This window comes from Asterias amurensis, chromosome 9 (assembly GCF_032118995.1).
Source record: "Asterias amurensis chromosome 9, ASM3211899v1".
Taxonomy (NCBI): domain Eukaryota; kingdom Metazoa; phylum Echinodermata; class Asteroidea; order Forcipulatida; family Asteriidae; genus Asterias; species Asterias amurensis.
The window spans coordinates 1,546,878-1,797,537 of record NC_092656.1 but is presented as its reverse complement, the minus strand read 5'-3'; the positions used below and the strand labels follow the sequence as shown (position 1 = coordinate 1,797,537).

The 250,660-nt window shown below is 38.0% G+C and overlaps 2 protein-coding genes across 5 annotated transcripts; both read right to left on the bottom strand.

Moving 5' to 3' along the window:
- Nucleotides 1-32,953: 32,953 nt before the first annotated feature.
- On the bottom strand, nt 32,954-145,093 carry LOC139941480 (G-protein coupled receptor 54-like). Of its 3 annotated transcripts, none has more exons than XM_071938005.1 (6): nt 144,926-145,093; nt 105,064-105,221; nt 84,596-85,055; nt 69,403-69,538; nt 40,730-41,291; nt 32,954-40,301 (listed from the first exon to the last, which is right to left on the bottom strand). In XM_071938005.1, exons 3-6 carry the CDS (start codon nt 85,034-85,036, stop codon nt 40,244-40,246), a joined length of 1,197 nt encoding a protein of 398 aa, XP_071794106.1. In that variant the 5' UTR covers nt 85,037-85,055; nt 105,064-105,221; nt 144,926-145,093; the 3' UTR covers nt 32,954-40,243. The 3 variants fall into 3 exon arrangements, with proteins under 3 accessions (XP_071794106.1, XP_071794108.1, XP_071794107.1); XM_071938007.1 differs by having other exon boundaries at nt 105,069-105,221; XM_071938006.1 differs by lacking the exon at nt 144,926-145,093 and having other exon boundaries at nt 105,064-105,323.
- On the bottom strand, nt 115,206-242,394 carry LOC139941481 (kiSS-1 receptor-like). 2 transcript variants are annotated; one of them, XM_071938008.1, is made up of 6 exons: nt 242,299-242,394; nt 184,842-184,902; nt 159,990-160,044; nt 125,658-126,209; nt 122,280-122,415; nt 115,206-121,060 (listed from the first exon to the last, which is right to left on the bottom strand). In XM_071938008.1, the coding sequence occupies exons 4-6, from the start codon at nt 126,063-126,065 to the stop codon at nt 120,471-120,473; spliced, it is 1,134 nt and encodes a 377-aa protein (XP_071794109.1). In that variant the 5' UTR covers nt 126,066-126,209; nt 159,990-160,044; nt 184,842-184,902; nt 242,299-242,394; the 3' UTR covers nt 115,206-120,470. The 2 variants fall into 2 exon arrangements, with proteins under 2 accessions (XP_071794109.1, XP_071794110.1); XM_071938009.1 differs by lacking the exon at nt 242,299-242,394 and adding an exon at nt 184,997-185,135.
- Nucleotides 242,395-250,660: the final 8,266 nt, after the last annotated feature.

The window sequence follows — 250,660 nt, the reverse complement described above, 5'->3', positions numbered from 1 at the left end:
TTTTGCCCCGAAAATGTCACTTATGGACCAAACATTAGACCCATTTATGTCATCACATGTTTGGGGATTGAAATATTTTGCTCTAACAGGGTATCAAAGATAATGTTTAGGCCTACCCCTCTCGCGTGAGGACTATATGTTTTGGAAAATGAGTACATGACGACTTTGTATTTGTCATTCCCATTCTTCTTTAGAGGCAGGGTATACCTGTTGTCGTTTGAACCGTTAGAATGTCCATATTCCTAAGCGAATGTAGACGTATAAGCAATAAAAGTCATTAAAACTCAATTCAAAATGTGGTTTACGTGAATGTCTAAGATATCGCCAACAGTCCGGAGCGAACATGTCCTCGCAGGAACGGGGAACCCTAATATGAAGACACAGTCTGGGAAGCTTCAACAAAGTATCATCGATTATCGTTATAAACAATATGGGGAACGACTGTCGGTGGGTAGGAGGGGGGGGGGGGCTCCATGTGCAGTTATGAATAGCAGTAAAAATACTCCAACGAACAGTTATGTCGCCATAGAAGCGGGATTCAAAACAGCTATGACCGAGTATTGTACAAGTTTGAACACTCTATATATTTTTCAAAAGACGATCAGAGCATAATGATGGAAACGTTGAGTTGAAACCAACGGTTCTTTTTCAGAACCACCTCAACTCATTTAGAGATAGTCATTACATGGTGTTACCGAAAACCTTTCCAAACTCATGTCTTATGAGTCCAGTGTAAAACCACATTAAAAAAAAAAAAAAAAAAAAAAAAAAAAAACCTCTGCCTCGCTGTATTTTACCGCTTTAGTTACCCCCATCTCTCTCCTTCTCTTTCGTATGTTGTCTGTTCGATTATTTAAGGTGGATGATAGTTTCCGAGCCATTGTCGGTTAGCGTCATCCACCTCAGCGAAACCTGTTACTCCGTTGGGAGCCGATTGGACTCGGTAGTCGTCAGTATTGATGTAGTCTGCATTTTGCTCGGTAGCGTCACAGTCTCGCGCTGTGGGAACGGGGGCAATGCCCGAAAGCTGTATGAGGGCCTCGGTTCAACACAAGGCTCTAGGGAGACTCAAAGTCCGGGGTACTGGACAAAGGCTCTGGTTTGTGTAGTCCGGTGAGTTTTGGTCACCTAGGTTAAGAAATCAATTGCGTGGCGGGGAAATTATGCATCGAAACTTAAAGGCCGGCTACAGACTACTCAGAAAAAAATGTAGTTGTTACATGTTTGTAATATAGATGCAGCCCATAGGAAACAGAACACGAATATAACGAGTCTCTTTACCTCACGTTGAAATATGTTAAAAATGTTTTTTCTCCGAAACACTCTGAGCCAAAATTCTTTTAAAAGAAACCGTGATGTCAAACGAACCCGCGCGACAAAGGAATTATGACTTCATCGGCGCTATTTGGTGTGGAAAACCGTGCTCTCAATTGGCCAAAGCTTGAAAATTGTGCACAAACTCTGATGGGAAAAAGCGTAAGTGACGTCAATGTGTCATTGCATATTCTCGTCTGAAAAAGCCGCGCGGAGAGGTGCTTTTTTGAATTGAATTATTTTTTACTAAATGCAATTTTTGAGAGTAATTGGTTATGAACCGGTATCATCGACGTCTTTTTGGTCGCAAAAAGGTAACAGTTGAAATATTGAGATCATCAAGTAACCACTGTTTAACAAGAAACTGTGTGACGAAGAGAGTGATTTTTTTTATTGTGTACAACAGGCTAGAGTGTGTGAGGGTTATTGCTCCTATCATAGACAAAGGTTGAATATCCAGAAGAGCATAGATGGGTTTTATCTAGGCTGGGTCAAGTTTGCTGGTTCTAGGGGCAGTTGTCCATAAAGTGTTTGTGCTTGCACTTTATCCTTCTCCTTGGATACCAGTTACCTCTACCTCACTATATGTTTGGTTTGTGTAGTCCAGTGAGCTTTGGTAACTGAGGTTAAGATACCAATTATTGCGTGTCGGAGAAAATATTTGCACCGAGAATTGAAACGAAAATGGTGCAACTGTGTGGTAAAGAGTGTGATGTTGATCTTGTGACTGGCGGGCTAGAGCTGGGAGGGTTTATGGTCTGTTGAGATCCGCAGGAGAAGTCTTACAATAGAAAGCATGGGTGACATAAGCCTAGAATGGTGCGTCTAAAGCTGTTTAGGTTTGTGTCTGTCGAGTGTGATCCATTATGGTCCAGCAACAGACTGGTACGTTGTTGGTGGTTTGCTCGTTCGTGAGCAGAGGCCTGGATAGTATGTTTGGGCTGGCCCTTCAGCACTCTCATGAGATACCTACCACGTATTGATGTCAGGCGTCTCGGTTTTTCTTTTTGCTCGATAGGTTCGAGATGGTTTGATGATGGCAAAAACCTTGTGCCGGATCTGTGAAATTTTCAGTCGTTTATACTTATCCAGTGTGTATAGATCGAATAGGCGAAGGCAAAATGTTGTGTCAGTTTCAGCTTGGGCGTAGATCTCAAGTTGGACATTTTGTAGGTTCTGGCCCAGAACCAAACCATTTCCACTAAGGCCAAGACAGTGGTCAGGGTGCAGTCGATTTTAGCGTTTTCGGAAAAGGGTTAAAGTCAAACTCATGTCTGAGTTCCTGAACATTAGCCTTGAGAAATTCATGGTCGTGAGCCATGATTCTATGGTGCTCATTATTTATTATGGAAGTTGTGATGAAGATGTGTAAAATTGTTTCGATTCCATGAGCTGGTGCACAACCTGTGAGTTGGTTAAAATATTGTTTTATATGGTACGGTTTGAGTGGGTGAAGTCAATGAATGAAACTGGGTCCAGCTAAGTGATGTTGATGCTTCCTTTGTCAAGGTTTTCAGGTCGTCTTTTGGATATCTCCATTGAAGAGGTGGTTTGATATAGGGCTTGGCGATCTCCATCCTAGCTTGAGCTTATTCATGGTTATCTGGTACCCTAGCGAGATCGACTGCTTGACAGATGTTGTTAGCACCTTGCAGTATTATTTATTTAATATTTATTGCTTGTTTTTTTGTTCCTTAAAAAAGCCTTAACATCCTCAAGTATAGAGGCTAAATTGAGTGTTTGTTTTACAAGTGAAGGTGGACGTTTATGAGATATGAGAACGTGTACGTTTAGATACGAGAACGTGTACGTTTAGATTTGAGAACGTGTACGTTTAGATATGAGAACGTGTACGTTTAGATATGAGAACGTGTACGTTTAGTAACCATTCTTAAAACTATGTGATAATACATTATCATTGGTAGGAAGTAAAGCAGATCGCAATGGTAATAAAGCATGTTGGTAGGTCAATGCCAATGGCAGTTTTGGTAAAACATTTTAGAACACATTGTACATGTGTTGGTTTGACTCGGCTTTTCTGAAATATACAAGGTATCGGTTAAAGATTGTATTCCAGAGTACATGTTTGAAGTTTTGTTGCCTTTCTGGTTTGCCTTATAAGATGGGATCACTTGTGGAAGCCACGTTAAGTGGGCACCAGTTTGACAGCTAAGTTAGCGTTGTAGTGGTTGATGGTGGTGGAATTGTGTTTAAGGTGACACTCTTAGTGTGTTGTATCATCACAGCTAGCCAATTATTTAAGCTCATAGTCCGGAGGCGGTTGGCACTACGGCGACCGTTATTCATTCTGGTTTATAAATACAGACATGTGAATCTGTTGCTTGTGCTGTAGGCGGCCATAGATCAATCTAGAGATGCTGAGCTTGTTGGCTTGTACTAATGTCGTCGCTTGATGATGACGCCGAATACTTTGACCCTGTTGTCGTGGGTAATTTGTTGACGATCTCGGCGTTTTGGTTCGCCCTTCCACGTCGAGCCGGAGTAGCGTAACACCTTCTCCCTCGTCATCTCTTGCCGCCTCCCCTGAGAAAGACGGCAAGGCGAGCCTGGAGCGATGTTACTGAGTGATGGCCATGAGCTACTTATTTGGATTAGTCTGGCAACCATTTATAAACATCAGTTTCCCCAAGGGTGATAACACAGGAGAGCGCGCGAAGGTTGTTGACTCTCCTTGAGCAATAGTTGAGTGACATAAATGGCTCGCACAACAACGCATTGGTTGCTAAGTTATGTTGTAAATTCACTTCACCTGGTACTCAGGAGGTTGTGCGGCACCTAAATGTAGCCCGAGCCCTAAATGTAGCCTGACCTAAATGTAGCCCCAAACATGTACCTAAATGTAGCCCGGACCTTATGGTGCCGCACAGGAGGTCGTGGGTTTGATTCCGGTGTACAATAGACTATGTCCCCGGAGATACTATCACCTGAACATTGTTATGTCCTACATACAGCGATTTGTATACACCCATACCCTATAGCGCCCTCTGTTGAATCATCCCCTTTATGCCCGTGTTAATTTCCCAATAAGGAGGAGCAGACTCTCCGACGGACAGACACAGTTTTTGTTTTTCTCTTTGCACGCTGCTTAAAAACAAGTTTTAAGGTTTGATGCACAGCCCCATCTTAGGTTGATGTAAAACATGCTTTCGTCGGTCATGATTCGTGAAATCGCAGATATAGTATATTATCATTGGTTGCAATGGTCCACCATTAAACACTCGTCTGCGTTGATGATGAATGCAAAGTGTTTTAGTTTGTCGTAGTAGAAGATCTGCAAATTATTTCTCAAGTCGTGTGTTATTGTCAATTTATTGAAAGTGTACCAATGATTTTGGCTGTACACAAGTACACTATTTTGATAATAATTTGTGGCGGTAATAATTTGTGAAAAAACAACATTTATCATCACGCGAATCTAATTTTAATGTGGTGTTTTGTTTCGTTTGTCTATATAACTTTCTCAACAGAGATATTAACATTACAAGATGATTAAATTTCCTCAAGATACACAACATCAGAAGAAGACAAAAACTTGACATATATTATGCTCCTTATACTAAACCCAGCTTTGGGGCATTGTTGCATATTATGCTTGGTCTCTGTCACCTATACTCCAATTCTGCTTGCGGAATTCGGTTCTATATATCCATTACACCTTTTGGCCACCATTCCCGATCGAACATCCATGGTTTCGAGCGGAAACTGATATTGGTGATTATAATTGAGTTTTAACTGCCCGGGGTTTCCCCAACCTCACATTTTTGTTTGTTTCTTTGTCTCTTTGTGTAATATCGATGCATCGATCGCCCAGAATGCGCCAGTATTTTCAAGCCCTTGATATGAAAAAGAATATTGACTAACATTTTGCCGAAAAGAAGTAGGCCGGTAAAATATTTCGTTCAGTTTGTAGCTCAAGACAAAACACATGTTTGTATACAATAGTATTCGATACTGTATTAGCAGTCTTAAAACACTAATATGCGTTAAAGGGAAAGGTACACGTTTGGTTACTACTCAAAACAAAATTAACTTAAAAACTGACATGGCAACGAGCATTGGAGAGCTGTTGAGTTGACAAAATTGTGGGAAACCACTCCCTCTGAAGTAACGTTGTTTTTGAGAAAGAGGTAACTTATCTCGAAAATAATAAAAGACTTCTAGCTAGAAGTATTTTACTCTTATCTGAAAGCACAAAATTCGTCCAACAAGGGTGTTTTTTCTTTTATAATTTTCTCGCAACTTCGATGACCAATTGAGCCTAAATGTTTACAGGCTTGTTATTTCATGATGGGATACACCAAGTGAGAAGACTGGTCCATGACAATTACAAAGTACGTGTACATTCCCTTTGAGAGCCTTATTTAAACGCAAATTAATTAACGGTTTTAAAATAAAGTAAAGCCAAACCATAATTACAACAAATTTTCTGTGCAGTTCCCAACAATTGCTACATCTGAGTGAGTACATATCCAGCTATTGTCTGAGATTGGACCTATACGAGTCTTTTTGCAACCTGTTATTTGTATCTTTCTCTAGAAATGATAAGCTAGAAAGTATTATTTGGTGTACACGTGTCATCTACCTTTTATTACAGGTCACACTTCTTACTTTCCCCAACTGACTCTGAGTTCACTCGCATGAATACCTTGCCAACTTCAGTTCTGACGTGATATAGGAAGAGGGGACAAGGAGAGAAGAAACATGAAGGAATGAGAAAAACCCTGTGCCCCTTGCATTCATTGATTTTACACGGGGCATTCATTTGAAGGGCCGAGGTGACCCCCAAACGTCTATAACCGTGACAGTTGTAGGGTTGGCGGTTTGCTAGCCGTCCCAACGGGGCCAAGGGCGCTACTGCTGCTGTTACTCCAATGTGAATAACTATTTTGTGATATCCACATCATAGATTGCGGGCAACTACGCCAATGGGTGTCATCATTCACACATTCAACTTCTGAACACATTAATTGCTTAAAGGTAAATATACCTTTGGTTTTATACCATTAGATTGCTTTAAAGACAGTGGACACTATTGGTAATTGTCAAAGACTATTCTTCACAGTTGCTGTATCTCAACATAAAATATCAAACTTTGAAAATTTGAGCTCAGTCGGTCATCAAACTTTCGAGATAATAATGAAAGCAAAAAAAAAACATTCTTGTCACACAAAGTTGTGTGCGTTTGGATGGTTGATTTCGAGACCTCAAGTTCTAAATCTGAGGTCTCAAAATCAAATTTGTGGAAAATTACTTACTTCTTTCTCGAAAACTATGGCACTTCAGAGGGAGCCGTTTCTCATAATGTTTTATACCATCAACATCTCCCCATTACCCATCACCAAGAAAGGTGTTATGCTAATAATAATTTTGAGTATTTACCAATAGTGTCCACTGCCTTTAATATATATTTTTTTGAACAAAACAAATTTGTTTTATTGTTACAACGGCTTTGTGAGGCTTGTGCGTATTACTTAAATATTTTTGTATATTTAAAGACAGTTGAAACTATTGGTAAATACTCAAAATAATTATTAGCATACAACCTTACTTGGTAACGAGTAATGGGGAGAGATTTGGTAGTATAAAACATTGTGAGAAACGGCTCCCTCTGAAGTGACGTAGTTTTCGAGAAAGAAGTAATTTTCACGAATTTGATTTCGAGACCTCAGATTTAGAAGTTGAGGTCTCGAAATCAAGCATCTGAACGCACACAGATTCGTGTGAAAAGGGTGTTTTTTATTTCATTATTACCTCGCAACTTCGACGACCGATTAAGCTCACATTTTCACTGGTTGGTTATCTTATGCATATGTTGAGATACACCAAGTGAGAAGACTGGTGTCTTTGACAATTACCGATAGTGTCCAGTGTCTTTAAAGACACTGGACACTATTGGTAATTTTCAAAGACTAGTCTTCTCACTTTGTGTATCTCAACATTTGCACAAAATAACAAACCTGTGAACAATCGAACTGAATCTGTCGTTTAAGTTTTTAGATAATAATTAAAGAAAAAACACCTTTGTCACACGAAATTGTGTACTTTCCGATGCTTGATTTTGAGACCTCAAATTCTAAATCTGAGGTCAAATCAAATTCGTGGAAAAGTACTTCTTTCTTGAAAACTACATCACTTCAGGGAGAGCCGTTTCTCACAATGTTTTATACAATCAACCTCTTCCAATTACTCGTTACCAAGTAAAGTTTTATGTTAATAATTATTTTGAGTAGTTACCAATATTATCCACTACCTTTAAGCAAGGATCAAGCAACATTACTGTTCTGACACACCTATCTATTACAACCACAAGCGCACTGTTTGAAATGTGTCTCCGTCACAAATCTCTCTTGTAAAGTTTGATGAAACATCCAACTACGACACTGTGCTTTGTGGGTGCTCAAGACATTCAAACACGACGCTTTCAATAAAGGTTATGTTTCCAACTTTGGAACATTTGACGTACATCAAATCAACACTACAAGTTAAACAAGTTTCTTAAGTTGTACCATTCAACTACGACATCGTGTTGTGCCTGTTTCAACTCTTTCATCAAAGGTCATGCTTCACACTTTAGAATATCTGCTATCGATTCATGATATCAAAATTACAAGTAATGTCGTCAAAGATTCCCCCTTCTGAACAGTTTGTTTCACGGTTGTGCTTTACAAATCACTGACATTACGATTATACTAAGGCCTTCCAATCGGGTGTAGGTTTGTGAGCAATTGAATCAGTCTTCGTAAAGAAGTAACTTGTTTTAATTCATACAAACAGTGTCTGAATTGTTCCAGATTGAACCTGTCCTTAATCGATTGATGCTTGATCTAGATACGTCATGATACGTTAGACATTTTGCTGGTTTGTATAAATCGATAGATATTTCACAGAATTAATACCAAAATAGTCAAGCATTGGATGGAAACTAACAAGCCTGTGCATTCAAGAAAACTGTCAAAAAATCATTTGTTTTCTCCGTTTCCCCCACGTTCAGCATCAAATGTACAACTGGATCGAAAACAGTTGAGTATTTCAGTCGATTTACTTTGGTCTATAATTCATTTTAACCCTTTCCCCGGTTCTTTCTTTTCTCACTTTTTTGTTTGTATTTAGCCAGAAGCAAACTAATAGCTTTCATGAATAGTGTGTGGGTAAATCTTTTGAAAGAAATGTTTTTCTTTCAGACGCAAGTCGATGTTGTGATCAGATAGAAACACTGTTGGTGCTCCCAGGAGGTGGTGGCTGATAAAGACATCGCTTTTTGTTTGCATTCAGTCTTTAATCGGCAGCCTACGGGTGTTTTATTTTTAGTTTTGTTTCAATAGAGATTATTCTCAAGTCTCTTGAAGATTGTTTTGAAGATTTTAGCTGGAGGCTTTACTCTTCTTTTTTCGAAGCTATTTTATTCAACTGTTTAATCCCGATACAATACTTTAGTTCAATAGAAATGTAATAATTTATTAAATTATATTCGCGACAACACAATACAAAGTAAAATGTAAATTTAATTAACAGTTACAGTTAAATACCTAGACATGCGGCGGTGTTTGTAGAGATTTATGAAGTTATTCCGTTACTTTGGATAATAGCTCCCGAGCTTTAAAGTGAGCTTGACTTCGCGAGATAATTAAGTGTGCCTGCCTTTCATCTTTACCTGACCACCATTCTGCTACTGACTCTAAAACTAATGATAAACCTGACCCTAAAACTAACCTTAGTTTGTACCTCTATTCTAACAAAAATGTTTGTTCAGATTTACAAGAACATAAACACATATTTTTTTTGTCTGACTAGCAATTAATATGTTTTGGTTTTCGCTACTTGTCCATGTGTTATTATTCAAGAGAAGACTTCTAGAACGCTGGCAGCGAACTACCATTTTTGTATCAACAATGTTTGATAGCCAAACTACTTCATGAATAACTATTTCATTGAGTGAACCCAACCCTGGAGACCTCAATACTAATGTGACGAATCAGAACTGCTGACGGCACCACTACAATTATTTCTTCTCGGTGTGAATTAGAGAGACGGGAATCGTTCAAAAAGTCATGACTTTAACAACATGCAGGTGTGCCAACATCACCCTTGGAGCTAAGGAGGCTCTTGATGTGTTTAATTAACGCGTCCCGGCTTCATAAATTCACGGAAATCCGAATAAAAAAAGTCGACAAGCATCCCCTATTTCCGCGGCAAAACTCCGCTTATATCAACAGTATCTAATTAGCTTTGCCACTAATGTGCTTGTGTTGGCAGACAAGTGTAAATAATTGATTTTAGCCGTCAGGAACATTCCGGTAATTAAATAAATTTTGTTTCAGATGCTTCAGTTTATTGGTTGATGTGATTCCCCGTAAGGCCTGAGACTAGACTCTTTTCTTTTATTTCCTGGGGATCGAACATCTACTGTCACAGCTGGGGGAAAAGAAGAAATTATGCGGCATAAATGTTCGGATGTTTACTCACTGTAAGCAAATTCGACATTAATGGTTTGCCGCAGGGAGGTACCTCAGAACAGTCTTGAAGATATTTGCTGTCAATTATTTTCAATGTTTGTATTTAATGTTCTGTTTAAATGATTCGTCAAACAAAACCAACCAAAAGTTACGAATACATTATTGATTGTGGTGTGTGTGTGTGTGGGGGGGGGGGGGGACTTGACAAGTAAAGACTTGAGAAAATTAACCATTAGAAACAAAATCGTTCATTGATTTTCAGGTCAAATTCGTTGAGCACGCAGAGGATTCGTCGATTTACAGTTGTAGATCACCGTTGAGGGCACTATTGTCACGAATAGTGCACACAACAAAAACACATAATTATTATTCTGACAGATTGCATTCACTTTTATTTTTTGCAAATCGATTGTTAACCTTTGACCTTATCAAGAGCCAGCTGCATAAATCATAAGCTATGTGAAGAATTACGTGCCCCCAATTTAGATCCCGCGCGTGCTGTCTGCCAAATCTGTCATCCACTGCCCTACTTTTAACCCCAAGCGCTTAAGATAAAATGCAATATTATTTGATCCCATATCATGTGTTGTGTAGTGGGAAAGGAAGGGGGCGCTAAGATGAAGACACAATGTTATAATCACTTTCGGATGCTCGGATGTTTGGTTGCCATTGTAGTTTTACATCCGCCAATGTGAACCATAGTAAATTCAAGTCAGTCAAACCTCAGTAGATTTGTATTGTTGTCAATACAATACCAGTCCGAATGAGCAGTGAACCTATATGGAATGATGCACCTTTGGTTTTGGCAGCGTTAATTGTTTTAATGATTTGTTCAATATAAATAATGCCTACCAATAATGAGAGTTCCAGTTCAAAAGAAAGGGGTTTTGAGATATGGAGCGAATAAGTTCACGCAGGAATAATAATCCATAATTGGAGTACACAATCTGAACACCATTACTCTCAGTCAGCAACACTTCTCAGATTCATAATTATTTGGGAAAACAAATTGTTTTCAAAAAGGACAGTACATCGAGTTGAGACTATTACTGAATGCTTTACACTACCAAACGCTGCTTTCTAATCAGAGTTTTTTGTATTGACATTCATTTTAAGGGTGACTACCAATCGCACTCCCTTTAACGGCAAATCAATACAACGTACAGTAACAGCGCGTGTTATAGGTAACATATGAACCCCTCTGTCATTCTGAAATAAATTATTTATGATTGAATCAAGTTTCCCGCTGAAGGATATTGAAAAAAAAAAATACTAACCCATGGCTCGTTTTATTGAACCTTTATGACTCTCTTGCCTGTATATGTTGATGGAGAAGAGGTACCCCCGAGGTGGTGGTCGGTTAATTAGTTTATTTTTCATGTCAACAAGTGGTGAGGGGGACAGTCTGATGGGTCATGTACCTCTGTTGTGTTAGTAATTCCTTGTGGCTTGTTTCGTATACACGTTGGTTCGCTGAAAGTTGACAGTGTCGATGTTTGCAAAGATAATCCCCTTTTTGTCCAAATTTTGACTCTTCTTTTAGCTGTTTTACTTTTCTTTGCACCGTTTTTTCTGAAACTGCTTGGTGGTGCAAAGTGTCCTTAGCTACTTTAAGTTAACGATGTAAGTAATAGTATTTTATTAATGCAACTTCAGACCAGACCAAACTGATCACATATTCGGGGTGTTAGTGGTAACATACTCGGTGTGGTGATGAGATGGGGCGAACATACCGCCACTGTTTTACTATGTCCAACCGTAAACCATGGGACGGATTAAGAAAATTCTACGGAAAGTTGCTTAAAGAGCGTTTCGTCGAGATTAATGTATCAATGATTTCACTTGCCGATTTGGTGCACAGAACCGCACTGTACTCGCCTTACAATTCCCATACACCTGATGTTAATATTATATAATTAGCACACAAATTTACTCTGACTTTGGGGTTGAACAAAGAATTTACTAGAGTGGGATTCGAACCAACGACCTTCGGATTAACGTGCCGGCGCTCTACCAACTGTGCTATCTAGCCCTATATTGGCTGTGTCCCTATTTTGTCAATATCTTTGTTCGGGGGTGCCAGTCAGAAGCCATACAACCGTTAACTGCCTTGTAGCCAGGGATCACACCCAAATTACGATACAACCATGGGAAGCGGCAGCCAGGGGATCACCTTAAGGGGATGCGACTTTTTTTTTTTGCGAATTTACTCTGTAACGAGATCGGTTGATATTCCTGAACAAAGTGAGAAACGATTTCCCCTTGAATAACTTGTTTTTTTTTTTCTTTTTTTTTTTTTTTTTTTTTACTTCGCATTCAAAATTTGAATTTGAAAAATGACTTGAGGCCTGAAAGCATACACAATAATGTTTGTATCAGGGGTGTTTTTATGTCATTATTTGCTTGCAACCTCGATGTCTAATTTAGCCCAAGTATTCACAGATTTGTGTTTTGTGCATATTGCTGAGATACACCAAGTGAGAATACTGGTCTTTGGCAGTATTATTACCAAGTGACTTTAAAACCTAGTTTCAGTGCATTTAGAAGCAGAATGTAGAACTCGTTTTCTCTGTGTTTCTTTTTGTTTTTGTCCTGAAGGGGTGGGGGAAACTCCCCCATGATACAAACTTATGTTATCACAAGATGCAGCGTGACAATTTGCCATTTGGAAACACGCACGGGTAAAATCATAAGTGTATTCAATTTAAACCTCGGAGGGGCAACCTGGGTTGCAAAAAACGTGTACGTTTAGCCGACAACATAAAATCTATCACAACTTGTATTTTTTTTTTGCCCAACACTTCCGGAACACCTCAATTCCTGAAAGAAATGTACGTGGTTGGTTTTAAAACTGATATACTTAAAGCAACTCAAATGAAATGAGATAAAAACAAACGAGAAAACAAAAAACACTTGTGTTGCCTATAATAGGTTTGTGATTGGAGAGGCAAACGGGCGTTCGATGCCATTAGATGGACGCATTGCCTAAAATTATCGTCTACCTCATAGTCCTAAAGGAATACAATTTGAAAATAAAAAAAGTACACCCATGCCTGGCGAGATTTTTACTCAAATTGTATTAAATCTAGACACTCAACATTATTTTCTTAAGGGAAACCCAACTCGAAAGGAGCGGTTCAAGCCTACTTAGGGTTGTCATTCAATAGCGCATGCTTCGTTTGTTTTTCTCTCACGGCGGGGAAGAAAACTATTTTGGGAAACTTTAAGGTGGCAAACATTTTGTGACCATTCCGTTCTGAATCAAGGTTCGTCCGACCGTTTGTTGTCTAGCACCTTAGACGAAGTCACTGGAACTAACTTATATTAATGTCTACTTGAATTTCGAGCCTAAAAAGTCCCGAGCGTCTTGATTTGAAAGGAAAACAATTTAAAGGAAAGCTCCTCCCAGGTTGATGTCTCTGGTTACGCCAATTTACGAGAACCTTATCCAGAACAGACTCGGCTTTATTTCCACCGAGAGCCAAAAATCATTGACTTTATTTGAAAAAAAGGTAGGTATCCTATTTGCTATCATGCGTCAGAATACATGCGGAATCAGGAAGCTTCCGTGTAATGCGGAGATGGGCACAGCTGGGTTTTCTATTGCAACTGTAATGTCAGCAAAATGTAATATTGAGAGAGCACAATTATTATCCCTGGGTAAGATGTCGGACACCGATATCTTGAAGTATGCGCCACTTCAGGCTTATACCCCGGATGAAGTGAATCAATGTCAGGCGACTTTATTAATATACCAAGAAGTAATAGGCATTCTGCCTCGACTGAATTCAATGCTGTGGTTCCATTTTTATGTTACTATTAGTTGTTACTGTTTTGGGGTCGGTTGGTTTATGGGTGGTGGTTATCCTGAATTTTGTGAATTCAACTTTTGTATAATTAATTGATTTTCTCTGTGGGAAAACACGTCAGGCTAAAATAAATAACCGAGCATCTAAATCAAAATCACTTCAAACAATGAACAAATTAACATGGTTTAAACTGAGCAGTATATACGAGTCTATTTCTGCTATTTCTGCTGTTTGGGGGTCACGACAAACTGTTTCAACAAGAGTGACATCAAATCCAAAAGAGCATTCTGATGGCACGCATTATTATTATCTTTCTTTGAAGTGCACGTTTATTAAAGAAACTATCTAGGCAAGGGCTGGTTGGCACCGACGCTCTGTTGCTATACTAATCATTTTAATTTAGACAAGGGTGGCTAAGAATGAGTAATTCAATTAAAAGGATTGTTTTGTGTGTGTCATTCAAAGTTGGGAATTGGAAGATGTTTTAGATACAAACTTCCAGCTGCTTGCAAGATGTGTGTTCAAAAGAAGCGGCAACGCATAAGCATGAATCACATTCGAGTGATTGGTGGCGCTGTTTTAACATACCGGCGATAGCCGTATTATGAGAGTTGCGTCAACTAGAAGTGCATGGGTTCAGACCGCGTCACGTCTATGTTTGAGTATTTGTTTACTTCGACAGCATCAATGCCTGTCGAAAATAATTTGAAGAAAATGTACTTTTGTTAACTGTTGATTGTGTGTAATATTTTGATAACTGATGACGTCGCGATGGGAGCATGTTGGTAATTACTCAAAATAATTATTAGCATAAAACCTTACTTTGTAAAGAGTAAGGGGGACTGTTGATAGTATAAAACATTGTGAGAAATGGCTCCCTCTGAAGTGGAGTCGTTTTCAAGAAATAAGTAATTTTCCACGAATTTGATTTCAAAATCTCAAGTTTTAGTAGCATAAAACCTTCCTTTGTAAAGAGAAAGGGGAGCTGTTGATAGAATAAAACATTGTGATAAACGGCTCCCTCTGAAGTGGAGTTGTTTTCAAGAAATAAGTTTTCAACGAATTTGATTTCGAGACCTCAAGTTTTGAATTTGAGGTCCCGAAATCAAGCATCTGAAAGCACACAACTTCGTGTGACAATGGTGTTTTTCTCGCAACTCCGACGACCTATCGAGCTCAAATTTTCACAGGTTTGTTATGTTATGCATATGTTGAGATACAGCAAGTGAGAAGACTGGTCTTTGACGATTTACCAATAGTGTCCACTGGCTTTAAACGAGCTACACCATTAGCTTCAATCATGGTACATGAGTTTTCCTCGTTGGACGATGTTAAGTATAATTAAAGATCATCTTTTAAATGTTGTGTTGAACCCATACGATTAATAAACAAACGGAACTACTGCAACTTCAATGATTTCAACGGAACTGAAATTGAAAAAAAAAAAATAATAACCAACTCTTTTGTGTTTCTTATTGACGTGTGTTTGTTAGAGATCAAACGCATACAAAACGTTGTTTCGGTTGTACAGTGAAGTATTATGTTGTTAGAAGAGGAACAAATCTTTAAGTCGCAATCCCAACTGAAGCTGTCAAATTAAGTTTTTGAATTGCTTTATCATTCGAACATTCTTTATTTATGTGTAACTTGCAGTTTGCACTGGATATAATTGTTAAAGTTAGCTTCCGTATGTATGTGACACATTTGAAAACAAAATTGCAAACATGCACTATTTGTCGATTAACAGCATTGACACTATCATGCCTGTCGCTTTTGACTTCCCCCTGCTGGAACGGCAAGAGATTATAATTAGTTCCCTTCATAAGGCGAACTGTGAGCAAACTACTTCCGACAGCGCCCTCTTTTGAAGCATCCACCTTCAGCCCACATTAAATGCTCATTATGGAGACGAAATCTCGGGCGAACAGATTTCCCTGGGACACCGTCCCTGCACTAAGTATGACATTGGGGAAAATCTGATTGATTATGCTGTAGAACTGTAATGCTAAAACGGATCACAGCAGTAACCTTTGTATAAACATCACTGCTAGAGTTATTATACTTCAGGGTTATTGCCGAACGAGGGCGCTATGCATAACTATGCCGCGCTGCAAAATAATGTTCAGAGCTTCATGTTTACTCTTTACTGCTGAATGGGGGCGCTATGCAACCAACTATGCCGCGCTCTAAAGTATGTCCAGAGCTTCAAGGGTTTGTCGAATTGTTTTGATTAATTTTCCCGCGCGGGGCAAGTACACATTCCATGTACGGATGCTGTCCCATATTGATTATCGTTTAAGAAATGATAATGAAGAAACTTACCCTCTCCCAAAGCTGTCGTGCCGCCGTCCTACGTGATCCTACATTCAGATCTGCATGCTATGGGTACGCCCAATGGCATGTGAGGATAGTTGGTGTACTCATTGTTGGCCAGTTCATACTCCATTATTACAATCCATTGGCCGGTGCCTTTTCGAAGACTGGAAGAAAAGGGAATAATATTGTTGTTCGATAGTGGTTATTTTGTTTCTTATTCTTCTTATTTTTGTCAATTAATTAATTAATTGACAATTGTTATTCGTAATCCCAGTACGTGGTTTTGAGATTGTGAATTTTGTAATCAAAGATAACAGCAGTGAACCAAAATAAGAAAACAAAAATAATGTTGAGCATAATCAGGAGGCAATAGTCGTTGGAATTGAAGGAATTTTGATAATAATTACCAAAACCGAGGCCCCGCGGTCTTAGTTACTGATGGGATGAGTTGTACCATGGAGGAAGATTGTACAAACTGTGATTATAATCAAGTAATGCCTGTATGGACCAAATAACAGCAGCCGCCCCCCCCCCAAAAAAAAAAAAAAAAAAAAAAAAAAAACCGAACAGATATTAAACGAAAATTACAAATAAAAGTCAATAAATACATTAGGCTAGCGCTTTCCAGAAGAAAATGGTAATCTTTGTAAGACCTTCCAGTGGCGAGTCGCTAATAAACTGTTGCATTTACACCGAAACGGCTCTCCCACAACTAACTCTCGGCACTGCTGATCTGTGTGAGACTACTGCTCTCATGACTATACCAAAGACATTTTTAGTGGCTTCGTGTGCCCAAATAATTCAGGTTGAAAGTCAACAATTCCAGGTGCTAGCCAATTCATTCAAATAGTATAGTTACAGTTACCGAACAAGGTATAGGTATCAGTTTAATTTTGGCGCACAGTGCTCTCTATAATAATGGTGTAGTGCACCATCGGTTGAACTTATGAGGGCGCTGTTTGCTCAGTTTTGAGCACGCTGAACGCTGAACTCAAAACAATAAAGTAAATAATGCACAGAAACTCATGAAACATTTGTTTAATTATTAACTTGTTATTCTGTGAATTACTACTGTGCCCCTGTGTTGACTTTCAACCTTTTTATGACAAGAGTAGAGGCCTTTTTCTCAAAATGGTGTCTATGTCAGTTTACTCATTGTTTGGTTTATGTGTGTGTTTGCAACGTTATCACAAAAAAAGACGAAATTATTCTTTGTGAGGGACCCACAACTCAAACTCAACTTTAAATTACCGGGTCTCAGAGGTTAGAATAAACTAACCCCTATGATCTGTTTCTTGACATTGGTATGGATATAGGAATTTGGAAAACAGGACTTGTATTTATTTAATTTACCAGGTCTCAGGGGTAAGTGTATTTATGACATGAGGATGGATATTCGATTTTGTTAAATAGAGCTGATATTATTATTAGTAGGCATGACAATTTTGTTAAATTACAAGGTCTCTTCAAGAACTGAATCCGCGGTAGTACAGTTATTCACGATCCTAAAAGTATAAGTCCCAGCCTTGTTTCTATACCATCTGCCCGGGTAATAGTAAACAAATAATAAACAAAACAGGACAGTTCTTTTCAGAACTGAAAAGTCTCCCTAACCCCGCGAACATATAATCCGCGGTAGTAGAATAAAGCAAGACAGTTCTCTAAGAACAAACTCTACCTGGCAAGTACATGGTGTTACCGCAAACCAATTAATAGTGTGTACTAAGACACGTTTCTTGATATGGTGATGGACATGTGACTTTTAAAACAGAACTTCTATATATGCATGGAAGTTTTTGTTTTGTTTACCATATCGTATAGGTATATGTACTAACCTCCAGGACTTGTTTCTTGATAAGTATTAAGAGGGTTATTATTTTATCAACAAGAACGAGGCTGGTAGACTTTTAAGTGCTTGTGAATTGTTGATGTAAAGATTAAGCGTCGATGTCACAGCATTTCATTGTAAATGTGCCCGCCCTCTATGTCATCTGATGGGTATCAATAACGACTGGTGTCATGTGCACGAATTGTGCCTCAAACAAGATACGCACAAAATACATACACATAATGCTCCATGGGTGTTTGTCTTAACCCAAGATCCGGAAGTTCGAATGTTTACATGCGTTGAGTAAAGTGGGTTGTTTTATTAATATCTAGATCAAGTGCATTGAAGCGGTGTAGGTATACCCTCTGGAAACCTTAACCAAACTCCGTATTATACCCTTTCTCTCTATATTGAGACTGACCTCAGGCAGTATATTATAATTATTATCCTGTTTTCATTTCGAACGTCTGCTCCCTTTTCAATTTCGCACTTGTTTGAAGGCACTGGGCACCATTGGTAATGTCAAAGACTATAATATTCTCACTTGGTGCACGCAAACAAAAAAATAACATAACAAATCTGTGGATATTTTTGGACTCAAATGGTCATCAAAGTTAATAAAAATGAAAATAATGACAGAATAAACGAACTTGTAGCACAACATGGTATGCTTTCAGATGGCTGAAAGGGGCTCTAGGCCTGAAGTCTTGTTATTTAAGCTTACCCGTTCTTCAGAGTTGCCACCGCATGACAATCTGCATTTTCCACGTAGGCTTCTCACTGTTTGTGACATCTCCAAATTGGTATGGTGCACTGAGAGGTTTGTTCCGCTAGCTTACACTCAGCATGGCGAAATAATAATCCAAGGGTAGTAGCCAGTATTACTGTCTTGATACTGAGTTTCGTTTTCCAAACGACAATCATAGCATAATGAAACCCTTAATGAATTTTAAAAAAGAACATCTTACACATTAATTCACCTTCTCTAATTAAAAGTGCATAGCCAACATGGATGCCATCGTTTGAAATCCGTATAAGAACAATTTACCAACTCTTGCTTTCGTCTGACATCCAGCCTTCGCAATCGTACACAATCACAATGTGAGACGGTAATGTTGTCGAGAGTTAATCCACGGTCATTGTGCTCGAAACAAAAGGTGGCATATCGCACATTCCTTGTGGATTTTCTATTTGGCGTGCTGCGGCTGCAGAGTATAAGGAAAACAAGTTATGTGGTCCGCACTTGAATAAATCAAATCCAGTGGAGCGGCCTTTGTATGAATGCAGTATGGTGATTGTGACCATGTTCATAGGGGGCCTAATTTAGGCCTGTAAACATTCAAATTTGCTTAGCACAGTAGCACAGCAAAACTTGCTAAACAAAAACTTAGTCACAAACTTGGTAATATTGAAGGATGACTTCAAGTCACTCTGCTTCGAAAACAGCGCCCTCACTTTCAGTATAAATTGCATTTATTTCTCAAAATCATGAAAACAAATGGGTTGATCATTGTCGAAAAAATGGGCGTTTGGGTATTTCACACTTTTGCAAAACGGGGGGAGGGGGGGGGGAGCTGGGGTAAAATTAAAAGGCTTTCGGTCTTCACGTACGTGATATTGTTATGTGTTATACATGTGCGTCACCCTCCCATATCTATACACAAAAACAGGTTTTACCATGCAATGTAAAAAAGAGAAGAAAAACAGTCAATCACATCTGGGTTCAATTATCTAAATTAATGATTGATAAGGAAGCTGCAATATTCAAGAGAGTTCCAGAGAGCCCCGAAGTTAAAAGCAATTGATGAACAACCAGCAGGTAGTCTTTCTAATAATAATGGCTGCATTGTACGTATAACAAGCACTTAAGCTCAATTAAATCAAATTAACTTAATTTAAATGTAAAGTCTTCTGGATGGGTAAAGTACTTCTTTACAGCCGGTTCGGATGGTTTATTTTGTAGCTAACAACTACTAGTATACCTTTTGCCATACAAAAAAAAAAACAATTATAGCTATAATTACCTGTAACGGTTTTCATAAATGAAATACGAAAGTACAAATCGAAAATTGCATTTTGTTGGCTTATTTTGTCCAACATCAGCGCATGGTGTGCAAGTAGATTTACACGAGTTTTAAATTATGTATACTAAAACAAACCAATTCTGGAACATATGGCCTACGTCTGCAACTGGAAGAGCGCCCTCTCGCGACAGTTCCCACAATTGTGTTCAGTTGAGGAGTTGAACGCACGAGTCTTGCAAACATTATCACTAAATCGGTTGAAACTTATGGCTGTGTTCAAATCAAATAACTTTGGCTACGGCTATGTCTGGTAGCTGAAACGACAATGTTAAAGGATAAGCATGTCGAGAGCATTCAAAGCCACTCGAGAAGTCGTTCGCTTGGACTCGGTCTCTGATAACAGCCAATAAAAGTCAATTTTGCGTCACTTGATCACGTTGATGGAATCAAGGGAATACCAGGTCGTGCGAGTCACTGTTCTGTCCCACTCATTCTGATGACTATGTGACAGACGTTATTCACGCGTTTATCAATCTAGTTGAAAGGGTTCAATGTGAGAACAAAATGCGAAAATAAAATACCTGCCATCTTACCTTATGTATCATAGTGAGACCTTGATCAAATATGTTTTTCGCCAACGGTTTAAATTGTCAAATAGAGATTTTATAAACATTAACTCGAAATAATCTAAACCACTGTGTTTGTAAACATCGTCTTTTTGCAGTCACTCTGTACACCCCCACACGTGCCGAACTCGGGCATATAAATGATACCACATTATGTCATGTTCCTTCCCTTACACAAATTGATCCCATGTCATCACACTCAAAGCTAACCCCGTATTTCACCTACCCTGCATATCCAACCCCCCCCCCCTCCCTCGGCATCAGCCTCCACCCCACACATTCGCATTTCTCCAAACTAAACCCTCACCATAATGCCCACACCTGGCTATGTACATGTTCAAGTGTTACAACCCCCCCCCAAAAAAAAAAAAACAAAAAAAAAAAAAAAAAACATAATATATGGTTGCCAATATTGTGCTTCAGTCTTCCATTTCGGTTTGAATAATTATCGAGTCGATTCGATTGGTATTGAACGGACAAACTGATCAACTTCGACTTTGAACTCAATCGTTTGGTGTTGGTCAACAATGTATTGCCACACAGAACTTTGATCAGTCGCAGCCCATATAAATTAGCTATTTTGCTACAAGACTGGAGGCGGGGAGAATGTGACTGTTTAGTAGGTTTTGTTTTAACATAAACGAGGTTTTAAATAGAATAATATTGACAAAATCGTTCAAACAGAACACTGTATACTCGTGATTTGTGCATGTTGATGAGCCACTGGGGCAAGTTACATTATTCCACAGGTAAAGAGTAGTGTCAAACTACACAACATGTGGCCCATGTCTGTTTGTTTTGTTGGGTTGTTTTGGGGTTAAAGTTAGGGTTGTTTAAGTGTGTGTTGTTTTGGTTTCTATATGTAACGTTTGAACATAATGCAAAACTTGTTTACATCAGGCAAATACTTTTTTTAGTTTTAAAGAAGGCATAACATTTTATGTCTTCTTTAAAAACCAGTTTTCTTTAAAAACCAGTTTTCTTTAAAAAACAGTTTTTATTTATAAGTTGTTCGTGAACCCGTAATGAAAGCTTTATTACAAACATGATTCGTCCCGCCTAAGAGCACATACTTTACTTTTGCTTGATCCACACTCCAACCTGATTGGACCAAGATCAATACAATCATTTTGCATAAAGGTCAGCCCTGGACCCCTGGAAAAGATAGCTAGCCTTATTACAAAGGCTTGTCTTACCAACACCATTCTACTACAACCGGTTGACAGAGGGCGATATCAACATGTTGAGCCTTACCTTTTAACATCTGACGTCACACTCCGTTGCTCGTGAACGCCATAGAGTGGATGTTTAATGACTTGGTCAATCTCGACCGATAGTTCATCTGACAAGCTTCACCTCGGACCAATCAAAACATAAATATAGAAAGGTTACGTGACTGCACGTTAACCCAGTGGAATTGTTGTATCCAATGAAATCACTGGTGCTGGAAGGCGGATCAAGACCGGGAATCAGTCTAGGTTGAGCTTTGAATAATTCATTCTTGAGGTTTCTGCGCCGAATAATGCATTATATCATTACACAATCAAATGAATTCTTAGACGACCCTGATTAAGGCTACTCTCACACTTGGGCGAATATTCTTGCGAGGATATATGAAATTCGCGGTGAATTCGCCCAGAATTTGCGAATTGATAGTGAATATTGTCACGTTCGCCTTTTTTTTTTTTACAAAAACACCGACCAGTTTTAGCAAAATCCGAAGTTTTAGCAAAATCCGATGGAACTAGAAAGAGAACAAGTCGGGTGGGGGGGGGGGGGGGGGGGGGCAGCGTGCCTGAACCCATGTCCCGGGCACGGATTGCTTGGCAGATTGCCACATACAAAAAGGGGGCAGCTTGATCAGCTTGTCCAGCCTCTTTACAACAATATACAGCAACACAACTCTTTACAATAATGGTATTGTTTGACAATAGTGCAATACTTGTTACCTTGGAAAAAAATTCAAATTTTCCTCTCCGTATCTGGTAATACATGCAATCTACAAAGATATCAACCTCTCTACGGGGATAATTGAAGCCTTCAGCTTCACTGTAGGTGCCATTTATCTCATCAGGTTTGTACAAATCTACCAATGATTGGAACTGTAGTTTCAGGAAAATTGCTTGGAAGCAGTCGCGGTCAAATAAATAATAAAGGGGAAAAGTGCTGGTAATCAGAAAAGGAAAGCGTTTTATTCTGAAACAACCTTGAGAGGGTGATCTTAAATTAATTTAAGCTAAAAGCAAAGAGAAAGTGTTAATTCCTAAAAGGTTTAACAATGTTGGAATGAACACATTACTTGTTTGCATTGCTTTTTGGCTAATGTCATTGGTGGTCACGTTTACACCCCCACCCCCATAAAAACAAAACAAAACATTAGCAAAGAAACCACTTGCATCATGATATTAATTCTAACATTAGGCCTACCTATACTATGTATACTTTTTTTTCAGAGTCGTATTTTTGTTGTTGATAGGGCCTATATATGTATGGGTTTTCGTCAATTTCAGAAAATGAGCGGCTAATTTAACCACCAATCTATTCTATTTCGCGCGAAATATAATGCTACTGAACAGGGTAATTCGATTTCGTTTTATGATTAGTCAAATGTAATGTTTCGATCGTCATTCGATTTAACAAAATATTCATTCAATTTAACGATTCATCAAAGCAGCATTCAAATTCGCAGACGCTTCTTAAGGCGTGTGTGTCACGGAAAAAGAATGGCGATACGCTAAATTGAACAGAGTGCTAAAGGAATTTCACTCGACTCAAAACGAAATTGAATGGCCGAACTCTGAATTTGAAACACAGTAACAACTGGAGAGACGAGACAGCTTTTATTCGAACGCATGGAAATGAAATTGGCTGCTCATTTGCCGAAAAAAACTATATTAACAGTCTTATGTGTTGATGTATTTATGATTGTAGTTTATTGTGTGTATTCATTTGTTTACAAAATGTATTTGTTATGTGGGGAGGATGACTTTAAACCATTTCAAAAGGTCTCAAACATCTTCGAAGAGCTGTTGGCTAAGTAAAACAAATGCCAACCTGTTAAACCACATCGAAGCCGTGGATGCCATCTGTTTAAGACGTGATTGATTATAGCCAGATTTGACGATTAGCCCGAGGCTAGAAGATTAAGTTACAATCCCTGTGGGGATTCTTAAAAGGGGTCGTTGATGAAATTGTTTAAAGACAAAATATTTATCCTGCGTAATTGTCTTTGTACATGATATTTGGTTTAGTTAAAGAGGGAGTATATGGTTTTGTTAAATGCTCATTGATTTTATTTCTGCGGAGTAAGCGACGTTTTGTTTACAAAAAAACTGGTAAAAAATTACAACAAAATTAAAGGCATATGGCTTCAATTATTTTGTTTTGAATCTACGGACAATACAATTATAACAAGCAGAGACCGTCCAGGGAAGGGCAAAAATCACCCCAAAAATATCATCAACAAAGATCTGCCCTCTCAGACCATGCTCATAAAAGTGGATCAAGTCGAAACGTGATAGTGGGTTGAGTATCAGCAACCACCACCAGTAACACGAGAAAAAAAAACCGAAGAGTTGGACTAGCCATGGAATGCAAAAGCTCAACCCTAACGGCATTCGAATAAGTCAAGAATTCAAGCAAGCTTGATCTCCATAGTGTCGGTACTACTGCCCATCTCCACTTACGGGGCTGAGACATGGCCACTTAAGAAAGAAGATGTGCAGAGACAAGGGTGTTCGAGATGGACTGCTTGAGATATATATTGGAGGTCACCGCACCAAATAAAGGGAGCGAGGCAAATACTTCACAACATAATCATTGAACTGTTTTACTGCTGAAAAGATCTCCCAATTACCATTATGAAATAAAGACCAAAGTGTTTTGTCCTGTTAACGGAATGGGCAGCGACCGATACTCAACAATCATCGTTGAAGCCCGAGGTGAGCCTGAAAAGGAGTGGGTGGCAAGACGATATCAAACATTTTCTGTGAAGAGGCTGAGACAAAGTAAAAGCAGCAGCATGCATGCAAACTAGAACTATGGAGACTGACGGTAGTCGGCAAACCATCTTCGGGACTTGGGGGGACGGCTACAACAAACAAACTAACTATACTAAACAAACTAACTAACTATATACTTACTATACAACTAACTAGCAAACTAACTGACTAAAGCCCGGTCCATACGAAGAAATCGTGTCAGATGACTCGTGCTGAACTCCTGCAAAAACAGCCATGTGATATCAAGATTCGTATCGCATTCACATTGTGTTGAGTGTGGTTAGTTAAATTAATGACAAACTCTATCATTAAGAGATTGGTATCTATGGGATGCCACACATCAATTTCCTGCAATCCAGGTTTATCTAAACTCGTATCAGCAATAGCGAGAGAGATAAACAACGTTCATGTAATAACGTCCCGAAAGGGTTGGCATTGATTATGCCTAAGCTGTCGCTACCCGAAAAAAAAGGAAACCATTCCCCAATGATACAACATTGCCTATAACTCCAACTGAATGAACGTCGCTGATCAGCAACTCTAATAGCGTATATTATATCAGACTGGTGATATCACCAATGTATGTCATGCTCCTAGTAAAACACCTGAAGGGCATTATATATTAAGGACTAGCGTCTTCACCGGAGGTAAGAGGCGGGTTCGAGGGGAAGAAGCTGTTGTCCTCTGCCAGCCATAAGCAGACGCTAAGATGTTATCCCAGTTTGCAAAGAGATGACGATCCAGGAAACACCGCTGCTGAAATTTAATTAAGGACAGCAATGTTGTTCGTCATCATGTTCTTTTGTTTGCTATGTTGGTTAATGTTTCTTCCGTGTGCATCTTCTTCTATATCTTCCTCTTTCTCCCTCAACCCATTCCTTTTTATCTGGTTATCTAGGTCTACAGCCGATGCTATAATGCTACAGGCCATACCACAACAACGGGATCAACCCTTTCTTGGTTTCGATGATATTATTATGTGCTTAATATACTCCACTTCATAGGGCCATTTCAATTGATAAAATTGAACCTATAGCCACCTCGGGCACTTTTCCTTGTCTTTCTTCATACTTTAATAGAACATGTATCCGACAGCTGACACATTCTCGTTCGCAATTAAAGGTTTATGCCTTTGCTCGCTGTTCCGGCGCGTAGTTTAATTGTTCACTTGCCTGAGGGGAACCGACCCAAAGGTAGACGATGCAAATAATTACAGTTGCATTATTCTTTTAACTATACTCCTGTCACACCTTCATTTTCGAAATGGTGTAAATCTTTGTTCCTGGTGGTGATAACTGGCATAGCTCATCAGAAGGTTACATATTATAGTAGCTTTAGAACTTGCAGTTGGCACTGAACGAAAGTAATAAGTGGTACAGGGGTCGGGTTTCATTCATGCTCTGAACCTTATCTCCAATGTTAACCGATGTGAACGGATAAATCAAATGTTGAGTTATGGTGATTTGGCAAATGAAGGGAAAGGCCTACACTGAAGGGAAAGGCCTACAATTAATCTTATATTCATGGTAAACTAATTCTGGGAGTTTACACCGTCCTGTGCAAGGTTGTCCGGGGCCTAATTTCGCGGCTCTGCTTACCGCCAAATTAAGCGCTTACGATAACCATCCTCTGCTTAATTTGCAAGCCCCGAACTTATGCGTTAGCTGTGTAAATGAATGCGCGCACACACCGACAACATTCTCTACTAACCTGTGAAATACGCTTGACGTAAGCGAGGAACTCCCTGTTTTATGCGTAGACTGGTGCCCTGTCTTAACCCACATAGTCAGTGATATCATTGGATACAATACTGTCAGCTCAACATGTACACCCATAAAATGATGTATATTATGTAAACGTGCACGTAAACTTTGATTGCAAAGATAAACGGTACATCTATACCACGTGACCGTCAGAATCTTGACGTAGGCTGATGCCCAACTCTGGCGTAATTCAGGACCCTCGAAGTGTGACGTCAGATGTTCGGGGTAATGTTGACGTCGATTCTATTCTTGCTTTCGGTGAGCAGAGCCACGAAATTGAGCTCTAAACATTTTATTTGTGTTGGTCTTTAACAAACGACTTATAAGCACAAATAATCATGGTGGCCAAATAAAAACCATCAGTATGAATTAGTACTTGCCCTGAATGTTAGACAATGAATCGTCTGTTCTAGATGCAGTTATTTGACATAGATTTGACGACCTTAATAAGACCCGACCTCACAATTTACGTGCACATGATTCTCCACCAGATGAAATCAATATTAACATCAATGACGTTGTGTTCATTATGTCATAAACATCAATGCTGTACACTCGGTTGTAAAGTAGAAGTGCACAGCCAATAATATGGGTAAACTTTGTTGTTACAAGTACACCAAACACAACATTGAGTAACTCTTTGCAGATCTTGTGTTTGACACATTCAAGCTGTTTGTATTCATCATTGATACAGCAGTCATTGAATGATTAAATAAATAACATCGAAATAACTGCTTCACCAGTGGTTTCAAACTGCCGTTGATCAATGGACACGAACAAACTGCGTACCATAGCTGTGCACAAAGCAACATCTAAAAGGTTTTCACAATATTAATGTTGTGTTAGATCTACATAAGACGGTTCAAAATGAATCACATGTTGACATTGGGAAGTGTTGATTTGGATAAGGTGGTGGCAAGAATGATGACAGACAAAAACAAATTGGGGGGGGGGGGGACAACAAGAGGATCGACTTTAAAGTACAGTGAGGCATTGGGGAAATTTCCTGTCTAGTTGTACGGTATATTGATGAGACATCTTGTCTCTCGGGTTTCTAAACTATTGATTCAAATCGTCTAAACCTTAATAGTCAGCGTGGATGAGGGACAGGTGGGGGACAATTGGTAGTCAAGAAATAATTTCCAAACTGTCATCATGTTGACGTTTAGTCTGAACTTGGGAGCAGATCTTTCATGAGGAAAGACCGGAGGACTTTACGTTTTACCTTTGCTGGGGTAACCATCAAGGGAGATTCAACCGCTACAATAAAAAGCAATCCTTACGGACCTCACGGTTGTGAGGAGTTTCTAGGACGATGTCACTCTACTATAATAGCCTCGATGACGACTCGGTGGAAAGGAAAATGTTTATACAATCGATATTCAGCTCCCTCGTATCCTTCCGATGAGAAAAATTATTGCAAGCTACTGTAGAGCCTGATCGCGCTTTTAGGTTTTTTGCAATCGCAACATGGTTCAAATGTTGATTTATCTGATTTGATTAAGGTAGTCGTATTGGTTGTATTGCGGAGCTTGTGCTTGCTTTCAACCAACCCTGCTCCTAAATTACTGACATCAAAGGGCAGAGGAAGTATTTTTGGATACATAATACAATAATTTATTTAAACAATTACAGGGTTTAAACGGGGACATGTTTGCGCATCCTATGTATTTCGAATTAAATCGAAGAAAAAGTGTCGATTATAAATAAACTAAACTAAACTTAATTCAAGTGTTCTCAAGTACAAGTTCCATGCTCAAATTCAGCATCCCTTTCCTCCACTTGCCCTCTATGAGATAGAACACAAAACCACAAATGAATGGCTCTATACAAAAAATATCCCCATGTCACAAAGGAGGTTTAGTAAAAAGGTTTTTCATTTAAGGACTTGTAAGTGTCGTTTTGAGCAATATTATACACTTATTGATTGTCGATGGGGTCAGTAAGAGCACGTTTAGCACCCAAGGGAGTGAAGTGACCCTTCATCTGGTCACCCATCAGGCCCGACCGAGGGGTTGGACGTGCACGGAGTCCAAATGAAGCCATTTCGTGTGTTTTACATCACACCTCGAAAAAAAAAAAAAAATAGAAACAAAACATGCGTAAAACGCAACGAATGATAACTTCGAAACTTTTTTTATTGTTTCTCTCAATTTTTTTTCTATTTTTTTTCTATTTTTGTTTCACACTTATGTAAATTTATTGAAACTATTTGAATTGAATTTCACCAAAGGTCATTCACTTTCATTTTTGCTTTTCTTAAAAGTCGCCCTGCTTGCCTCGGGCACGGCTCATAAAACGCAACAACCGGAAGAACAACAATCAACAAATCATTAATATTACGTCTCACCTTTAGTGTACGAACTATTGTGTGATAAATTAATTAGCAGCACAGCATGAACAAGCTTTTGTGACGGTGGCGAGCCTTTTGTTTGACTTAATTAAAAAAATAGTGCATGAGAATAACATAAGGTGCTAGTAGCTTGACCAGAAGTGATTGTATTAAACATGTATTGTGTTCTGAATACCCTACCCCGAACACGCAGCAAGCCTTACGGTCAGAAAATTGTGAAATATATGACACAAAGGGTTTTATATTCCATTGTTGTTCTCCTTTCATGATAAACAATTCGAGCGTTTATAAATGTAAGTCTAACTTATTCTCAGAGCCAAATAAGAACACGACAAGTTCAAAGTACCTTTTATATTTAGTTTGGCATCAAGTTGGATTTTCGTAGATTAAAAGTCTCGCCCTTAATCACGTAGTCGCCATTTTATCGGATTTCCCCAACACCACTATAATGACCAAGGCGCTGTTTTTTTGACAATGTCACGACTTGCGCTTAAGATTGACTTGCAGCTGCTTTAAAGTAAATATAAACCATCTCCATGTACCTTCAAACCTCTTCATGTACTTTCAAACCTTTAGAGGAGTACCTGGTTCACAGATTGCTTACTAAAGCTATATTGATGTAAAGCGTTTGCGTTTGGTTAAACAGCACAGAGAGAGGACTCTTGAAGTTTGATTTATAGTTTGAACAGTGCCTTAAACTGATCGTATTCCAGGCACTTAATACCACTACAAAAAGTGTTTTCCACCCCAACGCAAATGGTTCCATTTTGCAGTACAATATCTACTAACATGATGCCAACTGGGTTAAGCGTTCCGTGTTGAGAGCACGCTGAAATCCTAACCAAATTAATAAACCAGTAAAGGGGCTTAGCGTCTCAATATCGCCGATCATCTTTATTATCATCACCTACCGCCTTCTGGACAGATCAGGAACGGGGAGGCTGTAGGTCCAATTACTGCAATCCTCCAGAATGCTACATCCATTCGGCTCGACTGATGAATGGACACATTTTAATCCCCAGTTAGAGACAGGTCCGCCTTGGGTCTAATCAGATAACAGACCAAGTCCACTATCATATTTACCCAGGTGTTTAAGAACAAGGGATATGAAGAAGAAACGAGAAACGGTCGAGATCACTTTAAGGACGGTTTAAATTTAATTACAAACGGCAGTTGGTTCTACTTATTCATAATGATTGTCTTACAGTGGCCGCTGCTCTCAGTAACTCTTTGAAAGGGTCACTGTGCTCTGATAATTCTCTGGGAATTGCCGACTAGCCCTCTGATGAGCGAATTTGCAATTCTGTTAAGAGACTTCATTTTGATAGCCGTAGTTTTACTAAGCACTATACGACCGACGACAGCTGATATAACATTATTGCCAAAATGATCAAATCTGAACAAGGTTTGGGGGTACATTTTTCTTGGGAAATGATAAGCCGATCGTCATAACAGCTTGTGTATTCCTTGTTAATTTGTAAACCATTGCATCACTGTTAGTTTTGCTCGGGAAGGTCTTACAGGGTGGTGTTAACTGGATTGTGGAAATTGAAAATGACCACCATATACGACGACCGTCTTCATTTGTATGTTTGCTGGCAATAAATAATCTATGGGCCCAATTTATTCCATTAAAAGCGATAACAAATAATCACAAAAACTTTGTTAGCAGAACTTCCTGACTCAGACAGTAAAACAAGTTATTCGTTAAATCCACAATACTTCTATCAGACATTATTTACTGAATGTTTTTTAATTAGTCTGACCCTGTTTTATAGCAAAACATGGTTAAAAATCTGGGACAAAGAGACGAGTAAATTACTGGGAGATAAGCATTACTAATGGCCCAACAAGTCCTTCACCAGATAAATCTCAGATCTGTTCGTTTTTGTTGTATTTGTGTATGCTATCCAGATAAGCGGGCGCACAATAGGCAATGGGAACAGATAAGCGTTATGGAAACACTCATTGGAAATGATCTTTGCCCTTGCAAGCAAGCGAAGATCGTGCATTGACAAGCTTAACTAACAGCAAAGACACAGGATGGTGGTTCTTTTTTAGATGACATTGGTTTATTAAACTAGACAGTACCATGAAAAACACTTAGTATTTACCTTGATAGAAACTGACGATGCGGCTGCAAACGAAATGCCGGTATATACGTGTCGTTAATGACCAACGTATAACCATTCAACCCAATAAGTCATTTTACGAAGACATTATTCTGATGTGCCAATAACACACTTATTCGATTAAATAAGATAATTATAAATTAAATAAGTGTCCCTATTTATGTTGTTCTGACATCAGTGTCTTACTTGTGTTTGTTGTTTTGTGTTGTGGTTGTTGTGTTCGCTGTCATTGTCACACTTATTGTTATTGTTGATGTCATTTCTGGTGTTGTTCTGGCCATCATCACCGTCGTCGTACTTGCCGTCATTATTTTTGTTGTCGTTGAAATCGTTGTATTTGTCATTGTCTTCATTGTCATCGAATATGACTTCATCATCGTCTGTGTTGGTTTAATGTTCTTGTTGTCCTGTTTTTGTTTGTGGTTGTCTTTAGTTTGTAACCAAAGTTCACATGCAAACAAATAACCCGACAAAGTATTTCATAGCTGACACTTTTCGGGGACTTGTTTTGTATTGCTTTGTTAACCAATGATTTTGCATTTATGCACCACATTTGTTTTGTGACTTTAAGTCCAACAAGTTAGGTGCATTTTATCATTAAACAAAATGCACACCACACAACAAAAGAATCAAAGTAACACGTTTCTTCTTGCAAACTCTAAACATTTATTGTGTCATTCATATGCTTCACAATAAACACATTAATTCACTGGCTTTGTACAATAGGGGCTTTATTTATGTACAGATATAATATAATTATATATTGTAATTACAAGTTCTTATTTCTCTTAACAGAGTACTACGTAATTCGGAAACCTCTTATATTATGCGTCCGTTCCTTAGGGTCGGTCGTACGTACGTCACAATGTGTTTGCTTGTTACACTACGCAAAGCTTTTATAATTATTTAAACATTCTTACAGTATTTACATAAATTACTTAGTATTGTATACACATCAAGCTCGACTAAACAAAATTGCAAAACGTCAACTGCTCTAATGACCAGTGTAAGCGATATAATAACGTTAATGGATAATGAGTTGTAATTGTACATGTAATGGGACCAAGTTTCTTAAAGCTGTTAAAGTCAAAGTCTTAAAATTAAACCTTGATATAGAACAACACAAACATTGTACATTTACATTTCAAATGGATATAGTTTTTTTTTAAACAGTGCCGAAAATGTTGAGCTTTTTTTTGTCATGTAGAAACACAATTTGAGTAATGTTTCTGCGTGAAACATTTCCCAAATCGAATATTTAATAACCCCTTTCTCTGAAATCATCTACCTCAAATTAAACGAAACCATGATTTTTTTTAAATGTTAAATAGACTTGATATACATACGAATACATTAATTTGTTTTTATCCAAATTCAGTATATACGATATTTGCATTAATTTCACAATCCGAGGGCTCAACAGAGTGGTACATGCCGTGACTATGGAACGCCAAAGAGGCACTGAATAATCGGTGGTGGTAATTTGCAACCGGTGATCAAACTTGTCATCGGTGACGGTGTTACGTGATCGGTGATCGAATTAGCAAGCGGTGGGCCCAATGAGTTGGAACGATGTGTTCAAGATCGCACAAATTGCCGCACCCTCACACGCCAGGCCATTGTCAGCTTCGAGGAGCAGAGAAGAGCTGGCCTGATCACCGCCCGAGAGAAGAGAAAGGCTGCAGCTGCAGCTGTGCCAGGGCTCGAATTCACAAAGAGTTAGGGACTCGTCTTAGTTTGAGTTAGGACGAGTAACTCTTCCTAACTTAGGATTAATCTTAAGGTCTGCATGCTACAGTGCAGGGTTGGGACTCGTCCTCAGTCGTAAGATTAATCTTAAGTTAGGAAGAGTTTTGTGAAATCGACGGCAGCTGTACCTGGACAATTTCCATCCCCCAACAGTGGGCGGCTGTGCCGCTCTCGAATTGGACTATATAGCCACATGTGAACACACTGAATGCACAAAGACGTCATCGTCGAATACGACGGACAACCTACTGACTGACTGATGCATCACGATCGGTGATGGTCTTACGTGATTGGTGATCAACTTTAACAATCGGTGATGAATATTCACGATCGGTGATGGTCCTTTGCAATCAGTGGTAAATAGTACACCACCGATTGCTTATAGTTGATCACCGATCACAAAAGGCCATCACCGATGACAAATTTGATCACCGGTCGAAAAGGCCATCACCGATGATTGAATGCCTCTTTGGCGTTCCATACGTGACACTGTCAGAAACAAAACCATGGTACTGTTTAAAAAAAAAGTACCTTTATAAGCCTGCCTTTGTTTCGTTATTTTGATGGGTTCGGGTTATTATAATTCATGAAAATGGCCTGAAACGTCTTACTTGTCTTTGGATTTATATACAAATTCCAACTCGTCAAGCCATCTAGGCGCCATCTGTTGTAGACATGATTGATTAGCGCAAGGTGTGGCTCTATTAGACACGGACTAAAGATATACATTACGACCCCTGTGGAAGTTCTTAGAGAGGGCGGGGTGATACTGTTGGTGAATATGTTATATTATACATTTAGTTGGATCTCCTTAGGGAACAAGTATTTTTTTTAATGTGTCGTTTTTTTATTTATTTTTTATTTTTTTATTTTAGGAGTAAACTAGACATGTTTGCAAACAGACTGTTGAAAACATTATCATGGAGGGTATAGAATGATTAATAAGACTTGTCTTAAACATACTGTTGGTAGCAGTACCAATGTTGAAGGTCTCGGAAGGGAGTGTGTAATGTTGAAAATCGGTCAAAACATTCCTCCTTTTTTTTTTGATGTAAACTAGACATGCTTGCAAACATACTGTTGATTACAGATTCGTGGCTTCACGATTGGTATAGATGATTTGAAATTGTTCAAAATTGTATTCCTACATCCGAAATATACAACCAGCAACTCCTCATTAAGCATTCACTGTTTTGCTTAATTATAGTAAATACATTGCAGTATTATAGAAGGTGAGCTTCAAATGGAGCAATTTCTTCAGAGCGCACTGTTTCGGAAACTTACCATCACTCACTTAATTGCATGCTTACTATTTATAATGCTTATTCTCTGCACAAAGACATAACAACAAAAAGGAAGGTCACGTATAGTATTTCGTTCTTTTCAGCAAATCTCCAAATTGTGTTTGTAGAAGAGAGTTTTATTTTTAGTTGCTTGATTTGGGACGGTAATATATCTCTTCCCCCGGTCTCAAAAAAACTGCATAAACATTACAGACAATGGCTTTTACTTTCGTGGTGTAATTGCTCACTGGCCGATGTGAACTGAACCACTTCGTTAATAATCAAAATTGTCTTCAAAGGGGACAACATAGTGTACGCTTAAAAATTACTGGTATAGTATCGATTGAAAACAGCAAGGTTTTGAAAGCACTTAATTTTAGGGCTAAAGTTAGATAGTAAATGTTTCCAGTGAGCATATATTTTATAGTATGTTATAGTTACAGTTATATATTGTATACCAAGATAGTCAGCATTTTAATTAACACTCAATATTAGCACCATTTTTAATCAAGGTTAAAATACATTAATATTTTTACATTTATTAGCATGCAATGAAACCAGGAAAAAAAACTATTATCTAGGCCTACAATTCTTATTGTTAACGTTAGTTCAACATTTGGAGAAAACAAATATTTACACTAGTATTTACAACTTCCATTGAACACAGTTCTATCGTTCCTGCCGTGTCGGGTAAACGTTTTTTGTTAATGAATTCAGACATGATGAGTACCGGTTTATGTGTTTGTCGCTACTTCCGATTAATTTTGTTGTCACACCAACTGCAGGATAATATAGCAAAACCAGGCACCACCTCGAGAAAAACGTGAACAAGCTACCCCCCCCCCCCCCCCATCTTCGAATAAGGTGGAGCGACAGAGATGAACGGACTCAAATGTTTTCGCAAATTTCAGGTTAAAAACTTATGTCAAGCTGTTAAACAATACTCCCATGAATTTTACTTAAATGCTAAGCATACCTAGGGTTTTTGAACCATTACATTGTTTTAAAGCTTCATTTCAAAAAGTGGCAGCGTTCTTGAGATATCACCCCAAAATTCTGAGCGTTTATTCTATGCAGGAAGAATACTCCGTAATAATGTTGGAGTGCACAATCTTAGAACTAATCTGGCAGAAACAGTTCTCAGATTAAAGCTGATGTTTCTATATCAGCACTACAGTGAAATGATTATCAAAGTATATAATACTATCGAAAGCTGTTGTACTTCTAGCCAAACGAGTTGTTATTGCCAATAATTATAAGAGTTATTACCAAACGTATATTATTCTATCTAGCTAAAACAATTTTACGAAGAAACATCCCTTTTAATTATTTGTTGGGTATGTTTAAGAAAAAGTTTCAAACCAAATGAAACTCAACGAGAATTGGGTCCTCAAAGCAAATGGGCAGCTGTTAATAAAATACAGAATGAATGTACCCAGTAAATGTGCTGATAACAAAAGGGAAACCTGAAGAAGTTGAAAGCCTCTGTGAATTTGAGAGCCTATATTCGTGTACCCAGGCTCATAAGATGCAAATACACACAACCCCTATATGTAAAAGCACATGGCGTCATATGCCTACCGGCCACCACCGGCATCAATGATAAAAATCAATACTAAACACGTTTAGAAAACCCGTAAAAGTTCCAGGTGAATATGTGAGTGCAGTTCGAAGAAGAAAAACAAAACACAAAATAACCTTAATTTATTTCAATATATCAAAGAGTCTGATGGAGTGGGCAGTGAAAACGTTACATATGGTCGGCTAACTTACTTAAAAGCAGTTGCTCCAAGCTTCTCGCCATATTAACCTAATAATAAAAAAGGGTTGTTCTGCTTTTGTTCAAGCAGACAGCATGGTTTGAACGATGGTGCTCTCTACAACTGTTACGTATGAAGTGCTGTACATTTTTAATAATTTATAACTATGATTATCAGGATTGTTTTTTGATAACCCGTATACTTATGTGTTGTTTTATATGTGTTTATTTGTTTATTATCATTTTGTTTTATTCGTGTATTATTAACATGAGTATTTGTATTATTATGTTTTGTATGTATTTACACTTGGAGCCAAAGAGGTGAATAAAATACCCCTCTCTAGATAATGTTAACATCCAAAGAAACAGAAACTGTGAGGTAAAAGCTCTAACTTGAAGTTAAAAAAAGGAACAGTTTGAGCCTTTGTCACAGGAAAATGTTTCGCACGTTGACGATGACAGAAAGCACTCCACAGTGTGCAGTCGTGGGTCCCTTACAACCCAGTGCATGCTGACCTTTCTCATAGCGCCGTTTGAAATCCCCTCCCCGTTTACATACGTTTTTCCAATAATCGCACTTCACTTATTATGTTGCATACGGCGAACGTTTCATCACGTAAGCTATGGGTTTCCACTTTAATAATTATGTGAATCGGAACTTTTCAATTTCGAAAAGGTTTGTCAGCGAAGGGCAAAACAACCTTATATCCGGAACTATATTGACGCTGGCACCGGAAGAATGGTTGAGACAGGTGCTAAAAAAAGAGAGAAATTATCAACAGAAATGCTCGAGTCCCCCGCAGCCCCAACCCCCCACCCCCAACGAAAAAAATATAAAATAAAATGGTAAACACAAAAAATCATTAAAGACAATAATGGAGAAACGAACAAGGACTGAACAACAACATAAAGAGGTGTCAGTCAGTGCGTTGACGTCAAGTTTTAAGGTAAAAAAAATATATATATATATATATGTATAACGTCCGTCATCAGGATATCTGTCTGTCATTTCACCATTTTCAAATCAGACCAAGTTGTTATTCGCATTATATTTATGACATTTTGTAAATAATTTCCAATAATCACCAGTATTCAATATTTATTAAATTGGTTTATATTTTTGGACCCATTTTGCCATTGCTGTTTCGTGGTTTTGTCGTCCGTCAGGAAAGACTGTAAGCAAAAAAACACAGCCCTGGTACAGTCTAAAGATGAAGTCTAGTCAACAGGTTTATATAGCATGCATCCACCCATGTCTTTAAGATGTTCAGCAACAATTGAAATATAATTTTAAGGAATTTGCCATACACATGCTCTTTAATCTATAAGTATTGTTTAAAAAAAAGTCTGCTATCAACCCAATCAGATAAACTTATATCCCATTTTGCCGTGAAAGAATTTAGGTCGAAGTTGTACTGGACAAAAATGCAGTTTGCCCCGAAGCTCTGCACCTCTAATTACGGGTGCTGAGTGTACTTTTGCCTCTAGACAGTCCTCCACGTTTAATCTGTGTTTCCGATCCAGGGGAACTAGAGGGTTCCTTGCCCTGAGAAGGAGGTTGTGTAGATGAAATGGTATTGATCATTTTAATGTTACCTCTTTGTGTGTCATATGACAAGGAGAACGGGGATCTTGAACGAACAGGAGTGGTTTCGTGACATGACGTCTGTAGGATTGCGTGTACAAGCAGTCGCAGTTCCAACCCTATATCTAATAATAGTTTAGACACATTCTATCTACTCGACACTAGGTTCATGTAACACATAACTAAAATATCGACCAAGATCTGCTTCAAGGCAGCCGAGTCACTTTCTTTCATTAACCCGTATATCTCAAGATGCAAAATTATTACTTAACACACTATGTTGTGAACCAGATTTTCGTTGTGGTAGACCTCGATTCCAAATTAAATGTAGTGGGCCTACGCTTCGCTATATCTCTACTTCTGGTAGTTTTCTACTAACGCAACTCATTATTCTGTTCCGCGTATTATAAGTCCTTGAATCACTGTTATAAATATTATAAAATGGGTTGATTATGTCATTAGACACAATCCAATGTCGTTAAGTGTAATCTGGCCTTGAGCCTTGTTACTATAATCAAAACCATCGCCGATACAGTATAAATGAAACACATCCATCCATGTTATACTCGGCAAAATAATAATGAGACAGGAACCGTTAACAATGGTACAGATTTACCGAACTTAAATGTATTGTATTGGCTTGGTAGAGCTGATAAAAACAGTCGGATACTTTGTGATTTCAACCAAATAAATGCAATAACTAAAATGTGTGAAATTATGGCTAAATCGATGCGTGATTCTTGTCGGGAGAAAATAGAAAAAACTGTGAAAACATTTCAACATTTAATTAAATTTACTCTGGCTGTGACGCAAAGGCTTGTCAGAAAAGCGAACTGAAACATTGCACTACACAAATAACAAATGAAGTGAAGACAAAGAATGTTCAGTTTAAGATGTGTGAAAAAAAAACTAGGAAATTATCCATGGAAAGTCCACACAATCGTGAGGACTTAAAACGCAATCCACATGGTGCCTCCGGCGTGATTCGAACCAGGGTCCTAGAGGTGGAAGGCAAAGAATATACCTCCACACCAATCTGATTATTTAACTAAAAAACAAAAACATAATGACCACCCATAAAGCCATTGGACCCTTTCGGTAAACAGTTGTGTCCAAGGCCCACACTTCGTGTATCACAACTTCTATATCAAATAACAAACCTGTGAAAATTTAGGCTCAATCGGTCATCGGAGTCGGGAGAAAATAACGGGAAAACCCACCCTTGTATCCGCGCGTTTCGCCGTGTCATGACATTTGTTTAAAATAAATCCATAATTCTCGCTAACGAGAATTGATATTGTTTTACTGTTTTCTCAAAAAGTAAAGCATTTCATGGAATAATATTTCAAGAGAAGTCTTTCACCATTACCTTCTGTAAACCCTGTAAGTTATTTGTAAATATGTGATTTTTTTTTTTTCTGTACCGAAAGGGTCCAATGGCTTAAAGGAAATTACACTGGATTAAACAGCAAGTCTCTCAGCCATGGGCTAATCTGAATTTGATCAGTCTTCAAGATTGCTTAAAGATGTGGCTTTTTGGCTTAGAACTTGTTTCATTTTGGTCTTAAGGGCATGCGTGATGGTTTAGACCACTTTGCAAGGGACTTCCTGTTCACCCTGGCGTATGTAATACACATTGTTAAAATTCTGCATAATGTAGGACCTTAAAACTACTATGTGGGCCTTCACACGTCCACACAGTATTGTTAAAGTATCGCAGTTAGATTTTCCTCAGTGTACAGAATAATTAAAGAAATGTCGGAAGAGTGATTGCTACACATAGCTATATCGTTTTCCAACGTGAGATCACGGGGCGCCCTTAAGTGGTATTTTACTCAATAGAACAATGTGTCCCACAAGGTAATTATTGGTTCAACCTGAACTCCACATTGGAATTCTTTAGAAAATGGAATAATAGAACAACGATACCATGACTACACATATCGGATACGCAATGTTGTGTACGCGCGTATATTCAACCCCAATTTATCAATCAAAGTATAGAGAAATGTCGGTGTATTTACATGTATAGGGCCCAGTCTGAACGCTGACGTAACTTGAATTGTATTACTTGATATAATACATCGTTTGTCACCGTTGACTATACTCATTAATGTTTGTATTTGTATTTTAATTTAAGAAAACAATAGTGTCCACGTTGCATCAGCGACTATTATAGACACGCATAGACTTTAACGTTTTGTTTATACAAGTTCTGTACAAATTGTCAACACTGACGATTATAAATATTTGCGGCAGTAGCGTAGACACAATGTAGTTACGACAATGGGGAAAACAAAACAAATAAAGTTAAACTTTACATGTTTGTTTAAAACGTTAAGCTGATTTGTCGATTAAAATGTCAAATTTCCGTTTCATCTGTAAGCAATACATCGTAAGATTTCGGCTTCAGAAAGCTCTTGAAAGCATTTTATATGTACAGCAACATACCCCATAAGGTGGCCGCATCACTTACAAGGTCTAATAAAATACAAGGTTTCCACCGGTTTTGAAAATCCAAATGCTTACAACCGGAAACAAAACAATTGTTTGCCGTTATAAAGGGAGCATAAACTATACCATATCGAAGCGTACGTCATTATGCATATAATACCATTTGCTAATGTGAAGTTACTATAATTCTACGAAGAGTTAATTTCTGACAAAACTGGTTGTGTAAGAGACACTTTACGTTTGAATATACAAAGTGCAAAACAAAATGGATTAGCTGAACAAGAAAATAAATCTGAGAATCACTCCATAGTATAGTTCAAGTGCAGACAAACACAAGTTTGGTTAGGTGTAGAAACATTCCAACCGGGGACTAAAAACAACAGGTGACAATAGAGTCCTCGGTTGGGTAAAGGTCCCCAGTTAGAAAGTGAGTACGGTGCCAAAAGGGAATTGTTCCCGAAAACCCGGACAATAAGGTCAGCCAATGCGATGTTTACACTTCAAGTGTAAGTGGATGCTCACTTCACTGGGAGAGAAAACAAACGGAATCGGACATTATAGTCAGATATATTAACAATCAACCGAAAGCATCGGTTATGTACACCGATATACACTTCTACGTCAGTGTTCAGTTGAGGTAGTCAATGCAGCTGACACTGCTACATCAATGGTGCACATGTTCGAAACGGCGCCCTTTCAACCGGTTAGTAGGTGTGGCAAATTCAAAAAAACTGACCGTACACGTTGTGGCGCAGACGGTATATTCCCGGAGTTTACAGGTCATGCGGAGTTTGTCTCGATCTAAAACTGGACGGGGCCGTAGCCAGGAATCTGTAAACAGTCCAACAAAGTAACCCATTAAAAACTCTGTATCATAACGCTCGGACATGTGCAGTTCATGCTAATGTAAGTGCTGTATAGATTCAGCCAAATTGGCCCAATCAATTTATGGCGTCGTAGAGCACCTCAAATAGACAGTGTATCTTTAAAAAGACAGGAAGGAAAGTGAAACTCTCGGATACGTACTCAGGGTTAACGCCCGGTACACATATGGGACTGATGGGCGCCAGTTGCTTAACAGATCAGACAATGACAAGTATTTTGACAATTTAAGAATGTGCATATATTTCCTAGCAACAACAACAACACTTATATGGGCTCGTCGGGGAAAGGTATCAAAACACAACATTGTAGACCATATGAACCTTTTTCAAACTTTTGTATCACATGTGTTGACTGAAGAGTATTCATTGACGTACTTTCCAATTTTCTTGTAGGTGCTCGTTGGTCCCATAGTTTTCTGTTCCGTGCTCTCAGTGGGTGTTGAGCAGGAAAGAACTTTCTTGAAATGTTTCTTAAAGCTTGCTGTTGTAAAGGCATAAATAAATGGGTTCGTGAGACTGTTGGCGTAAGCCAGACACAAGGCAAACAATCGAAGACATGCAAATGCCATCGCCGTGCTAAGATTCGTTATATCCTCGGTTTTAAACTGCTCCCATAGAAGAATACAGTGAATTGGTGCCCAGCAGACAGCGAAGAGGAGGACTACGATGAAAACCATACGGGTAATCTTGCGCTTCTGACGAATGGACCGCTCATGGGCTTGGGCGCTCTCAGTACCAGCGGATGTCTTCCTCCAGACGATGATGAGGATCTTGGCATAGCACATGAGTATGATCATCAGTGGAATGACGTACATGGATAAGAAAGCACCTAGGTAGTAGTACTTAGCTCCATTGCCGTCCTTACCGATATGAAGTTCGCACCCTTGCTCGGTTAGCTGGTAGAATATCGCTACTGGACTGTGCACGACGAAAGACGCTGCAAACAAACAAACAAAATTAAACTGCTTAATTCACACATATAAATGTATTCACTTTTGAGCGCGGTGGAAAGTTTTTAAACGCATTAATTTAGCAGTATTATTGTTTAAAAGTGCATGTCGCAAAGGCAGAGGACACTATTGGTAATTACTCAAAATAGTTATTATCATAAAACCTACTTGGTAACGAGCAATGGGGAGAGGTTGATAGTATAAAACATTGTGAGAAACGGCTCCCTCTGAAGTGACGTAGTTTTCGAGAAAGAAGTAATTTTCCAGATTTTGAAATTGAAACCTCATAATTAGAATTTGAGGTCCCGAAACCAAGCATCTGAAAGCACACAACTTCGTGTGACAGGTAAGTTTTTTCTTGTATAGTTATCTCGCAACTTCGATGATAAATTGAGCTCAAATGTTCTCAGGTTTGTTATTTTAAGCACATGTTGAGACACACTAAGTGAGAAAACTGGTTTTTGACAATTACCAAAGTGTCCAGTGTCTTAAACAACATTCAGTCAAACGATTTTTTTTTTAATATAGTTTCCGAATAATCAGGTGGATTTTGTTTTTTCGTTTTTTTTATAAATACAAAGGAACATCGTTGTGTCGACATTATGCTGAAAAAAATGTCAACAAAGCAACTAATCGAATTATCTTTGTAAAAACAAAATAGTTTCAGAGCTATGCGCCGAATTCGTACGTTATATAATGCCAAGCTTCATTCAATAGTTAAACTTGCTGTCAATATGTAGCCTAATGCGAAATATATCAACATTTATATCGTGTGGGACAAATATTAGAAATAGCAAAAATAACCCCTACATCGTACAAACATTTGGATTACCAACGTAACGTTATTTAACATATAATTAAACATTAGTAATGTTTATATTGCTTTTAATTTTCCGTAACATTCTTAAATATTTGCGTATTTTTTATATCGTAATTGTATCATGTGATTTTATGTTTACTTTTAACATGTTAGTTTGTTCGCAGGGCCCAAATGGAAACCAGTTTTTTAATGATTTGGCTCACCCTGGGTAAATACAATAAATCAATCAATCAATCAATCAATTTATTAATCAGTTATTTAAAGAAGTTTAACAATATATAAAACAACAAAAGCTTGACAACCATTTTCTTTTTATATGTTCGCGTCCAAACCGAAATAAACCCCTTCATACCCAAGACAGACCCGTAACCACTCGCCGAAATCGATCACTCCCCTAAAAAAATGAAACTGTTTGTCCTTTTTCACAACCAGGACCCATCTAATAAGCAGGAAACCAGGAAAAAATACATTTCACTTGATACTTTGGCTGGCAACCCTGTTCTGGTAGGCATTATTTGTTTTTGCTTAGCTATTTGTTTTGTTTAAGAAGCTCCCTGAAATTTGACCCTGGCATTGAAGATGATCGCGCACTTAATACTTCCTTATGGATCATATTCCCTTTAGAGGACACAAATCAAACAAGATCTCTGAAAAAAGGAAATACATACAGTAGAAGACAAAACACGCCACAAAGTGGCTTTGAAAACATCCAAGGTTCATTGATTTAAAAAGTTGAGCTCATTCAGCCATGAATTCATGGACATCTTTCATTTTTCAACAACTCTTAGGAAACATGTCATATAATTATTTATTAATTAGTTGTGTTGTTAAAATATTTTACCTTACGATGTTATGACGAACTGTTGGGGGGGGGGGGACACTTACTTTTGTTGATGTGTTTAGATTGAACAATTATCTTTATTGTTCCATCAAGTTACAACCGAACTTCATTTATCCGTCCACATGTATTTTCATGACGATACTTCAGATGTACACTGAAATCTGTCGATAGTCGGTTTCGGTCGACGTGTCTTTCATTGGCGGCAGTTATGTTTAACAAAATATTAATTAACATTTGTCATTTGTTATTTTGTTTTTGTTTTTATGTCATGATATGTACAACCAGTAGGGAAGACGGCCATAGATTCCGACCCAAACGGCATTTTGAATCCGTTCTGGTGCAAAACAAGTAAAGACATAAACCTATCCATCCATAGCAAAAAGAGGAGCAGGTGATTCAGGGAACATGCATTCAGTAATACAAGGGATATGTGTAGCCGACAAAAGTTACTTATTTACAAACAGTTTGCTGTCCAAAAACCAACCAGAGTAAAGTATTGGGAACAAAGGGTGTATTTTTAGACCATAAAGGTGGGCAGGTACTGAAGCTTTGTTTTTCTTTTATTTATTATTATTATTATTATTAGTATTATTATTATATTTTTTTTTAAAGTACGTTGAATGCATTTGATGAAATAGTTGTTGCAACGAAAGGTTAATATGCAGTTTGCTGTGTGTAATAAGTTAGTCTTTAAGTGTCACTAAAACCTCCTTTGTTTTATCAATATACTAATCCTTAAACCCTCTCCAAACGCAACATACATTATATCTGACTTCAGTATTAAAGGAGGCCTAACAACCTAGTTGGAGGCAATAACTCTTAATCCATATACTGTCATCTCATACAGAAGCCATATCGTTAGTATTCATAACAAGGATTGAGTACACTATAAACGATCTCAGGTGCAGTTAGTGTCTCGAAAACTCCTCATCAAGGGTCAACTGAAGAACATATTATAGCCTTCAACTACGTGAGAAAAATCGAAAGTTAATTACATTACCAAGAAGGAGGTGTTCGTCGTTGTTATCTATCACCTTAACCGCACACGCAGTCATTGTTAAATGAGGATGTTGCGGTACCACCAACTGGAATAATCTCTAGTTTTAGTGTAATGTGGTTCAAAAGGGACAGGATCGACTCATCGTTTCGGATTGTTTTTGTTTAGACAACATACTCTGTCCGTCGTCGGGGATACCAAGGTGGCGTTTCTGGTGAATTACTGTACAATCTCCACATATCGGGATGTACACATGCAGGTGACTGAGCAGCAATGATTTACATAAAGTGGAGCCCCCGATCATAACAGTTGGTGTGTCGCGAATATCATGTCGTAGTTTGTTCTGTTCTGCTACTAGAGAGTGCCTTGAGCTGTGACGTGTGAATGCGGAATACAAATTGAAAAGCGGGAAATTTTAAGTATTGTGTGGTAGTGGTATCATTGCATGTGGGGTGGCTTTTAACTCAGGCGTGTAAGTCTGGCAGGGCAAACGATCAGGCGACCAGTAATGTACTTACTCTCTTCTAGTGCAGCCTTAACGAGTGAAGATAAACGCATTTCCAGACACACCAGGGCTAACCCCATTTATCTTTGCAATGAGAGTTTATTTGGGTCGTTTATGTGTGTTGGTAGTTTTTGTAACAAAACACTGAACCTGCATATCTACGTCCCATCCGAAGGACGAACATAAGGTGCAGTGTATTGCTTAATGACATAGTGTCAAGACCAGACTCGAATCCACTTTGCTGTCTAGATTCATCAGAGCTTGAGTTTGCTGCTCTAACCGCTCCGTCTTCCACGACACCCCACTTCATGTTAACATTTTATGTCGTCTTCCTTTTTTAAATAACAAAGACATCAAACAGAAAACGAAAACAAGAAAGAAGTATAAACAATACAACCAAGATTCAAAACAAAACACAACTTGGAGATACCGCAATAGATGAACACCCTTGGCCACCAAACCACAATAAACCCCAAAAGTGGCAAGGAATATATACCTGCCAAAACACTGGCAAATAAGTATTCCCATAACACAGTTGTATCCCGTGTGAATAATATTCACGATTTAAGAGTCTGTAACGAGTATCGTAGATATATTATATCTACGATACTCGTTACAAATTACTAAATCGTACGCTGTATACTGCTGCCCATCCCTCGTCGTCTTTGTAATTCTTAACTTATCAATTAAACGTGGCTCTAAGTTAAGAAAGACACGTTTTGTAAACAATTGTTCCCCTGTTTGAACCGACGCATAACCCCTTTTAGTGATATCATATTCGTGGCTTTGTCCAATGTCGCCGGCTTAGCGCTACGAGGTTATCAATTGAAATGTCATATTTGTTATGATCATTGTAATTAAAGGGAAGTTATATAATTTGGTATTCACTCGAAAAATACTGGCGATACAAAGTCATTGGTTAGAAGCATAACAATATATTCAAATGGAAAAACAGCAACAGAAACTGTGGAAAAACATTTCGAAGTAACGTGATCATGTCAAAAGATATGCCTTAAAAGTTTAATCTAATTGTAATTGTAGTTCCTGCGGTCACATTGACTGAGAATTGTTGGCAATACCTGAAAAACGCAAGCATTTAAAAACCCACACAAACTGCACTAATGAACTTTTAATTTTGAGCTCACGATTTGCAAGTCAAGAATGGAAGGCTTCATTTAGTTCTGTCCTCCGTTTTCTGAAGGAAACAGGCGTATCTCATGCTGACATTTGTCTGTTTTGTTTCCCCCTGCAAGGACGTAACAATACAGTTAGCCTGTCACTCAATGTTACGTTAAAGACCCCGCCCCCCTGAACAATGTTGTGTTCACCGTGGAATTGTTGGGCTGCATTGGTTGTAATTTGATTGATGCTGCTCGCCTATTTCAATTTCGTAAATTTTGTATATCTCTTTGATCTCCAATATTACCCTTTTGACATAATTTTGGGGCTGATTTAGTCTGCGCGTGAATTAAGTTGTATTTGTTTGTCAGAAACTTGTCCACTTAGACTGATTGTTACATTCGGAGGAACTCTGAAGGGTACTTTCGAAGACCAAGTTCTCCCGATTTAATTGTACTGCTAATGATTGAAGTTAGTAAGGGGCACACAAGTTCATTTACACACTAAAAACAACTGCAAATATAAAGCAATACCGTCCCTTGTATGTGTGTACGCACCAAAACATTCAACACGACCCGATACAGCTGGTTGTACGTAATGCTTGTTATAGACTGAACAATCGAGCAATAAGGTATGTATACAAAACTGAAATGAACGTTATGGGGCACGTCTATTTCCCCGAGGGACTTTGAGTGACCAGAAGATTAACCCATTTCCCGAGGCTGAAGGCTCAGCGGAATATGTCCCTCTTCTGGTCAGTCCAAGGCCGAGGTGTGGGGGTGCTCTAGTGACCAAAATCCAGTTCATGAATGTTTTATAACAGACCTCGGTCCAAAATATTAAATCAATAAAGAATAATGTGTTTTAGCCGCTGTAGTCAAACCAAAAGTTTCTTGCAAAAATTCGGAAACTCTTTTCGGCGAAATACGCGCGATCGATGTCGTGACGCACGTTTAGTTCACGATGACGTAAATATCTTGCAATAGCCGTTAATAGTTAACCGCATCACCTAACCATGTTACAGCCAACGGGGATACAAAACTTTCAATAGTTTTATGACCCCGTCTGGCCCGGTTTCACGTATTAGCCCGACTTATTTGCAAAACGGATCCTACACCAACTTCGGTAAACTTGGAAATAGACTTATGTTAGATAAACCTGCCCAATAGTATTAAACATTATCCTAAAAAAAGAGAAAACATGTGAATGCCACTGCGCATTAATCCAGGCCTTTCGTTGAGAAAGAAATGTCACAATTGTAGATTTTAACTTCATGCAAAAGGCAGAATGTACATATACCCAAAGGCGCCCTTAACTAAACCACACAGTGCCAATCCCGTATGAAAAAAATTACCTATTCTCTTGTGCCAACCAAACTGTCTTAAAATTAAACCTTTACGGATTGATCTATGCAGTGCCGTTTTTCACTAACAGCATTGATTCGGTTTGTTAATCAACCGTCCCTAAGCTAGCTGGCCAAAATGTCCAAGCCAATTTCCCTTCATCCCCAGACAAATAATATGCACCGAAATAATCCACTAAGTTAAAATCGTCTATAGGCTTGTCTGGTCGCGCGGGCAGGATTTTACGAATGGTTGCACTGTTTTTCTTTGCAGTTATTTTACTTCACACAATTAAATACTCTTCGGGTTAACGCAATCAGCTCTATGCGTTTATTGGCTACTCTAGCGCGAAAATTGGCAATGATGTTAACTGCTTTATAAGCGCGTGCTTGGATTTCCACTCGAGAAGGTTGGAGTGCGAGATCACCTGTTCGGGCCATTCGGTCATTTTCTCTTCGAAAAGTCCAAGAGAGTTCGAGTGCTTGGTGATAACCACGACATTATTAAGAATAACATGATTGAAAGACATAGCATCTTTTTAAAAACTCGGGAATCATTTCCAGACAGAAATACATTTCCAAACAATTGAGACTGCATGTAAACCAATGAAGACTATGAGTGGGTAAAAATAAATTAATAACAATTCTACCTCTGCAGATTGTCAATTGCTAACATCAAACTAGTGGGTCACGATTTTAAGTTCAAGTTTTGGGCGACACTTAGGTCAGGCTACATTAAGGGATCGGGCTACATGGGGGGGGGGGGGGGGGGCACATAAATACGGGCAGTCTAAATCTTCTTCAAACACATACAGCCCAATGGACAGGCATGGTTTTCAATCTCAAATTGATCATCTTTTTAAATGCATTTACTGCGTTTATGCGTTTATTTCACCTATTTCTTGGAAAGTTAGTTGGCTTGTGGATGTTATCTGAACACCGAAAATAGAGGATAAGAAGAACGTTTACAAGAAATAATTTGCAGCAGTTGTTTGATTATGAATGATTATAGGTAAGTACTGAATATTAAACAAAGTTGACTATTGTAAGCATTTGCATTGCCATGCTTCCGTTGTTCGGTGAGTATAACAATACAATGTGAAAACATGTCAGGGCAGTCACGTGTCCCCACACAACCATTATAACAAGTTATGGCTATTCTATTGGGAATTAGGATAATTTGATCGTTAACCCGACGAAGTACTCTTTGATCATAAATGATGATGTATGTGCTGTCATTATTATGAGTCTGTAATTGTATACGTATTTGAGTTGGATGTGGTTCTTCGCCAGCGTTCACCGCACTTATGGGAGGTATGCACAAGTAGTACACTAATTCCTATATAATGACCGCCATTAAAGTCAGATACGAAACCAGGTATAACCTATAAATCGTGGGTTGTAGCAATGATAGCGAGTTGTATTGTTGTTGTTTGTTGTTTTGGTTGCTGTTTGTTTTGTTTTTGGGGGTTGGGTATATGTTTGATTGTTTGTTTGTTCCCCGTTTTTTTCAGCCACATCCGACAGCGCAAGCGCCAATAACAGGGTGACTAAAATCATTAAATTACTTAAAATAGAACAAAGGAATTATTTAAACAGACAAAACAGGAATCGGCGAAATTCAATCAAACCTCTAAGTGATGCTAAACGTATGATAAATAATTTCTAGCCATCTGTTTGTATAATATTGTTATAATTTGTTTTCTTATTTTGTCTTGTGTTTTATATTACAATTAATTGTTTGTAAAGCGTGTCGATCATTTTCAAAAGCGCGCTATATAAATGTTGAATGATAATAGTCGACCAGCTTAAAAAAAAAAAAAAGGGTCACTGAAAATTGGCGACTGCAAGCCGAAGTTAACTCATCAAGTCGCAAGCAGCTTGCAATCACAGACTACTGTGATTTGTTCTGGGTCCGAGTAACGAACAACATAAGCTTGTATAGCCGACTTAATTCCTGTAATCCCCTTTTCATTTCCTAGTTTTTAGACTTGGCATTACCAATTTAATCAAACCTCTGGGTGATGCTAAACGTACAAGAATCATTTCCAGCCATCTGTTTCCCCAAAAGAAACGCTTCTAGATTACTGATACGTGTGAACTCGTAGTGCTTCGCCTAGGGTTAGATCGTGCGGTACCCGTGTATCTGGAACGCTTCGTGCTTATTTACGAAATAGGTGATCAAAACCTGAAGAGGACACCCTCTACACCTGAACAAAGGTAAGGGCTTTCACCTCATTAGGGATAGGCTGGTGCCTCGGTGTATTCCCTCAAAGTTCAACGTGAAAAATTGTACTTATCCGTACGGGGGAACCGTTCTTTAACGCTTGAGTTTAGTTATCAAGCATCTCAACGTCATTTACACGAACTTAAGCACGTCCGTACTAGAGCTACATCCCTGGACTGACGAAGCAGCCTGGTGATAATATGAGGGTACGTCAGGCTTAGAGCAATTGTCGTTGGTTGATTGTCATTAGCAAAATGCCATGGCAACAAGTACCCTTGCGTACAGATGAGTTGCTGAGCTGTATGTCAGCCTCCTGGGGCCGGCTCTGACCTACTAATCGAAGCGAAGACATCACAAAGATAAACGGATGTATGTGGCCATCCAAGGAGTAACCCAGGTTTGCGATCTTGAAAACATGAACATGAAACCTTCTCACTGGGCTAGATTTTCATTCAATTCATATACAAGTAAAAACATTACGCATATCCATAAAGACTTATTTCGTATCAATTGAATCTTGTTAACTTGAGTACAAGGATGGGTAAACAAAATATTTAATAACAGGAAACCTTTCACAGAGGATTAATGCCAGCCTGGGGAAAACTCTCAACTTTAATCGGTTTTATTTAAATAACACCCTCAAGGTTGTCCTTGAAACTCAGGCAACATTACCTTTTACGGTTTCGATAAATAAATAATTCATGTGTTACGATAATCGAGGTAAAGTTTGTTCTTATTTACGACAATAACTCGGATTCGGTACAGTACTTTTATAATATTTCCTGAGAATTAAAACAGTGAGTAGAGTACGATGTGCGAAAAGTCCAGTCTCATTTTTTAACCCAAAGGAAATTTTTGTCAAAAAGAAGAAACCTCTCCTCTGGAAGGAAATTGAATTTAGCTTTCCCTATTGCACAAATTCAACTTCAAAATGTCATTGGACAATAAGTAAAATCTGCCTCACTCTGCTCAATCATTGTAAATTGACTTCAAAGGCGAGGAATTGAGATTGAAGGTCTTTGTGATTTACTGTTCATTGGGTTGGATAGTTAGTTTATATGCAGGCAGGAAGGCAAGCATGAGCTGAAAAGTTAAAGAAAACGAATGGATTTGATTTTATAAACAAACACGAAACAAAACAGGACCGCAATATCAGCCTCCGTCGCTCCGAACCGTGAAAGCAATTGCCGGGGGATATCTACCGGGATCACTTCTCAGTGACCGCCCTTAGCGGAGAACAAGTTGAGAGAGCTTAAATTTAAATCCACTTTGATACTGGACTAAATCACATTATTTCCTCTGTGAATTGAAGTTGCAAAGTGTCACCTCTCGCAAAAAGAGAAACAGGGGAGAAATCCACAATATATTTATATAAATGTTGGCTTGACAAGCAGTTGTTGTTGTCCCAAAACTAATTCCGACAATATTCCTATATTGCTTGAAGTACTGAAGGGTTGAAAGTATCCAAAAATAGAATGACAGTTTAATCTGGCCTGTCTAACGCGGAAATAACCTGCCTATGGTCACAAGTGGAGGCCATTTACCGCGTTTCGTCTTGCGGATACAATAAGGTAAAACTCACAGGTAGATATTAATTTGGTTTCTGGAGAAATAAAATTGAAAAAATGCAAATTGCCTGCTGTTATAATAGGCAAATTTCCACCGGGGAAAATTTTTCCGATAAATGTGCCAAAGGTGTTGGATATTGTTTAAAGGGAATGTACGTTTGGTAAAGGCAATACAAAGCTTTCGAAAGTGTAAAGCATTTCGAGAATCATATTACGCCGAAGTATGCGGCTACTGTAAAAGCATATTATTAGTTTGTGTCCCCAAACTAAAAAAAAACATATTTTAGTTTGTGTCCCCCAAAACTCGAACCTGCGAATTGTTACGTCAGTAACAAACTAAGGAGTTTTAAAGGAACACGTTGCCTTGGATCAGACGAGTTGGCCTTTGAAAAGCGTTTTTAACCTATTGTTATAAAATTAGTATGGTTAGAAAGATGTTTTAAAAGCAGATTACAATGATCCACACCAGGTATTACTCGAAATTGCACGGTTTTCCTTTTACGTATTGAACTAACACGGCCGGCTAATTATGGGAGTCAAAAACTTGACTCCCATAAATGGCCGACCGTGTTATAACGAGGTAAAAGGAGAACCACGCAATTTTGAGTGGTGCTTGTGTGGATCTTTATATTCTAATTTTAAAACATCTTTATAACCTTATGCATTTTATAACAAACGGTTAAAAACGCTTTTCAAAGACCAACTCGACTGATCCAGGGCAACGTGTTCCTTTAACTCAAATTAAGGAGTTTTGTATCATTATTGGTTTTAATACGAAACGATGAAAAATTGGAGCAAATAACACGACTTACACACGTGATGCGGATTGTATATCATTATCTTATTATAGTACTTTTTGAAATCTGTGTTTACTTTTAATTATTCTAAATGCAGGTACTTCAAACAAGAATCATCGGATTATCGTCGGTATTTTATTGATGATCGATGAGGGAGCTATAACATGCTAGTAAAATTACGCCAATCTTAGCTTGTAGAACGACATGTAGCCAACGTGTTTCATTGGTCGACTCGATCTCAAATCAAGTTTATTAAGTTCATCCTCATGTGCCTCTTTACAGTTAGTTACATGTTATCACGTTAAGACGGGCACGAGTCTGATAAAAACACCATGTAAACGCAGTTCGATGTTCCAAATACAAAGAAAAGGCCTGGGGAAAAGAAATAAATGGTTCAAACATGTAAATTTGTTATGGATACTTAGATGGCAGGTTTTTTATTTTGAAGTATGTGTTAGCCTCAGAAATTGGGTTATTTATTCCTGATTAAAGGACAAATAAACTGTTTTGTTGGAATACACATGGCAACGATTGGTTCAATCTCTCTCTTCCTCCATGGTTCAACAAACATGCGTGCAATGAAACGATTTCAAAACGGGCAGAATAAAAAGCAAGCCGGCACTTTCCAGGATAATAAACAAATAAAAATAAGATTGATTAAACGTGATAAAGGTTAGGTTTTAACAGAGCAGAAATAATTGATAATGAACATAAAGTGCAAATAATACCACCTTAACTCTTGTGGACTGAACATTCAGCCACAAAAGCATAATCAGGAGTCCCCTTTCAATTTCTGGAAACTGTCGTTAGTTTTCGTTTTACAACTTGCAATAGTTGTTTAAAGCCATTGGACCCTTTCGGTACAGAAAAAAACAAAAAAGTTCACAGATTTACAAATAACATACAGGGTTTACAGAAGGTAGTGGTGAAATACTTCTTTTGAAATATTATTCCATGAAATGCTTTACTTTTTGAGAAAACAGTAAAACAATATCAATTCTCGTTAACGAGGATTACGGATTTATTTTTTCACATGTCATGACACGGCGAAACGCGCGGATACAAGGGTGGGTTTTCCCGTTATTTTCTCCCGACTCCGATGACCGATTAAGCCCAAATTTTCACAGGTTTGTTATTTGATATAGAAGTTGTGATACACGAAGTGTGGGCCTTGGAAAATACTGTTTACCGAAAGGGTCCAATGGCTTTAAAAGTGCTTAAACAATAGTAATAACAATAACAACTAGCATATTTAAAACGCTTTGGATAACTGACTTGTTGTTGTTTATTAAAGTAAATTCCCACCTACACAAATTACTTGTTAATGTTAAGGTTAAGATAGTATAGTGTTTTATACTCATCCCTTTAAATAGGTTGGAAACCACCGTGAGGGAAACGTCATGTATCACGACTAAGATCTGCTAGATATTGTAGGGCATTGGAAAATCTCTCCCGGTAATACTGACATTTAATGCCCAGGTAAGCTGGCAATGCATCTTTGTGAAGCTGGATAGCGTAATATAAAGAATATCTTACAGTCACATTGGAGAACTTGCAATAACACTTCAGATGATGATTTGATTGTGTTGCTGTCAATAAAAAGGCGTGCGCAAGGAAAGAGACTTTTACTCGTGTTGACGTGCAGCAATCTCTAAATTGGTGTTATAAAACTGTCCTCATAATTATTCAAACTGTATTTGTACAAACAACTAGTACACACTTATTTTTTTCACGAAATACGAATCGCGCTGGTCACATTTCACGTTCGCTCCAGAGTGACGTCTGAAACTGTTGTCACTCCAGTACCATTGTTCTGTATGTTGTTCTGTATGTTGTTATTATAACGAACCTCGTCTCTATTCATCAGTGATTATCTTAAACTTGTATGATTAATTTGATACGTGCATTATTTTTTGTATTGTCCTTATGCATAGTGCAAACAAAATTTTTTGAGTTAGGACATGCATTTTGGAAATGCAATCTACCGCCCTCTATTGACCCTCTGATTGGTTAATAAATGGATCTTGTTTGACAATTTATGTCAATATACAAAAAGGGGAACGCATTATGTTCTCGAGACGTCGGAGTTTACGGTCAATTAATGTCATCGCAATTGCCGTCAAATGTAAATCTGTTTAGTTATAAAATGCCGCTAAAAATACACCTGCTGGGGGTAAGTAAATCCCGCAAATTGACCAAAAAAAAAAAAAAAAAAAAAAAAAACGAGAGACAACTACTTCCCTCTCCAACAGGTAAAGGTCACTTAAAACTTGCTGCAAGCTGCGGAAGCAAGTCAAACTCTGGTCTGCAGCGTAGGACGCAGACATGTTATAAATACAAGGCACAGTTCACTTTCTCCTGTCTTTCTTCGAGCCCGGGGCGGACTTTATTTCCTGCGTGTCCGTGCCCCCAAGACATGGTCGAGACAAACGAGGAGAACCTGGAGAGCTTGTGAATGACCTGCCCATATGGGAAGCAGAGCTCGACGGGTATACCGCGAGGGGCGACTGCCCTTCAACGTGACTGTTGATGAGGGCAATGACGTTCCCGGACATCAAAACGGCATTTCATACACCAGTCTGGTATTTTGTTAAAGCCGAGGATATAAATGCTCGGATTTAGGTTGCCAATTATTTTTGTGTTTGACGGCGATGGCATATCAATCACTGGGACTTCAATATCTCATGTGTAATATGAGTAACCGATTTATTGTTATTCTGACCGTGTTGATGTAAGACAGGCCGAGAGGTGTCGGTTACATGGAAGTTGTAAATGGGTCAATTGTTTGGGGTCTCCTTCTCTTTCTTGTGACTGGTTTCAAGATGTGCTTGAAACAAAAAATAGCGCATGTTAGGGGAAAATGCTTTTCCGGTATAGTTTTGTTTGAACGGGATGAAATGTGGATGTCGTACCCGTAACACAGAGCTGAGCCTAGCCTACTGGTGGTGCCCCAAAACAGTTAAAACAGTGTATCAAATCCGCCAACACTTCTTGTGAGTTTGAATTGATGTTGCCTTTTTTAAAACAACTGAATGTCGAATATTGGTGAAACAAATGTGTGTGCGGGTGTGTGTGTGTGTGTGTTTAATGATTTGGGGTTGGTTAATGAACCAAAATGACCTTAAAAAAAGGCAAGGTGCCGCCGCGATTCAATGAAATGTTGAAATGAACAAAACAAGGTTCACTGCAATCTGCGCTGAAAGTAACTTATTCGACCCACTCTCTGCTAATGACAGTTCCAAGGCCGGTAAAGTGTCGATCTCAAACCTCATTGCGCACGGATACTGATGTCTTTGACGGAACCTCTGCCCTGGTAAGGCATAGCTCTCTAGGGAGACACCGGGTCTCCGTAGGAAATCACCCCGAAATTGCCCCAGGAAATGATGTTTTATCTTCTCTATACTTTCTCCTCTAACTGACAAGAAACGGGAGATGCTGGCCGAGCCTCGAATGTACTCGTCGAGGGTATTCACAGGGTTATTTTATCTGAGACAAATGCTATTTGCTGTCTAACGTAGCAGGTATTCACCGTCCCTGAGTGGGCTGCTTGCGTCCGTTAATTTACCTTGGAGTATACTTCATCATTCTACTTTGTTTGTATAGAGTAAACTTTGCGTAACATCAGACATAATCTTGCAGCATTATGAACTAACTGCTGCATGAGAGGGTGAAGCCCCTCCCGTTTATCCAAGACATGATGGGAAACAAAACAAATTTACCATTCGATACAAATCAAATAGCAGTCTTAATAACTTCACTACATTGACGTGGTCCTTGATGAACGAGTTCAAGCAGATTATTTAGATTAAACAACCATTACTCTGTACAAATTGTGATTTATTTGCAAACCACTGTTTAAGAATAACATTGATTGCTGCAGTGCATACACTGGTCCCCGGAAGTAAAGCTTGATAATCTTGTGTGCATCCTTGATGATGATATTCATATAATTATACTACGTTGCCGTTGTGCAAACGTTATTTGACGTTGGATTGGAAATGTGGGTCAACAAAGCCATTTTTCTTCTTTTTTTGCATATGACGTATTTTACACTGGCTTACCGTTGGAAGCTCAAAGCTAATTTGACAGCGGCCCGATCACAAATTTATTTAGCATTAAAATACTTCATATATATATTTGCGAGAACGAACAAATGTTTGCTCTGTGTTTACCATTATGAATGAAATGTGTAATGATTAAGCTAAGTATAACTTTTCAAACTTAAAATATATGTTGCTTATGTTTTGCCGATTTGTTCATATTTCTACCAAGATATTTAGTCTTCAAAGAAAACCTTATGATATGTTAAAAGACTCATAATCACCTCAATACGCGCATATTGTAACTGGTACAGCTGTTTGAGTGAATTGCATTTCTGATGCATAATGAATTACATAATTGCTCAAAAATATTCTTAACTATAATCTGCGCCATCGTTTTAATTAGTACCTACAAATTAATTGTCTTGTTATTGAGCATTAACGAAAAAGCAGCTACAATCAGAAAACACAAATTGTGAAAAAGTTCTGGTGGTTATAAGTCACCAAAGATTCGAAACCCGGTAATGGTTTGTGTCCTAGAGCAAGACACTTAAAGGAACACGTTGCCTTGGATCGGACGAGTTGGTCAAAACAAAAGCGTTTGTAACCGTTTTTTATAAAATGCATATGGGTAGAAAGATGTTGTAAAAGTAGAATACAATGATCCACACAAGTTTGCCTCGAAATTGCGTGGTTTTCCTTCTACTGTGCGAACTAACACGGTCGGCCATTTATGGGAGTCAAAATTTTGACCCCCATAAATGGCCGACGTGTTAGTCGACGAGGTAAACGGAAAACCACGCAATTTCGAAGCATGTTTGTGTGGATCAATGTATTCTACTTTTACAACATCTTTCTACCCATATGCATTTTATAAAAAACGGTTACAAACGCTTTTCAAAGACCAACTCGACCGATCCAAGGCAACGTGTTCCTTTAACTATACAAGTCTATATTCACCCAATGGTGAAATAAATGTGAACCAGTGAGGGCAGAGATGGTTCTAGTGATTGAAATAGCTTAGTGCGCTATAAAGCTGACAGCACAGAGAGAGATGTGTACTCCCAAGAGAGCCGAGTTGGTTTAGGAAATTGATAAATGAATTGGCCCAGTGACCTGAGGTAATAATGTACGAGGGCCATGAGCGTCACTGATGAGTACAGAATTTGAGCGCCATAATACAAGTAGCCACTTTTAACAAACGAACCTTGAACAATACATGTGTGTATATGCTGGTCAGAGCGGTGAACTTAATAAAAGGCAGTGACTTTGAATTGATGATATTGCTCATGCCCCTAACTTTACCGTACAGTGGGCATACATAAAAAGGGCTATTTCATTAGCTTAATTGTTAAAAAAGAAGCATAAATTGAAAAACTTGAAAATAAATGTCGTCTCAGGAGAAGAAAACTTATTTCCGTGTGATTATTTTACTAATTATTCACATCAAATGTGACAGGACCTTTAACCCTACAGATAATTCCCGATCACTTTTGTGAGAAATAACTGTTCCGAACTACCGTGAAACCTGTCAGGCGTTGCAACATGGCGTGCATCTTTAGCTTCATACCGGGGACTTCAAATGGCCGCGTGTTAAACGCTAATGCTATTAGTTGTTTGTTCGAGTCGTTTATAGCCGCTCGCAACAACATGCATTTGAATACGGAATGGTAACTCAAGATCGTTAACAATATTTATGAGTTCAAACAAAGCATCGAAACTCGAACCGAGGTCATACCCGGGAACCAAGACATTAGATGGAAAATCGGTGGTAAATACAACAGCGCACAAAAGTAACCATCCATACCGCTTAATCGATACGTTGGGAACGTTATCCGCTTTAGACGAGCTTATGCGTATGTATTCGTGATCAACAATATGACACTCCTTTTCGCCTGAAAACCCGCCATAAGATCCGTAACTGGATAAGCTCAGTATGCATATTACAACACTTCAGATATACCAGCCCCGGATGAAGAATGGGATTGCCCTGTAGTATGGTATTCAACAACAGAAAAGCCGAAGTGGATCCGACTCCGTGAATGCAAATAGTCTGCCTTGTATGTAAATCTGTATTTCCACCCCTACTGTGCCGCCTGATATCCATAAAGCATACCATATGCTTTTATTGAGTTATCAAATTTTCAAGACGACCCTTGCGGTGACCTATAAGAGTATTGCCCACCCTTATATTCCGAACATACGGGGAGGTGTGCGAATTGAAAAGATAAGTCCAACGTAGCTCGACGAGCAGCATCAACATCTAGACTTTTACTGAGACAGAACAGTCCAATGAAATTCCAAACAGTGCATTTTGTCAGACCTTGCGCTAGTCGGTAAAATGATATTCTAACTCCCGCCTCCCTTTCTCTATTTTCCCCATTTCTTTATTTCTTGAAAGAGCGGTTGCTACGGAGGTTTACTGACGCAATTGGCTTAGAAGAGTTTGTCATCAACACACTTATTTACCCGAAAGTCGTCATTAACTACAAAACCCAACCAAGGGAAAAACAGGTTCATCCGAAACGAAAACAACTGGCTTGACTTGGGAGCTGTGCATCATGACGAAGAAAGCTTGACACACAACTTTGAGCTTATCTCTATTTCCATGAAAAACGGACAAATCCTAAAAACGAGGAACTTATTAAACCTTGTTCAGAGATACTTCAAACCTGAAATGCGAGATATCTAAAAAGGTCAGTGAATCCGGATGCCTGGTCATAAACAAGAAAGATAATATATATTACCCTTGAGTGACATCTTACTAATTGAGTGCTCCAGGCGATTAGCTCTAGTTTGCTTTTCTTGAAAGGCCAACGTTGCATACATTTTGAACCAAAACAGTTCTCGACGAAATACTTGATACAAAACTGTAAAACCTTCACCTGAAAACTGATAAATCCATAAAGATAACGCTTATTGTACTGTATTTGGTTGATGGTTTGACGTTGCAGCTTCGAGCTGCTACCCCATGAAAAAAAAGGGAACGATGAGCACAACTTAAATACGATGGAACAATATCGACGTTGTTTTTATTAGAAATAATACAGGATTCAATTTAAAACAATTTGAAACAATTTAACTGCACGGGGTATGTATTGTATCACATGTCAATGTATAAAGCACTAAGAAAGTAAGCACGATTTGTGGAGATCACAATACGTGCATACAAGGCATCGTTTTTAAACACACAAGGTTTTCACTGTTATTGAAAAATATATTGTCCTTAAAGCCATACACTTTCGGAGCAGAAAACAAAACAAAGTTCACAGATTTACAAATAACTTTCAGGGTTTACAAAAGGTAATGGTAAAAGACTTCTCTTGAGATATTATTCCATGAAATGGTTTACTTTTTGAAAAAAAAATTAAAACAATATTATCAATTCTCGATAGCGAGAATTACGGATTTATTTTAAACCCATGTGATGACACGGCGAAACGTGCGGAAACAAGGGTGGGTTTTCCCGTTAATTTCTCCCGACCTCGATGACCGATTGAGCCTAAATTTTCACAGGTTTGTTATTTGGTATAGAAGTTGTGTTTACCGAAAGTGTATAATGGCTTTAAAAGTATAGAACAAGTGAATGCCAACAGAATAAGTGCAATTTACAGCCGGGTGTGAATGTATGTGTGTAATACACATCCACTATGATGTGCTATTGTCATGATGGTGTGGGGTCGCATAATTGGTAAAATTTTCAGACATAGTCGTTACGGTTTATTTGCCACGACACGCACGTTTGAATATGCAACAAGTTGAGTCTCGGGCGTCGAGATATGAAGTGTGTTTGAACAATGTTATGAAATGGTAAATGTCTGACAAAATGAGACTGGATTTACCACTAAGTTCTATCGAACGTACTACTCTACGGAATCGACAAGTTAGAAACGGTATTTATGTTTGGTTTTGCATGGTGAAGAGAAACATATAGTAGTAACGTTGCAATATTTTTTTTTGTCGGGGAGAGTTGGCTCTGAAAAGAGCCGCAGCGGCTCTGGTCTCGATGTTTCGAACAGTATACACTCTGCTCGTCTTCGGGGGAATTGCTTATTCAGAAAACGTTGATTGTGTGTGCTGCTTCAGGACTTTGGGAACCAACAGAATCGTGGATTACGAATACGGTATATGAAGGTGTACTTCTTATTAAAATTTAAATTACCAATTGGTAATTTGTTCAGCTATGCATTTGGGGACAAAAGGGAAATGATCGGCCAACGACTTTAGAGTGACTAAGATGTTAATCTACGTCCCCCACGGACCAGTCTAACATTAATAGCAATTAGATCCACGTGAAATTGAATTTTATCTGGAATACCACCCTTTCCTCTAAATCAAATTTGGAGCAGTAAATCGCAGAGAAAAAAAAGTTTCCCACTTTTTTGAATAAATAACACATTCCCATCCGGTCCTCTTGCTAAACCAAATCAGCAGCTTTACTTTCTGGAGTCTACCCGTTTATACCCTGGGTAATATATTGGGTCTTGGAGGGTGGTTTACCGCCGGGGAAACGATCCAGGGATCCCGTATTCTAGACTTGACACAGGAGGGTTGCGCGGACTATTAGAGAACTAGCAGGTTTTCAATATTTACATTCGTGATTATTTTAAGCGAGACTAATATAGTTAGCGCTGGCTGGAAAATCAATTACTTGAGCGCTGTTTGTAGGTCAATTCAATTACATTATTTGAGCAAGACTTCTTTAACAAACGGATTTGAACGAACATGCTTCTCAGTATAATTGCTATAGGTGTTGTTATCTTGGAGACTGCGTGAATGTGGTTTAAAATGCAAACGTCGTATCCAGCAAAATGGGTCAGTGCACTTCACTGTGTGTTTATTACAACTTCGAGATGTTGTTGTCTGGATTGTTGCCCGTATACGGTTGTTGTCATAGTTAACACAAACAGTTCCTATGCACAAAATATGCTAATCTAGATACGCCACTTCAGAAAAGGCAAAGTACTGGAGATAAATGTGATTTGGTGCAATCTTGAAAAACGTTACGCGTCGAGTCCTGAATTTGGTGAACATGTTTACAACAACAAATGTTTACAACAACAACATGTAAAAAATGTATAAGCAATGCATTTAAAATTTAAAAAATACTGATATTTTGTACTAATATGGGTTTAAATGTATATGTTGTATAATTTTTGTATGTACTTTTCGTTTCAAATATTGATACAGATATTGTTATTTATAATATTTTATGGTGGGAGATTTCCGTTCTTGTTTTGTCGGTGGGGGGGGGGGGGCAGCTCCTCCACATTGTGATTTGCAGACAGTTTGAAAATAGATTCGTAGAATACTGTGACGTCAACACTGCACGGAATTGAGTCGAAATTATGGGACACTAATATGAAATTAATTTCACTTCATCAGTTGACTTCATTTCATTTAAATTCATTTATTCTGGTCGTGCGGCCATGGACTCTCGGAAAAGGTGGAAAACACAATCAATCACTGCGATAGCAAATAACCCAATTTAGAGAATAAAGAAATTAAGTTTTAGTTTTAGATGTGGGAGAAAAACCCCAGACAAATATTCAAGGAAAACCCATGCAGTCAAAGGGACTGGTAGGCCAATCCACATAATAGCGTCCCGGTGTGATTCGAACTGGACCACACTTCCATGAAAAAAACAACCTACTAAAAAAGATGAACAAAAGCAAGTACGGACGAGGTAAACTGTTTTGCCGTCATACAACGGGATGACTAGGTAAAACGAGGCCGAAATAGGACATCTCACCACATCCATTCATAAATAAGGCATAGGTCTTGTCTTTAAATCATTGGTTTTTGTTTTGAATTTTGTTTTTTTTTGGGGACGCCTTCTTATATTCAATTGAAGGGCTGCGATGTCTTATGGTGGAAGGCGTGAACAGATACCACTACACCCAAGTACCCAAACCACACCGATTATGCAATTAGTATTTCAATTACGTTTTAATAGATTTAAATGCATTCCTTTTATTGGTGATGTAAGAATGCAAAACATTAACATTAATATTAATCCGTAAAAAAATCATGTCCTGAAAGATGGGAAAAACTATAAATAAAAAGTAAACTTGAGGGTACAACCATGGGCATGTGAGAATAGCCGATTTGGTTAGTAAACCGTTCGACTAGAGCCCGTTCAAGTGCCTGCAACTCATACTGACATTTCCAGACGTTGTTTCAACTATGATATTTCGAATGTTATTACAAGCAGGTCTTGATACTCTCATAAGTCAAGCGAACAGTGTTTTAGCATGTTCCTAAAGACACCGGACACTATTGATTATTGTCAAAGACCAGTCTTCTCACTTCGTATAACTCAACATATGCAAAGAATAACAAACCTGTTAAAATTTGAGCTTAATTGGTCGTCTAGGTAGTGAGATAATAACGAAAGAAAAAACACCCTTGTCATACGAAGTTGTGTGCTTTCAGATGCATGATTTCGGGACCTCAAAACAAAACTATGGGGTCTAGAAATCAAATTCGTTGAAATTTACCTCTTTCTCGAAAACTACGTTACTTCAGAAGGAGCCGTTTCTTTAAATGTTGTATACTATCAACAGCTCTTCACTACTCGCTACCAAGTAAGTTTTTCTGCTAAAAAAATATTTTGAGTAATTTCCAACAGTGTCCAGTGCCTTTAAGGTGACAGTTTGAACATTAAGGAACACCGGGTGCATTAGCGACAGCAATCGAACTCTGTCGCGTGACACTCTTAGACAGGCAAGCCGACATGTCGAAGTTTTAGAGACGGTTCGATTTACCAATGGTGGAATGATTCCACAATCAATATTATACGTCAACTGGATTTGCAAGCTAATTGTATGCATAGAAGTAACATGCTTTTGGATTCTTCTTTGGTAACTTCTTTTGGATTCGATATAGTGTCCGGTGCTGTTATAATATACAAGATAATTTGCCCGATTGATTCTGAGTAGCTATAGGAACGATGTAATTGCAGTACAAACACACAATGCAATGCGTGGTTTGTATATTATGTGTATGCCTCTTCATGGAGTGTTGAGCCCACTTCTATAACTCAATGTTCTACAAGATTATGCCATTACAGGTAAACGGTTTATAATCAAAATAATCTTTATTGTCCTTGGAAATATGCGTAGGCTTCAAGTAGGTAGCTCTTTCGCAATACGTCAACACAAGATTGCCAAGCCAGTGATATTGAATGACATTCATTGAGTAGTTTTGAATTCATACCGCACCACAGTAAGCGCGTGGTTAACGCGACTTTATTTCATTTACTTGTTCCCATATGACCTGATATCGATTGCTCTCCATTAATAATCCGTCTATAACATCAATATATTAGTGACTTGGTCAAATATTACGACAAGAGTGGGTATCATTTTCGACCGCCTATACGTTACTCTAGTATAGGACCGTGGTGGCAAAATCCGAATAACGCATGATTTTGGTGTTGCATCTAAATGTCACACTATTACACACACTTCAAGTGCGTGTGCAACCCTGCAGAAACAATGGTCAAAACACCCACCCACCAATGTCAGTTTTAATCTTCTTTTAGTTTGATGAACCAGCAGACGAGCAAACGAAAGAGTCAGTTATTTGATATATATATTGAGGTCCCAGAGGATCCGCCCACACCTATGCAGGGATTTTGTCACGCAGGTGATCACATATACAAACGGTGCTGGACGATTGTACTTTTGTGTATTTGATGCACCTATGTGATTTCTGGTAGAATGGCAACTCCGGTGCAAAGACGAAACATACCACGTCAACGGTTGACGGTGTTTGTGGATGTGACGTTTTTGTGGTTTGTTTGTTTAAGTTGATGTGGTTGCTACGTTTTTTTTTGTCTTTTTTTTAAGTACTTAAGTTGTTATTATTTAACGATTTGAGGTTAAATAAAGACAATCAATACTAAAGTGGGCTCGAACCAACGACCTCCGGCTTAACGTGCCGGTGCTCTACCATTAATTGAGCAATCTAGCCTTATGTTTGTGTTTTCCCTATTTTGTAATCATATGTTTGATTTGTGTATAGATTATTTGTCTCATCATATAGTCACCCAATTATTATTATTTTTTTTTTCATGGGTAGGAATGCACTTCAGTAATTATGAGGGCCTTTGGAATTCGCAGTAGATATTAGTATTCATGAACAACGGTACGTTCACAATGAAGATAATTAACTTTACCAATAATAGAGAGTTGACCTTTATGTGTTGCTTCGAAAAAGGCTCTTGGTTCATCAAGGGAAGCAGTATTAAGTGTTGTGATATACTCGCCAGAATAATCAACTCACGACTTGTATTACGTTGTTACGCTGCCAATACTGTATTTTTGCCTCGTTGTATTTCATTTTTTCATTGTTTTTTATTTATTTTTTATTTTTTTTACTTTTATTTTTTGTATTCTGTAGACTAAGGTCTTAAATTGTGCTACCAATACATCTTCTTTCATTTTTTATTTAAAATTAATGTTATTGGTAATTATGTTATTGCTGTTGTTGCTGTTTTTACTATTAAGTTGTCGTGAACTGTTAATTGTGCTCCACACATACGCTCAATTGACATGTTTTATTTTATTTTTTATTTATTTTTTATTTTACATTTTTGTTGCTATGTTTATTATTATGTTATGTTATTTGTATATATATATATTATTAATATATCGTTTTTGTATATAATAATAGACGGGGTAATATCTGCAAAAAATCTTAATAATTGTTTAATTAATGAAATCAAATTTTTGTAATAACTAGAATGTCAGTCATTGCACTTTTCTTATATCATCTCTGGCGCATTATATTGTTCGCAATGATTTTACGCTGCCAACTCGAAATGCAATAATTAACCTTAACAATTCGTGTAGTGATATTTCCCGGGATTGAAAATAAAAGCCAACTGAGCTTCTTTCAGCTAAATTAAAACGTTCCTTTTAATTACAGATGATAAACCACTTTCCATATCTGTCCTCACGTTAATTGTTTAAAAGCGCACATTAAATATATGAAGAATAAAACATAACAGCAACATTAAATCATGACGCCGTGTGATATATAATCTAATGTCACCCACTCATTATAATATTATTTCCATCGTCTATTCCGCGAATAATTCAATCTGTTGTGTACTGGAAATACTGCTTTTCAATAAAATTGAAATACAATATCACCGGGATCACTGAGTACTTGCTTATTCACGTGCCATCTAGCGCACTCTGGCTTTACGATCGAAGCCACTTTTATGCCAATACAATAGAAATAAGTCCCGTATACGCCTGGCCAACAATCCGCTAAAGAAGCTACTCTTCGGAAGTGGGTGTAACTGATAGTTTCAACGTGAACCAGTCCTTTGAAATCATCTGCACTTTTTTTTCCGAAAAACACCTCCGCCCTGATATTTTGTAACAGATCAAAATACGGGGTGGGGATGTTTTCAGCGTCACGCTTTGGATCGCTCTGGAGGGAAATGCCTTTTTGAGCCAAATATTCCAACTGAATCGTGACGGGAAAGTCAATAACACAAGATGTACGTACTTGATAACACAATAATTCGTCATCTAAAGTATATTTTGGAAATCGTATTATAGCGTTGACGACATATCCAGGGTTAAGTAGCTGCCTTAGATAAGCCGATAGATGATGAACCTCATTAGTGTGACCGTCATACATACATCAAGTATGATAATCGTGGTGTTTTGTACTGTTGTAAGCACTCTTGAGCAACAGTGAAACCTGTTTTTGCTGGATGGCCGGATCGCGTGGTGCCCAGCCCATGGTTAAACGCCCGGCTGGTTGAAAGGCACTGGACACTATTGTTGATAAACTCAAACTAACTGTTAGCAAAAAAATAAAATAAAAATAAATACTTCGTAACAAGCAATGGGAAGTTGTTGTTAGCATAATACACTGCGAGAAACGACTCTCTCTCTCTCTGAAGTAACTAGATTTTGAGAGTGAGGTTATTTTTTAAACAATATTAAAAGACTGCAGTCCTGAAGCCTTAATTATGCATCTGAAAGCTCACACATTTATGCAACAAGGGTATTTTTCTGTCATTTTTCTCTCAAAATTGTGTTACTTATTATTTTATGCAAAATCTATGCCTGGGTACATCGGGTAAGAATACTGGTCTTTGACAATCACAAAAGTCTAAAGATTTGTAAAAAAAAAATAAAAAATAAATAAAATAAATAAAATGTGTCCAGTACATTTAATACAATCTATGATTGATTGTCAATATTCACTGCAGTGTTTTAAAAGGCAAGTCATGTACCATTTATAATAACCGTCTCATGAGGGAGCTCTTTCATGTTATAGCACAAAGGGAAGAATACTTCCAACAATATTCCCTGGCTAACCATTACCATATCGACCCTTATTTTGCAGCATCGGAATGGCCGGCGCAAAGACGTTCAACTTGATTTCTGAATAAGTATTTGCCTCTATCTGCCGCTCTTTCCAGTCAGTGGCACTACACAATATCGGTGTGAGTGACGTTGTATGCAAAGACAGGGTATATCACCCCACAGTGCCCCCAAAGCTGAATTCAAATCAAGAAAAAAATTCACATTTTGGATAATGTGCAGTAGCTAATTTGATCTTTACTTTGTGTTTGTTTCGCCTACTTTGACTTGTTGATAATACACGCGCAGTTTCCGCCTTTCCCCCCATTTCCCAGATATTGAATTTTATTTTCTGAACACGCACACAGTATTGGTTGATGAAATAATCTGGCGACCATGCAAGGCTAGGGTGACATGGGAAATCAATGTTGTAACCAGCCTCCTGCATCTGTGGGACTTTCTAGTTTCCTCTGCTTTGGCTTTATACGCTTCGGGCTAGAATGGAAAAAACGGAACCAACAGGTCAGGCCCAACCACTGGTTAGTTACTTGGAGAATATTACTGCAGATGTTTTAGCATGTGGCGCAGCATTCACCAAACACACCCAGTGGACTTATAATTCCTTCTCAATGATGTAAATCAAGTAAAGCATTTGCGCACCAAAACGTATTACCGTGGTCTCCCATGAACGTTGATTTAATAACAAATGCAGGGATTAAACCCATCCTACGGTAATAAATTGGTCAATTATATAATTAAGATGGTCTTGTCAAAAACAAAGATGGTGATGCTCCCGTAGCTTGAATCGTCTTGAACCCGGTCAAGATACTGCACATTACGTTTCTACAATCATTGTTGTCGCACTGCGTTAATATTGGGAATATTAAGACCGTTTTGAATTAGCAACAACAAGTTGCTTTAGTTTTTGTCGATTCATGAATGAATTTCGGTGTCATTTCACCATACTGGTGTCATGGCTCTTTTTTTATTTTTTTTTTTTTTTTTTTTTTCTTTTTACAAATGCGGGTGTGTAATGGAGTTTGCCGACATGAAGCACACGAAATGAGGCATGCATGCTTACAGGACAATGTGATGAACATTGTAACGACATAAGTACCGATAACTACAAGACTGCTATAAGCATAGGCAGACACAAGCATTATTATTGAAAACATAAACGACACATACTTAAAAAGCGTCCATATCCATGTGTTGATATCATGTTGCATTCTGTGCAGCAAATCAACCTCTCTTAACGACCAGAACGCAGCACATTAAACGTTAAGCCCGGTCCATACTTCTAGCGAATATGATACGAATGTTGACGTCACAACCCCGTTTTTGCTGCGAAAGTGTCCCAGGAATTCAGCACATTTCAATTGTTGCGAATTGGTGACGTCAACATTCGTATCGCATTCGCATCCACATGAAGTATGAACCGGTTTTATTCATGGTGAATGAGACGAGGGGGAAGGCCTGAAGCCGAAACCGAACAAGCGTCTCAAAAATTCACTTCATAAGTTGCAAGTGGGAGTCTTGTTTGTCACTAATACTGCCATCAGTCAAATCCAAATGATGTCATATTTACTACCTTGAAGAGATCCGGAACAAAACATAAAATTAAAAACAAAGGGTTTCACTAAGGGAATTATAAAGACAAGGATGCTCAACATGTTTTATAAATTCAATGGGAGGTTCTTAACTACAGCGACCAAGGAAATAACAAAACAAGTACCCACTGGGATGCAACACATTGAATGGGTAAACCCGTACGTGCACAATCTGTAGCGTACGTATTTTATTATCATGCAACGACTAGAAACCAAGAACGGAAAAGGTTTGTTGCGGGGTTCACCCGAGGGGGAGAAAAAAATACTGTTATCTCTAGAATTCGATCGTCCTCCGAACGCTCCATCGATTTTGCTAATGCAGAGTTCAGTTTGACCATGATTTATATACATACAATGGAGAACGTTGATAGTTCTTGACTTAGTTTCTCTTTCACTTTGACCGGGGATTATTAAGACACAAAATAAAGGTCGAGATGCTTAGGTATGTAAGCCTAACCTTAATACAAAATATTGAAACTCTTTTACAAGAACTAAGGATGCGTTATTCCTTATCAGACACATCTTCCGCAAATCCGATTTGATGCGCCTTCCAAAAGAAACACACACTTTTGAGTAAGTTGATATTGTTTCCTTTCTGTTTCTTTCCTCGACCTTTTTTTATTATCTCCATCAGTTCGTCAAATTGCTGTCCGGGTACTTGTGGATGGCATGTCATAATAATAGTAGTTATTATAGCGCGCACATTCGTCACTCAGTTACGCCCGGGGCGCTTTAAAACACAGCATTTTCCTGCAAGGTTAGGACTACGTATGAATATGATGCGAACTGTATCAGACCTACGCAATATGATGTCGATCGAACTAGGAACACCGGGCGAACCCATTCGCATTTTAACAAGCACACCGGGTTATTTTACGGTTAACACACGGGACCAATGGCTTGACGTCCCATTCGAAGGATTTGTTGGTTTACGTGTCTTGCTTTAATACACAGGTGTCACGACAGGGACTCGAACCCGCACTCTGCTGATCAGAAACGCTGGAGTTGGAACCGGTGATTTTAACCACTCAACAGAGACACGCTATTTGTAGGATAGACACAATTGAGTGCATTTATTTGAAAGACAACACTAACGGAAAGACAGTGTTAAAGAGAAAAATCCCTCCGCTCTGCCCCATTTAAACAATGTTAGTTTGAAATTAAAAGAGTTACACGATACAATTTAAAAGCTTTGATGTGGTTAATTCATGGTATTTCAAACAACGTTCTGCTGACAAAGCAAGCAACGTTTCTTAGTCTTAGATATACAGATCATCTTATAATGTGTAATAGGCGTAACTCTATGGCTGAAAGGGGATCCTTTAAGAAACAGAATGCAAGGGAAAGTACAAATGTGGCCCCTAAATTGTTATCATAACTTCTTTGCATGCTGAAAACAAAATACAACGGTAAGTACAGCTTTAAATGAATACAAATGATAAACCATTATTTCCCCCTTTAATTGCTATCCTAATTTCGTTGCAAACTGAAACCAATTTGAAAGCAAATGAGCATTTCCTCCATTGGTAATCATTGCAAATCACACACTTCAGTATGGTGGCAAACCTTTCATTACCATCAAACTCCTTATTTCCCTAATGAAATGTAAATCGGTGTTCTCAAATTTCAAATTGTGCTTGTCATCTTCTAAATAGGCTAGATCAAGATAAGTACTTCATCGCCCGAACAAAACATGCTGAGTGGATAGTCAAAGTAAAATCAAGAATCAATAGTGCCAAACAAGGAAAGGTAAAGGACCATATGTTCTTAAAGAAATGCATTTTCTTCAAGTAACTCGATAAATTAGTGTCACTCAATGTAAATTTCAATCACAGTTTACGTTGAGTCTATAATTTGCGCACATAAATCCCTTTGCCCTAGATAAAGAAATGACCTACCAATCCAGACTGCCACGTTGACTATGATGGCTCTAGTTGTCGTTCTAGTTTTTCTTGATTTGACAGCGTGAACGATAAGGAGATACCTGTCTATTGACATCGCTGTCAGGGTGCAACATGTTGCCTGGACCGCTACCTGTTACAAAATGAAAAAGCAATAATCAAAAGACGGACATTGACTTGACATTCATCACGGTTTGGTTTTAAGATCCCCCGGGGACCAAACTATTGATGCTGACCGAAACAGTATGTTAACATAACGTAAAGTTGTGGCTTTAATTGTTGCATGTGTCTTGTGAGCACACTTGTACACGTGCTAAATTAAGCCACTGCCAGCCAAACAAAAACTTGATACAGCGCCTTGAGCGTCTTTAAGGTGGACTTTGGCGCTATATAAGTTTTCGTTATTATTTCGTTATTATATTTAACACGTTGTGTTATTGGTTGGAACTACAAAGTCCATGGTCTGTGTTATGGGTCCCAGGGTGGCCTGAACCTGTAGCCTGACACACACTACAAAAACATGGGTTTTAATTGATTAATTGTTTCTCCATGATATATACATGTGACAACATCAACCTGTTGTTGTTTATCCCCATTACTCCATCGTTGGTGAAATTAACACCGTGTCGGTGTTGTCCCATATATATACCAATATCATCAATTTAACACGACCCCAGTTTTTGCACTGCAGATTGCGGTCAAACTGACCAAAACGTGAAAATATAGATTTTTAAGATGTCCTCCCTTCGTTGTTATTATCAGCCATTTGAAGTAGCGTGCAAAAAGACAAAAAAACATACACCATCAACGAGTATACAATGACAAGGACACGATACTATTTCAAAACAATGAACCATGACATATTATTTCCAGAGTGACAACCGCAGCTGAAATTGGAGATGAACAGGCTTTAAAATTACTATGCATCCCTTGAAACTATAAAATGTCAAAGTCAAATCAAACGCAAATATGACGGCGAGATAATCAAAAGAGACGAACAGTATATCGGCTTTGTGTGGGTTATATTTTGATCTGCAACAACAATCCTCTCTCTTTTTATTTCTTTCACTTTCGAAGTGGAAAAAGTTTCAAGTTTTCTTTATTTGCAATCACTTATCATATTAAAGAGAGTCGCATCCGTGCCTAACCAGTAAGTGTTCCAATCAAAATTCAAGACCCGGGCGTGCGTCGACTTCACATTTCTCCATTTACTCCAAAATAATGCGTGTGCATATTTGCCAAAATGTTAAGTTCATTTTAACTCAAAGTCAAGCACGATTTACTACCCGTTGAAATGCATATTCCCCGTTATTGTGATGCTTTTTGGTCCTTTGAGACTACAACAATCAATAAAATTGTATTGTTGTAGCAAAATGTTTGTTTTGACAAAGGCCATGATTCGCTTGAGTTCCAATCGACCACACTGCGTCTTCCTATAGCGAAGTCACTTCAGTAGCTTGTTTAAAGGGACACTGTTGCCTCGCATCGGACGAAATGGTCTTCGATGGAGGTCAATAAGTGAAGTAAAATATTACGATCCACACAATTATGCCGCGAAAATCCGTGGTTTTTATTATGCGAACTAACACGGTCGGCCATTTTGTAGAGTCGATAACTTGACCCCACATTTGTCATGCCGTGTTAGTTCACGTTTATCGACGTGTGAACACTACAACATCCCAAAACTGGTTTAAAACAAAAATGAAACGATAGTTGAGAGTTTAGATTTGACCGCGCTTCTCCGAACGCCACGATGAGTGAGCCTTCGGGCATACAGAAAGTTAAATCAGCAAAACGAATTAACAAATTAAACGCTTCCCTTTGCTACTATTTTGACACGAATCTCCTGAAGAAGTCGCAGGTAAACTCCAGAAAAATACTTGACAACCATGCGAAGTCGTGTCCATCCGAATTTTGAAATAAATCACTCTATGCAATGCCCAATTAGATCAAATAGAAAAAAAAGTTCCGGAAAAGCGAGTAGTACCATCGAGAAATGTTCCTGATCCCCTCCGGGACGGAACCGTACTTGATGAGATGCGCACGTGCCTTCAACGAGGTGCTACCAGTGAAGGGCATGACGTTAAACTCAGCGTTAAGGTAAAGAAGTTGTTGGTCACGTAGCGTACTTGAGTGGCGGCAATAATGCCAAATTTGACTCTAAAGCGCCAGTCTTCCCGAAAGGACAAGATGTGGGGATATCAAGGTTCCATAATAATCAAATATGTATTTTGCGAGGATAGTGTTTGAAGTGGTGGTGTACCGCATATCAATTTCTGGTTTGTTTCGGATCGATTAAAGACAAGGAACACCGACCGTACGGGCTACCATTACCAATCAAATGAACCCATTTCATGTTCGTGTATTCGTTTTGATCAAACAAATTATCGATGTGGTTCGCCACTAGTAGATATAAGTGTGTATGCAGGAACGCGGTGGATATCTTTAAAGAGAGGTACAGTGACACAGCATCGAATAAGTCATCGCTGAGGTTTATATACTTTATGAAACAATTATAAAGCTCTTGAGAAGGTGTTTAATTCAACTCAACAAAGACGTACACAGGAACAAAGGGGAAGGACAAAAATGGCAAAATTGTGTGTTTACTTTCCATAAATAAATAACGTCACAATGCGCAATGCGGTGAACGCGAAACATGACCGTGTGGTGTTCCTGCTAACCTGTGAAATACGCTAGCTCCTTAGTAAATTTGTCAGCTACAGTAAGCACGAGAAGTTGCCTACCATTAGGCAGTGCTATGAAACTGGGTTTAGAAGATCGTCGTTTAATTGATCGCGAGTGCGTGGCGGTTAAAAACAAACAAATTTCGAATAGATAAATGTGGCAGTGGGTCATTCTGTCTTTGGTTTATTATAAAAACACTCCTCAACCACTTTTCATTTCAAATTTAAAACGCACTCAGCTTTGCCTTTGAACCACTCGCCGAGTAGACGTAGAGCTATTTTAATCTAAGGGAGTGGATCAAGAGCAGATAACAGAAAACAGTGTTAGCAAGGTGAAAACCGCTATAACCTGGTCCGCGAATAAGACCCAGAATAAAAGGCAGAATTAAATTGTTTATTAAACAGGACTTCATCCCAACTGGCCCCGTCTTGATTAGACCAAAATTCCCTCAACCATCTCCATGAGAGATGTAGAGCCCACTTCCAGCAAGAGTCGTAGATGTATGGGGCAATTTTTGATATATTCTGATTAGAATTTTGCATGGAGGAAGCCTCTCGTCTTTATCTCAAATTGATATCGTCTAGCTCTTAGGTCTGGTAATCTTGATCGTCTGTTTTTAACTCTCCACTCTCCCTCCCTCTCGCTACGAGCTAGGGGGAATGTTCGTCCAACAAGCCGGTTGAATTATACTCTTTACTGCTCAGAACTATACTTTCATTAACGTGCCCCATTTAGGTAGTCTGAAACCGCCCCGGGAAATCAAAAACAACTTCACAGTAAACGACAGAATTACACAAAAGGAGGCATACTTTCCCTTTCTGTCCCCTGTCCTATAAAAAATAGGGGCCCGTCGGCCTGATGAAAAGTGAAGTGAAAGGCGAGCAAACTAAAGAAAAAACCATAACAAACAGCTAACTCTACAGCAGAACGCATGGGCCGGCTTACTTTATGCGATGTCGCCGAGGCGCGAAAAGGCGAGTGCCCGTCAAATTAACAATAACAGATTAGTACGCGACTAAATAATAAGAGTATGGGAGTTAGAAAATAAAAGAAAATAGTAAACCTTCAACTGCTGAGTATGTATTTTAATATTAAAAACTTGCTTTGTGTGAGGTACGGCAGCTTTGCATAGTATCATAATGCATTGTTTTTAAACGTTTCATTTGAAGTTATGCGGTTGAGGAACAAGGGTTATCACTGTTTATCCACCAAAATAGAGAAGCTTCATCGTAAAAAAGTTGCGCATAGTATGGTGTATTCCAATTACAGAACATTTTTCCTGTGTGAGCATTACCATTCCAGATTGTCAGCAATATGATCTCGAAAACGCTACCACCTTTAGGAACTAAATGTTCACCGGTTAGTGATATGTTATACAAACCTACATTACATAGGATTGAAACTAAACGTACGTTTCATTTACTCCAAAACTCATAAAATGATCCCTTTAAGACGAGAAAGTTGATCAAGTTTTTGAACATTGCATTTCTCTACTTTTAAAATACATGTGTACACTATTACTGTACAGTCTCATGAGTATTTGAAAATACCCGTATATGGATGAGCATGTGTTCCATTGATTGATCAAGAATTTGACAGGCTATTTTTTTTTTTTGACACTAGAATGATTACACGTCTGGTATGGCTGTCTGGGAACACAACTGCAGTTGGTTGTGATTAGTTCGATTTTTTCTTATAGTTTTTTATTCTTTTAAAGGCACTGGATACCATTGGTAATTACTGAAAATAATATTAGCATACAAACTTACCCTTTAACGAGGAATGGGGAGTTTTTTGTAGTATAAAACATTGTGTGAAACGACTCCCTCTGAAGTAACGTTATTCTTTTGAGAAAGAGGTAATTTCTCACTCAAAAATGTCAGGCCTGATGAACACTTCGGGCCTGATGAAGCCTTTTAGGCATATGAAAGCACACAAGTGTGCAACAATGGTGATTTTATAGAGCATTCTCCTGCAACGTCGATGACCAATTGAGCCCAAATTTTCACACTGTTTATAATGTATGCATATGATGGGGAAACTTTATTATCAAAGGTGTCCAATGCCTTTAATCCACTGTCATTGTCAGTGCGTCTGAGCTTATATTACAACACCGTAATATACACAAGCCGTACTAATGACATTCCGAAACCTAGCTTTTCCTAGCTACAATTATTCAAACACAAAAACCAGGTCTTATTATGAATCTGTCCTCCACAAACATGGACTTGTTATATTTGGAGCCCTCTGTAATTGAGAAGGGGAGCAAATTAGTGTTAGCCTCGCAGTAGGGAAAACATTAGCAGCTGTGAAATAAAATAGCTCGAGAGGCTGACTGCTGTTAAGTTAACGCTGAACTATTAACTATACACTTGTATGAGTAGACATGAAGGGCTGTGGGCACTTTTGGTAATTTTTTATCCCAAAATTTGTATTAGCATAGTAACGTACTCGGTAACGAGAACAGGGGAGCCGTTGGCAGTGTGCAGTGTTAGGAACGACTCCCACGGGAGTGAACGCAGCTTTTGAGAGAGGGGTAATTTCCCACTAAAATATTTGAGTCTGAAAAAAAGACTTCAGGCCTGCAAGCCCTTTTTCGGCATTTGATTTCCGGAAATTTACTTCTCGGTAGTAAAATATAAAGCAAGACAAGGTCTCAAAAAGAACATGTTCTACCCAGCAAGTAGATACACACATGGTAAAGCCGCAAACCTAATATACATACATCTAGAGTATAGTTTCTTCATTTTTCATCTGTTACCACCCTCTGACATTTTCAAAAGAGAAACCTATTACAAATGTTACTAATTTTTTTTTTTTTTCAATAACCGCTCTGTCCCCTCTTAAGATGCAAAGCATGGTTGTGCGTGACTAGTAAACGAGCCATTATAGACAAAGATAACTTCAAACTAATCAGGTTGAGATCATTATAAAGGGTCTGATCAATAAGTCGGGGTCACTCACATCAACCGGCCATCTTAATGTAGCAGTCATTACCAAATCAGCAGCAGTAGAATACAAATTGGACAACTGGGACAAAACTGCGGCTGAAAAACCCAAAATAATCGCTCACTTCATTAACGTGTGCGTCTCTTTATCCATCTCATCAATTGAAATGAATGCATGCGGCTGTGTGGGATGTAACAACCGCCATACGTTTATTTCAGACCTTTTCAATGCTAGCTCTGAATATCTTTCAATAAAGCTAATGGATTTTTCTTCTTTCGATTCTTCTCTTTAAATTTAATATCTGGTGGTTTTGATTGAAATTGGGTACAAAATGAAATTATTCCTTTTGTTAAATGATGGCATTCATCACGGGCATGGCTGCTATTAATAACTAGCAACCCAATAACTTTATAACCGGTCTCTATTGTTGTACACAGCCTTTGTAACTCCCTCACATGACTGTGCACAGCGATGCGGGCTTTAATTTTATTCAACACAAATACTTGCACATTCTAGAGCGCCAACCGTGGGCTTAAGAACCGGGGACCCTTCTGGCGATGTAACCTTTGAAAAAACATCCGCGGTGTACGAAGCAGAAATTTATAACACGAAAGCATATAATCTTCTTCTACGGTCCGTTGTCGGAATATCATATGTTCACGTAGCGATGAAAGGGGCTTTCTTTTATATCAAAGCACACGAGACGGTATAACACGGGTCTTCGTTTTACACCCCTACAAGAAATAGATTGCTCGCCGTCGGTTATTTTGCGTAGGGCTTTTCCGTAATATTACATTTGGCTTCTGAGCTACCGCCTGATCAATTAAAACAACAGCGGCTCACGCGGGTGTCGTAGGTTTTCTCTCCCTCGCTCTCCCAAGGTAAAACCGATTTTTAGTGTTTCTTTCCCTGCGACGACGAAAGGAGAAGCATCGGTGCGGGGATAACATTTCATTGCTTTTTAGGGGAGGGGAGGTTTTAAGGAAAGTGTCCGCTGGTGTGAACTAAATTTCTGTTGTGATTTGAGCGTCTGTTAGAGTGTAATACAATAAACCTTGAATGGGTTAAATCGGAGGCATTGATGTACAAATGCACGGTACTGTCTAAGTGTAGTTTCTCAACGCATTTTCACACCACGTTTGTATCTGGGTTGTGCTCTTGATGTCACAGTTTCCCTGCTTCGCCTTTCAAACAAGTGGCATGGGAAGCGACCCTGGCGGGTGGGTTTGGCACCCTGCCCCTTTAACAGGCAGGGGTTATAACCGCTGCCATGCTTCAGTTGTTTGAACATTTCCTCTCACGTAACATGAAATCCGTACTGGGTATTCTGACGCGTTGTTGAATTAAAGGTTTCCTGCCCCCATTGCTGTCTTCATTGAACATGTTTGCTTTTTTTGCATCCTTATTACTCTCCGTCAGTGACACAGCATACACACAACCATTTTATCAAACACAAAGACACGATTGTTAAACCGTAAGGCCGGTGAAAATTACGTCATATTCGAGTTTGCACGCTCATATCAAGAACTGACCTAACTGACAAAAACCACACATTTATTTTTATTTTTTTTAAACATTGATTTATTAATTACCAGTTTAATTGTCAGGAAGCTCCGTGACATATTACATAATAGTTTTTGTGATTAAGATATAAAGTATAAAAGACGTGTCACTTTAGTTGCCATTGTGTAATTTCACAAAATGATATAACATACGCCACTTTACCAATGACTATGCGCTACAGTGCTTATGTGACATTTGCGTTTGCAACAAGATTATGGAGCCGCCTTACGACTCTAGCATAACTGGAGAGTAACTATGACACTATCCAAAGGAAAGGCTTCTTGTTAAAGTTGATTGTCGACAATATAAAAGTCACGCACTGCGTGAAAGCCGCAGGGCCTGTACATATTCCTTTTTTCAATTTTGCCGCATATAACACAAATTCCGATCCTTGCCGCACGGCATGTTTTTTTGCATGTGTGTCTAAAATGTCAAATATCACGAAGCGTCATGTTTTTCTCAAAAAGAATTCAACATAATTGGAAGTGAATGTAAATTATCAATTCTTGAATTTTGGTGCAGTCTATATTCTTATTTCGTATGTAGCGAGAATAGCTTACGCCACACACATAATGTCAACATATATACTATATAGCTGCAGCACCAACCAGAGTTAAAAAAAATAAAAAATAAAACAAAAACGTTGCTATAACGAAGTACACACAAACAGTGAGTGGGCTACAGCAGTTGTTTTTAAGTCTACGCTTAATTTGCCAAATTGAGTCGAGAACGCATTAACAAGCGGGCGATGCTTTTGCCAATGCGTTTGCACTCGCGGATGCCGTTATCGCTGCCGTTTTAGCATTTTAGCCTTAGCGTCGTTGTTGCAGTAACCGTTGTCAGCGTCGTCGTTATCGTTGCTGATGTCATGGTGGTTGCAGATGTCGTCATAGTTGGATTAACGTTGGCGTTGGCGTTGGCGTTGGCGTTGGCGTTGGCGTTGGTCATATTCGAAGTAGTGGGGTTGCAGTTGCCGTTACCATTGTGTTTACCATTGCAACGGCATTGACTGAGGCGTTGGCTGCCGTTGCAGTGGCCGTTGTCAGTGTCGATGTCGTTGCAGTTGCCGTTATCTTTACATAGCCGGTGCTTTCGTCGCCGTTGTCGTCACCACTCCTGGGCATTGACCGTTGACGTTGATATTGCAGTTGCCTTTACCATTGTCAATGCAATGGGGTCGGCGTTGCATTTGTCGTCGCCATTGGCGTTGCCGTTGTCATTATTGATGCCAATAGTCGCCGTTGCCGTTACGTTTGCGATACCGTTGGCATTATCCGTTGCTGCTTTCGTTGTCAACATTGTCACCTTTATGTCTGTGTCTTTTCGTTTCATTTTGTAAATCACTCTGTAGAGTGCTTCCCTTTGCGTGTACATGGAATGTTGTTGGCAGACGAAATACGTGGCCTTGGATAACTCTTTCGTATGTCATGTCAGCTGGAAGTTGTGAACACCGAGATTTAATTTCACCGTCGACCAAAATGGGGAAGTAAGATGTTCCATGATTTAACTTAGTTAAAATTGCACATACCTTACTTCAAGTCACCCCGTGTGCCACTCAATCAATAATTCAATAAAAGTGTGTTATACGATGCAGTAGATTTTTGCTTTTAATGCGTTTATATTTTTCTTAAGAAATATGTAATTTAATTTGGAAACTAATCCCAAATATGCAACATGATCGGGCTTCATTGTTAACCGTGGAAGAAAAAAAGCCCCGTAATGCGGGGATGTTGAACAAACTTCAAAACGAAATAAGCTTGTATTATGTTAATTTCATATCAAAGTTTTCGAAAGAGATAAAAGTGAAATTTGTCCGAAAACATAAACATATCTCTCAAAAAATGTGGCTTGCGAAATGTGGAGTAGGGCATGTTATGATGAAAGGTTCTCCTTTTAGTTCCATTCCGTGCTTAATCTTGCAATTCTGGTCGGAGGATTCCCATTTTAGAGGGCAGCTCGATAAAGAAGAGAAGTGAGAGGTGCTTCGAGAAGGGGGTATTAACCCACATTAAATCCTACCTTCGCGATGCGATTTATCGGGGGACAAATTGCAGGTTCGCAAAAATGGATGCATTTCATCCAGGCTTTTGTAACTGTATCAAATTTCCTCCGGTGTGGAGATGTTGCATACAGTGTCGTCAATGGAGACATCATCATGCTAGATCTTGCCCATAATGGAAGGTTTCAGGCCAATTTGTGAAGGGATATGGAGCGTAGCGTAAAGTCTAGGACAGGTCAACTCAGCCAAAGTAGCTTCACTGTTCTAAGTTTTAGTTGACAGTAACTATGCATTGTTATATCGCATGTGTCTCTAATGGGCATGCCATTTAAAATGAAAGAACCCCGCACGCTCGAAACCGAATTTAAGTTTGGGCAGAGTGAAAGGGTGAATAGACAAATGGCAAAATACTCTAGTTTCGACATGTCAATCCAAACAGCCTTGTGAATCCGAATAACAGTGTATTGGCACTTTTGACACACAAACTGAACAATGGGGATGTTTTCTGGGTTTTAATTGAAGGCAATGGAGCACTGGAAATCCTCTCAATAAAACGTATGAATCCTCAAAGCGCAACTTGGTTAGCAATCATGATAAGTGGTGTTTGAAGTGTTGTATGTTGTTGGCATAAAGGATTTAACTATAAATCCTTGCGGGTATAGCCTATACGGCCCTAATATTATATTTATGATGAGGGAGTGTTAACTTAAAAAAAAGCCGATGTGGTTTCGACGTTTAGAACAGTGTACTATGTTCGTCTTTAGAGTTTGATTTTATGTGGTTAGAGTTAAATAGGATGTTTGAAAACCGCAAAATAGTTAGCATATAGGAAATAAATGGAGCGTTGGAGACATCAACTAAGCAAGTTGTATTGTACTGCTCTTTAGTCATTTGGTACAGGTTGTATACGACATGCATAATATATACACTTGGCCTATCTGTGTCGACCTAGATATTACTCCTTCGTGAAACCTCTTATTTCCAAATACACTGCACTTAAAACCTTATGGTGCACTATCTTCAATTCAATGGCTATAATAAAGTATTTCGCCTCGAAGAGTTATATCTCCATGAACAGACACACACACACATACACCACACGTATCAACTCTTTCGCATGGACCCTTCAGATGACAGAAACTAATCATATAATAATAATATCTGAGTAGATGTGTAAAGCTTAATTGAGTGCTGCGCTAGACACTCTACATTTTCATTTGCTGGGCAATCTTTGTTAAGGCTGTGTAAGAAGCAAACGGCTGATAGTAGCACTGGACACGTTTGGTAATTGTAATTTTTTTATTTAATTTTGCTCACATTGGTGTCGGCCTATCAAAACAATTGTTTGATGCATACAATAACAAAGCTGTGCAAATGTTTTGCTCAATTGGTCATCGAATTTGTAAGAAAATATTATTGACAGAAAAACGCCCTCATTTTGCAGAGTGGTTTCAAGTGCATGAGAAAGGGACCAGACCTGAAGTATTTATCGGATTCTAAAGTTTTAGTTAGAAGTATTACCTCTTGTTAAAAAAAAAGAGAATTATCACAGTGTTATATATTACCAATAGCTCTGTATTGCTCGTTACCAAGTAAGTGTTTATGTTAATAACTAGTTTGAGTAATAACCGTTAGTGTATTGTGTGTTTAAACGATTTGGGTACTTTTGGCAAAATGTCCATAGATTTACATTAAACTTACAGGGTTAGAAGATAGTGATAGTGGAAAGCATCCCTTCAAATATTACTTACTGAGGTGCTGTAGTTTTTATACGTTTGTAAATGCTTAAAATAGTTTTGGTATCATACAAACTACAGCACCTCAGCAGATAATATTTTCCGGGAAACCTTTTACTATCATTATCTTCAAACTGTGTAAGTTTAGTGTAAATCTGTGGACATAGTGTTTTTGTCCAATACAAAAAGTGCATACACCATAAGACTAGAAGTGTCAACTGTCAACGTTTCTGCAAAAGAATACTTTTGGAGAACCATCGCATGTAATTAACACATCAAGCATGACGGACCACTATGTTCTGAGAATTCAATGTGGACAAGAGGGGAACATTGTTCATGTTTAAAGAGAAGACAATCACAATCAAATTTCCATCAAGCTGTGCGCGAGAAAACCATGGGTCAAAGATCAACAACACTTTACGCCTCGTTGTTGGCAGTCCGCGTTTTCCATTCACTCCAATGTACTCGTTTGTTCTGCAGTGGGTTGTTAAGTCTATAATCAAGTTTAGGGCCACCCCTTTTCAGCGAACTGGTCAAAAACATACGCTGATTTACAACTGCCTCTTGAATATGCCGACATGGATCATAGTACGTAACTAAAAATAGGTAGCATTGATTTGTTGGGTTAAGGACAAAAGGAAAATCGATATGGGTTTTGAATACACTTAATTCAATGAAGAAAATAACAACTTCAAGAAAAAAAACAGCAGTTGTTAACATTGGATTTCTCACGCAGGAGCGCTTAATTGCTTACAACGTATAAGAAAAGGAGAAGGAAAAGCTGTTCGAGGGTAAAGTCCTGATTCATTCTTAGAGTCATCATCAAAGAAAATGAGTTATTCTAACCTGATACATTATCCACCAAACGATAATATGATATGGTGTCAGTTGTCAAGGATGGCGCATAACAGAAAGGGCGAGTTTGGTTTTGTGTGTTTTGAATCTAAACAAAATAGCAATGTGCCGACAACGAGTGTATACTCGCTATGATCCGCTTTTGATTGAGTGTTTGTTTGATCGATATCGATTGTATCTACGTTATGTTTTGTTGACACAGGCACCTTCACATTGCGGTAACTTGCTTTTAAAGACAATACTTGAACATCCAACCGTAACAATGTCGCATACATTTTGTTCAGTGCTATACATTTTGAATAAACACAATTCACTTCATCTCTCTCTTGCTTTCTCTCTTTGTGTTCTCTTTTTACTTATTATTGTTTTACATTGGAATATGACGACGGACAAACACAACAAATACTTCAAACACAAAGTGTACTACACAGTTAAAGGTTTGATGTATGTCAACATTTATGCACGTATTGACAAATGAAACTATCTTCAGACGAAACGAGGAAGCACGTCATAGAGCCACACGATGAATCATGTTAAATCGACAACCATGTTTCACAAGACATAGTATGAGAATACCACTTTACCACGAGTCAAACTTTACGGAATGACAGGCGCCGTGATTAAAAAACCTTCTCAATGTAAGTTGGCCAGAAGCGAATCAGGTTGATTTTTTTTTATTCGCCTCCTCTCTCGACTGTATAAGGGAAGCTCGATCGATTTTTGTTCAGTTTGCAATCTAATTGACACCCCGTATGTATCCTTGGACGTCAGGTTGACATGTAAGTGGTACACTCTTTGCATTTCTACCCCCAATGAGCTTGTAGGATTACTTATAATTGATGAATCTACTCTTGTATTCGTTCGTTACTGTATTCATTATTGAACACTTGCACTCTGTGAAGAAACTGGGGCAACTCATTAACGACAATTAAAGATGCTATGTCTGATTGTTTTACCCCCAAAAAAATTTTTTTGAGTGAATGGTATTTCAAAGAGTATCACCCGCTCTAACGAAAAAAAAGGTTAACTTTTACTTTAAATGGTCAGGAACCATGACAAAAATTTGAAACGTTTTTATAAAACACATAAGAATTGGTCACGTGATATATTGTCGGGATCCCGACAAAAACTAATTTTGAGCACTTTATTTTACTGCCACTAATAATTGGCGGATTTTTTTCGAGCAATGGCTCAAATAAAAGCTTGTAACTTTATCGACCCCCATAAAAATACCTGCTGAATTTTAAATCAAAATGTTTGGGGTCAAATCGGCCAAAAATCAGACATAGAATCTTTAATGTGTTCCATACCAGGTCAATGGAGCACAGTAAGTACATTTTGAGCCAACTCGGAAGACACTTGTTTCAGCCAAGTGTCAAAACATGTGTAGTAAACGAATTGACTCGTTAAAGCAAAACAAAAGGGGGGTCCAAATGTCATTTTGCGATTCGTGCAGGATTCTGCTGTGTGATCGTTCCATATGTTTAGGTTAAGGCGCTCTTCCTTTGCGACATAAAACACAAACAAGATTTTGTAGTTAAATTTGTGTTTTTATTATTGCTTATTTTTCTTTTCGATTGTATCCTAAAACAAACTGTATATACTTTTGTTTGCTCGTGACCCTCTCACCTCATTTCGTTTTGTCTGATATGTTTTTAAAATCTTTTATTTGCAGGGTAGCATCGGCACCCTAATTGTGGATTTTGCCGGGATCTGCCCTTGCTACTCTATTTGTCTCTATGTTTCTCTATTGTGATCTGTTTAATAATAATAGTAATATTAAACGATTATATTGCGCCCCTTACATACAAAATGATCAAAGGCGCAGAACACATATTAAAAAGCACAGAATGGAAGAAAACGACTAAAAAAAAGACTGGTCACCAGGCCAGTGCCCAAACAAAAGTATGGGGATACGTCTGTCCTGTCAACAGAGAACTAATAGTTACAAACGTCGTGTTTTAAACGTCGTTGAGGTTTACACCCCCCCCCCCCATTTGTTCCCCGTAGAACCTAATTGAGAATACACAGCCCCCCTGTTCACCCCTCCCCATACATCGTTCCAAGGATAAATTTTACGAAGAGTTCCGACTAAACTCTCTCGAGACAGGTCGAGTTACTTGCGCTTGGTCTTCATAGGACTAATCCTCAGTTGAAACCAGTCTTATCTCGTTGTGCAATCGATCCATCAAACAAAGACTTGTCTTTATTGTTTTTTGGTTGGTTCCTACACAAAATATAGCCAAATAACTTATCTGCCTGTCTTGTGTGATTTGATTGCGGCTGTTACACATTCTGATGAAATGTTTGGCAACTTGCATCTGACGGATTAGTCAGGAAAGAAAGATTGACGTCTTTGTATACTACCATGTCTGATAAAATAACAATAACAATACTATTATTTTTAGGACAAGACATTATGAATATAGGACTAAAAATATGAATTTTCTTAACCACTTTTCCCAATGCGATATGCTAGATTTCACATTAACGTTTCTTCGAATCAGTTTTCTCCTTCTTGTACGACTTCGTGGAGGTTGGAACTTGTTGTTCTCCAACCCCATTTATTAAGCTTTAATTTGTGGTGATTGAAAATTTTTTCGTGCAGCATATACAGTCCTAGGACAGGTCCCTAAGTGAACCAAAACAGACCTAGGTGAGATCGATAAGCAGGAATTGTTTTGTTCTGTCTGGCGCGCTTTTCGGGGAGAATGTGAAGACAAAAAAAGTGTGAGAAATTTTTCAACCACGGATTGTTTTTTTAAGACAGTAGACACAATTGCTAAGTGCAAAGACTAATCTTCTCACTTGCTGTATCTCATCATATGCATGAACTAACAAACCTGTGAAATTTGAGCGAGATAATAATGACAGAAAAAAAACCTTGTCACACAAAGTTGTGTGCTTTCTGATGCTTGATTTCGAGACCTCAAATTCTAAATCTGAGGTCTAGAAATCAAATTCGATGAAAATTGCTTCTTTCTCGAATACTACGTCCCTTCAGAGGGAGCCGTTTCTCACAATAATTAATACTACCAACCTCTCCCCATTACTCGTTACAAAGTAAGGTTTTATGCTAAGAATCATTTTGAGTAATTACCAATAGTGTACACTGTCTTTAAGAACAAGCACTACTCAAAATTAAATGTTGTAAACGGTGCTGAACCGCGAAGCTCTCTTTAAAAAAAGTAGACCTTGTGCTTGCGACTCAATGTGTAACTCTCCCTTCCCCTCCCCCACCCTCAATCCCTTGTAGCAGAAAACTCATCCAACTGCAAGCCTGTACAGTGTTGGGACGAAAGTGACAGTTTTGCGAAGCTAAACAGGCCCCTAATAACTCCACAACATTTAGAGACGCGTATATCACATTTAAATTACAACTTAAATTGCATAATATACTCACAAACTGCATGTAGTTAACACCCTTGCACAGTCCTTCCTCCATTTTCATTCCTGCTAGACCAGCCGCAGTGGGAATGGCACAGATGCCCAGCATGGCAACATCCGTCAGTGCCAGATTGGCGATAAAATAGTTGGTAATGTTCTGCATCTCTCGATATTTGAAGATGATACAGAGGACAGTGCCGTTACCCACTAGCCCGATGATGGAAATGATTGCCATGATGATGGGCATGACAATCCGGATTGGGTTTAAAAAGGAATCAGGGAACTTCATGTCCATACCAGTTGGAGATACCCCATCCCCGAGGCTTGAGTTCCCCTCGGTGCACGGGCCACTGATGTACGAGCTTGTGGTGTCAAACAAGCTTGTTAGGTTGGTTGGTCCATACACCTCCACCATTGTCGTTGCGATATCCGTAACAAATGCTTGCGAGTCCGTCATGGTTGGTTCTGTATCGAAGCTGAAATAAGTGATAAACAAAGCAGGTATTTTTATTTGATCTGAAGCACAAAAAGTCAGTAATTGTAACGGGAGCGAGCCCTCGCCCCACACAGCAACATTGGTGCCATGGGATGGTTCGCAAAACAGTAACCCTCACTCTAGCAAAGGTGGTGTTCTTTAGTTATGTTTCTTCAAGACTGGAGAACTCTTCCTCACAGCATCCGTCAGGTATCTATCCGCTGTGATGAGTGAGGCTCAAGCTTCTGACTCGATTGATTTTACTTCGACCGGTAAAGCCCGCCCCCTGTATCCTAACTACGTCATGAGTGGCCAAAGGCAAAGTGAAAATGTCATTAACTTGCTATTTGAATGGCACGGTAACGAAGCACGGGAATGAAGGTTGACGGTAAAGGATAAGCTTTATCAAGCAGCGGCATTTGTTAAACGTGGACAAATAAATGGCAGCATGCAAAGTATACTGTGAGTTTGAACATTTGAGTTTTAGAAAATGTCAGTTTCTATTTTATTTTGCAGTGAGTGGTACAAGAATAATAAAATACTTGCAAAGGAACAAGTACCAGGTATCACGCTGTAGGTTTGTCTTGAAAGCAACATATGTCTGCATGTCAAAACAACCAGATTAATATTGAGGCCGGAGGCAATTATCCTCAAACGTTTCAAACATTTTGTTGTTTTCCATGTTTTCTGGTATTTTGTTTAAGCTCTTTGCCAGAGGGAAAGTGGTACCAGCAAAATCAATCTATCATAATTAAAATGGCAGACGAGAAAGCCTTTTTTTATGTGGGACTCGAACGGGTAGATATTCATCAATAAAATGGGTTCAACACTTAAGTAGATGAAACATCACTTATAAACAAGACTTCATAATGTGTTATGAGCAGTTACACAACAAGTTTTACGAGTCATTGTATTGATTGTTGTATTATTATTGATATAGTATGAAATAAAATAACAATTGTAGCATTCGAGAGAGGCCTTACTTAGGTCGAATCGTCGGGCTACTATTAACCAATTGTTGCATTTACACAGTATGTATATTTTGTTGATAAACAGTTTGCAACAGTAAGTTCCAAATACATATAATTATTTTTTGTGTTATATTTTTCATTTCGAAGGCCAGAAAACCTGGAAGTTAGCCAGGAAATTCTACTCTATTCGTGTGTAAATTAATGTGAAGTTTGTGATGAAAACATGAAATATTCCGACTTAGGCATTGTCTCTGGTTATATTGCCAGACTAACACGTCTCATAAATGTATATGTGTTTTGTAAAAGTGTATCATAAAACACTATAAGAAAAATAACATGATATTGCATTTCATTTAAACACAAATTTTTGAATTATTTATACAGAAACAAATATCAGGATTTTAAAAGAAGCAATAGATCCCGAAGTTCCATTCGATTACAGCAAGTGCACTTTTCCTTTACCGTTCCTTTTTTATTCTTAATTGGGTCAGCTTGAAAGTGAATTCGAAGGAAAGTGAAAATCGAAACTCGCCAGCAAGTCAATTTTGTTGTTTCAGCCCCTCCATAAATCACCCCCTTAATTCAAGTTCTGCTTAACTGAGTGACAGAGGGATTTGTCCAAGCTACAAATTCAGGCTTCAGGGTCAAGATAAAGTCTCCAATTATGCGTAATGCCCAAATAGATCTCTACCTTAGGGTTGGGGTATTTGTCTTTAAAGGGGCCGTTATAAATCTTCGTTCAGAAGTGTTACTATTATCGTTCTTCCTTGTGTTTGGGGCCAGAGTTTCGGTCATTGTCTTTAAGGTGGTTAGAACAAACCATTGTACATAGGAATAATATCATAATTAATAGTACAACCCGTGTGTAAATCTCTTCTGTGTGAGTGCTGGCTCTGGGAAGAGCCGGTGTGGTATCGACGTTTCAAACTAGCCTATAATATGTACTCTGTTCGTCTTCATATTGTTCGTGTCACTATTTAGCTCGTGAAGGTGGACATGTAGCGGGCAGGACTGTAAGATTGGGCACTTCCATTAAAAATGTAGTTTGTTTTGTATTTCTAATCTATTGTCAATGTTTTCTGTTCTTGTGTTTGAGTATTTTGTTGGTATTTTGTCTGAGTGGGGTGGCGCAAGAGACCGCTTTACGCCAACAAGCACATTGAACACATTAGGTAGTACGTATGGTAGGTGTACACATTCAAACATTGAAAACAAAAGGTAGTACGTATGGTAGGTGTACACATTCAAACATTGAAAACAATAGGTAGTACGTATGGTAGATGTACACATTCAAACATTGAAAACAATGGGTAGCACGTATGGTAGATGTACACATTCAAACATTGAAAACAATAGGTAGTACGTATGGTAGGTGTACACATTCAAACATTGAAAACAATAGGTAGTACGTATGGTAGGTGTAAACATTCAAACAGAGTAAGATGATCCTTAATTAAACAAGCGAAAAGTTGCCAAACAAGAAAGTTACAGTTTAAATAAAATAGGCAGGGTAACCGTATAGGGTCCAAAGTACCGGTTTACACTTAGGAGGGTTGCATGCGTGTGCGGGTACTCACTAAACTGGAGCTATGACACTATAATACATTTCGAGTAATCTGACTGAAATGGGCAAATAGTGCTTACACACATAACACCAGATAGTTTTTTTTTTTTTTTTTTTTTTTTTTTAGTTTTTGTATTGCGTTGATATTCTGTATCGTGCTTTTGTAACTTGATTGTTGTAACTTGTATTGGTCTAATAAATAATAATAATAATAATAATAATAATAATACTGGTACTGGTAATTCTCATATTATTTCAGACCTCCACAACGGTAAGGCCATCATGGTTTTATTGTATTAAACAAATCCATCATACATTATGGCCGAGCCAATAATAAGCCAGGTGCTATACGTGTATGACGATGAGAAAGCAACAACTACTGCAAACGGCATATCACAAAGGGCCATTATTTACTATGCTTAGAACACCGGAACAATGCAACAAATGTTACTTTTAAGACCTTGGGGACTCATTTATGATGATAGAAAAAAAAAGGGTTAGACATTTTGTACATGAAGATAACGTTGACGTCAGCAAACCTTAATTAAATAAATATAATAACGATGTATTGACTAATTGGTAATTTGTAAAGTGCTCTCTAATAATTTTGAAACCCATTCAATTCATTAACTCGCTATTTTTTACGAGCCCACCGTAACAATAGATATAATATTTTGGGGATTATATGGTAGAAAAAAAAAGCACACCGTAAATATGGTTTTAGTGTTGCATGCATTGCACTAGACTTTTAAGACACGTAGCCAGATAATTTGTGCCTGATGAAACGAGTTTTAGTTTCCTTTGTATTACCGTTCAGAACAAGTTTACTGTCATGCCATTAAAGGAACACGTTGCCTTGTTTTTTATAAAATGCATATGGGTAGAAAGATGTTGTAAAAGTAGAATACAATGATCCACACAAACATGCCTCGAAATTGCACGGTTTTCCTTTTACCTCGTCGACTAACACGGTTGGCCATTTATGGGAGTAAAATTTTTGACTCCCATAAATGGCCGACCGTGTTAGTTCGCGCAGTAAAAGGAAAACCACGCAATTTCGAGGCAAACTTGTGTGGATAATAGTATTCTACTTTTAAAACATCTTTCCAACCATATGCATTTTATAAGAAACGGTTACAAACGCTCAGTTACAGACCAACTTGTCCGATCCAAGGCAACGTGTTCCTTTAATGTATACTGATATAAATGACGAGAGACAGCTCGTCCATGCAACTGTTAATTGAAATCGTCTTTGTTACCATTATGCTTTATCAGTTATAAACTTTCACAAAACTTGAAAAATAAAATAAAAAAAGATAAGGTGCTAACACAAAACAGCGTTTGGTTAAAACGATATTGTTGATCCCCAATGCAAAAATATCATTATTATTATTATTTTTTTTTTATTACCTAGTGAAAGACAAACTAGGACACAAAGCATGCGCAAAAACGTTCATCTGTGGAAAATAATGATAATCTACAAAAGCCAAATAAAGTAAAGGTTGTTGTCAAGATTTCTCACAATAATGAACAATGGGCCTGATAAAAGGCTCAAAAGTATGCACTAGATGTAGTTTCTGACAATGAAAGACAAGTCAAGGTCTGTGTTAATTTAGTTGCAATGCGGCTTAACTAAACCATCCGGTATGTATCACAAAAACGCAAGGGGAAAGCCATGTCGGCACCAGCCACATGGAATAATACAACTACTATATAATAAAAAAACTTTAATAAATTGCTTAAAGGCAGTGGACACTATTGGTAATTAATCAAAATAATTATTGGCATAAAACCTTTCTTGATGACAAGTAATGGGGAGAGGTTGGTGGTATAAAACATTGTGAGAAACAGCTCCCTCTGAAGTGCCATAGTTTTGGAGAAAGAAGTAATTTCCCACGAATTTGATTTCGAGACCTCAAGTTTAGAACTTGAGGTCTCGAAATCAACCATCTAAACGCACACAACTTTGTGTGACAAGGGTATTTTCTCCTTTCATTAATATCTCGCAACTTTGATGACCGATTGAGCTCAAATTTTCACAGGTTTGTTATTTTATGCATATGTTGAGATACACCAACTGTGAAGGCTAGTCTTTGAAAATTACCAATAGTGTCCACTGCCTTTAATATATAAAAGGGGGTAGGCCTGCACAATAGAACACATTAAAAGTTTTTATACGGGATTTTGTATTTAAAAAAAAAGAAAAAAAAAGAGGAAATCAAACATTTTAAATAAAAATGGCAACAGCTGATTTTAAAGTTTGCAACCAGTAATGAAGTAAATGTGTTAAGACTAATTGTCAAAGCTTCGTAACTTCATGTTTGTAATGTTCGCCTACACAAAACGTGAACACTTCCTCAGAACACTTTGTCAGATCTACCAATTCTGAACACCTTTAAATAATTATGACTTTTGTACGCAGTCACATCACGCAAGGGTAAACTGTTTCGTTATAAAGACACAACTTTAACAATAAGTGTTAACTATTCTCAATTCTTGTATTCGACATGCTCAAACACCTTAGATTCATTGACGCAGCGATTATTAATTGATATGTTAAGTACTTTGTTTTTATACTGCTACATAACGGGTTAAAAAAAAAAAAAAAAACTTATAATGGACACGAACACAAGCACCTATCTTGCAACTGTGGACTTGGGTTGGACGAACCGTGAATCGATTGTTAATTAGCTGACTGATCTTCCTTTACCTCAGAGAGGCTGTTTAATCAATATCACCTAAGGGGGAAACAACACAAAACGGGAACAAGAAAACGAAAATGCATTTTCCTAAATGTTAATGCCGTAGTTCGCCTTGGACGAATGGGGGGTGGGGCTTGGTGGGGGGCATTTGGAGACCGAACAGTTTTTGTCTGTACTCGTCTTGTCTAAAAGGATGCAAAACGTGTTGTAGGTTTGGCGATCACTATTACTTTTCTCGGCAAGAATTTAATTTAAAGGGAATGTAACATTTAGTAATCGCTCTTAAAGTTAGTGGCAATACAAAACATGCTATAAGCATACGATGGTATAAAGTTTTATCAATGTTTTATCCTTCACAAATAAATCTGAAAAGCGTTTCTGATAGTAACGTTTCTCAGATTGTGAATCCCAATTGCAGACTATTATTCTTCAAGCGTGGACATAACAGACTCCGGAAATTCGGGAATATTTCAATGCTACCACGTTTGAAATTGATAGTTCACATGTTAAAGTTGTATGGTATTTCCACTTAGGATCAAACAATAATAATAATAATATATTATATAAATGAGACAGTGGGTTTCAATTACCAAACCTATCCAACCCCTTTAAGGTAAATATCTAGACTGGGGTTCATTTAACCAAAGAGCACATTTCACACTGGAATAAAATCTGACATTTATAATGGATAAAGACTGGGGAGGAATTTCTCTGACACTAATACAAGTGCCAGCAAGATCATGTATGGGGATATCATTTTTTTTTTTTTTTTTTCGAAAAACCATTCACTGCACTTGTTGTTTTATACACGAATTGAGCTGTTCATAATTTGTGTTATTTGCAAACCATCGTATTGCACTCTCTCTTAATGTAAAAGAGTAAAAAAACAAATCACTCTCTTTTCCGAGCGATGTCGTTAATTTTTGCTCTGTTGACCGTGAAAGTCAATCGGTGTCACTCTCTTTTAGTGAAACATTAAGAGGCTACTGATGTATATAATGGAAGACTGTGAGACGTGCCCAATCCTGGCCATACATTTGTAAAGAGTAGAAGATGTATTCGAAAGGAAGACATACATAAAGAAAGCTAATTACATCTAGGTATTTTGAACAGTGATCGAAAAGAAAAATCAAGTTGGAAGTTTTGACAAAACCCGTGCAGGGTATATAAATAGGTGGAGATACCAGGCCATAACACGTATTGGTTTCACTAGCCGATATGAGTTCAAAGCGCCGCCTAATGTGTTTTTTAATGACGCCTTAATCACGAGGAATTTGCCTGGGGCTCGAGCTCATGTTCGCTTGTTAATATTAATGTATCGTCATTTATGCACGTGAGTTATATGTACGGTGGAGCATGGCTTTGTTGATTAAGGCAGCCGAGAAGGTTTTTACTTATTATATTTTAGTGCAATATCTTTTTGGAAAGCAACACTGATTTTAGTCCTAAGAATTTAAACTGAGCAGTTGCTTGTGACCGAACAAAGCATTGTACAAAACAATTCGTTCAAAAATGTGACTCGAATAGCTTGCTCTGGTGTATAATAAAACAGGATCAACCCCATAGGCTTAAAGCAAATTGTCTATAGTAGTAGTCGTTGTACCTATGCAGTATTTTGAACAAAAGATATACATACGAAAAGGTTACACTGGTGTATATTAAAGATTATATACACCTTTGGTAATTGTCAAAGACCAGTCTTCTCACTTGGTGTATATCAACATAATGAAAAAAAAATAGTGGAAATTTAATTATTTCTCGAAAACTATGTTAATTCAGAGGGAGTCGTTTCTCACGATGTTGTATACTATCGACAGCTCTCCATTGCTTGTTACCAAGGTACTTTGTATGCTAACAGTGCCTTTAAACAGGATTAAAAAGAAAGCACGTACAAAACAGCCATTTTGTCTATAGTCAACGTGTGTAAATGTATGGTGACGGGTATTTATATCATCCGTCGGGGTGAGTTTGTGTGTGTGCAAAATCAACGGTGCTTGTTGGGACTAAATTAAAGGCCAAACACTGGGCCGAAAAAGGGAAGTCCGCAATCCTGGTTTGTCAACTTGTGTGCTTGTGTGTAAACGGAATTGCACGTTTGCCCTTGTGTTGTATTGGTTCTGAGCAGCAACAATTAATCCCAAATCATTTGCCAACTTGTTTAGAGAAAGAATGAAATTGTACTTTCTAAGTGTATTTCGCAGTACAGGTCTTAATATTGTGGGAGTATTTTACACTTAATAAAACATCAAACCGATAAGCGGTCTCGCGGTGTGGGACGAGTAGGAGTGGATGGGGCGGGGCTCTAGGCAATTTTCTGCTGATAAAACTTCTGTCATTCTGGATTTTTTGGGGAAGAAATTAAATTTGAAACAATCGCTGACAGCAAAACACAAACAACATTGAGATAATTTGTCGAGATTCGTTGGCAAGGGTGGCTGGTGAAGAGATCGAAATAACTCTTTCCCACACATCACATTGATATATTTCAAAAAGCAGGCATTTACTGTTTTCGTTTATTGTTAGTAATGTTTGTATTTTGGTTGTGTGGTTGGTTCAATTTATGTCAATCTATCAGCGTATCATCATTTGGGGTTTATTGTACAGAAAACGCAGAGAACAGCACAACAATAAAAGTTCAAGTGACTACTCTTCCAACCAGTATAGTAAACAAAAAAGCCAGAGAACAACACTTCCCTCCATCCACAAATTTGAAAGCTGCACTCAGTGTCTCTTAATTACATACCCGATGTTGTTTGTCCTAGGAACTTATCACACTTGGGAGCAGTTTGCTTGATTGACTTCCTAGATGCAGGTGAAGATACCTAATGAAGCCTTATAAGAACCGCCACCTTCCATCAATCAATTGATCAGCCGACGAGGACAAGAAAGAAAGAGAAAAAATGGTGTCCTTATCCGGATATTGGCATGACACTTTTGTAGTCTTTTGACACTTGCCTGTCTTCTCATAATTGTTTGTCTGTGGGGAATCGTAGTCGGCTTGACTCCATCAACCAGTAATCAATTATATACGGTAAGTTAACAACACTTCTGTTGTTGATGTTTAATTCTGCTTTGCTACTGAAAATAGTTGTATTTAGTCGGCTTCATTCCAGTAACCATTAATCAATTCATGAGGTAAATTAACAACACTTTTGTTGTTGATGTTTATTTCGTCTTCACTACGGAAAATAATTGTATTTGCCTCGAAGTTCGTTAAACTACAGGCAAAACAACGTTGTTATGCGTATTTTCGAAGTTGGCTACAAGTTCGTATTGTTATACCCAAAGCACGGCGTCAAACATTTACTTCAATATTGTGTTATTGATGTCAGAGTTAGCATACACAATGACAAATTACTTGGGGGAAAACATGAATGAAAATGGTTCATTTATAACTAATTACAGCTTAAATAGTTTTAATTGTTATCAACAACAACACAACATTGTTGGTGAGGTTACAGTCACCACCAACACACAAACTAACATATTAATAAACTTAGGAAACGGGTCAATCTACATTGTTGATAATAATGGTTCTATAACTAGCTAGACACCGAAACAAATCAAACAAAACAATACAACAAAGAATCAACCACAGTTGAAACTACCGTGTAAGCTGAAACAGTGTGATGCCAAAAATAGTGCGCACAATTGAACTGTGTTATGATTGGGGTTGAATAATAATGCATTGTGCAATTGAGCACTGTCGTGTGAAGTAGAAGAGAGCACAAATTGGGGCATTTTCCTCGGAGGGGGAAGTATTGATTTTACTAAACGTCGTGTACTAAAACAACGAAAAACACTTTAGATGACAGAAACCCTCTATTTATTGTACCTCTCTTGTTTCAGTGTTCTTCTCGTTCTGGGAGTAAGCTTTTGACGAAGCTTCTGCTTGCATTCAGCAGAAGCAGTTTTAACTACACGGAGTTTGAAAATGGGACAAATTATGTTATTTTTTAGTTCGTTCCAGTGAAACAGTTTTTCGATCCGTGAAAACAAAATATTAATACATTGCCACCATAGGGTGTTCACATTATGTACTATTTGTAAGGTTTATTACATCGACATAATTTTAAAACACATTTGCTGTTCGGTAACAGTGTCAATTTATTTTGCAATTAAAACACCCCAGTTTCTGCAGTATTGTGTCGAGGGAACGGATGAAACAAAATGGCATTGCAGGGGAACGAAATAATATTTCGAGGGAGTAAAATTATGTTAACAATTTGGGGGAAAAAATTAGTGGTCCGTGTGAGCGACCCATACACAATGTCCCTTTGCTGAACATTAAAAGGTGTATCTGAATTCATTACGAGCCTATGTTTAGAGAATGTCATTCCTAGCAAGTCATCTGCCTAGTGAGCTTGAAAAGCACTCTCTGATATTTTATTTTATTATGTATGAGCTGTAGAAAAGTAATAAATTTCACTGACAGTAATACTATAATAACGTCAGACAATGTGGGAATCACGCTGTGTGCGTTGGTCCGTACTAGTGAATTTCCAATTGGTGATGAGATTGTATGATGGTTGAGAGGATGAACCGCTACTTTACTTGCTATGCTTGTAGTGTCACTCAGTCCAACAATGTTCAGAATAACTATCTACGCATGAATGTCAAAACAATATGGAGGATATGGAAAACTGCCCAACATAGCTCATTGCAAACGATTAGGCACCACGAAAGCATAACGACGCCCCATCAACGCTAGACTGTAATCTGCCGAAGGATATATGCGATATTGGGAATTTGTGATCGAGATTTAAATAAAAAGACATTAGAGTGAAACCCGAACGACATCATTTTGCCGTCTTATGAGGAAATTTAAATCAATCAAATATTAAGCCATATGTTGGCATTGACTGCAATCGGAAGCTTAGTGACCGCATTGTACATGGAGCTCTTGATGTTTAAAACCTTGATAAGGGACACACTGTACTATGTCGTTGTAAGATATTCAAAAGAAATATAAAAAAACACCTGTTTTATTAAAATATATGACGTCTGGTTAGGAACGACTCCACGTAAGTATCAGAAACCCTAAATTACATAAACAGAAACTTCCCAATCGCCCAATGTTTGCTTGTTTGTCTACCATCGTTTAGAACAGGCAGTACATGTGGGATTTTTATTCAATTGTGTATAGCACGGGTAAGGGCTTTATTTGTGTTGCCAATCTTTAAGACTAAGCATCAATTCTGGAACGTATTCCTTTTCCAAAGGTTAACTCTTCTACTTCCACTACACATATTTTGTCAGAAACGGGCTTATCCCATTGCTCACAGAGATGCTATTTTTATTTTATTTTTATTTTTTTTACGTTTGCAGTTTATTTAGATGACTTTTCTTCCCAGCGTATCACCACTCGCTAGCATGATTAGATATATACAATAAAAAAAATTAAGATTAGCCGACGAATAATTGGAGTGGATTCAACTACCGGATTCACCCAATCAAGTAAAACACAATATTTAGATTTGAACAAACAAAAACCGATACCTGGATGTGAGGTAAAATGTTTCTTCAAACAAGGCAAGCGACTGTCTCAGATGCACCGACCTCATCGTTACCATTGAGTGATTCTAGATTGATTGAAATGATTATCCTATAGATAATTAAATTAAAATATCCCATGGCTGTACCATAAGACAAAAGCCCTGAGGATTCCGACATCAAGTCTTGACGGGTAAGACTAGTTTCTGTGCTGCGGTTTCGGCCAAGAGAGAGAGAGAGAGAGAGAGAGAGAGAGAGAGAGAGAGAGAGAGAGAGAGAGAGAGAGAGAGAGAGAGAGAGAGAGAGAGAGAGAGAGAGAGAGAGAGAGAGCGCTTTCACTCACTTAGTCGAATTGAACTCATTCTGTTTCAATTACTCAACTAAGAAGCGTTTCTTCGATAACCGACGTCTCAATTACCAAGTTGGGATAGCAAACTTTTATAAGATCGCCGGTCGGAACTGCTTTCCGTGGCTGTGAATCGTGGCGTTTTTCTCACCGTGAGGTGTTTTTGAGATAAATTGCAGGAGGGCGAGGTATCGATAACGTAGGCCTGATGACTTCATTATTAAGAGGAGAATGATGTGGTGTTCTTCAAAACACATCCTGTCGTGGGGTTAAGACAAAGGGTCTTGTGGAATCCGAAGCGATTATCGGAATAATGCATCCGTATAAGGCAGCTCGATCTGTAGATTTATATATTACTCTTTTTGTATCCTCAGTATTTTTTCTTTTGGACACGTCACGCTATCTGAAGTGATAATTAGTCTTAAAAGAAGACGTCAGGTTAGGTTTTCATGAACTCAGTCAAGTGCCTGGTGAGCATTACTGACATGAGATGATGAAGACGTTTCAAGTTGTTTGCAAAATATGTCGGGTTGGTGTCTCAGGTTAATGCATTGAAGAGTAGTTGAACGCTCTCTTGTCAGTTTGATTTATACTGTATGATGCATATTCGCCGCTCTAGCATGAAATAATCATCATATCTATTTAAAGGTACTTTAACGTTTGGTATAGTGTCAAAGACCAGTACTCTCACGCATAAATTAGCAAATCTGTGCAAATGTGGGCTCAATTGGTCATCGAATTTGCAAGAGAACAATTAAAGAAAAAACGCCCTTGTTCAATTACTTTGTAATAAAGTATTTTATTATTATTTGAGTGAGAAATTACTTCTTTCTCAAAAACTACATAACTTCAGAGGGAGCCGTTTACTCACAATGTTTTATAATATCAACAGCTCCCCATTACTCGTTATAAGTTTTCATGCGAGCAAATATTTTTGGCAAAGCTAGAGCCTCTAAATAATCATTGTAACCTTTAAGGAAGGCTGTGTGCCAATTTAACGGTTTCGTGTGGAATGTGTTTGTGCAGGATAGCGGTTGTGAACTGAAGTAAACATTATTCAATCGCCTTCTAATCAGCTAAAAAACAAAATAAATAAAGTTGAATAAATACGATTCACCTCCCCCACTCACCATTCACACTTTCGCTTTGCTGCTTTCTTGCAAATACTAATCGTTCGAGAGTTGCAAAATTATATGGATAATTCTTGAGTAGGCGACTTCAATTCAAATATCACTCACATAATTCTCATTTCACTGCCTCTCACTAGTCAGTATAATACAGCTTACTCCACCTCTGTTTTTTGTTTGTTTTATTATTATGATGTTGAGAACATTGAACAAGCTGATGCAAACTGCCGCTTACCGAACAAAACAATTGCCTGTATTATATTAATTTGGTTTTTACCCATACACCGATGTGTGTTAGCACTGTATACTCAGTACTTACCCGAGTCCTGTGAAAAACAAATATCACAGGCATGTTACTCGGGTGGGATTCGAACCCACGACCGTTGCAATTCTAGAGCAGTGTCTTACCAACTAGACTACATAGGTTGCCCGGCAGCTAGAGTCAGTTCGAATCCTAAATTTTGGCAGCGGGTACCGCAACGATGCTAAGAGATGTTCAATTTACATGTATATAGCTATACATGCAAACATATGTAGTGGTCTGACGTTTCGACGACAACAGAGTCTTTCTCGATTTCATTGGTGGGTGTTGGGAACGTTGGTCGGGTCGTGAGCTATATTTTGCAAAGTATTGATATTTTTGTTAATACCTATACATTTTTTATAGTTTTTTATGTACATAAATATATATGAATATCTTTGTTATTATACAAAATAAAAAAATAAAATAAAACAAATTATGATAGCTCTGTTACCATTCATACCCTTGATAGTCAAGCACTGGCTTAGCATGGATTCGGGCCGTGGTGCCTCCGTTGACATTCAGAATGGGGGCGAATACTTCCGGTTACCAATGCAAGAACATGAAGCTGTTTAGCATAAACATGCTCCCAAAGACCACTTGCCAATTTCTCATTATTGCAAATTGAACCGAATTGTGACGGCATGCGACACGTCTTGTATTCCTCTACAGAACGGCACCCGATCCCATCTCGTTTCCGATTTCCCTAGGCAGAGTAACTCGTCATTGTTTAATGAGGAATTATTTGTGAATTTATTGTAATAATTAAGTAAACATTATAGGGGAAATTACATTGAGATTAAACCAAAACGCAAAGTTGCTGATTGTATGTGAAATGGAAGATGTCAGAGTACGTTGCTCTTACGCCTGGTCACATTAATATGTATAGTCGATTGTTCATGAACAATACATCGAAATCCATGAAAGGCAGTGGAATGCGAAATGAGTCCAAACTCAATTGAAGTCACTCAGTCGTGTGGAACAGTTTAATGATTCATTTTCATTTAATGATCCATATACACCCCCCCCCCCAAAAAAAAAAAAAAAAAAAAAACACACACACACACACACACAACCCTGTGTTGTGATCCCTTTGTGGACAATCCTTTGTTTTATAGACGTAAGGAAACACATTTTCTTCACCACTGTACAGACACTATGTGGAAGTGTGTTTAGTCTACTCAGTGTTTAAAGTCCCTACATTATGTGGAATTTTTTCGTTCCCAGGTCAATCGTATTTAGCGAGAAAACACCCACACACACATTACGATCCGGTTTGTTGAGCCCTGCTATTGTCATTGTATTATTCCCATTTCCACAGAATTTCTGGAATCAAGTTTGAACAAAGAAACACCCTGTGGGGTTCATTGTTCCAATTTAGTAAAAACCCACAAGAGCCCTTCCGTTAGCCCATAAGCAAATTCACAAGCTATTTTTAGGGATAAATAAATGCTCTCAAGTCTTACTTGAACATAAAGAGATAAATATAAAAATTCGATTGAATTGACATGGACGTCCTCTCAAATTACAGCATCGAAATATTTATTTATGGGGTGGAAAGGCGGCCTTTTGTCATCAGAGCTTTTTGGCGTTTCGCTCGCTTGTGTGACCTGGCAGTATGTAGCATTGCACATTATATGTTATCAAACTCCAACTTCGATGAAAAGGTGTGTTAGAAAGAAATTATCCGTATATTCCCCTGTGACCCCTGCAAAGAAGGGGATTCTTCATTCTCGAAACGATGGTTCGTTGGAAATATGTATCCACTGGTAACGTTACCAGTAATACAGTCAGCAAAACAGCCAGGGCCCAATTGAGTGCTTAATGGCACTAGACACTACTGGCTGGTACTCTTCTCACTTGCTGTATCTCAACATATGCATAAAATAACAAACCTGCGAAAATTTGAGCTAAATAGGTCGTCGAAGTTGTGAGATAGATAATAATGGAAGAAAGAACAGCCTTGTCACATGAGGTTGTGTGCTTTCAGATGCTTGATTTGGAGACCTCAAATTTAATACTTATGAGGTCTCGAAATCAAATCCCTGGAAAATTACTCCTTTCTCGAAAACTACAGAGGGAGCCGTTTCTAACAATGTTGTATAATATCAACCTCTCCCCATTACTCGTTACCAAGTAAGGTATAATGCTAATAACTATTTTGAGTAATTACCAATAGTGTCCGTTGCTTTTAAGCATACAAATTAGCTAGCAGAACAAAATTAATATGCCAACTGGAATAAGATTACCAGCCAAAATACCATGTCGCATGTACATGTTGTCACTGGTATCCTGCTCACTTTTGCTAAGCAGGGAATGTTTCTGCCAGGTAGCCATGGCAGCAAGGTGACCAGTCATTTAGCGCTCAAGTCAGTCGTTGGAAAGACGTCAGTCCAAGGTAAGAACAATAAGGCATTGTTTAGACAGTCAGGTCAAAATATTGTCTATTCGTAAGCTTGTCAATCAAGCAGCCCAACAATAAGGCAGGCAGTCACTCTATTGGCAACCCTGACCAACCATACACCATCCAGTCAGTCAGTTGTTCATTCAGTCATAAAGTGTGCTATTAGTGATTATTAAACAAAGATTGTGTTTTAAGTCTGCTCCAGTGAACATTTGACTAGCGGGGGGATGGAGTACTGAAAAAGGAAATAAATTAGAACTTCTAGAAGACGAAAAAAAACGGAAACAAAACATACATAAATAAGTAGCAATAAAAGTATGTATAATTAAAGACAGTGGACACTATTGGTAATTGTCAAAGACTAGCCTTCACAGTTGGTGTATCTCAACACATGCATAAAACAACAAACCTGGGAAAATTTGAGCTCGATCGGTCATCGAACTTGCGAGATAATAATGAAAGAAAAAACACCCTTGTCATTTGAAGTTGTGTGCGTTTTATAGATGGTTGATTTCGAGACCTCAAGTTCTAAACCTGAGGTCTCGAAATCAAATTCGTGGAAAATGACTTCTTTCTCGAAAGCTATGGCACTTCAGAGGGAGCCGTTTCTCTAATTGTTTTATACCATCAACCTCTCCCCCATTACTCGTCCCAAAGAAAGATTTTATGCTAATAAATATTTTGAGTAATACCAATAGTGTCCACTGCCTTTAACAATAAAAGTATATATAATTTACAATATAAAATATAAACAAACAATAATAAAAAATTAACAAAAATAGTAATAATAAAAAAAATAAAGAGGCTTACTTTACATCTTCGTTTTTAAAGTGTTTTATTGTCATTATGAAGTAAGTATGGACAGATTTGTATTTGAAGTAATTTGGTTACTGAAGTGAAATTGAGTTTTAATAAATTTTCCTTCATATCAAGTTGACGTTACTTAAAAAAGAGGGGGTTATGCAAAGCAAACTGTAAAAGGCTTGAGTGTATAGACTCAAAACATTTTCTCTTTCTTCAACAGATTGTTACACTTGTGTTGAATACATTAGCCTTTCGAAAAATGCAGTTTCTGATCTGGTAGTTATAAGCGGATGAATGTATTAATTATTCAGATCATTGCCATTGACATGCAGTGAGGGGTTAACAAATGTGAATACTAATTGATACAAAATGCATTTTGTTTATACACCATCAAAATTAACAAAGAAGTACTATATGATGTTTCCGTTATTTCCCATTGTATTCAAACACAGGTAGATGTTTTAGGTTTGGACTTTATTACAGGAAAATAAACCCCTGGTCTTTAGGTTATTGCGATTATCTGTTCATGTATAAATCTTAGATGTATACAATCAATCTGGCCTGTTATGTCTATAACACTAACTTATATGATATACGTTAATAACAGTAACGCTTCTCAATTCAAATTTGGTCGTGCATAAAAGCTGACATCTTTTTACAACAACCACATTACTTCGAAGTGAAATGTTTCTCAAAAAGCTTTACTGTCAAAACTGATGTAAGCTTCCAACCAATCAAGTTTGTTGCCACTAATATTAAGAGTAATTACCGTATATCTTCCCTTTAATTATTTTCTGGAAAAGACGGAAATAATCAACGCTGCGTTTGTACAACAGGAAGAGTCACTGTTAGTAATGCACGTCAATGCTTCTCTCGTCCGCTAATGAAGACACATAATGTACATCGTTAGTAACTTTGTCACTACCTAAGTATAGAGTGATGATGTGGATTCTTACGTAAAACTTACCCCGCCCATTAACAATAGTGCACATGGGTGTTTGTTTGTTTGTTTGTTTGTTTGCTTGCTTGCTTGCTTGCTTGCTTGCTTGCTTGCTTGCTTGCTTGCTTGCTTGCTTGCTTGCTTGCTTGCTTGCTTGCTTGCTTGCTTGCTTGCTTGCTTGCTTGCTTGCTTGCTTGCTTGCTTGCTTGCTTGCTTGCTTGCTTGCTTGCTTGCTTGCTTGCTTGCTTGCTTGCTTGCTTGCTTGCTTGCTTGCTTGCTTGCTTGCTTGCTTGCTTGCTTGCTTGCTTGCTTGCTTGCTTGCTTGCTTGCTTGCTTGCTTGCTTGCTTGCTTGCTTGCTTGCTTGCTTGCTTGCTTGCTTGCTTGCTTGCTTGCTTGCAAAAATGTGCACAAAATAACAAACTAGTGGGAAATTGAACTCAAATGGTCGTCAAAGTTGCGAGATAAAAATAGCAGAAAAAAAACACCCTTGTCACACGAAGTTGTGTGCCTTCAGATACTTGATTTCGGGACCTCAAAATCTAATTCTGAGGTATCCAAATCAAATTCGTGGAAAATTACTTCTTTCTCAAAAACTACGTCACTTCAGAGGGAGCCGTTTCTAACAATGTTTTATAATATCAACAGCTCCCAAATGTTCGTTACCAGCTCAACTTTTTTTTTTTTTTTTTGTATTTACCACTATTGGCCTCTCCTTGATTGCAATATGTACCATTTGCTGCTCAATCACGTTTAAATATTTATTTTAATAGTAAAGAACGTTTAAAACTAAAATAAACAGCAGACATTGCAGTTGAAAATATATAAATGGAAATACAGGTCGGGAATCGTTGAAGAAGATATAAGCCTACAGATAAATATTTTTTTAATATAATATATTATTCTAGAAAAAATACGATCATGATTTAATAATGAATATCTTCTGATGTGATAAACATAAAAGGCTTATAGAAGAGTCGGATTATCTGCACAATTCATTGTCGGATTGATAAAAAGATTATATGTACTTAGGCAAATTGTATTTCGATCAAGTGGAACAAACTTAGATACCGCGTTCGAAGGAGACGCTAAGAAAATGTCAAGTTATAATACAAAATGACATAGTTATCGGTCTCAGTGTTGGATATATCTTTAGCTCTCCGCAAATAAAAACAAAATACTGTGCAGCTGTGGCTATTCAGATAACCTTCTCGTGAATTGCTGTGACATTCCCGTTGCCGGTAAAGTATACGATTAAAGCTCTTTCCCCCTACGGTTTGTTTGAAGCACAGCGGTGGACGGCAAGCTTATTGACGTTCCCAACACACGAGGGGCTCTCAGAGTGCGTTAAATCCCCTTGGTACTCAGACCTAAGCAGCTGATTTTGAAACAAATAGCTTGGAATTTTCTTTACGAAAGGATGTGTGGTTTTAAAGAGTGCTTCAAGTTCATGAACAAAATGCATTGGATTACCTTGTTATGTGTTCAATATAATTGTTCCTAAGTAAACAAATTAAAATAAAATAAAATGCTGGTTGCTCCAATCGAAATGGTCATAAAAACAGGTACTTGGGCCTTAGTACTTACTTTGTGTGTGTGATCAGGTAATTTTAAGTTGAGCAAATACTATTAGCTATTGCAAACTGATAACCGAACAAAAGGGCCTATGGTATAAATGCCGTTTCGACCCTAGAGGAAGACTCCAGGGTGTCGAGACGTAAGGAAATTAACTTTTGTTTTCATTATGCATCTTTTTGTTTGTCTTTTTATCAAAACTTAAGGCCCCAACCTCAAAGTTTTTGAAAAACTGGAAACACTTCTGCCGTTGACGGCGTACGTCAACATGACAATACGTTGACGTCATTTGAGGGATATGGCTTTGTTATATACCACCTGAAGCAACACGGTGGCCATGCACAACGGAACTCCCACAAATGACGTAAGAGGGATTTACGCGAGTCCTTCTATGTAATTGTGTTTAATCTCGTGTGAAATCAATTCCTTAATGTTTGAGACAAGTCCAACCAAAATTAATTGCTGCCGCTTTCTTTCTACACTATAGGTGTTTGTAGGGTGTCTGCCCATACACTCTAGATTAAACAAGTTAAAGTACAAATAATGAGCATTCTAATTCACATCCTTTAAAGATGATAATGGTAGAAGCTTGCAAATGAAACAGTTTTGCCTGAATTACTGCAAGGGAATTGTTACTTTGAAAAAAAAAAATCGAAAAATCGAAATCGAAATCGTCTGAGAGGTCATGTTTTGAACTTTACAATCAATATGGTCCTTCAGAACTTAACTCACCCAAACTAACCATTAAACACTGTGTTTTTCAAACTATGGTGAAAAGAGGAGAGCCATATTAGGAGGGACACCATGCGCATGCTGAGGCTGTGTCCAAAATGGCGGCTATACGGCTACGGCAACGGCTACGGCTACGGCTAGATGTCCGTGTTATCAAGCGTTGTCCTTAGCAACACCCTTAGCAACAGCCATAGCCTTAGCTGTAGCCACCAATTCGGTTACGGCTTTGCAACAGAACCGCGCGCTTTCGATGTCAGTTTTTGTAGGCCGCAAGGGCTAGATTCAAAAGTGAACGGTGCCGTGAAATAAGATCCAGGTAATAAACCAAAATGTTTCATTTGAGCAACGGGGTGTCAATAGTCGTCCCTACCATCGGTAATTCGAGTATAGTGTACGGATGAAGAAAAAAACAAACTGGCAGTGAACGTTTAAGTTTAGTTTGTCTAAAATATGATTTAATTGAAATTGTCATTGTAGCAATCAGCTCAATGTACTCTCACCGGCGCAATTTTAGCTGCATTTACAAACAAAATGCGAACGTGTACATTTTCCACCAATTTAATATCGACAAGCACTGTTGCTTTAACGACTAGTGTAATATCAAGGAAACTGTTAGACTTATTATGATTACCAGCAAAAGTATAAACCGCACTTGTTATGTTTAATAAAAGTTCATATTTTCTCGAGTGTCGGTAAATTCAGATACATTGCGGAATCCTTACGGGGACGTTGTAAATAAATTAAATGTGTCTATAATTCATTTCCGAAAAACCCACGGGCGATTTAATAAGACGGATACTTTTTGTCAGTCGTTTGTTTATACAAGCTTCATAATACAATCGTCGAAGCAGTTGAAGAGAATAAAAAACAAACGGCTACATTGGTGTTTCAATTACTGGCAAAACTATAAGCAACCAATTCACAGAACTCCAATTGAATTGTCTTTGTGCGATAGAGCAGAGTCATGATACCTTATTACCAATGTAAAGACAGACAACTGGAGAGCCTTATTGAAGCTGGCATGAGCCAATATTAATTAACACTAAACTCACCTCACCTGGGATCGAGTTTTGTTCTCTCGCAAACAGCTGACAAAACGTTCCCAGACCTTTCACTGGCTCATCATCGACTGCAGTCTCTCCGTTACGGCATCGGCGAGCCTTCTGAAGGCAACAAAACTCCTCGGTGACAACGACAACTTGAAGAGATACTGTGGAGAATTAGAATGACACTAAACCGATAAATTTCAAATTTAAATACTAGGACGAAGGCCTATATACTTTTGTGGATACCACGAGAAGTGTTCAGGCCACAATCAGTTTGCTGGTTGCTCTGGTGAACTTTGATTGCTTGTTAGTTTTCTGTGCTGTGATTCTGTACTGCTTTTGTACTCGTTGGACTATGGACACCACTGCTTCCTTAAGATAATTGTTCTTTATATTTGCTCTATACATCAAGTTCAATGGGGTCAATATTGTAATCTACCCTTAACCAATATTCACCGAGTTTCTCTTCGAAGAACCAAAGTCTGTTTTCTGAACAGCATAGTAGTAATTTACTTCCAGTGAACCAAATCTTGTATTCTCTGAACAGCACGAACTAACGCAGTTATTTTGTTGCGTGTTTTTTGTTTTTGTAAAGGATTTCTTTAAACATCAACAACGCAGTTGGCGTAAACAGGTTGAGCCTTGCGGATATCCGCAACCAGCTCAAATTCCACGTAGTGGCAAGTTTGCTTAGCCTAGCCAATACACGCAAAACAACATTTGTACCGCGGGTAAAGCTAGTGTAGTTTGAAAACTTCAGAAAAGTGTAGGCATTGACAAGTTTGTATTGACATGATTCATCCTCTTTTATTTTATTTTATTCAATACAAAAAAAGGTATTTCGATAATGCCATCACAAAATACAAAGTTCACCATTGTAATTCTTAACGATGACAGTTTTAAACAGTAGCCAACATTATTAACGATTCAGAAGGTCAACATTTAGGATTTGTGAACCTTGGCTTTTGCTAACCCATCGACAGACTAACAATGCATACAACTCACAAAGACAAGTAAAAAGTGAAAAACATAAGAAAACTACTCGTTTGAAAATATACAAATATTGTAGGATGGTGGTATAAAAAAAACTCCAACAGAATTGGTAGTTTTTACGAGTTAAGGCATACGTGCGTGACATTTGATTTATTCGATAGCGTCACCTTTCCCCCAACATAGCTGCAGCCCGCATTTGTTTTAATTACATACTCTTAATGGTATTCGTGTGATTTGTTTTCATTGTACTTTTTTGGATGGTTTTTTTTTTATTGTCTGTGTTTTGGGGCTGCTTTTAATGTGGGTTGTTTATGACTGGAAACGCACTTTTCGTGTTTGCATGATGAATTAACCGTATAATCTAATATATTCTTACTAGACCTAAGTAAATGTATTAAACGGAGCTATTGCTTAAACAAAAAAAAAATCCTTCATTTTATACCATTCCAAGAAGATTGATTTGAAATAAGATCAAAATATTAACCGACTATAGAAATACTGAACACAAAACAATTAGTTTATACCAGTGCGATTTTCAAAAAAATTCACCAAAAAATAATGGTCGTAACTCCCAAACGAGTTTCGAACGCGTCTTCATTTACTTCTGATTGCATAGCTGTGACACATCACCACACTATATCACTTAACGTGTCTTAAGACCCACTTGAGCTCTTTAAATCTGATCCGTATGTCTGCCTCACAAATGCTTGGTTGGTAGACATTAAATCAATCCCTAGTCGATTCCTGTCAATTCTGATTCACTTCAAAAAATAAGTCACTCTAACAATCCCAGTGTTAAAAAAACAGATGCACATTTTCATCGAATTATCTCCTAAAGCCAATATTATTTCTTAAGAATGGTGCTCGTCATTATGCACTATCGGGAGCAATAAATACTTTCCAAGAACGATCAAAACATGTCAAAACACTTCACAGTATTGGTCGTGAGACCGTTGTACTTTCTGACTTATTCTTAGTTCGCTATGTTAAAACTTTACTTATTTTTGAAGACAAGAAATTTACATACAGTTCATCTTTAGTGTTTTTTTTTTTTTTACCTTGATTTTGATATTTTTATTTTGTAAATATTGTCGTGTAATTTGACCATTTTTTCACAATTTTTTAACAGCGTTTTCAAGAAGAAAACAAATATTTAACAGTACATCTTCATTCGTCGCTCAATTTGTCAACGGGGTTTTCGTTTGGGAACGTTTAAAGTGTACTACTACCATTAGCTGCCATGCGTAACCGCTCTGGTGCAGCGGCTGTGTGCAGTTTTCGATGAAGACCCGGTTAAGTTTTCACACACACAAATAGTAACAATATACAACCAAAACTATACATCACCAAAAAATCCAGCCTCAAATGAATTTAAATGACCATACAGTGTTATGTGTAACATAAAAAATAAAAAAATAAAAAATATTTTACTATTCGTGTTTTACTTACGTGTAGTGCCACCACTACTTACCAGGTTGTGTAAACGTCATGATGACGTCACATCCACTAAAAGTCCTCGCCGTAAAATACGCAAAGTTCTCATCCCCGAATAGGCGGCTACTATTATGTTTAACATTTCTACATTTCTACTGCACATTTTTTTCTCCATCAGCTTAGTAAATACCCCAATCGTGACATTTAATGTTTACAGACGCTTGGATGTTTGGCCACTTTATAACACATTCTTACATTACTCAAAATGGTAACTTGACATCAAACGTTTCATCTGATTAAGATACACGTTAACACTCACTCGGGGGCACTCAGTTAAAATGTAGCCCAAAATATCTTGACGGTTTTCTATACCCTTAGTGGATTAAGTTTGTGGCTATGACATGATTCCTTACATACTGTGAATGAAGATGGCTGTAATCTAATTTACTTGTAGAAGTTTCAGCCTCATTCAGTCATCAAGTTTTTTCAGGGGAAAAAAATACAACCACAGAGCAATGTTTTTAGGAGAGTTACGTAAATCCGCCGTACATGCCAAATAATTGTCGTGAAATTGTTGTTACGCATTTTACCAAAAACTACAGCACCTCAGTTACATCTTAAGGTGAGCTTTGTTTAAACCGTGTAAGTTTATTGCTAATTAATGTGTACTTTTGTGTTTTGTGTCGTACAAAAAGTAGCCATACCCAGACCCTATAAAGTAGATCGTACCGGGGAAAAAAAGTATTTTCCCGTTATATTTTTAACATGTTGTTGTAGTTGTCAGTATGTCACACATATGCCATGTGTATATAATTATTTGATTATATAATTACCATTACAAAAACTAAAAATCTTTTAGGGTGGTGTTATAAAAAGTCTTCAACTTGGTTGTTACTTTTTATTATGTAAAGGTCAACGTGTGTGTCAGTTCTTCGATCACGTATTCTCACAACATAAATGCAGCCCGCACCTAACTAGAAACATCAAAACATGTACCTAAATGTAGCCTATTCTCAAGTATATCCACAGTGAACATGTTCATTATTATATGTAGCCCAGACCTAAATCTAATACCCACAACCAGGAGCACTCAATATAGCCCGTACCTACAATATAACCCAAGTTAAGTAAAAGGAAGCTCAGGCGAGGCCTGTCCAATTAGGCACCATAGTTTAAGTCAAAGACAGCCAAGAGATGTTTTTTTTTTTTTTTTTTTTTTTTATGGAAAATCTTCTGAGACACATTCGCCCTGAATCAATCCAGGCTAGGCTGCAAAAAAAGTGGACAAAAACAAATCGACTGAAAGGATTAGCTCATCACTGACGTGATGAAGCCACTTGCACTTTGAAGGGGGGAAGTACCGATTACACATATCAGATTCTCAAGTCAACATTACCCTCCCACCAGTCAACATAAATGTGAACGGCTGATACGATACATACAAAAGAAGGAAGTCACTGGGATGCATGAAAATTTCTCAACACAATTGAAGCCGGAATACAAAGTATAGAAATATCGAGATGAATCCAGCTCGTCCTGTGCCAAACCGGGGCCCGGTATACCCATTGGTACATACATGGTACTTTTCCTTTCTGATGGTGGAGAATTGAAATCCTTTTTACACCATATTTGTGTTTGTGCGATAGGTTTACTGCTTTCAACGCACACTGTCTTTGGGGAGGACAGCCTGCACTTTTTGGTTTGCACTCTCCGTGTGTTTAGTGTAGGTGTTTGAACTGGCTAATAACTCAACACTTCTAAGATTATTTGTGATCATTGGTTTTGTGGTAGGGGAAAGAGGTTTGGGTTCCGTTAACAGGAAAATATCATTCTGATTGATCGTTGGCACTTTGTCAGATGATGGTGTTATTTCAAAGATAACAGAATAAATGATCTGTATTTCTTGTGTGTTTTAAAATTATTATCTAACATTTTGTAAAATAGTATGTTAGTATTATCAATGTCGTCATGTAAATATTTGTATGATAATTGCTTTTTAATATGTCAACATTTTTAGTTTATAGCTGTTACAGTTAGTGGTTGGTTGATGTTGGAGTTCATGGTGGTAGTGGTTGCCTCGGTGACGTTGATGTTGGTCGTTGTTGTCGTCTTTGTTGCTGTTATTGTTTTTGTTGTTTTTGTTGTTGTTGTTGTTTTCACTCAATGTGTTAAAATTATTATTGAATAAAATAACTGTTTGTGTACAAAGAAAAAACCAAACCACCATGGACAAATCCAATCAAGCCTTTGATATAATGCCCCATATTTAGTTACCCTTTGGAAGCATTAATCACGCTTCATGCCCTGCGAATGTGAATACGAGTCGAATGTTGCGTCAGAATTTATGTTTTCCCACAAGTCAACTGATGCAAAATATTCGTTGCGAATTAGTGACGTCAAAATTCGTATCGCATTCGCCTTTTGCTGGAAGTATGAACCAGGCTTTAGCGTCATAATATTACCAAAATCTACACCAAGTGAACAATGGAAACTCAAACAGCATTTATGTTATTATTGTTTTAAGCTAAAGGGCTTCAAATGGCAGTCTATGACGATTGCCACCAGGCATTGCTTAACAGTCAATAGACAGGCGAAACGGGGCATGCTCAATTCCAACGCTAATGCAGTAATCAAAACAGGCATTTACATGTCAAGCGTGACAGATGTGGGGTTTGAGTTTTGAAGAGGATGTCAGAAAAACGGACGATGTTGAGAACATGTCAAAAGCAAAAGGCATGCAAACACTTATTAACATAATCAAGCAACCAAGATCTCGAGAATAACATGGTTTTATATTCGATTAGAATGAAGAAAATAAAACAGGCTCTGAAAAAGGTGTACAAAATAGTGTGTCTTCTTATACAAGGTGTACGAAGTCAATTTCTTGAAAACCTCGCGCAAGGGCTCTTTTAGAATGTTTAGACCACAAGTTCTTCGCGTGAATCGACGATTTTGAGCTCGTTTTTAAGGAAAAGGGAATGAGAAAAATGGTCCATTTAGAACCAATGATGTTGAACCTGGCTATATTTATGATAGAGTCTGGCACGTTGAACCATTATGTGTCTTATTGGTCATACTTTTGTCAAAAGTCAAATAAAAATTAACCCTAAATATTGGCGGGGAAAACAAGTAAAATAATTATTAGATATCAACTTAGTTATAAACTTCAATTTAACCTTTTACCTCAAATTTACCCCGCATTAGAACTGGGACCGTTTTACTATAGAACGCTGATGTACTTCTAACCAAAAGTGTGTACCATCTACCTTCCCTTTAACGCTCCATACACTCATTACGATAAAACCTTGTTGTTATGTCAACCGTTTGTTAAACATTGTTGTCCCACACGTTATTGCTTATGAACTAATAACGATGCGATTTTTGGTTAAACATGCATAAGTGACTACAAAACCTTAACACAAAAAGTATAAATTATCTTGCTTCTGGAACTGGTAAGATCGTTATACCCATATGTATAATGTGTTTTGTTTTAATATTACTAACCCCAATCCTAACCCTAACCCTAATAATTACCCTAACCCCACACAAGGGATGTCAGAATGCAGAGGTGCGGATTATAGAGCAAAGATCATTGTCGGCCATTGACTTTTATGAAGAATTGGTGCAATTGTTCCCATCTTCTTTCGATTGTGGTTTTGTTTCTTCATTTTTGTTTTCACGAGATTCAGATTTCATACTGTTTGTCAGACTTTCCTGTTGAAAACTCTCGTGGCGTTTGACATTTAGGTTGAGAAACTGTTAGCATTAACTTCTGAATCAAAAGGCGTTACCAGCTGTGTGCTCTGTGGTTAAATTCCAAACCCCACAAGAGCCATTCCGGACACGCGAGGGATAACTTAATATATCCCAGTACTTGTGCCAGTTTCTGGGAACCTATATGGGAATATGAATCTTACCTTGGGGGAAACCAGTTCAACATTTGGGATACCAGGGACCATTTTTTTATTTTATTTTGTTTTGCCGCAGGCCAGTGATTCTGTTACCGAGCCAGTAAACCTGCGGTCTTTTTCGATTGAAAAAAAAAAATACTTCACAGTGTATTCATAAAATCAAATAATATTCAAAATTTGACTTAGAGTCATATTAAAGTCTTCAGTTCTGTTGAGTAGTGAAGTAAATTTAAAAAGACAGATTGTGATTAACTTTCCATATGCCTTATAGTGCTTGGTGCACATATTTTACAATTTTAAAGGGATTGTATATGCGATTGGTAATTGGAACTAGCAGATGTTTCAATCCTTAATAGTTGCAGATACCATAAAACTATAGCCTGTGAAAATATGGATGTCAGTTTCTGATTGATAACTCAAACCGTATGTGTTTTTGTTTTGATTTTTTAGGGGGTGGGGGTTGTTTTCCTAATGTGTGCATTACGTTTGGTAGGCATATTCAACTATAAATAATTGTTAGCATGAAGACATACTTGGCAATTGAGAGCTGTTGATAGTATAAACATTGTGGTTAATGGCCTCATCGGAAGAAACGTAGTTTTTGAGAAAGAAGTAATTTCTCACTAAAATACATGAATTTGATATCGAGACCTCAGAATTAGATTCTATTAGGTACGAAGACTGGTATTTTACAGTGTCTGCATAAGTGTCCAGTGGCATTTTCTTTTAAGGGCAATGCCAATTTTGAAGCCGGAAGTAGCCAAAAGCATGTTTGCGTGAAAACGATTTTCGCACGGGTGACACATTTATTGGCAAAAGAGACGTGATTGACAGAACAAGTTCATCATATCGCCGTTATAGTTTGTATATGTAATTTTCCCCTTTCTTTAAATAAGTTAATATTTTCTTCTTCTGCGACAGCAACGTGTTTATATGTAATGCATTTAGTATTGTTGTTTTATTATTAGTGTTATTTGTGTGCATGTTCTATATTGCTTGAGGCTTGACGTAAAAAATGTGTATTGATCGACACAATGGTAAATGTGTTCCCATGCGTACATGAGTCTTGTCACTCACGAAAAGATAGAGTTTGAGGCAAAAGTTTATATAAGTTAAAGGCACTGTACACCATTAGTATTAATGTCAAGAACCAGTATTCTTACTTGGTGTATCCCAACATTTGCATAAAGTAACAAATCTGGGAAAATTTGGACTCAATTGGTCGTCGGAGTTTCAAGTGAATAATGAAAGAAAAAACACCCATGTTGCACAACTATAATTAGTGTGCTTTCGGATGCAAAAAAAAGGTTTCAGACCTGAAGTATTTAAATTTGAGTGAGAAATTGTCCCTTACTCAAAACTACGTTACGTCAGATGGCGCTTCTCACAATTGTGTATACTATCAAAAGCTCTCCAATGCTCGTTACCAAGTGCCTTTAATGACTGGGGTTGTTTTGCAAGTTCAAATCTACAGTTTGCATCTTTCTCGGGTAAGCTTATGAATTCTCTGTGGACCCACGCATTATCAAACATGTATAATTGGAAGCTTTCTTTCATTTGCACCTGCACTTAACAAGTTCCCATTCATATAGACTTTCCTTGTGGTGCACCCCGGTCTTAAGCATTTCCAGGAACACATTTTCTCTAAATTTTCCTTTGTCACTGGTTTCCGTATACCACAAATAAGCACACTGGCGCTGTCTCTGGGTTGAACACAACACTTTGGTTTTGATCAAACATAATAGGACTGTGTGTAAACAAGTATTTACACAAAAGTCACAGATAAGATAATTATACGTGACCAAATCAACTTAGAAAGGCACGAATCCAAAGCGGATTTCCCCACACATTGCCTTTCCCTCCCTGCTGACCGCCCTGATTCTGGACCACGGTGTCTTAATTCAATCATAGCCACCTATACCGTCAGGATTTTCTTCTTGTTATTTTGTTATTTTGTTATTTATTTGTGTATTTTTTTTTCTCCAGAGTGTTCTTTTCATCCCGTTCTTTTCGTATGTTCTTCTTCTCTCCCTGACGGACCTCGGAATGTACTTTAGATTTATTTTCTTTCTTAGAAAACTGTGTTTAGAATCAATATCTGCTTCGATGACTTCGTGCAATGCATACATCTTCAAAGACGATTGCCTTGCTAGGTCTTCAAACCACTAGACAAACACCAACTGCCATAAACGGGGCTGTGCATTATTTAAAAGTGCAAACTTGGGCGGAAAATTGCCCCTCTCTGATGCGTGTGTAATCCATCTGCGAAGATATTTGTTCGTTGTGACCAGTTTTGTTAAAACGTGTTGTATTTTATTAATTTTTTTTATTAAAGGAACACGGTGCCTTGGATCGGTCGAGTTGGTCTTTGAAAAGCGTTTGTAACCCGTTTGTTATAAAATGCATATGATTAGAAAGATATTTTAAAAGTAGAATATAATGATCCACACAAGTGTGGTTTTCCGTTTACCACGTCGACTAACACTGTCGCCCATTTATGGAAGTCAATGTTTTACTTCCATAAATGGCCGACCGTTTTAGTTTGCAAAGTAAAAGGAAAAACACGCAATTTCATTTAATCTACCTTTAAAATATATCTTTAACCATATGCATTTTATAACAAACGGTTACAAACACTTTTCAAAGACCAACTCGACCGATCCAAGGCAACGTGTTCCTTTAAATTTATGTTAAATGTGTTTATTTTAATTATGTTTACGTGTATAAGAAAAACTATCCAACAAAGATATGTAAAATTGTACTCTGGAAATATTGTTGTTTATTTAATAATTTAGTATACTTATCATATTAAATACTAAACGCGTCATTATTATTGCGAAGCATCAACCTACTTTCAAGTCTAGTATTTAAATGAAGACACTTTCATTTTACGTTGACTTTTACATTAGACCGTCAACAAAAGAAACGTATATTCTATGAGGTACGTTCATAATTGCAGTATAGGGGTCGAATTTCCGGGCGCCTTTTCAAAATGGCATTCCTATTAGAAGCATACTGCATACTTCATGAAGCAGACAGTCACTGTAAATACTTGGTTGTTTAAATGTTCGTGCATCTCTTAATTTACATATAAGAATGTATTTATTTGGTAGGGTGAATGGGTTTTAATGACTAACGTCGGAAGGCGTATACTGTATTCTGGTCACCGTTGTCCACAGTGATTAATTAGACTTCACTACTTGCATATACAAGGTTGTAGGTTCGAATCCCAACGTTACATCTGATTTCACTATTACTTAAATATTGTCATTTAGTCACTGAATCATGATGTGTGCAATCACATAAGCATCGTTAAATCAATGTTATTTATGAGAGAGAAGTAATGTTGCCGGGTTGGCTTTTGAGTGTCTTTATTATGGGAGTTAGTGGAGGTCCCTCGCGTACCGTGAACTAGCACTCAAGCGCACCGGACTCAAGCTCTGATGTTTCTGCTCTACATAAATGAAGTTCGAGTCCCAGACACTTGTACCCCTAAGCTGGACACTATATCATTATTGCTTCGCCCTTCGGATGGGACGTAAAGCTATAGGTCCCGTGTGTTGTGTAAACTTACTGAGGAGGGGTATTCCTCTTTGTGTTTCTGGCAGTAGCTGCGTAATGTGCTGAAACACATTGTAGACAATTTCTAGCTGCTTCATAATGGGGCTCATTTCTTTTAAAAAAGGGTCAAAAACGTGCTTGTAATTATTTGATAATATTAGCGCTTGCTATCGTTATTGGTCAGACACGAGAATAAAACAAATGACACAAATGAAGCTCAGTGGTTATACAAGAGACGAAGTGGTTTAATATTAGCACACTACAACTCAAGGTAGGTGTGCATTGACAATGTACAGTAATATTGACATATAGGTGTCATACAATAATATATACAATTTACAGTTATATTAAGGCCTATCACTTTAAAATCGTATACATGATGTTTAAATTTATGTCTACTAGATTTCAATCGGTAGCAGTCGGTTATTCAATAAAGTTGTTCACACAAAAACAACGTTTGCAGCATTTAATATACTTAATGTATATATTCGTCTATTCTACATATAAATGTTAAGACCATTAAAATAGTACGTACGTTATAATGTCAAACGAGTACCTTTAGGTTAATGCCACCTTTTCAAATCGTACATTAACCTTTCACGACTTCAGCCAGACAGAGTATCCAAATTGATACCCCGTATCTGGTTGCAATGAACCGTTGATGAAGCCATGTATCTGATTTGTATACACATTCAAAAGCTCACTTCTTTCCCCTATGTGTATCATTGTCTTTCCATACAGCATTCTCCGAATACTATTCTTGACAGAACGATATCGAATGAACACCACCTGTACATACACTCATACAAATATATCATTTGATATTGACATGTAAATAACTTCATGCAGCAATACCCTTTAAACTTTTGTTTTAACTGCAGTGGCATTTAATTAAAGACGCTGCCAATACAACGTACATCAATGTGACTTTTCCCCACAAAGAACACAATGAAGAAAGGGACAAAGTGATAATCTGCACTCTAGAAAATGAGACTCTTCAAAGTGCACTGAGCATCACCAATAATCAAATTTACTTTACCGAAACCTTAACGTACTGTTTGTCTTGTGTTTTGGCAGGAACCTCGGGTGCGAAAATGACGTAAATTGCCGGAACGTGACGTGATTTGAATTCCAACTAAAAAAAAACGTCTATAAAAACAAGAGTAACTCAATAATTAATGAGCGACAGCATTGGTTTATTGTCAAAGTAACGGGGTAAAATTGAGCGTAAATCTGTGGACTCCAGGAGAAAACAGACGGTGGCCTAAAAAAAGTCCGAACGAAACAAAAAAAAAATGTTCAGGTTTGATCTTGATTCCAGCAGCTGCTTTTTGGGAAACGGCTACGGCTGTTGCTAAGGGTGTTGCTAAGGAATTCATGTACTTCAACGTATGATGACGTGGAAATCTAGCCGTAGCCGTAGCTGTCGACCCCAATTCGGATACGATCTTCGATATTTGTATGGTTACTGTTCATTACAAAGTTGACCACTTTAATAAATACTTTAACCTCTTTACAGTTTACAGGAAGTTGAAATGGGTACAACCTCCGAATGGAGTATTTGTTGTGGCATGCTACGCCTCCGACAAATATTTTTGATTATGTATAGGATGAAAACATGATCGTCATTGTAACAAGATATAATGAAGAAGACTGTATTCAAGTGAACAAACTGGTATTATTATAGGAAATCACAGGGGAAAATGGCAAGAGTACTGGCGTTTTGTTTGTGTAAACTCCTTAATGACGTTTAAATGAAAGTTTGTATGAAACATTGGGGGTGGGGCAGAGGGTTTTTTTCTCGATATATGTGAAACATAATATAGTCAAAACCAGCAAGGAAAAAAACAGCAAATGTAGCCAAATAAGAAATTCAGTCATATACCTCACAAGTAGCATTTGTTGGGAGTTGAGTATTGATTCAAAAACAAATGTGTGGGAACAGTGTGTGGTCTCGTGGGTAATTTCGTGATTAACCTGTTCTTTTAAAGGTCAATGTACGATATTGAGTATGTCAAAATTAAAGCTTTCTCCTACGATCGGTTATTCTTCAGGGGCTTTGTTGTCTCTCTCAAAATATTATTCTGTGTAATTGGTTTAATTATACCCCATCGGGTATGACGATCGTAGCTGCAAATAATGTCTCAACGATGAGCTGAGAAAAGAATCCCCTCGCGAATTTTTAGAATGTGTTGTCGTGTTTTAATATGGTATCCAGACACATCTTAAGCGATACCAACGGTTCATTGTCTGTGCACCACTCTACCCCAAAACCGTGTTTACTTGGTTGAAAACACTGAACACGTTTGGTAATTGTCAAACACCAGGATTCTCGCAAGGTGCATTTCAACACATGCACACAATCTAAAAATATCTGTGAATGTTTTGACTCGATTGGTCATGGAAGTTAACTTAAACGTATTTTAAAGGAAAACACCCTTATTGCACAGGATGTGCGTGCTTTCAGATGCCTAAAAGAGGGCTTTTAATATTGGATTGAGAAATTACATGTTGTCTCAAAAACTGTATACTCGTTACCAGGTAAGGTTAAATGCTAATAATTATTTCGAGTAATTACCAATAGCGTCCACTGCCTTTCAAGTAACATCTACATAAATGTCGCTCAAAGTGCAGTTAAAACCGAACTTTCTTTCTGCAGAGGCATTGCAAGACACTGAGAGGAGAGTTGGAATTTTGAAGTAGACTAATGTATGCATTTATCTTACCCGCCAAGTGTAGTGGTAAATTTAAGCAGTCCAGCGCCCACACTTATGTCTGTCCGTCTGTCAGTTTGACTTGAAGTACTTCTTTTTGTAACATGTCGTTATGTCAGTCTGTTGTTGTTCTTGTTTTACTTTCCTTGTTGTTTTCCCTCTTATTTTATATCTTTATAACAATTGTCTGTCTGTCATTGTCCACGAATCGATGTATACTCCAAACCCGTCTTTAAAATGTTCAGAAATAACAAGTTACAAATAACAATACATAAATAAGTTCAATATTCAATCGTTAAATAAAACATTGGACAGAATCATGTTTTATAAATTAAGCTGTTGTGTATAACTTAACGTTTGTTCAACACAATTTACTTATTCACTTGAAACGTGTAACGATAATTACAATTCCTTTATGCATCATTCGACCTAACGCATTATCACGTGTTGCTCAACACTTCAAAGCGTGACACACATTAGTGTTGCTTCAATCAAACACAAACAAACGACAAAACGACAAAACATTATCGGCCCTGTTAACATATTATCTAAATCAGGAATCATTTTCCAGGGGGGAATAACAGAAAGAGAGGGAAAATAAAAGCCAGCAAAAATTGGAAGGTAAAAACAAAATGTAAACCCCTGAAATCATGTGTAAAAAGAAAGAAAACTTTGTTTTTCTTTTTTTCCTTTTTTTATACAAGGGTGTTTTTTTGTTCTTCGATGGAAAGAGACCAAAATCATATAAATAAAACATCAAAAGAACACGACACTGTTATTTCCTTCTTGTCCCAAGTTTGAATGACGGTTTCGCCTCGGGCAATACAGAAAGAGACAACCTCTAGATATGTTAGTTGCAAAGCCACTCTCCAGACCTGCCTGTTATACTTATTTCTTTTTGACACAGAGTATTAACTCTTCAACAAATAAACCCAAATCCGTTAAACTTTAGCTGATTTGAGTTAGATGAATACCTTCAGGGTGAAATGTTCTATTGACATATAGAGAAAACAAAATCCATGGTGAGACTGTCTACTCTAGACTGTGAAAGTATGACTCCTGTGAATAGGGAAGACAAATAACTTTGTCCAGTCTAAACTTTAGAATAGTAACTATAGTTGTGATCAGTCCCAACTGTGTTACAGCTGGTATTTTGTGACAACGAGTTAGAGAAAAGCACAGTATTCTCAGCGAGCCTCAAAGTAATTTTTACCAAGCCCTCTGATATGACCTGGATCCGGATCAGGTTTGACCCGAGAGGGTCAAGTTGTGGTAGATCCAGTATAAGTATCGAATTATTAATTTTTTGCTTTCAATTAAAATGCTCATTAATTAAATCAATGCAGTCAAAATGCAGATTTGCAAAGTATATGATAACTGGCATTAAATGTTCGGGAACTTATATTGGTTTATAAATCGTATTTGCTGGCTTCGTATAATTTACCTTGACAATTTGACAACATTTATTTGTATTGATTTACAATTCTTATTTATTTAATATGTTTTCGTTTTATAGGCAGTTGACATGTTCCTTGGACGCAAAGCCAGCAGTTGTTACTCATGACTCTGATCCGATTCGACGGTGTGAAGGTTCTGGATCGATTTTAGTATCGACTATCGACTATCGATAATCTACAATATGTAATCGATACCGAGGATACTCGATGGATAGATTCACAGAATGTATTTACTGAGGCTGTCCTTCGGGCTTGAGTTCTGCAAAGGTCTCAGGCACGATTTATCCATCTATTCGCTCTGGATTCCCAGAGCATCCGGTGTTGTTTTTGTCCGAAAGCAAGTGTTTCATTTGATATTTCACGTTTGGAATCATCAGAAGATTGGAACGGCCCTAGAAAACAAATCCCAGGGGGGTTTACCCTTCCACTCAAAGCCATTTCATCGTGCTTAAACTCTGATCTTTCCAATAGGCCTACCGGTGTTGGCTTTACAGTCCCCTATTGAAGCCATGGAGCCCTAGCAAAAAAAATAACTCACAAATCTTAGAATGGCCATAGATTGCATTCAACCATGGGCTACTTCTAACGTTGACATAGGACTTGTTTTTTTTTTTTTTTTTTTTTTCTTTCTTTCTTTCTTGTATTCCCTCTTGCTCTGGGCTTTTGCAGGGGCTTTAACTGGTGTAAGCGTAGCCACAATGCGGGCAAAAAAACATCTAAATCGGGGTGGTTTTAATGAAACCGTATTATTTGATCTGTGCATTGCAATTATCAAAGGATTTACAGTCAAGAACGACTGAATGCGTATCATACGCACTTTCAGAGCAATCATATGTTTGGGAAGTACTCTGCAGAGACGTGTTGTTACAAAAAAGGGAAACAATATAAAATAAAAACCTAAGTTGTGGTAACCACGTCAGAATTTGATTTATGTATACAACACCTCCACCTTCCGGGTTTAAAAGGAGTAGTTTCTCAACACATGGCAAAACATGTTGTGGGAATAGTGTATTGAAGGTGATACAACTGTTTTGAGTGAAACGAGAAATAAGGGAGAGGGTAGGAGTCAGAACATTTGGTCGGTAAAAATGTAATGTTTTTCTGTATAACGTGATTGTTATCTAGGTTGAATTAATCCTACTGTAATATATATTTACATTTCTTCCTATAAAACACCACAATAACCGTCCAATACTGCCGTGCCCACAGACGATTGCATGTGAAAGTCATTTACTTGTGGAAATGTGCAAGAAAGTGCAGGCTTTAATTTCTTGTATTTCTGTACTGTAATCCAGTTGGTATTTGTATGACTTTTCTGTCATGCGAACCGCCATCTATAATGGTCAAACCAGTGACTCTTCGCCAGTTATAACCTTTGAAACCCTCGACTGATTCACACTCGTTCTGGCTTGCCTATCCTCAAATCTACAGCACGGTTTGAAAACCTTCTTGAAGTATTTCTTGAAACTAGTTGTGGTGAATGCGTAGACAAATGGATTGACACAGCTATTGCCATAAGCAAGACAGAGGGCGATGAACTGCAACGAGCCCATTAGTACATAGTGTCTACTACTCGTCATATGAAACTCCACATAGTCAAAAGCAATCCACATTCTAAAGAAGTGTTTAGGAGCCCAACAAACAGCAAACAGTAACACCACGACAAACACCATGCGCGTGATTTTCCGTTTGCGTCGAACGGCTCTTTCCTGGGCCTGCGCACTCTCCGTCCCTCGTGCTGTTCTCGTCCACACTTGTAGCAGTATGCTGATGTAACACACCAGGTTTATAATCAGTGGCACCACGTACATCGAGAGCGTTGCGAAAGTTTGAAACACTCTCTCCCCACGAACAGTCCCAAAAACTGTTTCGCAGTAGTTGTAGCTGGTTACTTTGGATACGACTGCCACTGGAGAGTGCATCATGAATGAAACTGTTTGTAAGAGTAAACAAACATTCATGTAGTTATTATTATGTACAGTCATCTGGGCCCAATTTCATAGAGCTGCCAAGCACAAAAATGTTGCTTAGCATGACATTTCTTCCTTGATTAAAATAGGACTACAAACCAAATGTATATGTGTTGCAGATTGCTTGTTACTGGTATTCAGCTGTTGTATGCTTTATCCTGAAAATCACGTGGAAATTTGGTTGGTAATCCTTTTTTATCAAGACAAAAATGTCATGCTAAGCAAATTTGGGAGCTTAGCAGCTCTATGCAAAAGGCTCTATTAAAAAGCCTCAACAAGCTACTAAGCACTGGAAAACCTTGTTTTAGCGAGACAATTTGTCAAGCAGTATTTTCTGTTAAACAGCTTCATAAAATTGTGCCCTGGTGAATAGACGTCATACAGCCGCCATCTTAAAAGTAAACCGATTGATGCAACAAGGGAAAACGCACATAATATTTGTACCCGCGGCACGCATGAAAGGCAAGTGACCAACGTCATAAAAAAGGTCTACCGGTTATAATGTTCAAATCAGCAGTGGTTCACGATTTCATCGTTCATTAAGCCCAGTATGGTATCGTTTGTATTGTGCAGAATAACATGCAGTTAAACACGCAAAACTGTCTTCATTTTCCACAATTTCAACGAGTAATTGCTTTGGATAATTTCTGATAAAAATCAAGAAGGACGGGGGGGGGGGGCTATGCTCCCGATCAACATCGTAATGTATGGTTATATTTCAATGCAACTATCGAGAACTGCAAAGTAAATGTACCACACAATATCACGAAAGGGGGCGCTACACTCGTTCGCGGAGCAGAGCTGTGTGTTAGGCCCGTTTCATACCTCCTGCAAATGCTAACGCAAAGCGAATTTTGACGTCACATGGCTGCCCTTTGCAGCGAATGTTTCGCAGAAGTTGAAACAGTTCAAACGTTGCAAATTTGTGACGTCTAACTTGAATGTTTGTGCATTAACTTATTGAGTAGGATTTTAAACTTTGCACGATGGAAGTAAAACCAAAAGAGGTTTACGTTAACACCATGCGAATATCTTTTGTTGTGGAGTTTTGGTCCTAACCTGCTGGCTCTTTTCCGAACCATGAAGGAAATCAATGTCAGAACCAACACTACTTAAAAAGAGATATTTACAACGTTACCGCAAACCTCTTTTAGTTATTAACATGTTTGCCATTAGCTTTACCTGCCCAGATCGTGACGTTTATAATCAGGACCTTGTTTGTAGTACGGCTCCTTCTAGAACGTACAGCGTGAACAATCAGAAAGTACCTGTCAATCGACATTGCAGTAAGGGTACAACACGTAGCCTGCACAGTGACCTGAAACAAGGCAAAAACATAAGAATAATAAATTGCCCTTTAAAATCATTCATCTCTATTCCTACCATTAATTTTGACTTATGTGTTCCCCACCTCAGACCTTCCCCTTTGTGTTACCTTTCTCTTTGTCCATCACCTGCTTTCTCTGTGTGCTTTTATCGCTATCATATAATTCTACTTGACTGCTTTTGTTACACCAGTATACATCTTTATGTTTGTAGTATAGGATTTGAGGCATTGCATGATGAGGTATCAATATAATTTGCGGTAACACCATGTGTGTATCTACTTGCCAAGTCTGTTCTTAGAGAACTGTCTTGCTTAATTCTTCTACCGCGGAGTAGATTTTTGTCGGGTGTTCGGGAGACTTCTCCGTTTTGAAAAAGAACTGTCCTGCTTATTAACTATTTACTATTATTAAATTGAAACTACATGTTTGTAGTGTTGTCATTTAGACTTTGAGAAAGACGCTGCTTAGGGTCAAAACGTTGGGAATTTTTACTATTTTCTTGGGGATGGTACCATAGGTCCTTTCGGTTGGTTTGCGAACAGTTACAACGCACAAACTTGGGTGTTAATATCTACGCCATTACTAAAGATATCCAAGAGAGAATCAAAATTAACACCATAGGGTGTTAAAATAACACCAACATATTATTGTGGTGGCAGAAATTTGTGTTTGTTTACGCTCTATGTGTATAATAAATGTTGCTTCTTCTTGTTGGTGTTAAAGACACTGGACACTATTAGTATTTGTCAAAGACCAGTCTTCTCACTTGGTGCATCTCAACATATGCATAAAATGACAAACCTGTGAAAATTTGAGCTCAATTGGTCGTCGAAGTTGCGAGAAAATAATGAAAGAAAAACACCTTGTCACACGAAGTTGTGTGCTTTCAAAAGCCCGATTTCGAGACCTCAATGTCTAAATCTGAGGTTTCGAAATCAAATTCGCGTAAAATTACTTCTTTCTCGAAAACTACGTCACTTCAAAGAGAGCCGTTTCTCACAATGTTTTATACTGTCAACCTCTACCAATTACTCGTTACCAAGTAAGGTTTTAAAATAACAATTATTTTTAAGTAGTTACCAATAGTGTCCACTTTAATATAAAAACGACCATGGTGTAAATTTGAACACCCCAGTTTGTGCACTGTAGCTCTTATGTTAGCTTTTTGGTTTGGATTGTGTTGCGAATACGTACATTTTGGCCAATATTAAAAATAAAGTTTTCCTCAAGATATTATTTTTCTATTTTCTTTCAACTATGAGCATTCCCTGGAGTGTTTTTGAGGTTTATTTTGGAACTAGGCCCTGTAGACCCTAATAATAGTTGTTATTTTCTGGATTGAATTTCCTGTGCGCCCGTACCTGGGATTATCGTATTGGTTATCAATACAAAAATTTGCCATCATTTCGTGTTCCTTTGAAGGTTTTGTTCTGTATTTAAATGCCTCGGTTCCACCACGCAGCCCTTTTCGTCAGATGAAAGGGCTGCAATGTGAACGTGGTCTATTTAAAGGAACGGAATAATATTAATATTATGAGGCAAAGCGGCGTTTTGTCCAAAATCAAACAATTGTATCGCATATAATTATCAAAATAGGCATCAATAACTTATTATTGTGGTTTGGAAATATATATATAATTATATAGGTGCTACTATCGGCCGATTACTTAGACTCGGCTGACTTTCAGACAGATGGCGGTGTTTTGGAAGGAAATAGTAAAATTTGTTTGTCTGTGTTTTGTTTTATCTTTTCAAGGGCGGGAGACAACATCAACAAATAGTATTCCCTCCAAACCAATATTAAACCCGATGACGAGTGCGTTTCAACTGGCCGCTGAATCGAAACTTATTTATTTTTAAAGGTCTGTGCGCCACGAATCAGGACATAGATTAATGATTACAATTAATTAATTGCACACCCATAGCTATTGGCTGCGTATGTGGCCGTAGCCATATGGTGAGTTAAATTGTTTTTTTGATAACTTTTGTAGGTCAATATTTGGCCATGACCTGGATCTCTACTCACTGTAAATGAAGATGTATGTAACATAGTTTCCATGTGAAAGTTTCAGCTTCATTAGTTGCCAAGCTTTTGAGAAAAACAAGTGAAAATCAGAGGGCGATGTTTTCAGGGGAGTCGCGTAAATACCAGTACCTTGTACGTCGTCTCCCGAGATGACAATAATTTTTGCGACATCACCCATTTCTCAAAAACTACAGCACCTCAGCAAGAAATACTTTTAGGGAATCGTTCTAACATTATTGTCTTTAAACCGTGTAAGTTTAAATTGTTGCCATTTTGTTTGGTGTCGACCAAGAAGTACCCTCACCCTTTAAATACAAAGTGTACAGCAAATCTAAAACAACATGTGTATTTATAAACACGTTTGTCCAGTTCCCTTTATTAGCCTTTAGCGTTGTTTTACTTGTCAGCGTTTCCAAAGTGTTTGTTAGTTTATTTGTCTGTCCTTTTTTTATCTAGTCATGGTATTTCTGAGGAGCGACTTTCCAAACACCAAACAGCCAGCATGGTGTTTACCGTCCACTCGTTCGGTATTGAGTTTGTTTCAGGGTGTACCCATACCATTAAAGTCGGTCGATGACACGTCCAAAGAACACCAAGAAGGAATTCGCAACTCCTTCCCTAAAGGAAGCATATTCAAATCAACTCATTTCGTTCGGTAACAGGCCATATAGATAAACAAAATCAATCTTGACGATTGAACTTAACCGTTTTTTCTCTTTTCAGACAGTGCCACGTTTCAGACACATTGAGATTCAAGTGGCTTTTTACTGCATTATAGCCTATGGCAGCTCCAGTGTTTCTTTTACCCGGTAAATACAGCACTGCGAAGAGGTGTGACTTCCTTTTACCTGAAGTAAAGTTGATTCTGCGGATTGTGACCGACTTTGCTGACCAAGATACATAGCACTCACAAGGAAAAGGGGCGCACAATCTAAAAGCTCTGGTTAAAATGTTGTTTGCCGATTGTGACTTCTGTCTTCAAAAAGTAAGACAACGATCTGAATAAACCTTGTCCAAACCCATGCCCCAAATCACACACTCTACAGCGTCCGACAATCACAAACTGACCTATAACATCAAGTTCTGCCTTGTTTGTTTTATCCGAGTAACTATTTTGAAAAGGGTCGTATTTTCGTTCGATATTACTTTTGGATCATGTTTATCTTGTGTAATATTGTGGGAATTATCTAAACTTGTTTTACTTACAAACTGAATGTAGTTGACTCCTTTGCATACACCAGTGCTCATAGGTATAATACCTGAACTCTGTAAGGCTGTAGGCAGTATGCAGAACAGCACTGTTGCTACATCTGTGATTGCCAGATTAGCGATGAAATAGTTCGTAACCGTCTGCATGTCGGTGTGTCGACAGATAATAAACATCACCGAACAGTTACCGACAAGTCCCATCAAGGCAAGCAGGAAGAATGTCGTAGGTACCAGAATTCTGCTGGTGGCGTTGAATATACTGACTGAGATGTCGAACACATAGTCGCTCGTATTGTTTGAGTCGTAATAACCTTCGACTTCAAAGTCTTCCATGATGCTCGTTGATAAGTTACTAATCTGGATCTGGTGTAATAGGCCGAGTTGGAGATCTGCAGTTGACATCATTATGACGCAGTACAGTGTCTTTTCATGTGAGCTTCACATTTTTCTACTGGTGTTTTCATACCGTTGAAAAGCAATGTGAACACGTTTTCTCTCGTTCTCGAAATGAAGACAAAGGTTGATCAACAGCTACAGACACCTAATGGCCTTGAACAAGAAAGTAAAGTTCATGATTAGTTATGATGTATGTAACAGCCATTTATTTAATGAAAACTGAAGTTGTAAAAGGAATTTACGCTATTATATAAACGCTTACAAGCAAAGTATCATCAATATATAATGGGTTCGAAACTTCAAACAGACGGAATGACAATAACATAAATATTAATAATAATAAATGTAAATTACTAAACACGACACAATACAATTAAAAAAGGTTGATGTTATTAAAAACAAAAATAGCCAGCTGCAACCGTTTTACGAAACTAACACTAGGACTAATTCTACACATCGCTGTCCTATCAGTTCTACCCTGCACATAATCAGTGGTGCATTCTATTTTGGTTGTAAAGTGCCTTTTTTAAACGGTCACGCGTATCCCATTAAATCCTAGTTACCTATCTGGGCCTATTCAATTAACTAAAGGTACAGTAAACTACGTTTTAAGTACGTCCAAACTAACAAATTTTACAAAAAAACTTTCTTTAGAATTTAATTTTCTATTGTAGGCTTTTGATACCCTATTTAGGCCAGGATGACTCCTTAACCAATTTTAATTAGTCAAATGTATTGAAACCACTATACCATATAGCCAATAATTTACTTTAATGTTGTTAGAGTGCAGTTAACCTGACCTATATGCTATCACAACGAATGTTAAAAAGATACATATTGGTATCAAGCAAATGATACCTGCTAAATATCAAGTTAAATTAGCTGTCTATTTCGTTTAGATTGTTTATTCTTCTTGGTTGTGTTTTTATGCGGAAAACATTTTTTTGGTTTGTTTATTTAATTGTTATTGATTTTTTGCTGTGTCGCTTTTCAGCATATCCTTTTCAGTTAATTGAACAGCACTACAAAACATATGTTAATGTGTTAATGCATTTATTTGTTTGTCTAGAATCATTGTCGGGTAGACGGAGCGGAACAGAGAAAGGAAACAAATTAATGTACACAAAGCTTTGATCTACATTCGAGACTTTTCAACATCTGGAAGGGTATGTTTTCTGTGTAAAATGACATTTTGGGATGTATGTTCTTCGCATATTAATTATGTCACATAATATTTTTTTGCAGACCTTCATAGAATAAAATTATATACACAAACAAGTTTGTCTATGTTGAGAGGTTTTTACAAAAGTATAAAATTTCCATAAAGGAAACATATGTATGTTATACTGCCCATGTTGCCGTTTTCAGAAGTGTGAATGTGGCAAGATTTATCAGGTATGTGTTAATCGTTTCGCTGTTGTTGTTTTAACGAGAAATTAAATTGTGTGTGGAATAGAAGAAAAAAAGGGAAAAAACAAATCGAAAGCTGCCTGCGGGGATCGTACGGACTATTGGTTCTGAAGAATTATGTGTAAAAGCAATTAACAGTTTTCAGGTCAACATGGTAAACCAAACATGTCGTAGTTTGAAATCAAGTGTATGTTGATACAAATTTGATGTTTAAATGAGTTAATACTAAACGCAACTATCGACTTTCACGGTCAGTAATAAAGCAGAGTTTTTTTTTTTTGTTTTTTTTTTTTGGAAGGGTATTGAGGGGCGTTCCCTTTTCTTACATTTATTAGCGATATAAATATTTACTTCAACGAAAACCGTAGCGATTGATTGTTGCTGAAATCCTTCAAAAACTTTTCTCAGTTGGTGTGGAAGTTGAGTATTCTTCAAGCGTGGACATAATCGCTCCAGATCTTCGGCGATATCTCAAAAACGCGACCACCTTTAAGTGAAATTTCCAAGGGTTCCTAAAACCTTCTACTTTCCCTTTAATATACCATTGTCAGAGTCAAGGTTACTTTCCAGGCAGATTACCACAGCATACCAGGCCATTGGAACGAATCGATCAAGCGATTGAGCATGTGGTTTTATACAGTTGACGAGTCCACGAAAATATTCCTCACTACTGAACATTGCCCGCAGCGAAACACACCGACACGATTTATTATGATTAAAATAGCCATTTCGTGACGAATTTAGAACGAATTCGATAAAAGGACAAAGGGAATGGCTGATGAAAAGCTGCAATCAGGCAAAGGGAAATTCCCGGGGAAATCATAATGGAATGGCGTTACTCAAGGGGAAACAAAGTACTGTTTTTCAGGATGTATGTTTGGGGCGCATAAACAGGTAGTGTTTATGTAACAAAAACACATTGCAGAAAGGTTGTCGAACACATGTGTCTTGCAATAATTATATTGCCACATTTTACACAAGAAGAAGTCGGGGAGAAAATTACAAGAATACCAAATTAAACCATGCCTTTTTCTCGTCGCGCAAATGTATGCTTCCAAATTTTAGTTCACTTGTTGACGTCATGACAAGATAAAATTTACAAATCCACCCCGTGACTCGTGTCTGCACAGGCTGCCTGATGTCGCTACAAATTAAAGGCCCTGGACACGTTTGGTAATTTCCAAAGACCAGTATTCTTACTTGGTGTAGCCCAACACAGATGTATGCCTAAAGTAACAAACCTGTGAAAATGTTGGCTCATTTCGTCGACTCATTTGAAAGAGGAAAGAAAAAAACGTTACGTTGCTCACTTTGTGCTTCCAGATGCATAGTAAAAGGCTTCAGCTAAAGTAGTTTATTATTATGAGAGAGAAATTACCCCTTTCTTAAAACTATATTACTTCAGAGAGAGCCATTTCTCACAATGTGTTATACTATCAACAGTTCTCCATTGCTCGTTACCAAGTACGTTTTTATGCTAAAATCTATGTTGAGTATTTGCCAATAGTGTCCAGTGCCTTTAAGGTAAAACAAGAAATAAACAAGGAATAAACAAGAAGAAACGAGCAAAATTACAGTTGTACCCAAATGTCGATAATGTCAATTAACATCACCTCATTCTCAACAATTCTCGAGTGATAATTACTGACCGGAATGCTTCTGTCTAATGGCACATTTATAAAAAATAAGCACAGACAACTTTAATTATGTTCATTTTAAATTCCTAAGAAATCGCACAGGCTTAGGATAATTGATTACGTCGCCTGACGCTTTGCTATGGAACCATCCACGAAATCTAAAGAATGAGGCGGCAGATTTGTCATTGTCAACAATTACATTGAACCTTTACTGAACCACAACGAAGGGGTTTGAATTTATATTAACTTTGAGGATTGAGTTACTAAGGAAAAACGTATGTGTTGGGCATACTGTACAATTTCAATGCGATGTACTTGAACTTAGAGAATAACTTGTGGCGGTTACTTGTTGGACCTGGTTCACAAACGCTAAATGTTGTATACAGAATATTTGCTAACCAAACATGTATTAAAGAATCAGTCAGAGGAAAAACTATTATGCAATTGCTACTTGCAACTTGTCCATATTATGAGCTAAATTGTGCTAATTATATGCAACTGTTATTGTTTATGTGCTTAGAAAGTCGGTGTAGTTGACGCACTGAAATTTACCAACTTATGTGTTGTTGAAAGAGTGCTAATTTGCGTTTTTAAGCAATAATTGGTGTATTCAACCAACAGGTTGGGCAAAACTATTTGTGAGTCGAGAATTCGCAACTTGAACTCCAATTGTATCTTTAAATTTGTCAAAATTTGAGTGACAAGTTATACCATTTAACTGCTCATTGCGCGGATGATTGTTTTATTATTAATTTAGTTTGAATTTTATCACAATTGTGTTCTTTTTCCATATGTATTTCTCAATTTTGCAGATTTAATTTATATAGATCACGATTCCAATAACGGAATTATATGATGCCAGGTAATTAGCAATTGAACGCATGACATTCATTCAGTACATGTCAGATTTCTAAAAACAAAAATTAGCTGCACCTTTAAATAATAATAAATGCGGTCCTAACTTCGAGTACGACTCGATTCATGTGAATAAATTCTGAAGTAGAAATCGCTTCAAGCGTTCACGGTGTTCAAATAAAATTATGGTATTGTCAATCTGTCTGGAACAGGGCGATAAGGTGTCGAGTTCATCTCTAGGGATGTTAGGGTATGGTCAGAGCATCACTCAAAGGGCGCCAAAATCCATTCAAGATTCCTTCCTTGAAAACCCTTCTCCCGTACTCTGGACAATAGACCCGGGCTTGTAAAAAGATAACTTGAGATTTAAGAAGAAGAAGAAGAAGGGATTATAAACATAACTGCATGTTTATCGTCTGTGACGTGTGGGATCCGGAGGATGAAACTTTAGCAAGGTTTGTCGGCTTTACTTTGAAGAGATGATTTCAAAGAAGACACATAATTGCTTGTGAGTAGCTTGCATAATGCATGTATAATCCGACATGACATATTTTGCATTTTTCTTTTAGTTTTCCGCGTAAAAATGAAAGGTATTAGAAATGAAAGGGTATACAAACACATAGCAATGAATTAGTGGTTGGAATTCGTGCTCTTGTACACAGTAGATGATGTTCCACATAAGGCATATCCATGTCAACATTCGATACCTTAAATTGTCATCAGTAACTCATAATAACTTAAGTGGATTAATGGTGTCGTCATATATGGCCTCCCATCTGTTAGCGTAATTCTGTGACTTTTGTTTCTGTAAATGTAATAAAATAGTTCTCTTCATACGCATAAGCGGATTATTTTAACATTTGAAGCCATAATACACTTTCGGCACAGAGAAAAACAAGTTCACAGTAATTTTACAAATAACTTACATAACAGGGTTTACAGAAGGTAATGGTGAAAGACTCTCTTGAAATATTATTCCATGAAATGCTTTACTTTTCGAGAAAACATTAAAACAATTATCAGTTCTCGTTGTCGAGAATTACGGATTTATTTTAAACACATGTCATGACACGGCAAGACTTGCAGAAACAAGGGTGGGTTTTCCCTTGTTGTTTTATATATAAGTTGTGATACACGAAGTGTGGGGCCTTGGACAATACTGTTAACCGAAAGTGTCCAATGGCTTTAATAACTATAGAACCCACTGTTTGTTTCACTGGTTGTATAGTTGTATACATACCTATATATAACACATATATAACCATGGGGGTTTCATTTTAAAATGTGGTTATTCAAGTATTGCATACAACATGGAGCGGTTTGTGAGAATATATATATATATATTTTTTTTTTTTCACATTACCCGAGAAACGCTACTGTCCGTAATGCTTTTCATATTAAATTTGAGTGGATACCATGTGATATCATGTGCATTAAAGCCATTATACACTTTCGGAACAGAAAAATAAATAAAAGTTCACAGATTTACAAATAACTTACAGGGTTCCCAGAAGGTATTGGTAAAAGACTTCTCTTGAAAATTGTTCCATGAAATGCTTTACTTTTTGAGAAAACATAAAAACAATTATCAATTCTCGACAACGAGAATTACGGTTTTATGTAAACACATGTCATGACACGGCGAAACGTGCGGAAACAAGGGTGGGTTTTTTTTCGGTTATTTTCTCCCGACTCCGATGACCGATTGAGCCTAAATTTTCACAGGTTTGTTATTTTATACATGAGTTGTGATACACGAAGTGTGGGCCTTTGGACAATACTGTTTACCGAAAGTGTCCAGTGGCTTTAAACAATACAAAGCTGCAGCGGTACTTCTTATCAAAGTTCAGAGTCATAACCAAACTCGCTTCATCTACCTTTTGCAAATTTGCATCATTACTTGCTTGAATGTCAAGGTCATTAAGCACCGAGAGCAATACACTTCTTTGAAATGAATAATCCGTTGCAGCATTGTAGTCTTGAGCGTTTTACATTGTTTGCCAGGTTAATGCATTCTATACCAGTCTACTGCTTTTATGATCTTATCGATTAGACAACAACGAGAAAATTAATTTGTGAAGTTTGTGTACGAATGACCAATTGATTATATTGTGGTTGTTCAGGAAGTAAACGATTTATGTAAGTACAACTCAAGTTCACTAATTGAAGTCACAATACGATAATGATTGGGTACTTAAGGTATGCCTGTACTTTAAATACATGATTATGCCTTTGAGAAAGACTCTGCTTCAAAGTAAAAACGAAAGGACAGCTCGCATATGTTGTGTTTCTGAAAAATATATCATAAATTTTGCTCGAAATGTTACCACGTGAGAAGACAATTCTTCGATCGATCGTTGTCATCACAACTGTTTCATTACGTCAAGATAAAACATTGTATATTGCGACACTTATCAGTTCGTTGAACATTTCATCAAGGTGGAACCATAATTTACCAAACAGTTCAAAGAAAAACCAGCTGTCACCCGCTGGAACTAATCACTATTCTCTATTCACTGTTCACACAATGTTGCACAAGTCATTGATCCTACTAGAATATAAACATCAGCAGAACAGACAATTTTGAGCGACTGGAAGTACAGTGAAGTAAAAAGGTAAAAGTGCTAGGTCGATTTTGTGTTACATTGTCGTTAACTATTGCAGTGTATGATTTGTATATATGGCTACACAAACTCGGGTTCATCACCCCCCCCCCCCTTTCTTTTCAAATTTACAGATAAATGACTACTTAAAACTAACTGGGTAGCCTTCTTGGTAAGCTGTATGAAATTTGCAAACATGGGCAACTTTTATGTTAGGACATTGTCCTATTGAAACAATTCACATCCAAATGATTACAGACAGATTTTATGAATGGTTTGTGTACCTTTCAGGTTTTGGTTATTCAAAATTGAGTGATTGTGTGTTCCTATCCTTAAAGTAAGATTATCCCTTTCCCTTAATATTACTGATGACTTTCGAGAAAGACTGTTTTTCTTCAGTTGGTTGAAGTGTTCCGAGCTTATTCGGATGCACAAAGATGCGCTCCCAACAGTTCGTAGAGGGGAAGACTGAATGAAGCAAGGTTTTCATAAGAATCCTCTTGAAAGGTAGGTTCATAGCTTAGAAAATATCTAACCAATTTGATGACCAAGAAAACTCACTTAGTATGAAACACTGCAGCTGTTGACAGTATAAACTATTCAAGAAAGGGTACACGTCAGAGTAATCTATACTATTAAAAGCGTAACCCGCGCCATCTTGGATTGAAATTAGAAGGTCCAGCGGCATGGCATCCTTGTGGAAATCAACACGGTTAAGTGTTGGAATTCAATACGTTTGTGTGGTTTCAGACGTCGGGTTGCAAGTCTATACAAAACCCTGACCCAAACTCCCACTTACAAGTCATCTGATTGCAGGAAGTTTGGGCAGCGACCATGTTAAGAGAGGCGTATAACACCCTCACCCACATTACATTTCGAAATAATTTTGTGTAAATGATTTTCATCCTCTAGCGGGGTGCCGCGCGAAGCGCGGCATCCCGCTAGTATGCATGGTTTGTAGAGTTTCACCCATCCCCGCTCCGAAGTTCTCGGTTTATGCATGATTCGTTTTGGTTCTCGTTTCAAGGGATTTGTGTACGTTCACTTAAACTGTGGACAGAGATGCAGTTCTTGATACCCAGTCACCTCGCTAAAATTGGCATGGATGGATTGTGTAAACCTTTAAGAAACTGGACACTATTGGTAATTGTCAAAAAACGGTCTTCTCACTTAAAATAACAAACCTATGAAAATTTGACCTCAATCGGTCGTCGAAGTTGCGATATAACAATGGAAGAAAAAAACCTTCACTCTTGTCACACGTCAAGTTGTGTCTTGTCAAGAGGTGTGCTTTCAGATGCTGGCTTTCGGGACCTCACAATAAAATTATGAGGTCTTGATATCAAATTCGAGGAAAATATCTGTTTTTTCGCGAAACAACGTTACTTCAGAGGGAGTGAGTTTATATGCTATAAAATATTTTGAGTAATTGCCATGCATGCAGTGCCTTTAACGTTGCTTGTTGCAGTTCTTTCAACAAGTAGTTCCAGCTGAAACATTTGCATGCGACTTGTATTGTATACTTTGTTTAAAATATCCCTATATCGGCATTGCCTTGATAAATAAGCAAACTTCACATTTAAGGCCCCTGATAAGTTGAACTATTACATGCATCATAAACAGACACTGAACGTTAACTGACACCTTTATGCAAATTAACTGTCAACCTGTGACCAACTCGTACGCGAAACAACACGTGTGACTAAAGGTGTCAACAATTACACGTTCAACTAATGTCATATCGATTCATAACCACACGGGTATAATGATAGGGACGTCAAAAACCTTCGCGCATCAAACGAAATGTCAATATGAGAAGGATCTTGTGAAATGGTAATAAAGTAGCGTCAGACAATCTTTGAAGACAAGTTCAGGGACTAGATTGACATATTTGCCCGTACAAGGATGCAAGCTTAGACCACCCCACCCCCCCCCTCTCCCCGCCCCGCCTCGACCTCGGCCAAATATAGGTTTCGCCGAACAGTTGATAGCTTCTCATGGCGACAGAATAGGGTGTATTGGCCTTATGGTCGAGTTAGATCAATTACAGACACGTGTCGGTGAAATCCGACATATGGCTGGAATGAAAACGACAGCTAGTTATCACTTACTTTTATATAGTCTGTATTTAGATATGTAAAGGTATTCGACTTCGGTGTCGAATAGTTTGTTTGTGGTGTGTAGGGGTGTTTGTTTACTTTACGTGTTTATATCACTCTACTATGTACTCGTTCGTATACATTTTCTTATTTGGGGCTCAAAGTGAAATGCATTTATTTCGGAATTACAACTGATTCGGAATTACAACTGAGAGCCAGATGAGTGGAGTCTTTCTGAGCCAGGATAGTTTTTTTTGGAAAATTTCAACTTTGATGTCACAGAAATGTATGATAAGAATAGACAAGTCTTTCTCAAAAACTAGGGTCGAAACCTCAGGCCACTAACTGTGTCTTGCATTTTGCCATATATGTCGTTTTGGTTAGTAAGCAATTTTCAACAGTTTATTGTATTTTCTCAGGGGGAAAAGGGTAAGTAGTTAAAAAGCTGATGTTCAAAAAAAGGTAAGTTACAGTTCAGAGCTGCAAAGTAACGCAAAGTATATAAGAGCATCACCATCGCTATGTACTATTTTGACGATAGTATCGCAGTGATAATGAAGGCGGTATGCTAATAAAAACCATTATGCTACCGCGTATAACCATTAGCACTCTGCTCGAAACACTTGCCCCAGAAAAGGCCCAAATTTATTCAATGTTAGGAAACGCAAAGTAGAGATAAAAACCCATTAAGGATCTTTCTCCCTGCACTATTCACAGTACAAAACCCGGTACCGGTTGCATTATCGTTCATGTTTGGGTTATCTCCATACTGCCGGATCAATAGTGCGGTTTGAACGACGCCCTAATTTGTTTGTTTTTTAACCACTCTATCCACTGATCACCACCTCGGTAATCCCAACCTCGTCCCCGATTTATTTTCAACCATGTTTACAATAGTAAAACATGGGATGGAAACTCCTTACTTGGACCCTGATTGGACAACGACTTTACAATATAAGACTATGTTCCATATCCATAAGGTACAGCCAGCCGCCGGCAACCAATAATGTACAAACAAGCTATTAAATATGGTACCGTACTACGAGGTTATGACGAAGATGTGGATTTCGAAAATAAGCCAGACTATTTTAATGTGCATACGTATATAACAATGTTGGATATGCAAACGATCCAACACCAGGGTGAGAGAGCGGTCAACCTTGTAACCGCTCGACACACCCTGGGGACGAGGTTGCGGAACCCCGACTCAACGCAGACCTCGTTTTTGTTTTCATACTTGAAGTTCTCTGCCTCCCTGGGAGAATTCCGTTAAAGGCACCGGACACATATGGTAAATTCCAAAGACCAGTATCCTTACTTGGTGTATCCCAACGTAAAATTAGCTAACTGTGAAAATCGGATTTGGAAGAGAATAAACACCCCCGTTGCAATACTTTGTGTTTCTTCAGAGGGAGCCGTTTCTCACAACGTTTATACTAAGAGTAAATGTGATTAGTAAACTTGCGGGTACAACCACGAGTAACATCTCATTTGAAGGAGTGGTGGCTCCTTCAAAAGAGATTTTACTCGTGGTTGTACATTTATATTTATTTATTGTTACTATTATTCCCACACCATGCAAAGCTTCAAACACCTGTTAATGTTTATACTCTCCATTGCTCGTTAGCAAGTAAGCTGCTATGCCAACAATTGTTTTGAGAAATGACCAATAGTGTCCAGTGCCTTTAATGTTCAGCGAGTTGCCAATACAGTCGCCAAACCAGGCCGAGCGTCATCAGAGTCTGAGGGAGACGGCACATTCTTAACACGCAGGGGGTAAGGTATATCAGAGAAGATGTACTAATACGATAGGGGTATACTTGTGTCGTCAGCGGCTCGCATCCAAGAGGCTCGTCGGCTAGGAAGACTTGACTTAAGTGACACTTGAACCATTCCAGTGCCCTCTAGTTCCTCTTATTTGATAGTCGCATTGGCCGTCGGAGGACAAACACATCACCTTAACCCCCCTAGACAATCACTCCTGGAGACTTGTTCCTGTTTTTGTGTTAAGTAATTATTTTCATCTCGGATTCACACTTCTTACCTCATTGGCCATTTAATAGTCCTGTAAATACAGAGAGTTGGGTTACCAAAAGGCAGTTATAATAACTAGGTGCAGTCTAGTATTGATTGTGTAAATGACGATGGCTGTCTGCGTAAGATGTTATCGGGGTCAACATTCCGCAAAATATAGGTTTACAGTGTTAAGTTTTGCGCAAATCGTTTTGAAAAACGCTTGAATTCTGGTGAACGCGTAAACAGTGGGAGTTCCCAAGAGAAGAAGTTGTCAGTCTATAGGTACGTCAACAACCATTCAGAGCGCGAGTTGTTACCAGGAGCACGATTCACGTCGCCACGGCTCATCTAGCTCAAAACTTATCTTCCATTACAGGGGTAACTCCAAGTAATTCCCCTTGGAAATTTCCTCATGATTAACCCACACAGAAGAAGGTACAAGATTCATCCTAAGATTAAAGACGTTGCAAGCAAGCATAGACCAATAGTAAACAAAAACTGCAAGCAGTTGTTTTCTAGACAACGAACTCCACATGCTAACCTCAAATCGAAATGGGGACACAACATGTAGTTATTTTTAAATATATGACATCATTTTTCAACGTAACTCAAATATTTAGAAAGCCCAAAGGATTACACTTTGGAGGTTTTATACATATTGAATGTACTGTCATTCCTAGTTGAGTGATATTTTGACTAAATTATTTCCGGAATAACTGAAGTAGGAAATTCGCCCCGGGTATATTGACGTATAACTTTCAAACCAATCCAGATACCCTTTAAATTTGATAATTTGCCAGACTCTGAACTTCACAAAGCGCGTAAGTTTCTTTAATGCGCCTGTCAGATTCAAGCCTACGAAGGCGCCTAATATCAGTATGTTCGGCGTGAAACGTGTGCTATCGGCAGACAGTTCCCCGGGAGCAATTTCATCAAAGTACGCGTCAAAGTGTGTTCCTGATTGAAGGAATATTCATTGCTGTACAGATCTCTGCGTTGACAACCTTTGTTCGATAATTTAAGTTATACTTATTTTGCTTCATGTTTGTTTTTCACTTCTTAGCGGTTTTTTTTTCTTGATTTTCACAACTTATTTTCCAAAAGGTCTCTGTATGCCACCTGAAGCGACAAATCAAGCGTAAACGATATACGGTTTAAAGCATGTACACTTTTGGCTTTTATATTATCGTTCTAATGTTTTAATTCAAAATGAGAAGCAATTTATGAATGTTAATAGACCCTTTAAACTCCCCTGACAATGTTGGACAACCAATCAAAAGGCATCAAATCAAAATGAACTGCAACCAACTGTTCGATGCAGAGTTTCGGTTTAATAGAACAGACCCCAAAATTGATAATTCTTGAAATATGACATCCACTCTTGAGTAATAACTCAAGTCAGAGCTAATTCTCAAGTTCATCCAATCGAGAGAGACAATGATGAAGGATGAAACTTGAAACCCTACCTACCGATTAATCCATTTCTCACTTAATGAACTGGCCTCGAACTTCATCTTCCGAAACTCAATAACTAAATGCCAATTTCTTCGACGCCAGAATGAAGTTACGAAATGGTTTCAAGTTGATAGAGTACACAAATTCAGACACGAAAAGCCATTTCCTGAAAAATACTGATTTCAGCGCACTCTTTATGCAACATTTGTTTTAACATAAATCTTGTGTAATCTTGTTTACCCATTAATTTGTATTTGTTACCGTTCATTTTGGGTGTGGATAAAACGGAATAGTAATGTGTGAAACAAAGGCTGATATTATAAGTCACATTTTCCAGTAGAGAGTAAACAATAATGACACTAAAAGGTATACACATGCAAAACCATTGGGTCAATACATTCGTTGGACATCATTGCAAACTACTATAACAACCACAAATAGACTTGCAGCTCACTTCTTCATTTTCTCCCCATTAAGGGTCCTCTTAATTTTAAATTGAGATGACCTTCCAATCGTACGTGACCGATGACACGGCTACCCGATAGCTTTGGCGGTCAAACAAAAAAGACAAAAAAAAAACATAATGATGGTCAACGATATATTAATCGTGATGACGCGCCTATAAGGTTTAGGCCACTACATTAAAAAAAGGCCCTATATTGCTAATCCTTCACGTTCTCTCAGTGTCACACGCGTTAGGAGCTGAAACTCAGCCCTTCGTGCTTAAATTGAAACCAGTCATGATTTGACATCTCCAAATTCAACTGATTGCTCCTGGCTCCGAAAGATAATGATGTCACGAGGAGGGAAAATAATCAAAGCAGGACTAGGAGACAAGCTTGCTAAACAATCATGAGGTGAAATGGTATCTATACGTTATTGATGATCGAGCTGAAGCATCGTTAGAATAAACCGAAGAAGATGAAATGGTTTTCTCTATAACTTGTGTAACCTCTCTGTAATAACAAGAGACGTATGAGATTGTATGTAATCGAGTGTGAACGACAAACGAAGTTTGTGAGCAAACTGTATGTATATAGTTGTAAGATAAGTACAGACACAAACACCTTGAAAAACATCAGATTTCCATCTCTATCCATCACCATCGAAAAAGAAGAAGAGAAAAATATGGGATCGAGTCGAACATGCAAACAAAAGCCAATGAAGATTAATGAAAATGGTTCTGCATGGTCTACGTAAACATTAAAACAGACGCGCAAGGACACGAGATGGGAATATTAGGTCTGTGCTGGGGTCTGTGCTACAATTAGTTAAACTCGATATACCTTTTTTGACATTAACAACAAAGAGAATGACAAAACTACTATAAACAGACTGAAATGCCGAGGCCAATAGACGACGCTTGCTTGATAAAGGGCAAGGTGTCTCAGACTGGTAATAATAAACAAAGAGAATGTGTGCCGTTATAAGACTTGGGATAATTAGTATTTATAAATTGTGTTTTAGAATATAATTAAAAAACTGAGAGAAAAGACGAACGTCTTCACATCCAGGTCGAGACAAATGCAATTAAAGCAACAAGCTTTGTACAATAAACCTTAAAACTGTATTGTTCTAGACTTGGTCTGGACAAACCATCTTGCAATAGTGTGATTTGAAAACGGGGAGGGTTGATAGTCTTCTTTTCAAGACTGCAGTCAGTTTGTCCCCATATCATTACACCAATTTGTAGTCATGCATGTACCACTTTCAGGCACTATTCACCGTACCACGAAATCGGTCCGCTAACAGCATTCCGTGCACCATTTACAAAACATGACGTCACATTCCAGGGGAATATTTTTAAACAGTCCTACAGTTGACAATTATTAAGTATTCCTCTCGAAATGAATGTCTAACTTGCGATGTGTTGTAATTGCATTCGTCAGTGAAGGAGGACACGGTTGAAGGAAATACAAATAAAACCCTCGCCGCTTCTAATGTTGGAGATTAAAAAATAAAATAGCAATGCAATGAACATATGTTCGTTATGAAGGCAGCGGTATGGCAATAAAAGTACACGCACTTTGGCCTTGAACTTGATATCTACAGGCACATCCTCTAATACAAAATTGGATGGGGTAGTTAAGAATAATAGACGTGCCACATGAGTCCTTATTGGGGAGTCACAGTAATGAAAAAATAATTATGTCCCTGCTGTGTAGATACTGTTCAGCAGGTATTTTCGCAAAGCAGTAATTGTCACATTTATACGGGGTATCATCGGGAAAAACCAGTGGGGAAAGCTTTATTTCTTAAGAAAAAGAATCAGAATTTTGACTGCAATTCTGCATTTGGCTGCGATAGTCTTTGTTGTTAATAAACCATTTTAAATCAATTCAAATCGAGTCAATATTTTTGCTTTCTTGTTATTTATGTATCATACTGTTAACTCTCTGCCCTTGTTACGCAGAATCGCTCAACTACTTTCTGACACAAATTGACTCACTGTCGCATTTTGTGGTTTGCAATATTTTCTTGTGGTTTTATCTTCCTGTTTTGATGACTTCCTTATTATTAAGTGGTGTTTCCCCATCACAGCTATGCACATATGGAAGCCCTCCCACTCTAAAAGGTGTTCAAATAGCGTCTTATTTCATTATTACGTGGAGGCCTTGTATCTTGAGAATATGTTAAGACGTGAGAGAGGCTCCGATTTAGGCCAACTGAATACTCAGTTAAGGTTGTAGCACGATGGTTGTCTCTAAAACTGAATAGTTTGGCAACTTGTGAAATAACTCATGAATAAAGCAATAAACACTTTAAATAAAAATCATTAAAAAAAGTAGTTTTGTTTTGTAATTTTGGGTTAAACGGAGAAAAATTGACTAATGTAGGACTACATTAGAACCAACGACTCACATATGGACGTACCAGTGCTCTACCAGCTGATCTATTTATCTAGCCCTTTGGTTTGGTTTTCCCTATTTTTTTGACAATATTTTTGTTCGGGGTGCGTATAAAGGTAGGCTATATTTGAAATGTATACTTCTCTTCTTGCGAAATTATATGTACTGTTAAGACAATCGCAGTATGTGTCATGCAGTCACAACAAACATGGTCATAAAGTGTATCACTAATTAAAAAAAAACCTCCCTTTCCCATCCCCTGTCTCTCTCTCTCGTTCTCTGAAACAATGACATTGTATTCTCATTATCTTGTCTATCTAGAACAGACCACGATCTCGAACTTGCTAAACAGAAAGGTATTAAATGAAAGTGCCTTCCTCGTGTACGCGAAGTCCGTGAAAATCTATCTTAGAATGAACACTTGTGGCCTTCTGCCCCTTCACTCAATTCCCGTAGTGGGTCTAAAAGCCAGATAAAGTAGTCGCTTTTGATCTGTTCCTAGATCGAATGCAACCTCTTGCTGATGAGGTGTGCATATATAATGTATAGATCTATCTATCCGGCGTGGCTTCGAGCAAGTAGCTTAAGAATGGCACAGACGCATTTGGTTTGCACTTGTACATGTCATCAGTTATTTAGTTATTACGTTCAAACCAGATGTATGTCATTTAGGAAGGTTGGAAATTGGTTTTGGACAATGTATAAATGCAAACTTTCAAGGCTCCTAAATAAATTAAACATCTTTTTACATATCAAGCTTTTGAATGAAACACTCATCAAATGTTGTAGATGTTGTTTAATGCTACGATTGCGAGTAACTCAATTTTAAACATCGTTGACATCGGATGTGTATCATTTATAGCAAAGTGGTTCGAAATTGGTTTCTGGTCATTTTTACATGCAAACTACCTTTAAGCCCTAGACTCATTAACACAACACAAACTATGTAAATAACTTGCAAATGTAACCATCGTTTTTTAGAAGGGAATATGGTTTAATGCCAAGTTGCCAATTAACTGAATCTGAATCGGTATCGTCATACTCCAATCACATGGCCTTTAAATTACAAACTAAATTACAACAACAAAAATGTTCCGACAAGATACAGTATAATGTGTTTTAGCCCGAAGGATGTAATTCGTGTCCTGTTGCAATTGTGGACACCCTGTTTTATATGTCACAAGTACATAGAATTGTTAGGAAACAACTCGCACACCCAGATTTTAAACCAACTTCCAGCAAATGTTGACAACCTTTTACCAAATCATATCCAAAACCTTTGATTCAGAACCAAAACAAGCTGATTCAAATTGTTTTGGTTTGTCAACCAGCCCTTTGTAATGTTGTTATGCTGTTTTGACATGTATTGATTCGGTCATTGCCATTGTTTTAAAGGAACACGTTACCTTGGATCGGTCGAGTTGGTCTTTAAAAAGCGTTTGTAACCGTTTTTTATAAAATGCATATGGGTAGAAAGATGTTGTAAAAGTAGAATACAATGATCCACACAAACATGCCTCGAAATTGCGTGGTTTTCCTTTTACCTCGTCGACTAACACGTCGGCCATTTATGGGGGTCAAAATTTTGACTCCCATAAATGGCCGACCGTGTTAGTTCGCACAGTAGAAGGAAAACCACGCAATTTCGAGGCAAACTTGTGTGGATCATTGTATTCTACTTTTAAAACATCTTTCCAACCATATGCATTTTATAAAAAACGGTTACAAACGCTTTTGTTTTGACCAACTCGTCCGATCCAAGGCAACGTGTTCCTTTAAGCATTATACATCTTCCCCTGGCTTGCTATAAAAACAACTACTCAACAGTGTGTAAAGAAAACCAGGTGATTTTACTCCAATACATGTCCTTGGTTCATGATGGGTGTTTTAAATATGGAAGATATCATGTACTTATAATGTTGCCATGCAAGGCTGTCAATCATCGGGTTATCAGCTTAAATAAACACAATTTGATTAAATATAACCGGCTTTCGTTTACCAAGGCTGTGGAATGGATGAGAATAATTTGTTTTATTTTGCGCAAGATGCACATCCCGAGCCGAGCGATAAAATACACCTGTTTGGGTATGGCTATCCACTAGATCCATGCAGACACATTGAGTGGTATGAATATTCGCTAATTTTGCAATGCCATCGCTGTAATTTAGGGTGTATTGTGTTGTATTCAACGGCTGAAATTGCAGTATTAACATGTGGTGCCGTGTTTTGGTTGATTCGTTTCCATGGTGATGTTAAATAATGTATTCATAAATCATAGGTCAAGTATTCATATATCAGTCAGTCAGCCCTGCACCCCAAGGGGTGCGCTTTGGGGGTAGACCCGGTATGCCGTTGGCCAGAGAATAAACTTCACACGTTAAAGATAAGCCTACGAAATTGCATAACTCCCCTTATGATACACGTTTTGTATATTTTTATTGTAACCTAGGAGGTATTTTTTTTTTTTTTTTTTTTTTTTTTCATGTGCCAACTGGTTCCGTATGTTTGTATTTTGATTGGATCGGATGTTTACAACTACAAATTATAACACAAATAATGTGAATATAGTGAACTTGCATCTTACCTCTTTAGATCGTCTTGACCTTTGTCACTATTTTGCTGCAGATACCAGTCGATATGGAAAATTGTAGCAGAATCTCCAACAACGCGATTCTCATACAAATTATAAACTTCAATTCGCGCGTTCATTGTCATAATTAATTTTAAGAGTCGCATATTATACTTACCATTTCTGGAAGAACATTGTTTCCTGTTTTCGTATCCATTGTTTGGTTAGAGAGCACTTTTATTTTTTATTTTATTTGTATTTGTTTTAACTGATCATCACAAAGCCACATTGTTTTTAATATTTTTTAACGATTATATTCTCCATTAATATAATGACCGTAATTAGTGCTTGGGAATGGCGGTATAAGGATTAACGTTTGAATAATTGAAAACATGCTTAGGTGGCGCCTCCATCAAAGCACTATCATTTGTTTCAGACGCCGTGGTTCCGCTTCGATGAGCCGACCTTGATTTATTAGTGACAACGTTGAAGTACAAGAATGTATATAGCTTAAGTTATTATAGTAAAACCCTTAAAAGCTTTGAAACCTGGACTGGGGCATAACTTAATTTCAATGTCTTCTTCTGTCATGAAATAAATTCCACTATACGCTGGAATTTGTCACATGACGCCCATTAAAGCATCTTTATAAGGGGAAGTTGTTTTAGGGATCAAAAGGGGGATTCGGAAAAGAGCAAACACAACGTCTAAAGACCGAATTGTCTCAGACGATTTCATTATAAGATTTGTGTTTCGTAACGTGTTTTTCTGGTTCATTTAACTTTGTAACATGTACATTCTAACAAATTGGACATAGTAAGTGGGCTTCCAAATTTAGCCATTACATTATCTCAGATGATAAAATGTTCTTAACTTTTTCTCCCATGTTACATCGTGACAAGTCATTCGGGTTTCCAATTAAAAATTGTTAAAACTTCAAGACAAATTCATCGGGTTTAGTTTCAACGGAGGGGTTTACTTAACTAAATACTTGAGCAGTTAAACAAACGTGTCAAAGCGACTGTTGTTATTATTGCATTGAACACTGACCATCATAATGTCGAGTGCAACGGATAATAGATATCTATCAAAACAAATATGGACATTGCCAAGTGTATTAAAATAAATCGTACAAATTTACTTTTTTTCTTGTTAAACTCACAACAAATAATACATTCAAAGCGATCAGAATGCATCTGGCCGTAAAATTGAAACATTATAATAAATTTTTAATCGGTTTCTTTCGTACGTTTAACACGTATAATTGGCACTCATCATTAGCAATGTCATGATCAATCCAGGGACGTGGGTCATGCCATTTCTCGGTTCCACAGTTTATGAAGAGAGAGAAAGAAAAAGGAATTATGCTTACATACCTTTTGAGTGCTGACCTAACGGGCCCCTCCTAGTGCCAACAAATCACAAACTCCTAACAAAAACTGAAATTCCCCCGAAACGCAAAATGTCGACAGTGTTCGACACACTTGAGAATTCGTCGAGTGCGGTTCAAAGACAGATGCTTCAAAGTTTGCCCGAACAGCGTCTGTTCCTCGTCTGTTTGGAGATGGTCTGTTAGTGAACCTCACCACCTCGGGTTGTGTTATTTGTTCTCTCTATATATATCTCGCTCTCTCAAGTAAGGTGTTAAGCTCGCACACTTGTATACAAGCCTACAGTACTAATATATCCTGGTGGCGTGCCCCCTCTGTTGAAGCATCACACACACAAAAAACATTGCAAGCATTTACTTTTCTTGTATTAGTTGCAACAACTACCAAGGGAAATGTAGGTCCATCTCAACTTGCGGGAATATATCCAGGATTAACTGCAACGAAAACTGATGCTGGACGAAGTGAGCTTACATCCAACTGCCGCCCTCGATCCAATAGCTGAGTCGGCTGGCTAACTGACTTTGGGACTATAAAGGCAAACAATCACTGCATACCTCGGTTTTGTCTGTTGACGCATTTGTGCAGCTGCTAGTAGCCGCTATGCATTTCAACATATCTCTCTACACCAGGTCTTTATTCATCAGCCACATAGTGATATGTTTTTTGATAATCAATATCCAATAATAAAGCGTACATTCGAAGGTGTTGAAAACGCCCGTTAAAATGTTTCCACTACGGTCGTGCGGGAAATAACTTGAGCACTATATTTCCACGCCAGGTTTTTTTAGTGTAAACAAAACATGCTGGAGAGTAAAGACGCTAACTGAATACCTCGAATTGCATATGGGGGCTTCATTTAAAAAAAATAAAGACTGACTGATTGACTGACTGATTGACTGACTGGTTGATACAATGAACGATTCACCTTTTATCAAGCTAAAGAATACATGATTATGTTCTCTTTTTGGGTTCGTGTGTCTCGCAACACATAGACTGAGATGGTGTTTGTACAGTTTAGTCTGAGATAGTGCCGTAATTCATCATTTAGTGTCACATTTGGTGAATTTGAGTCACAATGGTGTCGAGTTAGACGACACGTGTGTTTTTGATGCTAGTTTATTCCATTAAGGGTGAGGGAATATTAAAGGCAGCACAACTAAGGGGATAAAAGGAGGGATTAAAACTATACTTATCTTTGAAACAGAAACAAGTTTCAGCCGTGACTCTTTGCTGATAGTTTTGAGAAAATAAATCAAACACAACGTATTGAAATCAATTAACTAATACATGATTGGTGGGCATTATTCTTTCTGACTCATTAGTCAAGCATGTCAAAGCTGTGTTATAAATAAATTATGTTAATTATGTACGTCTTATTTAATTTTTGGTATTCATTTTATTTCTTGGGGATGTCTTGTATTAAATTTGTTGTGCGTTTGTGTCTATGTGTGCGTTAGTTACTTTTAGATGCTTTTAACAAAAACTTATGGTTTTTGTTTTTCCTTATAATTGTTGTTTTCGTTTATTCCTAAAGTTCGGTCGTACCTTTTCGTACCGGTCGTTTCAGCTTTTATAATTTCGGTTTGTTTTTACTTGCAAAAAAAAAGTGTCTTTTGAGGTGGTTAGCCCGTCTTTTTGTGTGTAGCCTTTGTGAAGTCAGATATACAGACTAGCCAAATTATGTAACGGTTCATTAGTTTCTGAGTTCTCATAAATGTTAGTCCGTCAAAAAGAATAAAGGCAACGCTGTAAGCACATGATTGACTCGTTCAACGTTTGAAAGCCTCGCGATAATTATACGACTTAAAGTGATGAATGATATACTGCATTCAGTAATGGCACTATACCATGTCTCCTGAACTCACATTAAAATTAAGTATTCATTAGTTTGTGAGTCACCCTGTCGTTAGCCATTTTCAATTCTTAAACTTGGTTGAGATACAACATTCCATTTCCGTTGTTAAGAAAATGTTTTAAACTGTCGTGTTTGATTTTCAGTTTGCTTCTAGTATTCCATTGTACACTTCAAAACCGAATAATTCAATTGACACAATGGGTGTTGTCAGCTATAGATACCGAAGGGGACTCAAAATATACACCACAGGGTGTCAAAATAACACTCATGACTGCCGAAACAATTACATTGGTGTTATTTTAACAACACGTGATGTTAGTTTTGATTTTCCCTTCGGTATTTTTAATGTGACAACTTCACTGGTGTCAATGTTAACACCCAAGGATTTACAGTGTATGTTTTACAATCACATTCTTTTGTTTTCCTTCTTGCTTCATACCGCCCCCCTCCCAATATGGTCAACAACTGTCAAGCGCAACCAGCTTCCTCCCTCCAACCCTTCACAGAGAGGTGGGGCAAAGACCAGGCATGCACCTGTAACTTTACCAAAAAAAAAAAAGCACATTGTCAATGATTTTGTATAGTATTTTAGAGTTTTGAATGATTAAACTTGGAAAAAAAAAGAGGAAATCAGCTGATCCGAGGAAAAGTTACATGCCTGAAAGACATCAGCCCCTTTAAAACATCACTACTGACCATGCATTTCCCCGGGACAGCAATTCAATAATTTCTACGCACTGTTTAATAATACGCTATTACAAATAATGATTGTCTTACTCCACTGGGGACAAAACATCTTTTCTATACATAATTGATGAATATTCCTGTTAGCAGTAGAGAGTCATTAGTGATAAAGGTCGATCATTAATCACAAAAGTGTGCTTGGCATTACTGATGATACGGATAGTATACTGACAGGATTCAGCAATCAACGATCACGCTAGGGTAACAGTTGTGGCTGTATCTGACAGCAAGTTTACTTCGAGACATCTTAATCACACCGTAATTGGTTTAAAGGATGAGTTGGGTACAACTGTGTATTATTGAAGCATACATCGTTAACTTCATACAAGGGCATTTCCCCATCCCCATTTTATGTCCGTGCCCCCCCCCCCCGGGAATTTGTTTTCTTCAAATTACAGCCATGCAACCATTTTTCTCCCTTATTTCACACCAACGAAGACGGTCGTTATAAGCCCTTTTGCGTCCCGCCGTCAGCCTTCTCTCACCTGTAAGATTTCAACTAAGTTCACAGGATACGGATTTAGTACATTTTGTTTGCTGTACACATCATTATGTTTTCCCTTGGAAGCTGTCAACTGGTTTGAATCATCCGTGTACCAGCAATGTTTCATCCATCAACTGTGTGGTATAGTTTCCGACCTTCGCACTCAGGTAAAACAGTGGTCCCGGGTCGAAATAAGTAAAACTTCTTGATTGTTTCCAAGGTTAAACAGATTTTATATAATTGTCACTATTGTGTTTGTATTTATTTAATTTCCAACAACGAATTACCACTTTGAGAGAGAGAGGGCTCAAACTGTTACCACTCTTATCCCCAAGGGGGATTTATTGAAACACCTTTTTATCTCGATAACTCATTAGGACATTGATAGTGCAAACACACGAGAGTGTGGTAATCGGCCGTGCATTAGAAAAATATAACCTCCAACATCATCCCTTTAAGACTGGTGTTGTCTCTCTTCATTTGTTTTGATAATGGATTGAACTGATCAATCTCACAGGTACCTTTTGAGGTTGTAATCATTAGATTCATTTGAAGTTCAGGTCACAGTAATTAGACGCTCGTGCCAAAGGAACCACAGTTCGCCCCAAGTCCTGATTCAGACTACCCTTGCTTACGATTACAGGTTGCACTTTTGTCAATCAATTCACAGGGTGTTATTACCGTGATATATGGGTCATTTACGAATATTAAAACATTCTTCATTGCTCTACCGTGACTGTGCCTCGACAGAAAACAGATTGATATAGTAGTGTCAGAACACAGTTTGTGTATGATATGTTTTTTGCTAGGCTGAGCCATCTAAGGTATCAGTGGTACATCATGCAGAAAAGGCTCAGGTCCGCGTTTGATGTTATGTACATATAGCCTACATCTACGCCTCACACACACATACGCATGTTGAAAGCAAGTGATGTGATAACAGGATCGCATCAAATGCCACATATTTGTTCATTGGATTAATACAAAAATTACAAAGGAGAAGTTTTTTTTTCAGTGAAACACATGCACTCAAGTATTTGCAAAACATCTGCATGTATATGCCTCATTCGGCTCGGCCATGTGTGGCAACCTGACTCGCCGAGTGATGTGTTAACCGAAATAGCATGTTAATCAATTCATAGCATGTTAACCATTTCATCACATATCACTTGATAATGTCGGAGGAGATATAGCTGTGTACGTCACTACATGGTTGATGAAGTACAGTCATTTTACAAGAGAAGCTTTCCTCGCCTTAATCTCTACACTTCGGTTCTTTTTGTGGATTACACATTTAGGTCATGTTCGTGATACGTTTAAAAAGGGCAACAGTATAACGTAGTTTGATTTGTACCCGCTTACACCAGCAATGTAGACATCGGTAAAAACAACTTGTAACTTGTTATCCCCGATGCAAAAATAAGTATCTGTTAAAACAATACAATATTGGAACAATGTATAAAGGACACCGTGTAAGAGATGTCAATTGTTTAAGAATTATACAACAACCACTTTAAACAACTAAGAAAGTATGTATTTACTGCAAGTTAGTCAGCTTTGACTGTATGGAGCTTTGTGAATTACAGCTGGCTGGGTGGTCACTCTTCTTAGACAAAAACACTTATCAATTATTGTTGATACTGATTTGTCCAAAGCAAAATAATTAAATGTGTCCATTAATGATGAGAGTAATAAAAGAAGAAAGTATGTATTTATTGCAAGTTATGTAAGCTTTGACTGTAGGGAGCTTTGTGAATTACAGCTGGGTGGTCACTTCTCATAGACAAAAACAATCATTTGCCCTTTTATAAAAATAAAAATAATAATACTTTTGGTGCTAATCATCCTTACTCGCAGCTAAGAGCTGAATTGCCAAGGACGCGGCTACACGTGTTCGAGAAGCTGGCATGCAAGGGCGCATTTGGCTGCCAGCCACATCGACCCATGGCCCCGGCCGGGAACCGAACTGGGGTCACCTTGGTGAGAGGCAAACGCTTTACACACAAGCCAACCATGCCACTGAAATGAGTTAAAATGTTCCCGACTGTTGAGTGGAATGAACTCAAATCCGTGTGGTTGAAAGTGGTAACATGGCTGCAAAGCTCGGTATCTCCATGAAACACACAAACACAGAGAAAGGCCCTTTCTTTAAGGCACACGGTTTCAAGACACAATCTAGTTTATTTGAAACTCTCGACACGGGTCCTGTCCAAATCCCAAACCAATTATAGCCAGTGTAAATAATGATGGTGATTGAAATGCACAGTGCCACGTTATAAAAGCTCAATCTTAATCATTGAACTTTGGCCGTCTTTCGCGCCTAAAACAACTGACAACCAAGCGATGCCTAAAATGCTCGCAAATTGAATTAGTAAGCTTTTTTCGTGACGGGATTTCTCGTCGCCTTTCCGGCTTTGTAGATGTCCAGTATGTGGCTCTTGAAACAGTTTATTAAAGCCAATGGACAAAATAATGTTGTACTGTTTAATATCAGTATCCTCAGTTGGTGTATCCCAACATAATGCTAAAAAAACAATTGACCTCAATTGTCATCAACGTTGCAAGAGAATAATGACTGGAGAAACAAATTTATTGCACAAATTTGTTTGCTTTCAGATGCCTAAAAGTGCTGAGGGCCTGAGGATTACAGCTTTTTAAAAATCTATGTTACCTTAGAGGGAGCCGTTTCTTACATCTTTCTATCAACAGCTCTCATTTTTTTATTTTTTGTTTTACCAAGTACGTTTTCATGCTAAAAACTGTGTTGAGTATTACCAATAGTGTCCAGTGCCTTTAATCTTTCTGATCAATGGGTCAAGCTGACCATAAAACTGGCTGACAACTTGTACTGAGACTCAGTTTGGCAAACATACTCGGTTTAGGTCTACCAATGTATAATAAGGACTGAAATTCCACGCCCTGTTGCAACTTGTAGAATAGTAAAGAAAGCCAGAATAAAACCAAAAGAGAGATAAAACCAAAATAAAGCAAACCGGGGATAATGTTGTAGAGTGCGCTTTCACACTGGATCGTATGCAGCATCCGATGCTACCGCTGTAGATAGCGCCGTTGATGCAATTTGTGTGTGGCAAGTTCCCTAACAAAACATAACCCCACTTTGGTATTTAAATGTCTTCACACGGTTGCATTTCCCTGCTCAGGAAATTGAATTATTTGAATCCTAATAAGATTGTCGAGTTTGTGAGATATATAGAATGCTTTTGCCTCGTCGAGTGGGGACAACATGCAGGCTTACAGACCAGTGACAATCACAAGGGAAACCAAGCGATGAGGGTGTTTGCATAATTATCATATATAGCCAGTGGAAAAAAAGAGATGGTTGCAGTCAAAAGCATCACGCAGGGATAAAAGCTAGATTATTATCTTTCTCAATGTAGATTGTTATCACATATGGCGCGTCACACCAACCCCGTCTTGAACCCCACCACCGTCCATTTTAAACTGTTAAAGGCCACTGACGATTCGAATTGATTCCACACTCAATTAACTCATCCGTAATAAGCCATAACACAGCGATATTCGTAACATGGTCAACCTGATGCATCGTACCTAACAGAATGGGGTGCAGTTGTTAATGTATTCTACCACAATAACAAACAAAAAACAGGATACCAGACTGTGTTTACCTCCATGTTCCATGACGTAATAGAATCTGACAATGTTGTTGACTATCCCACCTATTGTAAGACAGTATATCAACATGTCTTTGCCTCCAAGTTTCATGTACGTAATGTGATTCGGCACAGTTGTTGATTACAACATATTTTTTAAGAAATGACACCAAACTGTTTCCACCATTTACGTAATAGAGTCGGGTGCAGTTGTTGATTATTCCGACCATACGGATTACAAGACAGAATACCAGACCATATAGATTCGGGTGCAGCTGTTAATTACTGCGACTGTTATACAAATATTGACTGCTTCGAGTGATATGGTTAAAACTATGACTCCCGAGGTGATCCCCGGAGCGTTCTATTTTCCCGAGGCGAAGCCGAGTAAAAATAGAACGCTCCGGGGATCACCGAGGGAGTCATAGTTTTTAACCATTGCACGAGTAAAAGCAGCCAATACTTGTTTTATAACACCCCAAACATTTCTAAATACTGTACTATTATTATTAAGTTACAGACCTGAATGCTACAATCCACGGACGACGCGAATACAGATTGCGAAAACTTTTACTGTATTCTGCATGTAGTGTCATGTAATCCGAAATGGTTACAGACTATTAATGTATCATCCTCGTAAACGTAACGGACGTCTGGGTACTGCATGCCGTGTACTAGTCTTTCGGACTAGCGCACGGCAAACCGATGCACTATCACACGGCCGACGTCTAGCAAAACTAAGACATATCATGTGACGCGCTCTAAACCAATGAAAAGGCAGAATGTTGGTAAGGGGTGTTATAATACGGATTACAAGACAGAATACCAGACTATCTCTCAGTCCATGTACTGGGCGACGTTGTTGATTACAATAAGACAGGATGCCAAACTTCATTCACATCTATTTCCCATGACGTCATAAATCGGATGCAATTAAACTTCATATATTACGGATAAAAAAAACAGGATACCAAACTAGTTCTACCTCAATGTATCATTGGTAACGCGTACTTTTGCATTGACACAACTAAACACATGTACAGAATAGTTTTGTGACAAAGATCATTTCAAAATGTGAATTGTGTGTAACGCCATACTGCGGTATGTCGTCAAGTATGAAGAAACTCTAAACACGTTGTTGATGATACCCAAGCCTACATTCGTATGGACTGTGAAAGGGTAACCCTGTTTCAGCCCTAGGAGTAGGTTGCAACGGCCTCTGGAAGAAAATAATTGTAGCCCACACGTTGAAGTGGCCATCAGGCCTCGTGTGTCAGGCGACTTGCATACCAAAAAAAAAAAAAAACAAAAACAATAATAATAATAATAATAATAATAATAATATTTGAGGTAAAACGATGACGAAACAATAGAAACACAAATATAAGTAAAGTGCACAGCCAGGAGCAACCAAGCTTCGACTCCTCCCTTCAGACGAGGGCGCCCTAGGGTTAGAAAAAAACTGATTTGATTCCCCTTTCCCGCCAAAAATACACGTATTTGTATGTTGCCAGATGGGTTAACATGGAGACACACGATCCCGCACATGCATTGACGTACAGCGGTCAATCAAAGTGTTCATTACAATGTCGTTCCTCTGTGTTGATTTTGCTATCTTTGGATAATGAAAATCATTATGTTTAATTAGAAAACATGTACATCCCGAGACTGTCGCGACGATTGAGTGAAGTTGTACAAACAAAATACACATGTACTACCATTGGAATACTAAACTATCGACTTTAATGTAAACCTTATTATAGTTTCTGTAAACAGTACATACTGGTCATTTTGCGACTATGTTTAGACTTGGGCTGATGGCAAAGTCGAAGCTAAAAATCGATTGTATAGATTGTTATTAATATATATTGCTATGCTACTTGAACGTGCAAAATGTGAAAGACTGGGTAGAACGCATGGGGGCAGATTACCATATTTAATCCGAACACTTGCAACGAAAAGTCGTTCACCTTTTCTGCGAGGCACGACAAGTGCCAAAGAACTTTATTTTGTGCAAAGGTGGGATGATATATTCAATGTTCACAAACTGGTTTCGTTTTGTTTTCTTGCAGCTATACCGACGCCTATTATAGGGGCGGCATTTTGTACGTATTATTTGGGTTACTAGATACGTGCTACACTCAAAAAAAAAAAAAAAAAAAAAAAAAAACTCCGGGAAACTTCTATGTCTGTTTTACAATTTCAAGTTAACAATTTCATTTTCAAAATTTCAACTGAGACGCATGAAAACCTTGATCAGCTAAATATGACGTTAAATTATACCTCGCCATTGGACTAGCATTGAAATGTATACAGCTCTACAAGCCAAAGGAAAGAACAAACTGCAATTCGAGCGAAAACAACTCCTAATCTAGTATTCTATAAAGAATATAAACCAACCCGCTGCATTTCACTCGCTTGGGACGCCTGCAGCAGACATTGTTTTTAAAGGTGTATCAACAATTTCCAAATAATGTACAGTCGTTTTAGTATAAACCGAAGACAACAAGTACACCCAAGGGACGTTGATACGAATTTCAATGAAACTCAAATGGTGAATTTCGTTGGGGCCTCGGGGTACCAGACTTGGAAGCGCAATGGTACATGGCAATTCTCTAATCACATTATTTCGAGAATTATCCGCAAACTATATACGTTCATTAGATCGGTTTTGTGAATGCGGGTAAGATAAACAAAAAATGGACAATAACCCTTTAGAAGAAAAAAAAAATGAATTAAAGATAGGTTGTAGGCCTACTGCTACTTCACAATTTATTAGACATGGACTGTTATTCGTACGTGTTCTCTGTCTGCTATTGAAATAATGAGCATCGGTGATAAGTGTTCTAACAATTAGGGGGGTCGTACTTCAAACAAAACAATTTGAATAGCACTTTTGATTCAAATTGCAGATTTTTTTCACAACTGCCCTTTTTTGTGACCGAACAGCTAACATTTTGCATTACCGTGATGAACCCTTTATCTTATCGTGACCTGCATAAGAGTATTTTCATCGATTCATGGCGAAATTGATAAAAACAGTATCCACAAAATTAATAGATAAACGGATTGTTGTTGATTTTACGTTTATCGAACATTTGGTTCAAACGTACTTTTAACGGTTGGTTGGGAGCACGTTTATGTATTGTAGTGACTGATTGACCACATTCAGTCTCAACACCGAAACTTTCCGAGAATGTCTTCGACTGATGAGTACATTTGATTTGTATAATGATGCTAGCAATGGTATGAACACCTTGCCGGGAGTAAATGTCAAACTTCGTTAGCAATTCTGAACCATAAATGAACCTCAGATAATATGCACTTTATCATGTAGTCATGTGTGGTATATAGTCATGTAATGATTAAGTTACATCATTTCATCATTGGGGCTTGGTGATTTAATAACACTTCGGTCTGCCCCTTGACGTCAATCCAGTGGGCATTAAGAACGTCTGTGGAATTGAATTTGAGTTTGCATTTTGAGGTTTTTTTTTTTTTTTTTTTTTTTTGAAGTCGGAAAGCAATGTAGACTTATCAAAAAAAAGCAGTGTCTCAAAAAGTAGAGGTTCCTTTGACAACGAAATCCGTTCATTAAAAAACATAAAACGTATTTTGTTATTCATGAAAGGCAGATATTTGTACTCGTTCTTATTAGTATTCAATTCGAATTCATCTGTCAATGTGAACATACAAGGCTTTAGATCAAAACGTCAACACGTCTTAAAGGCTGTCAGTTTCCACTTGTGTCGGTCACAGAACTTGTGGAGTGTAGGAACATTGTCTACTTCGGTTAAAGTAGGATTTGACACTTTGCGTTGTCGTATGTAAAAAATAACAGGTGGTTGACTAAGTCAACGTTCCAATCACTGCTCTGTGCCATTCGGATGGGACGTAAAGCCGTTGGTCCCATGTGTTATGTAACGCACATGAAACAACGCAGTGAACTGGGTCAACACATAAGGGGTTTGCCCTGGTGTTCCTGGTTTGATTTGGCAGCAAATTGCGCCACAGCACATTGTAAACAATAATATGGTGCTAGGTAAAAGGAGAAGGAGTCATAACTCCAAAGTGTAGTCCCGTAGATCTTGCAGGAAATACAGCGCTAGGAGCGCCACTGAGTGACGAATATTCGCGTTACATGAGGAGCCACTGTCATTATCGTCTTCGGAATACAGAGATTTATACCAAGTGCTACCGCACACCGGCCCTAATTACATGAGTTTACTTGAGAAGCAGGACTCTTGTTGAGTTTGGTATAGCACAAACTAGTGTATTGTGTTACCTTCTCTTCAGACACGAATTCAAATGGAACTAAATGGAAGGGATTTTTTAAAGACAGTGTACACTATGGGTAATTGTCAAAGACCAGTCTTGTAACTTGGTGTATCTCAACATATGCATAAAAAAAAAACCTGTGAAATTTGAGCTCGATCGGTCGTCGGAGTTGCGAGATCACTATGAAAGAAAAAAACACCCTTGTTACACGAAGTTGTGTGCTTTCAGATGCGAGACCACAAACTATAAACTTGAGGTCTCGAAATCAAATTCGTAGGAAAATTACTTCTTTCTCCAAAACCACGTCACTTCAGAGGAAGCCGTTTCTTGCAAGGTTTTATACTATCAACCTCTCCCCATTACTTGTTACCAAGTAAGATTTTATGCCATAATTATTTTAAGTAATTACCAACAGTGTCCACTGCCTTTAAGACATGTTTGTAAGTGGCAGGCTTACAACAGTTGAATAGCAACTATTTCCATATCCTAAACAAACGGTAAAACGAAGTATTGAGATCCATAAGGAAGTGCTATCTGTGCTTGAAACTCTTTCTACCCATACAGAAAACAACCGGTTTCGATTTAAAATATTCTTATTTTCATTCAAAGGTCAAGTAGCAGTAGTTAGATCGATGAAGTCAGCTTTAATACACATCAAATTGTCTCTAAAGCTGGCGGCAAATGGTACACACTTCAAGTGGAAACAAGTATAGTGGGAAAGGTTGAACGTCACGAGAGAGGCGAGTCTTTGGGGCAAGTAAACAGTGGAAGCTCGATAATCCAGGGTGAGGTTTATTTTACAAAAGCCACCACTGACACAGTATAGCTAGGAGGAATTTTCTCATTTTTATGTTTTTTTTTTATGGTCATGTTTTCTTACTAATATCTGTATAAGTCCATTGTTGACTCTCAACAACAAGTAGCAAGCTATACATATCAATCGTGAATATGACATTTATCGCTAATGTCAAAAACAAACTATTTAAGGAGACACTCAACTTGAGCAAGCATTGTTTTGAGCAGAAAGACTCACGAGTTAGTCTAAATGACTATAGGTGATGGCTTTATAACCGCATTGAATTTGCTTCCGGTGGTTGCTGTGAGGGGGGGGGGGGGGGGGGCTACGTAATTAAAACTGAAACTTTTCTACCTACCCAATAATAAACTTGAACTGGATATATAGGTGTAAAGTGACAAAGGAATATAAGTGGGTTTTCCTTCTGCTTATCACAATGAGTTCAAAAAAACGTGCCCTTTGAGTTCAATAAATACAGCTAGGAAAATGTATCTTCGATTGCATGTTGACATTACGGGTACATCCGTTAAAATATTTACAGCGAGTTAACTGCACTTAAATCTCACGTCAACGTAACACGAAACAAACCCGATTCAAAATTCAGTTGGGAGTCAAAGAATCTGACCCCAAAAACCTGTTCATTTAAATGAATCAGCATACATACTGTAATAGTCGATGTTTTGACATTTCGGAGGTAATCTAGTTCCTAACCAAGTTCACGATCTCACCATAGTAAGGGAGTTCTTACGCGTGATCTCTAACCTATTTCTATTTCGAGCGCATCGTTTCAACCCGGTCGGGTTGGATTTACCGGAAATACAAGCACTAAATCACCGCCTGAGAGGGAACTCTTCGAACAAACACTCGATCTATTCAGAGTGACACGATTTCAGAGTTGGTTCCATTTATCCGGTCGAACCATCTCGGGTGTGCCGTTATTTTCACTGAGCCCCGTGTCACAGGGGAGGGGGGGGGGGCTTCACATGTACTGATCAAACATCGATTTGGAAGGGCAATTTACCGTGAAATTAAAACCATCTCATGCACGGGTAGTCTTTGCTGTTTTTTAGCTACGGGTGGGATACGCGAATCTATGTTCAAAGACGAGATTCTGCTCAGAAAATAATGCGAGTGAAGTGAAAACATTTCGCGAAGAGGCTGGCGCAGAATTTGACACGTTCGCCGGATTTTTTTTTCTGCGAAAAAAATAATAAAAAAGGGAACCCATCAAACAGTACCCAAAATAAATGATATTTTGCCTTGTTTTAACCCCTTTTTACTGGTAAGTGCAGTTGAGTTTAATCGTAAAGTTTTACAATGCTCAAGTTAGTATGTTATACAGAATGTTGGTTAAGCAGTGACTTATTTTTTGAGTTTGAGAATTAAACTGTGGGCATTGATTCCACGTGTAAATATTTCAAATGGATTTATGGTGTTGCCGAGTAGTACAAACATGATCATCATTTGGTACCCTTGAATTCTTGCTAAAATAAGTTGATTATATTGAAGTTTCCTTTGCTCAATTTGAGTCGTTTAACTTGTAGAATTGAAAACAAAATTGAATCAATATCTCCAATGGGTCTACTTATTCGGTGTAGCTTATTTATTATTATGTGTTGACTACTTACTATAAAAGCATGTAGAAAGGTTATGCTAGTAGTAAGATAGAAACTTATGGAGTGTTTTTACCCTTTTCCACGAGTGTCTTAAATTCATGTTGAACAACTCCTCACAGAACAGTGAAATTTCGTCTAGCCTTGAGGTGTAGAATTTCTGATGCAATCTATATTGATGGGGCGAGGCAATTGTGGCAGTAATGCCCCTGTACACTGATGCAATTTGATAACCTTTTCTCTAATCCCTTATTTCTCTGTAACATGTAAAACCTTCAAGGTGACAGGTTCGTTTTATTTTGTGTGTTTTTTCTCTCTCTCGTGCCCCCTCTCTTTACTTTCTTCCATCTGTGCGTCACTGTGCGTCATTTTCCATCTAATGGAATGAGATATTTGTGTGACCTTTGTTTTGTTCTTTTCATCGTACCGCAGTATTTTGTTTCTCATTTTATTTTAGACGATTTAATTTTCTTTGGTGACAGTTACAACAGACGTTTGTGTGAAGCGTTTTCCTTGAAAACCTAGGAAGCTACCCGAGCTAGACTTGAAAATAAATCCATATTAACAGTATTATCAGTAACAGTTAGGATTTTGTTTGGAATACTTTGAAAATAGCATTCGGCTCAAGGGACGACATTTGTTGTAGCATCCTACTTGGAATCGTCATTGTTCGCATTTAAAGGCAGTGGACACTATTGGTAATTACTCAAAATAATTATTAGCATAAAACCTCATTTGGTAACGAGTAATGGGAAGAGGTCGATGGTAGAACACATTGTGAGAAACGGCTCCCTCTGAAGTTACTTAGTGTTCGAGAAAGAAGTAGTTTTCCACGAATTTGATTTCGAGACCTCATGTTTAGAACTTGAGATTTCAAAATCAAGCATCTGAAAGCACACAACTTCGTGTGAAAATGGTGGGTTTTTTTTCCTTTCATAGTTATCTCGCATCTCCGGCGACCAATCGAGCTCAAATTTTCACAGGTTTGTTATTTTATGCATATATTGAGATACACCAAGTGAGAAGACTGGTATTTGACAATTACCAATAGTGTCCACTGTCTTCAATTGCATTGATACAAATCAAGAAGTACCTAGTTCTTACCTAGTATTTTATTATATAAATACTATGTTATCCTAAGCTAAATGTTCGTAGTTCTAAGTTAGTTTGATTAATTATGTCTTCCAAAAACCATAACGACCGACTTTGACTTTCGTATGGCTCCACAATGGACCAGTGTCTGACCACCTGTGTCCTACGAAACAATAGTGTTCAACCACTTATGTCCGACAAACCATGTGTTCAACAGAGTGTTGTAACTGACCCAAAATCGGCTATGGCATTTCGTCTACGTCGGACATAACTGTTTTTCTGCAGTTTACTAATAAAGACAGCGAATGGGAATGCGTATAGCGAATTTTGAGGTCACATGGCTGTTCTGGCAGCGACACTTTGCAGGACTCAAACTTATCTCAACTTTGCGAACTATCTGTTGCGAATTTGTGACGTCAAAATTCGTATCGCATTTGCATTATAATTGCACAATGAATCCAGCCTAGTTCTTTCATCTCAGCACATCAAAAATGAAATTTAGCTGAGGATGATCCTGTGATAATAACTACAATCCGAACCAAATAAGATTCTTACCATCTGTCCCTTGAAGTAGGCTCCGGGCGCATCAAGTTTTCACATTCACCGCCAACTGCAAACGATGAAAGGGAAAACGGAGGACAATTATTACGTTATATAAAACAGCTTCCTTCCAAAGAGCTTGGTAAACAAGAAAGGTTTAAAATCGTGAAACCGCACAAAGCCGAGCATTCCTACTGAATGGGGAAGGCGTTTGGGAGAAGCCTGCCCGACCGGTTGGTGCTGTTGTTATTCGAAGCAGCCGTGTCTAAAGAAACACGATTACACCTTTTTGGTTATTTAAATTTGTGTCGGGTCGATACCTGTGTGGGAAACGAGCAAAATTATCACCAGAACTTGCCTGAAGAATCGATACTTTAAAACCTAACCCTAGACTTGAATACCTGCAACTGACGCTGATGTTATAAGCTCATTCTAGAGACGGCTGTGAAAACTTCATTTGTCACTATAATAATGTTCAAGTTTGAACATGCGGCTCAATATTGACTCACATAAGTCATTAGGACATTTAAATTAGATTTAGAATAGTACTTGAACTGTAAAACACCCCGCAGGCTACTCTGCTTATTAAGACATTCGATATAGCCATTTACTGAAGTGTTTGTGCTGGTTCTGGTAATTTGAAGGACATAACTTAACCAAATGTGTAAAGAAATTGGCGTTGAATGCGTGGTTTGCCCCATGGATCCAATTATAGGTTAGTATAAAGGCATTCGTGGCAAAGGGGGACTTTTAACGCTAGGAGACTTGGAACGCTAGGTGGCAGCAGACTGCCTAGGACGTTATCATTGTTTACATTGTTCTGAGCACGTGCACATTTCTGACAACATTGGAACAACCTGGTAAGTCTGGTGGCACCTAGCGTCACACAAGTCCACAATTTGCATTTCCTTGTGTCTTCGTGCAGTCCAATAAATTGACAAATATGAATCTAACTGCAACTATCGTTAAAAAAAATAGTTACTTTTGGAAAATCACAAGCATTTTGTGTCATTGGCGTTGAATGCAAATTTACAGGCCTAACAATTTCGATCATAGCTAGGTTGTTGTATAGGCCTACATGGCAATTTGATATTTTTGAACGCTGGGTGGCAGACTGCAGACTCAGGTACATTTTCAATGTTGACCTTGTTCTATAAACAGCGCGAACATTACCGAGAACAATATGTTTACCCGGTAGGTCTGCTGCCACCTAGCACCTCCAAAATCCCCCATTGTATGTCATGTTGTCGTCATGCAGTCTAATAAATTGCAGAAGAAAAAGAGAGAGAAAAAAAACCTAAGCAAAACTCTATCGTCTAGACAAATGTAATGTGGAGTTTACGAAAATGTTGTATACCTATCAACCCCATTTTCTCCTCACTGCGGACAAAATAGACAAATCCAACAACCGATATAGTTATGTTTAGACCGCCAAAGATTAATGTTAGAGAACCAAAACGGCGTGTTGGCTTCCCTCCAGTGAAGAAAGTTCATGACCAATGTTGACGTCAAAACTAACTTAAGAGCTACATGTTTCATTAGGTCCCCAAGCACCCCTGTTCATGTTTACACCTGCAACTTTGTTAGTATTCAACTTGTGACGCAAATACCCAGAAATGGCACTGTTCCCGTGTCCGGTTTACGTTCTTCAACACAAAATAAACATTCCACTTACAAAATGATAAGTCTGGGGTCTGCAGGCCATCCCTCCATCCCGAATAACACTTGTTAAATTTACATCAGCAATCAGACGGATGCCGTTTCCAATGCTTTACACTTATCTCTGTTGATACGAGTCAAAACCGTACACTTAAATACAACCAAGCCAACGGGCACTGAATATTAAACAGGGGCTGATGTGTCCTATTTAATCAACTTATAATTGATAGAGGATCCGAGTGTCTGTTGTCATTTCATTACAAAAAGGAACTTGATACTAAAATAAAGTAGGCCTATATGTTATGACAAGATGGCATCACTATAAGAATACAGACGGATAATGTATTCACTTATGGATATTATGACTAGACTATGGTTTTTTTAACTGTATAAAAATAAAGGTCTGGACATTCATTGACTCAGTGAATAAATGTATGAATCACTTAAAGTTAATAACCTGAATCCACTTCAATTCATCCGTTTTGGTTGTGTATATCGCCCATTGCCAATGATGATGGGAATACTATAAAGTATACCCCGTAGTCTCATTAAATGGCGTGAGGCATAATGAGAGATCGGGGAGCAAGTTCAAGAGATGCGATATCATCAAGTCTTGGCGCAGTCTGGTGTTCTGGAAAGTGTGCCAATAAATGGAGCATTTGAGTGAGCTTAGTGCGTGGAAATGTGAGGACCTTTTGGTACGTTTGGGGTGCGCACTAACATGACCCTGCGATGCCCATCAATGTTTGGTTGACAAGTTTACCCTACCGGTCTTCAGCCAGTAGACTGACGGGAAAGATGGATAACTCATGTGTAACGTTCAGATATATTGTGTGCAAAGATAATTACGTTACCAGATGCTGAAGACACAGTTTGATTAAAAAAAAAATATCAATTTAGAGTTTGTTTTAATGTGAGTTAGTATATGTTTACAAGCATAGTAGAAAGTTATTTGTTTATGAACATTCCAAGCTAATAGGTCATACTGTCTTAAGGTGCATAGACGTCAGTCGGGCCGGTCTGGGGATAGATTAAAGGAGTTTCACCTTTTTTTGTTTTGTCGTTTCTTTTTTTAGTAAATACGAAAGATTATATTCATACTATGGTTTTAAAATACCATTAGCATACGAGAGCCCGTTAGTGACAACGTTCATTATTTTCAAGAGCACTTAGTTGTTCGGCCTTCTTCTTCAATAACAATAACTAAAAGGGTGCGGATTTCTATTATTATACTCTAATTAATAACGTATAATTATGCTGAGAAGCAACTGTAGTTAGGTGTCATGCTCAAAGACACATAGCCAAGGCCCCGGTTCGAACACACACTTCGTTAATACAGGCCACAACAACATGCACAGTTCGATGAACTTTATTTGATTAAGACCACTAGGCCAAGACGCGCCGCGACTATTCTAAGAAAATGGGTATTTGTGGTCTGTGTCATTGTATATAGAAATGCCGCTTATTGCATACAAAATGCAATATATGTTTAAATCATTAGAGATAGATGAAGATTAAACTAATACTTATAGTTCACCTGCTGTAAAAGACATTCTTGGAACTGATTCATTAACTCAAACCCATCGAGAAAAAAAGAAGAAGATGGACATTCAATAAACAACCTTAATCCAAGGTTTGTATCGTAATCGAATAAACATTATTATTAATTTAACTGGATAAAGCAAATATGATATCTTGCCTTTATACCGCAATTATTTCAGGTTGAATAAACTTTACAGGCTTCAGGTTGACTTGACCCAAAGAAGGCAGAGCGTTAAATGCCTCTAGCATATATCCAGTTAAATAAATGCGTCTAGCATATACAGTGAAATCAAACCAGCGAAAATATCAAGAACGAAAAGCCTCATCAAAATAAATGAAACAGCTAAACAACACCTGTTCCCATCATTTAGAGAACACTCGGCTTTATTTGTTCTCCCACCTGGCCAATGCTAGATACGGCAAGAGATCAAAGACTCCAGGCTTAATGTGGCCACCCTTTTCACCTGCGAGACTCTGGCTGTAATTACAGCGTTGTGAGAAGCAATCAAAAGGGCGTGAACACCTCAAGTCAGTCTGAAGTAACTGGCTTAGATATTATGAGATGATTGAAGAGACGTATAAAAGCACAACTCGCTGGACTTAATAGCCCCCATGCATTTACACTTCACGAAGAGTCCCGGCATCTATGCAGATGTAATGGATGCATCTATTTTAGTGTTCGAGAGGGACTTGTTTGGCGTAAAGGGACGGTTATTTATTTATTTATTTATTTTGGTGGCACTCTTTTTATGATACCATCGTCAAAAAAACTTCACAGCTTTGACAGATAAGGGACTGCATAATTGTTAGATGTGCTTCAATAATATAGTATGGGGGTGTTTAACACACCTCAATGTATGTGTAAAAACGTGAATAATGTATTACTGATTGGTTTTATATTCTGGGCTCAAGTGCAAGCCTATATTATTATATTCAGGTATGTAGTTACACCATGTGATTATCTCTGCTGGGTAGTTTTATTTCTGAAAAGAGCCAGTGGTTCTCCTGAAGACGATCAGAGCATACTGATCGAAACGTTGAGTCCTTAAAGGCAGTGGACACTGTTGGTAGTTGTCAACATATGTATAAAATAACCAACCTGTGAAAATTTGAGCTCAATCGGTCATCGAAGATGCGAGATAATAATAAAAGAAAAATAACCCTTGTCTCACGAAGTTGTGTGCGTTTTAAACTATCTAATGGATGGTTGATTTCGAGACCTCAAGTTCTAAATCAGATATGGCACTTCAGAGGTAGCCGTTTCTCACAATGTTTTATACCATCAGCCTCTCTCCATTACTCGTCACCAAAAAGTTTTTATGCCAATAATTATTTTGAGTAATTACCAATAGTGTCCACTCCCTTTAACCACCTTTCCAGTTCGGAACCAATACTCAAAGAGATATTCATATTATGGTGTTACCGAAACCACTATGCAAAGTTTCAAATTCAACTTAGTTTTGCTTACTACTTGTTGTATAACTCGTGCACGGTGTGAACAGTTCCAACATGTCTGGTTTATAGAGAAAAAGAAAATGATACCATCAAGTCCTTTCAACTGAAAATGAATAATCACAGCCTTGAGTTAATACACTGTTCCCATTAAATAACCAATTCTTTAAGTGCAAGATGCGTGTACGCTATTTTAAGATCCAAGTAAAACACGGCACAACCCTGCAAGAGGTTGACCAAAGAGCACTTACTTTTCTTATTAATACCTTCTTACAGGGTAACTGTAGATAATGCATACACAGATAAGAAGATTTGCATTAAATTTACACGAGAAGGTACACAAGTCTGTCCCCTTTACCACAATACTTAGGGTCATTTGATAGCGTGAGACTCACTCTCACCATCACACACGCATCGATACTGCATCAACAAAACCGATCGTTGTCGACGTATCGGTTACTATGCGGACACCAAACTACGGATATTATAGGTCATGGATAAATATTAGGTTTTAGTCAGTGCGCCGTTTGCATTGTCTGGATTCTTGTTTGGAATATTATTATTTCAGTATCTCGAAGCGGAAACAAGGGTCAGATTGAAGTTTGGGGTGGAAATCGGCTTTGGAAATCCCCACAGAAATGCTGATTTTTAGTAGATCATCAACATCAATTCGTGATGTGTGTTAACAAACAAGAGGCCGGTAGGATACGGTGCCCTGTTGATTTTCTCTTAGACAATGTCAGTAGCATGCGTAGTGACCTAGATGAAAATGCAATACTACATCCTTTACCGCGAGATTGAGATGAATAAAATCATGCGAGGGTCAGTACATTAACGATTCGACGTGTCAATTTTTGGCTTGGCTGAAAGAAAAAAAAAATGCATATATAGATATATATATATATAGCCTATGCATCTGCACGTCATCGTATTCCTACTTGGTTTTGAGCCTTATTTTGAGTTCGAATGAAAATGACGCCCTGAGATTATTATTATTTTATATTTTTTTCTTGGGGGGGGGGGGTCATATTTGATTATACATCATGGTATAGCACTCAAACATGACTGTTGTTGATTGTATGAACTTAATACCAGGACTCAGTTATACGCTAATTAAACATCCGCATGATACCATGCGGTATTCTTAATGAAGACATTCATTCAAATAGCTAATTTATATTGTCTGGCAAACTTGCGCCATATACAAAGTGTTCTTGACATGTAGATCCTGGACACAGGAACTTGTCCGTATTATTTTTTTTACTGAAGTTGTTTACTCGTCAACACCAATGCTAAAGCATGACTCATCGACTTATTAAAAGAATCGGGGGCTTTTTAAATCCACAACACAGTCACGGCAACCAGGCAGCTTACAAAAAAAACATCGAGCCTTGGGCAGCTCCATTTTTTCCCCGAACCGGAATAAAATAAGTTAACTAGCCGACACTGATTGTTTTTCCCTCAGGTTCCTACGGGTGTTTTGACTTTCCAGATCAGAAATCAAGAAAAGCAAAAAAAGTCATTGAGCGACAGAAAAGGTGCAATATAGTACAATGAGGACATTACATAACAAGTCTTTATAGCAGTATAATTTATCGGTTTTGTTTGTACATAAAAAAAACAATGTGTTATACTCATTACTTTCCTTTTTTGTCACAGGCAATTATAATTGTTTCAACAGAGCAAAGTTATGGGTTAAACCAAAATGTATGTTCTTTATCCCGATGCAAACTTCATTTCTTTTGAATACAGAACTTGTTTAACAAAAATAATACTATAGCTCAGTTGGTAGAGCGCCGGCACATTAATCCGGAGGTCAACGGCTCGAATCCCACTCTAGTCAATTCTTCGTTCAACCCCCAAAATCATTTCAAAATTTACCCAGTCAGTTTCCCTTGTGGTTTATATTGATATCTGAAACAAAAAGTCGCATCCCCTTAAGGTGATCCCCTGGCTGCCGCTTCCCAGGTTGTATCGTAATTTGGGTGTGATCCCTGGCTACACGGCAGTTAACGGTTGTATGGCTTCTGACTGGCACCCTGAACAAAGATATTGACAAAATAGGGACACCGCCAATATAGGGCTAGATAGCTCAGTTGGTAGAGCGCCGGCACGTTAATCCGGAGGTCGTTGGATCGAATCCCACTATTGTCAATTCTTTGTTCAACCCCAAAACTCATTTGAAAGTTTACCAGTCAGTTTCCCTTGTGGTTAAATAGTGTTTATCACTTGAAATTCATGAATACAAACAGTAAATGAATAAGGGCATTATAATAATGTATGGCAGTAAAGAAAAACTACAAAATTGTTATTTATTTACAGATTGTGTAGAGTGCCAAATAATGTATGCTTACGTCCATAAATATCATGTTAAGTTGGTTGCATTCATTTTAGCTACTAAACTAAGTTTCCGTTCGAGCGTAATTTAACAACAATCCTTCTCGTGTATGGTATAATTGCTATTGGGTAGTATTAAATCACAACCCATGAGTCAGATTGGCATCGTCCTATTCTCGTTTTAGATAATCCCATATGCTGAAAGAAATGATTCTTCGAATCCTAACCGAGTAACCTGTGATTTTTTCCACAGAACTCGGGAAGGTATTGAGTATTGCAAGTGTATATTATGGGTAAAAACAAATTACTACACTATATCATCCTCGGTAATTTCCCACCGTAACAGCCATCATGCAGAATGTTAAGTTCGCGTGTCATGCAAGTACACGTTTGATAACAAAAAAAAACTAATTTGGCGAAGCAGGTGTGCGCCGTATGGGGGATGTTGTTAGGTCGAGATTGCTCTCATTAAGAGTGCTACGGAACTCTTGAACTCTTCAATTCCCTTCAACTCTCGTCATAGTTTCTAATTCTTACAACAAGTTCGATGTAAATACGATAACAGAACGGCAGGAGGTACCAGCGACTATCGACCAATCTCTCCTCGTAGTTCGATGTTAGTTTGCTACTGCAAGTCCGCTGGGTCGTGAAACATAACCCAGCCCATGGTCGCCAAGGAATTGAGGACAAAATATTCTCCATCGCTGTTTACACTGTGCGAAGGGTAAAAAACAAGCCATGAGACACAAGCCGTGATTGGACTGGCTATGATTTTACGGTTATGCCTCAACCAGACCAAGGCTTACCCCCCCTGTGGCCGGATTTCGATAGTTGCTTCACTAATAACGTAACACAATACCCAATGCTGTTTTTCTATCATCAAAATGCACATACGAATTGAAAGTGAACGAACTTATGTTGAAATGGTGGCTGTGAATATTATTCAACAAACAGCATGTAAAACAACACTGGGGTAGGAATATTTAACACGGATGTGCACTCTTCTCAACTTCTCCATGGGGATTTTTCTTTTCAAGGTGCCACCGCTGATCATAAACTAAACAAAACACTCATTTATCACATTGTGATGCATTGACTTAATTGTGCAAAGGTCAAAAAAGTACATTGTTCTAAAGATTGATATTCTAGGCGATTTATTGAGTTATCGTGGCATTGCTTTGTTTAATTCGTCGCGTAACCAGGAAGTGACGTATCAGTCCAAAGCCACAAAGCATTTACAAATAATTATAATCATTAACAATTTTAACAAGTTTCAGTACATAATAGTGGTTTGTAATTTCACTATTAAGTATACAAGGTGTATTTCCCGTTTTTAATTCCCGCGAGCTGACCAGGGGCCAATTTCAACGAGCTGCTTAAAGAATTTGCTTAAGCACGAAAATAGCTCGCTTATTTTACGCATGTTACTTGCCAAAATTTCATGCCATTTACAAAATGCTTGTGACTGGTAGTTGGCTGTGGTTTACTTATAGCATAACAACTGAGTTGAGTATGGGCCGTATAGGCCGTATTCTGATTTTACTAAGCAAGGATTTTGTCGCTTAAGCAAAATGTTGTGCTTAAGCAGCTCATGAAATTGGGCCCTGTTCATCACTTTAACAATGATTAAAGCTCTACATAGCGCCGGTCAGGGTTGTGTGTGACATTTGCATTTTACGAAGTGACATACCTATGGGAGAGAAATGTTTTCACAAAGTGACCTATCTCGATATGTCTCAAATTGTACCGGTGTGTGCAAAGCGCTCTAAGCGGGCAAAACTCATTATAGAAATTGTCACGATGTGACCTATGCGTTGAGAAATAAATTGCTTATTAAAGTAGATGTATGAATGAAAACACAGTGCCCGTTCCGTACGAGTAGAGAAGTCAGGATTTTGTTTTTGAAACAAAAAACTCTAGTCAGCCAACCCAAAAATGCAGTTTGAAAAAAACAATGCTTGATAGCCTTTTTTTGTGTATATGAAAGCATTTTATTGTGCATATGAAAGCACACACATTGTGTGCAGCAAGGATGTTTTGTCTTTCTTGCCACTGTGATGACCAATTGGGTCCAAATTTTTGCAGGCGTGTTATGTTATGCATACACCAAGTGGGAATACTGCTCTTTGACAATTACAAAAGGTGCCACAAGCCAGTTTGGTAGTAAATATGAAATCACGTGTACCAGACACGTTGATACTTCTGGCTTCTAGCGAATAATCTTGGCTTCTTGGCCGTCGATCTCATTGGCCAATAAGGCGTCAGGTTACACGTCACTTTAATCAGATATATTGGTCTATCATCTATGTCATTACATTACCAATGTGTTATGAGACAAGTCCAACCGACGATAAGTGACTTATGTCAGTCGACCCCGTCGAGGGAATCTGAAAAGTTAAACTCACTAAGAATAATTATGTTGCATGTCATTAGGGGTGAATCCACACCACCGTGCAGACCCCCCCCCCCCCAAGACAGACGGTCATGTGTGATTGAGAACAATTGGAAGGGTTGAAACTTAAAGGTATAAACCTTGTGCTTTATTTTAAATATTGCTCTCACTTTAAAGTGATGTGGTTCATAATGTGTGTAATAAATAATGTTCTTGCCACTATTATTAATATTATTTGCTTCCTCTTTTTTTTTTTCTTTACAGTTGTACACGAGTAGAGGCTGCTTTTTCATAATGTCTAGATGGGTCTGTCAATCAACGCGGTATCATCAATAATGCAAGTTGATTGATACATGGTTGACTTTGTTGGCATATGCATCCGCCTCTTGGCGTCACACCAAATTGGGAACAGCAAAACCGTTTCAGCTGTGTGAACACTGACCTACATCAGACAATCCTAGGCAATTTACTTTTCGGATAACCGTGTTGACATCACCTTACTTTTCTGTAACTGCCCAACTCGACATTACATTGCTTAAACGTTTGGCTCATCCCAAACTATTTGGACAATCAAGGAAAAGCGGGCATCCAAATAAAGTGTTCCGGTAGAAGTCTGGCATGGCAGATGGCTACTGCCTTTCGAATTGGTTTAGTAAATCATCGAGCAGTACTCCCCTCACCTGCAAGCCGTTCATATATACATAGTTGCCGCAATCCGCGCCAAAAACCGGGGACTCATGGCGCTAGTAGCAGACGCGGTTGCAAAAAGAACTGTCTTATGGTCTTCTTTCTTCATGTTGTATCTTGTTTTCGACAGTAATTGAAGATGTTTGCTCCAAATCCCTACTGCCCTTTAAATAGAGGTGTGAAATCGCCTACGAAATTGAACACTTCAACTTGGTGTGTTGTACCGGGGAACGAGGAGCACTAATACATGGTATCTACTTACACGCCGTTTGGACCTTGCTTTAAGAGCCTCATGTCATTAAGTTTCCTCGCGGGTTAAGGTGCATTCTGTGATTGAGTGCAACTTGCATATGTAGCACAAATATTTGTTTTCTCCCTATGATCAATATTCCTTGTGAGGGTCCTGATCATACAGTAGATAATTCTCTCAACAAAATAATAAGAACAACAAATAGTAAATAAAGAAATAAATATAAACAGCTCAATAATATGTTCATAATAAATAACGCACCAAAAACATATTATCACATAGTACAAATATTTAAGGAGAAAGAAATATTGCCCCGAAAGAAGGTTTTGTTTTTCGCAAAAGAATCAAATCACGGTTTGAGTACTGCCATGGCAACAGTCCCTGTACGTCTTCCCTGGATGTTCGCATAGCCATAACGCGCATTACTTTACCACAATGCTGGGAACATGTAATAGTATTAATGTATTCAGTTTTTCCCGAAATTATTTCATGCGCGGTAAGGCATGGGCAGGTAACGCTCCCAGAATATTGTCAACAGAGGGCGGCAAACACTCAAATGGATCTGCAGATTTGACTTTATTTGTTCGCCAATGTTTGTTTTTTAAGCTTTGACGTCGAGTTAGTAACACAGCGTCCTCTATCGAGATGGTGTGGAGTGAAATTGTTATTCAGTTTCAGTGTTCACAAAATAAAATAAGAGTGTAATGTAATGTTTTCGTTAATTTTACTAAAATAAACTTGCCTTTTTCTTCTTAAATTGTTAAGTTCACGACTATCCTTTCGCGGACATACGAACCCTTTTAGGGCATGGGTTGGGTGGCTCAACCAACCTCTCACGACTGCTTTTAAAGTTTGATCGGTAACCGACATTTCAAATTGCCCTATTTATTTTAAATTATAAATATAATGGTGTCATGGTGTCTGGTTGTTTGTTCGTTGTTAGTCTTGTTTACCAACGTTTAGCGTTCCGAAAGCGTTCGTTCAAACGCATCACATCAGCAAGTACGGACTTTTACAGATCGAGTTACAAACATTTTACACATGACCCGACCAACCACCATCGATTCTGTCTCGTGTCACGGAATAGGAGGCAGAGATCAAGAGCGTGACGTAACTACTTTGTGTTTGCAGTGAGCAGAATTTACAATCCTCCAATCACAATGAGTATTGCTTTCACGTCTCGTCTCAACCACCTCTGCTTCCTCGACCCCATATCTTCCTCAATATCGTCTCATATGACTTGCTCCCCAGATTACTATTACACAAACCTTCAACAGGTCAATACTCAGAGATTGAAAAGAGTCTAATGGGGCATTGACTTACTATAAACGTGTTGGTCCCGCGGGAGGGGGAGGGGGGGGGGGGGAACTTGCACGCAGATAAATTGAAATCCAACGTACATGCAAGTTTATCCACTAACATCGTGGGCCTTGAAAGACCCGTGCCTGTCTGTATTGTTGCGGATAAAGACAGGGGACAGGTCTAGGATAACTTAAAACAATCTTTAGAGGGCGGCATTCCAGTAAGGCTGGCACAAAAAAGCAGACACCGGGTTGAACAAATCAAGACCCACTGCAAGGAAGTAAGAGTTCATGGGTACAGTTGCTTCACTCTTCTTTTTACACACCCGAATTAGTTGGGTTTTTTTTTTTTTTTTTGTTTTTTTTTACCATCACCGCTTACTGAGCAAGCGCCGAAATGCGCTAGCTGTGCTTGCGAATAATGCCTAGTAGTAGTAACATGAAATACGCAAGTGCACAAGAGAAAGTTCCCCTCTAACCCGTGAAATAAGCTTGACGTATTGCGAGGAATTCCCTGCGTCCGTCAGCGCCGATTACTTGCACAAGTGTGGATACTATTACTTTCGATGTAACGGGAGCATGTCATTTTTTTGCAACATGTGAGTTTGTAAATGTAACATGGTAGGCAGCAGATAGACAAACAAATATCACTGATCGGGATCAGCAAACTGTAAAGCAATCTATTGGACGCGGTGTGATAAGGGTTAGGCTTATTTATCTGTAGGCACTATAATAATATCTACTATACGCAAATGTGTCATGGAAACCAGAACTAGTGTGTTAGGGAAATCGGTCTCGTGGAGATTCGGTTTCCCTCTATTGGCTGGAGGAGGAAGATTCAACAGAGGGCGCTATAAGAAGAAGTTTGTATACATTTCGCCGTATATAGGGGGAAAGAGTCTCCTTCCACACCGGCTCTAGATTTCGCCCTCAACGCTGTGGAAACTTTTTTGTGTCATTGGCTCGTATTGAAATGTTGTTAATGATCTTTTGGGTTTTTTTTCTCTCACTAATTACTGTTTTATATTTGCAAAATATGTATATAAAATTTTTTTTGTTTTTTGTTTTTCAGAGAAGTATTTTTTCTTTAATACGATTTCGTTAATTAAATTTTGGGCAATTAGCCAGCCCGTGTTAGCCTTTCGCCCTTTACATTTCTGATCTTTTAATTTGAATTGTGTGCTGTTGACTATGGGTTTATAATCAAACTCAAGTGCCGGCGTCATTGTTTGATTTCTCCATTATTGTGAGTGATCGTCCTTTTTAGATGGCCGACCTACTTCTCTTACCTCTATCATAACAAGTCCCAAATAATTAATAATTTATAATGTTATTGATTTCGCCAGAGGGGAAATGTTATTTATGTGTCACTGTTTTACAAGGCAGGGTCCCACAGAAAAGGTATGCGATCCAGCAGAGCAACAACCTATATTTTCATTTGTAGAACATAAGCCCGTTTGAAGTAGCGAGTGAAAGCACAGTCGTGTGTCCACACTATTTACAAAAATAATGTATCTGTTGTTTTTGTTCATGTAACATTACACTTTATAATGACAACCGGCACTGCAAAGTCAGTTCAAGTGTAAAATCAATACCAAAGTAGAATAATGCATTTTGTCATGGCATTTGCTCTTTCGGAACCGGGAAAACAACGTACCTCAAACCTATAGCTCTGCTTTGTAACATTGCATTTGTTTAACACAAAATGTCGAAGTTTCCCAATCACAACTCGGTTCATATTGCAAAGAAAAGATATTGAACAAAATATAATACAGAGGTAAACTGATACCATGGCAACCTTTTGTTTGACACTTTATAACATGATTTGTGTCAAAACAAAATATATAAAACGGGCGGAGCGCTTTCCATAATACGTGGGGGACACCATCCTAAAGTCCGAAGAAGCCCGGTCCTGTGTCATGGAGATGCATGCTGATAACAAATGCAAACTGTTGTGGTAAACTGGATTTACTTGCAATAAGGTATCGCTATAGCCGTAGACAACTGAACACGGAAAAAAGTCTTGGCCTATTCCCATCGGCCCAAAAGTTAAGGGATGCTCGAAACTACTCTCGTTATGTTTAAGGTTGAAAATGTCACTTTCTTGCCTAAGTGGTGTCAGTTTCCCTCTTTTGGGAGTAAAGGTCATTCCGTGTGACTCTTTTTGAGTGCAATTGGAACAAAATTCACTCTAAATCGAGTTAAGTACCGTCTCTCAGTCTAAAAAAAAGGTTGCCGCCGTGCCGCCGTAGGGCTCTTTGAAGCAGTGATATGGCGGACTAAACTTGTCAAACTATCATAACAACATGATGAATCATACTCAATTTGTAAAAGATGTCTCTCCTTAAGGACACACTCTAAAGGCTGTCCCTCTTACAACAATGCAATTGTAGAAAGGGGATACTCAATCATTCACTTGTCAATTTAGTCTGTTCCGCCCATGCTCTGAGACTGGGACTCACAAGTGGGGTAACTTAATACAGTACAGCTTGAGAAGAATTTTCGTACAGAAGAAAGCAACACAACAGTGCATAAATGAATTTAAACACAAAACAGAAAATCCGAAGAGCTCAGAGAAAAGTAGTTTTTTTTTTCTGAAAAAGAACCCTAAAGTGCACTATCATGATTTAACTTAGTTTTGAAGGCGTGGTAAATGTGAGTGTGTGCATATACAACCAGATAGGCTACAGCCAGTGTGGCAAAAGGTTATTCCCACACCCCGGTTATTCCGTCCCCTCATTCGGCAAACTGTGTACAAACTTTTTCTGATAGCGCCCTCTGTTGAATCATCGTCCTCCTGTCTACGTTCATTTCACGGGACAACATCCCTGGGAGACAGATATCCTTAGTTGATATCAGTCGCCTTGTTTCACCTGCGCTACTGCGGTAAGCCCACGTGCAATCGATCGCAATTTGAATGAACAGCAAACCAACGCCAAACCCATCCAGGTTTTTTGGTCGAGCGCCCTCTGCCCTTTGATACTTTTTAAGACGAGTATTTGTTCCTTAGCATCTTACTGTAAAGCTATTACATTCATACATGTATTATTACATACAGCTTGGAGGTGGCTTAGACTTACTGCAGTAGATTTTAGTGCATTATTAAATCATAGATGAAACATACGTACAAACAAAACATTTGCATTGGAAATTTAGCGCCAACGCTAAAGGCCTAAAGTGAAAAAAGGGCATGCACAAGAAGACGACTGAAGTGATTTTTAAGGGTGTCTGGGTTCCGTCCTCAAGGTATGGAAATTGTGAATGTGTTAACATTATAACGTAGAACAAACCATTCAATAATACATGAGTTTTCCAACTGATAGACGCTCTGCAAACATAATGTCAAAGGCACCAGCACAAAGACAGCCCCTAAACCAAGCTAAGTGAAGTGACAGCGCTGTTAATACATGTGACTAATCACGGCTAAGCAGGAGGGGTAATCAAGTGGGGGAAACAATACAACGCCCTTCCTCCAAAAACGCTGTCCGTTCAAAAGTAATAGTTTGTGATGTTAAAAGTTTGACTTTCAATTAACTCAATTCCCACAATACTTGTCAACTGTTTTCATAACATTTGGGTCTGCACTGACCATTTAAAACAATGCGTTGTATAAGCCTTATAGTGACAACGGTAAGCCACGGAAAGCTTTCTCGAGATGAGATGGAGAATACTTAAAGGACCACGTTGCCTTGGATCGGACGAGTTGGTCTATAAATAGTGCTTGTATTCCGTTTGATATAAAATGTAGATGGTTAGAAATGTGTTTTAAAAGTAGAATACAATGATCTACACAGGTATGCCTCGAAATTGCGTGGTTTTCCTTTTACCTCGTCGACTAACACGGTCGGCTACATATGGGAGTCAAATTTTTGACTCCCATAAATGGCCGATCGTGTTAGTTCGCAAAGTAAAAAGGAAAACCACGCAATTTCGAGGCAAATTTGTGTAGATCATTTTATTCTACTTTTGAATTATCTATCTAACCATATGCAGTTCATAACAAACGGTTTCAAACGCTTTTCAAAGACCAACTCGTCCGATCTAAGGCAACGTGTTCCTTTAAACGTTGCACGGGCACACTTATATTAGCTTTCAACCGGGACAGATCAAACAACATAAAAGCAGCACATTGCCTTTACAATTGGCGCTCTTTTTTTTTTTTACTTTGTTAAGAAATGGTCCGTTTTTAGCGAAGAACAAAGATTGGTAGCTTTGGGTCAAGGCTGTTGGCGTAGTGTGCCCCGGCCCGGTGCGCGGCAAAATTCGACAACAAAAACTACACGCAGTATACACGAACAACGTATACATTGTATGTGCAGTACATTGTGCAGCGAGAACAGTATAGCGTAGTCATGAGTACGGTCGTGTCTTCAACCTCGTGCGTGTGGCTATGTATCGTACGTGTACCGTACAGATAGTACATATACAGTACGTATGTGTACCTACGCTGTACACGTATTATATGCACGCTTTGTGTTATGTATGGGGGTGCGCTGGCGGAATTCAGTGATGGGGACTGGGATTTTGCAGGTCACGGCTGGCTGGAGCGCCTTTATCAAGGCTATAAGAATGGCGAACCGTGCTAGTTCACGAAACACGAAACCGCACAATTTTAAGGTATATCTGTGTGAATCTTTTTATTCTACTTTTGTTGTAATCATTCAACCCATATGAAATTCTTTAAAAAACTCGTTTTAAAGCCAAAATCATCCAATCCGAAACGAATGTATCCTAAAGTAAACCAGTTTCCAAACTCTCAATAAAAATACAATTTCATCTTTGCCTCGAAATACTTGACTTTAGTCACCCAACGTCCTAATGGTTTGGGGCAACACTTTAGATTGTTTTTAAATCATATTTTAACAACATCACTTTTGACACTTCAAAGGTGCATCAATTCACCGAGGGCGAAAGAGAATGCCAGGAATTCAATGAAGGCAAACACTTAGGCTCCATCTAGCGAGCCCCCTTCGGGCAAATATTACAAAGTGGACGTCAAATAAAAGCTAACTAGCCGTGTGAAGTGAAGTTTGTTTGCCATAAACTTAGGGTATCACATTCACGCACGGAATGGGCACTTGGCGGTTACTGTCTCTATGAAAGAATCATAACTAAAATCACATGCTAAGGGTCAAGACGAGGACAACCAGTACTTAAAGTTATTTGACAGTTGTTTATAATGAAAAATAAAACAACTCAATAATGTAAATCGGATTTCAGAATAATACACACAATTAATACGTTTATATTAAAGGACACAGAGTAGAGTGAAGGAAGTTTAAAACAACATTATGGGTTCTTCTCTGACGTGAAGCCAGCGTTTTTAACAGACAGTTCAGCAAAGGGAGCCTTTTGAAATCGCTTTGTGTAAGCAGACTTATCTGGTTACTATATTGATCTCTGAACTGTGGCCCCGCTTTTCGAAACCACGACTTCGGCTCCAGATTTGGCTCAGTCTAGCTTGGCCCGCGGTTGTTTTGAAAAATTACGCGTGCTTTGCGTATGTGCTCAGGGCTTCAGACGTGGGGAGCAGTGGCGTAACCAGAGGGGGGGCAGGGGGGAGCGGCGCCCCCCCCCCCCCCCGCTCAGAACCCTTGCCCCCCCCCCTTGCCCCCCCATATGAAATCAGAGATAAGTATATTCTTATAGGCCTTATATATAAATCGTTTAAGGCTGCATAAAATGCTGCCGTAAAACGGAAAACTTTTATTCATTATCAGTAGGCCCTATGTGGACTATAACATGAAAAATGCGTGGAAACGCGCGCGCGATCGTATTGGCGGTAAATGTTTGTTGTGGTTTTGCGGTTACAGAGAGTGCAGTATGTGAAATAAGTTCTGTTAAATACGTGGTGGTCTGAACGCAGACCAATAGCTCCGTAAACACAAAGTCAGATCATGGAGGTAGAAATTTCTACCTCCATGGTCAGATGCACTACAGAGAAATTTACTACAGCACAAAAATGGCCAGCGAAAAAGGTGCTTAGACCATTTCTTCTCCTTTGCAGCAAGCGGTGCAATTGAGAGGTAGGCCTATTATTTTTAAATATCCGTTTCGTAACTAAAATGTGATTATTAAACATCCACAATTTCGATCCTGTATTTTTAGCTTACACTTGTTACAATAAGGCCGAGTAAAAAAAGAAACATGTTTAGTGTCTGGGTTTCTCAAAAAAAAGGAAGGAGGAGGGGCTTTTTATTTTTTATTTCAAGATGGTCGCCATGAATGTCAAATATCAACTTTTTTTTTCTGCTGCTGAAATACACAAAACATTAATGAAACAGTTTGGTCAAGGCATTCAGACAAGACATTCAGATTTATTTATTTTTTTGCTGAGATCATTTAAACTAACCCTTTTTCAAAAAAAAAAAAGAAAAAAAAAATGTGCATAAAAAAACTTAAGAAAAAAAAAGAGGTGTCCTGTAAAAAGGAAGCGGGCGGGGACGCTAAACATTTCTATTTTTCTATTTTTACTTGGCCTAATATTATTATGTTTTGGGTATTTACACACCCACAAAGCCTAGTTGAGAATACCGTGTTCAACTCTAAATTGGTACTTGTTGACCACAGTTGGTAATTTAATCCTTTTATACAGTCAAAAAGTTTTATCTTATACAAAATGACATGTTCTCTAAGATTTTGTTGTTTTCGCAATCTTTTGTTACATGCTGACTATAGACTGTTTTAGAACTGCATTGGTGTGTATCAACTATATATCAGTTAACATATTTAATAATAATCTTGCACTTTTTGGCCCCCCCAAATTTAATCTTTGCCCCCACTTGCCCCACCAAATGAAAATGTCTAGTTACGCCACTGGTGGGGAGGAAGCCTGAAGCAGAATCCGAAGCCAAAGCCGTGGTTTCCAAAAGGGCCCTAGTTAATAATTGAAATTTAAATGGTAAGTCTGCTGCCACCTAGTGTTCGAAAGTCTATCATTGTGTCATAACAACCAGTGAGATCTTTTGCCTTTTCATCGTCACGCGTGACTACTCAAGATATGAAACACGACTCAGAACCAACGATATCAAAATACACTTCTGACATATTCACTCCTTTCAATTACTCGCCATTCTATGAACAACATGCATCGAGATTTAATACAAGTGTTATTAATCAGTGTTGATGCCAGTAAATAAGTGTTTGAAATTTCCGCGTTGACGTTTGTCACGCCAGAGTGCTTTACCCTTCCGCATCACGTTACGTCCCCTCATTACTCGTGCAGCATAAGGGCTGTGATATGACTGATCCATTGTTTATAATGGATTGCAGAGTGTTACAAATTAACAGCAATGAACTCATCGATTTGATTCATTGCGACAGCTCAAGTTGTTTTTTATTGGAGTGGTCAAGGCAAAGGCAAATGAAAATTGTACTATCATAAGGGCACGTCAATACAATAAAAAAAAACTGAAAGCTGTTAACTTTGACCCCACTTGCTCTAAAAGTTGGATCGAGTCTTGCAATAAGGCTTAAAGTCACCTGGAAGTGGTATTTTTTTTAAATAAAGCTTTTGTCACTAAAATATGTGTTTTTATGAGAGGAATGTAACTAAAAAATTAACTAAGGTTTAAAAATCTTAGTTTTTATTGTATTTACAAATTTACGAGTAGGCCCTGACCCGAGAGGGCGCTGTTCGTGACGTATTTCAAGGCGCGATATTTGGAGAGAAAATTTGTAGTCGGGACCCGTACATTACGTCTGGAAACATGACACATCAAAACAAATTTAGACACGATTTTACACACATACGTACATTGAAACTTGAACATGTTGAACGCCTAGTGGTTTTTACAAAAGCTATTGCTGCTATTTTGATTTAACTATGCGACTTTTTAGTGACCAAATGGTTGTAAGATGTGGGTCTGCCTATGTATTATTATAGAAATACGGCCACGGAGCAGACTGCACGCACGCACTATAGCTGCTGTATAATGGGCGGACGGTCACATAGGACCTGCACGTACGGTGAATCGCATGCGGTACCCACAACAAATCGTGTCACTTGGCAAAAGCTAAAAACATACCCTCAAAGTTCAAACTTACCCGAATTTTTTCACGTTTAGCAAATGCTCCCCTGAGTTCGTCACGTCTTTCAGATACCTTCTTCACTTCCCACTAGCTAGACAATTTTTTGGGACGGCGTCGTGTTTAAGAATGGCTCTTCTCGTCATGTCAAATGAGTTGTGTATCCAGGATTCGAAGCACGACGGCTCTAAGTGTTTGCTGCAGCGCTGAAAAAGTTAATCTGACTTTCGCAGCCCACAACCGCCTATACTTGGGATCTGCAGGAAACAGATGAAGACTGACCCCATCTTTAGTTGTTTTGCTGCATCCAGCAGCAATACACCTGGTCGGCATTGCAGGAAAAATGCCAGAAAAAAAAACCTTTTTCGCAGCGTACAAACTCAGTCACGTCTTAGAATTACATGTACTTTTGCACGTATGTTTATCTACGCATCGAGGGGGGTCTATGTTTGATCGAGGCAAAGTCATCCTTTTCCTACGTCACAAAAGGGGTAGGCGGAGTCAACCCCAGTCACTTATTTAATTTTTTTAACATATAAATCGTGACAAACAATTACTCAAAATTTGTTTCATTGTTAATAAACATATACTCTTATGTTTAAAAGAAAAAAAATCCTGTTTCCAGGTGCCTTTAAAGTTGTTTATTGATTTTTAGCATTTCGGTTGTTGCATTAAAGGAGCACGTTGCCTTGGATCGGTCGAGTTGATTTTTGTAAAGCGTTTGTAACCGTTTGTTATGGTTGAAAAGATGTTTCACAAGTAGAATACAATGATCCACACACATTTTTATCGAAAATGCGAGGTTTTATTTTTACTTTGCGAACTAACACAGTCGGCCATTATGGGAGTCAACAATCCATATTTTAATGTCCGACCGTACTAGTCAACGAGATAAAATGAAAACCACGCAATTTCGAGTTATACTTGTGTGGATCAATATATTCTACATTTAAAATATAATGTTTAATCATATGCATTTTATAACAAAGGGTTACAAACGCTTTTCAAAGTCCAATTCGATCGATCAAAGGCAACGTGTTCCTTTAAAAATCCCCGGATATAAGGTGAAAACAGTAACTCGTGCCTGCAACATTATACGCCTGAAGTCATTGGCCATCACTTATTATGACGGAAGGTTATGGGAGGGTCAAGTCGATAACGAACAGATTTTCTTCTCCAAAGAAAACAATGCGCATGATGAGAGAACAATGGAAGCAGAACAAAGAAACATAATCGGAATGTTGATACCCTCACGTCCTGCCAACACTACCGGAATTGCTTTGTGGTACAAAATATATCGCCCAGGGCGACCCTTTTACGGCACATATAAATGAAGCAAAGAAGAGAGAATATATGTTTACTTAAATTTAGATCTTTGTGTACTAACAAAATGTATTGAAGTTAACGTGCTACAGGCTACCATACAACCAGAACACCTAGTGTTGTACTTTTTACAAACACTTCAAACCTAGTTTTGCTTTTCTTCGTCTCTAAACTCGTATCTTATTTTCCTTGTCATGTAGTGTCATGACTTAATAGGGTTAGTGTTTGTTTAGTGAGTATTATTAACCGATTCAAAGAAACCACCGTACACACCGTATACGGCCCGTGAGACCTTTGCTTGGGTTTTCCCCCTCTGGCCAGTTACAATGTTTGAGCTATGCGACCCTTGCGAGGCAATACGATGCTCTACATTTTGAATTCCTTCCTGATATGGTCCTAGGGGCCACAAACTACGCTCGCTTGATTCTGTTAACTCCAAAAAGAGATCAAGTGCTACAGCGATTTAAATTGTAAGCCAGAGATTGTAAACTGCTAAACCTAAAAAAAAAAAAAATTTTAAATCATCGACTGGTTGATATGTTAGAACCAAAAAAGAGGATAAGTCTGAAAGCAATTTTGCTGAAACACAGAGAGTCGTTAAACCTACAAGATAACTCTTAAATTATCGACTTCGCGATATGCTGACCCTTTTGTTTAAATCACAGTACAAAATAAGTTTTGATTTACCTGTGGCGTGTTTATTTAGAACTAAGTTAGTCAACAAATCAGATCCAATTGGTGTATTGATATTATTGAATAAACATCGAGTCCAATGCCAGAAGGAAAAATACGCAGGCAATAGAAACAAGGGGATGAGTGCCATTACTGGGGTTGAACGAACGCAGCTTGATTTTGTTCACCACTGTTTTAATTTATGTATTTGCTAATGATGTTTTTCTAGGTTGACCTTGCAGCAATCAAATCGTTCAAGTAAGCGTCTATTATTCAATCAGGCCGTGAAACAAGACGTTAAACTACGACTAATGATGCGAATTGCATGGTTTTATGCAGACGTTATGCTATAAATCAACCGGACTACGGTTTCGTCTGTCTTGCTCGACAAAACGGCGACCTCAAGGAAAGAGAGCACACACCACTAGAGACTTCTCCCTACAACGCCCCCCCCCCCCCCCCCATCACTGCCAACAGCCTGTCATCATACGTTGTTTATAGCCACACCATCTCCGTTGGCGTTCACACTTCGATCGCTTCAGGTTGGTCGTAAACGTGTTTGCGAGGAGGACAACTTATCACACTCTCTTACAAGCGATGTGGGCGATTTGGCGCAGTCTGATCGCCGAGACAGGAGCACGCGGCGGACTGTGAACTGAACTCCCCGGGCGTGATTTGAACAAGTATGTGTCTCCCAGGTTCAAACCCTCACCCCTCCATCTCTGTCCATCTTAAACCGTGCTCTCCTTCTCTCTCTGATTCTTACGATCTACATCTTAGCATCTTTCTGATACCGTTTTGAATTTGCTGACAGCATGTTCTTGCCTCGGAGTAACCTTGACGATCACAGATTATTATCTGCTTAAAGTCCTAGAGCGTGAAATCACAGGTGATATACACATCTTAATGTGATACGCGCGCCCTTGTGGGCAGCCAGCAATTTGATACCGATCTATTACAAAGGAATCCCAGGCCTTAATTCCACTTCACTCTCAATAGCATTACGACAAAATATGTATAGGAATTCGATCGCAGTGAGACTTGCCAAATATTAAATCGCCTATTAAATTTACTATGCATTATTTTTGTGTTTCTATGTTACTTATTTCGATTAGTTACAACCTAATAAAAGGTTGCTCGAGGATGGTCGGAACAAAGCGAACAAATTGCGCGCTCAAAATAGCATGTGTACAGTTAAAAACGTATAGTAGGGTTATTTCCATTAAAAGAAAGTGTGTCACGAACACAAAACGAATAGAAACGTCAAACATCCGGATAAATTAGGTCGGTTATATGTATGCTTCCAACCACTAACTGTTTTTAGACGTAAAGGAACTACACAACAAATATAATAATGTGAATTAAGAAGACAAATACAATTAGGTCAGACTTCAACGTTTCATATCAAGTTCCATTAGTGCGCAAGAGATGCACAACATACACTGTGTAGCACACCCATTTACTATCACGCTATAGTTGCTAGATTGCGATGATTCATGTCAACTTCCAACAATAATAGAGCATTTTTTTTTCTCCATACATTGCCCTTATAACCGTGCATGATAATTATATCCGTTCAATAGATCACCCGATACTCCACATTTATGTTAGTAGTTAACCACAGCAAAGGGTCACTGGAAGTATGGTACTTATCAAACACCGATACTACCTCGTCTCCCTGGTAACCATGACTGTAGGTACCTACCGAACACCATCAAATCTGAAAAGTCTTGTGTACTGGTATAGACCTTATGCATTGACGTCATCCAGCGGCCATCTTAATGGAAAAAAGGTGACGAAACAATCGAAACGCACAGATTTGTACGCGCGGCGCACAGGATTGGCCAATGAACAACCTCCTTTTGACCTCTAAGTGAGGGCGCCCTACTGAAATGACGTCATGTGCATAAGGTCTAATGGTAATTGAAACCCACTGTTTGTAACAATCCTGTGTAAGTTGTAGATACCGTAAGACTCACCAGTCAAAAAATCAATTTCAAACTGGTAGCGTTTTTTAGGTATAGCCGAAGCCTTGAGTGGCTATGTCAATACGGGAAGTAAAATCTTCGATTTGAATCACAATCTGAGAAACGCTACTGTCAGTAACGTTTCTCATATTCAAATAAGTAGGAACAAAAAGTGATATTTGGAATTTGAAACTTTGCATTGTGGAAATACGACATGGAAAAGTTTACGGTAACACCATGTAATGACTATATCTCTAATGAGTTTGGTTGGTTCTAAAAAAGTGATATAACCTGCAAAATTTCAAAGGAAACAGTTTTTCATGTCAAAGCTGTTGTACTTCTTTGTCGTACAACCGGCTCTATTCAGAGCCAACACTCACCCTAAGAGATTTACACATTGTTGTACCCGCAAGTTTACTATTTATGTATAGTTTATTATTATTTATCCACACCATGCAAAGTTTCGAACAATACTTTCTTAGTTGTTATTGCCATTATTTTCAGAGTCATTACCAAACGTAATGTAGACCCTTTACAACACTCATGAACTAAACCACTCGTCACTAAATCATGGGTTATCATGTCATGCAGCAGAGTAACGTGAAAGCACTTGTTAAAGATTTGCATTCTAAATATAATTCAAGTCATGCTATCAACTAGCAACAATACCCTCTGCCTAGCTTATTTGTCTCAGACACAAAGGTCAATCGAGGGGCGGCTTTAACGTTTAGTCTAGTCGGGGTTTTCCTATTTGTATTTGTTGTTTGGTGTACCGAATAGTGGAATGGAGAATGGATCGAGTGTAAATAAATTCTACAACAGCTATTTAAAGGGCAGCTGATCTGCAAATTATTTGTATTGTGGAATTTTATCATATTGTGTTTTGATGTATGGAACGGCCTACTCTGGGGAAAGAAATTTAATTACTGTGTAGTATTAATAATGCAAGGTTTGTGCGATGTACCATGAAAGTTTTACCGATTCACTGATAATTAAATAAACAGATCAAGACAAGCGGCAAAAACTGCGGTGTTAATTTTTACTCCATGGTTGTGTTTCAACATATAGATACCCAACAAGAATCGAAATTTATACGAAGGTGTTGAAATGAAACACTAGTTTCTGACGATATAATTAAACTGGTGTTAACTTGACACCATTTGGGGTTAATTTTGGTTATATCTTGGTATCTATATGTGCCAACACCCATGGTGTCAATTTTAACACCACTGTTTCTGCAGTGTGTTAAAAGCTTACCTTCACCTCCCTGTTGTAAACCCTTCCAACCAGGAAAATAGATTTCTGTTCAGTTACTTTCCTGCAAAAAAGGAAAAAAATTCAAATTTAACAAAGGCATAACAAGGTATAGTGAATGTAGTTGCAGAAAATTAAAACGCAAAATGGATACGTACAAATATGCTCAGAGTTCAACCCCAAAGTGCAAATAAAACGATCATCCGCGATAGTACTTCTAGTTGCTGGAGTCAGAAATCGTAGAGACACGATGTGCTCGTCAAACCCTGGTCATAAACTGATGCACGCATCTGTATCGCAATTGGGTGGTGTAGCTTGCAATGCGCATGGCTTGACGTACGATTGAGTCAGGTTGTTAACACGTGGATGGGTAGACCTAGCTGAAATGGATATCAATCACCAGGTACGTTTAACCATGTTCCGAGATTATAGTATTCAACCCGAAAATTCCTATAAGCGTCCGAGAAATCCTGAGAGTCTGTTCAACCAGGGAGCCGGCAAGTGCGTGCTGTAGTGTTGTGAGGCCGACCGGATTGTAGTCGGTTACCATGGACAGGCTTCCCACGAGTTCGTCGATTGTCCCTGGCGCTACATTTCGCGGCACAGCAACCGGAAGAGAATCAACCTTGTGCTATCATTATTCTAAACTCCGGGTTTAAACAATACCTAATTATACTAAGTGTGTTCTACCATGAATGATTGAACAAAATATGCATGTAATTAAGCGCATACATGTATTGTGAAATTAGGTATCCGAGTACATCTACTGCATGGCCTTTAGTGTGTATCGATTCCCTTTAATTTATTTGTTGCAATTTTACGCTGTATTATTTCGCTTCAAGTTGCGACTGATACTGAATTTCCTGTCGTGGGAGGGGATGGAGGAAAACATGTTCGGAGGGGGGGGGGGGGGGGTTGGACAAAAGGGCGGTCCAGAAGAAACTCGCTTTAGGCGATGATGTCTCCAATGATACGTGTGTTTTGTAAACACGTTCAGATGAGCAAAGACTCATAATCAGATACTGTGACAACTTTCCCCCCCCCCCCCCGATGTGCATGGTACAAATATTGTGGTTGTTAAAGAAGAGGTAAATTCATGGTAACTACTATCAATCAAAATGTTCAACCACATATTTTTGTTTTCCTGATGCTATTCATTATGTCATATGTCATATTTGCCTCATTGCAACCATTTACCAAGTGTGTTCAAGATCATTCCCAAAGGCACTGTACACTATTAGCAATAACTCAGAAGCCATTAGTACTTGTATTATTATAATAATTTTGAAAAAAATTTGTTAGCATACAATTACAAATTCCATACTACTCCAAAAAGTTAAAGGCATTGGACACTTTTGGTAATTTCGCAAAATAATTGTTAGCATTAACAAAACTTACTTGGTAACGAGCAATGGACAATTGATTGTTTAACTCATTGTGACAATTGGCTCCCTCTGGAGTAACGTACTTTTTGAGAAAGAGATTAGTATTTATCAATCAAATATTTCAACTTGATGACCAAATGAGTCACAATTTTCATTGATTTGTTAGTTTATACATGTTGTGACATACCAAGTGAGAACACAAGGTCTTTGGCAATTACCAAAGATGTCTATAGTGCCTTTAAGGAGACTACAGTCGATACCATCTTGAGCAAGCTAATTTCAACATCAAATATTGAGAGCTTGCCTTCAAGGCGCTGCCACACAATGGTTGTTTTTCAGACATAGAATGAAACCAAACAGACGTAAGAGAAGGATCGGCTCCCACCAGATATTCTGTTTACCCGAACCTGAAATGCCGAAGAGAGAGTGTTACCCCCTTAGAGAAAGGATCTCAAAGGAATGCGCTTCGACCCTCAATCTTTATCCGTCCGCTTTCTGCACGCGGGAAAGAGTGCCCTTCGGAAACTGTATTCCTGCATAATGTACGTTTCATTTGCCTTTAAGGGCTTTGGACTATTTTTGTGATTACTCCAGAAACAAAATACAAAAACTAACTTGGTAAGGAGCGATGAAGAGCTGTTGATATAAGTAATAAACAATGCGAGAAATGGCTACCCCGAAGTAACGTAATTTTTGGGGGTAACTTTCTTACTCAGACATTAAAGACCATACCTAAAGCCGTGTAGGCCTCTGAAACCACACATTATTCTCTTGCAACACAATTTTCAGAGATTTGTATGCATGATATATTGGGATACATAATTGGAATACTAGTTTTGACGACACCAAATAATTATTTTCAGTGCATTTAACGTTGCGTATGTCATAGGGTAGCTTTTAAGCCTATATGGATGTGTTCCAATTATGAAGTTGACATAGTTGTGCACAACATTCACAGGTACACTTTATAGTTACAAAGACATAAAATGTACAACAATTAAATATTGAGTATAAACTCTTTGCAGATCTTGAGTACGAAGTCAAGCACTTTCATTGTTAATTAATATAACTAACAATAAGCAAAAGTTTTTCGTTAAATGGTCACCAAACAATGTGTACAAATGGTTTGTCTTTACACACTAGCGTTGATAGAATGAGTTTTTCTTGTTTGTACTTATCAGAATTATGCAGGAAAAATTATGCATATCATGGTCGAAAATGAATTAATTCCGCAGAGTCATGAATATCATGGGCCTATGTTCCCAAACTCATTACGGCTGTGGGCAGTGATCCGGGGCATGGAACGTGGGTCGTTGGTTCTCTATGGAAATAGTAGGGAAACAAATTCAAAATTCAAGTAACCGAAAACACTTCGAATAAATGCATACTGCAAGTGATTATTATTTATTTATTATTATTTTTTTTTATTACAGCAGTTTATTTATGAGAGTTTTTAGTGAATTTCATAGAGGGATAACGGAAAATGCGAGACACGAACATATTCATACGGCAGTGACCGCTTCCCTTGGACATTCTGTCAGGTTTATAAGATATAGAAGTAAATCAAAGTATTAATTGAATACAAGCATTGACAAGAAATGTCCCCATCGACATTAGTGCATCAATCATTTCGACTTTTAGTCAAATTAAATCCGCAGCTAATTCTATTTCAAAAGGGGATACAATTCATGATGACATACTTCCAAGAATAGAGCAGGTAATTAATATATCTTATTTGAGATACACGATGACACAATGACAACTGATATTTTTTATTTGGTTGGCCCTTTTGTGTTATCTATAATTAATAGAAGAAGACAGATGGTGACTAGGATCTTCAACAGTCGTCTGATCTCGCTTCCAAATTCAACCAGCCGCATTTGTATACTGAGTGTTACGGACGTACAATGATTGGGAGTTGATAGAGCACCGTACAAACTGGCTGGAAGTCAACCAATAAAAAAAGTGCTCTCGGATGGATTGAAACCTTTCACATCAGTTTTTAATGAATGCTTCTGGGCTCTGGGAATAATGTCTGGTTTAAAGAATAAAGAGAGTGTGTGGGGAATGTTGTTTGTTTGAACAACCGAGGCGGGAGATAGAGCGCGCGAAATGCTTTTTGATGCGAAGTGATTGATACCCAATGTGATAAAACTTCTCAGCACCCTTTTAAAGTGAAATGTGTCAATGTCACATTTGCTTTCGCGGAAAGTATGATTAATGAACTGTACTTTGGACTCGTTATATTTCGCTTGGAGTAATCGGTTGAACCCCGATACTGTTTCCAATCATTCCACTCACATTCGCAAGACAGCGTCTGCTAAGAACTACAAGGTCATTAGTGCAAATTGTGTGGATTGCGCAAAATTGCTTAACGTATTTTGGTGCTCCTGGTTAGTGTTTTTTATATCAAAAGATGCCTTCAGAGCATTTGTTCGGCAGGAAAAGAAACATTCATTTTCTAAGTAAACCGGTTTTAAAGACCCTATAGTTCTAAGTATTATGGAGGGTTTCCAGTCATTTGACTATCTTCACCACTAGAGAGAAAATTCACCATTGCTAATCACTCTTAAAGCTAATGCCAATAAGATCCTTAATCTAAAAGCTTACAGCAGATTTTGCAAGTGAACATTTTGAGAAATGTTTCACTTTGAACAATTTAATTCCCCAAAAATTTACTTAACCGCGTCAGGTTGTGTGTTAAGTAGGATTTGAAACTTTGCATGGTAGATATACGATATAGAAAGATTTGCGGTTACACCATGTAATGACTATCTCTAAATGAGTTGGGGTGGTTCTCATGTTGTGTGTTGATTCCTTCTTCCTAACTCGTTTCGAATTTGCGGCGATATCTCGAAAACGCGAACACGTTTCGAAATTAAATTTCCGCAGGTTAATCTTTTGTTTGTACAAATAGATTCATAGGATTAAAACAATCGAACGTTTCCGAAAACCAAAGGTTTTCTGTGCCCTTAGAGCATGCTGCCATCCCCGTTTTGAATTGAATAGTTTATAATGTGGTTTACTTGTAATGATCCGGTTCCGTAATTTAGTTCAGTAATAGTTGTAGTACAACAACATTCATTTCCAATTCCTCAATCAATATAAATACAATGTTAGCAAAGTGAAACTTAAAATTCCGGAAATTGGGGGCACAACAAGTAAGCACAGGGGTCGATTTCACAAAGAGTTAGGACCAGTCCTAACTTAGGACTAGTCCTAGGAGATATACAAATTGCATGGATAGTCCTAAGTTAGGACGAGTAACTGGTCCTAACTCGAGATAAGACTAGTCCTAACTCTTTGTGAAATCCACCCCAGCTTGTGTTTAGGGAGTGCCCATAGTTAATCGCCACAATTAAAACAAAATGTTGCGTATAGAAGTATCACACCTTAGTATATCCTTCGATTTGATTGTTCATGCTGTAGGATAGAATATAATACAGACATTACATTCCGTGAAACAAGAAGGCACCCTTAAATAGTGTAGCGTGTCTCCCAATTTACACCAACAAAATGCCGGTTGTGAGTACAAGTCTGCTTCACAATGCTTGCGAATCCTTCCCAGCAAAAGCGGCTTCTAGCAAAGCAAGAAACGTTCTGAATGCAATATTCGACAAAATCATTTCCTATAATTGAAACTGAAGTTGCCAGCAGCAAACATTAGGAGGACTCAAATGCTAAAAATTAAATCAACGGAAGTAGGGAACTGGTTTAATCTACTTAAAGCTAGGGCACGTTCGTCAACTATACAAAGTGGTGATTTATTGGTGATGTTTTACCATTTTGTGTGGCGGCCAAAGATAGATTTTGAAGACTACATTTGGTACCCCCGTTCATTGAATTCCTCCCTCAGGTTATTGCAAAAATATTCTCAAATAACAAGATCACATGTCAGTACCAACAAGGCAACTTGACTGAATGTCTACGGTGCAAACACAGTTTGTTTTAACAGCTGTTGGAAAAGGGCAACTGCTACTGGCTAGGGACGAACCCATTGTGGTTTACCCGTTATAGTTATGAATTAATGCTTTATATTATTTAAAAATGTTTTTTTGTTTTCTTCATTGGGGTTTTTATTTGTTCGTTCGTCAATTTTATTTATTTATTTATTTTTATTTTATTTTTTTTGGGGGGGGGGTTGGGGAATTGTGACTATAAAAAATTGCATTTGGTTTTCCAACCGAGAAGGCTTAATGAAGTTTTGGGGAACACGGTTTAATTAGTATCAGTGGTGAATTTAAAACGGCTTCGAGATACAAAAAATTGCAATGTGTATTGCAGATCAACATAGTCATGTTGTTTCACAATTTCATTGGAGTAAATTCATACACATTTAGCCCCAAATGAACTACTGCGTTAAATTTCATAGTTTAAATCTAGTGTAACAAAACTGTACACTGTTTCGTGAAAGGGCTGACCTGAATGGTATAAAATCAACCTTTTTTACTGTGTCTGTTTAACTTGCTTCACACAAAAATCACGGTGTATTGGAAATTAATCTATTCGGAAGTCTTGGAACCAAGACTATATAACTGACTATCCCTAGCCGGAGACTTTGCCAAAATCGTGATCTTTAAAAGGGCCGACGGAATTTGTTTACAAGTATACCAGTATCTCTGCTGCCACCAAGCGTTCAATTTGATTTCGAAGTCTCAAGAAAACTTCATCCATCAATCAACCATACCAGTAGACTGGTCCCCTGACAATCATCCAAGTATTACATCAGATGTTCAGGCTACCATACAAGTTGCATACAATGTTAAGATCGCTGTGCTTTTGACTTAAAATCCTCGTGTACCCCGCCTGACTATTAAGCAAAACATTTTGATGCTTTTACCACAGCTGTAAACTTAGTTTTTAAAAACCTCCGTGCAATTTGCAAGAAGGATTACGACGCGTAAGCTTCTCGGACGATAACCATCATGATGGCATGTGCAAAGGCTTGTTTGCACACTAGCCCTAGATCAAATGTAAGTCCACAAAGGCTCCTTGTTACGCATTAAAGGACGCAATCTCATTAAAACAAAACTCCGATAGACTGTCTGAACCCTTAAATGTCAAACAAATTCTGCAAGTTTCGGGTAACATACTGTAAGATATTTTAGGATATATCAAAGATGGGAGTATCTTAATAATGTTAGAGTGCAGTGAGTGTTCTTGTCGATCAAAAAAGCAATTCTCCTTGTAATTGACAGTGACGCTGTACTGATTTAACAACTGAGCGGTTCAGCTTTGCTCTTTAAACTTACGGCATTGTTTTTTTCGATTCGCATATAATGGATTAAGTATATGTTTGTACCTGGTTTAGTAGGCTTCTTAAGACGGGTCCAGTTCGGGTACAAAACGAAAGCCATGTCGCTACTCATCCATCGTTCCATGTATACGCATCAAAGCCACCGTTTTTTTTTTTGTTTGTTTTTTTTTATTGGGGGGGGGGGGGGTTCCCTTCTTAATCAGACGTTGATTTGCAAAAATTTTCCCGCTTTTTCTGGACCCTGAATCCGTTGCCTCTCTGTTTTGCTTCAAGTTGAAATATTTTGTATGTACTTTGGAAACGGTCCGGTTTGGATCGAAAGCTAAGTCCATCCACCCTACTTGTTGTACATATGTATGTACGAAGGCCTGACCATCTGTATGTATCGCCTGTTAAAGGCAGTGGACACAATTGGCAATTACTCAAAATAATTATTTGATTAAAACCTTTTTTTTGACTAGTAATGGGGAGAGATTGGTGGTATAAAACATTGTGAGAAATGGCTCCCACTGAAGTAACATAGTTTTCGAGAAAGAAGTAATTTTCCACGAATTTGATTTCGAGACCTCAGATTTAGAACTTGAGGTCTCGAAATCAACCATCTAAACGCACACAACTTCGTGTGACGTGTGGGTCTTTTCTTTCATTATTATCTCGCAAGTTCGATGACCAATTGAGCTCAAATTTTCACAGGTTTGTTATTTTATGCATATGTTGAGACATACCAACTGTGAAGGCTAGTCTTTGACAATTACCAATAGTGGCCACTGCCTTTAAAACGGAAACCTTCAACTCTCTCGTATCCAGATTGGCTTTAAGGATTTGGGAAACCAAGGATTTGAGAAAAAAAAACAGTTAACATGACAGTTTCTGATAAAACCAAACATTGCACAAGATCAATCTACGATAGTATCTCTTTGACAAATTCGGTTTATTTTTTCTACATGTAGGACTGTTCCCCACAATCCTCGGTTTATTTGACAGCCTCTTTTTTACTGTAAGTGTCGTTATCATTGGTCATGTTTACTGCTTGCTTGTAATGCACTACTTTGTTTGTGTCCATATTACTTTGATTCTGACTTTTCGTATTGCGAGTACGGACATAAATGTAACATTGAATTGAATTGAATTGAATTGAATTGAATGATGACCACATGATCCCTGTTATTCAATTATACCTTATATTTTGAAAAGTGATCTGTTTATATGCATTAGCACTGCAACAAAACAAGATATTGATTACATATACTTTTAAGAAATTGGGTATAGTTATTATCAATTAGAAGTGTCAAATTAATACAATCACCTTTACTGACCACGCAATCCGCCTATGTCAAAGTGGCTGTGTAACTCAAGCATGTTGCTGTTTTGCGTGAGAGGGGTCGCCTAGTATTACAATGCCACGGACGGCCACTTTAAGGTGAGGGCAACAATTACTGATTTAGACCAACAAACCAAAAGAAAATGTCACCAAGGACACTACGCCACCTACTCATTGGACTGAGACGGGATTACCCCTTCACAGTCCATAAGGATGTACACTCTAAAAACTCCCGGGTCAGAATTGACCCGGATTTGGGTCCCAGGGGGCCAGACAAATTTCTGGGTAAGTTTGACCTGGAATCCGTGTAAATTTGTCCCGAAATCCGAGTCAAAATCCCCGCTTTTTACAAAATGTCTGGTCACAGTGACACGAAATTTTTTGGTCACAGTGACATGGATTCCGGGTCATATTGACACGTATTCAGGGTCAAACTGACCCACAAATGAGTCAGGCCCCCGGGACCCAAATCCGGGTCAATTTTGACCCGGGAGCTTTTAGAGTGTAGGCATAGGTAAAATCCACTGGGAGTCTGGTTGGTTTAGCAGACTACACTACCTTCCCAACTTTTCATAAAGCCTTCCGTGTGGTGGCGTGACCGGGATTCGAACCCACACTCTGCTTGGATCCAGACACCTTGACCGGTCGGCAATAACATGCCGAACTCTTACAACAGAGAAGCTACTAAAATTTTCAATGCTTTATAGGTGTTCTACGTATCAACTTACTATACCGGTGATATAAAAATACATCAAACTATTTTAGACAACTCAACAAACCTTCAAAGTATTGACTGGTTTGCTTGTACAATACCATATCGGCAGCCAAAGTACGAAACGTGAAAGCGGCAGAGACACAGTTTTTGTAGTTGGCATATTGTCAAATGAAAATGTGTACAATTCTGGAAATTTTGATCAAGCTACCAGCACAAAGAGTATTGGTTCATTACAATGGATTCAGAGAGAGATCACCGACCACCTGTTTCGCTATTTTTGAATCCAACCAATTAATTGTATCAGACCATGGCGACAATAACAACCTCGATTTACCTGTCAGCATACGTATCAAACAAGGTATGTACAAACTACAAATATCCAACTAAAAAAAAATGTGCCTTGTACGGGATAGCCAATACCCAAGAATGAAGGACGAAGAACTTCATGGCTGTCGATCCAGGAAGGGGGTTATATATTTCTATGTAAAAAAGTAAATAATTCGATTGAGAGTTATGATAGAAAGTTTCTTCCTATCACGAGTAGTTACTTTGTTATTTATTTGTTATCTGAAGAAAATAAAAAATACTAATAATAAGAACACCACGCCGGTGTCGCATGCAATTATTTCCTCTGTGCAATACTATCCGGAGGACATTACTGCATATTGCATCTACAATAATGTCCGCCGGACGGTTTTACATATGCAATCGTGCCCGCCCAGACGCTGCTGCATAATGCTGTGTCCGCCCGGATACAATTGCATATGCAGTTGTTTCCGCCCCGTGCTAAACCGCCAGTGCAGTATATTAACCGCCCTTGGTCAACGGAACATGTTCAACATTTTTGTTTTACAAGCTTAGTGCATTTGTCATGGATGACATGGGAAATGTTCGGCCGTTGGATATTCGCTGCAATCATAAACTACGTATTAATGCTGCATATTCGTAGGTTCAGTGCATGCACACTCGCTTACGTGCGCACATACATGTCCACCGGACGGTTTTTGCATAGCCCGGACACGATTGTATATGCAAAAGTGTCCAGAGCGGACAGTATTAGCAAGGCGGACACAATTTCATCTGACACCGGTATCCACCACAAGTGATGCTCATGGCGCAAGGAAAAAACACAAAAATTAATGAGGGCCTCTTTGAACTTTAGAATAAAAGACATGTTACGGATATTAGGAGGCAGATTATTCCAAAGTGAAGGACCAGCATGAGTAAAAGCCTTGTCGCCCCAATTGTTGTAGATATGGGGAACAACCAGTAACGAAGAAGTGGTTGATCTAAGATGTCTACAGGGATTGTAACGGGTAGTTAATTGATAATTATACTGAGGAGCAGAACTTAATTTGTATTGAATGCGATGTTGAACAGGGAGTCACTGAAGAGAATTCAAAACCGAAGTGATATTGGTTCTCCTGGAAGACAAAATTACAAGTTAATCCATTTTCGATAAAGTTCAACTCTTAATTTTGAGAAAAACAAGCCCTTTTTAATGGTAAGTGGGGTAGGTCAAACGTAATACCAGTCGCATACAGGGCATTGCAACCTCATACCACATTGGCTGTTTTTTGTTTAATAACGTCTGTCTTCGTCTAAGAATGTCATGACGAGGGCTTACTTTACAATTTTCCTAAACAAATACTATAATCCCAGTAGAGGCTAAATCAAAGTTCAACTAATCATGGTATTTATAGGAATCTCGTCTGAGGTTGCACATGTAGTGTCAGTAATTGGAAATTGTCTCACAGGATGAAGGAGTTACGAGGACCGAAGCCGTGTATGTGTAAATACAACAGTATTGTCTTTGTGCATAAGATACATCCTTCACCTTCCTGAGTTGCTATGACTGTTTCGTCCTAGCTCGTTAGTGTTTGCTTTGTTTGTCTGTCTGTCTTGTTTCGTCACTGCATGTTTCAGTGCGTTTGTTGTATGTTAGGTTCTGCTCACGGAGTAGTCTATTATGCTGTTGTAAATTCCATTTTTAAAAAGATATATTAAAATTATAACTAAACAATTACAAAGTCAGGCTTGTGTGTGTGTCTCTCTTTTAGTTGTTATGTTATTAAGCCGTTTATATGACACTATTGTCCATTGTTACTAGTATAACTGTACATATTTTGCAAAGTAAATGACTATTGTGATGTATTTTTGCAGATGTACGTTCCATTCGCATTTTAGCAAACCTAACAAATGCACAGATAAATAATCAACTGGCTAATCTGTAGTTCTTACTGCAAAACACTGGCTAAAATGCATCACAAATTACTGCAAAAACAATTATAGTCGGTCCACACAGCACGTGCCTCACACGAAATCAACTTATAATTTAATGATAGGTTCTAACTGCCTTAAGATTAGTTATGAAAGCAACGATTGGCCGTTCGGAGCCGATCGTAGAATGTTTGTTTTTCCCTTTTTTCTGGAATTTTGACGTATTGCTCGTTCCCTTCTAATTGCCTCTGGTACAAACAAACACAATGCTTTCACAACAACGTATAAGTGAACCAAATCACTTAACAATATTCACCCACGTTTCAGAGGGCAAGGTCTTCCGTGAACCCTATATTTTACCTTTAACCAGTTCTTGTTAGTCTCCCGTGCAAAGTCCATTATACACCCACAGCCTCTTCGCCGATGAAGCAACGTTATTCGTAATACGCCAAGAGCATTGCAATGAACGAACAAACTAACAATTTGCACCTCATTTCCCATCTGACTCTCAGAAATGGCCACCTTTACGATAAGGGAATTAAAATGTCACTCACAATATATCACTTGTTTGTTTGGCTGTATTTTTTCTTATGTGGGTCTCAAACCCTGCAGCTAAACTGGTCAAAAAACTGCTTTGTTCTTCTTTTTTTCTCCAACCCTTCTTCGTTTCCTGTCCTTTTCTTCGACTTCTTCTTCTTCTTCCTACTCACCCGTTCCTTGTCTGCCCCCCCCCCTTGAAAGCGATGTGTTAGCTGACTCAATTTGAGCCCTTGATCAAAACGCAAAACAAAATATTCTCGCAAACACAAGGTGATTACAAAATATTAATCTTTAGGTAAATACGTTTTGTTCTTTTGCTTTCCGTTGACACTGCAACAAGAATGTTGCTTTTTAAATTTCCTTAGGGGTTTTGGGATTATGACTGCTTAAATATTAAATTTGTAGTGAACGTATTTTGTTTTATTTTACTTTTCGTGTACAATGCAGCAAGAACGTTCTTCTTAAATTTCCTTAGGGGATTTGGGGATTATGGTCGCTGCAAGCGCATTCTCCTCATGGACAGGTGTAATATACTGTTGATTGTTTCAACACTCAACGCCAACGCAAATGGAGAAGCTGAAACATAAATACACACATCATCAGACACTGACATATACTTTGTAACTAAGCAGCAGTCTCCGAAGACGATCAGAGCATACTGATCGAAACGTCGAGTTAGTCCAACGGTTCAGAACCACCTTAACTCATTTAGAGAAAGTCATTACATGTTGTTACCGCAAACTCTTCTATACACTTTGTAACTGTATCTAAAACGTCGATGTTGGTATGAGAAGATCGCAAACAAACACATCACAATCTTTTCTCAGCTTAAGGTGAGAACGATTCAGCATGTTTACGCATCTAAAACATTTTCTCAATATATTAAAAACAATATATATATATAAAATCATGTCAAAGACAGACTTTTGTGTGTTGGTATCGTTAAGCATAAACGTGAACACAGGTCAGTTTTGTGTTTAGGGCACCGGTACCGGTGTGTTGAGTGACTACGAATCGTAGCCAGTGTCCAAATATTGGTCCACTCACAACAAGAGGCAGCAATTAAATACTACACCTTAACTCGTCCGTTTTTAATGAATGTTTTTCTTACAGACTGAATTGTGCATTTCACAAACAGCAGCACGACGGCAAAGACAAATTTCAACAGTAAAACTTCTCTCAAGCTTACGGTACCTTTGGTTGCTGATGTGATGCTTTCCTCATACACCAAAAGAAGAAGTAAATTACGTTACAAAAAAATAGTATCTTCTTTGACAGCATAAGAAAGTCACCAGGCACATGATACCAAGCTAAAGCCTGCGGTTGACGGCTGCAGACAGAGAAACAATGTTAAGGAACGCGTTGCCTTGCATCAGTCGAGTTGGTATTTGACAAGCGTTTATAACCGTTTGTTATAAAATGAATATGGGTATAGAAAGATGTTGTAAAAGTAGAATACAATGATCCACACAAACATTGCACTGTTTTCCTTTTACCTCGTCGACTAACACGGTCGAAAGGAAAACCGTGCCAGTTTCGAGGCAAATTTGTTTAGATCGTTATAATATTCTAATTTTAAAACATCTTTCTAACCGTATGCATTTCATAACAAACGGTTACAAACGCTTTGTATTGACCTACTCGACCGATCCAGGCAACGTGTTCCTTTACCCTCAACTTGGCGATGGCGTGCTCGTAGCAAATCTTTATGAATCAGTCTTTTCCAAACCCTATTCAGAGACATGAAGCAAACTGATTGAGAAACTGGCGGAACATTAATAGTCAGACTTCTAGATCAAGTAGGTTTTCAGTTTGGGCGTGCACGGTTTCTTAACTGCCTTCAAACAAAACGAACAAGCTACCTTTTACTTCAGGTTTTGAGTAAAGACCTACACTGTGCACTTTTTTTCCGAGGGGTTTTTACTGAGCGTGGATATGACTTGATGCTTTGACAAAAATGCATGGCATGTCATGTTCCTGACAGTGAGTTTTTTTATGGGGTAAAATGTCATTGATGATCGATGGTGCGTTTGCCTTTTGCCTGATGGATGTATATCACATGCATGTTTCATGGGATGGTTATACACAATGTCCAACCAGTTATCAAAGGACTTGCACTTTTATTGCAACTTTTTAATCACATGGGTTCACGGTGTCTTCAGTCTGCATATTTGTAAAAACATGTCACATGTTGTTTCAGATAAATTGGTTTCCGTGTGGACTTTCAAAACAAGGTATTTTGAGCACAATTCCTACGGTGTTTTTCAATCGAAGCCTTTAAGAATGCGTTACGTGTTCCTGTTGAAGAAGACTTATGGCAAACTTCATCAGTGACGATATTTGTATACTGACACCACACAGGTGTAGTGTGAGGTGAGATTCGGATTTGCAACTTCACTGACTGTGGCTAGATTAACACCGGCTGGGAATAATTGGTTTCAAAATCATTGTTTCGCTTCGTCTTTGTGTTTATTATTGTTTAATTTATTTATTGTTGTTTAGTTTGTTTTCATGTTTGTAATGACCACTGAATAATACAAAACAACCACAACAAACACACGAACCAAAAATCCATAACAATTTGTATTCAGATTTTATGGGAACCAACCAATTTGATGGCCTAGGGGTCTGCAACCTATAGATCAAAAACATTATTGTCCAATACTCGAGAATGTTTTTTTTTTTTCTTCCCAAAACAGGTGCAAATATTTCTTCAAGTTCTAGACCTGATTGACATAGTGGTCGTTGACCCTTTAGGCAGTATGCAGCCTTTAAGACAACTCTAGTTATAAAAACACTTTATATTTTTGTAAACTAAACCAAATCGTTAGGAAAGGTTATTATTAAAAGCACAGACGCCTACAGTTTGTCGGACACTGATTGAGTACAGCTAATCAACTCATATCGCCCCCATGATCTTCTGGAGTCCTCCTGGCGAACATCAAAAACGCAGCAAGAGGAAAATGGGCTGCCCAAACACTATCACCAAAGACACAACTCTCAATCAAAACGAGACCCAACAACTCATGAGGGATAAAACAACCTGGCACCATTTCATCAAAGCTGCTTCTAACTACTATTCCGTCCGAGGACGAAGGGTGATGATGATCACTTATTAAATCGTTTAAGAAAGGTATGAAACCAACCTTGCAATGGTAGACATGTTTTCCCAGGGTATTGATGGTTGTTTTACCATATCTAGGTCAAAAGGCTTTCAGTGTGGCTGGGCCAATGATTTTAAGCAATCTCCCAACTGCCATTAGGGAATATAATACTCTATCTGCTTTTCGTAAAGTCCATAAGACTCAACTTTTTCCAAATTAATTTCTCTCTAGTGCGCTATGATCTTGATGGAATAGCGCCTTATTAATATGAATTGTTATGTTATGTTATGTTATGTTATCATTAAAGGAACACGTTGCCTTGGATCGGTCGAGTTGGTCTTCGAAAAGCGTTTGTTATAATATGCAAATGCGTAGAAAGATGCTGTAAAAGTAGAATACAATGATCCACACAAACATGCCTCGAAATTGCACGGTTTTCCTTTTACCTCGTCGACTAACACGGTCGGCCATTTAGTAAAAATGATAGTAACAAAAAACAATGTGAGAAACGACTCCCTCTGAAGTAATGGAGTTTTCAGAAAGAGGTAATTTCACTCAAATAATAGTGTTATGCATCTGAAAGCATACACAGTTGTGCGCCAAAGGTGTTTTCTTTGATTAATCTCTTGCAACTTCAATGATCAATATTTGAACCCAAATGTTCACAGGTTTGCTTTTTTCATGCATTTTGTTGGGATAGACCAAGTGAGCATACTGGTCTTTGCCAATTATTACCAAACGTGTCCATTGCGTCTAAGTGCTTTCCATTCAGGAGCAAGATGACGAATAGGTATGTTTGTTTATAAATCTGATCCGGCTGCGGCCTTTCATTCACAAATCCAATAAGACTGTCATGTATGGAGCCCTATCACAACATTGCCCTTGTTTTTTATCTGAACTAGATTTAGGACAAGCCCTCTGCCTTACATGACTGGGTTACTATTAGAAAAAAGTGCAATAGTGTCCTCTCAGTCCACCATTGGATCTTTTGTCTCGTTTTGTATCAACCAATCAATTTTTTGGAGGTTCACCCAAATTTAACTAATAATGTTTTCATTATCTTCTTTTAATGACTGTTAGTCTTATAGTGTGCTTTCTTGTAAAATTTTGTCTCAGACTGCCTGAGTTTTAAAGTTGTATTTTTCTTCTTTGTAAATTGCATGTAATTCAGCCTTTGGCTGCAATGTGTTTTTAACAATAAACCAATTAACAAAACATAACATTTACTTGTTTTGAGCAAATTAAGATGCAGATTTATCTAGGCCTATACCGCATCGGATTTTTAAGAAATCGTTTTTACTCAGCATTGGTAATAATGGAGGGTTAGTATTTCACGACATAAAAGACAATGGTCTTCTATGCAGTTACAAAGCAATCTCCCACACCTCTTATTAGTAAGGGTCATTTGCAATATTGTAGCATGGTTGTCCCTTTTTGTTTAAGATTACCTCGTGTGGAAAGAACTCAGTTTGTGTTATATCTAGGTTGGGAAGAACTCAATGTTGCTAAAGCTTCCACGGCTCAATTGTAGTTTAGATAAGAAGGTGTGTTTAGTTAATCACTCTTTAAAACAATGGCAATGGGATTTACTTTGATTAAAAGTACAGCAGCTTTCGATTGTTTAAAGCATTAGGTAATCATTTTACTTCGGTATGATGTGGTTAAACCACTTTAGTTGAAAACCGATTCAAGACACTTTGATTCCCATTCATAATACTTTTTCGGTCAAAAAACATCAACACTTTTTGGTCAAAAAATAAAATAAATGCAAAAAATATAATAATTTGTCAATGGTTTATTTCAATACAACACCCCTTCAGCTATGAAATGGTAAGGCCCTCGGGTTAACAACCCCTTATAAGGGAATGCTGTGCGCGTCTTGCGTATCGCGTGATGTGGCACAACTGTCCCGGCCGTTGCTCTCGACCAATAGGAATGAAGAAACTGTCTTATAAGCACAGGTGCAAGCTCGCATGTCACGCCCATATTTCAAAACTTTTTTAGTGGCCATAAACAAAGGTTTATACACACCCACGTGACGCGCTCTCCACCAATAGGAATAGCGAAACTGTCTGAGGTATTATGAATGTATAACTATGTTCCGTGTACACAGGATTAGAACAGTCTTTCTGTAAAAAAAAAACAAAAAAAAAAACAGAGGTATGTTTTCCCTTTCAATATACATTTTAAAAAGTTATAATAGATTCTTGGGATTCAAAAATTAATAGCATTTTAAAGTTCGACGACGCACAATAAATTTAAAGAGTTGTAATTTATTTAATAAATTATTTATACAGTATATTTACATGTGGTGATTCCTGTCTTAATTCCTGTCTTTTCCATGAGAAAAATCAACTGGAGCAATATGAAAGTCTTCGGTTTAATCAGCTTTTCGCAATATCAATATTTTGTACTGCATGTATACGTTAATTTTATATAGATCGTTATGCTGTTATTGATGTGACCTAATTATTCATTGACATTCAGAAAGAGGTGGTTCCGTCAAACGAATACCACTTTAATCTCTTTCTTCAAATTCTGCCTGTTTCGGAAGATCTAAGGGCCACGTGCACTTTTTCTGGAAACATTTCATCTTCAAACATCTTGCTCTAATGTCCTAATGCTTTGCATTTGCGTTCATACCACTTTACTCCACTTTCTACTATGTTCGTTATTGAACACCGCTACATTTAATTAGAGCAATTCTATTAAAAAAAGGCAGCTGAGAATGGAGGTTGGGACGATCGAACTCTCCTAACAGGAGCAACATTGATATGGAAGTTGAATATGTTTGCGATTCACCACACCTGAGAACGTCGGCAAATACAACCTCGTAACTCAAGCCATGGCAAATACACGATTGTTTGCTCTACTACATTACTGCTCTCCAGCTCCCTTGTTATATTATCTGATTCAGTCAAAAGTGTTTAGGGTTTTGTTCTACTGGTTACATAAGCCGAATAAATAAAAGAATTGGACGCCTGGTCACTGCGTGTTAACCCAGTTTTTTTTTTGTTTTTTTTTGCATTGGGATAGTTTAAGGCGCTACTAGAACAGCATGTTTCATTGCACCTTCTGATAAACAATATTGTTAAAACAGTCAAACATTACTTCCATTGACTGTTAATGTCACCATGTTCAAGTGTATATGTGTTACGAATACCTAATACATACTACTGTAATCCACGCCTTTTTTATCAAACATTTATTTTATTTTTGCCCTTAATTTTCACATTTTAACAACGTTTCTCAATATCGATAATTCACAACTATTTACATAGTACTGTATAACTCCACAAAAATTGTCTCCAATGATTGGCTCAAGGACTCCTTAAGAAGCTTTTGAATGATAAAATGGTGGTTTGTGGGTGTCCGTTGCTAGTGTTTGTAGCTGGAAAGAGAGTCTGTTTGTTGTATATGCTTTCTCGTACTTGCAATGGCTAATTAGAAGAGATAATAATGACGTACTCGTACCAATTGCTTTCTTTGTGCTGAACAAAATCGTGGGTGGGGATAATAAACACTTGCAAATGTCAGTTGTATACAACAAAGCATCTATTGTCATACACAGTGTCCCGTCTGAAGGTTCAACACAACAACTTGACGTATTGACCTTTCAATTAGACTAAATATATCAACAACCATCAATGGTCCTTGCGCCCCCTTGTACAATAAACGGCATACGGATGGACGCCACTGTATCTGTATAATTCAGCTTGGGATCAAGTAATTCAGGTCACGTGATAAATTACAGAACTATACCCGTTGTCGTTGGAGATAAAATTTGGAGCAAATATTGGCTAGTGACACATTGTGTTTTCTTTTTATGAATGCGCCATATCCATTAGTGATTTTTTTTTAATTTATTTATTTATTTATTTATTTTTGTTGGGGGGGTTCTATTTGGGTTTTTTTAGGGGGGGGGGGTTCTTGCATGATGAGAGAATAATACAATTGATATTTTCCCCCATCATGTTAACAACACATTATCAACAGACAATAACGAAATTTACTGTTGATGCCATCAACAAAGTAATGAACTGTAAACATCTTTATTCTATATAGCCTTTACACAATTTAGAGAGACAATTGTTATGTAAATTAATTAAAATAACTAGAGCGAATTTTCTTATTGTTCATAATATTGTATTTATTGCACTTTCTTTTGTTACTGTTATGTTTTTCCTTTGTACGAGTTAATTTATTGAGGATATGTTTTATGTTTTGGATACTCTTATTGTTGCTTACTTTTAAGCGCCTCTAGAAACGAGCGAAATTTTGTCAAGCAGAGTATTTCGTATAGAGTCCATTCGCTGATGTAGCTTTAACCCAAAACTCCTCGTTTTACTTAGACGAGGGCATTTTAAAATGCTAACTGAGAGTACATCATTAAATTTGTAATCCCGCACGGTTATTAATATAACACTAATTCCTGCGTCACGGTAATTTCATTAGTAATGTTATTACATTCTATGATCCCCTTGGCGTTGTCTTGTTTTGCCATTTTGCATATCAGACACGAAAAAGGCAATAACATTTATTGTTTCACCAATGGTGCATGATAGGTCTACACCTGATGTATATTAAAAAAAAATTACTGACTAAAATTACCGGGGTTCGTTAAGTCGCCCACTCTGTGGCTTTCCAACTATCCTTCACCGGCAAACATCGAAAGTCAACACATAAAGATCCGTTGCGAATAACATTATTAGTGTTTATCTTAGCGCTAGATTGTCATCACAACTGCTACAGTGAGCTGTCATGTTTAGAGCCAACATACACATGTTAAATGAAGCTGGGCTGACAGACTGATAACAAACAAGTTCGTCTGAGAAACATTGCTGCAAGTAGACACCTAACGTAAACTGTGCTGCGTATGTTATGCAAGTATACATGAATGTGGTTAAACAAATCAGCCCGACGCCGTGTATTTTAATATTGCGTATGTCATTACAGGCACTGGACACTAGTGGTAACTGTCAAGACTACGCTTCACAGTATTGTATCTCACGTATGCATAAAATAACAAACTTGTGAAAGTTTTATCTCAATCGGTCGTCGAAGTTGCGAGATAATAATAACAGAAAAAACAGCCCTGTCACACGATCGTTGTGTGCTTTCCGATGCTTAATTTCAAGACCTCAAACTCTAATTTTGTGGTCTCTAAACAAAATTCATGTATAATTACTTCTTTCTCGAAAACTACGTTATAGAGGGAGCCGTTTCTCACAATGTTTTGTACCATCAACCTCTCCCCATTACTCGTCACCAAGAAAGGTTTTGTGCTAATAACTATTTTGAGTAATTACCAATAGGGGCCACTGCCTTTCAAGCCATTGGACACTTTCTGAACAGATCAAAAAAAAGGTTCACAGATTTAAAAATAACTTATAGGGTTTACAGAAGGTAATGGTGAAAGACTTCCCTCGAAATATATTCTATGAATTGCTTTGCTTTTTGAGAAAACGATCAAACAATTTATCAATTCTCGATATCGAGATTAATGGATTTATTTTAAACACATGTCATGACACTGCGAAACGTGTGGAAACAAGGTTGGGTTTTCCCGTTATTTTCTGCCGACTCCGATAACCGATTGAGCCTAAATTTTCACAGTTTTTTTTTTATTTTTTATTTAATATAAGTTGAGGGCCTTTGGTCAATACTGTTTAATATTGGTGTGCGATTGCTTTAAACCACATGGGAAACTACCGGGTGAACTCGAAATGATTTGGGTTGAACACAGACTATTTACAAGTCAATCTTTCTCAGTTGATAAAGATGAAATTTTGAGGACGGGACGACCCTAAATGCTGATGTCGAATGATGGAGACAGCGTTAGCAATAGACCCTAATACATGATGACTTTTGGTACTATTTGATTGATAATTTTGTCCACGGACTGTTATTAGCATTCGCCAATAGAGTTGATAGCTATATCGAAATTGTCATCAAGCCTGCAGCGATCTTTAGATTACAATCCATGATAAATGAAAGGTACTCCGGACACTCAACGCTAATACCGACCTTAAGCTGAATGGTCACAAAAGACACTTTCTCTCTGGGATTATTTTCTTCGATCACGGCCTATTGGCTGATGAGTTAACATGAACAATTTACGAGTATGATTAGTGTAGTTGCCTTGATATTGAACCAGCATACTACATCACTGTCTTTTATGATGAAAGCCTACTGCAATAAAGATACCTGACTGAGCTCCGCGGGGTCTTCTTCAGAGAGTTTGCCTCTTATCTCTCTCCCAGGAGACAAGATTGGTGGCGAAAATCCAATCTTAATAAAACATGTGGAAAATTAATCCGATGGTCATCTGAGTTCAAGTTAAAGTCTTCCCGATTTAAACCGATCGAGCATGTAAAGATCTAATCTTGTGTGTTGGTATCTTCAGGCACCTAGTGGCGTGAGAGTCAAGCCACAATGCGTGTCCAATGGACCTACCTCTTAATACCGCACCATACCTGCTTCGTGTGGAGTCATTAGGGCTTAAGTCATGCACGGCAAGATTCCAAGGTAGAAGGGAATCCAACCCGGCAGACATTTTGTCTAATATCGTGGGCAGGACAGAAACATGTTGCATATCGATTGGAGAGTCCATTCCGTTGAAACGTTAAACCTGTACGTGCACGGCCCTTAGGTTCCTGCCACTGAAAATCACCGCTACGTGTTGAACAACTCCCAGCTCTTCAAATAGTATTCGTCTTTTATGAAAAGGTCGGGAGTATAGGTTATGGTAATCGCCATGAAATGGCTTTGTTTTTCCATTTGTTTTCCTCTGATGGGCCAAAGCTAGACAAGCAGAAGGGTTCGGTTTCAATGAAATCGTGGTCCTTGGATAGAAACGATCAACCGTCATCGGACAACTTGCTGTTGACCTCCGTGTAACAATGGTACTTCAATTTGCGTGAACCATTTATGTTATGCTTTACTTGGGACACATTGCCTTGGATCGGTCGAGTTGGTCTATGAAAAGCGTTTGAAACCGTTTGTTATAAAATGCATATAAACCAATTCGACCGATCCAAGGCCATGTGTTTCTTTTAAAGGCAGTGCACACTATTGGTAATTACTCAAAAAAATTATTGGCATAAAACCTTTCTTGGTGACGAGTGATTGGGAGAGGTTGATGGTATAAAACATTGTGAGAAACGGCTCCCTCTGAAGTGCCATAGTTTTCGAGAAAGAAGTAACTTTTCACGAATTTGATTTCGAGACCTCAAGTTTAGAACTTGAGATCTCGAAATCAACCATCTAAACGCACACAACTTCGTGTGGCAAGGATTGTTTTTCTTTCATTATTATCTCGCAACTTCGATGACCGATTGAGCTCAAATTTTCACAGGTTTGTTATTTTATGCATATGTTGGTGACACAAACTGTGAAGGCTAGTCTTTGACAATTACCAATAGTGTCCACTTCCTTTAATAATGTGTTGTTAGCTTCAATAAAGCCTACCATAGGCCTACCACGATGCTGCATTTTATGTGTGCTTTCATGTCTTTCAACTCTTTCCACTTTACAGCAACTTCTGTCCCACCAGTTTTAAGTGTTTTTGCTTTTCGAGAACGGCTCTGCTCTGGGGTCGAAACATCTGTGCACGTGCTCCAAAGCGTTTAAACACTACCCTCAAAGGTGTCTGGATAAGAGTAAAGATGGTTCCCTTTGTCGAATCAAGGAAGCAAAATAGCAGTATAAAAAACACATGCACTTGCCATTCTTGCTATTACGTTTCATGAATAATGTCAAAAGAGCACGAGAGTTATAACATGTTTTATTTGCGAGACTTTTATTCTTTCCTTGCGATGGTTGTACTTCTTTCTTATGATTCTTATTCTTTGAAACAATATTTTTTATAATGCTTCAATTACCGTTAGTGTATTTTGTTTCCTGAAAAGTTGCTTTACTTTTGTTGAACACCATCTGATCAAAATTGAATGACTTTTTACAATGGGCAATTTGACATCTTTCATGTCTTTTTAGGCATTTTGTCGAAGGCCTTATCGTTATTGACGGCTTCGGCTACGGCTGATGATGTTGCTAAGGCTGTCGTTGTCTGCCTCATTTGATCCAGAACTTGGTCAAGTGGTTATCAATCCGTAGCCGCTATACAGCCACACAGTGCTGGCTTGAACACTTTTGTTTTAGGACTGGTCAAGGCTTTTCAATCTTTCTCTCTTATCAGCTCACAGACTTAGGTCGAGGGTACTTTAGTTGCTGAACGAGAAAAATCAAAATGGCTTCTCCAGCTACTGTCGACCGAGATAAGGTAACTTGAATTTCAATGGGCGCCAGAGGTATTACGTGCCAGAACTGATAATGTCATCACAATATATGAACAAAAATATCACCCTTGAAGCTTTCAAGATCCAGAAAATATCGGGCAAAATGACTAGGTGGAGGGGAATGAAAGTTGAATTGATTTCCTCAAAACGAGAACATGATTGAGTCCTCGTTTCCGTCAATTACAGTGACACTCGTGCCAATCACACTGGGACGAAGGTCTGGATTATTTTGACAGGCAGCCAATTACTGTCTTCAAGATAGTCTTTAAGAATGACATGGGTAGTTGTAAGCCCCTTCTTCCGTATTACGGTTCTAACAAGATGTCCAAAATTGCAATGGCAGGAGTCATTTTTCCAGGAAGGATAGTGTTGAAGGAGTGATAGTAAAACATCGTTTAATATTGGATATTGGATATTCACATATGTTTCTACATCAAATATCAGTGTTGTTTTTTTAGATATTGGATGTTCTCTTTACAAACAATGTCCAATGTTCAATATCGAAAGAGCAAAAATGATATGCTATGCACAAACATGTTTGAATGTCAAATATCCAATACAAACCTAACTTTACTGTCATGTTGCTGGGGTCCACTGGACTCCAGGGACTATTTGGCAAGATTGCATTGCGGTACGGTATAGTTAAGATTGAAAGTTAGGTCGGCAGAGCTTCAATTCCCATGCAGGAAACAAAGAAAACTTCAAGCATCAGAAGAATTGCTTCCAGATATTGTTTGCAAATCACAATTTAGACTTAACATCAATTTATGTCCTTAATTGGTACAACGTTAACAATGTGCACTGTTATCAATAGCTCTGATAAAGACAAAATATCACAAATTGTCTTTGATGATCACCATGTTGCAAGATATTGAATCGAAACGAAATATCCATGAAACTAAAAATGTAGTCACAACCTTATTGAGACATAGGACAAAACAGAAAATGAGAGACAAAAGGTCTCCATATCATATGGGATTTCTTAAGAGTTCCACAAGGAATTTTGTATACAAAGTCTATGGGAGGTTTTGAACTACAGGGACAAAAGCAAACAAAAGATATATTTTAAAACAGGCCTGGGATGAAAAGGGAACGCGTGTGTGTGTATGTCAGCTTTGCGTTACTTCCAGAGAAACTTTATCAATATCGTTGGCTGCCATACTCAATGTTAAATATCAAATATTTGTTTTTGGTATTTGGTGAGTTTCAAAAGACCGTCTGCAGCAGCAAGATTTGAGCCAATCTTAGCAAAAATGCGTCCATCTTTGATGAATAATCAATAAAATTTGTTGAATCAATTTGAAGCAGGGTTAGTTCTTTTGTCAATTTGTTCTTTTCCAGTCAGAAAATTGTACTTCAAAATAATATTAATAAAAGTAAATAAGAATTTATATAAGGTGCCTGTTAAAAAATTGTTGTACAAGAGCATCAACGTATAAACATAAAAAAAATAAAAACATAATATAAAAATGAGTTTTGGACATGGCTTTGTATTCAAGAGATGATGCCTGACTGATGTGAAGAGGTAAGATGACTCTATTATGGCACGCTGACTTTTAAATAGTTGGATATTGTGTATAAGGGGACAAGCACAAAATGGATGTATATAAGAATGGAGATTGCTTTTGAGAGATATTAACCTTGTTTCAAAATGCATCAAAGTGGCAGTTTCCAAACTGATCACAATCGTGTCAAATAATATCGGCAAGGGTAATTTATGCGAAGAGAACATTCATTTACTTACACTTTCCTTAGGAAAAACGTTCATTTCTTTCTATGTTTTCCCAAATATCATCAACCAAGTTGTTTGTTATTTGACAGCTCAATTTAAACTTTAATAGAAGAAATAATCTATGTTAGTTCACTGTCATGGCATCATAACTGATGGTAAGGAAATTCCCTTGAAAACAAAAGTGGACTACCACACAATAAAAATGATGATGCTAGCACAAAACGTTCGTGAATAGGCCAACTAGGGACAAAAAGATGCTTGATAAATCTGAAAGAACTGGAATCTCCCACGGCACTGCTCGAATATCACTTGTGGTGATTGGAAGATGGTGACTCTTTTATGACTATAAGATAGTAATGACATGGATGGCTGGACGTTACTCAATGCTACCTGCCGGGTTTATGTTCTTTTGTTCACTGGCTTCATTCTATTTCAAGCAATGATTGTCTCTTTTCAAATGGTGTGCGCCTATAGAATACATAACATGTATGTACGTCTAAAGAACATTGACGTCGCAAATAAAAAAGGAGTTCTGTTGCCACGCTAAAAAAGTTGAAAGTAAAACCTAGTGAAATGGATAACTTGATAGTCTTCTACAATGGTCCAGTGAGAAAAAGACCCATCAAGTTATTCACTCTGCACTTTTTGGTAAGTATGATATTTCTTCAGTGTTTATTTCTAAACAGTAACAGATACTGGGTGTGATACAGAGAGTTTCTGTATAGATCTGCGGCTCCTTCCTGCAGTTGTATACCACTCCAAACTCTTACAGGCTTAACTTGAAATGGAATGGTAATCTGATAAGCGGTATGGTCTGCGTAAGATCTTTCAACAGTAAGTCAGTACCTATTCAAGGGTTTGGTATAAATATAGCACTTAAGATAAAAGAATCTAACTAAAGAGCTCAAGTTGTCCTATTTCTTTACAGAACCACGGGTCTTCTGTGGCTATATGTACAGTCCATCTTGTTCGCGAGTCAAGGCATTCATTGTTGTTTGTTGACGTTGTGCTTGGAAGTTCGTTGTGATTTTGTTCTGTTCTTCACGAAAAGTGCCCGTACCAGTTAAAAGTTACACGATTCGCTTAGTGAAACTCGTTCGCATGATGTTTTGCTCTATGCAAAGCTTATGCAAAGCTTGGTCTGTTTTATGTTTTTTCCCCGTCCTTTTTCTTATCCGGGGTGGTCGTGTTTTTCTTTTCTATGGGGGGGGGGGGGGTGCTGTTGTTGCTGTTGTTGTATTGTGACTGGTTACTTGCATGTCGCTTATACATCTCTTATACTAAAATATTTGTCGTTTAGTCAGTGAAAACTAAATTATGTTTTATAGAAAGCATGATACGTACGTCATCATTCTTTCCTCAGCAGCTTTGTAAAGGTGTTTTTAAAAACAGCCGGCTGGAATAAAAATGCACGTAACGTCCTCTGATATTATGTGTATAAGCTGTGTTTTCTCTTTGCAGAACAATAACACAGTGGCCGAAGGTCATGGGTTCGCGCGTGAGCAGCCTGAATTTATCTAATCCTTGTATGTCTTCGGCATAGCCAATCAGACTGTAATACCTTAATTGGATTTTCTAATTAACCTGTTTGTTGGTTTCTATCAAAACAACATGAACACGCTTTGTTCTGGCTTTAATGAGCCATTCATGGTGAGATGATCTTTTGAATTTATTGCTATTTCAAGCTCATCGTGTATTATAAAACATCATTATAAAACCTCGTTATTAAACCTTACCATTAAGCCTCCTCTCATCAAAGCTATACGCATAGTAGGCCAAAATGTATCTGCAACAGGCCACAAAGCTCAACTTTACATGTTGTCCCTTTCTGTGCATTTATAGATAAGCACAAACAAATACACAGCAAGTTTCATTCCCCCAAAAAACAAGCCCTCTGTTAACTGAGGATTTCTAGCAGATGTCATCTTCATTCTCTAAAGATTATTTGTGACTATGTCAGAGATAAACGGTGTAAGACTAATCAGTAGTGAAGCCTCATGGGGAGATTGGTAAAAGTATTGTTAATTGAAAATGGCATTTGTGTTCGAAAGCTCAGATCCCTTAGGATTTTGTTGTTATTTTCAAGTTCTACAAATACAGATTAAGCCAATCAGTTTGTTTCGACGTTGAAAAGGAAGATTATGTCAACATGTTTTGGTTGGTTTTCGATAGGTAAAATTCGTGGTACAACTACTGCCATCCAGTTTATCACTACATGTTGATCAACAACCAGTCTGAAAAGGGCTAACTATAGTTGAAAGTACAGGTTTACTAACATTACATGTTCAATAGTGTTACACTAATGGCCAATCACATTAAACAGTTTTGCGAAAGGTAAACAAAAAGTGGTGAATCGCATCCATTTTATCCCAACAGGTTGATCTATATTATAACAAAATCCAGTACCATAAAAGCAAATTATAGTCAATATTACAAAATGTTAGGTTTAACAACATTGTATGTCAACATGTAATGCCCAAACAAATGAAAAGACGACGTTGCCATATATACCTTGTCAAAAACAAAATCAAAATTTGTCTAACCAATAACAACATATGAAAAGCATGTGAGTTTACGTTTCAAATTGGAGAGTAGACACTAAGTTCGAATTGTATCTAATGGGACAAGACACACAACGGATTACAACCAGTCCATGGGATATCGACAGCTTCATGAGGCTATGAGCAACTGGCCGGAGACATCAATAACTGATCAATGCTATTGTAACGCAATTCAATAATAATATACTCTCATGTGGTTGTCAATGTTTTGATAAAGAAATCAGTGTTACAGTTTCAAATATGCATAGAGACGACCATCAACGATCTATAAATCACTTACGAATCATTAGTGAATGAATAAACTAAAGATTGCCGGGGCTGCTACTGAATAAACCCATAAATATTTTAGTTTATGACATGATATTGCAACCTTCAGACAAACTGATTGGAAATACTTGTTCACAGTGTATGTGAAGCTATAATTATAACATGATTTGCCACTGACATAATAAAAAGAAATACTTCAAAATGTATGTAGGCTACGGGAAATTTATCACTTTTGGTAACTGATTTCAAATTATCTTGCTTTCTTCAATAAAAGCAACCAGTGACTCACAACAAGTAGTCTAAACGCTGTCCAACTAATAAAGACAAATAAACGCACTAAATCCCACCCGGAGCTTTTTTACATGCGATCGTTCGAACAAGAAAAGAAAGAAATTCGAAAGAAGACTTGTTTTGTTTGAGCGAAGATTATTTTCTTTTGAACAAGGTTTTGTTTCGTTTGAGCGAAGAATGTTTTGTTTGAACGAACTCACTTTTTCGTTTGAAAAAACAAAAATTCAGTTTGAACAAGTTTGAAAATCTCTGCATTTCAAAACTTCGAAGTTACTTATAAACGCCCATTAGCTCAACGCAAACAAATCGTTTTGCTCCTCAGCAAAGTGGTTACGGGTTCTACGATACGAAGCATGGGATTGTATATATAATGTCAGTGAGAAATAAACACCTGTCTAGAGGAAGTATCAAAAAGTGTTGGCGCCGTCCTATATTTAAGGCACTGTACACTATCTATTGGTTATTACTCAAAACAGTTGTTAGCATAATTTGGTAACGGGCAATGGAGAGCTGTAGACAGTACACAACATTGTGAGAGACGGCTCCCTTTGAAGTAACGTAGTAAAGAGTTATTTCTCACTCAAATATTCAAAGAGGAATTCCTGCTAAAGCTTGTTATGCAACAAGGGTGTTTTTCTTAAGTCATTCTCTTGCAACTCGATGACCAATTAAAACCAAATGTTCACAGGTTTGTTATGTTATTCATATCGTGGGGTGCATCAAATGAGAATACTTGTCTTTGACAATTACCTAAAGTGTCCATTGCCTTAAACTAGAAAACAAAATAATGTCAAAACAGAGCGTGGAAGTCCTTGAATATAAAGCTTTATCTATATTACATCCTTTTTATTGCGTGTACAAGCGTTTTTTATTAATCAAACCTTGGTGACTGCAAAAGACATCTCTGTGCCGTGGACGGAATCAATCAATGTGTCTATTTTAAGAAAGAGGAGCGAGGCTTCAGGCAAAACCATCGATGCCCACCGACGGACATAGTTATAACAGGGAGAAACACAGTATTGGCTCAAATCGTTAAAGTTGTTCTGCCATCAAATTAGTTATCTAATGACAACGTAAAGGCCCCTATTTGTGTTTGTCTATCCGTTTGTGTGTTATGCACAAGAACACCATTCTTGTAAAATCACTTAAAGCTGCCCCAGTGGTTGTTGAATACTCATTTGTTGGTCATTTATTATTACACAGTATTGCCATTTCGATTCTGACAAATCTACTTTTAATTTAGTGCAGAGTCTATCTTTCAAAAGTAGCGTTTTGTGCAATCTGCAATTCAGTTTACGAACAGAAGACTCCGACATATGTCATCAATGGTTAGCATTACTCTTCATTTAGTTCTATCTGGAACAGGTGCGGGTAAATCCTGATACTGTCGAGTCATCATATACTATGGTTAGAGTTCGCTATGGGTTAAGCCGGGCAATCCAACACTTTGTAAGATGGTCGCTCTCCGCTGATCAAACTCAAGCTTTTAACTACATCATCAGACGCAAGAGTCAATTACACTTGTACAAATACACCGCCCTTGCAGTAGAGAATCCGACTCGTCAAAGTAAACAGTATAATGTATTTTCAAAACAGTGTGGTTTAGATTCGCTTTCAATCAAGGGTTGGAATATATTGGATAGTCGTTATCATTTGACAGTGCGGACAATGTACAAACAATACACAGTCAAGAGGCACACAATTAAAGCTGAAAATCAGAGCTTTTTCTTCAAAAGCTGCCCTTGATAGAGCAGACTGTACGTAGCAACAGTAGAAGTGTTCTAAATCAGCAGAATATACTCAGAGTGTAGGATTATAAAACCACCTTGAGAAAAAAATTAACATAAACTCAAAATTCGGAGAAGCTTAGAAGCCGTCGTTAAAGGAACACGTTGCCTTGGATCGGTCGAGTTGGTCTTTGAAAAGCATTTGTAACCATTTTTTATGAAATGCATATGGGTAGAAAGAGGTTGTAAAAGTAGAATACAATGATCCACACAAACATGCCTCGAAAATGCACGGTTTTCCTTTTACCTCGTCGACTAACACGGTCGGCCATTTATGGAAGTCGCACAGTAAAAGGAAAACCACGCAATTTCGAGGCAAACTTGTGTGAATCATTGTATTATACTTTTAAAACATCTTTCCAACCATATGCATGTTATAAAAAGAGGGTTACAAACGCTTTTTATAGACCAACTCGTCCGATCCAAGGCAACGTGTTCCTTTAATGTGACCATGGAGGTTAACCATGGAGGATCAAAAGCTTCCTCCATGATGTAACGCGAAAGCAAACATTTTGAAAACTTTTTTTCTAAATTCGAGAATGATTTCCCCGTCAAACCCAATGGAATATTGTACGAACAATAACAACTTATGTAAACTAGATTGGTGTATTATTATGCAGGGCACATTCTTCGTCGTCGGCATGCCCTCGTCGTGTATTTTATTCCATAAGCAGGGATACTTGTTTGCGGTTGAGACGATGGAAAACCAAAGACAAACGTGAATTTATCGGAGAAAACGGCGCCTGAAATGTAATTCCACATTATCCATAGATAGTACAAAGCCCTATGTAAACAGAATTGATCGGGTAAAATAAGTAATACCATCCCTTAAAGGTATAATGTCATTGTTCTGGGTGAAGGGCAAAACAAAAACTTTCTGCTAGAGCCTGCAAAACAACATAATATTGTCCTGATGAAATGTGTGTAAAGGTTGTGGGCGGAGTTTCGATTACCAACAAAGCAGTTCGAAGCACGCAGTCACAAAATTCCACTTTCATGTGTGCAGTTGTTGATAAAACAAACGATGCACTGCGTTCCATTTATCTTTGCCATCAGGCAGATCAATATGACCTTTGTAAGTTAGACTGCTGCCATGGTATCAGTTTTCCTTTCTTAACCTGGTGGTACCCGTAGGAGTGGTTTGAAACAGTATAGGGAGAGGAAAGTGATCGGTTGGAGTATTTAAGAGCTACTGTGAGAAACGGAATGAAGTCTGAATAATTGTGTCTATTTTTGACTATGATACTTTTTCAGAACATTACACCAGGGGTATTTTTAGGAAGAAGCTATTTTAGTCAGAAAATAAAAGCTCAAGTTTATCATCTAAGCACTGGGTACTATATTGGTAGTTACTCAAAATTACAATTAGCATAATATCCTCCTTGGTAACCAGCAATTGAGAACTTTTGAAGTATAAAACATTGTAAAAAACGGCTCCCTCTGAAGTAACACGCTTTTTAAAAAGAATTCATGTCTCACTCAAATAATTTTATTAGGCACCTCAAAGCACACACGTGCAACAAAGGTGTTTTTTCGTTCATTGTTCTCTTGCAACTTCGATGAACAAATTGAGCCAACATTTTCACAGATTTACTATTTGATGCACATGTTGGAATACACCAAGTTTAATTTAGAATACTGCAGCTGATTTCACGAAACGCTAGGATTAATCCTAGCTCGAGTTAGGACGAGTAACCCGTCCTAACTTAGGATGGGTTCAATGCGTCCTACGTATTTGGATACGGAGCTGAACCCGTCCTAAGTCCTAAGATTAATCCTAAAGTTAAGAAGAGTTTGGTGAAATCGACGGAATGGATGGTCTTTGACCAAAGGTGTCCAGAGCCTTTAAAGGCATGGTGTCTAGTAATTGCTCCACGAGGTAACTAATATGACTTTGGTAACGGTCATAGCAGAGCTATTAGAGAGGTTTCGCAGAGTCGCGGATACGAATACGCATACAGATATCGAACCGTGCGCGTTCGCGTCAAGTGAGCTGTGTAGTTTTGTTTCGCAAAATTCTAACGAATACCCTCAACTTGAGGCTTAAATGGGCGCTATTAACCAAATGGCTGCACCACAGACATAAAGAAGGTTATTTATGTCTGTGGGCTGCACCACTGGACAATCGCCATTTCTCTTTTTCTGAAGCATGGTGGTTAACAAATGTCCAACTACATTCATGTATGATACCTCTAATAGACATGGTGAAAACCTGGTAAATTAAAAAATAGCAATCCGCTACAAAAACATGAAAACAATATAATCGTTGTTTACTAACGTGTATGGCGACAGATTCCCGTTTTGAGCGACTATTCTGACTTGTGTTACTGTGTACGTCACATTGACCTCAAAAAGTGATGACGTATTATGACGTATCCGTTCACGTAAGAGTATCGGTGATTCTGCGAAACCTCTCCAATGAAAAGAAAAGGCCCCCTTTAAAGAAACAGTTTTAGAGAAAGAGGTAATATTGAGCATCTACAAATTTGAATTTAAGCAAGGCTTCAGGCCTGTGGCCTGTCTCAGCCACCGGTTGTTTGTCATGCACATGTCGGGATGCACCAGAAACAAAAGTAAACCATGCCTTAAAAGTAATAGTCAAGACATCTTTAAAGTTCAACTCTTCGCCAGAAAACGTGAACATGCCTCGAGATTGTCTACAACTTCAACTCCAGCCTTATTCAGGTTTTACCATTTGTTTTTGCAACACGATACCAAATACCCCGACAAATTTAAGTAGTGCCCTAAAAAACGGTATAATTAGGAAGACTTGTAAAATGTCTAAAAGGGATCAGCGGCCTTTAGTTATAAACCGAGCTCCGGCGAAGATCTGCATTTCCTATCTAACTAATTCCTCTTGAAAAACATGATATTCAGTTGAAAGCCAATTATTTCATGACCAATACAGGTGCAGTAGTTTTGGCACTAGAATATATTTTATGACAAATGCAAGCTGACACAGTTCTGCGAATAATCAGCATAATGCCAGTGTAGTGATATGTTTTGATTTAGGTTAAACGGTTGAAAAAAATTCATGAACGACCATTGTAGGTTACAATTTTTTCAGTTATTACTATTAGTGTCAAGAAAGGGACAAAGCTCCACATACTTGTTACATGTAAGTGGGAGCAGAAACGAATTATGGAGACAGGGAAGTCACTACACCGTTTACGATTCATCGAGTGTTTTACAGGGTGAATTATAGCAAAAAATGTACGTATTCCGCGGAAGGGATGGTGAAGAACATACACTCCACGGGCTACTTCGTTCAGGGGGTAATAATTCGCTCCATGTGCATCGTTTAACAATTCGTTCGCGCGTTGTAGCGATCCATATGCATGGTTAAGCAATCCGTTCCAATAGTTACGTAGCCTGTTTGCGCGGTTTGTTCGAGCAAATTGTCTGGTGCTAATGGACAGCGCAGTGCGAATGCAACCAACCATTTGCTATTTTGAATCAAGTAGTGACACTTGCTTTTCAGAACCAGTGATTTCATTGGATACAATGATTTCATTGGATAAACGTGCATTGACGTAAGCTTTCTATGTGTTTTTATTGGTCCGAGGTGACGTTTGGCAGCCGCACTTACGTCGGCTTGTGGATGTAGGTGAAAGGTGGTTAGATACGGGGAATAAAGGCTTAAGGCCACTCTTTTGCATAAATCACGAGCCTCGGAAGTGTGACGTCAGATGCTCTGGTTCGCCTGTGCGCAGCGCCCTCTATTAATACTTCCTGACTTTTTTCGAAAGGAAAACTTAACATTGTGAACATTTTGTTAAAGGCAGTGCACACTATTGGTAATTACTCAAAACAATTATTAGCATAAAACCTTACTTGGTAACGAGTAATGGGGAGAGGTTGATAGTATAAAACATTATGAGAAACGGCTCCCTCTGAAGTAACGTTGATTTCGAGACCTCAAATTTAATATTTGAGGTCTCGAAATCACACAATTTTGTGTGACAATGGTGGTTTTTTCTTTCATTATTATCTCGCAACTTCGATGACCGATTGAGCTCAAATTTTCAAATGTTTGTTATTTCATGCATATGATGAGATACAGCAAGTGAGAAGACTGGTCTTTGACAATTAGCAATAGTGTCCATTGCCTTAAACTAGAAAACAAAATAATGTCAAAACAGAGCGTGGAAGTCCTTGAATATAAAGCTTTATCTATATTACATCCTTTTTATTGCGTGTACAAGCGTTTTTTATTAATCAAACCTTGGTGACTGCAAAAGACATCTCTGTGCCGTAGACGGAATCAATCAATGTGTCTATTTTAAGTGTAAGTCTTTAAACTGTGCGTGGATTGGTAAACTGTTCGAAAGGTTATGTAAACCATTCGAACGGGCATAAACCGTGCAAACGGGCTACTAAACCGTACAAACGGGTTACTAAACAGTATAAACGGGTTACTAAACCGTGCAAACGGGTTACTGAACCGTGCAAACGGGTTACCAAACCGTGCAAACGGGCTACTAAACCGTGCAAACGGGCTGCTAAACCGTAAAGCTTAGCTCTGTCTATTAGCACCAATAACCTTTCTCAAAAATGCTCAAGTTAAGTTTTTAAAACAAATACTAATATACCAAATTTCTTAGAGCACAATATTTACGACATATGAAAATGGTCATAAAACCACGCTATTGTTTATATAAGCCAAGTTTTGTTAATGTTAATCTAATATTATGTTATAGTGTATGTTCTTAAATAGTGTAACCAGTAGATTTACTCGATTGTCATTTAGTTTAGTTTATTTATAATCCATTAGGGCGCTATTTTTGGTTGCATTACTTTTCTTTGCCGTTCGTATTATCTTCGCATTACACTTATTCACGAGATTGATTCACATTAGTTCATTATTTTATCAACTAAACAAAAAAATATAAATTTGTCTAGCACTTGTAAGTTTTTAATAATTATAAATACTTACCCGAGGTACTGGCATGCCAACTTTAAACTAAAATGTCAAGTCAATATTGAGTGAATTTCTTTAAATGTTGCCGTTATCGTGGATATTGCACACAGAAATGAGGATATTGCAAATGTTCAAACGAAAATCTCTGAGTTGGTTATACGAGTTGTTCATGTTTGTTTAAAGAATTGTCAATCAGCCTAGGTGTTCGTGAACAAACATGCTTGTGGTAAACGTGCAGTAATGCTCGAAGCACTATCCGTTTGGAAAAGTATGGTTTAAAAAATATAAACAAAAAAAAATGTTGTTGTCGAAAATATTGATGCTCAAAACGCCCACCGATTATTAAATGCATTAAATTTTCGGGGTTTTATTCCCCAACATTATGCCTCACCATGGTTTTACATTAAAACAACTTCCATGTTATGCCTGAGTCCCCATTCTCCCCAAAACTGTTTTCAAACGTCTGCTGTGCCACCAAGCACACATCGTGAAAACGCTTAAATTTTAGCGTCGTTTCTAAATTTAGTGGGATTGTTTAAAGCGTAGCATCATACGGCGTCCATAGTTTGCATCATGTCAAAGGAAATTACCCTTCTTCTCACTTATTACACATTACTATATAAATTATCGACAAACACTACCTTGCTTTCAAAATCAATACTGAGTATATTCAAGAGTATTGCCTTCTAGATGCTCGTTAATGCGTTAGTAAACATCGGTTTGCCTCATTAAAGAAGCTCCCATTGGTTTACTGTCGAGGCTAGAACTCTAGGGAAACCAGACTTTGTTTGCTAGATCTTTTTTTTTTTTTCGTTTTTTTTTTTCAGGTGAAAAAAATCGACTCGAAAAAAGGGACCACTTTAAAATGATAATAGTAACCTGTTTACATACATCAGCGAAGGTTACAAACCTCGACGGGCTTGGATTCCTGCGTTATAATGGTCATTTGCATCTTTATTGGGGAATTTAGTTCCATAATGCGGTTAACTAACGTGGATGTCTGGTCAACTGTTGACATGAAATCGATCAAAATAAGTAACGTTCCTTCGTTTAAAACTAGAACATTCAATATGGCGTTATTGATCCTTTGAAGGTTGCGAAGCAGAGGAAAAGACACGCGCAGACGTGTACAGGACCTACTGTCACGGCTCTGCTTACCGTGCGCAAATAATCGGCGCTTACACGCTCACCTCAAGTGTATTTCACTGGTTAGCAGGAACGTTTAGCTTGTCCGCGTGCGTACTACACGTTGATGACAAGCCATATGCCCAATAATTCGATAAACACTGTTTATCGCCGATAAACACAGTTTTTCGACCGATAAACACTGTTTTTCGAGATAAACATTGTTTATCAACTGATAAACACTATGTTTATCAAGCGATAAACACAGTTTTTCGAGGTGATAAACAGAGGTTTTTCGATAAACACTGTTTATCAAGTGATAAACACGGTTTATCGAAAAATAGTGTTTATCGGGTTGATAAACAGAGTTTTTCGATAAACACAGTTTATCAACTGATAAACAAGGTTTTTTGATAAACATAGTTTTTTGATAAACACAGTTATTCGCCAACGCCAAATGCTCAATAATTCGATAAACTGTGTTTGTCACTTGATGAAGAGTTTTTCGATAAAGTATGTTTATCAGTCGACAAACAGTGTTTTTCGATAAACAGTGTTTATCACTTGATAAACACTGTTTATCACTTGATAAACAGTGTTTATCACTTGATAAACACTGTTTATCGAATTATTGGGCATCTGGCGTCGGCGAAAAAAACTGTGTTTATCAGTCGATAAACATAGTTTTTCGATAAACAGTGTTTATCACTTGATAAACACTGTTTATCGAATTATTGGGCATCTGGCGTCGGCGAAAAAACTGTGTTTATCAGTTGATAAACAAAGTTTTTCGATAAACAGTGTTTATCACTTGATAAACACTGTTTATCGAATTATTGGACATCTGGCGTCGGCGTGAAACTGTGTTTATCAGTTGATAAACACAGTTTCTGTCGATAAACAGTGTTTATCAACTGATAAACACTGTTTATCGAATTGTTGGGCATCTGGCGTCGGCGTAAAACTGTGTTTATCGACCGATAAACACTGTTTTCGATAAACAATGTTTATCACTTGATAAACAGTGTTTATCGAAAAAGTCTGTTTATCACCTCGAAAAACTCTGTTTATCGCTCGATAAACATAGTTTTTCGATAAACAGTGTTTATCAATTGATAAACAATGTTTATCTCGAAAAACAGTATTTATCGGTGATAAACAGTGTTTATCGAACTATTGGGCATATGGCTTGCCATACACGTTACGAGGAATTATTCGCTTACACAGAGATAGCGCAGTGGTTCGGTGCTTGCACAGTAAGCGGAACATGGTGATCTTAAGCGCGGTAAGTAGAGCCATAAAATTGGGCCCCAACTCCGTGAGATAGGCATAATTACCATCACAGGTAGGCCCTTACTGGTGTAAAACGTATGATGCACAATGCAGTAACTGACATGGTGCATACATTGAATATATTATATCCAACTTGCTTTAGTGATAAGAACCAATCAACCCACCGTTTACCTTTTAAGTTAATCCGAACTACGGAAGAGTTTAAGATGAAGACTTGATTTTGCTGAGTTGCAGTTAAATGGGCTAACTGTGCAGTAATTTGATTGGAGTCCAAAGATGCCTTGGTCTCGGAGTAAAAGCACGTTTCACTGAGACATCAAAGGGATCCGGTTTGCCAGACTGAGGCAAACATATTGTTAAATTTTCGATGAAGCAGCTGATAAAACGAGTCAAGTATAACAAGGAGCAGTTCACGGAAAGCTAAAAACTATATAATACAAAAAACGAAATAAAAAATATAAATATATTAACACTCAAATAAGACTATGGGCTGCCCAAAAGCGAATTAAATCAGTATCTAATAGGGCCACCGCATAAAAACAATGCAAAATTTACAACAAATATTTAAAAACTTTAGAAACAAAATAAAATAAAAAAGTGATTGGATTATGCAGCACCGGCAGACGTGTAAATATGGAGCCAAGTTTAACAGTTTCGTTCCCTCGAAACGGTATTGACCCCCTAAAAAAATGTGTTCTGCAAAGTAGTATTAAGTAGGCACAAAATAACATTCTTATTGGAAAAAACAGGTTGTTTCTTCAGTACGAATCATTGTGTCCGGACATAGAACAAAAACTAATTGTTTAGTGTGTTCGAAATGATATTACCATGAAAAGACAAGTTGAGCTATGCCAATTAGCATTGATATGCCAGTTGAATTTTCGGGAAAGGCCTATTAAACCTAATTTCAGAACTATTTTCCGAGATTCCTTACAACTTTGTCGAGTTGTAGTTCAATGATTCTCCTGATAAAGCTGGGGGTGCCAACGCCCCAGTCCAGCAGGCAGACTCATTAACAACCCCTTTGTTGACAAGAATGCATCTGAACAATATCCCTATTTCTATTGTACACAGTTACAACTTATACAGGTTTCCGTAATTAACCATTATTAAAGGAAGCTGCACAGTCTATCCGCCCTCACGTGAAGTAGACCACACTTTTAACTGATCCACGTTCCAACCTAATTGGTCGAAGATCCACACCAGCAATTTCCATAAAGGCCGGTGTCGCATGCAATTATGTCCTCTATGCAATACTATCCGGAGCACATTATTGCATATGCAATAATGTCCGCCGGACGGTTTTGCATATGCAATCGTGTCCGCCCGGACTCTGCTGCGTAATGCAATTGTGTCCGCCCGGATACATTTGCGTATGCACATGTGTTCGCCTTCGTGCAAAACCGTCCTTGCAGTAAATAAAACGGTTGTCTACGGAACACGTTCGCCATTATTTTGTTTACAAGCTAAGTGCATGTCATGAATCGCATAGGAAATGTTCGGCCATTGGGTATGCGCTGCAATCATAAAATACATGAATATTCATGCTGCAGTACATAGGTTCAGTGCATGCACGCTCGCTAACGCGCGCATATACACGACCAGTCGTGTACATGGCCACCGGACGGTTTTTGCATAGCCCGAGAAACGATTGCATGTCCGGAGTGGACAGTATTGCATGGCGGACAAAATTGCATCTGACACTGGCCGTGCAGTCAATGAAAGAGGCCCCACTATGGGTCGCCACCAAGGATTGTCTAGCCAGCATTCTAGAACGACTTGGAGCCACTGGGCGATTTAAAGAAATAAAGTGCAGCCGTGAATTAAGCATCACAGCTCATCTGACTCGGGAATAATGTGGTTTGTTCGTGTATGCGATAAAACGAGTTACCAAGGATTTTCTTCTTGTTATACCTTAAGGCAGCGGACACTGTTGGTAATTACTCAAAATAATTATTGGCACAAAACCGAAAAAGTAATGGGGAGAGGTTGTTAGTATAAAACATTGTGAGAAACTGCTCCCTCTGAAGTGACGTAGTTTTCGAGAAAGAACTAGTCTTCCACGAATTTGATTTCGAGACCTCAGATTTAGAATTTGAGACCTCGAAATCAAACACCATGAAAGCGCACATCCCCGTGTGACAAGGGTGTTTTTTCTTGCATTATTATCTCTTTACTTTGATGGCCGATTGAGCTCAAATTTTCACAGGTTTGTTATTTTATGCATAATGTTGATACACACAAAGTAAAAAGACTGGTCTTTCACAATTACCAATAGTGTCCATTGTCTTTAAAACTAACGAAACTTTAATTAGGCTATTGAGAAAACGACTTGGGAAAAACCTACAAACAAACAAAAAGGTGCAAGAATAAGTTCATAAACAGGTTGTTAATTCTCAGCGATTTTGTACAACGAGGAAACCCATTTTATGTATCAATATTTAATTCCAGGTTTGCCTACCTCAGACAACGGCTGATAGAGTTCTCGTTAAATCAAGGTATTCTGATTAAAATTGTAAACTTTTTAACAATTCATCTTGCGAAACTGTTATACCGTGGCGGTGGTAGGGACGTGTTTATATCAATTCAACCGTTCTTTTGCGAAACTGTAGTGTTATGCCTTGGTGGTCGTATAGGAGACGTGTTAATAATAATTATATTTCACTCAGTGATGGCACCCGCAAGGATAATTTATTGCACACTCCTCTCTCGTCCCATCCGCTTTAGAACTCTCAGGAGCTCACCGCCCACCGATTCGCTGTGTTGCTGCTACCTCACTGAATAACAGTATCAATCAAAAGCAGATTAGAATCGAGAGCCGATGAGTTTTGCACACGACTCTTTTGTTTGTTAGAAAAATCAAAATCCTGCCACGCCAACTCCAAGGGCAATGCGAATCAGATACGATGTATTATGTCTGCATATGAACACACGACCTGTTACTCTTCACTCTTTTCCCTTCTTTATATTGTTTTACATGATCAGGTTCAACATTTGTGCACATGCCCCTCGAAAGAAACGGCTAATTTTGCCAATCCTGTCAGGCCAACTCCATGTCCAAGGGCAATGCGAATCAGATACGAGGTATGATGTCTGTAGACAATCTATAAACAACATAACCTGTTATTCTTCACTTCCTCGTCCTTCTTGTCGGTTTCACAGGGTCAAGTTAAAAAACTGTGTACACGTTCCTCGAAAGAAAAGGTTTATTCTGCTCTCTCCTTTCATGCCAGCTAGAAGGGCAATGCGAATCAGATACGAGGTATGTTGTCTGTAGACCATCTACGTGACGAATACATGACCTGATGTTAATCACTGTCTCGTTTTTTTTTTTTTGGGGGGGGGGGGTTTCACGCTCTTCGAAAGAAAATGCATTTTCTGAAGAACCTACAAACGCGTTTTAACGTGAACAGAATTACGTCATCTGAACATGAATTTATCTTTATTTAGCCCTTATTTTATCATTTAAAGCATGAAACAAAGACAGCTAGTCTGTCACTCGCTGCTACCATTACCAATTAATTTACATATTGAGCCCGATTTTGGTTGAACTATTGTAAACCACATGTAAGTAGTTTGCCTACAAATAAGGACCTGTTCACATTATCAACGTCCAATGTGGATGGGATTTCCAAACATTGATAATGTCAACGGTAACGCTGAAGCAACTAAACCACAATGTATGCCCTACTCGAGCAATCTGGAGAGGGTAAAGGACTCTTGATGAACCACAAACCACCGCGAGTCGAGCTGAAATTCTTGCGGGCGAGCTGAGAACAAGGAAGTACAATTTCCTCCCCGCCTTGTTTTAGAGCTAATAACCATAGTATGACACGTGACACTATACTCTAGATCCCAACTGTTTAATGCTGACCTTTCGGCAACGGATTTATTTTTGTTTTCTAAAGAGGTTTAGTATTACAGACAACAAGGTCAGTCCAACGACATAATAGTCAGTCTTTCCAGTCCTTGGAATATATTAGTATTCCGCGCCATCGCATATTTTTTTTTCTTCAAAATCTAAGATTTTTTAATACTTGCGTCATGAGATTTTGCAATATGAAGGTAGTCTGAAATAATGCACTAGCAGGGGCTTTAAATCAGAGTAGCGCATTGTAAATGTAAATAAATTTTTGTTGACCGAAGAAAATACGTAACCTTGTTATTATTATTATGCACCATCGTGTATTATTTTTTCAAAAACCAAGAATTGTCAATACTTGCGAGGTGAAATTTTGCAATATTATAAAGGTATTCTTGAAAATTGCACAAGCATGGGTTTCAAATCAGAGTCGCGCATTATGAATATTAATTTAAATAATTGTTTACCAAAGAAAATGCGTACCCTTTCATTATCACGCGCCATCACTTTTTTTTTCTTCAAAGCAAAGGTTTTGATATTTATAGCAATGTGAGATTGTGCAATATGTATGGGTAGTCGTGGAAATTGCAGAAGCTTTAATAGAATAGCGCATTGTAAACATAATTTAAATGTGTGTTTACCTAAGACAGTGCGTAAGCCCAAACTGTATGAATTTAGTAATTAAAGCAAAAGTCTCCCACCTATACATACTAACGGTGTGATGGAATTGGTAATTACAGCAATAAATATATATTCGCAAATAATGTCAAATCCATCTTGCTTGAAATTGTCTAACTGAATTGTAAAACGGTTGCAGGTTTCTTTTTTCAAAAACATAAATTAGGGGGCGATTATTGCAATAGTAAATTAACGTTACCTCCTACCTGCGTTGAAGTATGTTAGTATATTCATAACTCGAACTTCGTTTTTGTTTTTTTTGCTATACGTTCAAAACCGAAAGCAATGATATGTTTTCTTGTTAATTATAATTATGTTTTTATTGTTTAACAAAATTTGCACAGGCAAAAGTATTTCTCGGGGCCGATTATCCGAAAGAATTATTTACAAAATGCTTGATCGTCCCTTTAAAAGCCTACCTTGGTTATTTCTGCGCTGTTTCACAGCCTAGCCGCGCTATACGCCCAACGGCCATTCGCAGCGTAATTATATTTAGTTGCGCACTAATGTAACGCCTTACGGTGAAACTTGCTTAAATTAATAACCTGAGTGCCATTTACTGATGTCCCAATAAAAGGGGAATAGGGCCACTAGAACATTGCAGCGAACTCCTATTAGTGGGATTGCAGCTGCTAAAGGTATGCACTGGTAAGTAAGGTTTACTTTTCAAACGGCAATGTTGTGTTTCAAGAGAAACTGACTAAATGGAGACGGAAATAAAACTAAATTGTGTTATTGAACAATGTAAAAAAAACACTATGTGGGTGTGCATAGTGTTTCAAGTCCCTATTTTTATATGGACTTGTCTGGTCCACACTGTGTATGTGGCGTTAAGGCGCACAATGTTGTTCTTTGTCTCAATAGGCTTACGCAACATCCTGAAATAGACTGTAATACACAACTTTTCTTGACCCAGTTTTTTTTTTAGAGGGGGGGGGGGGGGTGGGTGGGGGATGTTTGCGGGAACTTTTGTTTTTCTTTGTTCGTCTTCGGTCTCCAAATGAACCAATGTCCACAACAAATTCAAAATTCCCTTTGTTCTTCTGCAAGCTCAATCATAACCCTCGGTTTGTCAAACCACCCGTATCTGTATTGCAAAATTAATTGGTGAATGGTTGGATATACTTACACTCCATCTACAAACACGTTTCATTCGTACTTAACAAAAATATATATAAAATCTCCGTAACAATTACGCTTGTAAAGTACGCACCTCGTTTTTTGGAAAAGAACACTGGGCTCGAAACATGTGCTAATTCTAAGCAAACGGCTCAAAAAAAGTGACCAAAAAATTTGTTTAATACTTCTGTATATTGATCATAATTACTATATGAATACAGCTAACGATAAACGCCAAAAGGCATGGTTTTGACTGGCAGGTTTGATTCTGTTTTCATTTCACTTTTGTTTCTTTCCGTTCAACAACTTAACAATGATTCATACTAAAACTTGTTTGCTGCCTGGTTCAGCCAAAAGGTTCCTCGTTATAGACCATGAGGGACCCTAGATATATTTATTAAGAAAACTAACAAGCCATCAAACGGACGTCAAATAAAGGTTGTTTGCTTATTTTCAGATTTGAACTTTAAAGCCACTCTGTTAACTGTCTTTCCCAATAATACCAGAATAGCCATGTTTAATATTAAAATATTTTTGTTCGATTTTCTTTTCTGTTATTATTTTTGGAAAAAGGTATTCAAGAGCATGCCCAATTGAACATATCACAGATTAATTAAGTTATTATATGAAAACATATCTTGGGGCAGCAGCCAAGATACCATGGGTGTGTTTGTACAGGGGGCTCTATAAAGTGACCTTACTACCGAATAAGTTCAACAATACACCGGCTCCTCAACTTCAGTTTAAATATAACACCTTAGGGTCATTTCGGTGAGTATTAGCGCGAATCTCTAACGAACCGATAACTCGCGCCCTGCCCAATGTTTTCATTTCGGAATAATTATCGGCTTTTAATGTGCATACAGGTTGCTTAAGAAAAGCCTCGAAGCACTTGACCCAGATTCTAAATAATTATATCAAGAATTTTGAAATTTTTTGACTGAATCATAAGCTCGTTTAATACAGAGTTTAGCCGTGGATCAGTTTTTCGATACCAGGCAGTCGTTAGAAACAACAAGGTTTTCCAAAAACAGATGTTCCCTGACTTTGATCTCCGTGATAACTCCGTGGACCCAAAATACGAACCGTGTATTGGGACGTCATAAAAATGTAAAAACAATTCTCGTGCAACCACGCTTCTGTACTCCCACATTTTTTCACCATGCTCCCAAAAATCTTTATAAACACAGAGAGAACAAAATCCTACTGAATGACATTTTTGTTTTCAAATGATCTTCAACTTGTTCAATTCCATACAGTTGGTACAAACTCACACTTGTTACAATCTCACAATAAACAAAACAAGAAACATTCTCTTAAATCTCAAACTTGTTTCAAGCTTGTACCTACTTATTACATATCAGGCTTAATCATGAAGAAGGTATTGCCCACCGAGGCACAGATCATGGTAATGTTGGTGAATATGGAGCAAACTAAAAAGCGCATAAATCCTAGGCTTCCGGATCAAGGTGCTTTAAGGATGAAACATGAGTTGGAATCGATACAGTTCATTCTTGAGCAACATCTTAAATGTAGCAGCTGAAGTAGACGAGCGGATGTTCTAGGTACGAATGTTCCAAATGCGGGGACTAGTATAAATAAAGGAACCTCGATAAACAGATTTGAAGGAAGTAGGAATATTCTAGGCGAGTGGATCACAAATTGATCTTAGTCTACAGCCATGGTGATAAGGTGATTCGAGTCTAGAAAATGGAGATGGAGCCTGGGAGTTGATGGATTTTTAGATGACCAGGGGTCTACTGTCCTGGGGATGAAATTAGAAAAGCCGGTGGATATCCAGATGGACTTTAGAGGAAAGCCATAGGAAACCGGTATTTTCCTTTATAATGGGAACGTAGATCTATAAATTTCATTACTGACTTTTCTATCATCACTTGTGCCATTGATGTAACTTTCCATCTGGAAGCCGTGATGCGAAGCAATGGAAGTTCAAATGTCAGACGAGATCTAAACTGACGCATACAGCACGTGCGTGATGAGGTGGCGATAACACGTAAGGGGCTTCTTATCTGTAATGCAAAGCTAGGATGTCAAATCCTCTTTCTTTCATCAAGTGTAAAAAAAAAGCGGTGGCATTTTTGTTTTCAGAAATGCTAATATCCTTCTGCATGAGGGAAAATCTAAATTTACCCGAAGTGTAGAAGGTCTTGTAGTAGTACACTTGGTTTCTGACGCACCGAGAGCTAGTGAGCAACCTGCGATGAAATGGTATTATTTCCATGGGAATAGTGCAGTCATTTAAAGCCAATGACCACAGCTTTGATGAGCCATATTGACTCAGTCGGGACAGACTTTACTTTGCCGACTAATACAATTATGTCGAACGTCCTAACAGGTTGAACCCAGACAAGAAAATACGGGTTTTACTAAACTAGTGTTATTGGAGCTTCTCAAGTTCCAAAGTAAGGAACACTTGTGAGACTTTTATTCGCATGTGTCTACCTGTGCATGCCTAGCTCAGTGTGTAAAGGCCGAGTTTGCGGCCCCTAAATGTAGCCCGAGCCCTAAATGTCGCCTGACCTAAATGTTGCCCCAAACCTGTACCTAAATGTCGCCTGGACCAAAATGTAGCCCCAAACCTGACATTTAGGTACAGAATTGGGGTTATATTTAGGTCAGGCGACATTTGGGGCTCGGGCTACATTTAGGGGCCGCACAGCCGAGTCACACTGCAGCGATAACGCACACGTCAACGACCACGACGCAAAGAGAATGCATTATATTGGTTAAATGAGCGTGTGTCTAAGCATGGAAGAATGGTGTAAGTGACTTATTTTTGGTGCTAGATCATTAAGAATGAGTGAAATTGTATCATAGGTATTTCACTAAACCTTTTACGACCCATCGGACGCTGATTGAAATGTAAAGGGTTTTTTCATGTAGCGTCCTTATGTTTATTGATACTACATCATATCAGCAATGGTTGTTGCTGTTGTGGAAAACAATGCCATACAGCACATTAATGTTCCTTTTAAATGAGTTGTTATATAGGCGATGGAGCATTTCGTAGCTTTCTTATATCTACTTCTAGTCCGTTTTTATTTTATTTACAAAATATATCCAACTGTTTTACGGATACGCTAAAATCAATATAAGGGCAATGATACCGCCATCATGGGAGATCTTGAATTCCAATTACTGAAGAGTCTCGTCATATAAACAGTGACAATAAAACTAAAATTTTGCCCGAATTACTGGTTTACACGCTAACCTGTCGTTGCAATTGAGGCGTGATATACAAATGCCCGTCCTTCTAAACTCGGTAGATTCCCTGCTCAGAAATCCTGCTACCGTTTATACGCAACGAGGGTCAATTATTCCGGACTCGTCATCCCGGACGCCCAGGCATTACAGCACGGAAGGATTCCATCAGATCCGGGCATACACCTGTTCGAGTTTCGGGTTGTGTGTCCCGTTACAAAACTGATGCATTTAAGAGCTACTTTGACAAACTCAATTACGGAATCTAGGGTCCGTGAACTTGCAAATGAGCCGGAATCAGTTGCTGAAAGAGGATCCTTTGAAAATGGTGTTCCTGGAAGCGGTCAATGCACGGAATTGCACTTTTGACAAAACATTGAAATATCGATCTCACACAGGAAAGTCATCGTATCTGTTTTTGTTGTTTCTTCGTTTTTGTTCCTCTTTTTTTAGAGAAATGTGGAACAAAGGATTGAGAAGGGTATTGTGTTTCAAGTGATTTCAGACCTTGGAAAATTCAATTACCGGTCTTTTTTCATGTAAATGGAGAGGGGATTTGTAATATATCAATATGCGTATAAAAGGTGGCACTTAATCAATACTGGTCGGTGCATTGGTGTGCCGTTTGCAAGGGGATAGCAGCACATATAAAAGCCAGTGTCGAACGTTTTGGTATTTTTTGTTGTGGTTTTTACTCCAGGGTTTGGGGTTCTTTGCTTCAACTTTAATTTCCTAATTACTGTTTTAGTAATAATGTCTTAAAATCAATCTTAAAAACAGTATGCGCTGTATAATTGTCTCTTAATGTTACTATGTGTTATTGATATGATAACCCAAAATGAAGTGTTCGTTTTTAAAGATAATAATAACCTGGGTAATAGTAAGGTGCCAAAATCCACCAAATTAAGTGATCAATGCGCACGATTGTGAATCCTCACACATTCAAATGAGAGGAAAGTAAGAAAATCCTTCAACAACTATGTCGATTCTTATGCTCACGAAATTAAATTGTATGAAAAGGGTAATTATGGACAGATCATTGTTTACTTGTTATTATTATTTAAAAATAAAAAACAAAAAATCAGAAGATGACGTTTCGTGTAGGTTTGTCTTAATTTAATTTAAAAGGTAAACACAAATACAAAAAAGACAAACTGTTGCACCATGGTCCACTTAAATGGTGGCGTGTAAGCATTTCCCTAAAATATTCAAATTCAAATTTAAAGTGCTATTCACACGACAGCAATTTAACTGTGGTCCCTTGCTTAAATTTTCCATGGTTGTAAAATGTAGCAATGTTTTGGACAAGATCGGCAAGAGAACTTGGACAGTAGAAAAATTGTTGTCCTTTCACACGAGGTACACTTTGTAAAAGTTTACAACCATGGTACAATTTAGCAAGGGACCCTTGCTAGCTAAGTTGCTCTCGTGTGAAAGGGGCTTAAGATGTTTCCATAGGACACACCATACTGGGGAAAAGAGTCGCCGAATAAATGAAAGTGAAACTTATCCGTGTTACACGTTGAGGTAAGTTTTTATGTCATGGGAGAACTAGCATCTGGGATGTAAATAATTTGCTAATATAGCACACTTCAGCGATGTCAGTTTACTGGCGAGAGACTTCATGTTGACAGTGATATCTCTATTGGTTTTGTATTTGCTCGTTGAAGCCTTTAAAGTTGACCTAAACACTAAATACTTTGGGAGTAACCAGGCACCAACATTCTGCGGTTGTCAACATTTTACGTACTAGATGGTTGTCAAGGTAGTTGTATGTGGGAGTGATGATATACGGGTCTCTATTTCAAGGTGAATGCCATTATGTATCTAAATATCGAATCGTATATCTCCCTTGATTTTGTAGTTCAAGCCTTTTTAAAGTTACCATTACCACTAACACTAAGTACCATGTTATGCGGTCGACACGATGGGAGTATTTACGTGGATGAATGTCGAGTTATGTTTTACATGGTCTACAATTCAAGGTGAAAGTCATTATCCACATCAATAGCGAACTCGGGTAGCTCTCTTGATTTTGTATTATGCTGTTTTATATCACTAAACACTTTGGAAGACACCAGGCACTCACATTCTGCGGTCGTCAACATTTCAAGTGGATGGTTGTTGAGTTGGATGTTTTGGGTGAATCATATTTAGCTATCTCTAGTTTAAAGTAAAAGACATACAGCAAACCCGTGTAACTCCCTTGGTTTAGTAATTGCTGGTCCAAGCCTTTTTGTAAAGTTAACCACATCCAATAACACTAAATACCTGGGAATTATTCTTTATTCCAATGTGTAGCATTATTTCGTTAACTCGAATTGATATACTTCGTTCATGGAATCGAGATGAAACAATTTCGAGGCAACGATAACGTATTTCGAGAGGGGGAAAATAAATTAAATCTAATGAAACGATTTCGGGCAACGATTAGTTATTTTGCAGGAACGAAGTACAATACCGAGGGGCGAATAAACTTTCAAATTTTGTAGCCGCTTATTTTACATGTCGCTTTAGGGACACCGTACTCAGTTATTCCCAAACTGAACTGACCTAGAACGGTGTACAAAATTGTGAATCGATAAAACAATGCTTGCACACTTATAATAAAAAAAGAAAATGCGTTTGTTTTGAGAGAGACAAATAACAAGATATTTCTTGGAAGATTATGGTTGTTCCAAAAAAAAAGGGGAGAGAAGTTGGTTATCATGTTGTTTGTACCCTCTACAGTTCTTTTCCGAACAATCACTTCAAATAGTCAAATACAAATCATTGTAATATGGCTGTCTCTCCCATACCGCGGAGATTTATCTTACCCCATCAGCGGAGGGACCACTCGGCCCAAGTTCTACGACTCATCTGGGACAACCCCCAAATCAATTTCAGCATGAATTAAGCTTTTTTATCGAAAAGCGATAACATTTCGTTCTGCAAAATGATCCCTTGGTGTTTGATAATGCATCATCTTTCATTCAGTAGAGTTGTTTTTCATGAGATTGGATTTGATCTGGTAATAACCTGGAGTTTGTACAGCCTCCCAGAGACTGTGGACTTTGGGCCACTTCGTCTTATGGGAACAGTTTGCCCATTTAGAAGATTAAACTATCAGTCTTGTCCATCGTCTCCTTATAATCAGTCCCATCTAAATCATTTCAACTTTTAAGATTGCATCTTGTGATATCCACAAAATGTATTACTACTACTACAGTGTTTAAATATACTCAACTGATTATTGCTTGGGTGAATGTTTGCTTAATGAAAACACGAATAATCAGCGATTTATACAAATAGTGTCCCTTGTTCCTTATCCATTCGAGACTGGTTATACGATGCATCAATTAGATGTGTTTTCTTTAGGTTAGATAACGATTTCGTGAACTGGACAGCAGGACTTTAGAGTACTGGACACGTTTGGTAATTACTCAAAATATTGATAAGCACAACAAAATTACTTGGAAACTAGCAACGGAATGCTGTGTATAGTATAAAACATCGCTATGAACGGCTCCCTATGAAGTAACGTATTTTATAAGAAAATTATTTGCATTTGAGAAAGACTTTAAAGGGAAGTTACAGAATTGGTAACTTACACGGTCTATTGATGATGATAGTTGAAAACATCTCTTGGAATATTTCTGTCTGAACTGTCATTTTTGATAAGAAATAAATAATCTAACTTCGCGTTTGGAGTTTATCGTTCAGTGAGCGTTTTATTCATTTTCATTTTGGCATCGATGCAATGCAAAATTTGTAATCGTTTTTTCACTTTTCTCTCGTGACCCAGATGGCCGATCGATTTCAAACTTCTACGTGTGTCAGTTTATGTATATGGTGGATTACATAAAGTGCTTATACTACCAGCAACTGTTTTGTTAGCAAAAAACAATTCTGTAATGTTCCTTTAAAGGCAGTGGACACTATTGGTAATTACTCAAAATAATTATTAGCATAAAACCTTTCTTGGTGACGAGTAATGGGGAGTGGTTGATGGTATCAAACATTGTGAGAAACGGCTCCCTCTGAAGTGCCGTAGTTTTCGAGTAAGAAGTAATTTTCCATGAATTTGATTTCGAGACCTCAGATTTAGAATTTGAGGTCTCGAAATAAACCATCTAAACGCACACAACTTCGTGTGACAAGGGTGTTTTTTTCTTTCATTTTTATCTCGCAAGTTCGATGACCAATTGAGCTCAAATTTTCACAGGTTTGTTATTTTATGCATATAATGAGATACACCAACTGTGAAGGCTGGTCTTTGACAATTACCAGTCCACTGATTTTAAGCCTAAAGCCTTTCTCAGGCATCTAAAAGCACACACATTTGTGCAACCGAAATGTTTTTTCTGTCTTTGTTCTCCTGCAACTTCGATGACCAATTGGGTCAAAATATTCACAGATTTGTTATTTTATGCATGTGTTTGGGTTACTTCAATTAAGAATACTTAACGTTGACAATTACCAATGATACCCAGTGCCTGTAACGCCTGCCAGTGCCACTATAATACCGCGCATTGGACTTGATGCGTCATAGGCAGACGCATCAAACCGAATTATTAGCAATGTCATAAAATACATTTCACACGCACGCGTAATTACTCGCTCCATCATCACTTTCAGGTCAAAAACGGCATCTTCAATTAAAGGCACTGCACATCTTCGGTTAATGTCAAAGACAAGCATTCTCATTTGGTGTATTCCAACATGCGTAAAACAACAAATCTGTGACAATTTGGACTCAATTGGTCATCGAATTTGCAAGAAAATAACGAAAGAAAAGATGCCTTTGTTGCCCAGTGTATGTGCTTTCAGATGCCGAATGAAGGGTTTCAGGCCTAAAACCCTTTAATATTTAAGAAATTACCTCTCTCTTAAATAGACTACATTACTTCAGAGGGTGCAGTTTCTAACAATGTTTTATACAATCAACATATCTCCATTGCTCGTTACCAAGTCATTTTGTATGCTAATTACTTTGTTTGAGTAATTACTGATAGTGTCCAGTGCATTTAATGATGTGTGCTGCGTGCGTGTATTGGGCACCATAAGCAGAGGCCGTGGAAGACGGAATAATAACTAATTTTAATAATGGGCTCTCAAGTGGTTGCTCCGGACCCCTTGTGCAGACTCCCTACCACGATGTCTGGCAATCGTCTTCCACTTTGAAAGTCAAATTGCATGTAATCAAAAATACAGACTCCCGAAATGGCACATCTGACACATGATTAAGGTAAGTAATGACGTAACATGGATGGCGTCAACATGAGCCTTCCGTGTAAATGTGTTCTCTAAAATGATGATAATACACAAATGGTACTGCAAGTAAAAAGGTATTGCCTAATCCATTATTTGTCAAGTAATTGTTAAAAGGCCATCACAACGAACGATCCAACTTTAAAGGCAGGTTTGTGTTAATTATTCTACAAGTTATTAAAAGCTGTTGATAATATAAAACGTTGCAAAAAACGACTTCCTTTGAAGTACAGTAGATTTAGAAAAAGAGGTAAATCTGACAAAGGCTTCAGACAGGCATCTGAAAGCAGACAATAATTCTTAGCATTCTAACAAGAGTGCGTTTCTTTCATTGATTTTACAACTTCCTTTACCCATTAAGCCAAAATGTTCACAGGTTTATAATGTTATGCATGTGGTGGGATACACGAAGTGTGAATATGGTCTTTGACAACTACCACACGTGTGCTTCGATATATCCAGCCTTGTTACGTTTCACAGCCTAAAAAATATGTTTACATAATAACCCTCTGGGGACATACCGTTATTGGACCAACCTTTTTCCGATGGGTACATTTTACAATCCTTAATCAGGGAACCCCTCAAGTGACAACAATAAATCTGCACTATCATCCTCATAAAAAATGCATCGTGAAAATGGTTTATACGCTAACCAGAGGGGACAAACCTGACAAATTGGGTTAAACTCAATTCCCAAATCAGACATTTCAGACACTTTTCGCGGGAACTATTGTAGAATGAAAACATCCACAAACACTCAATAATATTCTGATCATGCTTTCCTGAGCCAGAGTTGTCAACAACAACCATCCCAGAGGAGGGTTGTTAGTCTCCTGGTTAGGAAGACATTTTATCAATGATGACACCAAATGGTTCCTATTAAAATCGGGCAATCCTCTGGTGACAATACTGTCAAACACTTCCATCATGATCCTGAGGTTTCATTCTAGCCCAAATATACTTCGCATCATGAAAGTATTATTTTTTTTTTTTACAAGGAGAGATTCATCTTTCTGTTCCTAGTTTATGACCTTTACTTTCTTTAAGTGGAGAATGCGTGATGACAACAACAACTACACACATTGTGTTTATTATAATGATTTTGATTTATTTTTAAGGATCCCGAAAATTATGATAATTGTTTAATTGACGTTAAAGAACCTAGTGCACTTTTCTAAAAGAGAAGGGGTTCGACTCGGTGTTCCTTTGATGTTAAATTAGCTGCATATTGCACCGTAGCACCAAATTTGAACCATTATGTGCAATAACGAATTGGTTTGATACTTCTACTTCTGAAACTAAAGCTCCACAAAACCTTGCATGAAAATACTGAATGTCGAGGCCCCTTGAGAGTCACTAAGTGACGGATATCCAATAATAACAATTTGTGATTATTAACAATTATAGGCTACATATAGGCCTATTTGACATTTAGGTATTGGGGCTACTTTTAGGTCCGGGCGACATTTATGTACAGATTTGGGGCTGATCGGGCGACATTTAGGTACAGGTTTGGGGCTGATCGGGCGACATTTAGGTACAGGTTTGGCACTACATTTAGGTTCGGGCGACATTTAGGTACATGTTTGGGGCTACATTAAGGTCCGAGCGACATTTAGGTTCGGGTTTTGGGCTTTATTTAGGTCAAGCGACATTTAGGGCTCGGACTACATTTAGGGGCAACACACAAGGTATCAACATACTGCTTGGAAGTCTTTGACATCATTTAGGCAATCTTAATGGCTCAAATTATTGTGTACCATAAACAAATTTATCATCCCTTACCTTGAAGGGAAAAGGACTTGCAATAATGACATACATTGAAACTGGAAACCAGCAAAGGACAGCATGGGGAAGTGGGTTTACATACACCTTCAGTGATGCCCTATTTTTACTTTTAATGGTCTCGATAAAAAACTGTTTAGATTGTTATGGCAAGGCGAGTAGTAAGTAAACAATGGGTTATGTTTCATCGGTCAACAAACGGGTTCATTTTTAACTACAAGTTTTGATTTTGTTGGTAATCATTATACATAGCAAGATTAAAGCAAGACAGTTCTCTAAGAACAAACTCTACCTGGCAAGAAGATACACACATGCATGGTGTTACCGCAAACCAAATATATATTTATATATAGGCTAGCAATTTTGTTTTACAGTTGTTTTCAAAATGTGATTGGCCATTAATTTTTCCTTCATAAATTATTTCCATGGGAGAACAAAGTAAGAATTTGGTGCACAAACCCAGCTGGGTGAATAGAAGTTTCTTACATGTGCACGAACACATCTTGTTTGTTCTTCCCGCTTTGTATTCTTCTTATCATTTCCCCCTTTCTTTTGTTTTCCTTCGCTTTTGAAAAAAAAAACAGTTCACGATTCAAATAAAACAAGTCACACACCATTGATTTGCTCTCTACAAGAGATCACCTATCAAATAATCACCCAGTGAACCAATGACAATATTTTTCGCTTTTAGCGAGTCTGAAGTTTTGCAGTGACCACCCATCCTTTAATAACCATCTATATACCTCGAGTTCGATTATCTTGCCGTCACCAACTGCTTTTTTATGTCCCTCGCTCTCAGCTGTCATATTAAAATTTTAAATTACTACGTCTCGCTGAGCTCAAGAATGAAAAACATGTCAATGCTAGTTTATTTCTTCATGCGATTTCTGAGCGGCTGGCGCGTCACTCAAAACACTCGTTTTGCATAATCTCTTTGATAAAAAACTCCCCTGCTTAGAGTGAAGAAAATCGTAGGTTTTGTTTCTATAATGAAATGTAATTATCATGGATAGTGCCGTAAAATGATGTTGATTTTGCATATTTAATATGATTTCAGAATTACTACAGACAGGAAGGTAATTACTTCACTTTTCACACCATTGTACTTCGGATTAACCTTTGCGCGTCTTTCCATATTGTGGGCAGGCCCTAAGTCACCATAAACTATTTGGATCCTCGTAGAAACATGTGACTAAAACCATTGGACCCTTTTGGTACAGAAAGAAAACAAAAAGTTCACCGATTTACAAATAACTTACAGGGTTTACAGAAGGTGTGGTGAAAGACTTCCCTTGAAATACTATTCCATGAAATGCTTTACTTTATGAGAAAACAGTAAAACAATATCAATTCTCGTTGTCGAGAATTACGGATTTATTTTAAACACATGTCATGACACGGCGAAACGCGCGGATACACGGGTGGGTTTTCCCGTTATTCTCTCCAGACTCCGATGCTCGATTGAGCCTAAATTTTCACAGGTTTGTTATTCGATATAGAAGTTGTGATACACGAAGTGTGGGCCTTGAACAATAGTGTTTACCGAAAGGGTCCAATGGCTCTAAGTGAAAGGATTCGGGTACTTTTTCAAAATGTCCACAGATTTACATTAAACTTACAGGGTTTGAAGATAATGATATAGTGGGATAGTGGAAAGCTTCCCTTCGAATATTACTAACTGAGGTTGTGTAGTTTTTGAGAAATGAGTAAAACAAGTCACAAAATCATGTTGGTGTCATGAGACCAAAACTATTTTAGCATGTAAAATCCCCTTAACAAGTTATGATTATTATACCAAAACCATAGCATAACTGATTAATACGTTTTTACATGCTAAAACATAGACGAAAATTATTACTTTTGCTCATCTCTCAAAAACTACAGCACCTCAGTAAGTAAAATTTCAAGGGAAGCTTTCTACTATCATAATCTTCAAACTGTGTAAGTTTAATGTAAATCTGTGGACATTGTGTTTTTTGTTAGGAAAAAGTACATATACCCTTTAAATGGGCATTTTATACCTTCGGCTTATGGAACCGTTCGTTTGTATTAATCTTATATAATACGTTAAAATTAACATTATAACATGTTGTTTTAAAAGGTGGTCTTTGAGATATCAACGAAACTCCAGAGCGAATTCTGTCCAAGCATCAGAATGAATAAACGCTGTAAGAATGCACATTCTGAAACGCGTTATCGTGTGGGGTAATATTTTTTATTATTTAAATTTGGGGAATAAAAAGTGATATATTTTACCATAACTGCATTACCTACTTCGAAGTGGAACATTTCTCAAAATGCTTTAACTAGTTAAAGCTGCTTTACTTCTTACCACGTAAGTTTGTATTGGCATTGATTGTTTAGTCATTGCCCAACATGAACAGACCCTTTAAACAACCTTAAGAAACAGCACCTTCAGCAAAAAAGTACCTCCGAATTTTCATAAATTAAACCCATTTAGAGGTGAATCTGGAAGAAGAAAATATGCCAGCTATTCCCATGGGTATTCCTTAGTGTGTATCTCCACCTCTGCTGCCACACAACCATCATAATACAACCACCGACTGAACATCATTTTGGCTCGAGGAATTTTTAAAAGGCCCTTCAAGTTCTGTTCGTCATGGTGAATTTCCTAGACAGCACCCGAAGTTATTTTTTAGTCACGTTCTTGTTGCTGTAGCACGTCTGTTTTTACTTGAAATGAATTTTGGGAGGCAATGTGGCGGGTGCCGTGATATCAAATTTGGCAGAAGATCTGGATCAATATGTTAAATCGCCAACAACGTCAGGGCACCTGAAATTTAAGGATTCACTTATGCCACGGGCAGTAGACTCGGGTTGTAAGGGACTTCATGGGTGAGTGAAAAAACAGTACAATTGATGTTTGAAAACTATTTTGATTACTTATTCTTCCTCGGTTATGTGAAAGGAAACTCCAATAAAAGCAAATCTTGTATAATTGAAAACATTTACAATTTCTATGTCGTTACATCATTGAGAAAAAAAAGGAGATTACTATTCTGCAAAAAACAGGGAATACCGTTGAAGTTGAAATGAGATTTGTATATTTTTTTTATTTGAAGCAGTGCTTATCAATGAAATAAAATTGTAAGATTAAGAACCGATTTGCAAGAGCATCATTCCAAAACCAAAGGCAGGATAACACTGGGCACTGGGATGGAGTCATCATTTTTGGAGAATTAGTTTAAGTCATGCACTGGAAATCTTTGTAATTGCCAATTAATAGTAATCTCACCTGGTTATCCAACATAATATGCATAAAAATAACAAATCTGTGAACTTTGTGTTCAATGGTCATTGAAGCAGGAGAATAATGAAAGGAAAAACACCTTTGTTGTTCATTGTTTGTATGCTTTCAGATTCATTAAAGTGCTTATTAGACCCTGGACACTATTGGTAATTTTCAAAGACCATTCTTCTCACTTTGTGTATCTCGACATATGCATAAAATAACAAACCTGTGAAAATTTGAGCTCAATCTCGAAAACTACGTTACTTCAGAGGGAGCTGTTTCTCACAATGTTTCATACTATCGACAGCTCCCCATTACTTGTTACAAAGTAAGGTTTTATGCTAATAATTATTTTGAGTAATTACCGATAGTGTCAAGTGCCTTTAAGCTCAATTTAAGCTCAATCAGTCATCGAAATTGCGAGACATTAATGGGGAAAAAACAGCCTTGTCACTCAAAGTTGTGTGCTTTCAGATGCTTGATTTCAAGACCTCAAATTCTAAATCTGAGGTCTCGAAATCAAATTCGTGGAAAACTACTTCTTTCTCAAAAACTATGTTACTTCAGAGGGAGCCGTTTCTCACAACGTTTTATACTAATAACAGCTCCCTATTCCTCGTAACCAAGTAGGTTTTTATGATAATAATTGTTTTGAGTAATTACCAATAGTGTCCATCCTTTAAGGTCTGAAGTATTTTGATACTTGAGTAGAAAATTAACTCATTCTAAACAATACTTTTCGGATGAGGTAGTTTTCACATTGTTTATACCATCAACAGCACTCTACATTACTCGTTACCAATGCAAGTTTGGTGCTTACAATTATTTGGAGCTATAACCAATAGTGTCCAGTGTCTTTAACTTACAGATTCTACGCACAAAGCAATACGTTCCATTCCACTTTCCTAAACTTACAAACGATTGGGTGAGTTTTATCAACACAGTTTTTCGATTCAACATTTGCATCTGTCCAGATGCATTTTACATATACAACGAAGTCTCAAGTGGTTGATGAAACGCCTTCGCGAAACCCATTCCTACATCCAGTACTAATGTATGTCCTTAATCAATGGTCTATTTCTAGTATCGTCCAGGTAAATGGATGCGCAGCCCTCTTTCAAGTTAATTTATGTTCCGTTCGGTCTCCGGTTTCCCGCCTAGTAACATTGCCAGACGCTAAGTGTCCTCCCCTCAAAAGAACATGAGGGGACTTCCATTCCTGTTCTTTAAGCAACAGTATTCTACCACATTGGTCACAATACCCCATCGAATTCAACAAATGCAAAAGCCTTCATTTATCAACACAAAGGGGTAACCCAACTGGTTATGTAGAAAACAATGTTTTTATGTGAACGCGCAATACCAAGACCGATGTTGTGTGATTTTTGTACGGATTGGAAGTAGGTAACCCATTCCTAAAAGCACGGATGAAATTGTCAGTTATGTAATCATAACAATGGAAAACAATAACTTACCTGTTCCAAGCTACACAAGTCCTCGTGTTTGATTGATGTAGGTTTGTACGAACGTCTTCCACCAAGGCAAGTATTTCGTGTCAGAGTCCAATACCGATATTCAACAACGAGGACTTGTCATTAAGGCGCAATCTGTTCGGGAACAGCCTTCGTTCCAATTTCCAACCCAGCGCAGACTAAAGAAGTTGATTTTCTCTGACTCTTGCTTCAAAAACTGCAAATCACATGTTGGTTGGTTCAGCTATGGTGAAGAGTTAGAATACAAATACTTCTCTTTCAAGTTGGTTGGCATTAAAAATGCCGCACGCACTGCACACGGTAGAAGAAGAAAAATATGTGCGGTGATTCTTTCTGCGACACGTCATGCGCACGAGCAGTCAGACGTCACGAAGACACTCTTTTTGGCAATTGACCAACACGTTGTGTAGAATAACCACTAGTTACATATTGGTCACTTCGAAGTGTTTTCAATACACCGACTTCGTTTGTTTAATTGAGCGAATAATCCTACATTTCTTTTACACTTACTACAACACAAATACCCCTGTTTCTGACGATCATACTAGTTGATTGTTTATGCTTTTTTTCCGGGAAATATTTAGGTCAACAAGAGAGGAAGTAAGCACTCCTCTTAGACAATTATTGGACATAAAATTGCCTCTGCATCCGCTCATCGTCGATTGTTAACGGTTTAGAAAGACACTAGTGGGACCGCATTGGCTAGACTCTATCCAGTACTCCGACCATCGAATCGAAGCTTCGTTAAGTGACAATGGAGTCACTGGGCCTGCATGCTGATATAACAGTCAGTGTGGGCGGCTAGCTCGCTCGGCCTCTCTCTCTCTCTCTCTCTCTCTCTCTCTCTCTCAACGCAAAATGCCTGCTTGAGATGGTAATGCAGTGTGTACCCACGATGGTATAAGGTCTCACTGTTTTAAAGGTACGGGTACTGTTGATAGAACTAATGTTGTCTGTTGCACGTGGTTTGGTTTTCAGTTGGTTATGTTAATTCGTCTGCAAGACTGCTGATGGGACTTTTTTGGTATCATGGATTCTTTTTTTCCCGCATGGATCGATTTCATTTCGTGTATCCGTATGATGCACTTTCATCTAATTGTCCAATTTAAAATGAGCCAAGATACGTTTTTAGAGGCTCCTTTAGACCAGGTCATTCAAATGCAATAAATAACTAATTTAACGACATCGATTGCAGAAGCGTGGCTCATTATTTGTTGAACCAAACCGAGCAAAGTTCAATGATGTACCAATGAATTAATATTATCACGATGTCCACAAAGACAGAGGACATGATTAGTAAACATCAGCCAAAACAAAATAATTAGCACCGATCTAAAACCGTATTTTTGACTATTATAATAGAATCTCGCACAGACACAGTTGGTCTATGTCAGTCTGACTTAACGTCAGAGTCCAAAAACACTGAGCATTCGAAGTGAACATTGTTATCACCATGTTTGTTTTCGTATTATTCCCGTTAATATAAGCTTTATTGTTTTAAAACGTGTACGAAACAAAAGCCGTGTTTCTTTTTTAATCCCCCGCTCCCGTAAAAAAAAAAAAAAAAAAAAAAAAAATTGTAAATGGTATTACGCTATGTTATGTTTTTGATAAAGCAGGGGGAACCAACCACTTCAGTTTCGTAATGCACTCATTTGGCAATAGTCCTCATATAAGTGGGGGAAAATAACACTCTTTCTCAGAAGAAGATGTTTTAGTTGTGAAAAATGTTTCACTAGAAGGTAATCGCATGTAATGCTTTTTACACAATGTTAAGCATAAGGTTAGACACTTGTTATTTGTCCTCACAATTAGCCATTGTACACTTTCTTAAAGCCATTGGACACTTTCGGTCAACAGTATTGTCCAAAGGCCCACTTCGTGTTTTACAACTTATATATAAAATAACAAACCTGTGAAAACAGAACAACAGTTAAAAGTTCAAAGATTTACAAATAACTTACAGGGTTTACAGGGGGTAATGGTGAAAGACTTCCCTTGAAATATTATTCCATGAAATGCTTTACTTTTTGTGGAAAAATTAAAACAATTATAAATTCTCGATATCGAAAATAACGGATTTATTTTAAACACATGACACGGCGAAACGTGCGGAAACAAGGGTGGGTTTTCCCTTTTAATTCTCCTGACTCCGATGACCGATTCAGCCTAAACTTTCACAGGTTTGTTATAAATTATATATATTTTTAAGTTGTGACACACGAAGTGTGTGCCTGTGGACAATACTGTTTACCGATGTTGTACGATTGCTTTAAACACGCACTGCAGAAACACAGTCGGGTACTGGTCGCTCTGATCGGTGGTTTTGGAAATTGTGTTAATAAAAAGTGGTTCGACACTGTGCGAAATTGTAATAAAACCAGCATGTACCGCAATATTTATGCGGGTCATAAAATCATAATAATCTGCTCTGTGCAAACGGTCTAGTCATCAAACTTACCTAAAGGTGGTTTTTCACATGGGAAATATGAGTAAACAGAATTGGCGAGAACTGTATATTTACAATCGATTTTTAAAGGGATACCATATCAAAGGTTTGTGAAAGACTAGAGTGGCATTTTCCAGACTACATTTTTCAGGAAGCACACTCTACAGCCAAGATAGATAAACTCAATCCATCTGAATAACTGATCTGCACAAAACCCGCACACAGCAAAGATAAATTTAAGTATATGCCCCTCAGGTTAAGGATTATGTAAAGAATGAAGTACGTGCTTTTTGTTTCAATCAAATTGTATGTTCTAGACTCAGACGGTATACTCCAGACAAAGCGCAATGTCTATTGGCAGAGTTGATCAAAAATAGAATCTCATTTGACTCGTTTTTATTGAGTTGTTTTCTTTCTCTTTTCATAATTAATGGAATCAAATTATGTCATACTACCGTGGTTATGACATTTATATCCACCACTGATTCCAAGTATAACGAGCTTCTGCGTGATACTCGCTGTAAAGGTTAATAATAGATGTTTAAAGGCAGTGGACATTATTGGTAATTACTCAAAATAATTATTATCATCAAACCTTTCTTGAGTACTTTCTTTTCTTTCTTTGTTATCTCGCAACTTCGACGACCAATTGAGCTCAAATTTTCACTGGTTTGTTATTTTATGTATATGTTGAGATACACCAAGTTAGAAGACTGGTCTTTGACAATTACCAATAGTGTCCACTGTCTTTAAATTTGCATCGGGGATAAAAAATATTAATTTTGTTTTTTTACCCATGTGTTTAAACACTGTATACTCAGTACTTTCCCGAGTCATGTGAAAAAAAATCACAGGCATCTCGAAAGGGATTCGAACCCGCGACACTTGCTATACTTGGTAAAGAGCAATGTAAAAGTAGATGTAAACAAAAAAATGCAGTTTCGGTCATAAATATTTCATTCTTTCCCGGCAACTTTGATGACCACGGTAGAGTCCCTCCCTTGTCTTCCAAATTCCTCCGTTCTTTAGAGTCACCAGGCATTCACCATGCAGGTCCTCCAAAATCATTCATTCTACATTACAGCCCCTATACCGCCCCCCCCCCGCCATGTTCTTCAAAATCATCCATTCTACAGTCTTTAGTTAGACCCCCTTCCACAATTGATCTCAAATTTTCACAGGTCTGTTATTTTATGCATAATGCCCAGGACACATCAAGTGAGGATCTGATCGTTGACAGTTTACCCTGTCAGCCCCGCCTTTAATCTATCAGAACATACTTTGGCATTTTTTAATCGGCATTTGAGTTGCATGAATAGTCAAAAGGTTGGAAATGCTAAAAGTGCATTGCAGACTTAAACCACACACCTTCTCTCAGTATTACAATGAGAATCGTGTTATAAATAGTACACCAGGTCCGTTCTTAAATTGACGTCTCCAGATAATGTCTGTGATTGAATAGTGGGCTTTAACACGATTCGAGTAGAAGCTCTCGGAGGACACATTTGAATTAATTTTAGTCAATTTAGTTTTGCGTCGCTCTAACTGTCAAGGGATCGCACATACTTTCGATTTTCGCATTAACACAAAAAGGGGAAAATAATCTTTTGTGATGGTAGCTCCCAGGGAAATGAAACCATTTTCAAACCTTATAGCTTTAGGGCTGCAAGTAAAATATTTGAAGCATGGAAACTATGTTTTATTTCTTATGATCTTAACTGCTTCCAGAAGAGTGTTTAGAGTGATATGCAACTTTTGAGTGTTTTTAAGGTATGTTATCACTCGAAGCACTTTTAAGAATCAACTTTAGCAGTTGTAACCATTCCGCCTTTGATTAAATCCTAAAGCCGGATTTTCTCAGAAACTAGCACCTGCTCAACGAAACATTTCCCTAGTGCTTCTGTAATCTTATTTGGGAATCAGAAGCGGATCTAAAGGGGCTGGGAGAGGACACGCTCCCTAGCAATTTACACTGATCCTTCGAGAATTACCACACATCGACCACCGGAGGGTAGCCGCGAATGGGCCGTGATAACGCCTCTATCAGATACCCAACATATCATCAACATCAAGTAGCATACAGCCGGGTTGCATATTTTTCTGTTTACACCACACGAGGGGTTTTGTACTGTAACACTGCCAAATCCTGTCTTATGCACATGTACCGAATTTGAAGATTATTTCAAAGGGGAAAGAAAACCCGAATCCAGTTGTTATAGCGCCGTTGTGCACAGCACCTCACCCATTGGAGCATGCCTACAACTGTATACCTGGGACTAACCACAAAAAATTATAACATAAATGATTTCCAGACATTATTCCGTTACGTTGTTGCAGCGAGTGCCCAACTCAATTTTTTATTTTTTTTTATTTTTTTTTTTGCTTAGCAAAGAAATTAGCTAAGCATTATTTTTTGCTTTACAGCTTTATGAAATTTGGCCCTGGTCTTCAACCATTGTGCTTAGTGTCTCCCACATAGGGCTGGATAGCTCACTTCGTATGTAGAGCGCCGGTACAATAATAAAAAGGGAGTTGGTTAAAATCCTGCTACAGCCAATTTCTTTCATTCATTCCAAACTATGTAAATCTATCCGAGTTAGTTCCCCTTGTGGTTTATTACTTGATAGTATTCAAAAGAAGCAGCACTTCTGACCATCTGAAATTATTCTGCGTTACAAATTAATAATTAAGGTTCATAACTTCATAAAATAATTATGTTGGATCTTTGTCCTTTGCAATATTTATATACCCATATCATCTTGGAGCAACTCTGTATTCAATAAACACTCAGTTAACACGTCACATGTCACTAGAATATGCCCGCTAGCTGTTGCGCTGGCTCCACTTGTCAAAGTCGCCCTTGGTCTACAATTCTTGTATTGGTCACTCTAGATGGAGAACTTGTCGACAAGGAGCTCCCGTAGTCAGATTCACCCTAATGGGTTAGACTTCAAGCATATTCGCCGGGACGGGTCTTAAAGGGAAGGTACACGTTTGGTAATTGTCAAAGACCAGTCTTCTCACTTGGTGTATCCCATCATAACCATAAAAGAACAAGCCTGTGAAAATTTGGGCTCAATCGGTCATCGAAGTTGCGAGAAAATGATGAAAGAAAAAACACCATCGTTGGACGAATTTGTGTGCTTTCAGAAAAAAATAAAACTTTATTTTAGTGAGAAGTTACCTCTTTCTCATAAACTATGTTACTTCAGAGGGAGTCGTTTCCCACAATGTTTTTTACTATCAACAGCTCTCCAATGCTCATTACCATGTCCGTTTTTAAGTTAGTATTTGTTTTGAGTAATTACCAAACGTGTATACCTTCCCTTTACGCATATTCGCCGGGACGAGTCTTAAGTTTACGGCTATCAAATGACAGTACCAGACGTGTGAAGTGCCAGTCAGTTTGCTCTCCACTCTGGTTGACATTAGCATCGAGAGTTTCTTCTTGATCTAAGATGAACATTAAGTCAAATTATTCATCTATTCTTTCTTTAAGTTTAAATCGATAAGGACTATGAAAAGGAACTGGTTCAAGTGAAAAGGAAATCGTCTCAAAACAATCTGTGTTGTCCGAAGGACAGTGAAAGTTTGCAAAACTCGATTTTTCGAACCAACATTTAAATTTTCAGAAACCTTGGCAACATGAACAAATGCATCAAAAACGATTACTTGATAAACAAAACACAATCACTCTATGAAATATGGCTTTTGCGTTTGAAACAATGATCGGCCATGGTTCCCATGGTTCCCATTGGGTCCATTGGGGAACACTCTGCTTCTTTGCATCATCACACAAGGTTAGTGTACAAGTGACAGGAAATGGACAATAATTCAGGTTGTTTGCCCACTTGAGTAAAAAAATATTACAGGGAGAAATACCTTCTGGTAGTTACTCCAAAAATGAAAAATACAATACAAAATTGCCTCAGAGCACTTGAGAAAGGCCTCAGGCATGGGCCTTTCCCAGGCATCTGAAAGCAAACAGTCATATGCAACAATATAACTGTAATATTTTCTTTCAATATTTTCTGGCAACTTCGATGACCAATTGACTCCAAATTTGCACAGGTGTGTTATTTGATACATATGTTGGGATAAACCAAGTGACGAAACTGGTCTTTGACATTTACCGAAATTATACACTGCTTTTAAAGACACAATTACTTATTTTGTATATTTTTTGGTAGAAGGCAAACAGTAGTAGTCAAATGATGTTTTCAATTTAAATGCGTCCCTTTTTAATTTCATATGATTTCCAGTTCGTGATTGCCCCTTCTTTTATTCCATCCCATAATTTGTTTCTGGTCGGGAAAACAGCGAATTACTCCAATCACACCAGTGAGTGCCTGCAATACATTTTTAGTTGCCATGTGCAAATTGCCACATGTGAAACTCAATTGTTGTGCCGAAGCAAGATTGTAGTTTTTGAGTATTTTTACCAGTCCTTTAAAGTTACCGCAGGTTCTCATCAAGTGACTTGATCACGTCCGTGAATTTATGCCATACCTAGATACGACTTTACCAATTACTGTTTTTATAAGAAACGACTGTGTTTATATTATAGTTGGCGCTCTTGTGCATTATTTTATGGTGTGCATAGCCACAATCGGGGGTACACTTCACGGTACAAAAAAAAACAAATGAAAAGCAGATGTGTTCAACAAACTCATTTGATTCATCTTTGAAACAACGCTTGTAAATTGACATAGCTAACATTAAGATAGCTGATACACTAGTGGTTTTCAAAATATTCATGGAACCGAACAAAAATGTGTAGAGCCAACGCGTACATGGTATTTGTGATAGTGTCAAATCCGTTTTGTTTCGTAACCAGTTTTTGACTGTGATGATTTTTATACTGTCGCTCAGCTACTCAGTTCGTTCTGACAATCATTTTGTTTCGTAATAGTCTGGGGTCGTCAATGAGTGTAAGAGTTATTCCGTTTCTTTAATTACGTGTTTAATAAAAATTTGATGTACTTTCCTCTTTTTATCTTCACCATTTTGGGAGGTTTTGAGGAAAGAAAAAAGATATTGGTGTGCACAAATATGGTATTCCTCCTTTCTGAACATTTGATAGGCAGGGAATATGAACCATGAGAATACAATATAGACGCTCAATCTTCAACTTCATGTCTAGTATGTTGCCCCCTCCAAGTCCAACACTCTCTAGACTCGCAAGCAAATAATGGAAACCCAGTTATAATTCATAAAACGCAGTATAAATTATTGGTCAAAAAGGCATTGAACAGATGGCAGTCAGTTTATCAAATTGGTTTATTTTCCTTCTACGCCGCAACCCCCCCCCCCCCCCTCTTTCCCCACATTTTGTACAATTGAAAACGGTCCACTGGGTAATAAATAATTGCAATTAAGGACAAAGAATATGCTCCTTCCATTCATCAAATATCAATCTGAAAGACATATCAATTCCGAAGCAGGCCTACAACATTCAATGGCTACTGAGAAATTACTGGATTTGGGGATAAGAAAAAGAGTATTTGATGCTGAAATTATCAATCTACCTACAAAGGTTTCATTTTTCCGACTTGAAAATTGCGAGTTCGTATAAACAATGAACCAATGAACGTAACAAATCCCTATGGGGTTTAAAATTATTATCTTATAAGCACCTTAGAATTAACATGTGTGGATGAATACGACTGCTGTATTGATCCAGGCTCGTCTATTTCGAACCACGGCTTCAGATCCAGATTCGGCTCAGGCTAGCTTGGCCCCGCGGTTGTTTTAACAATTGCGCATGATTTGCGTACGCGCTCAGGGCTCCAGACGAGAGGACGGGGCCTCAATCCGAATCAAAAGTCGAAGCTGTGGTTTCGGAAGGGGTCTATATTCTTTATGTGACTTCAAGCAACTAATGGAAGTGTAGAC

Bases quoted from the DNA above. Each gene is read 5' to 3' on its own strand.
- LOC139941480 (XM_071938005.1), bottom strand. From the start codon at position 85,036: ATGACGGACTCGCAAGCATTTGTTACGGATATCGCAACGACAATGGTG. The intron at 69,539-84,595 runs GTGAGTATATTA...ATTTTGTAACAG, and splicing joins GTGTTAACTACATGCAGTTT to GTAGCGGTCCAGGCAACATG. The intron at 41,292-69,402 runs GTAGGTCATTTC...GTTTGTTTGCAG, and splicing joins CAACGTGGCAGTCTGGATTG to CGTCTTTCGTCGTGCACAGT.
- LOC139941481 (XM_071938008.1), bottom strand. From the start codon at position 126,065: ATGATGTCAACTGCAGATCTCCAACTCGGCCTATTACACCAGATCCAG. The intron at 122,416-125,657 runs GTAAGTAAAACA...GCCTTGTTTCAG, and splicing joins GAGTCAACTACATTCAGTTT to GTCACTGTGCAGGCTACGTG. The intron at 121,061-122,279 runs GTAAAGCTAATG...TCTTACAAACAG, and splicing joins AAACGTCACGATCTGGGCAG to TTTCATTCATGATGCACTCT.